The sequence below is a fragment of the Rhinoderma darwinii genome, chromosome 4 (assembly GCF_050947455.1).
Source record: "Rhinoderma darwinii isolate aRhiDar2 chromosome 4, aRhiDar2.hap1, whole genome shotgun sequence".
Lineage (NCBI taxonomy): Eukaryota > Metazoa > Chordata > Amphibia > Anura > Rhinodermatidae > Rhinoderma > Rhinoderma darwinii.
In genome coordinates, this window is record NC_134690.1 from 33078871 (window position 1) to 33363063 (window position 284193).

The 284193-nt window shown below is 44.9% G+C and overlaps 2 protein-coding genes across 5 annotated transcripts; one reads left to right on the forward strand and one right to left on the reverse strand.

Annotated features, from left to right (window-relative positions):
- Positions 1 to 120394: 120394 nt before the first annotated feature.
- Positions 120395 to 159539, forward strand: LOC142759117 (WD repeat and coiled-coil-containing protein-like). 3 transcript variants are annotated; one of them, XM_075860992.1, is made up of 5 exons: positions 120409 to 120482; positions 143782 to 143852; positions 145013 to 146912; positions 156707 to 156821; positions 157429 to 159539. In XM_075860992.1, the coding sequence occupies exons 3-5, from the start codon at positions 145032 to 145034 to the stop codon at positions 157590 to 157592; spliced, it is 2160 nt and encodes a 719-aa protein (XP_075717107.1). In that variant the 5' UTR covers positions 120409 to 120482; positions 143782 to 143852; positions 145013 to 145031; the 3' UTR covers positions 157593 to 159539. The 3 variants fall into 3 exon arrangements, with proteins under 3 accessions (XP_075717106.1, XP_075717107.1, XP_075717108.1); XM_075860991.1 differs by lacking the exon at positions 143782 to 143852 and having other exon boundaries at positions 120395 to 120482; XM_075860993.1 differs by lacking the exon at positions 143782 to 143852 and having other exon boundaries at positions 120462 to 120537.
- Positions 159540 to 163978: 4439 nt separating this feature from the next.
- On the reverse strand, positions 163979 to 241591 carry MFSD2B (MFSD2 lysolipid transporter B, sphingolipid). Of its 2 annotated transcripts, XM_075860996.1 has the most exons (14): positions 241494 to 241591; positions 206165 to 206287; positions 195883 to 196007; positions 190696 to 190819; positions 186234 to 186312; positions 184930 to 185114; positions 182723 to 182813; positions 182245 to 182366; positions 177066 to 177152; positions 174901 to 174981; positions 174577 to 174686; positions 172930 to 173073; positions 167024 to 167200; positions 163979 to 165067 (listed from the first exon to the last, which is right to left on the reverse strand). In XM_075860996.1, exons 1-14 carry the CDS (start codon positions 241569 to 241571, stop codon positions 165031 to 165033), a joined length of 1563 nt encoding a protein of 520 aa, XP_075717111.1. In that variant the 5' UTR covers positions 241572 to 241591; the 3' UTR covers positions 163979 to 165030. The 2 variants fall into 2 exon arrangements, with proteins under 2 accessions (XP_075717111.1, XP_075717110.1); XM_075860995.1 differs by lacking the exon at positions 167024 to 167200 and having other exon boundaries at positions 241494 to 241572.
- Positions 241592 to 284193: the final 42602 nt, after the last annotated feature.

Consider the following 284193-nt stretch of genomic DNA (forward strand, 5'->3'; position numbering starts at 1 on the left):
TGGGTTGTTTAAAGGCGTTGGTGGGGCGGCTAGGCGGTTTCCCTTCCCAAGAACCGGCAGGCGTGGCGCTGGCCGCGGTGTGGGTGGGTAGTGTTGGTAGCGCTCCAGTTCTTCAAACCGGAGTGGGGTTAACCGCGAGGGCAGCAGTTGCAGTGGCGGCGGCGGTTCAAACAGACTCGCCAAAGGAAGTGGATCGGGTGCGTCTGGATGATCGCGCGCGCGGGGAGGTTTATGTTTGTTACGAGGGCCCGTTAGGGGCACATTTGAAGCAGGAGGTTAAAGAAAGGATTTGGAAAGATCTTTTCCCTGCTTCCGCAGGAGAAGTTTAACTTGGATAAGGTGAAGCGGGATGAAACTAAAAAGGATGAGGAAGAAAAGAGACGGTACAGGTTGATTCCAAAAACATTCGTCAATTGGATGCAGGCTTTTGCAATTTTGGCGAGTGTTATTGGAGAAAAGGCGCCGGATAATTGTTCCGGCTTGTTTTGTTATTTGGACGCGGTGGGGGAGGCACATCAGGTTTATGGGGGCCAGGCTTGGCTTCATTACGATGAACAGTTTCGGAAGCGGAAAGCGGTGCGGCCGAATATACGGTGGGATCATAAGGACATAGCCTTATGGTTGAAAGTGACGGCACTTTATAAGCAGGGGCAGTCCTTTCCTGGGAGCGGGAACGCAGCAGGAACTTCCGGCGGAACTAGTCAGGCCTCAGGTTCCAAATTTGGGACGTGTTGGCAGTTCAACGACGGGCAGTGTAAATTTGGAGCAGCGTGTAAATTCAAGCATGTGTGTTCACACTGCAGCGGGCAGTCACATGGAGCGTCCAAATGTTTTAAAAAAGGTAAACGACAGGGGGGAGCCAGCGGTGCATCTGGTTATGGGGGAGACTCCGGTGAAGCTCATAAAGATGGCCCCCTTTCTAAGTAAATACCCCAACAAGGAGGGGGCGCGGTGGATTAGTTTAGGTTTTGGTTCTGGTTTCGTTATTCCCCCCCCCCCCTTTGCATGAGGTCCCTTTCACGCAGCGCAACCTTAAGTCGGCATGCCAGCATGCGGGGGTAGTCTCGGAGAAACTTCGGAAGGAGATTGATCTGGGCAGAATGGCGGGCCCTTTTAGCACGATCCCAGTTCCGGGTTTGGTGGTGTCGCCGTTAGGGGTGGTTCCGAAACGGGAATGTAACAAATTCCGGCTCATTCAGCATTTGTCCTTCCCAAAAGGGGCGTCGGTTAATTATGGCATTGACCCGGATCTCTGTTCAGTGGTCTATACGTCGTTTGATGCGGTGGTAGCATTGGTACGAGGTTACGGAAGAGGAACTCTGATGGCAAAAACTGATATTCAAGCGGCATTCCGTTTATTGCCGGTCCATCCGTACAGCCAGCGGTTGTTGGGATGTTATTGGGAAGGGGGTTACTACATCGATCGGTGCCTTCCCATGGGTTGCTCGTTGTCGTGCGCGTACTTTGAGGTTTTTAGTTCTTTTTCGGAATGGGTAGTTAGGGAGGTCGCCGGGGTGGAGTCAGTTATTCACTATGTCGACGATTTCTTGTGTGTTGGCCCGGCGCGTTCGGGGATTTGCGCAAATTTACTGGAGACGGTCAACTGGGTGTCACGGGAGTTAGGGGTACCCTTGGCTGTGGAAAAAACTAAGGGTCCAGTGACGACCATTTGTTTTTTGGGAATTACAATCGATTCTATAGCAATGGAGTGCAGATTGCCGGAGGATAAGTTGGGGGATTTGCGGTTAGTAGTGGAATGAGCGTGTCGGATTAAAAAAATCACACTACGTGACTTGCAGTCCTTATTGGGGAAGTTGAATTTTGCTTGCCGCATCATGCCGATGGGCAGGGTTTTTTGTCGGCGGTTGGCAGCGGCGACGGCGGGGGTTGGGGAACCCCACCATTTCATTCGTCTAGCGGCGGAAGACCGGGAGGATTTGCGGGTCTGGCTCCATTTTCTGGCACAGTATAATGGGCGCTCTCTGTGGATGTCCCGGGCGTTGGATAGCTTCGATTTGGAATTGTTCACTGATGCGTCCGGGGCGGTGGTGTTCGGGGCGTTCTTCAAAGGTCAATGGTGCGCGGGAAAATGGCCGGTTGCGTGGGTGGAGGCGGGCCTGACGCGTAACTTGGCCCTACTCTAACTGTTTCCCATCGTGGTGGCAGTCACCATTTGGGGAGACAGGTTCCGGGATAAAAAAGTGCGCTTTCATTGCGATAATCTGGGGGTGGTGATGGCTATAAATAATACTTCGGCGTCGTCCCCTCCAGTGGTTCGCTTGTTGCGTCAGTTGGTGCTTGCCTGTTTGAGTTTAAACGCGTGGGTGGTGGCGGTACATGTTACCGGGGTGGAGAATTGTATTGCTGATGCGCTTTCTCGCTCGCAGTGGAATCGTTTCCGTCAGCTGGTCCCGGACGTGGAGTTAACGGGGGTGGAATGTCCCAGTCACCGGTGGGAGCTGGTATCCGGGCGGCAGGTGCCTTGATAAAACGTTCGCTGGCCAGTGCTACGTGGTCGTCTTATGCTGCTGGATGGAGGCAATGGGAAGAGTGGGTGAGATCTTTGGGTGATGTGTGCTCTGATGATGATAGGATGGTGGCCTTGTTGTTTTGGCTGGGGGACGCATTTGCCCGGGGTTGCACGGTCGCTAAGGTTAATCGCTTCGTGGCGGCCATTGCTTTTGGTTGTAAATTACGGGGGTTAGTGGACATCACGAAGCGTTTCTTGGTGGGCCAGGCATTGAAGGGGCTGAGACGGGGTGTAGTGGTGAGAGATAAGAGGCGTCCCGTGTCATTTCAATTGTTGTGTTCGCTGGAGGTGGTGGTGTGGCAGGTGTGTCGTTCAGAGTATGAGAGCAAGCTTTTTCGGTTAGCTTTTGCGTTAGCCTTTTTTGGAGCTTTTCGGGTGGGGGAATTGGTTTTGCCTAGGTTCGGTAAAAACGGGGAGCTTGCTGCAGGATAATATCGACTTGTATGAGGACAGGGTGGAGATAGTGTTGCGACGGTCGAAAACGGATCAGGGGGGGGCGTCGAGTGGTTTTGTTTGCTGTCCCAGGAAATCCGGTTTGTCCAGTGTCGTGTCTCAAGGAGTACTTAGAGGGTTTAGATATCTCGGACGCGCCGTTGCTGCGGCACGCAGATGGCAAGTTTCTGTCTCGGTATCAGTTTATCTCGGTTTTCAGAAAATGTCTGGTGGCTAGCGGGGTGCAGGCGGAGCAGTACTCGTCTCATTCTTTCCGTATTGGGGCAGCAACGGAGGCGGTGAGATGGGGTTTGCATGAGGCAGGCGTGCGGCGGATAGGGCGTTGGGAGTCTACGCGTTTCCGTTCTTATGTTCGCTTGCACATGTTGTGATATGGTAATGTGTAACATGTTCCGGGTGTGTGCGTTCCGCCTGAGTAATAATTGTGCGCGGCAGCGAGCGGTGGTGCGTGTATGTTCTCCATTTGTTTTGCAGGCCGTGAATCATGCATGGTGTGGATTATGGGACACTCCTTTGTATACTGTGGTGCCCTTCGCGCAGATATACGGCCGGACGGTCGACAGCTCAGGATTCCGCGGGACGCGGCGGTCTTGAGGTGGATGGGTATACGGGGAATGACATGGAACAGGGTGTTGCCTGAGTTTTACAATTTTGTACTGCTTGACAGGGCACCGGAGGTGCTGGTGTTGCATGTGGGAGGCAACGATTTGGGCCTACGCCCTTTCCGGGAGTTGGTACGGGACGTCAAGCATGATTTGCTTTGCTTGTGGGCAACTTATCCTAAGTTGGTGACCGTGTGGTCGGAGATAGTCCCTAGGAAGAGCTGGCGGATGGCTCGTTCGGTGGAAAAAATCAACAAGGCTCGCATTAAGGCTAACAGGGCTATATCGAGCTTTGTGGCGCGTAATGGTGGGGTTGCGGTGCGCCATTGGGATTTGGAGGCTGGGACAGGCAGGTATTGGAGAGAGGATGGTGTGCACCTCAATGATGTGGGGATGGATATGTGGAGTCTGGCTTTGACTGATGGAATTGAGCGAGAGGTGGGAGTGTGGAGGAGCTCGCAGGCGTGAGGTGGTCAAGGCCTGTTTCGCTTTGGCGGGGGGGAGTCCTTGAAGTAGGTCGTAAAAAGTGATGGGGGGAATGCATCACGGGATGCACCCCCAATTAGTCAGCTTCTTAGGGTGTTACCACTTTTGAAAGCTGGGTTATATATATGGTGGTTATCTGCAAAAGGTAATTGGTGCCCCCGGGCCGGGTTACGGCTGGGGGTAAGGTATTGGTGGGCAGATGGCCAAAATTAAGTATCGGTGGCTTCAAGAACTTGCCCCTGTCATTCTGGTTGGTTAATAATGTTGTGACCCTGATAGGGTCGCAGTGGGTTATTTAATGTTATGATGAATCCCTTTTTGGGGATTCAAAAGTTATTGTATTTAAAAATTCATTGTTATTTAAATAATAAACGGCTGCTGTGGCCATAAAAATACAACTCTGTTTCAGTGTCTGCTTTGGGAAGGGTGGTTTTACATAAGGGGAGAAGTGACTCGACTTATTTGAGTCATGAAAAGACGACATGTGAACAGACAGAGGCGTAACTTGAAGCTCCTGAACCCCAATGAAAAATCAGTAACAGGGCCCCCGACTATGACTTGTCTCATATGGGACAGACGGACCTTTGGTCCCCCTTAGGCTGGGTTCACACGACCATGTTACGTCCGTAATGGACGGAACGTATTTCGGCCGCAAGTCCTGGACCGAACACAGTGCAGGGAGCCGGGCTCCTAGCATCATAGTTATGTACAACGCTAGGAGTCCCTGCCTCTCCGTGGAACTACTGTCCCGTACTGAAAACAGGATTACAGTACGGGACAGTTGTCCGGCAGTGAGGCAGGGACTCCTAGCGTCGTACATAACTATGATGCTAGGAGCCCGGCTCCCTGCACGTGCTTTTCTGTTTATAAACATGCAAACAGAGTGTCATAATGATGGCGGCTGCGTGAAAATCACGCAGCGACGCATCATACGCGGCTGACACACGGAGCTGTTATGTACCTTTTGCGTGCGCAAAACGCTGCGGTTTTTGCGTGCGCAAAACGCACACGCTCGTGGAAATTTGACCTAAGGCTAAGTTCACACAGAGTTTTTTTGCAGGTGGAAATTCTGCCTCAAAATTCCATTTGGAACTTTGAGGCAGATTTTCCTCTCCATGCACGCCAATTTTCGCTGCGTTTTTCACGGCGTATTTCACCTGCGGCCATTGAGCACCGCAGGCATAAAACGAGGCAAAATACGCTTTCTCTGCCTCCCTTTGATGTTAATGGGAGGTCAGAGGCATAAACGCCCGAAGATAGGGCATGTCCCTTCTTTCTCCAGCGAGGCGGTTTTACCGCTCGCGGCAAAAGACACCTCCGCCTCCCATTGAAATCAATGGGAGGCATTTTCGGGCCGTTTTTGACGAGTTTTGCGGCGCGGTTTTAGCGTCAAAAAACTTGTCAAAAAACTAATTGTGAACATAGCCTAATATGTATGGCCAAGGATTCTAAACTCCTAAATGACGCTGTTTAATAATAATTTTCTGTCCTCTTGGCTTTCCAGCCCTTCTCGAGTGCTCAGAAACCCTTTGGGTCTGTGTCGGGATGAGATGACTATTAAACACCCAGTAAATACAGCACCCGGCACTAACAGGTGCTCAGGACATTACGTCAGCGACAATTAGAGGCCTCCATATGACACAACAGTGGAGCAAACCGCTAGTAACCCACAAAGATGCCATGAGGTCTGTGCCAGGATCTGAGACTGGTACAGTATGTGGGAGTAGAGGAAATACATGTCACTTGTCTTTGTGTCAATGAATCTGACAATTATAAAGAACTCGATCATGGACGCGGGAACAGCAGACATGGATTGTGACTCTCATATATTTAATTTTAAATGCTTGACTCTATAAGGGTATGTTCACACGGCCAAATTTCAGACGTATACGAGGCGTATTATGCCTCGTTTTACGTCTGAAAATACGGCTCCAATACGTCGGCAAACATCTGCCCATTCATTTGAATGGGTTTGCCGACGTACTGTGCAGACGACCTGTTATTTACGCGTCGTCGTTTGACAGCTGTCAAACGACGACGCGTAAAAATACAGCCTCGTCAAAAGAAGTGCAGGACACTTCTTTGGACGTTTTTGGAGCTGTTTTCTCATAGACTCCAATGAAAACAGCTCCAAAAACGGACGTAAAAAACGCCGCGAAAACGGCGTGAAAACGGCGCGAAAAATGCGAGTTGGTAAAAAAAACGTCTGAAAAGCAGGGTCTGTTTTCCCTTGAAAACAGCTCTGGATTTTCAGACGTTTTTGTTGACTACGTGTGAACATACCCTTACAGTTTAACAGGAAAATCATAGGAGAAGCTGATCGAAAGAATAAAAAAATATTGTAAAAACTTGTGAATTTACCCATTCAATTCTGCTTTTTATCTGGTTTACACTGCAGTAGGGGAGGAAATAAATCACTATAAGGGCATGACCAGACGTGGCAGAATTGCTCTGGAATTCCGCTGCGGACACGTTTCTCCATTGCTTTCCACAGCTTTTTAGTTGGGTTAGTTTACACGTTGCGGACAATTCCGCTGCGGAGCATAGGCTGCGGTGCGGAATTTGGTGTCCGCAGCATACACTGACTGTTTCGGACGTGTAGCGGACTTGTTGCAGACTCATTGCGGAATTTCTCCATTGACTTCAATGGAGAGTCAAAATTCCGCCATGAAGTTCGCAGATGTTATGTGTGCTGCGGAGCATATTGATTTTACGAACATGATATTTCTTCATTCTGGCTGGACCTATGTATTTCTAGGTCTACAGCCAGACTGAGGAAGTCAATGGGGCTCCCGTAATTACGGGTGACTACGTGTGTGCATTCGTAATTACGGGAGCGTTGCTAGACGACGTCAGTAAATAGTCACTGTCCAGGGTGCTGAAAGAGTTAAGCGATCGGCAGTAACTGGTTCAGCACCCTGGACAGTGACTTCCGATCACAATATACATCAACCTGTAAAAAAAACAGAAGTTCCTACTAAGGCCTCGTGCACACTTACGTCACCGTTTTCACGGCCGCTTTTGACGGGTCCGTGAACCCGTTTTAACGGCCGTGTGGTGTCCGTGTGCACTCCCGTGTGCACTCCGTGTTTCCGTTTCCGTGCGCCGAGCATGGTACTGTCCAGGGTGACAGTACCATGCTCGGCGCGCGGAAAATACAATTTTAATGTAATAAAAAAAACAAAAAAGTTCATACTTACATTCCACCTGTCCGGCCTCCAGCAATGACGTTCAATCCATGTCGTCGCTGCAGCCAATCACAGGCTGCCGCGGACTCGGCAGCCAATCATAGGCTGCCGCGGACTTGGCAGCCAATCACAGGCTGCCGCGGACTCGACAGCCAATCACAGGCTGCCGCGGCCTCGGCAGCCAATCACAGGCTGCCGCGGACTCGGCAGCCAATCACAGGCTGCCGCGTCACAAAAGAAGGTCGGACTGGAGGAAGAAGAGGGACTCGTCACCAAGACAACGACCGGGTACGTATGAAATGCTTTTTATTTTATTTTTAATCAGCAGCCTCTTTTCTCTATCAGTTATTGATAGAGACAAGTGGCTGCCGATTAGTGTAATATTTTTCTAATGTTTTTCTGCCCGCCCGGCGGTTGCTAGGCAACGGCTCCGTCACACACGGACGGCACACGGATGCCTTCCGTGTGCCTTCAGTTTTTTTGACGGCCCCATTGACTTGCATGGGCCTCACGGTCACGGATTCTCGGACCAAAGTAGGACATGCTCTACTTTGGAACGGAACGGAGCAACTGACCGTCAAAAAAACTGAAGTGTGCATGGCCCCATTGAAATTAATGGGTTCAGGGTGCTATCCGTGACAAAAACGGATAGCACCCTGAAGGAAAAAACTGAAGTGTGCATGAGGCCTTACCGAGAACTCCCTGCTTCTTCCTCCAGTCCGGCCTCCCAGGATGACGTTTCAGTCCAAGTGACGGCAGCAGCCAATCACAGGCCAATCACAGGCTGCAGCGGTCACATGGACTGCCGCGTCATCCAGGGAGGTCAGCCTGGATGTTGAAAGAAGGACGCGTCACCAAGACAACGGCCGGGTAAGTATGAATTTCTTTTACTTTTACTAGGGAAAGGGCTGTCCCTTCTCTCTATCCTGCACTGATAGAGAGAAGGGAAGTATTTTCAGCTCAATACGCAACGGCCAGTCCGCATCAATTTAATGCCCACTTTAGGCAGAGCCGCAACAGAATCTGCAACGCAGATTCTGTGCGCCATTGATGCGGACAGTGTCGGCAGAAACACGCCACGTCTGGCCATGCCCTTAGGGTATGTTCATACGCTTAACAAAAAAAGTCTGAAAATAAAAATAAAAAACGTTTTCCCCCATCATTCTGCACTCAATACCCCATAATGAGAACGGATGTTAGTAATCATTGCTAATTTTTTGAAAAGGAAAAATTTCAATGTTGCATTGACATAAGTATTCAGACCTTTCCTCAGCACTTAGTTGAAGCCCCTTTGGCAGTGATAACGGCCTCCAGTCTTCTTGGATATGATGCCACAAGGTTTACACACCAGGATTTCGGGATTTTCTGCCATTCTTCTCTACAGATCCTCTCATGCTCTGTCAGGTTGGACAGGGAGCGTCGGTGGACGGTCATTTTCTGGTCTCTCCAGAGATGTTCGATTGGGTTCAAGTCAGGGCTCTGGGCCACTCAAGGACATTCACAGAGTTGAAATTGTATTTTTATTTTAGGCCTCAACATAACAAAATGTGAAAAAAGTGAAAGGGTCTGAAGACTTTCCGAATGCACTGTATACTATTATGTCTCATACCCCCGGTCATTTCACATAACTCCATATTTACTCCGGATCTGCCGTCTTCAGTCATTCAGGAGCTGGCCGTGCATCACTGTTCTTCCTCGTCTGCCGCGTCCAGATGGTTCTCATTCACTGTCAGCGCCATGCAGCCTGTTATCACAGGAGGGGATGGATTTAGCATGTTGAAGAATGAGAGGACAGGCAGGAAACCTGCGGCACTGAGTCTGTTGTGAAGCTACAAATCCCAGCATGTTTCAGACCTTGGGTTATGTCTGGTATTGCAGCTCATACCTAAGAGAATGGGGCTCAACTGCAGTACAAGACACAGCCCACGGACAAAAGTGGCGATGTTTATAGAAAAGAAGCAGACTAATTTTTCTAATCCTGGACAACCCCTTCAAAGGAATTTCAGGAAACTGTATAAGGTCGGGATCACACATACAGTTTTGATGCAGTTTTTGGCTCCGATTTTTTTAGACAAAGCCAAATACGTCAGATCAGCGACAAACAACGTCTCAAATTGCCCATTTGATTTTAATGGGAGGAAAAGAAATCTGCCTGCAAAAAAACTCTGTGTGAACTAGGCCTAAGACTGGAATCACACATGCAGTTTTTGACACAGTTTTTTGAGCAAAAGCCAGAAGTGGATCCAGCAGGAAGGAGAAGTATAAATCCTTCCTTTATACATCTCTTTTCTTTTGAGTCCAATCCTGGCAACGGCTGAAAAGTCTGCATTAAAAACTGCACCTTAAAATGCGTCAAAAACGCCAAGTACTATTCCAGCCCAAATCTGCGCTGTATAGAATTGTTCTTTAGATAACTGCAATGGCCGATCGGATGCAGAGAAACATCACTAAGACTCCAAACAAACAATGTGATATCACCATGATTGGCGCTAAATGACAAGTTCAGAACTGCTACATTGCAAAACCAGCTCTGCTGCACCTGCCAACATTGCATTGCTTGGGTTTCTGTGCCTGCCCATATAATAACTGATATGATATCTGCTCCGCTTACTCTTCCATACATAATAAGAACTCGCTCGCTTGAGAAATTGGAAAAGCCGTTTGAGCAGCGCGGTTAATCAGCCATAATGAGTCTTGACCCTGTGGAAACAAATGATCTTTCCTTATTTCTACATATCAAATCAGCAGAATAAATGGCTGAGATGATATTTCCCCATTTATCGAGTTGTTTCGTACATGCCTGCGGTGAATATGTTTAACTGAACAATAAAACATGACAGCATGAGATACAATTACTGTGGGACGTGCGGCTGAATGTGTACATTCCATTACTGCAGATCAGCACGGGGGGGAGCGGGCACAGGAATAAATAAATAACGCCATAAATCGAGACATATTGCCGGGCTCGCCATGCTCGGATGAATTTTATATTGATTATGTAGGGTGTTATAAGCCAAGTTAAGTACATAAATGTAGGTGTATAAACATGGCCAACCTTGGAGGTGTTCAACCTGTGTGGTCACACAGTACTAATTAGCCTCCCCTGCTGAAGGGGGCGCCACAGACAGCCCGGCACCTGAGTCATGTATGGAGCTGTTACTTGGTCACTGTAAGTTGGTATTATTTGAGTACTGTTGGGTGGTATTCTACAGTAGATAGACATTGTTTGGCACTGCCACGTAGGCTTGCTTCACACGGCCGTGTTTGGTCCGTGAAATACGACACAGTACAGGGAACCGAATTCCTAGCATCATAGTTATCTATCATACTAGGAGTCCCTGCCTCCCCGCAGGAATACTGTCCCATGCTGTAATCATGTTTTTAGTACATAACAGTACAGAGGCAGCGACTCACAGGATCATGGATGACTATGACGCTTTGAGTCCAGCTCTCTGAACTGTGTTCGGTGAGGGAAATATGGCCAACATACGGTCCGTGTCTCACGCATCGGGCACGGCCGTGTGAAGTAAGTCTTAGGCCTCATGCACACGACCGTGCTCGTAATTACGACTCGTAATTACGAGCACAGCCGGGCACGGCCGGCCACGGGCAGCCGGCTGCTTTTCCGAGCCGTGCTCCCATTATAAAGTATAGCAGCACGGCCCGTAAAATAAAAACATAGAACATGTTCTATTTTTTTAACGGCACGGGCACCTTCCCGTGAGAAAACAGGAAGATACCCGTGGCTAACAGAAGTCTATGGGCCCGTTATTTCGGGTCGTAATTACGACCCGCAATAACGGGTGTTTTTACGGTCGTGTGCATGAGGCCTTAGACAATGTTCAGTATATTATTTTTGCAGTTTATGGTAATGGCGCTGTATAGAATTGTTCTTTAGATAACTGTATGGCACTGTTATTTGGGCACCATACTGTATGATGCTTATAGTTAGGCAGTGTAAGTTATGGTTAATTCTATACTGTTTAACAGAACACCATACGGGGGGTCAGGGGCGTAACTAGGAAAGACTGGGCCCCACAGCAAACTTTTGACTGGGCCCCCTATCCTCTGGGTGCCACACACAGCCCCCCTTGTAGATAGTGCCCCCCTGTAGATAGTGAAATGCAGCCCCCCCTGTAGATTCTGCCATACAGCCCCCCCTATAGACAGTGCTAAACAACTCCCCTGTAGACAGTGTCACAACCCACTTGTAAATAGTGCCACCCTTCACCCGTAGATAGTGCCCCCTTGTAGACAGTGCCATACAGCTGCCCCTGTAAATAGTGTCCCCACCTCCCCTTTGTAGATAAAGCCATACAGACCCCCCCCCCATAGATAGTGCCAAACAGTTCCCCTGTAGATAGTGCCATACAACCCCCCTTGTAGATTGCGCCTCCTCCCCATTGTAGATAGCGCCATACAGCCCCCTGTAGATAGTGCCATGCAGCCCCCCCTGTAGATAGCAGCCCCCAAACAAATAAATAAAAAAAAAATGTATATTCACCTCGGCCTATTCCCGCGACGCACCGAGCTGCTTCAAAGCATCATCTTTGACGGGATCCTTGCGTAGGCCGGCGTGATCCACTGAGGTCATCCCGGCGTCTTGCGCATGGCTCTTGTTCCTGCGCCTGTTAGGCTGCAGGCCGAACGTGGCCTGTAGCCTAGAAAATGGCAGGACAGGGAGATACCTCCCTGCTCTGCTCAAGTTTTCAATAGTATCTGCGTCCTTAAGATGCAGATACTATGGAATGTGGTGTCGCTACCGCTGTAGCAGCCATGGCAGCTGCTAGCAGCGCCACCGGGCATGGGGGGGCCGTGCCGGCGGGCGGCACGGGCCCCCTCATGCCGCAACCCCCGTAGCAGCCGATATGGCTGTTACAGCGGTAGTTACACTGCTGCGGGGGGTGCAAACAATAGGTACCACACAGGGCACTATCCAATGTAAGCCTGTACACTGCTCTCTCAGTTTTCTGAGGAAAGCCGATCAGAAACAAAGTAGCACAGTGCTCACCCAAGTGCTTCTGCGGCTTATTTTTAGCGATCGATTGGGGTCTCAATGTTTGAACCCCCACTGATCAAAACTTCTGACATGTCACTATATCATGTCAAAAGTTTCTCAAAAGTTTAGTTACCCTTTAAGGTCTTCACGTGATGTAGTGATATGTCACATAGACTGACTAAAAGTGAAAGAAGCAGAACTGCCAGGAAGACACCAAGTCCTCTTCTGGATCCCCCATTGTCCTCACCAAATGCACATTAAAAAAAAATATAACATTTACTTAGCTAAATATCCTCACTCCATTACTGGAGGCCACTGAAAACCTTGCCTTGTATTCAGCGGCAATTACTTTGCAATTAATTGGGTTCACACATTAAGATCTCAACAAGATTATGGAGATCCGCACGTCACTCACTGGCAATGCTAAGCAACGGATAGTCTGTATAGAGTATTTATAACAGGATATTTTACAATGCACATACCTAGGCAACCAACGTCCCTTTCCATGTCTTCTCTCCGATAGTTGCGTGCACACGAGCTTTGCTACATCTTAAAGGGACAGGTCTATGTCAGTTGGTTAGTGCACACCTCTAATCATATCTAATTGTTTAAACCTGCTCAGAACTGCCACATTGTGCTGGAGAAATAAGATTTTGTCAGTTCCTGTCCATTTGTGAGAGTGTTTGTTGTTTGATATTTTGAATTTGCCCGGAAATGTTTCCTGCTTTAGGAACTCTGCCTGCCCTTGTCTCTGTCTATTGTGTCTCATGATCTCTGCCATCCCTGACCACGCTACTGTTTATTGATTCCCTGCCGAAAATCCATTCCCACATAAGTGGCGTTTTAAAGTGAAGATTGCAAAATCCCTTAGGCTCCATCTAATAGTGGCACAGAGGGTCCACGCTCCTGTCCCAAGGCCTGATCTGGACAGTATTATTCATCGAGAAGTCTAAAGATGTCTTTCATTAAAAATTCCAATGTCAATCTCCATTGTTTCTCCACTTGTGTTTTTCTTTAAGGGTCCAGAAATATAACCATGTACTACTTCCTACTGAATACAAAAGTAATATACATACTTATAAAAACCAAGTATCTTACAGGCGTACTTTAACCCCTAGGCGCACCAGTCAGTAACTGTCCATCCTGCCGGGAGGTAACTTCGTGCACCAGGACGTACAGTTACTGAGTGCTTCACGGTGCACACTGTGCACACTGTGCACACGGTGACAGTGTGTACCGTCAACTGGGAGGTCACCGGCCGGCTTTCCATTGCAGCTGATTTGGGCATTTAAGAGGTTTGTGGCAGATCGGCAGCCCCTACGGTGCAATCACGGGGTTGCCGATTATTGATAAGGCCAGACAATGGTCTCCAAGTCTGCCTATGAGGCTTCCTCTCAGAGTGACAGGAAGTTACTGAGTGGTTCCCGGTGTATGCTGACACTCCACTCTTGCCGGCCAGCGGTCCATCACCCCTGATTTCAGAAATTAACCCCTTAAATGCGGTGATGTTTAATAGAAGTGTAAAAATAAAAGTTATACATTTAAAAAAAAATGTTTTTTTTTTCCTGTAAGTCTTTAAAAAAATGAAAACGTTAAAAAAAAGTACACATATTTGGTATCACCGTGTTCATAACTGCCCAAACTATAAAACTATAATGTTATTATTCCTACATGGTGAACATCGCAAAAAAAATTAAATACAATGACAGAATCAATATTATTTGGTCAGAAACCCCTCATAAAATATAGAATAAAAAGTGATCAAAAAGTCGCATGTACCCCAAAATAGTACAAATAAAAACTACAACCCGTTCCATAAAAAACAAGTCTTACACCACTTTTCTGACTGAAAAATGAAAACGTTATGGCTCTCAGAATATGGTGGCACAAAATTTTTTATTATTTCTTTTAACCACTTCCCATCGTAAACAACTTGAAGATTTAAATTTTCGTTTTCTCCTCCCCACCTTCCAAAAGCCATAACTTTTTTATATTTCCGTTGATATAGTCCTATGAGGGCTTGGTTTTTGCGGGACGAGTTGTAGTTTTTTGTAGCGCCACTTATTGTGTGTAATGTTCTAGGAAATGGGAAAAAAAATATTTGTGGGGTAGAAAATGAAAAAAACAGCGATTCCTCCATTGTTTTATGCGCTTCGTTTTTACGGAATTCACTGTGCAATTAAAACAACATGAGGCCAGTGGCAGGGCTTACTAGGAGCACAAAGATCGCAAACCAGGGGGCCTTCATTAGGCCCCCAGGCAGCCATAGCAACAATCGTCAGCCCGCGATTGCATTGCGAGGGGCGCGATGATCTGCTAGAGGGCATCACCCCGTAAATTTACGCGCCGTCTTTTGAAAGTGACGCGTAAAATGACAGCTCGTCTGCACAGAACATCGTAAGACCCATTGCAGGCAATGGGCATATGTTTGCCGACGTATTGGAGCCGTCTTTTCATGCGTAATTCGAGGCGTAAAACGCCTGCATTACGTCTGAAAAGAGGTCGTGTGCACATACCCTTATTATGCCCTGATGTACTCCGCACAGCTTACATACGCCCCCACATTATAAACTGAAATACCAGTAGAACCCCAGGCAGAAAAACTACCAAGCAAAATCTGCGCTCCAAAAGCAAAATGGCGCTCCCTCCCTTCTGAGCCCTACAGCGTGCCCAAACAGCAGTTTACGTCCACATATATGGCATCGCCATACCTGGGAGAACCCGCTTAACATTTGATGAGGTATTTGTCTTCAGTGGCACAAACTGGGCATAACATATTGATAAAATGGCATTTCAGTGTAAAATTGTAATTCAATCCGTGAGCCCGTTCCATACTTCCCGGGAACATACTTGTCGAGAACGGCTTCAAAAAGTGATTTTATTGTGCAAACAATGCAAAACATAAAATAAACTATATACATATGGTATCGCCGTAATCGCATTGACCCGCAGAATGAAGTAAAATTGTCATTTATAGCCCACGGTGAACACTGTAAAAAAATAAATAATAGAAAACTTTGTCAGAATTGATGTTTTTTTGTCACCCTGCGTGCCAAGAAATGCAATAAAAAGTGACCAAAAAATCGCATGTACCCCAAAATGGTACCAATGAAAACTACAGATTGTCCCGCAACAAATAAGCCTACACACAGCTCCGGCGGAGAAAAAATAAAAAAGTTCTGACTTCTTATGGCGACACAAAACGTGCAGAGCGTTCCAAAATCGCATAAGATTGGGCACCATTTATCACTGCGACACTGGCCACATATCTGCAGATTATTATTCATTTACCCCATTATAATACCCTCTTAGGGTATGTGCTGCACACGACAACGCCAAATACGTCTGAAATTACGGAGCTGTTTTCAGGAGAAAACAGCTCCTGAATTTCAGACGTTTTTACAAGTGCACGCGTTTTTCGCTGCGTCTTTTACGGACGTAATTGGAGCCGGTTTTCATTGGAGTCAATGAAAAATGGCTCCAATTACATCCCAAGAAGTGTCCTGCACTTCTTTGCCGCGGGCATAATTTTACGCGCCGTCTTTTGACAGCGACGCGTAAAATGACAGCTCGTCTGCACAGAACATCATGAGACCCATTGCAGGCAATGGGCAGATGTTTGCCGATGTATTGGAGCCGTCTTTTCAGGCATAATTCGAATCCATTACGTCTGAAGAGGTCGTGTGCACATACCCGTATTATGCCCTGATGTACTCTGCACATCTTACATATGCCCCCACATTATAAACTAAAATACCAGTAGAACCCCAGACAGAAAAACTACCAAGCAAAATCTGCGCTCCAAAAGCAAAATGGCGCTCCCTCCCTTCTGAGCCCTACAGCGTGCCCAAACAGCAGTTTACGTCCACATATATGGCATCGCCATACCCGGGAGAACCCGCTTAACATCTGATGAGGTATTTGTCTTCAGTGGCACAAACTGGGCATAACATATTGTGCACTAAAATGGCATTTCAGTGTAAAATTGTAATTTTCACTTTGCACCATCCGCTGCGCAGTAACCCCTTCGCACACCACGACACCTGGGACTAACAGACAGGAACAGCAATCACGCTGTTACAGAAGCCTGCAAAAATGACAATATACCGAAATACATTAGTATTGCAGTGTATTGTACCAACGATCCAATGATCGCTGGTTCAAGTCCCCTAGGGGGACTAATAAAATGTGTAAAAAAAGTTATTTGTAGTGAAATATATATATATATATATATATATATATATATATATACATACACCAGCATATATTTTTGGTATATATATATATATATATATATATATATATATATTAAATGTATATATATCAAAAGTTCAAAAAACAACCTTTTTCCCATTTTTCTTCTAAAATAATGTAAAAATTTTTTAAAAATAATAAAATTGGTATCGCTGCATCGGTAAAAGTCAGAACTATTACAATATAGCATTATTTAACTCACACGGTGAACGCTGTAAAAATAAAAAATAAAAAATGCCAAAATCGCTGTTTTCTTGACGTCCACAGCAGCAGCACTCATGGGGATATTCTACCCTCCTAAAAGATAGAACAGGTGGTATCAATTATTTGATTAATCATTGTGTTCTTTTCTGTCCTTCCTTCCGGAAGGACAGGTGGTTCCCGGAGTGTAGGGTAGTATATTTTCTTCTTCTATTATCTACTCTAGGTTTGGATTAAATATCTTATGCATTAAGGTACATTTCTTATGGGTAAAAGGGTTCTAGCTGGATCGTACAACAGGAGTCTGCAGGGCTTGTAAGCTTACGGTTTGTGCTGGTTGTCCTGTTAGAGGAAAGAGCGTTGTTTCTCCTCCTCTCCACTCGTAGAACGGATCTGGGCATGCATGGTGCCAGCGCCATTTTCTTGAAGCCCGTGGTTTACCAAATGAACAGGGCCATGTTTCGCTTCCGCTCATGCGCATTCCGGTATCCTCGGCCGCTGACTGCGCAATCCCAGAAGTAGAGGGAGGATTTAAAGCAGCCATGGATGTTTTTTCTTCTGCCGCTCTTCCTGGCTGCTCAGGGTTTCTCCTAGATTATTACGGTAACCTGTATTTTTTTCTTTTTTACATGTGGTATTCTCAGAATCAGGGGTTTCTGACCAGCATGTTCTCTAGTCACAGTTGTCTACACCGTGTTCCAAATTATTATGCACATTTGATTTAAGTGTCATAAACATTTAATTATTCGTTTTTCAATTAAACTCATGGATGGTATTGTGTCTTAGGGCTCTTTGGATCATTGTAATCAATCTCAGACACTTATGATAATTAGTTTGCAAGGTGTGCCCAATCAAAGGAAAACTACTTAAGGATGTTCCACATTATTAAGCAGGCCACAGGTTTCAAGCAATATGGGAAAGAAAAGGCATCTCTCTGCTGCCGAAAAGCGTGAAATAGTGCAATACCTTGGACAAGGTATGAAAACATTAGATATTTCAAGAAAACTTAAGCGTGACCATCGTACTGTGAAAAGATTTGTGGCTGATTCAGAGCACAGACGGGTTCGTTCAGATAAAGGCATAATGAGGAAGGTTTCTGCCAGACAAATTAATAGGCTTAGGAGAGCAGCTGCTAAAATGCCATTGCAAAGCAGCAAACAGGTATTTGAAGCCGCTGGTGCCTCTGGAGTCCCGCGAACCTCAAAGGGTAGGATGCTCCAGAGGTTTGCAAGTGTGCATAAAGCTATTATTCGGCCACCGCTAAACAATGCTCACAAGCAGAAACAGTTGCAGTGGGCTCAGAAATACATGAAGACTCATTTTCAAACCGTGTTGTTTACTGATGAGTGCCGTGCAACCCTGGATGGTCCAGATGGATGGAGTAGTGGATGGTTGGTGAATGGCCACCATGTCCCAAGAAGGCTGCAACGTCAGCAAGGAGGTGGCGGAGTAATGGTTTGGGCTGGAATCATGGGGAGAGAGCTGGTAGGCCCCTTTAGGGTCCCTGACGGTGTGAAAATGACTTCTGCAAAGTACATAGAGTTTATGACTGACCACTTTCTTCCGTGGTACAAAAAGAAGAACCGTGCCTTCCGTAGCAAAATTATCTTCATGCATGACAATGCACCATCTCATGCTGCAAAGAATACCTCTGTGTCATTGGCTGCTATGGGAATAAAAGGAGAGAAACTCATGGAGTGGCCCCCATGTTCCCCTGACCTCAACCCTATTGAGAACCTTTGGAGCATCCTCAAGCAAAATATCTATGAGAGTGGGAGGCAGTGTTACGTCCATGGCCGGGGATCGCCGTTCTAACTCACACCCTGACGATCCCGGCCATGGACACCTCTCTGCTCGGCGTCCTCCTCCCTCTGGCAGGTGCCGGCACTGTCTTCCGGGTCCTCGCGCCGTTCCCCGCAGGGCGCGCGCGCCCGCGCGTGCACGGCCTTAAAGGGCCAGTACGCGTCCAGCTGCCAGTAATCAGTTATTAGCCCAAATGGCTGCTGGACTATAAAAATGAGCTCTGCCCACTGGTTCCTTGCCTGAGCGTTGTTGTATACCCTAGTCTGTCTTGCTAAAGGTCTCCCAGTGTTTTCCAGTTCCCAGTGTTGCCCGTTCCTGCTGCCTGTACCCTGTATCCCGTACTATCGTTACCTGCTGTAAAAGCCAAGTCGTGTCTTCCGCCGCATCCGCGGCATCACCTGCTGTGAAAGCCAAGTCGTGTCTTCCGCCGCATCCGCAGCATCACCTGCTGTGAAAGCCAAGTCGTGCCTTCCCGCTGCATCCGCGGCGTCACCTGCTGTGAAAGCCAAGTCGTGCCTTCCTGCTGAATCCGCGGCGTCACCTGCTGTGAAAGCCAAGTCGTGATCCTGCCACTGTCTACTATTGCGTCAGGTACCCGTTTTGAACTATAGACATTGTTGCTACCCCGCTACGCGGTACGGCCCAGTGGGTCCACACCCCGCGCCGCGACAGTACGCTCAGGCCATGGACCCCGCTGGCCAAGTCAAGAGTCTGTCATCCTCCCAAGCCATGCAGGCAGACCTGCAGGATCTGCAAGCGCGACAGGATCATCTCATTGTGGCAGTAGACTCCATGGCGCAGCATCTTGGTGCACTAGTTTCTTCCGTCATCGCTCCTAGTGAAACTCCTCCGATCAACCCTCCAGCTACACCTCCTGGCAGCTCCAGTTCGGACTCTCGGTTCTCGCTGCCATTGCCACCACGGTTTCATGGAGATGCAAGTTCATGCAGGGGGTTCCTGAACCAATGCCAAATCCATTTCACTCTGCACGCCCAAGCATTTCCTTCGGACGGAGCCAGGATCGCCTTTATTGTATCCCTACTCGCCAGCAAGGCCCTGGCGTGGGCGAACCCAATCTGGGAACGACAGGGACCCGTGACCAGAGACTTCCTGGGGTTTGTGCGGTTGTTCCGTTCCGTATTTGAGGAGCCTGGACGAGCCTCATCGGCTGCTACTGCTATTTTTAACCTGCGTCAGGAGGACGTCTCCGTGGGCGAATACACCATCCAGTTCCGGACTCTGGCAGGAGAATTGTCTTGGAATAATGAGGCCTTGGTAGCATCCTTCTGGCATGGCCTATCGCCTGATATCAAAGACGAACTGGCTGCTCGAGATCTCCCAGCTGCCCTGGATGATCTGATTCAGCTGGCTAGCCGCGTGGACATAAGGCTCAGAGAGAGATCCCAAGAGATTCTTCAGGAGAGACGGCTTCCTAGACTGGCGCCCAACTTCCAGCAACCCCTCTTGCCCTGTTCTTCTGCTGCGTCCGAGGTCCCGATGCAGGTGGATCGGCTTAAACTGTCTGATCAGGAGAAACAGCGCAGGCGCACCTCTGGACTCTGTCTGTATTGCGGCCTCGCTGGCCATGTCGTGCGTCTGTGTCCCCAGAGGCCTAAGAAACCCCAATGTCTGGGATTGGTTGGAGAGACAACCCGGGGCGCTACTGCACTTGATAGAGAATTCTCGTCCAAGCTGTTCATTCCTGTAACCATTGTCGCTGGCGGGAGACCTCATCCAGTCTCTGCCTACCTCGACTCTGGCTCCGCAGCCAATTTCATCTGTCAAGACCTTGTGGATCTCCTTCAGTTGCCCACTGTTTTGCTGGAGAGACCATTGATCGTTGCCTCGGTAGATGGACTGCCTTTGCCTGACCCAGTATTGTCTGTGACCAAGCCGTTGAGACTCCAGGTGGGAGCTCTTCATTCCGAGCTGATCTCTCTGTATGTCCTGTCCAAGGCCGTCAACCCCGTGCTGCTGGGCTTGCCTTGGCTCCGTCTTCACGCCCCAGTCCTGAATTGGAACTCTGGAGAGGTTCTTCAGTGGGGTCCCAAGTGTCTAGACCGCTGTCTGGGTCATGTCCTTCCATCCCAGCCTTCTTCGCCTCAGTCATTGTCTGGGCTACCTCCTTGTTACTCTCAGTTCGCTGATGTCTTCGACAAAAAGGAGGCAGAGATATTGCCACCACATCGAGAATACGACTGTCCTATCGACTTGATTCCTGACTCTTCTCCTCCTCGCGGTAGAGTATACCCTCTTTCCTTGCCAGAGACCCAGTCTATGTCGGCCTACATTAAAGAGAATCTAGAGAGGGGCTTCATACGAAAGTCTTCATCCCCGGCCGGAGCAGGGTTTTTCTTTGTCAAAAAGAAGGATGGATCCCTTCGACCCTGTATTGACTACCGGGGTCTCAATCAGATCACGGTGAAGAACAGGTACCCCTTGCCGTTGATTTCTGAGCTCTTTGATCGTATACGGGGGGCGACATTTTTTTCCAAGCTTGACCTGCGGGGGGCCTACAATCTAATCTGGATCTGTCAGGGAGACGAGTGGAAGACTGCCTTTAACACACGTGATGGACACTACAAATATTTGGTCATGCCCTTCGGCCTGTGTAACGCTCCCGCAGTATTTCTTTTTTTTTTTTTTTTTCTTTATCCAGATTTTTATTTTGAAAAAAAGCATTTTAACATCATATAAAACATTGTACAATTTTGTCAAGAAATTTTCACGCAGTACAAAATATAAATTTTTCACAGTATGAACAGTATATGAGATGCATGAACATCAATGGGAGGTAGCCTCCCAGCCATCTAAAGTAATTATGAATCGAAATGCAGTGGTACTAACTGTACCATGTTCATATAAAGATAGTGCAATAAACATGGGGACCAGGCCCCAATGAAGTAAGAGTTGGTACGTATAAGTGCCACAAATATAATATAACACCAACACAAGACACCAGACAACAAAGGGAAATACAAACAGACATAACGCATGGAATAAGATCATAGATGCTGCTCAGAACCTTTCATCCAGCCAAAGAGGTAGATCAGTACCACCCCGGAATCCAGACCACACTGCCCAAGTTTGGACGAAGAGCACAGACTTGCCCCTGTCAGCGGACAGCAATTCCTCCATCCTCATAATCCCGTTCACCTCAGTTACCCATTTCGTCAAAGAAGGGACAGTGTGAGACTTCCAATGCCTAGGTATCACCGTTCTCGCCGCAGTCAGGAAATGCCTAAAGACACCCCTTTTGAGGTGTGGGAGTGATCCAGGAACCATGGAGAGTAATCCAATAGAAGCCGAGGTCGGAACCTCAGTGTGAAAGAGCTTGTTACCCAAATCAAAAATCTTTCCCCAAAAGGGACGTATCCTGGGACAATCCCACCAAATATGCAACATGGTTCCAGGAGCCTCCCCACACCTCCAACAATCAACAGACACCTCAGGAAATATCCTATGCAACAAAGCAGGACAACGATACCATCGGGTGAGTATTTTGTAGTTTTTTTCTTGAGCAAAACAAGACATTGGCAGTTTGTGAGCTAAAAGGAAAGAAGTACCCCATTCCTCTTCCTTCCGAATGTTGAACCCCCATTTCCTCGTCCCATGCAATCGTGAATGACAGTTGAGAGAAAGAGAATTTAGGTAAAAGCATCCCATGTAAATAGGACAAGACATGAGAGGGAGTAGTAGATAAAGATAAATAATGTTCCAGAGGAGTCTTATCCTGTAAACACACCAGACAGTCTCCCAGGGAAGAAAGATAGGAACGTAACTGTAGGTATGACCACCAGGTTGATCGTCTCCCCGGGCAGGCCTCAGAGACAGTATTCATTGATAAGATGGCACCGTCAGGAGTAAGGGTCTTAGCCAGATATCCACCCTCTCCTCTCTCCCAACAGAGGAATGTATCAACACCCACCGCCGGAGGGAAGGAGGGGTTGTCAAAGAGAGGAGTCAGAGGACCCGGGCGATGAACAAGGCCCGCAGCACCAAAGACTCGCTCCCAGACTGCAAGAAACTGACGTGTGAGAAAGGGCAAAGATAGCATGTGGCGCTGCTGGACAGTCAACCACGGCAGAGAAGTTAATGCAAGAGGAGACATATCTCTTTCAATGCGCACCCATTGCTTACCTGTTTCCGAGCGGAACCAATCCACTACCCTCATGATCAATGCAGCTTGATGGTAACGTTTAAAGTCTGGGAGACCCGTGCCCCCCTCTACTTTTGGACGACTAAGGATAGCAAAACGAATACGAGGCTTAGAAGAGCCCCATACAAATTTAGTTATGGCCCTGTGCAGGGTCTTAAAAAAACCAGATGGTACTACAATAGGGACGGTCTGGAATAGGTATAAAAATTTGGGCAAAATATCCATTTTGACCGCGTTGATACGCCCAAACCATGACATACGATTCCCACCATATTCTGCCAATTCCTTCAGAGTACGCTGCAGAATAGGCGTGTAATTCAAGGCGAACAGATCTGCTTGCTGCGTGGGAACATGTACCCCCAGATATTTTATGGACGTAGTTTGCCATTTGAATGGGAAACCCCGAGCGAGATGGGCAGCCAGAGGAGCATCAAGAGATATATTCAAGGCCTCAGATTTAGAGTAATTAACTTTAAAATTACTTAGATGACCAAACCGCTCAAATTCCTCAGTCAAAGATGGCAAAGAAATCATGGGGGTTGTAATGTACACAAGGAGATAGTCTGCATAAAGCGCCAATTTATGATGTTGTGCTCCAACACGCACACCTTGAACATTAGGATTGCTCCGCAGTGCCACGGCCAGGTGTTCCATGACAAGAACATAAAGCAGAGGCGAGAGTGGACACCCCTGTCTCGTGCCATTAGCAATAGGTAGGGAATCAGATAGAAGTCCATTAACACGGACCCGAGCCGTAGGTCTATGGTATAACGCCATTATCCTATCTACCATAGTAGTGCCAAGGCCAACCTGCGCCAGGACACTGCGGAGGAACACCCAGTGCACCCTGTCAAAAGCCTTTTCGGCATCCACCGAGAGTAAGCACATCGGTATCTTACGGGATTTGCAGTATGAAGTTAAAAGGAGAGTTTTGTTAGTGTTATCCCGCGCTTCCCGACCGCGTATGAACCCCACCTGATCATCCAATATCAAGCCCGGCAACAACGGCGACAAACGAGAGGCAAGCAGCTTCGCAAAGAGTTTTACATCTACATTAATTAATGAAATGGGTCTGAAGTTAGCGCAAGATGTTGGATCCTTGCCTGGCTTTGGTAAGAGGGTAATGTGAGCCTCGAGGGACTGGGGCGCAAAGGGACACAAGGAAGACACAGAGTTAAAGACTTTCGTCAAGAAGGGAGCCAGTTGAGTCTTAAAAGTTTTATAGAATTTATTGTTAAATCCATCGGGCCCTGGACTCTTCCCCAAGGGTGAGTCTCCAATGGCATGCTCCACTTCTGATTCTACAAAATCTTCCTCGAGCCCCGAGGCCTCCCCAACTTCCAAAGACGGCAACGCAGTATTATGCACATAATGATCAATTTTATCCCGCAACGCCTCAGCCTGCATATCATGAAATTGACCTTTGATATTATATAAGGCAGAGTAATAATGTCTAAAGCAATCAGTAATACCCGCCGGGTCATGAACCTCGCTGCCCGAGGGAGATAGAATTTTAGGGATGTAGGACGCTTGTGTACGGGGATGTAATATACGCGCCAAAGACCTACCACACTTGTCCGCAAATTCGTAGGAGTGCTTCCTCATCCGATCCCTGAACCGAGCGTGGGACTGATCTATGAGGGAGCGTAAGGATTCTCTCGCTGTAGTAAGATCTGCAAAAACCTGTGAAGATGGAATCCGTTTATGACATAATTCCAAGTCCCGAATCTGATTCAGGAGACGAGTAATAGTTACCCCTTTCTCTCGCTTCAAACGTGCCCCATGTTGTATTAGGACTCCTCTAATGACACATTTCAGTGCCTCCCACTGGAGTGGTAAGGGGGTAGGGTCATGCTCATGGACCTCGAAAAAAACGGAAAGCTTAAGGGCCGACACACACACTGTATCCCGTAATAAATTATCATTAAGTTTCCATGACTGAAAATTCGGGACCGAATCAGGAAACGTAAGAGTCAGAAACACCGGGGCATGATCTGACCAGATCATGGGACACACAATAGTAGTAGGATGCCAGGTAAGCAAATGGTGACTAATCAAAAAAGCGTCTATCCGACTGTACATGTTATGCAATGAGGAGAAGTAAGTATACTCTCTTACCTGAGGGTGCAGAATCCTCCACACGTCAATCAATTGCGTGGAATGCATCACAGTCTTTAGTGCCCCTAAGTGTGATTTAGGAACCGTAGACCTGCCCGAGGAGGTATCAAGCCTGGAATCAAATGTCAGATTAAGGTCTCCTCCCACAATTAAAACGCCCTCGGTGAACTCTTTTAATTTCCTCAAAAACAAACACCCCACTCTGGCCTGGTCCTGATTGGGGAGGTATAAGTTTGCCAGAGTAAAAATCTTATTGCGTATGGACAATTTGAGAAAAACATACCGACCCCCTGGGTCAACCAAAACATCAATGTGTTTATGAGAAAGTGACTTGTGGAGACATATACTAGCCCCTTTGGACTTGGATTCCGGGTTGGCACTGTGAAACCAAGTCGGAAAATATCGGTTTGTAAATTGTGGCGTATGGCCCACCTGGAAGTGAGTCTCCTGTAGGAGCAAAATATGTACTCGCTCTTTGTGCATGTTATATAGAATTTGCGAGCGTTTTTCCGGGACATTAAGCCCCCTAGCATTAAAGGTACAGACTTTCAATTGCGCCATCACTATCTCCCACCAGAGGAGCACACAAATAAAATGGGCTAAAGTAGCAGTGAATAGAACAAGACAGACAAGAAGGGGAGACACGACAACACAGACAAACGACCTGGTGAAATAATCACCAACTCCTTGAGCTACTCAAGGAGAAACAATTAAATAGACACCGGAGTCAACCAGTGAGTCCCTAAGAGGAGAAGTGTCAGGACAAGGACTAGCCAGTGCCCCGCACCCCCCCCCCCCCCACCCGGCAATATTACAATACAGCAAATAATAATATAACATAAAAGAAAAGAAAGGAAAACCAAGGCACTTAGTATGCTATCTCACATTAGTGAGACAAAGGTATGCAGCAGTATTAATGACCTAAAGAACCTCAATAGAGAACACTCCTGGATACATTTACCGTCACCATAAGTGCATATACAGGTTAGTAACACATGAAATATATAGAAATTATTAAACATTCACATTTGTAGAGTACTAACAGCAATCAACCTACACCAATGAACTATCAGATCTCCAGCAGTAATTACTTATAATGAGAAGCAGACCCAGACAGCAATGACTATAAGAGACACAGAATGCAATTGCTTCTAATGAGGAACACAAGAGACGTTGCATTAAACTCTGGCAACAGCCCGCAAGGAGACATAAGAAGGATATCATATCGGTACAGCGGGGCGACCCTCGTTACGCCGCCTAGGGGAAGCAGGAGAACGACCTCGCCTGCGCGAACCCGGCGTTGGAACGGGAACATATGGCCAATCAGGTATGGAGACTCGAGGCAAACGAAGAGCAGCGCAGAAGTCCGGAACATCCCCTGGGTCCCGAACAATCAGAAGTGTCCCGTCCCTCCGAACTTGCAGCTGGAAGGGGTGACCCCAGGAATAAGAAATCTCGTGTTCTCTCAAGACGTCCAGCAAAGGACGAAGCACTCTGCGCTTATCCAGAGTCATCCTGGATAAATCAGACAGCAGCTGGATCTTGACCCCCTGTAATAAAACCTCGCCTTTATCTCGGGCCTTCCTCATTATCTGCTCCTTGAGAGAAAAGAAATGGACCCGGCATAGCACATCTCTGGGCCTATCAGGATCGGGGTTCCTAGTGCAGCAACCACGAGGAAGAGCTTCCCAGGAGGATGGGAGCAGTAGTGAAGTGCACGGTGTATGGCCTGAGGTATCTGTAGGAATCTCTACCTCTCCTCCCTCGCTCCTTCTCGGGCTGGCACAGTGACAGGGGGGCTGCACTATGGATGATGGTGGTGATAGTCTTTTCCCCCGTAGCAACTCCCGTGATGGTGGTAGTAGTATGTGTGCGCCTGGCAAGGTGGTATGTGGGGTGCCCTTGATGTTATGCAGTGCAGGGACCAGACGACACAGGAGATTTGAATAACTCACGTTTACTGAAGAACTTTATACAGTCTTCCAAAATGGAGGCACGTTATCTTCTGTCCACTTCAACAGTTGAGGGGAAGAAGGGACCAGTGGGTGACCAATGAGGGTTTCAATTGTCCAGCTATATCTAGAAATCATTCACTTTTCCAGCAGCGTGTGTAATAAATGAACTCACTTTTCTCAGTGATGAGGGTTGTAGTTGAGTGACTTGATAGACACTTCTTATATTAATTGTGGCGTGCGGCAGAACCGGTAACAGCGCCAGCAGGAGTTCTGAGGCCCAATATTATATAGACTTCTCCTCAGAAACAGACAGACAGCTTTTCAGCTAAATAATACTTGCTGTGGTGATGATAGAGATGATATGCTGGTTACAATCTCCTTACTGTTCCTCCTCTTGCATTGGGCTGCAGGTGCTGAGACCTGTTGCCAGTTGAAAGGATTGTATTAATCTGCTGTGTCAGAGCAGCTAGCAGACATGTCTGTCTCCTCACAGACACGACCCGACTCCTCTGTGTAGACTGTGAGACAGAGTCAGAGTGAGGCTCTAGGGCAGTAGCCAGGCTCCACCCCCTTTTCAAACAATGCTAGATGTACAATGCACCCTCTAGTGGCTCCCCACTGATACCTTCATCCTTCTCTTCAGCTGGTGAACAGCACACTGTGTGAAAAATAATAAAGACATGTAAAACACATACAATGCATGACATACAAATAACAGGGAACCAGAAGGGTATCTTCTGGGATGCTGCATACTCCCGGACTTAAGACAAGATGTCCTCGTCGTTTTCTTGGATATGAACAGCCTAAAAGATGTAAAAAGGGTTAACATGAAATGCAAACATCTTAATAACATTGTATTCCTGTATTCTTGACTCTCGAAGGGGGACTAGGGGCGAAGATTTCTTCTGTAACAGTTGGAAGATGAGGGGCAGAAGTCTCAAGTCAAGATGAGCGGCAGTGTCCAACAGTTTATGGCACTTAGGATATGAGAGGCTCTGGTACGTCAGAGTCTATGGGGATATTCCCTCTTGAACGTAACAAGGGTTGGTAGGCTTCGGCCTAACTTGGATAGGAATAAATGAAGAAATGAAGAAGGGGCTCTAGAACATAAGAGTCTTTCTTGTTCCCTACTTGCAATTATATTCAATCCCTATAGCGAACTGGTTTCACTCCTTTAGTGGTTCTCTCTGATCTCCTGACAGGTTCAGGTACAACAACAGCAGGTACATGATGTGATCTGTCCTCTGTGTGAGTTGTAGACACTGTAGGTGTAGGATCAGGTGCAAGGAATGACAAAATTGGGGTAAACCACCAACTCAGTGGGTTCTTTATGTCCAAGTGTTGCTCTTGAGTTGAGGACTCAGTAGTTGTTGCTTCAATAGCTTCAGTTACTTCTGGTAGATCAATTGCAACTGGTTCTTCAATTGATATTTCCTGTTCAATGGTAGGCAACTGTTGATCTTGTAGGCACAGTTTAAGCCTGTTACGGTGGACAATTTGCGGTTGTTTACCATCTCTTTGGATCTCATAGATATCTGTTCCTTGGTATGGGACAGCCTTGATGGTATAAGGGATTCTTTCCCACTTAGTGTCCAATTTGCTGGTTCTTTGAAAGTTTTTCAACCAGACAAGGTCTCCAACTTGAAAGGGTTTAGCATTAGCATGTTGGTCATAATCATGTTGTTGCTTCTTTCTCGCTTCTTCCATCCTAGCTTCAACAATTTCATTTGCATCAGCCATGCGTCTTTGGTGTTCACTCACCCACTCTGTGGTTGGTAGAGGGTTCAAGTCATCTGGAACAGACACATTCAATGAAATGTCTGAAGGCAGCTTTCCTTGTCTTCCGAACAATAGGAAGTATGGGGTGTAACCTGTGGAGGCTTGCATAGTGTTGTTATAGATGTACACCAACTCAGGCAAATAATTTGGCCAGACAGCTCTCTGATGAGGCGGTAAAGTTCTGAGCATCTCAATCAGAATCTGGTTCATCTTCTCACACAACCCATTTCCTTGGGGATGGTAAGCGGTTGTTCTTAGTTTCTTACAGTTGTACAGCTGACAAAGTTCCTGAAATAGTTGGGATTCAAATGCAGAACCTCTATCTGTCAAGATCTTCTCAGGACAGCCATAGGGTAGAAGGAAAGTTTTTAGGAAGACTGCAGCGGTGGTCTTTGCTGTCAAGTCCTTTACTGGTACTGCGACTGTGAATTTGGTGTAATGGTCGATGATGGTCATGGCATAGGTGTATCCTGTTCTACTTGGCTCCATTTTCACATGGTCGATGGCCACGATCTCCAGCGGTCGATGACTCACGATAGGATGCAGAGGGGCCTTTTGGTTTGGCTTCTCTCCTCTTGCTAAGGCACAAGCAGTACATTCTTGACACCATTTCTCGACATCACCTCTAATTCCGATCCAATAGAATCTTCTGCGAATTGTAGCTTCTGTCTTTTGAACTCCAAAGTGTCCAGACTTGTTGTGGTATGCCTCAAGGACAACTTTGGCATCTCTCCTTGGGATGACAATTTGGTGCAGCCGATTACTGGTGATGGGATCCAGCACTCTCCTCAGCAGCAGACCATTCTCTTCAAAGAGACGTTTCCTTTGTCTCCAAAGGCGAAGTAGTTCTGGGTCTGTGTTGCCTCGGCGGATTCTAATGGGTATTTTTTTGGTATCCAGGTAGTCTAGGATATCTCCAATCACTCTGCTCTCAGCTTGCAACAGGGCCCATTGTTCTTGTTCTGGTGACTGCTTCTTGGCCTGTTGGGAAGAACAATGTACCTGGGTTTTGTTGTTGATAGCATCAGGATCTGCAAAGCGGTTGTAGAATGCAGGCATCTCTACTTCCTCTTTGTGGTTGTCATCATCAGGATTCTCCGGGTCTTCTCCTGTAGGCAGGCGGGACAAGGCATCCGCATTGATGTTGGACTTGCCTGTTCTGTATTTGACCACGAAGTTGTAATTTGCTAATCGTGAAGCCCATCTCTGTTCTAAGGCTCCCAGCCTTGCGGTGTTCAGGTGTGCTAGCGGGTTGTTATCTGTGAAGACAGTGAAGGAAGAAGCGGCAAGGTAGTCCTTAAACTTCTCTGTGACGGCCCAGACCAATGCAAGGAACTCCAGCTTGAAGGAACTATAGTTCTGATCGTTTCTTTCAGCTCCTTTGAGTGCTCTACTTGCATAGGCGATCACTCTTTCTTTGTCTCCTTGTTGTTGGGCCAGCACTGCACCAAGTCCTTGGTTGCTTGCATCTGTGTAAAGATGGAAGGGCAGGCTGTAATCTGGGTAGCCCAGAATGGGTGGTTCAGTCAATAATCTTTTTAGTAACTGGAAGGCAATTTCTTGTTCTTCTTTCCAGTTAATGGGAATTCTCCTCTTCAAGTGTTCTTTAGGGTGCCCCCTCAAGAGTTCTTGTAGCGGTTCAGCGATGCGGGCAAAATGAGGAATGAATCTCCGGTAGTACCCGGCAAATCCGAGAAAGCTTCTTACTTCCTTCACAGTGGTAGGTGTATGCCAACTGTGGACAGCAGCTATCTTCTCAGGATCTGGCTTTATGCCTTCTGCGCTCACTATATGTCCCAAGTACTGGACTTGAGGTTGGAGGAGGTGACACTTGGAGGGTTTGATTTTTAAGCCATTTTTGGTTAGAACCTGGAACACTTCAGCTAGATGCTTGAGATGATCTTCATAGGACTTGGAGTAGACTATGACGTCATCCAGGTATAGGAGCACAGTCTCAAAGTTCCTGTGACCTAGGCATCTTTCCATCAGCCTTTGGAATGTTCCAGGAGCATTGCACAGTCCGAAGGGCATGCAATTGAACTCGAATAAGCCCATTGAGGTGGTGAAGGCTGTCTTCTCCCTATCAGCTGGAGACATTGGTACTTGCCAGTAACCACTTGTGAGATCCAGTGTAGAGAAGTAGGCAGCTGATCCCAGGGCTGTCAGAGATTCTTCAATCCTTGGAAGAGGATAGGCATCCTTGTGGGTAATGTTATTAATTTTTCTGTAATCCAACAGAAGCGAAGGTTGCCATCTTTCTTCCTGACAAGAACTAGTGGTGCAGCCCAGGGGCTGTGACTTTCTTGGATGACTTTGGCCTCTTTCATGTCGTGGACCATCTGCTTCACGTCTTGGTATAGGGCAGGTGGTATAGGCCTGTGTCTTTCCTTAATGGGAGGATGAGTACCAGTGGGAATAGTGTGCTCAATGTCTTTTGCTCTCCCATGGTCCAGAGGATGCTTACTGAAGGCTTCATGGCTATCCTGAGCCACTTCAAGTACTCCTTGGATCTGGTAGGCAGGTGTTGTTGCGGTTCCCACATGGATTTCTCCCCACCAGGGTGTTACTGGTGCTTCTTCTGATGTCTTTAGTTGCTGTGCAGCCTGTTTAGCGGTGACAGTTGGAATGTCCACCAGGTCTTGCACACTGAGTTGGGACAGCTGTGCTACAGGGTAGTACTTCCTCAGGGTTACTGAATGGTCTCCTAAGTTGAGAAGACGGATGGGTACTTTCCCTTCGACCACAGTCACTAAACTTCGGGCAGCCATAACCATTGGATGTTCATCTAGTGGTATTGGTTCCACTAGGGCTTGGTAGTCAAGTCCTTGTAGGCCTGAACGGGCCCGACACCATAGCAGTGTTTCTGTGCCAGGTTTTAGGGTTACTGGATGGTGGTCCTTGATGCGAGCTCTGCAGATCTCTCCTCTGGCATTGGTGAATCGCTGTTGGGCAGCCAGTACACGGATGGTCTTGTGTATTACCTTCTGGGCAGCCTGGGAAGCCGTGGGGACGGATTGTCGTAGGGCCTCTAGCATTTCTCCATAGCAGTGCTTTAGGATGTTCATTCCCAGAATTACTGTGGGTTGTCCTTGATCTTTAACTTTGATCACGAGGACTCCTTGCTGAGGTAAGTGCACTCCTCCCACTTGGACAGTAGGCTCCCAGTACCCGTGCAGAGGTAGGGACTGGCCGTTGGTAGCGATGACGTCTAACCAGGCTTCTGGAGGTTGCATCAGGATCTCGCTACTCCAGTGTTGTTCAAAGGCGGCCTGCTGGATGGTTGTCACTTGGGATCCCGTATCCAGGAGGGCAGCAAATGGTACTCCATTGATGCGGATGGTAACTTCTGGACGAGGTCCGACAAACCGTGGCAGCCATTTTGGATCTTTGGGACCTATTATTTCTCCTCCCGAGGAATGGTCCTCTGCCTCGGGAGACGTCCGTTTAACGCCCAGCATTGATGTTCTTGGTGACCTATCTTATGGCAGTGTCTGCAGGCAGGTCTCCCATGTTCATCAAAGCGATCTGTCGACGTTTTGTTGGGACTATTGCGGTAGCCCTTGCTAGGACTATTTGGATAACTGTCTCTAGATGTTGGCAGCTCACATTTTACTGGAGAGCTGGCTTCTAGATTCTCTACTCGTTGGCAGACTTGCTCCAGGCTTTTGGCAATGAGTTTCAGTTGATCTTGGTACTGATCTCCTCCAGCTGTGATTTGAGCCTGTGTAGCCTGGTAGGTGATGGGCTTGCAAGGTGTTGGATGTGGTGCTACTGGGGCAGGTTCCTCTTCTGCCTCTTTAAGAGGGGTGGTAGCCCTGACTGTTCTTCTTCTGGGCCTTCTTTCTAGTACCTCTATGGCCAGTTCTTTAAACTCATGGAAGGTGCTGTCAGGGTTCTGGACGGACATCATTTGTAGTTGATGACTCATGGAATCTGAGGCGACTCCTTCAATGAACTGCTCCCTCAGGATTCTGTCTGCTTTTTCAGCCTCATGGGGGTCGGCTTGTATCATGGCCCTCATGGTCTCCTGTTGCTGAACTCTGTCCATGAACCTCATCCTGAGCTCAGAGATGGATTTGGGCTCAAAGGTGGTACGTAGCTGGACCAGGATCTGATCCACAGCCTTCTTTTGGATACGTGGCCAGGACTCCACTTCTTTTAGGGCCACATCTTGTAGTTGTCCCATTAAGATCTCTACCTTCTGTTCTTCTGGAATGGGGTAGAGGCGGAACATGGCAAGCATCTTTTTTCTAAAGTCTTTTAAGGTGTGTGGTTCACCTTTGTAGTGGGGCAGCCATGGGGCCCCTGCATAGTAGGGCATGGACAGCGGCATGATGCAGGGTGCTGCAGCAGGTGTTGTTCTTTCTGTCATGGCCGGTGTAGTGACCGTGCTGAGACCGGGCTCTTCCGTGTCACTTGAGTCCGACATTGTTACTGTCCCTTTAAATTTTTCCAATGTCTATTATTGGCGCTCCCGGACTTTTAACTGAGTCGGGGGTCTTGTTAAAGGTGCTCCCGGACTTTTTATTGGGTCCGGAGTGATGTCCAGGATGCTCCCGGGCTTTTTATTGGGCACCGGTGGTGGTACAGCAGGGGTTAACTTGATGGCCAATTGAATCGGGACTCACCGATGGTATGCTGTTGCTTCCCTCTGGGCTGTACTTTGTTACCGGGCTGTTCCGTTGCTCTCGTGTGATGTTTTTGGGAGAGTTGCTGGTTGCAGGGGATCCGCGGTGGAGGTGCCGTGCAGAGGCTTCACTCATCCAAGATGGCGGCGCCTAGCAGTTTTCGGCCGTTCCCTCTTGCCTGTGCTGGATATTGTGAGTTCCTATAATCATCCAGATGGTGGCGCTAGACTGGCGCCGCAGGTTAACCTGTCTGGAGCGGGTAAATGGAACTGTGACGCAGCAGTTTGTGAGGTAAAATGGCGGATTAACCCCTTTTGGGCTGGAACTGCCGGGAAACAGTGATTTTAACCCCTTTTGGGGCTGAAATAGTCTCTTGCAGCTGCGGTTGCAGCTTTGTACGGTGGGGACCAGGGCTTTGGGACAAAGTCTCTCTGGTTTGGGGCCCACATGAGATTTAAACGTATCCTGTTCGTGACGCCAAAGTTTATATGCAGCAACCACGAGGAAGAGCTTCCCAGGAGGATGGGAGCAGTAGTGAAGTGCACGGTGTATGGCCTGAGGTATCTGTAGGAATCTCTACCTCTCCTCCCTCGCTCCTTCTCGGGCTGGCACAGTGACAGGGGGGCTGCACTATGGATGATGGTGGTGATAGTCTTTTCCCCCGTAGCAACTCCCGTGATGGTGGTAGTAGTATGTGTGCGCCTGGCAAGGTGGTATGTGGGGTGCCCTTGATGTTATGCAGTGCAGGGACCAGACGACACAGGGGATTTGAATAACTCACGTTTACTGAAGAACTTTATACAGTCTTCCAAAATGGAGGCACGTTATCTTCTGTCCACTTCAACAGTTGAGGGGAAGAAGGGACCAGTGGGTGACCAATGAGGGTTTCAATTGTCCAGCTATATCTAGAAATCATTCACTTTTCCAGCAGCGTGTGTAATAAATGAACTCACTTTTCTCAGTGATGAGGGTTGTAGTTGAGTGACTTGATAGACACTTCTTATATTAATTGTGGCGTGCGGCAGAACCGGTAACAGCGCCAGCAGGAGTTCTGAGGCCCAATATTATATAGACTTCTCCTCAGAAACAGACAGACAGCTTTTCAGCTAAATAATACTTGCTGTGGTGATGATAGAGATGATATGCTGGTTACAATCTCCTTACTGTTCCTCCTCTTGCATTGGGCTGCAGGTGCTGAGACCTGTTGCCAGTTGAAAGGATTGTATTAATCTGCTGTGTCAGAGCAGCTAGCAGACATGTCTGTCTCCTCACAGACACGACCCGACTCCTCTGTGTAGACTGTGAGACAGAGTCAGAGTGAGGCTCTAGGGCAGTAGCCAGGCTCCACCCCCTTTTCAAACAATGCTAGATGTACAATGCACCCTCTAGTGGCTCCCCACTGATACCTTCATCCTTCTCTTCAGCTGGTGAACAGCACACTGTGTGAAAAATAATAAAGACATGTAAAACACATACAATGCATGACATACAAATAACAGGGAACCAGAAGGGTATCTTCTGGGATGCTGCACTAGGGCCCAGAGTAATGTGGGCTCTATCAAGCTCCAGAGGGTCATCAGCAGGGCGCCCCAATAAGGTGTTGAATAGAGACTGTAATGCAGGGATGAGCTGATCCGGAGAGATATCCTCAGGAATGCCCCGAAGCCGAATATTATTGCGGCGATTCCGATTCTCGTGATCCTCTGCGAGGTTAAATAACGCATGAATCTGATGAGAGTGTTGATCCAATCTGTCGGCATGAGAAACTTGCTGTTGTGAGATAACGGAGACATCACTTTCCATACGCTGTACTTGATCGGACAATTGGGATACGTTGGTGGTTAGAGACTGTATTTCCGACTTGTACGTCGTCTCAAGACGGTTAACATAATGCTCCATGTCCTGCTTAGTAGGTCATGCTGATAGCTGTAGTCTCAGACTCATTAAATCATCCCCTAGGACAGTAGGAGAGGTAGAAGGCAGCAATGCCGGTTCCAGCACATGAGGGGAGGAAGATGGAGAGATCCGGCCGCCATGACAGGCGCCACGTGGCGAGCCGTCCCGCGCAGGCAGAGCCATCACAGCCCCAGAAGAGCTCGGTGTTTCCCCATCCATCCGGGAGGGAATCTGCCCATTTGAACCAGATCGCGAGGAGAAGGTACTAACGGTACCTGATGCAGCAGCAGCAACGCCAGATGCAGATGATATCCCCTCTGGAAGCAAGGTCCCGGTGCCATCTCGTCTCTCCTCCATCGGCGCCATCTTAGAAGATGTTCCAGCAGCAACGTCGGTCAAAAAACGCTGAATGGAGCCGGCTGCAGACATCTGCCGGGTGCAATAAGGAGTCCCCGTGGAGGCCTTGGATTTCCTGACCATTAGGCAAGTAGATAGGTGCTTTTTAATGAGCTTATGATCGGGTTAGAGGAGTGCAGGAGCGGAGCTCTCAAGCAGCACGTCTGGTCAGCGCCATGTCCAAGCCACGCCTCTCTCCCGCAGTATTTCAAGAATTTGTGAATGACATATTTCGTGACCTCCTCTATGTCTGTGTTGTGGTGTACCTCGATGATATCTTGATTTTTCCCCAGATCTTGTGACTCATCAGGGCCCTGTCCGCCAGGTGTTGCTTAGATTAAGAGAGAATCATCTCTACGCCAAGTTGGAGAAGTGTGTGTTCCAAGAAAAGTCTCTTCCCTTCCTGGGCTACATTATCTCTGATCAGGGTCTCAAGATGGATCCTGAGAAGGTCACGGCTGTCCTGGAGTGGCCACGTCCCCAAGGCTTAAGGGCCATACAACGCTTCCTGGGATTCGCCAACTTCTACAGACTATTCATCCCCAACTTCTCTTCTCTGACAGCTCCCATCTCCACCCTTACTAAAAAGGGTATGAATGCCAAAGTATGGACTCCAGAGGCGGAGATCGCATTTGAAACCTTAAAGAAAGCCTTCACGTCTGCCTCCATTCTGCACCATCCTGATATATCTGTGCAGTTTTCGTTAGAGGTGGACGCCTCCTCTATTGGTGCCGGGGCTCTATTGTACCAGAGGGGTTCGAAAGGCAAGACGGTGGTATGTGGTTACTACTCCAAGCTGTTTTCTTCTGCAGAGCGCAACTACTCGATTGGGGACCGGGAGTTACTGGCCATCAAGATGGCTCTGCAGGAATGGAGACACCTACTGGAAGGCGCAGCTCATCCTATCCTGGTCTTCACGGACCACAAGAACTTGACCTATCTACAGACGGCTCAACGACTGAATCCTCGTCAAGCCAGATGGTCATTGTTTGCACGGTTCCAGCTCGAACTCCACTACCGACCTGCCGACAAGAATGTGAGGGCCGATGCCTTGTCTAGGTCTTTTGAAACAGAGGACACTGTGGAGCCCCCACAGAATATTATCGATCCCTCCTGCATCTACCCTGTCAACCCTCTGCAGGTTAGAGGCATTCCCCCAGGAAAAACTTTCGTACGGCTGGCAGACAGAGGAAGAATCCTTCGCTGGGGTCACTGTTCCAAGCTGGCAGGACATGCGGGTGCCCGTAAGACCCGAGACCTGATTGCCCGTCAGTTCTGGTGGCCCACGCTGCCCAAAGACGTCATAGACTTTGTCTCCTCCTGTACGGTGTGTGCAGCCAACAGGGGTTCCCACTCTAGACCAGCCGGTCTGCTCCAACCACTGCCGGTGCCCGAGGCCCCATGGCGGCATATTGCTATGGATTTTGTTACGGATCTGCCTACCTCTGCAGGATGCAGTGTGATCTGGGTGGTGGTGGATCGTTTTTCAAAGATGGCTCATTTTGTTCCCCTGACTGGCCTGCATTCTGCCGCTCGACTGGCTGACCTCTTCATGCAACACATCTTCCGTCTGCATGGATTACCTCTGCATATTGTCTCGGATCGAGGGGCCCAGTTCACCTCTAAGTTCTGGAGAGCACTCTGTGGCCTACTCGGGGTAAAGTTGGACTTCTCCTCAGCTTATCACCCTCAGTCCAATGGGCAAGTTGAGAGGATTAATCAAATTATGGAGAACTACCTACGGCACTTTGTTTCCAGAAGACATGATGACTGGGTGCAGCTGCTTCCGTGGGCGGAGTTCTCTTATAATAACCATACCAGTGAGTTCACCACTTCCAGTCCGTTCTTTATAGTCTATGGCCAACATCCTCGAATACCTCTGCCCGGCTCTACTATGTCTCAGGTGCTTGCAGCCGATTCTACCTTCAGGAACTTTCTGCAAATATGGCAGCAGACACGGTCTTCTGTTCTGCTGGCGGTGGACCGCATGAAGAGAAAGGCAGACACTAGAAGACGAGAACCTCCCCAGTTTCTTCCAGGTACAAAGGTCTGGCTGTCTTCCAGGAATATCCGGCTGAGGGTGCCATCTTGCAAGTTTGCCCCCAGGTTCCTTGGACCCTTCGAGATTCTGCTGCAGATCAATCCTGTGTCGTACAAGCTTCGACTGCCTCCTACCCTCAAGATCCCTAATTCCTTCCACGTCTCCTTGCTAAAACCCGTGGTTCTAAACCGCTACTCCAGGACTCCTAGTTCCGCAGTGGCTTCTGGCAGTTCATCCGGAACTTTTGAAGTGAGGGAGATCCTGGCCACCAAGAAAGTAGGAGGCAGGACATTTTACTTGGTGGATTGGAGGGGATTTGGTCCAGAAGAGAGGTCTTGGGAGCCAGAAGAGAATATCGATGCCCCGGTCCTCGTGAAGAAATTTCTTTCCCGCTCTGGTCCCAAGAGGAGGGGGCATAAGAGGAGGGATACTGTTACGTCCATGGCCGGGGATCGCCGTTCTAACTCACCCCCTGACGATCCCGGCCATGGACACCTCTCTGCTCGGCATCCTCCTCCCTCTGGCAGGCGCCGGCACTGTCTTCCGGGTCCTCGCGCCGTTCCCCGCAGGGCGCGCGCGCCCGCGCGTGCACGGCCTTAAAGGGCCAGTACGCGTCCAGCTGCCAGTAATCAGTTATTAGCCCAAATGGCTGCTGGACGATAAAAATGAGCTCTGCCCACTGGTTCCTTGCCTGAGCGTTGTTGTATACCCTAGTCTGTCTTGCTAAAGGTCTCCCAGTGTTTTCCAGTTCCCAGTGTTGCCCGTTCCTGCTGCCTGCACCCTGTATCTCGTACTAACGTTACCTGCTGTAAAAGCCAAGTCGTGTCTTACGCCGCATCCGCGGCGTCACCTGCTGTGAAAGCCAAGTCGTGTCTTCCGCCTCATCCGCGGCGTCACCTGCTGTGAAAGCCAAGTCGTGCCTTCCCGCTGCATCCGCGGCGTCACCTGCTGTGAAAGCCAAGTCGTGCCTTCCCGCTGAATCCGCGGCGTCACCTGCTGTGAAAGCCAAGTCGTGCCTTCCCGCTGCATCCGCGGCGTCACCTGCTGTGAAAGCCAAGTCGTGCCTTCCCGCTGAATCCGCGGCGTCACCTGCTGTGAAAGCCAAGTCGTGATCCTGCCACTGTCTACTATTGCGTCAGGTACCCGTTTTGAACTATAGACATTGTTTGGTACCTAGTTGGCCAGCTGCTACCCCGCTACGCGGTACGGCCCAGTGGGTCCACACCCCGCGCCGCGACAGGCAGTTCACATCAAAACAGAAGCTCTGGGAGGTTATTCTGACATCCTGCAAAGATATTCAAGCAGAAACTGTCCAAATACTCACAAATTCAATGGATGCAAGAATTGTGAAGGTGATATCAAAGAAGGGGTCCTATGTAAACATGTAACTTGGCCTGTTAAGTTTTTTTTTATTGAAAGAGCTTTTGATTTCTGTAAATATGACCTCCTGATGCTGCAAATTCAACAAAAGACCATTTTAGTTCTCTTTACAACCTTTAAAATGTTTTGATCTCTGTTGTGCATAATAATTTGAAACAGTGCATTTTGAGTTTTTTACTTCTAAAAAAAAATGTGTTATCATTAGAAGATTTGTTCAATAAAATGTGCATTATACTCCAACGGTTGATGGCTTGAAGATTATACTGAATGTCATTTGCATCAACTATTTAGGAAAATCAGCGAAAAATAACATTTGCATAATAATTTGGGACGCCGTGTAGCCAAGGCTCTGGGGATAGAGGATCCGGGAGGAAGTCTGCAGGGAAACGCAGACACCTATCATGTAGGGCTTGCGATGCCCCGCCACCAGATGGTAATGATTATTTCTTCTGCTCTGAATGTAGAGATAATGAATTTCCTGTGGAGGATCAACCTATGTCCAACAGGGAAATGCTACTCTGGATGAAGGATTTTGTCCATGACTCCTTCACGGAATTCAAAGAAAGCCTCTCGAGAAGGAAAAATTTGGAGAAACATCCCAGACCCAGGTCTACAGATCCAGACCAATAAGGGAACATGTCTTATCTCTTAGGAAGCCAGATGTTGCGAAGCTATTTAGAGACATCGACGAAATACATACCTCTCCATCTGAGAGTGATGATGATCAGGACATTAATCTCTTTCCGCTAGAGAAAATGTCCAGATTACTCAAAACCATATGTTCAGATGAACGGGTTCAGTATGATGGCACAGTAGAGAATGGCTTGCCCAAAAAAATTAGGGCATTCAAAGTTGATGCCATCACGAAAAAGCTTATGATAAATGATTGGAAGTCTCCAGATAAAGGAGACATTCTAAACAAGAGATTCAAGACAATGTTAGTCATTGATGAGGATCAAGAGAAAGAATGGGGGGAGCCCCATAAGGTAGACGTAGCTACTGCCAAGCTCTTTAGGCGTACAGTAGTCCCCAGTGAAGATGGGTCAAATTATCAGGACCCTATGGACCGAAGGATTGATAGCGCGCTGCGCAGGGGCTACCTGACGGCTGCAGCTCAGGCAAAGATGTCACTAGCCTCCTCCACGGTAGCAAAGAATCTGACTCCTGCAGAAGGAGGATGATATAGACAATGGAGTCTCCCAAGATGACATCCTTAAGTCTTTCAGACAGGTCTCGCTGGCGTCAGATTTTCCTTGTGATGCCATGATACAGCAGGCCAGATTTGCGGCCCGGGCTATGGCCCTATCATCAGCTGGGAGGAGGTCCCTCTGGATAAAGCCATGTGGAGCCGATGTGCACTCAAAAAATGCCCTTTGTTCTATGGAGTTCCAGCCCAATAGGCTTTTTGGGACCAAACTAGATTCTCTAATGGAGAATCTGTCGCACGAGAAGGGTAAATCACTCCCCCAGTCAGGGAAATGTAAATGGAGATCTTCCTTTCCTGGCCAATCCAGAGGTCCGTACAAGGCAGGAAGACAACATAGAGGAGAGAATTCCTCCTCCACTGGTATGCAGAGTTCCCAGCGTATAACGTATAGACGTCAGAGGGGTAGAGGAAGAAACCCTCAGGGTCCGGCAGAAGGCTTGCCAGTGGGAGGAAGCCTGCCTTTTTTCTATCCCCAATGGGAAGCATTCATAAAAGAACGTTGGGTACTAGATATAATAAAAAATGCTTACAAAATAGAATTATTGTCATACCCAATAGACAGATTCCTTCCAACTGCTAAATTTACCAAAGAAAAGCAGTCTCTCCTAGAAAAAGCTATTCTGGAGTTTCTAGATATGAGAGTTCAAGAAAAAGTGCCCAAAGAGGGAGTTCAGAAAGGAGTCTACTCCAAAGTCTTCCCAGTTCCCAAACCAGGAGGAAAATGGAGATCTCCGATATCGAAACAAATTTATTTGCAAGAAAAAATTCCGTATGCACTTTATCTGTTAGACTAAGGACATTTTCTTGCAACAATAGAATTGAAGGACGCATATCTTCACATTCCGATCCATCCGGGATACAGAAAATTCCTAAAAATTGCCATCTGGATACAGGGGGGATTACTCCACCTGCAGTTTACAGCACTGCCATCCGGGATATCATCAGCCCCGTACACATTCACCAAGGTGATTGTAGCAGTAGTAGCCGGCCTAAGAAAAAAAGGTTTCACTATAATATCTTATTTAGACGATTGGCTAGTGAAAGTGAGCTCAGTAAAGGTTCTCAGTGCCCATCTGCAGATTATTCTCTCAGAGATTCAGGCATTGGGTTGGATCATCAATTGGGAGAAATCCCATATTCAGCCCACACAGGAAAAGCAGTTCCTGGGCTTCAGCCTGAACACCCGGTAGATAATGATTTATCTTCCATCAGAGAGAATACAGCATGAGACCTCAGCCAGGTAAAGCCTGTGTCGATTTGTCCAATGATGAGGGTACTAGGCCTGATGACATCGGCCAGCGAGGCGATCAACTGGGCAAGATGGCATAATCGATCCCTGCAGCAAGAGATACTGAGGGTTTGGAATTCGAGACTTGGGTACTCTGGACAACAAAGTAATAATATCCAGAGATACAAGAACCTCCCTAACCTCTTGGTTTCAGTTAAAGAATGGCAGGTCCTTTACCCCACAGTCTTGGATAGACATAACAACAGATGCATCCAGCTCAGGTTGGGGTGCTCACATGGCAGGACAAATGGTGAAGGGGACTTGGTCTCCGGAAGAGGGGTTAATATCCTCGAATCGCAAGGAGATGCGATCAGTTATGAGGGACATGGCATATTTTCACCAACCCATTCAGGGGAAGGCTATACGAGTTTGCTCCGACAATACGACAGTATCTTACCTGAACCGTCAGGGAGGCACCCGATCCATAGCCCTTCTCATAGAGGTGGCACCGATCCTATCATGGGCGGAGAAAAATGCTCAACAGCTGTACACATAAAAGGGACCCACAACACTATAGCTGACAAGCTAAGACGCGACCTTCCACTACCAGGGGAATGGTCTCTAGACCAACAGATTTTCAGACAGATAGTGAAATATTGGGGTCAACCACAAGTGGACCTAATAGGCACCCGAAAGAACACAAAGGTGGATCAGTTTTGTTCCCTGTTCAGGGCAGACAAACCGTGGTCCCTGGATGCCCTTTCCATGCCATGGGAGTTCCACCCACCTGGCATACATATTCCCACCCATTCCAATGATCCCAAAGGTCTTGCAGAAGATCAAATGGGAACAAGTCTCGGTCCTTGCCATCTGCCCCTACTGGCCAAAGAGAGCATGGTTCTCTCTACTCATGTCAATGAGCAAGGGAAATGTCTGGGTACTTCCTTAGATCTCATCCCTTGTGTCACAAGGTAAGAGCTATTGCCCTCATCTGGACCATCTCCAATTAACAGCATGGAGGTTGATCGTGCTTTTTTAGCTGACTCAGGACTATCGGAGACAGTCATCAACACCCTCTTACAGTCTAGAGGAGCTGCTACTAACAAGACCTATAGCAGGATCAAGGCTCCATTTTCAAAATTATGCGGATACAACCAGAAAATGAAAAAGCAAAAAAGGGATCAGTCCTGAAAGGGTTAATTAATTTCTAATGAAAGAAACATTTATGACCACATGTGGGGTATTGCCGTACTGAGGAGAAATTGCTTTACAATATTGGGGTGTTTTTTCTCCTTTATGCCTTGTGAAAATGAAAAAATTCAGTGGAAAAAATGTTGATTTTCATTTTCACGGCCTAATTTTAATAAATTCAGCAAAAGAACTGTGGGGTCTAAATGTTCACTATACCCCTAGAAAAATTCCTTGAGAGGTGTAGTTTCCAAAATGGGGTCACTTTTGGGCAGTTTCCACTGTTTTGCTCCCTCCAGGGCGTTGCAAACACGACAAGGCACTGAAAACCATTCCAGCAAAATCTGCGCTTCAAAATCCTAATGGCGCTCCTTCCCTTCTGAGCCGTGGGCCCAAACAACAGTTTATTACCACATATCGGGTATTGTCGTAAGCTGGAGAAATTGCTTTACAATTGTTGGGGTGTTTTTTCTTATTTATTCCTTGTAAAAATTTAATTCTAAGTGTTTTTCTTCAGGAAAAAAAAGTAATTTTCATTTTTACAGACTAAGGCCTTATTCACACGAAGCTATAGTGTCCATTCGGCTTTCTGTTCATCGGTTCCTCTGACAGAAAGGTTGAATGGAACGGAACCAGAACGGTGATGTGAACAGGCCCTTAATTTGGAAGACTCCGCAAGATGTCCTAGGCGAGCAGGCAAATATGACTGATATCACAGGATAGAAAGTGGAAAAATACATTAGTAATTTCTCCTCATTTTCAATATAATAAAGCACCAACTTATTGCTCGTATTCTGAAAAAATTTTTAAGTGAGAAAAAAACCAAATATATAAATAAGCCCTTGGGATTTACATTTTCTGGATGCCGGTTAATCGTCTCAAGACTGCCACATTTAGGTCTTCATTTAGATAATGGGATTATGTGCATCTATTAGAAATGGGCATCTGCCTGACCCACGATTACATTACTCAGGCCTGAGCTTATACATTATAAATGATATGAAATTACTTCCCTCCATGTACATTTTGCAGTGAATGCAGTAAACTGGAATCCAGGTCGCAATAAAAAAAAAATAACATAGTAAATGCATAACAAATGGACATTAATTCGAAACTACAACTAATACTTTTGGAAAAGACTTTCAGAGCACTTTTAACCCCTTAAATATGTGTCCAATTTTGGTCTCAATGCATTAAAAGAGTCAACTTTTTTAGTTTTATTGCTGACATTGCTATGTGAGATCTTGTTCTTTATCTAGTTAAAGGGTAGCTAAACTTTCGAAAAGCTTCTGACATGTCATAGTGAGATGTCAGAAGTTCTAATCGGTGGGGGTCCGAGCACTGAGACCCCCACCAATCGCTAAAACGAAGCAGCCGGGTGAGCGCTGAGCCGGTTTCTCGGAAAGCTGAGCAATTGGTGTACGGGCGCAATAGAAAGTCTATGAGCTGTACACCAACTGCTCGGCTTTCCGTGGAAAGAATATCAGAAACGAAGCTGCTCGACGCTCACCTGAGTGCTTCTGCCGTGTCGTTTTAGCGATCGGGGTTCTCAGTGCTCGGACCCCCACCGATCAAAACTTCTGACATGTCACTGACATGTCAGAAGTTTTTCGAAAATTTAATTACCCTTTAAACATAGAGGGTTCAAACCTCCAGCTACCTTTGGTCAGAGTGACAACAAATATCAGTGATGGAAGATGAAAACTGCCCAGTGGATCCCATTGCCCTTGGATTGGGAATGAACAAGCCCTGGGCCATCTTGTGCCCAGAAGCATAGATGTGGTGGTGTGACCCAGACCAAATAGTGGGGACCTCCTCTTCTCTATCGACATGGCCAGTGTTAGCGTTCAGAAGTCCAGACCGGAGAAAGGCAAAACCATATGCTCATGTCATATGGCAGGATTTCTACGGTTTACAGCATTTCCAGAAACATTTTAACCCTTCAGGACCAGCCCTATTTTTTCAAATCTGACATGTGTCACTTTATGTGGTAATAACTCTGGAAAGCTTATACCTATCCAAGCGATTCCGAGACTGTTTTCTCGTGACATATTGTACTTTATGTTAGTGAAAAAAATTGGTCGATAAATTTAATATTTATTTGTGAAAAACGCCAAAATTTTGAGAAAATTTGCAAAAAATATGATTTTTCTAAATGTAAATGTATCTGCTTGTAAAACAGATAGTTGTACCACACAAGATAGTGACTATTTAACATTTCCCATATGTCTACTTTATGTTTGCATTGTTTTTTGAGCGTCCTTTTTTTTTCTAGGACGTTACAAGGCTTAGAACTTTAGCAGCAATTTCTCACATTTTCAAGAACATTTCAAAAGGCTTTTTTTTCAGGGAGCAGTTCAATTCTGAAGTGGTTTTGAAAGGCCCATATATTTGAAAACCTTAAAAAACACTTTATTTTAAAAACTGCACCCCTCAAAGTATTTAAAACAGCATTCAGAAAGTGTTTTAACCTTTCAGGCGTTTCACAGGAATTAAAGCAATGTAAAGGTGAAATTGACAAATTTTTTTTTTTTTGGGCTGAAATTCATTTGTAATAAAAAAAAATCTGTAACACAGAAAGGTTTTACCAGGGAAATGCAACTCAATATTTATTGCCCAGGGTCTGCAGTTTTTAGAAATATCCCACATGTGGCCCTAGTGCGGTAATGGACTGAAACACAGACCTCAGAAGCAAAGGAGCAGCTAGAGGATTTTGGGGCCTCCTTTTTATTAGAATATATTTTAGGTACTATGTCAGGTTTAAAAAAGTGCCAAAACAGTAGAAATCCCCCAAAACTAGACCCCTCAAGGAATGTATTTAGGGCTATAGTTAGCATTTTGACCCCACAGTTTTTTTGCTAAATTTATTTGAATTAGTCTGTAAAAATGAAAATTATTTTTTTTCCTGAAAAAACATAGAATTTTCTATTTTTTACAAGGAATAAAGGAGAAAAAGCACCCCAACATTTATAAAGCAATTTCCCCTGATTACGGCAATACCCCATATGTGATAATAAACTGCTGTATAGACCCACGGCAGGGCTCAGAAGGGAAGGAGCACCATTTGGATTTTGGAGCACAGATTTTGCTGGAATGGTTTTCAGTGCTATGTCGTGTTTGCAATGGACTGGAGGGACCAAAACAGTGGAAACCCCCCAAAAGTGACCCCATTTTGGAAACTACACCCCTCAAGGAATATATTGAGGGGTATAGTGAGCATTTTGACCCCACAGATTTTTGCTGAATTTCGTGTAATTAGGTAATGGAAATGAAAATCTACGGGTTTTTTTCAAGTAAAATTAAGTTTTACCTCAGATTATTCCATATTCACAATAGATAAAGGAGAAAAAGCACCCAAACATTTGTAAAGCAAACTCTCCTGAGCACAGAAATTCCCCATATGTGGTCAGAAACTGCTCTTTGAACCCACAGCAGGGCTTAGAAGGGAAGGAGCACCATTTGGCTTTTGGAGCTCAAATTTAGCTGGAATTGTTTGCTGAGGCCATGTCGCATTTGCAAAACCATTGAAGGGCCAAAACAGTGGAAACCCCTAAAAAATGACCCTATTTAGGAAACTACACTGCTCAAGAAATTTATCTAGGGTTATAGCGAGCATTTAGACCCTAGAATTTTTTTGCATAAATTATTGGAATTAGGCCGTGAAAATGAAAATCTAAATTTTTTTCGATAAAATATAGTTTTTGAATATTTTTTTACATTTTCCATAGGGACTAAAGGAGAAAAAGCACTCCAATATGTGTAAAGAAATATCTTCTGAGTATAGTTAAACCCCATCGCAGTCATTTACTGCTGTTTGGACACACGGCAGGGCCCAAAAGGGAAGGAGCGTCATTTGGCTTTTGAAGCTCCAATTTATCTGGAATGGTGTGCATAGGCCATGTCGCATTTGCAAAGCCCCTTAGCCCCAGTGGAAACTCCCCGAAAGCAACCATATTTTGGAAAGTTTACCCTCAAGGAATGTGTAGTTACCTTATATGTGTACATTACTGACTGCTTGGACATTTTTCAGGGCCTCGAGTGGACTGTGTGCATTTTGGCTTTCAGCTTGCATTTTAACAATATATTACTTTGCTTTTTTGAAATAAAGAAACTTTCTAATATACTTAATTTTTAAAACCTGCATGGATTGCAGGTTTTCATTCCCCATTGCATAGACCCGGCCGTTCTTGCTGCCACGCTTCGAAACAGACTTTAGGAGTTCCTCTCCTCTCTGTTTGTCGATGACACGTATAAAAGGGCTGGCTGCCTGGCTCAATTCATCAGCTAAGCCTCAAGGGGGAAGGGGCTGGATAGCTGATGAATTGAGCCAGGCAGCCAGCCCCTTCATCCGCATTATAAACACACGGAGAGGAGGGGGATGCTCCTTCTCCCAGAGATTGTGTTGACGCGTCACAGCAAGAATCGCAGCTCCACACTTCTGGGTCCACACAATGGGGACTAAAACCTGCAATCCGTGCAGGTTTTAAAAATAGAGCATATTAGAAAGTTTCTTTATTTCACAAAAGCAAAATGCTAAATAGTTTTTCTTTTCATCGGACAACCCCTTTAGGTACATTTTTATTTTTGGGTATACTTTGGCTGGTGGTTCATTTATGAAGATGGGTTTTTGACAAGAATGGCAAGAACAAAAATATCCAAGAAAATTTTGGCACACTAAGGATAAACTAAATTATATTCTTGAATGTCTAAAATGGGACAAATTAATAAAGAGTTTAAAAACGTGCCTCTGTGTGGAAAATTTTAAAGCAGTCAATGAGACTCAAGGCTGGGAGTGATGGGCAATCTGGGCAATAATAACGGGTATCACACCTCATTCCTTTCTTGGTTCATACACGACATCTTCTTTGGGGGTACTTTCTTGATTCAGTTGAGGGAATTACAGCAATAAAATGTCGCTCAGTGAGTCTTTTGACAGATTCAGATTCTAATGGATGAGAGGGAACAACATTTGCTAAAACAAGATCTTCAATGACCATTTCCTGGTAATCTAGAAAAGTATTTGAATTTCCTGCCTTTTTGTATAACACAAACGAGTTGTATGTGGCAACCTGAAATAGGTAAATAACAAATTTTTTGTACCAGGTATATGATTTTCTTGATACCTGGTATGGCTGTAGAACCTGATCAGCAAGGTCTACTCCCCCCCCCCCCATGTATTTGTTGTAATCAATGATTGACACAGGTTTTTGCTTTTGGGTAGTAGGACCTCGTTCTACAACATCCATTGTTGCATCAGTGTGGATCGAGCTGAGGATAAAAATATCCTTTTTGTCTTTGTATTTTAGGGCAAGCAGCTCTCCGCTGCGAACACTGCCTGACTGCCCTTTTTTGTACTTTTCATTCACCAGTGATTGTGGAAACCCCTGGCGGTTTTTACGAATGGTTCCACAAGCCCCTGTGTTCTGTTCGACCAAACTTTTAAAAAGGGGTATGCTTGTGTAGTAGTTGTCCACATACAGGTTATGGACCTTTTCTAGAAATGGGGTAATAAGCTCCCAAACAATTTTTCCACTTGTCCACTTGGGGGGGGGGGGGGCATCCTGGTGGGTTTAGTTGGCTATCTTTTCCCTAATAAATGCGAAAAGCTGATGTGTACCCTGTTGCACTCTTGCACATTTTATAGAGCTTTATTCCAAACCTTGCTCTTTTAGATGGAATGAATTTTTGAAGTGCAGTCTCCCTTTGAATTTTACTAGGGACTCATCAATGGAAATGTTTTGCGTGGGGGTGTAAAGTAATAAAAATGGGCCTGATTTTGTAGAGTCGGTCATAATCTGGGGCACTTCTAGGGAGGCACTGACTGTTCTCGTTGAAATGCTAAAATCTCATGAGCATTTCATAACGGGCCCTAGGAAGAATGGCAGATAAGGCAGGGGTGGTTAGAACGGGACGGGTGGACCAGTATGATCGAATGCTCGGTTTTTTAACAAGCCCCATTGCAAATGTGAGGCCTATAAATTTCTTCATTTCATCAATATCTGTTGGCCTCCATGAATTTTGCCTGGCATAATAGGAACGGAGATTCTGAGAGATGAATTGGGAAGCATATAAATTAGTTTGGAAAACAATATGTTCCAGCAAATCATTTGTTAGAAATAAGTAAAAAAAATTAATTGGACCAAAACCTTCCACCTCCACATTTGTACCTGGGGTGGCATTAAAGTCAGGGATGAATGGCGTGCCAGAATTTGAAGCCTCCCATCTAATAAATGCTACATCTAGTGGCAAACTCTCTTATAGGTTGGCATGTGCCTCTTCGCTAAAATGAGGCATGTCAGATGTACTGGGCATCTTGCCATGATTTGGAGATGTTTCTCCAACAGCCCTCTCTACCTGTCCTGTACTGGTCCTTGTATTTTTTGAGGATGAACCAGAATGACCGCTAGACTCAGAGCTGTCACTTTCGCTAACAGCAAATCTTCACTGTCAGAGCATAAAAGGGCATACGCTTCCTCTGCAGAATAAAATTGACAGGCCATTTTATTACGTTTATATTTTTATACGTAAAGGTATATAAACATAAATGGTATGAAGTTCGTTAATTTAATTAGAACAAATTTATTTGCCACAACAAATTAATTGACTGGCACAGCACTTCCTATCAAATTGATTACTAATATAACCCTAAGGCTGGGTTCACACAACCTATTTTCAGGCGTAAACGAGGCGTATTATGCCTCGATTTACGCCTGAAAATACGGCTACAATACGTCAGTAAACATCTGCCCATTCATTTGAATGAGTGTGCCGACGTATTGTGCAGACGACCTGTAATTTACGCGTCGTCGTTTGACAGCTGTCAAACGACGACGCGTAAAATGACTGCCTCGTCAAAGAAGTGCAGGGCACTTCTTTGGACATAATTTGAGCCGTTTTTCATTGAATTCAATGAAGAACAGCTCAAATTTACAGCCGTCAAAGACGCCTCGCAAAATGCGAGGAGGAGCAATTACGTCTGAAACGACGGAGCTGTTTTCTCCTGAAAACAGTCTGTAATTTCAGACGTAAAAGGCAGCTACCGTGTGCACATACCCTAACCGTCACCCTAAATTATTACTAACTATACCCTAATAATTATTATTACTAACTACCCTAATACTAAAACCTAGCACTACACCCTAACCCTATATCCTACCTAACAAGGCAGATTAATGGGATTGGGGGAATTTGTTATATGGTGTTTTTTTTACTGTGTCTTATACTGTAAGGCTGGGTTCACACGACCTATTTTCAGGCGTAAACGAGGCGTATTATGCCTCGATTTACGCCTGAAAATAGGGCTAAAATACGTCGGCAAACATCTGCCCATTCATTTGAATGGATTTGCCAACGTATTGTGCAGACGACCTGTAATTTACGCATCGTCGTTTGACAGCTGTCAAACGACGACGCGTAAATTGACTGCCTCGGCAAAGAAGTGCAGGGCACTTATATACATTATATGCGGGACACTTATATACATTATATGCAGGACACTTATATACATTATATGCGGGACACTTATATACATTATATGCGGGACACTTCTATACATTATATGCAGGACACTTATATACATTATATGCAGGACACTTATATACATTATATGCAGGACACTTATATACATTATATGCAGGACACTTATATACATTATATGCAGGACACTTATATACATTATATGCAGGACACTTATATACATTATATGCAGGACACTTATATATATTATATGCAGGACACTTCTTTGCTACGTAATTTGAGCCGTTCATCATTGAACTCAATGAAGAGCAGCTCAAGATTTACGAGCATCACAGACGCCTCGCATAATACGAGGAGGAGCTTTTACGGCTGAAACGAGGCAGCTGTTTTCTCCTGAAAACAGTCTGTCTTTTCAGACGTAAAAGCCTCTCATCGTGTGCACATACCCTTATATTCACAGATCTGACACTGTCTCTCATCTGTTTGCACTCTGACAGAGCAGCAGGTGAGAGACAGTGTTTATATATACTTGGTCCCAGGGAAAGTTTGTTGCTGCAACAAACTTTCCCTGCGATAGCTATGATTTGTTATCATGACCAGGACCTGAACCAATCAGGTCCCGATCATGTCTCCGGGACTAGAGGCATTGTCTCTCCTCTGTTTGCTCTCTGATAGAACAGCAGAGGAGAGACAGAGTAGGTTACGGCAGAAAGTTTGTTGCTACAACAAACTTTCCCTGCGATGGCCATGATTGATTATCATGACCATCACATGTTCGGGACCTGAATAAATCAGGTCCCGATCATGTCTCTGGGACCAGAGGCAGGTGACAGCAGCGCGATCCGGGTGTCAGCGCTATTCTGAGACACCCGGATCGCGCTTTTAACACCCACCGTGAATTCACGTTGGCGCTGCACAGAGCCCAGCAAGCGCCGACGTGAATTTACTGTGGGCGGTCGGGAAGCGGTTAATGGATATAAAAAATACGACATAAAGGAATGAATGTGTATGACTTCTGAAATTCATGTCACTCACATAGTTAGAAAAATAATCTGTTCACTGCTTGCAACACTTAACAATAGATTTAAACGCAAATCAAATATGAAATAATTACAGACGGAAAGTAAGTACCCCCTGCTACACATAGAAGTATTCAGTGAGCAAGTACATACAAAGACAAGAACGAATACTGCTTTTATAATACATCTCCATACAATGCCTATGAGAGCTCTCATGACAAGTTTTAGAGGTGAAGTAGCACTCTGCATCTCTAGAGAGGAGACTTACACATTCAACGTTCACTTTTTTGTTTTTGTTGCATAAAGTCTTGTATAAATGAATGCGCTTATATATATAGTACAGTACTGGAAAAAGTACCCGGCGCTGCACGGGTATAAAGTGTCGGTCTGTCTGTTTGTGTGTTCATTGGATTTGTTCCAAGAGTGCCCAGGTGGCTAATCCATGCCCTATATACCCCGGCAGTTGCACACGGTTTATTTCAATTTGAACTTCCTAAATACCTAACAGCTAAACTGGTAGGAAATGGAGTCATAGGACTGTGACAGCTTTATTACTAGTTGGCCATAGATTATGGTTGGATCATAATTGAAAACAGCATCATGCATGAAAGCTCACTTATTAGCACGCTGAACATGATGTGCCCTATCAGCTTGCTTTCTGTCCTGGGTTCAGGCAGGAGTCTCTGCGCTTCTGAGAGCCACCTGGCTGATCTGTTGCTGAAAAAGCCAGAGTTTGCTGAGGAGTTTCAGCAGCTCGAGCAGCAGTATGACACATTTGATCATCTTTCAGTTGGGCAAGAGCAGTCTCTGCAGCTAGTAATGCAGCTTTCCTCGTGGCCATCAGTAATCTGACTGGTTGCTATGGGTAACTGTTCCCCTATACCTTCCCATCTAAGATTATCTTGTAAAGTGCACTACCTGCTACTGCCAGATAAAAACATCTTTACTATAAAAGCGAATGTCTGTATTTGCTTTTATAGTATTGGATCGTGATCATGTGATAATGGCTGATAACAGAGAACAGCAGTTCGGTACCTTTATGAAACCTTCCTAAACACCCGCTGTACCTATGTGCCAAATTTGGGGTCAAATAGTTCAGGTGTTTGGATGCCTATAGAGGACGACAAACAGACATTCGCTATAATGGCTGATAACAGAGAACAACGGCAAGATTGGGAAATTTTTATGAAAACCTTGTGCCAAATTTGGAGTCAAAACTGGTTCACGCATTTGGAGGCCTATAGATGAACAGACATTGACTTTTAGAATATAGAATAGCAGTTACCCTGCTTCGCACTGGTCTATTTGTTTGTTGTTTGTGTGTGTAGTAAAAACTTCATGTCCTACTGATATGAAGCCGACATATCCAATAAAGTCCAAGTGCAGGGTTACTTTTTGGAGGCAGGACTGGTCTGAAAGGGTTTCAGTTTATAGAATGCTCAAATCCAGTATAGGTGCAGTTTGTTTACAGCGATTAACACGTAGAGTACAGAAAAATTGCTTGGTTCTCATGGAAACCTGGTCTAAAACTGTGTGTATGTGAGTGAGGCTAAAAATGAAAGATCTGCGAGTTTCTATTGGCTAATACAGGTCATATGATATGGAGGAATGTCCTTGATGTGGAAGCCAGTGGTGTCATATTTGCTTTTGTGAATATGTCGAGAACGGTAGGTCCTAGAGAGCTGAAACCAGTCGTTTTGCCGTACATAAAGAAAAGACAACAGACTTCAGACAAGAGAAATTCATTTATATATATATATATATATATATATATATATATACTGTATATATATATATCTATATATATCTATATATATATAGTGCTATATACATTTCATTAAAATGTCATTAATGCAGCACTTGTTGGTCGAAAATCTGATCATTTAGTATGGGACAAAAAGAGTCCCGTGTCGGATTTCAGAGGGCCGGGTTGATAGGTGACGGGCATTTGTTGTTTACCCCAGCAGAGAGAAATGGCGCAAGTACACATGGACACACAGGCTCATGGTGACAACAAAGCTTTACTTCACGAGTCTAACATTTAAGGCACGGTTTCACTACTGTGAGGCACTAGCATTGGCGGTTTCAGGAATGGCACAGCTCAAATGCAGTCAATGACATTGGCGAGACACCATGATGGTGCTTGTCAGTGGTCTTAATTTGCGGCGCGGGGGTAAGTTCGTCCACCCGTGCTCGGTCAGTCTCTAACCAGTAGATCGACTCGTTACTCAGACTCTGTCGGTAAGTCCCTCTCGTTCCCTGTAGGCCTGTCGCAGACATATAATACCCAGTGGGCGCATCCTGTGTTACCTCTCCAGCAGTCACTCATCCAGCTGCTTGGTTTTGGTAGCTTGGGCCCTTCCCGGTGGAGTTTCCGCCCTGCTTGGCTATACACCACCGCCCTGACCCAACTCCTTTCAGTAGGATCAACAGCTCCTCACTTTCTGCTCGCCTTTCTCCAGCAGCTACTTCATTCTTAAACAACTGTGCCACACCAATCTCTTCCAAACTGGATCCAAAATGGGGTCCACACTGACAACTGTAGATCTCCTATGCGAGAGCAGGAACATCTGTGTCATGGCGTTGTCCAGTTGGCACCAGTATGTGGATGCAGAGATTTCCAAAGGACGTCTATAGTAGTTAATGTTGGCCCGTGCATACTACCCATCCAACAGTCCAGCATATTCAATAATCCGTCAATTTGGTGGTCTCGAGGATGCTTGATTATTGGAATTTTACTCTCTTTATCTTTATATAATCATCCCAAATGTCCTGGGTATCCTTCTTCCAATGAGAGACAAGCATTGATGTTACTCTTGGATAGCAATGGTTTCCACTTGCTAATCTCCTATGAGTCATGCACACAACGGAGACTGCAGTTCTTTGAATGTTCTTCTGTGTTTAGTAATTTTCTGGATAAGTTTTTGCTGTGCCATAGTTGTTGTAAATTTTGTTGTTGGCCACTCGTGCGAAGATTCACGACTATTCTGAATTATCTCAATAAGGGGTCTTACTAAGGAATTGTCATATGATGCCAGCTTTCCAGCAAGTCAGTTTGTCAAATTTCTGCTCAGCTGGAAGTAATTGTGGAGTGGAAAGGTCTAGGAGCAACAACAGCTCAGCCATGAAATGAGAAGCCCTATAAACGCATAGAACAAGACCACTAAGTGACAAAGTGCATAGCAGAGAAACATGGAGTATGAATGTAATGCAAGTACAATAACTATTCCATGGCCGAGCTGCTACATACAAGGCTAAGTACACTATTTGCAATGCTAAGTATTTATTATCGCCATTCGACTCTGGAGTAGTTAAAACACATTCTCTAATATTGTCACGGACACAGGGTATGTGGACCCACTAGGCCGCTCCACCGTAGCGGGGAGGCAGCTGACCAGGTAACAGTCTATACGAAAGTCAATGGCAGACAGTAACGCTTGGGTACCTGAAATAGTCCGGACGGTGGCTGTGGCTTCAGCACGGATGGAGGCTGGTGCGGCAGGTCGCGCCAGACGTGGCGGGCAGTATCCGATGAAGCAGAAGACACTGGACGTGGCAGAAGACACTGGACGTGGCAGAAGACACTGGACGTGGCAAACGACACTGGACGTGGCAGACGACACTGGACGTGGCAGACGACACTGGACGTGGCAGAAGACACTACTCCAACACAGGTAGGCACAGGAACTAGAACAATACGGAATACAGGAACGGGTAACAGGGCATGGGTAACAGCTGGAACGGGAAACACTAAGGGACCATTTGCGAGACAGACTGGGATAGACTAACAAATCTCAGGCAAGGATCAGAAGGCCTGGGGCCTTCTTATAGACCAGGAAATCAGGGCAGTTGATGATGATGACGAATAATTTGTGCGTGCGCTGCCCCGGGACACAGCAGGACGGAGCGGAAGTGAGCGCTGCCGTCTCCTAGGAAGGAGACAGGGACCAGCGCTCACGGATCCATGGCTGCGGGCGTCGGGGGGTGAGTAAACCCGACGGCCCGCAGCCATGGACGTTACAAATATGAAGAATCATGCTTCACCATCAGGCAAGCGAGGATCATCTGGGTTTTGTAGATGTCAGGGGGACACTTCCTACCCAATTGTATGATGTCATATGAAAGTTGGTGGCAAAAGGAATAATGATATATAGTTGTGTTTCAGGTTTTTTTTTTGTTCCAGTAAAGGAGATCTTAATACTAGATACATAATTGTGTGCTTCTAAATTTATGGCAACAGATAGAGAAAATCCCTTCCTGTTTCAGCATGACCTCTGTGCCAAGAGTGAGGTCTATATAAAATGGTTTGGTGTAGGAGAATTAGATCATCTACATTGAATGCCTTCAAGATCAAGTGAAACATTGACTACTAGAAGAGCCTTATTACCCAATGTGAGTGCCCAACTTGGTCCTGAAAGTCTTCACAGTCATGTTCTAATATCTAATGGAAGATCTTCCAAGAGTGGAAGCTGTTATAGCAGCAACGAGGATCAACTCCACATTAATGGCCAAAATCTCGGAGATGTTCAGCAAGCTTATATAGGTGTAATGTTTAGGTGTCCACTAGATATAAGACAGCCTATCAGTCCACTAAAAATAGTGACATCACTGATATAATCCTGGTGAGAAGCCCTGTAGCAATAGGCAAAAGATACACACTAGCAAATGAAGATATTACTCCAATGAGTATTTAAAAAAGATCTGTCACCTCTCCTGACATGTCTGTTTTAGTAAATAATATTATTCCCCATGAAATTAAACTTGTGAAGCAGCTTTTTTAAGGCTCTATTCACACTACAGGGTACGAGTGTCGGCCGATAAAAACGGCCGTTTTTGGTCATTTTTTCTCGGCTGCTTTGCATCCGTTTTGCATCCGTTCCGTTTCGGGCCGTGTTTCCATTTTTAACGGCTGATTTTGACCCGTTTTGCATCCATTTTTTTCCCTGTCCGTTTTAAAAACGGATTAATTAAATTTGGACATTTTCTGCCACACACTTTCCTCAGTAAATAATGCCACACACTGCCCTCTGTAGAAAATGCCACACACTGCCCTCCATAGATAATGCCACACATGGCCGGCCTTAGCTATGTTCGACCAAAGCGGTTGCACGGGGCGCCAGCCGGCACACGGCAAGAGGGGCGCCAGCGGGTGTGTGTATCCCGCGCCGTTGCAACTACCAGCGGGGATACACACACTAACTGCAGTCGCACCCGGGCGCTTCTTCACTTAGTGGCTACCGCTGTATCAGCCATAGCGACTGCTAGCAGTGACACCGAGCATGAGGGCGGTTGCACCGCTAGCAGCTGCTGTGGCTGCTATAGCGGTAGCGACGGCACTATAGCAGAGCAGGGAGGTATCTCTCTGCTCTGCTGTCTACTAGCGCCACTGTAGCTCCCTTCAGCTACAGCAGCGCTAGTAGACAGCAGAGCAGGGAGATACCTCCCTGCTCTGAAATAGTGCCCACCTGTAGATATCAAAACCCCCCCTTCCAGGATAGCGCCACCGTAGCTCCCTGAAGGAGCGGAATCCCCGTGTGGCCGGGGATTCCGGTCCTGGAGCGCTGCTTGATGCCTCTGTCCATATATGGACAGTGACATCAGGGAAAACTCCTGAAGCGGAATCCCCGGTCACAGCATTGCAGACTCTATGATCGGGGATTCCACTCCAGGAGAAGCCAATGACGTCATGGACACAGACGTCAGGAGCTTCTCCTGGAGTGGAATCGACGGTCATAGCGTCTGCAACGCTGTGACCAGGGATTCCGCTTCAGGAGTTTTCCCTGATGTCACTGTCCATATATGGACAAAAACATCAAGAAGCGCTCCAGGACCGGAATCCCCAGCCACACAGGGATTCCGCTCCTTCAGGGAGCTACAGTGGTGCTATCTATACTGGAAGGGGGGGGGGGGGGGTTGCTATCTACAGGGGGGCTGTGGGCTGTGTGGCACTACCTACAAAGGACAACTGTGCAGGAGCACACAAAATACCCAGCTTTCCTGGGTATCAAAAAAACTGTGTGGAAATAAACTAAGATATAACTTTTATTTAATATAGCTAAAAGGATTAATCCTTTACTCAGACTAAATAAAAGTTATAACTTAGTTTATTTCCACACATTTATTTGATAGCTGGGAAAGCTGGGTATTTTGTGTGCTCCTGCACAGTTGTCCTTTTTTGAATGTCTATTGCCCGCCAGCTATCTGTCATTTCATAGTCCTTGCACTACCTACCAGGGGGCTGTGTGGCACTACCTACCAGGGGGCTGTGGGCTGTGTGGCACTACCAACCAGGGGGCTGTGGGCTGTGTGGCACTACCAATCAGTGGGCTGTGTGGCACTACCTACTAGGGGGCTGTGTGGCACTACCTACCAGGGGGCTGTGTGGCACTACCTACCAGGGGGCTATGGGATGTGTGGCTCTACCAACCAGGGGGCTGTGGGCTGTGTGGCACTACCAACCAGTGGGCTGTGTGGCACTACCAACCAGGGAGCTGTGGGCTGTGTGGCACTACCAACCAGGGGGCTGTGGGGCACTACCAACCAGGGGGTTGTGGGCACTACCAACCAGGGGGCTGTGTGGCACTCCCTACCAGGGGGCTGTGGGGCACTACCAACCAGGGGGCTGTGGGCACTACCAACCAGGGGGCTGTGTGGCACTCCCTACCAGGGGGCTGTGGGCTGTGCGGCACTCTCTACCAGGGGTCTTTGCGACACTCCCTACCAGGGGTCTTTGCGACACTTCCTACCAGGGGTCTTTGCGACACTCCCTACCAGGGGTCTTTGCGACACTTCCTACCAGGGGGCTGTGCGGCACTCCCTACAGGGAGCTGTGCGGCACTCCCTACAGGGGGCTGTGCGGCCCTCCCTACAGGGGGCTGTACGGCGCTATCTACAAGGGGGCTGTGCGGCGCTATCTACAAGGGGGCTGTGCGGCGCTATCTACAAGGGGGCTGTGCGGCGCTATCTACAAGGGGGCTGTGTGGCGCTATCGACAAGGGGGCTGTGTGGCGCTACCTAAGAAGGGGCTGTGTGGCACTACCTACGAGGGGGCTGAGTGGCGCTAACCACGAGTGGGCTGTGTGGCGCTACCCACTAGGGGGCTGTGTGGTGCTACCCACAAGGGGATGTGTGGCGCTACCTACAAGGGGGCTGTCTGGCGCTACCCACAAGGGGCTGTGTGGTGCTACCCACAAGGGGCTGTGCGGCGCTATCTACAAGGGGGCTGTGCGGCGCTATCTACAAGGGGGCTGTGCGGCGCTATCTACAAGGGGGCTGTGTGGCGCTATCGACAAGGGGGCTGTGTGGCGCTACCTAAGAGGGGGCTGTGTGGCGCTACCTACGAGGGGGCTGAGTGGCGCTACCCACGAGTGGGCTGTGTGGCGCTACCCACTAGGGGGCTGTGTGGTGCTACCCACAAGGGGATGTGTGGCGCTACCTACAAGGGGGCTGTCTGGCGCTACCCACAAGGGGCTGTGTGGCGCTACCCACAAGGGGCTGTGTGGCGCTACCTACAAGGGGCTGTGTGGCGCTACCTACAAGGGGCTGTGTGGCGCTACCTACAAGGGGCTGTGTGGCGCTACCTACAAGGGGCTGTGTGGCGCTACCTACAGGAGGAATCTGTGAGTGGGGGGCTAATGGTCATTTTACTGTGAGTGGGGGGTTGATTATCATTTTTCTGTGAGTGGGGGGGCTGATGGTCTTCAAGTGGTTTCCACCTCTGACCTCCAATTGAAATTAATAGGAGGCAGAAGATAAGTGCGGCGCTCGTTTGGAGCTTTTTTTCCTGCGTCTTTTGCATTCGCTTCAACAGCTTAAGAAAAAACACAAAAAAAAGGTTGCACAACGCTGTCAGTTGCTGAAGGAATTTTGAGGCAAATTTTTTTTGCCTTAAAAAAACGTGTGTGAACATGCCCTACTAGTGGAGTGCTTGTTCTTAGCCGTTTTCTGTCTTTCTCCAAAAAAAATTTGGTAGGGGGGCCCTGAGGAAATTTTGTTTTTCCAGTGCTGCCTCTAGTCCGAAAAGGTTGGGAAACTCTGTACTAGGCTACAGGGTCCCGTCATGGAGCAGCTCAGTTCGTCATGGGAACGGGGCCTAGGTGAGTACAATTTTTGTTTTTGTTTGGGGGCACTGTCTACAAGGGGGAGGTGCGGGGACTGTTTGGCACGATCTACAAGGGGGAGGTGGGGTACTGTATGGCACTGTCTACAAGGGGGAGGTGTGGGGGGCTGTATGGCACGATCTACAAAAAGGAGGTGGGGGATTATGGCACTGTCTACAGGGAGGCTATATGGCAAAATCTACAGGGGGGCATTATACTGTGTGGGGGCCACTAAGCGGACATTATACTGTGTAGGGGTACTACAGGGGGCATAATACTGTGGGCACAATTAGAGGACAAAATACTGTGTCCTTGAGGGGTTGTAATATATTATATTATTAAATATTATTAATATACTGTATGGGGGCATTAAATGTGCATTATAATTTTTTTATGGGGCATTTTTTTTAATGATGGATTGAAGCGCCGAAAGATCATTTCGCGCAGGGCGCCATCTATCCTAGGGCCGGCCCTGATGCCACACACTGCCCTCCGTAGATAATGCCACACACTGACCTCTGTAGATACTGCCACAGCCCCCCTGTAGGTAGTGCCACACAGACCCCTTTGTAGGTAGTGCCACACAGAGCCCGTTGTAGGTAGTGCCACAGAGACCCCCTGTAGGTAATGTCACTCAGCCCCCCTGTAGGTAGTGCTACACAGCACCCTTGTACATAGCTACCACACATAGATGGCACCCCCCATAGATGGCGCCCCCCTACCTTCCTGTAGGGGACCGCTCCAGGAGAAGTCCCCGACATCACTGTCCATATATGGACAGTAAGTCAGGGACTTCTCTTGGATCAGAATCACCGGCCACAGCGTCAGGGATTCCGCTTTAGAAGTACCTGATGTCACTGTCCATATATGGACATTGAAGTCATGGACTTCTCCTGGAGTGGAATCCCCAGCCACAGCTTCAACCGAAGCTGTGGCCGGGGATTAGGGATTCAGCTCCTACAGGGAGCAACAAACTACCCTCCTCCTCACATGCACTTCGCACTGTGAGGAGGAGAAGAGAGCGAGCGGCAGAATGCATGGCCGTCAATCAGATCACATCTGCGTGACAGCCCTGCTTTACACGGCCCCATAGACTTCTATGGGAGCCTTGCGGCCAGGAGAATGACCCAAAATAGGGCATGCTTCATTTTTTTTTTTAATCGGTTGTGTGAAAAGCCCCATTTGGGGTCTATTGTTCCTACTGCGGCCGTGTTATGGCCGTTCAAAGAAGAAGATAATCCCTGTTGTGTGAATAGGGCCTTAGAACTCTATATTGTGCTGTTCGTCTTTTATTCCTTCTAGAAATGTATTAATAAATTTATGGTGTTACCAGCTGGGGGTGTGTCCCTAAACAGACTGACAAATGTCCAATCAGTCCTGATAGAGTGAGACTGTGCAGGGACACGCCCCTTTGACAAGGGGAATGGTAACACACAGTTGTCAATTTATTCATAAACTTCTAGGAGGAATAACAGAGTAACGGCACAATGCTCCAAAATTGTTAAATTATAGGGAATACAAGTATTAACCAAAATAGACATGTCCGGAGAGGCGAAAGGTCCTTTTTAAGAAAAATGAAAGATACACAAAGCATAACGATTCTGTCTTGAAGTAGCTCTCCAAGGTCCTGAACAATATAAATTCAGCTTTCCAATTTGTCCTACTTTAAAAATCGAACAACCATCAGTTCCTTTACCACGTGTACGAGATAAATTAATCTCTTACTATTCAAATCGTTTCTTCATCTTCACAATTTTGTTCTGCATATAATATTTGCTTAGAACCAAATTAAAAGTTATGTATTATTACTATTTATTCATAAAACTATTTATACAGAACATTCAAACTGCAATATGTTTTTGTGTGGTCTTGTTTTTACCTTGTGTTGTCGTATGCAGATAGTAGTGTCCAATCTAGAGTACTGTCAATGACCTCCATTATTTACATCTGTACTTGAGGTACAGAGTCAAATGAGAACCCTGGTATTCAGTACAGTAACCTTAAAGGGGGTTCTCTGGTTCAGAAAATACCTTATTAGTAAATTCTGAGTTAAACTAATCCATAGTTTAGATTGCTAGGGGTCCCAGCAGTGGTGTACACTTTGATGGATCAGGGGACCCTTCTAACAAAAAAGGGATTGTACAAAGTAGACAACCCATTTAGAACAATAGTTGAACCCATTACCTCCCAAGTGTTGAATTAACATTTGCGGGACATATTAAGCCATGATCCACCCAGGAACACCTACAAACTCTTCCTGAAATGCCCACCTTGGGGCATATTTGCACAAGTCCTGCCCCCTTGGGGGTCCAATTCATTTCACAGTCTTGACTGTGTAGGATTTTGAACCTTTGTGGGGTTTATTAAGGAAGAGCTCATTGAAGAGTGATCACATAGAGGACACAGGTGAAACCTAATCATTAATATTCTTCTAGAATATGAGTTGGAAGACCCAACAAAGGACTACATGTACGTTTAGAGGGGGCTATATAGAGAAGACCAACTACAGTCCTTCCGAATATATAAGATGCCTCAGACAACCTTATTCATTCAACTAAATCATATTATATTTTCATATGGCCAACTCTTCCTTGGGTGAAAAGGCTGGATCTTGTAGGGGGTGCAATCATCTTGGAGATGAATCCCCCTTTTTTATGGTTACTCTGTTTTTTGGGGGTCTTTGGATGGATAAACCAAGCTGCGCTACTACTATAGAGAAGTCCAAAGTTTGGTTTCATCCAACAAAACATCATATAAAGAGAAACGAGACCCATTTTTCAATATGCATACAGAGATGGATGGATTGCCTACAGTAATACACTATTATGATGTATTGTAACAACAAAAATTGAGAAACAATGTAATATCTATAGGTTTCTCATTCTTTATTTCCATTGATTTTCTGCTGTATCTTGATGTAAATATCAATAAAATTATGAAGATCCTTCTCATATTTCTTGAAACTTTGTTGGGTCGACACTTGACGTAACACAACATTAGTATTTATGAGGGCACATAGGACCTGCCTGACATAATTCTCCTAGGGGACAGTGACAAATGCCCAAGTGTTCCCTGTTTGACACTTTGGAATGATTTACAAGCATGACATCTATCATGTGCGAAAGGATAGAAAAACAGGTCAGAACCAGTGAACTAATACTCCCACCATGTATATGGGAAGATACATAGCCATGGAGCTTATTACGGAGTCACTTAAAGGGAACCCGTCACCAGCATTTCACCTATTAAACCAGCAATACCTGGTGGAAGTGGGAGATATATAATTTTTATGTAACCTATAATCCTCTTCTAAGTAGTCTCCGTACCTTTAGTATTCCGTTTTTTAGGGTTTCCAACAGCATATGCTAATGAGCCTAAAAGAGTCATATCTTCAGTCGAAAAGAGTCATATCTTCATTCCTCAAGCCTTTCTGAGTCAACCCAGCCTCCTTACTTTTGATTGACAGCTCCTCACCTCCCCACAGCACACACGAAATCCCGCGCTTGCGCATTAATGTCCTGTTCTGGTGCATGTGCACACACAAGAGACCATAGCGGCGCGGGCACAGTAACTAGACGAGATTTCAGCATTCAGGACGGGCCAGTTTTCGGTGGGGGTTGGACATAAGAGGAGGAACAAACGGGACCGCTGGATTATTACTATAAAAGATGCAAAATGTGTACAGATTGTTGTTTACGGTCGGAGGAGGAGTTTAGGAGGATAATGGCAATGAACTTTTGACAGCAGCGGCCAGCGAGGGGTGAGTAAAGTTCAATAGGTGAAATGCTGGTAACAGGTTCCCTTTAACAGATTTAAATTAAAACTTACATTAATGTCACAATGGAAGTCATGCAGAAATACAAAATCAATGTTAAGCTGTCCTGTGATAAATGTATCAGGGTTATGGGATTTGTAGCCCCTGATACATTCCAAAATTATCAGATAACATAACTGTAAAGGATTTGCCAGACACAGCTTCTGTGTCTACGCCCATGGGCAATCAGTCTGCACCTGCTCCTATGTCTGTGAGACTGACTACATCTTCCACCACTCAGGATGGCAGGCTTAGGAGTGGGAGAGCCTATCACAGCCTGGCCTGATGGAGCTAGCTCCCGCCCACTGTCTATTTATACCTGCCTTTCCTGTTCCTCCTTTGCTTGTGACTCTGCTCTGCTTGTTTCCTGGCCTTGCTGCTACTGCTTGTACTACTCATCCTCTGCTTGTTATAGACCTTGGCTTTCTGACTACTCTCCTGCTCAGCGTTTTTGTACCTCGTTCACTCCAGGTTTGACTCGGCTCGTTCACTACTCTGGTTGCTCACGGTGTCTCCGTGGGCAGCTGCCCCGTTTCCCTAGCTTCTGTGTACCCTTGTCTGTTTGTCTGTCTTGCACTTACTGAGCGTAGGGACCGTCGCCCAGATGTACCCCGTCGCCTAGGACGGGTCGTTGCAAGTAGGCAGGGACTCAGTTGCGGGTAGATTAGGGCTCACCTGTATGTCTCCCTACCCCGTCATTACAATAACATTTGCTGTCACCCATTCGACCATTGACTTGACCAACTAAGCTAAGACTGAGAACAAGAATGAGGACCTGGATGGTCAGGAGAATTTCACTACCCATGATATTGGGAATATAGTGTTCTGCCACCAGGGGGCGACATTCAGGTAATGGCAGGTTAGTCACTTTAGTTTTGATTACCACCAAGATGCAAGAAGAATATTAATCTGCTGTATGGAGAAGAAAATGATTTGAGATAAGTGGGTGAAGATGGTATGTTTGAGGAGTATCTTGGATCGCAGTGGTACAAACCCACACATGCTCTATAAATAAGCTTATATCTTACATCATCTCTAGAGGGACAATGCGTGGTCAGCAAACGCTGCCACTGACTTCAACGCTTGTGCGATCGAACATTGTTTGACAGTCAGGTTCCATAATAATCAATGGAAGTTGACACTCTTGCATCTCATGGTACAAATAGCCCTAGCATTATACCAATGAATCCCTAATGAATATGATTTTTTTTATATCTGGGTTCAAAATACTGTAAGTAAAGTTTAGGTCCACCTCTGAGCACCATTTTGCAGTGTATATTTACTGTAGAATTAAAGGAAATATACTGAGTTACACTAAGTGCAGGACCTGACAGGGCGCAGGGATTCAAATAAGAGAGGACGTCTGTGTCATGCTCCGCCCCCTCAGGGACTGCACTAGGCATTACAAAGTGTATCAGTTTTGAAGAGTGCTCTTTAATTCCACATAAAAAGTTGAATAACATTGTAAATACATTACTTTACTTATCTTGTACTGATAAGCCTGTATTATACTTCAGAGCAGCATTCATAGTTCTGCAGGTTTCAAAGCTGAAATCTCCCAGCATTCCTCGCTGGATTAAAGTCTGCACATAGCTTGCTCTATGCTTTACACAAGGGAATGTAGAGAAATCTTATTAAAGAGGCTCTGTCACCACATTATAAGTGCCCTATCTCCTACATAAGGAGATCGGCGCTGTAATGTAGGTGACAGTAATGCTTTTTATTTAAAAAAACGATCTATTTTCACAACGTTAGGAGCGATTTTGGTTTATGCTAATGAGCTTTCATAAATGCCCAAGTGGGCGTATTTTTACTTTCGACCAAATGGGCGTTGTACAGAGGAGTGCATGACGCTGACCAATCGGCATCATGCACTCCTCTCCATTCATTTACACTGCACTAGCGATATAGTTATATCACTATGTGCAGCCTCATACACAAACCCTAACATTACTACAGTGTCCTGATAATGAATACACATGACCATCCAGCCTGGACGTCATGTGTACTCAGAATCCTGACACTTCTGAATCTTTTTTGTGAGATTCCGGCAAGTGAAACGAAATCCCGTTTAGCTCCGTAATCTCGCGAGATTTCGTTTCACTTGCCGGAATCTCACAAAAAAGATTCAGAAGTGTCAGCCCTCATACCACTACGTCTATGAAAAAATAAAATTAGTTAAGGCTCCAATAAGTCAGGAAATAAAAAAATATGCAGTTGTGCAGGCCTGAGGGGAACATTTCTTCTGTTTCAAGAGGCGAATTAGCAAGGCCATAATATTAGGGAAACAGGAAGGAGAGGGCCCAAACATATCTGTTGAAAGCGAGGGCGCCCGTATTATACCAGGACAACACTTTCCCAGCAAAATTCCCCAAGCTCCAAAGGTGCAGAGTGTGGACCAAAAGGGGATAAGAAAAGACATTTATCAGTGCGACACTGGCCTGTTCAGAAAGGATTGCTTCACAGCGTAACACACATCTATGGATTATTTTATTGTTTACCCCATTATTATACCACCTGACTATGCCCCTGATGTACTCTGCCCAGCTCACATGTACCCCCACATTATAAACTGAAACACCAGTAATACTCAAACAAAACTACTATCAAGCAAAATCCACGCTCCAAAAGCCAAATGGCGCTCCCTCCCTTCAGAACCCTACAGTGTGCCAAAATGGCAGTTTACTTCCAAATATATGGCACCGCCATACCCGGGAGAACCCTGTTAACAATTTTTGGGGTGTGTGTCTCTAGTGGCATAAGCTCGACACTATATTCTTGCTACTGAAATGGCATATCTGGGGAAAAATTGAAATTTTGACTTTGCACCATCCGCAGCGCATTCATTTATGGAAAATGTGGGGTGAATATGCTCACTACACCCCTTAATAAATGCCTTGAGGGGTGCAGTTTCCAAATGGGGTCACTTCTCAGGGGTTTCTTTTATGATTTCACATCGTAACCTCTGCAATTGTGAACCAATACTGTGTAAGTTGCCAAATTAGGCCTCAACTGCACATGGTACAGTTCCTGGTACAACATGGCACAACTCCTGAGCCTGGTCGAATGTCCAGGCAAAAGATTAGGGCCACATGTAGGGTGTTTCTAAAACCGGGAAACACTGCATAATAATTAGAGAGCAATCTTGTTAGGGTGGCACAAGATGGGCACCACATATTGGCATATCTATGGAAAAAATCCAATTTTCACTATGCAACATCGAGTGCATACTAATTTCTGAAAAACACCTGCTCAGTTAACATGCTCACTACAACCCTAGGTGAATACCTTGAGGGGTGTAGTTTCCAAAATGGGGTCACTTCTAGGTGTTTCCACTGTTTTGGTCCCACAGGGACTTTGCAAATGCAACATAGCGCCCAGAAACCAATCCAGCAAAATCTGCACTCCAAAGTCAAATGGCGCTCCTTCCCTGCTGAGCCCTACTGTGTGTCCAAACAGCCGTTTATGACCACATATGGGGTATTGCCGTACTCGGGAGAAATTGCTTTACAAATGTTGGGCTTCTTTTTTTCATTTATTTGTTGAGTAAATTAACAATTTTGAGCTAAAGCTACGTATTGAAGAAAAAGGATTGTTTTTATGTTCACTGCCTAATTCTAAGAAAATCTATGAAACACCCGTCGGGTCAAAATATGCTCACCCCTCAAGGAATCAATTTTTGGGCGTTTTCTCTGTTTTGTCCCCACAGGGGCTTTGCAAATGCGACATGGACTCCGCAAACCAGTCCTGCTAAATTTGAGCTCCAAAAGCCAAATGGCGCTCTTTCCCTTCTAAGCCCTGCCGTGTGTCCAGACAGCTATTTAGGACCACAAATGGGGTATTGTTTTACTCGGGAGAAATTGCTTTACAAATGTAGCAGTGCTTTTTCTCCGTTAGTCCTTGTGGAAATGAGAAAAGATTACCTAAACCTACATTTTCTTTAAAAGAATGTAGATTTTAATTTTCACGGTCTAATTCCAATAATTTCTGCAATAAACCTGTGGGGTCAAAATGCTCACTATACCTCTAGATAATTTTGCCAGTAACATAAAGTCCAATGTGTCACGAGAAAACAATCTCATAATCGCTTGGATAGGAAAAAGCATTCCAAAGTTATTCCCACATGAAGTGAAACATGGCAGATTTGAAAAATGAGGCTCTGTCAGGAAGGTCAAAAGTGGCCACAGCGGGAAGGGGTTTTTGCTTCTCTGCGTTTCTGCAGCCATAACTTTTTTATTTTTTTCATTGACTTGGCTTAATGAGGCTTTGTTTTATGTGGGAGAGTTGAATTTTTTTTCTGTGCGGTTTGGGGGTAGAAAAATTCAGTGTGTAAGTTATATAATATATTTTTGCATCATAAATATGGGAAAAAGTAATTATCTGCATTTTTTTGGTTTATTTTTTATCCCATTCACGTTTCACGCTAAATAACCTGTTAAATTAATTCTTCAGGTTATTACGGTCGTTTAGATACATAATACAGGGCAGCACGGTGGCTCAGTGTTTAGCACTATTGCCTTGCAGCACTGGGGTCCTGGGTTCAAATCCAACCAAGGTTCTCCCAAGTACTCTGGTTTCCTCCCACACCCCAAAAACATACCAATAGGGAATTTAGATTGTGAGCCCCAATGGGGACAGAAAAGAGGACCTCTGTGCAGCGCTGCGTAATATGTTGGCACTATATAAGTAACTGAAATAAATAATATGTGTAGGTTTTATGTAATGTAGGGGCAAACATAAATATTTTTTGCAAAGTAATGACTATTTTTATTGTTCAATAATTTTTTTTAATGCCATGAAGTGATAACTTTTTTTACAACTTTATTTTTTACTTATAATGTATTAGAATACTCCTGTATACTAAGACATTACACTGTGTCACTATGACACAGGTTGCTGTTAGGGCAACAAGTATGGTGTCCTAACAGCAGGCAAACTGAACAGACAGCCCTGGGGTGCTATGTAGGTCCCCAGGGCTGACTGCAGAGGGATTCCCCGGTCTTTGATCGCGTTATCATGTTTCCGGTGACATGATCATGCCGCGGTCAAGGATGGCGGCGGCTCTAAGTTTAGGAGCTGTAAGTTACAGCTCCTGCTCAGAGGATGAGCGCTCACAGGATATAATAAAATGTAATCAATAAGTTCCATGTACCCCAAAATAGTACCAATGAAAACTACACCTCGTCCCGAAAAAGACAAGCCCACATATATATGGCTACATCGATGACAAAATAAAAAAGTTACGGCTCTTGGAAAGCGACGATGCAAAAACAAATTATTTTTATTTAAAAGCGTTTTTATTGTGCAAAAGTAGAAAAACATAAAAAACTTTTACATATTCGGTATCATCGTAATTGTACCGACCAATAGAATAAAGGTGACATATTATTTACACCACATAGTGAATGGTGTCAATTTAAAACAAGGCTTGAATGGCAGTTTTTTTCAATTCCTTCCCCCCAAAAAATCAATATATTATAAGCACCCAAAAATTGTTCCATTGAAAAATTCAACTCATTCTGCAAAAAAAAAAAAAGCCCTTATATGGCTAAGTTGACGGAAAAAGAAAACGTTTTAACTCTTGGAATGCGACAATGAAAAAATTAAAAAGAATGCCTGGTCATTAGGAAGATAAATACAGGAGAACGCACACATTTCTGGAGATCCCCTAAGATTAAAGAGGACCTGTTACTAGGTTAATATAAGTAGAACTGGTTTACTGACCTGAATAGCGCTGTCTCCATGATTCCAGCACTATTTTTGTTTATTCTCCTGGATCCCCCTGTTCCAGAGATATGGTCCACTGTTGTGTTGGCTCCCTATATGATAATTTGATGTAGTCAGCCAATAGGATGTGAACTACCCTGAAGCTTCTTCACGCTGATTGGTCAGCATCAGAGGCAGGGGAGCTAGCTCCACCCTGTTGGCTAACTACAGCAAGTCTAGCAATGAGTGGGGACACACACACACATAGCTCCTGCTTGGAAAGACACATGTCACTCCTGATGCCTAGGAAAAAGAGTAGAGATGAAAAATACATTAGCGTATGATCTGTTTCTCATTTCTCAAGATTGTCATTTATTTTTCAATTTCACTCACCCATGATGGGCGTAGAGCCTTGACTCATTTTAATCTGTCATCTCCCACTCCTCCAGCCGGAGCTCCGCAATTCAATCTAATATTTGTGTCATTAACAAATTAGATCAAATTTGCAGCCATTGCTTTATCACAAGTGTTATTAACACACTAATGGGTCTGCCTTGAGGAGCCGAATTGTTTAACCTCCGCTGATTCAAGGGCATTTCTTTATTAACCGTTGCCGGAAGGAAAGTCATTGAAATCTGGGAGAATCTGGTTGCAGTGCGTAGACTACATACATATTCTTGTTCTTTAATGTTTTTACCACTGCCTCTTCTTCCAAACTTAATCTTTCATGGTAGGACTTGTCCACCTGGGGATCTTACAGAAGACCCAAGAACCAAGAAGAGACAACACATGGTCTTAACAGTCAGTAGAAGACAGCCCCATCTAAAGGCGACTTTACAACAAGTCAATAGCTGCTGGGGTCTGTCCATTTTTGGTTAATTCACTAATAATCTATCAGTTCTTAGTAATGATATGACCTGTGCGCAAACCAGCCAATGCTCTGTTTTTTACGGGACTGTCCCGCCAACCGAACCCCCAAAAGGGCAGGGCTTATGCAGGGGCTGGATGACTGGGCAGCAAACTGGATCTTTGCCAGGGTTGAAGGGCAATGCTCCCTGTGAAAAGTAAGCAAAATAGTTATCTTATGTCACCTATAGGTGGCACTAGAGAGACAGTTTTCTTTCTTCTGGGGAAGAGCTATTTTGCAGTCATAGAATAACATGTGCATGTGTAAAGGATCTGCCAGGCACAGCTTCGGGGTTAACTCCCAGAACTAATCAGTCAGCACCTGAGAATACATCCCTGAGACTGACTCCTGCTTCCACCATTCAGGCTGGCAGGCTTAGGAGTGGGAGAGCCTATCGTAACCTGGCCAGACTCAGCTAGCTCCCGCCCTCGGTCTATTTAAGCCTGCACTTCCTGTCCCTCGGTGCTTGTGATTCTTTCCTTGTGGTTTCCTGGCCCAGCTACAGCTCCTGCTATTTTTGATCCTGCTCCATACAGACCCTGGCTTACCGACTACTCTTCTGCTTTTCGTTTTGTACCTCGCACACTCCTGGCTTGACTCGGCTCGTTCACCACTCTGGTTGCTCACGGTGTTGCCGTGGACAACGGCCCCTTTTCCTTGCTTGTGTTCCTTTGTATGTTTGTCGTGTTTGTCGTGCACTTACTGAGCGCAGGGACCGCCGCCCAGTTGTACCCCGTCGCCTAGGGCGGGTCATTGCAAGTAGGCAGGGACAGAGTGGCGGGTAGATTAGGGCTCACTTGTCCGTCTCCCTACCCCCTGCCATTACAGCATGAAGCATTTTACAACATTTCCACATACACAAAGTATTGAAAATGTTATGATAACTAATAGCTGTGGTTGGCGTCCTGTATGATCTCATAAGGCAATTTTAAGAAAATGACTGACAAATTTGCGCCACTTTTCCCATTTATTTTTTGTATGTGTAAACAGAGCATAGTGTGCAGTGATCCATGTTTTATTATTGCATTGCTTCTAGGGGAGAATGTGGCAGCACATTGAGTACCTACGGGGAAGTAATAATTTTATTTTGTTGCACAGCTATATAGGTCGTTTTCAATATGGCATTTCACAAAGGTGCCATTACCGATTTCCAAATATAATTCTTTGGTAGGCACTTGTATAATGTGTCTCATGATGTGGACCATTAACCAGATGTAGGGGGCATGCAGGAGACATCAAAGGGGTACAGATCCCAATAAATGCAAAAATATTTTTGAATACGGATTTGAAATCCACACCCATAGGATAATCACTAGTAATGGAAGGCTAATTTTGTTAAAAGTGCATATATGTATTGTGAATTATTTTTTTTGTTAAATATATTATTAGAAAACGTTTTGGTGATTTCTCTTTTAGTTTCTATATTACTATTTAGATGGAAAAAAAAATCTTGCAATATTTCCGTTTTCACTCTGGCCTCGGAGACTCACAATTGACTGACCCTTCCTGTTCTGTAGAGATCACTTCTCAATAGTCATCTCATTATTATCACTGGCAGGATAATATCTCTATATATAGATAACAGAGGATCCACCATTCATCATACACTAACCCTTCCTGTTTTTCAGAAGCTGAGTCAGCGCCATCACCGCCGACACCCCACTGTAATGGCCAGGACCGGAGCTAGGCTCCGATCCGGCCGATTAACTCCTTAGATGCAGCGATCAAAGCGATTGCCAGGGGCGTAACTAGGAAAGACTGGGCCCCATAGCAAACTTTTGACTGAGGCCCCCCCTCCCCCGGGTGTCACACAACCCCCCCCCCTTGTAGATAGTACCTTTTTTACAAACCCCCTTTTGATAACGCCATACAGCCCCCCTGTAGATAACGCCATACAGCCCCCTTTGTAGATATCTACAGAGGGGGCTATATGGCGCTATCTACAGAGGGGGCTGTATGGCGTTATCTACGGGGGGCTGTATGGCGTTATCTACGGGGGGACTGTATGGCGTTATCTACGGGGGGACTGTATGGCGTTCCCTACAGGGGGGGTGTATGGCGTTCCCTACAGGGGGGGACTGTATGACGTTCCCTACAGGGGGGACTGTATGGCGTTCCCTACAGGGGGGGACTGTATGGCGTTCCCTACAGGGGGGGCTGTATGGCGCTATCTACAGGGGGGCTGTATGGCGCTATCTACAGGGGGGCTGTATGGCGCTATCTACAGAGGGGGCTGTATGGCGTTATCTACGGGGGGCTGTATGGGTTCCCTACAGAGGGGGCTGTCTGGCGTTATCTACAGGGGGACTGTATGGCGTTACCTACAGGGAGTCTGTATGGCGTTCCCTACAAGGGGGGTCTGTAGGGAACGCCATACAGCCCCCCCCTGTAGGGAATGCCATACAGCCCCCCCTGTAGGGAACGCCATACAGCCCCCCCCTGTAGGGAACGCCATACAGCCCCCTGTAGGAACGCCACACAGCCCCCCCTGTAGGGAACGCCATACAGCGCCCCCCCTGTAGGGAACGCCATACAGCGTCCCCCCCCTGTAGGGAACGCCATACAGCGTCCCCCCCTGTAGGGAACGCCATACAGCCCCCCTGTAGGGAACGCCATACAGCCCCCCTGCAGGGAACGCCATACAGCCCCCCCTGTAGGGAACGTAATACAGCGTCCCCCCCCTGTAGGGAACGCCATACAGTGCTCCCCCTGTAGGGAACGCCATACAGCGTCGTCCCCCCTGTAGGGAACGCCATACAGCGTCCCCCCCTGTAGGGAACGCCATACAGCGTCAGTCCCCCAGTAGGGAACGCCATACAGCGTCCCCCCCTGTAGGGAACGCCATACAGCGTCCCCCCCCTGCAGAGAACGCCATACAGCGTTGTCGTCCCTGTAGGGAACGCCATACAGCGTCGTCGTCCCTGTAGGGATCGCCATACAGCCCCCCCCTGTAGGGAACGCCATACAGCATCCCCCCTCCCAAAAAAATGTGACCTACAGTTTATCCTAACAAAAGACATGTATCCCCTATCCACAGGATAGGGGATACATGTGTGATCGCTGGCATTGATAGGGAGAACGGGAGACTGAAAGTCCCCTGAAGTTCTCCATGACTAACCTCTGACTTCCGGCGTCTGCGCAGCTCACTAAAAATAAAAGGAGCGCTGGTCACGCATGCGCACAAGCGGGACCGGCGCTCCATTCATTTCTACGGAGCTGCCGACACAGACCCCGGAAGTCCGAGGTTTGTGATGGAGAACTTCAGGGGACTTTCAGTCCCCCGTTCTCCTTATCGCTGCCAGCGATCACACATGTATCCCCTATCCTGTGGATAGGGGATACATGTCTTATGCTTAATGGCAGAGCGGGGAGATACCGCCCTGCTCTGCCATAGTGTTCAGTGGCGTCGCGCTGTAGCAGCCATAGCGGCTGCTAGCGGAGCCTCCGGCCATGGTGGGGGCCCGTGCCAGTGGGCGACACGGGCCCCCTCATGCTGCGGGCCCCGTAGCAGCCGCTACTGCTGCTACGGCGGTAGTTACGCATCTGGCGATCGCTGTATCTTAGTGGCTTCTAGCCTGGCGGCAACCATAATGGTTGCCACGAGCGCAGGTGTCAGCTGTTTGTCACAGCTGACATCCTGCTCTAACGGCCAGGACCGGAGCTAGGCTCCGATCCGACCGATTAACCACTTAGATGCAGCTATCGCTGCATCTAGGTTTTTAGATCGCACCCTATGGTTGCTAATGGCAACCATCGGCACCCGCGGGGGTGCCGATCGTTGCTATGGCAACCGTAGCCTAACAATGGCTTCCTAGTACGGAAGCCTATTAGGCCCCGCCAGGAGGCCAAGCCTAATAGGCTTGCTGTCAGTGAATAGTTGACAGCTCTAATACACTGCACTATGTAGGTAGTGCAGCGTATTAGAATAGCGATCAGGGCTTCATGCCTGTACTCTAGTGGGACAAAAAAAAAGTTAAAACAAGTTAATAAAAATAATGTAAAAAAGTAAAAAAAATAAGCGTTTTACGTTAAAAAAACAGCCTTTTTCCCATAATAAGTCTTTTATAGAAAAAAACGGAAAACATAAAAAAAAAGTACACATATGTGGTATCACCGCATCCGTAACGACCCAAACTATAAAAATATCACGCTATTTTACCCGCACGGTGACCACTGTAAAAAAATAAAATAAAAAACAATTCTAGAATCGCTGTTTTTTAGTCACTACCCCTCACAAAACAGAATAAAAAAAGGGATCTAAAAGTTGCATGTACCCCAAAAATATACCATTAAACATTGCAGCCCGTCCCGCAAAAAACAAGCCCTCCCACAGCTTTTGTGACAGAAAAATAAAAAAGTTATGGCTCTCAGAATATGGGGACACAAAAAATAAATTATATGAAACAAAAGTGATTTTATTGTGCAGATACTGCAAAACATAAAAATAACTATATACATATGGTATCGCCGTAATCGTATCGACCCGCAGAATAAAGTAAAAATGTCATTCATAGTGCATGGAGAACGCCGTAAAAAAAGAATAAAAAACATCAGCATTGCAGGTTTTTGGTCAACTTGCTTGCCAAATAATAAAATAAAAAGTAATCAAAAAATCGCATGTACTCCAAAATGGTAGCAATTAAATCTACAGATTGTCCCGCAACAAATAAGCCCTCACACAGCTCCAGTCAAGAAAAAATCAAAAAGTTCTGGCTCTCAGAATACTGCGATGCAAAATGTGCAGTGTTCCAAAAGCGGTTTCGCTTTTGCCACCATTTATCAGTGCGACACCGGCCACATATCTATGAATTATTTATTTACCCCATTATTATACCCTCTTATTATGCCCTGATGTTCTCCGCACAGATTACATTTGCCCCCACATCATAAACTGAAATACCAGCAAGACGCCAAACAGAGCTACTACCAAGGTAAATCTGCGCTCCAAAAGCCAAATGGCGCTCCCTCCCTTCTGAGCCCTATAGTGTGCCCAAACAGCAGTTTACGGCCATATATATGGCATTGCCATACCCGGGAGAACCAGCTTAACAGTTTGAGGTATTTGTCTCCAGTGGCACGAACTGGGCACAACATATTGTGCACTAAAATGGCATATACCTGTGGAAATTTGCAATTTTCACTTTGCATCATCCACTGAGCATTCATTTCTAATAAAAAACAAAACCCTGTGTGGTCAAAATGCTCACTTAACCCCTTAAAAAATGCCTTGAGGGGTGCAGTTTCCAAAATGGGGTTCGTTTTACTATTTGACCCCAGAGCCCTGCCATTGTGGGCTAATGCTGCGTAAATCACCAAAATAGTCCTCACATGCGCCTTTCACTCCTAAGCCCTGTCATATGTCCAGGCAAATGATAAATGCCTTGAGGGGTGTAGTTTACAAAATGGGGTCACTTCTCTGGGTTTTACACTCTACTCTGGTACCTAAGGGAGCTCTGAAAATGTGACATGTCGCCCGTACGCCAGTCCAGCAAAATCTGCGCTCTAAAAGACAAATGGCACTCCATCCATATTGAGCTCTGCCATGTGCCCAAACAGCAGTTTAGGGCCAACATGGGGTATTGATGTACTCGGGAGAAATTGGGTAACTTCTCAGGGGTTTCTACTGTACTGGTACCTCAGAGGCTCTGCAAATGGGACATGGCGCCAAAAAACGAATCAACCAAAATCTACATGCCAAGTAGCACTCCTGACATTCTGAGCTCTGCCGTGTGTCCAAACAGCAGCTTATGACAACTTACCGTATTGCCGTACTCAGGAGAAATTGCTTGAAAATTTTTGGGGTGCTTTTTTTCCTTTATTCCTTGTGAAAATGAAAAAAATGCAACATTTTAGTGGAAAGAATGTACATTTTCATTTTCACTCTCTAATTCCAATAAATTCAGCAAAAAAACAGTGGGGTCAAAATGCTCACTATAGCGCTAGATAAATTCCACGAGGGGTGTAGTTTCCTAAATGGGGTCACTTTTGCGGGGTTTGCACTATTTTGGCCCCTCAGTGGCTTTGCAAATGTGACATGGTGCCGCAAACCATTCCAGCAAAACTTGAGCTCCAAAAGTCAAATGGCTCTGTAAAGGATCTGCCAGGCACAGCTTCGGGGTTAACGCCCATAGATAATCAGTCTGCACCTGCTTCTATGTCTGTGAGACTGACTCCATCTTCCACCACTCAGGGTGGCAGGCTTAGGAGTGGGAGAACCTATCACAGCCTGGCCAGACAGAGCTAGCTCCCTCCCTCTGTCTATTTATACCTGCCTTTCCTGTTCCTCCTTTGATTGTGATTCTTCTCGTTTGGTTTCCTGGCCCTGCTGCAGCTTCTTGTACCATTGTCCTTGCTTCATATTGACCCTGGCTTGCTGACTACTCTCCTGCTCTGCGTTTGGTACCTCGTACACTCCTGGTTTGACTTGGCTTGTTCACTACTCTCCTGCTCTGCGCTTGGCACCTCGTACTCTCCTGGTTTGTCTCGGCTTGTTCACTTCTCTTGTTGCTCACGGTGTTGCCGTGGGCAACTGCCCCTTTCTCCCCCTAGCTCTGTGTACCCTTGTCTGTTTGTCTGTCGTGCACTTATTGAGCGTAGGGACCGTCGCCCAGTTGTACCCCGTCGCCTAGGGGGGGTCGTTGCAAGTAGGCAGGGACTGAGTGGCGGGTAGATTAGGGCTCACTTGTCTGTCTCCCCACCCCCGTCATTACATAATCACAAGCCCATACTTAGTCTACCCTGGTCCCTGACACCACTATGGACCCCCTTGAGACCCTGGCTCAGTAAATGCAGGGTCTCTCCCTACAGGTCCAGGCCCTGGCTCAGAGGGTCAACCAGCCTGATGCTACCATGGTAGTCCCCCTCACCTCACCTCTTGAACCCCACCTCAAGTTGCCAGACCGGTTCTCAGAGGACCGGAAGACTTTTCTCTCCTTTCGGGAGAGTTGTAGGCTCTATTTTCGTTTAAAGCCCCACTCCTCAGGTTCTGAGAGCCAGCGGGTGGGTATAATTATGTCCCGGCTCCAGGAAGGGCCCCAAGAATGGGCCTTCTCCTTGGCTCCTGACGCCCTTGAACTTTCCTCCGTTGATCTTTTCTGCTCTCGAACTCATCTATGACGAGACTGACAAGACTGCTTTTGCCGAGAGTTAGCTGGTGACCTTACGTCAGGGTAAGAGACCTGTTGAGGAGTATTGCTCTGACTTTAGGAAGTGGTGCGTAGCTTCTCGGTGGAATGACCCTGCCTTAAGGTGCCAGTTTAGGTTGGGTCTGTCGAACGCCCTGAAAGATCTGCTAGTTAGTTATCCCTCTTCTGACTCCCTAGACCAGGTTATGGCTTTAGCGGTACGACTTGACCGACGTCTCAGGGAACGACGACTTGAACGTCTTGATGTTTTCTCCTCTGACTCCCCCATGATGCCTTCCGAGGTTCCGTTGCTTCGTTCCTCCCCAGAAGACTCGGAGGTACCTATGCAACTCGGGGCCTCCGTGTCCCCCCAACAACGTAGAGAGTTCCGCAGGAAGAATGGTCTCTGCTTCTACTGTGGGGATAACAAGCATCAAGTGAACAACTGTCCTAAGCGTAAGAATGCAGCCGGAGAACTTCCGCGCCTAAGTGGTCATCGGGGAGGTCACTTGGGCGCACAGGTATTTCCCGTAAATATGAAACTTAATAAAATCTTGCTTCCCTTTCAGGTCTCTTTTGGTGGTAGGTCTGCTACCGGCAGTGCCTTCGTGGATTCAGGGTCTTCTGCTAATATCATGTCTGTGGAATTTGCTATGTCTCTAGCTATGCCTTTGATTGATTTGCCTAAACCTGTCCCGGTAGTGGGTATCGACTCCACTCCTCTTGCTAATGGTTATTTTACACAGCATACACCTGTTTTTGAACTCCTTGTTGGCTCCATGCATTTGGAGCAGTGCTCTGTACTGTTAATGCAGGGATTATCGTCCGATTTGATTTTAGGCCTTCCCTGGTTGCAGTTGCATAATCCCACGTTTGACTGGAATTCTGGGGACCTTACCAAGTGGGGTAATGAATGCTTGATGTCATGTTTTTCTGTTAATTCTATTTCTCCCCCTGAGGAGGTGAACACGCTACCTGAGTTTGTTCAGGACTTCGCCGATGTTTTCTCTAAGGATGCCTCCGAAGTGTTACCTCCTCATAGAGAATATGATTGCGCAATCAATTTGGTACCAGGAGCTAAGCTCCCTAAGGGTAGGATATTTAATCTCTCTTGTCCCGAACGTGAAGCCATGAGAGAGTATATCCAGGAATGCCTGGCCAAGGGTTACATTCGCCCCTCTACTTCTCCGGTAGGTGCTGGCTTCTTCTTCTTCGTAGGGAAAAAGGATGGTGGTCTTAGGCCATGCATTGACTACCGAAGCTTGAATAAGGTCACTGTAAGGAACCAGTATCCCCTTCCTCTGATTCCTGATCTCTTTAATCAGGTTCTGGGGGCCCAATGGTTCTCTAAGTTTGATCTACGGGGGGCATATAACCTTATCCGCATCAAAGAGGGGGATGAGTGGAAGACTGCGTTTAACACGCCCGAAGGTCATTTCGAAATACCTCGTCATGCCCTTTGGGTTGTGTAATGCTCCCGCGGTCTTCCAGAATTTCATAAATGAGATTTTAAGAAACTACCTGGGGGTATTTCTTGTAGTGTACCTTGATGACATACTTGTGTTTTCCAAGGACTGGTCCTCCCACGTTGAGCATGTCAGGAAGGTGCTCCAGGTCCTTCGAGAAAACAAACTGTTTGCGAAGACCGAAAAATGTGTGTTTGGGGTGCAGGAGATACCATTTTTGGGCCAAATCCTCACTCCTCATGAATTCCGCATGGACCCTGCCAAGGTCCAGGCTGTGGCGGAATGGGTCCAACCTGCCTCCCTGAAGGCGTTACAGTGCTTCCTGGGGTTCGCTAATTATTACAGGAGGTTTATTGCTAACTTCTCGGTCATCGCTAAGCCTCTTACGGATCTCACTCGCAAAGGTGCTGATCTCCTCCACTGGCCTCCTGAGGCTGTCCAGGCTTTTGAGGTCTTTAAGAAGTGCTTTATCTCGGCCCCGGTGCTGTTTCAGCCCAACCAAATGGAGCCATTTATCGTGGAGGTTGACGCGTCCGAGGTGGGAGTGGGGGCTGTCTTGTCCCAGGGTACCAGGTCCCTCACCCATCTCCGTCCCTGTGCCTACTTCTCCAGGAAGTTTTCACCCACTGAGAGTAACTATGATATTGGCAACCGCGAACTCTTAGCCATTAAATGGGCATTTGAAGAGTGGCGCCACTTCCTGGAGGGGGCTAGACACCAGGTAACGGTCCTTACCGACCACAAGAATCTGGTTTTCCTAGAATCTGCCCGGAGGCTAAACCCGAGACAAGCTCGTTGGGCGTTATTTTTTACCAGATTCAACTTTGTGGTTACCTATAGGGCTGGGTCTAAAAATTTTAAGGTTGATGCACTGTCACGTAGCTTCATGGCCAGCCCTCCTTCGGAGGAAGATCCTGCTTGTATTTTGCCTCCAGGTATAATCATTTCTGCTATTGATTCTGATTTAGTCTCTGAAATTGCGGCTGATCAAGGTTCAGCTCCCGGGAGCCTTCCTGAGAACAAGCTGTTTGTTCCCCTGCAATTCCGGCTAAGGGTACTTAGGGAAAATCATGACTCTGCACTATCTGGCCATCCAGGCATCCTGGGTACCAAGCACCTCATTGCCAGAAACTATTGGTGGCCTGGGTTGCCTAAAGACGTTAAGGCCTACGTCGCCGCTTGTGAAGTTTGTGCTAGGTCCAAGACTCCCAGGTCCCGACCAGCGGGCTTACTACGTTCTTTGCCGATTCCCCAGAGACCTTGGACCCATATCTCCATGGATTTTATCACCGATTTGCCTCCATCTCAAGGCAAGTCGGTGGAGTGGGTTGTAGTAGACCGCTTCAGTAAGATGTGCCATTTTGTGCCCCTCAAGAAACAACCCAATGCTAAGACGTTAGCTACCTTGTTTGTCAAACACATCCTGTGTCTCCATGGGGTCCCTGTCAATATTGTTTCTGATAGAGGGGTACAATTTGTTTCATTGTTTTGGAGAGCCTTCTGTAAAAAGTTGGAGATTGATCTGTCCTTCTCCTCTGCCTTCTATCCTGAAACTAATGGCCAAACTGAGAGGACTAATCAGTCTCTAGAACAATATTTAAGGTGTTTTATCTCTGACTGTCAATATGATTGGGTCTCATTCATTCCCCTCGCCGAATTTTCCCTTAATAACCGGGTCAGTAACTCGTCAGGGGTCTCCCCCTTTTTCTGTAATTTTGGGTTTAATCCACGGTTCTTTTCCGTTTCACCTGGTAGTTCCAACAATCCCGAGGTAGAGGTTGTTCATTGAGAACTGTGCACAGTCTGGGCTCAGGTTCAGAAGAACCTAGAGGCGTCCCAGAGCATACAAAAAACTCAGGCAGATAGAAAACGTTCTGCTAACCCCTTGTTTATGGTCGGGGATCTGGTGTGGCTATAGTCTAAAAATTTGCGCCTTAAGGTCCCGTCCAAGAAGTTTGCTCCCCGGTTTATAGGGCAGTACAAGGTCATTGAAGTCCTCAATCTTGTCTCCTTCCGACTGGAGTTGCCCCCATCTTTTCGAGTACACGACGTGTTCCATGCCTCCCTCCTTAAACGCTGCTCCCCGTCCTTGGCTCCCTCGAGGAAACCTCCGGTCCCTGTTCTCACCCCTGAGGGGGCAGAATTCGAGGTGGCCAAGATTCTGGACAGCAGGATGGTCCAAGGCTCCCTCCAGTACCTGGTCCATTGGAGAGGATACAAGCCTGAGGAGAGGACTTGGGTACCCGTTCGGGATGTTCACGCTGGGATATTGGTCAGGAGGTTTCACCTTTGTTTCCCCAGTAAACCAGGTCCACTTAGAAAGGGTCCGGTGGCCCCTCATAAAAGGGGGTGTACTGTAAAGGATCTGCCAGGCACAGCTTCGGGGTTAACGCCCATAGATAATCAGTCTGCACCTGCTTCTATGTCTGTGAGACTGACTCCATCTTCCACCACTCAGGGTGGCAGGCTTACGAGTGGGAGAACCTATCACAGCCTGGCCAGACGGAGCTAGCTCCCTCCCTCTGTCTATTTATACCTGCCTTTCCTGTTCCTCCTTTGTTTGTGATTCTTCTCGTTTGGTTTCCGAGCCCTGCTGCAGCTTCTTGTACCATTGTACTTGCTTCATATTGACCCCGGCTTGCTGACTACTCTCCTACTCTGCGTTTGGTACCGCGTACACTCCTGGTTTGACTCGGCTTGTTCACTACTCTCCTGCTCTGCGTTTGGCACCTCGTACTCTCCTGGTTTGTCTCGGCTTGTTCACTTCTCTTGTTGCTCGCGGTGTTGCCGTGGGCAACTGCCCCTTTCTCCCCCTAGCTCTGTGTACCCTTGTCTGTTTGTCTGTCGTGCATTTATTGAGCGTAGGGACCGTCGCCCAGTTGTACCCCGTCGCCTAGGGCGGGTCGTTGCAAGTAGGCAGGGACTGAGTGGCGGGTAGATTAGGGCTCACTTGTCTGTCTCCCCACCCCCATCATTACAGGCTCTCTGTCCTTTCTCCGCCCTGCCGTGTGTCCACACAGCAGTTTATTACCACATATGGGGTAATTCTGTGCTCAGAAGAGTTTGCTTTACAAATGTTGGGGTGTTTTTTCTCCTTTATCTATTGTAAAAATGAAAAAATATGAGCTAAAACTACATTTTAAAATGTAGATTTTCAATTTCACGGCATAATTCCCATAAATTCTGTAAAAAACATGTGGGGTCAAAATACTAACTATACCCCTATAAATATTCCTTGAGGGTTGTAGTTTCCAAAATGGGTCACTTTTGGGGGGTTTCCGCTGTTTTGGTCCCTCCAGGGCGGTGCAAACACGACATAGCACTGAAAACTATTCCAGCAAAATCTGCTCTGCAAAATCGAAATGGTGCTCCTTCCCTTGTAAGCCCTGCCGTGGGTCCAAACAGCAGTTTATTACCACATATGGAGTATTGCCGTAATTGGGAGAAGATGCTTTACAAATGTTGGGGTGCTTTTTCTCAATAAGTCCTTGTAAAAATTTAAAATGTTCATTTTTACAGACTAATGCCAATAAGTTTAGTAAAGAAACTGTGGGGTCAAAATGCTAACTATACCCCTAGATAAATTTCTTGAGGGTGTAGTTTTCAAAATGGGGTCACTTTTAGGGGGATTTCCACTGTTTTGGCACCACAAGAGCTCTTCAAACCTGACATGGTGCCTAAAATATATTCCAAAAAAAGGCGGCCCTAAAATCCTCTAGGTGCTCCTTGGCTTCTGAGGCCTGTGTTTCAGTCCAGTAGCACACTAGGGCCACATGTGGGATATTTCTAAAAACTGCAGAATCTGGCCAATAAATATTGAGTTGCATTTCTCTGGTAAAACTTTCTGTGTTACAGAAAAAAATGTATTACCAATGAATTTTGGCCAAAAAAATTAAAATTGTAAATTTCCCCTCTACTTTGCTTTAATTCCTGTGAAACGCCTAAAGGGTTAATAAACTTTCTAAATGCTGTTTTGAATGCTTTGAGGGGTCTAATTTTTAAAACGGGGTGATTTATGGGGACTTTCTAATATATAAGACTCTCAAAGCCACTTCAGAACTGAACTGGTCCCTGAAAAAATAGCCTTTTGAAATTTTCTTGAAAATGTGAGAAATTGCTGATAAAGTCCTAAACCTTGTAACGTCCTAGAAAAATAAAAGGATTTTTTAAAAATGATGCAAACATAAAGTAGAAATACAGGAAATGTTAACTAGTAACTATTTTGTGTGGTATTTTACTATCTGTCTTACAAGTAAATACATTAAAATTTAGAAAAATGCTAATTTTTGCACATTTTCTCAGAATTTTGTTTTTTTTTACAAATAAACACTGAATGTATCGACCAAATTTTACCACTAACATAAAGTACATTGTGTAATGAGAAAACAATCTCAGAATCGCTTGGATACATAAAAGCATTTCAGAGTTATTACCACGTAAAGTGACACATGTTAGATTTGAAAAAATTGGCCAAAACAGGCTCAGTCCTTAACCCCTAGGCGCACCACGACGCAACTGTACGTCCATGTGGCCAGTGTCTTAGCGCAGGGGGATGTACAGTTACTGCGCAGTTCCCGGTGCACACTGTCGGCGACAGTGTGCACCGGGAACCGGGAGGCCAGCTGTTCTTGACAGCTGATACTCCACTGTATGCCGATCAGCGGCTTATTTCCGATGATTTCGGCAATTAACCCCTTAATTGCGGTGGTCGATTGCAATCACCGCATTTTAGGGGTTTCTAGCACATCGGCAAAACTCACAATGAAATCGTGAGGTTTGCAGATGGCTAGCTTGGCGACCGGAGGCCAAGTAATCGCCTCCGTGTCTGCCATGTACAGAAACCTGTCAGGACCAGCCTCCTGATAGACTTCCTGTCAGAGTGACAGGACGTCACTGGACGTCCCTGACAGCTGACACTCCACTGTTGCCGATCAGCGGCTCGTTGCCGCTGATTTTGGCAATTAACCCGTTAAATGCGGAGGTCGATTGTGATCTCCGCATGTAGGGGGTTTGTAGCACATCAGCAGCCCCCATGCAATTGTGGGGACTGCTGATGCTTGTGATTGCACCTGGGGGCCAGACAACGGCCTCCGGGTCTACCATGTACGGAAGCCTTTGAGGATCAGCCTCTGCTGGTCCTCGTAGACTAACTGTCAGAGTGACTGTGACGTCACACTGACAGTTGGAATACATTATACTACCTAGGTAGTGTAATGTATTCTAGCAGCGATCAGAGCTGCAGGTAAAAAAAGAAAGTGTAAAAAGTAAAAAAAAAGTAAAAGAAAGTTAATAAAAATGTTTTACAAAAGTGTAAAAATAAAAGATTTTTTTTTCCTATAATAAGTCTCTTATTATAGGGAAAAAATTAAACCGTTAAAAAACAGTACACATATTTGGTAACGACCCAATCTATAAAACTATAATGTTATTTTTACCGCACGGTGAATGTCGCAAAAAAAACAAACTAAAAACAATGCCAAAATCAGAAAAAATCGCATGTACCCGAAAATAGTACCAATAAAAACTACAACTCGTCCCGCAAAAAACAAGACCTCCCACAGCTTTTTTGACTGAAAAATAAAAAAGTTATGGCTCTCAGAATATGGTGACACAGAAAATAAATTATTTTATAAAGAAGTGATTTTATTGTGCAAACGCTGCAAAATATAAAAAAGCTATATACATATGGTATCGCCGTAATTGTATCGACCCGCAGAATAAAGTAAAATTGTCATTTATAGCGCATTATGAACACCGTAAATAATAAAGAATTTAAACCGCCAAAATCACTTTTTTTTTGGTCACCAAAGCTCTAAATAAAATTTAATAAAAAGTGATCAAAAAGTTGCATGTACCAAAAAATGGTACCAATAAAAACTACAGCTCATCCTGCCAAAAATAAGCCCTCACACCGCTCAATTCATGGAAAAATAAAAAAGTTATGGCGTTTGGAAGGTGTGGAGTGAGAAACTAAAATGGAAAAGCAAAAAAGGATCAGTCCTGCAAAGGTTAATAAATTTTTATAAAAAAAATAAATTATTACCACATGTGGGGTATTGTCATACTTGGGAGAGATTGCGTTACAAATTTAGGGTGACCTTTTCTCCTTTATCCCTTGTGAAAATGAAAAAATTCAACATTTTAGTAGACAAAAATGTTTATATTCATTTTCACGGCCTAATTCTACTAAATTCTGCAAAAAATCTGTGTGGTATAAATGCTTACTATACACCTACAAAAATTCCTTGAGGGGTGTAGTTTCCCAAATGGGGTCACTTTTGGGGGGTTTCCACTGTTTTGTTCCCTCCAGGGCGTTGCAATCGCGACATGGCACTAAAAACCAATCCAGCAAAACCTGCGCTCCAAAATCCAAATGGCGCTCCCTCCCTTCTGAGCCCTGCTGTGTGTCCAAACATCAGTTTATTACCACATATGGGGTAATTCCTTAATCGGGAGAAGATGCTTTACAAATGTTGGGGTGCACTTTCTTCTTTATTCCTTGTAAATATTACAAATTTCTATGTTTCTTCCGAAACAAAAGTAGATTTTCATTTTCACAGACTAACTCCAATAAATATAGCAAAATACCTGTGGGGTCAAAGTGCTAACTATACCCCTAGATCAATTCCTTGAGGGGTCTAGTTTCCAAAATGGGGTCACTTTTGGGGAGTTTCCACTGTTATGGTACCACAAGACCTCTTCAAACTCGACATGGTACCTAAAATATAATCTAAAAATAAGCAGGCCCCAAAATCCTGTAGGTGCTCCTTTGCTTCTGAGGCCGGTGTTTCGGTCCATTAGGACACTAGGGCCACATGTGGGATATTCCTAAAAACTGCAGGACCTGGGCAATAAATATTGAGTTGCGTTTCTCTGGTAAAACCTTCTGTGTTACACAATTTTTTTTATTACAAATGAATTTTGGCAAAAAAAAATGAAATTTGTAAATTTCCCCTCTACTTTGCTTTATTTCCTGTGTAACGCCTAAAGGGTTAAGAAACTTTCTGAATGCTGTTTTGAATAATTTGAGGGGTGCAGTTTTTAAAATGGGGTGATTTATTGGGGGTTCTAATATATAAGGCCCTCAAAACCACTTCAGAACTAAACTGGCCCCTGCAAAAATAGCCTTTTGAAATTTTCTTGAAAATGTGAGAAATTGCTGCTAAAGTTCTAAGCCTTGAAAAATAAAAGCTGTATACCCACAGAGAAAAAAAGACCAAATGGTGCTGCTCGTAGAAATGTTTCGACGCCGGACTGGTGTCTTCATCAGGCCACTACAATAAATATGTTTAACTATTTATATCCTACTTGACATTTCTACGAGCAGCTTGGTCCTTTTTTCTCTGTGGGTATACAGCTATTCCTCTGACAGCAAACTTGTTTGCGTGTGTACGGATCTGGCAGCAGCTCCTTTGCTCTTGTGACATCTAAACGTTGTCCACAACTCTAGGTGAGTAATTTTCCTTGTTTAATTGCCCCTCTGGTTTATCATTTTACCTGCACTATGTGGCGCCGTGTCTATTTTATTTGTTTCTTGAAAAATAAAAGGACGTTCAAAAAATGATGCAAACATAAAGTAGACATATGGGAAATGGTAACTAGTGACTATTTTGTGTGGTATTACTATCTGTTTTACAAGCAGATACATTTAAATTTCGAAAAATGCACATTTTTGCAAATTTTCTCTACATTTTGGTGTTTTTCACAAATAAATATTGAATTTATTGACCAAATTTTTCCACTATCATAAAGTACAATATGTCACGAGAAAACAATCGCTTGGATAGGTTAAAGCATTCCCAAGTTATTACCACATAAAGTGACACATGTCAGATTTGAAAAAATCATCTGTGTCCACAAGGCCAAAACAGGCTGTGTCCTAAAGGTGTTAAGGGGTTAAGAATAGATGACAGGGACAGCTCAGCTTCTCTTCCATCCTCTCTCTCTACACAGTAAGCTTTCTGACAGAGCATGCTCACAGCACTCACATGAAAGTCAACGTGTCGTTCTGTCAAAACTCAGCTCAAGAAAGATGACTGCCGCATAATCATAAGAATATAGAATAAAAAATATACATTGAGGAAAGAGTTTATTTTAGTAGAGACTTTAAGATTTGAAAAAAATTTATAAGATGATACATTCCCTTAAATCTGTAACATTTTCGAACACTTTTTCTCATAGGGAAATGTAAAACAGCATCTAAAGTTTAGATATAATGTTCGATTGCAAGAAATAGCATATGTTTGGAGATGTCACTCAACTGGGATGAAGCACATAGTTATAATTACCTTCATGCGTCACGCATTACCCTGATCCAGGGATTTCATCCACAGGCATTTACAGACAGCGTGGTTGTCAATCCCTCACTCCGGTGTCCTGGGATGTGTTTATGTATGATGTGAGGAGCATCCACAAGTACAACATACAGTAATTGTTAATTTTATCGTATTCCCCATAAAAAGGCATAGAAATGTAGTCATGATGGGTCTCCGAGTTCTTCATGAATCCACATAATACAGGACATTGCATGAGTAGCTACAGATTCTTACCAGATCACGTTGATGCCAGATTAAAGGAATTTTACAGTATCGTCAATGTTTAGATTATTATTATTCTGTCATAAAATGTAACAAAACTATTCACCATACACTTATTTGGTACGGTTTATGACAAGTGCATAACGGTTTCATAAATAGCCCATTAGGATGCTATGTAGCCTACCGAGAAGGGCAAATATAAATAAATTTTGGGTTTTGGAGAAAGTTGTTTTGATTTGCTAAATATTAATAAGTTTACACAGTAAATAATTAAAAAACAGCACAATAATTTCATATTTGATTGTTACTTATCGTGTGACTACAGAATAACATGTATTTCCATTAATTTATTCAAATGCCTCAGGGTGCTCCATGAAAACACATTTAATATATAAATATTATGCCGTATAAAATAAGGGGAGGATTACATTCCTAGTTCTAATGGTGGGATGTGGACTGTCATGTGGGCGCTTCTACCCTTTGTGTGTTAAAGAGACTCTGTCACCAGATTTTGCAACCCCTATATCCTATTGCAGCAGATCGGCGCTGCAATGTAGATAAGAGTAACGTTTTTTTGTTTTTTTTAAAACGAGCATTTTTGGCCAAGTTATGACCATTTTTATATTTATGCAAATGAGGCTTTCTAAAGTACAGTTGGGCGTGTTTAAAGTAAAAGTACAACTGGGCGTGTATTATGTGCGTACATCGGGGCGTTTTTACTTCTCTTACTAGCTGGGCGTTGTCAATGGGAGTGTATGATGCTGACGAATCAGCATCATCCACTTCTCTTCGTTAACACCCAGCTTCTGGCAGTGCACAGACACAGCGTATTCTCGAGAGATCACGCTGTGACGTCACTTCCCCAGGTCCTGCATCGTGTCGGACGAGCGAGGACACATCGGCACCAGAGGCTACAGTTGATTCTGCAGCAGCATCAGCGTTTGCAGGTAAGTAGCTACATCGACTTACCTGCAAACGCCGATGCTGCTGCAGAATCAAATGTAGCCTCTGGTGCCGATGTGTCCTCGCTCATCCGACACGATGCAGGACCTGGGGCAGGAAGTGAGTGATGTCACAGCGTGATCTCTCGAGAACACGCCGTGTCTGTGCACTGCCAGAAGCTGGGTGTTAACGAAGAGAAGTGGATGATGCTGATTCGTCAGCATCATACACTCCCATTCACAACGCCCAGCTAGTAAAAGAAGTAAAAACGCCCCGATGTACGCACATAATACACGCCCAGTTGTACTTTTACTTTAAACACGCCCAGTTGTACTTTAGAAAGCCTCATTTGCATAAATATAAAAATGGTCATAACTTGGCCAAAAATGCTCGTTTTTAAAAAAACAAAACGTTACTCTTATCTACATTGCAGCGCCGATCTGCTGCAATAGAAGATAGGGGTTGCAAAATCTGGTGACAGAGCCTCTTTAACATATACAAGATTGAAAGACATGCAGAGAAGGAATGAGAAGGTGACTTGGTGAGAATAGAGAGTTCTGCATTGGCTCCAAAAATGGCTCTATAGTCGCAGATTATAGGAACAACAGCTCTGGAGCACAAACTTCATCTCTAACAGGTAAAAAAAATGCAGATTAAAAGGATTGTCTTATGAAGACAAGACCTTCTCTAAAGAAAGCCACCCTGGGGATCTGCTGATCGCCACAAGTGTGACTCCTAAAACCCCTGGCGATAACCCGCAGTAAGAACAGTTTCGTTCAGCCATAAATTTTCCCTGCAGACTATGTGAAACAAGGACACTTCAGATACTTGTGAGGGCGAAAAAACCAATATGTACAGGCTGCCAGTGAGCGAGAAGATCTCAGATTGAAACTCGTTGTAGCGTCCATGGCCGCGGGCCGTCGGGTTTACTCACCTCCCGACGCCCGCAGCCATGGATCTGTGAGCGCTGGCCTCCGTCTCCCTCCTAGGAGATGCCAGCGCTCACTTCCGCTCCGTTCGGCTGGGTCCCGTAGGGTGCGCGCGCACGCTCGCGCCCGGCCTTAAAGGGCCTGCGCGCGCAATTAGGAAATCGTCATCACCATCAACTGCCACGATTTCCTGGTCTATAAGAAGGCCGCTGGCCTTCTAATCCTTGCCTGAGCATTGTTAGTCTTTCCCAGTCTGTCTCGCAAATGGTCCCTTAGTGTCTCCCGTTCCAGCTGTTACCCGTGCCCTGTTACCGTTCCTGTATTCCCTATTGTTCCTGTGCCTACCTGCGTTCAAGTGTCTTCTGCCACATCAAGTGCCATCTGCCACGTCAAGTGCCATCTGCCACGTCAAGTGTCTTCTGCCACGTCAAGTGCCATCTGCCACGTCAAGTGTCTTCTGCCACGTCAAGTGCCATCTGCCACGTCAAGTGCCATCTGCCACGTCAAGTGTCTACCGCTTCATCGGATACTGCCCGCCATGTCTGGCGCCACTTGCCGCACCTGCCTCCATCCGTGCTGAAGCCACAGCCACCGTCTGGACTATTTCAGGTACCCAAGCATTACTGTCTGCCATTTACTTCCGCTTAGACTGTGACCTGGTCAGCTGCTTCCCCGCTACGGCGGAGCGGCCTAGTGGGTCCACAAACCCTGTGTCCGTGACAGTACGCTCAGGCCATGGAACCCGCTGGCCAGCCCAAGACCCCAGTACAGAAGATTCAGACAGAGATGCAGGACCTACGCACATGTCAGGATCAACTCATTGAGGCAGTGAATTCTATCCTGGTCCGCCTGGATCTACTTGCTGTTCCACCTCCGGTTCTTCCTCCTGAAGCTGTTGTCGTGCCACTGCCTGTTGCTCCCCCTGTTTGTTCCGGATCCTCAGTTCCTCTGCCTCTTCCTCCTCGCTATGACGGTGACCCCAGAGCATGTAGAGGATTTCTTAATCAATGCACGGTGCATTTTAGGCTACGGCCTCATCTCTTCCCCTCCGAGGAGGCCAAAGTGGCGTTTATTATCTCCCTCCTCGCTGGCAAGGCCCTCGCATGGGCGAACCCAATCTTGGAGCAACAAGGACCTGTATCCTCGAACCTAGCCTTGTTCCTGCAGTCCTTTCGTGCCGTGTTCGAGGAGCCGGGTCGAACATCCTCTGCCGCAGCCACTCTCTTGACCCTCAAGCAAGAAGGCTCCACAGTAGGGGAGTATGCAATCTCCTTCCGTACCCTAGCAGCCGAGCTGGCATGGAACAATGAGGCACTGGTGGCGACCTTCTGGCAGGGACTGTCCTCTCACATCAAGGACGAACTGGCAGCCCGCGACCTTCCTTCTACCTTGGATGCCCTCATCCTGTTAGCCACCCGGGTTGATATGAGAATCCGGGAGCGCTCTCTAGAGGTTCGTCAGGAGAGTCGGGTCCACAGACCAGCACCATCAGTCCAGAGACCACTATTGTCCATTCCTAGTGCGCTACCTGAGGAACCCATGCAGGTAGACAGAGTCCGGTTATCTGAACAGGAGAAGCAGCACAGACGCTCCTCTGGACTTTGTATGTATTGTGGCCTCAAGGGTCATTTTGTGCGCCAATGCCCACAGAAACCGGGAAACTCCAGTACCTAGGGTTGGTTGGAGAGGCAACTCTAGGTGGAACGTCTCCAAACGTTAAAACCTCTTCCAAATTATCGATACCTGTGGCCATCGTCACCGGAGAGACATCACATCCTTCCTCCGCCTATCTTGACTCTGGAGCGGCTGCTAATTTTATCCACCAGGATCTAGTGGATCGGTTTCAACTACCCACAGTCCGTCTGGAGAGACCCCTGGCAGTTGCTTCTGTGAATGGTCTACCGTTGCCTGATCCGATCATGCTCATCACTGAGCCGATCATGCTCATCACTGAGCCGTTGACACTACGGGTCGGAGCTCTTCACTCAGAACAGATCTCCTTCCTGGTACTACCTAAGGCTATCAACCCTATCCTGCTGGGTCTGCCATGGCTCCGTCTACACGCCCCGACACTCGACTGGAGTTCTGGAGAAGTTCTTCAATGGGGTTCCAGATGCCATAGCCATTGCCTGTCACAGGTCCGTCCTGTTGTGCCCCCTCTGCCTCAGTCACTCTCCGATCTACCTTCTCAGTATGCCAGTTTTGCGGATGTCTTTTGCAAACGAGAGGCTGAGACGTTGCCTCCACATCGGAATTATGACTGTCCCATTGAACTGGTTCCCAATGCTTCTCTTCCCCGTGGACGAGTATATCCTCTCTCCTTGCCAGAGACTTTATCGATGTCAGCCTATATCAAGGAGAACTTGGAGAGGGGTTTTATTCGAAAATCTTCCTCCCTGGCCGGTGCAGGCTTCTTCTTCGTTAAAAAGAGAGATGGATCTCTCCGACCCTGCATTGATTACCGTGGTCTCAATCAGATCACGGTCAAGAACAAATACCCGTTGCCACTTATTTCCGAGCTGTTTGATCGCATACGAGGAGCCAAATTTTTTTTCCAAGCTAGATCTGCAGGGGGCCTATAATTTAATCCGGGTTCGCCGGGGTGACGAATGGAAGACGGCATTTAACACCCGCGATGGGCACTACGAATACCTAGTGATGCCCTTTGGACTGTGTAACACTCCCGCAGTATTTCAGGAGTTCGTTAATGATATCTTCCGAGATCTCCTCTATATGTGTGTTGTAGTTTATCTCGATGATATTCTAATTTTCTCCCCAGATCTGATGACCCATCGGAGGCATGTTCGTCAAGTTCTCCTGCGACTAAGAGAGAATCGCTTGTATGCCAAGTTAGAAAAATGCACCTTTGAAAAGAGGTCTTTGCCCTTCCTGGGCTATGTCATCTCGGATCAAGGCCTTAAGATGGACCCTGAGAAGTTAAAGTCTGTCCTGGAATGGCCACGTCCTCAAGGCCTAAGGGCCATACAGCGGTTCCTGGGTTTCGCCAATTTCTACCGGCAGTTTATTCCGAACTTTTCTTCTCTGACGGCCCCCATCTCTACCCTTACCAAGAAGGGTGTGAACGCCAAGGTATGGACTCCAGAGGCAGAGTCCGCATTCATTTGCCTCAAGAAAGCCTTCACTTCAGCTTCGATCCTCCATCACCCTGACGTATCTCGGCAGTTCTCACTAGAAGTGGACGCTTCCTCTGTTGGTGCAGGCGCACTTCTGTTCCAGAGGAGCTCCAAGGAAAGGCAGTTGTATGTGGCTACTACTCAAGACTGTTTTCCTCTGCTGAGCGCAATTACTCCATTGGAGATCGGGAGCTACTGGCTATCAAATTGGCTCTGGAGGAGTGGAGACATCTTCGAGAAGGCGCAGATCACCCCATCCTGATCTTCACCGACCACAAGAACCTCACTTACCTTCAGTCCGCTCAAAGACTGAATCCTCGTCAAGCCAGGTGGTCACTGTTCTTCACCCGTTTCCAATTTCTGCTCCCCTACCGTCCCGCTGACAAGAATGTGAGGGCCGATGTCCTGTCCTGATCATTTGAGACGGAAGACACGGTGGAGTCCCTTCAGACGATCATAGACCCATCCTGCGTTGTCACCGCCAATCCTATGCAGATTAGAGACATCCCTGCAGGGAGAACTTTTGTTCGGTTGGCAGACAGAAAAAGAATTCTCAGCTGGGGACACAGTTCTAAACTAGCTGGGCACGCCGGTGTCCGTAAAACCCAGGACCTGATCGCTCGTCACTTCTGGTGGCCCACGCTGCCTAAGGATGTTCTGGACTTTGTCGCTGCTTGCACGGTCTGTGCCTCTAATAAAGTCACTCACTCCAAGCCTGCCGGCCTGCTTCAACCTCTGCCTGTACCCAGTGCCCCCTGGCTGCACATCGCAATGGACTTCGTCACAGACCTTCCTCCCTCAGCAGGATGCAATACCATCTGGGTGGTGGTGGACCGGTTCTCTAAGATGGCACATTTTATTCCGCTGACCGGCCTACCCCCTGCTCCCCGACTGGCGAGTCTCTTCATTCAGCACATCTTCCGCTTGCATGGCTTGCCTCTTCACATTGTGTCCGACCGGGGGGTTCAGTTTACCTCTAAGTTCTGGAGAGCCCTCTGTAAACTCCTGGATGTGAGATTGGACTTTTCCTCTGCCTATCACCCCCAGTCCAATGGGCAAGTTGAGAGGATCAACCAGATCATGGAAAATTATCTCCGCCACTTCATCTCTTCTCAACACGATAACTGGGTACAGCTTCTTCCATGGGCTGAGTTTTCATATAATAACCACACAAGTGAGTCCACCACTTCCACTCCGTTTCACATCGTGTACAGTCAACATCCCAAAGTCCCCCTTCCTGTATCAATTTCATCTCAGGTACCCGCTGCTGACTCTGCATATGAGGACTTCCTGCAAATCTGGCAACAGACCCGGTCCTCTATTTTGCTGGTGGTGGATCGCATGAAGCGTAAGGCGGATACTAGGAGAAGAGTGCCGCCTCAGTATCTTCCGGGGACTAAAGTCTGGCTGTCCTCTCGGAACATTCGCTTGAGGGTGCCTTCATACAAGTTCGCTCCCAGGTTCCTTGGTCCTTTCGAGATCCTGCAACAAATTAACCCTGTCTTCTATAAGCTGCGGCTGCCTCCTACCCTCAGAATCCCTAACTCCTTCCATGTGTCCCTCCTGAAACCAGTGGTCCTGAACAGCTACAGCAAGACTTCTAGTTCCACAGTTGCTCCCAGCGGTCCTTCTGATGTATTCGAGGTAAAGGAGATCCTGGACCGCAAGAGGGTAGGAGGAAGGACTTTCTATTTTGTAGACTGGAGAGGGTTTGGTCCTGAGGAGAGGTCGTGGGAGCCAGAAGAGAACCTCAGCGCCCCTACTCTTATTAAAAAGTTCCTCTCTCACTCTGGCCCCAAGAAGAGGGGGCATAAGAGGGGGGATACTGTAGCGTCCATGGCCGCGGGCCGTCGGGTTTACTCACCTCCCGACGCCCGCAGCCATGGATCTGTGAGCGCTGGCCTCCGTCTCCCTCCTAGGAGATGCCAGCGCTCACTTCCGCTCCGTTCGGCTGGGTCCCGTAGGGTGCGCGCGCACGCTCGCGCCCGGCCTTAAAGGACCAGCGCGCGCAATTAGGAAATCGTCATCACCATCAACTGCCACGATTTCCTGGTCTATAAGAAGGCCCCTGGCCTTCTAATCCTTGCCTGAGCGTTGTTAGTCTTTCCCAGTCTGTCTCGCAAATGGTCCCTTAGTGTCTCCTGTTCCAGCTGTTACCCGTGCCCTGTTACCGTTCCTGTATTCCGTATTGTTCCTGTGCCTACCTGCATTCAAGTGTCTTCTGCCACGTCAAGTGCCATCTGCCACATCAAGTGCCATCTGCCACGTCAAGTGTCTTCTGCCACGTCAAATGCCATCTGCCACGTCAAGTGCCATCTGCCACGTCAAGTGCCATATGCCACGTCAAGTGCCATCTGCCACGTCAAGTGTCTACCGCTTCATCGGATACTGCCCGCCACGTCTGGCGCCACTTGCCGCACCTGCCTCCATCCGTGCTGAAGCCACAGCCACCGCCTGTACTAATTCAGGTACCCAAGCATTACAGTCTGCCATTTACTTCCGCTTAGACTGTGACCTGGTCAGCTGCCTCCCCGCTACGGCGGAGCGGCCTAGTGGGTCCACAAACCCTGTGTCCGTGACACTCGTGATGAAGTCACCAAAAGGAGTCCCTCGATGTCGGGAACTGTAAATCTATACAGATTATGCTACAGCCCGAATATGGATACTTGTGAGGGCAATAAACCAATATGTACAGGCTGCCAGTGAGCGAGAGGATCTCAAATTAAAATAAGGGCGATAAACCAATATGTACAGGCTGCCAGTGAGCTTGATTGGTTCTTTTTGGGATGTGATATGTATATATATATATACACGTGATGTTTGTTTTATACTATATATTTATGGCCTGATGAAGACGCATGTCCTGCGTCGAAACGCGTAGCCTGTAATTCATGTCATTCATTAAATAAGTCATTTATAGCAGTGCCTAGCAATTTTCGGTCCTTTTCTCCTTTCTTTTTTACTTTAAGGTCACTTCAAGTCTGCCAGAGCGGGAGACATTTTTACTTAACCTTCCTCTATGACGTCCATGTGCCCCCGTGTTGTCTAGAAACCCATTTTCATACACCCTATTAGGGAATTCCGAGTTAAAAGAGGGGGTTCTCATCTCTTGGCCAGAAAAGAAAACGACTACAAAGTATATCTCTCAGCAACCCATTTTAAATGGGAACCGTGTAATGCTTAAATTCCCATGTGGTGGCGCCGCAGGGAAATTAAACACTTACTACCAGGGTTCCCCACAAATTACAGCTGATCTCTGGGGGTCCCAGCAGGGAGACACTTTGTGATCAGCTGATTCCAAAGGGACCCTTGTAAAAAGAAGGGACTGTCGGAAGTGGAGATCCCATTTAAAGGGGTTGTCCCATCAGGACAACCTATGTCCACATGCCTTATTAGTGCATATGGACGTCATAGAGGGGGATCCCACACTTGGGACCCCTAAATATGTGCCAGAACGGAGATCCGCTAACTAAGAGTGGTGCTTGCGGACCTGGGGTATCCATGCATTAAAAGGACGGCCATTCATTATTGCTACATTTCTCTTAAACCGGCTGCTGCAGGGGAAATATGTGACTAGCCGCTCCTTACCCCAAACATAACAGCTGATTGCCGGGAGAGAGAGAAGCCAGACCCATGGTGATCAGCTGATTGCCACGCCAGATTTTTTTTTAAAAAGGGCTTGTATTTATGAGACAACCCCTTTAGGGACATTCATGAGTACATGTTAGTTTTATTATTTGGTAGAATAGAACCACACATGCATTCCAATATGCGCGCTGTCATAAGAGAGCAAATAGGAAAAAAGTCGACAGAGATTTTAATTATTGATGCTGCTGTTCTTAGCAATGGTTGTAATACAAGATGGTAAATAACATACTGTCCCAAAAATTTTTTTATCAGGATTAACTGTAGCCTCCAAAATAAAAAAACAAAACATGTTTAATACCTTCTACTACTATGCCAAACCCACACTGAGTCACCACTTAAAATAATCAGCGGAACAGCTGTGAAGCCCACGTATATTTAAATGTAATTTATTTATTTTCTTTTTTTTAATTATTTATCGATTATAAATATTTTTAACTGCAAAAAAACTGCGATCCTTCACTGGAGGAAGAATTTCAACATTACTGTATTTTATCATCATTATTGTAAAAAAAGTATAACCAGGATGTGGCAACATGAAACTATGCCAATTATCCATTCTACTACACAAATGTCCAAACGTGTTCATGTCATTGAGACTATTGTAGATATTGTATAATAGACAAAGGTAAGACCAGGGCTATCGACTTCGGCCACCTATTGGTACAAAGGAGGAAGAATCTTGCTATGCATTTCCTTGCATCATCTTAATACTACTATTTATATATCACCATCAGCTTCTGTAGCATTTTATTTAGTACAATATCGGGGTAACACATTGGAACAGACAAGTCAAAATAGTGTCCACTAGGCACATTGGGTAGGACTTCTGTTTATATGAGCTTGTAATCTATAAGAAATAAGGAATAAATACAAGAGGTCACGGAACGAAGGTAGAGGAATGTCAGGTAGAGGCGGTGGTTAAAATATTAGAATAAGTACATAATGAGAAATTGAAGGTTTCTAGGATTGGAGAGTGGTGGAGGATGGATGAGGGAGGAAGTTCTAGAACAGAGGGGCAGCTTGAGAGAAGTCTTGTTTAGGAAGTGATTAGAGTGGTAGAAAAGAGGTTGCGTGTAGGTTGGTACATAAGACGTCCATTGTAGGATAAAGTTAGGATTTTGAATTGGAATCTTTGTTGGACGAGCAGCCAGTGGAGAGTAACCAAAAGAGTTTAGAATAGATTGGCACAAAGGACACAGTAGGCAGAAATATTTTTGAGTTGAAGATGGCAGGAAGTAGTGAGGGTGGATGTGAAACTTAAAGAGGACCTGTAACCTCTCCTGACATGTCTATTTTAGTATTTACTTGTATTCCCCGTGAAATAACAATTCTGGAACATATTTTCTTAGAACTCTGTGTTGTGCCGTTCCTCTGTTATCCCTTCCAGAAATGTATAAATAAATGGACTACTGGGCGTTACCATTCTTCTTGTCAAAGCGGCGTGTCCCTACACAGTCTCGCTCTGTCAGCACTGATTGGACATTGACAGTCTGTGTAGGGACACACCCCCAACTGGTAACACCTAGTTGTCAATTTATTCATACATTTCTAGGAGGAGTGACGGAGACCCTGCACATCGCGGAGATCTAAGAAAAGATGTGCCAAATGTTTTGTTTTTTAACCCCTTAAGGACGCAGCCACTTTTGGACCAAATGACAGCCTCATTTTTTAAATCTGACATGTGTCTCTTTATGTGGTAATAACTCCGGAATGCTTTTACCTATCCAAGCGATTCTGAGATTGTTTTCTCGTGACATATTGTACTTTATGTTAGTGAAAAAATGTGGTCGATAAATTCAATATTTTTTGTGAAAAACACCAAAATTTAGAGAAAATTTGCAAAATTAAGCATTTTTCTAAATTCAAATGTATCTGCTTTTAAGACAGATAGTAATACCACACAAAATAGTGACTAGTTAACATTTCCAATATGTCTACTTTATGTTTGCATCATTTTTTGAACATCCTTTTATTTTTCTAGGACGTTACAAGGCTTATAAGTTTAGCAGCAACTTGTTACATTTTCAAGAAAATTTCAAAAGGCTATTTTTTTAGGGAACAGTTCAGATCTGAAGTAGCTTTGAGGGCCTTATATATTAGGAATCCCCACAAATCACCCCATTTTAAAAACTGCACCCCTTAAAGTATTCAAAACAGTATTTAGAAAGTTTTTTAACCCTTTATGCCTTTCACAGGAATTAAGGCAAAGTGGAAGGGAAATTTGCAAATTAAATTTTTTTGGCAGAAATTCCGTTTTAATACATTTTTCCTGTAATACTGAAGGTTTTTACCAGAGAAATACACCCGAATATTTATTGCACTGATTCTGCAGTTTTTAGAAATGTCCCACATGTGGCCCTAGTGTGCTACGGGCCTGAAACAAAGGCCCCAGAAGCAAAGGAGCACCTAGTGGATTTTTCGGCCTTCCTTTTCTTAAATTATATTTCAGGCACTATGTCAGGTTAGAAGAGGTCTTGTGGTGCAAAAACAAAGGAAACCCCACAAAAGTGACTCCATTTGGGAAACTACACCCCTAGGGGAATTCATCTAGGGGTGTAGTGAGCATTTTGACCACACAGGTATTTCATAGATTTCATTAGAATTGGGCAGTGAAAATCAAAAATTACATTATTTTCCAATAAGATGTAGCTTTACCTCAGAATTTTTAATTTTTTCAACAAATAAATGAGGAAAAGCACCCCAACATTTGTAAAACAACTTCTCCAGAGTACGGAAATACCCCATATGTGGTAATAAACCACTGTATGAATACACATCAGGGCTCAGAAGGGAAGGCACGCCATTTAGCTTTTGGAGTACAGATTTTGCTGGATTGATTTCTCTGCACCATGTCACATTTGTAAAGCTCCTAAGGTACCAGTACAGTGGAAACCCCCCAAAAGAAACTCCATTTGGGAAACTACATCCCTAGAGGAATTCAACTAGGGGTGTAGTGAGCATTTTGACCCCCCCCCAGGTGTTTTATAGATTTCATTAGAATTGGGCAGTAAAAATGAAAAATTCAATTTTTTTCCACTGAGATGTAGCTTTAGGTCAAAATGTTTCATTTTCTCATCAAATAAAGGAGAAAAAGCGTAACATTTGTAAAGCAACTTCTCCAGAGTACGGAAATACCCCATATGTGGTAATAAACCACTGTATGAATACACATCAGGGCTCAGAACGGAAGGAGCGCCATTTGGCTTTTGGAGAGCAGATTTTGCTGGATTGGTTTTTCTGCACCATGTCGCTTTTGCAAAGCCCCTTGGGTACCAGTACAGTGGAAACTACCCAAAAGTGACTCCATTTGGCAAACTACACCCATTGAGGAATTCATCTAGGGGGTAGTGAGCATTTTGATCCTACAGGTGTCTCATAGATTTTATTACAAATGGGCAGTGAAAATTCAAAATTGCATTATTTTCCAATAAAACGTAGCATTAGTTCAAAATGTTTCATTTTCTCAACAAATAAAAGAGAAAAAGTACCGTAACATTTGTAAAGCATTCTCTCCAGAGTAGGGAAATACCCCACACGTGGTCATAAACTGCTATTTGGACACAAAGCAAGGCTCTAAAGTGAAGGAGCGCCATTTAGTATTTGGAGTGGAGATTTTACAAGATTAGTTTTTTGACACCATGTTGCATTGAGCTATAGTATCAGTACAGTGGTACCCCCCGAAAACTTACCCCATTTTGGAAACTAGATCCCTCAAAGAATTTATCTAGGTGTGTAGTGAGCATTTTGACCGCACAAGTGTTTTGCAAAAATGAGTAAACAATAGATGTTGCAGATTGAAAATCGCCGTTTTCCACAGATATGCCATTTCAGCGCCCAATGTGTTGTGCCCAGCTTGTACCACCGTAGACATACACCCCATAAATTGTTAAGCGGGTTCTCCAGAATACAGTAATACCCCATATGTGGTCATAAATTGCCATTTGGGCAGACTGTCAGGCTCAGTTGGACCACCATTTGGCTTTTGAAGCATAGATTTTGCTTGGTGTTTTACTGGTATTTCAGATTATAATGTGGGGGCATATGTAAGCTGGGCGGAGTACATCAGGGTATATGTAAGCTGTGCTGAGTACATCAGGATATATGTAATCTGTGCATAGTACATCAGGGTATATGTCAGCTGTGCGGAGTACATCAGGGTATATGTAAGCTGGGCGGAGTACATCAGGTTATATGGAAGCTGGGCTGAGTACATCAGGATATATGTAAACTGGGCGCAGTACATCAGGGTATATGTAAGCTGTGCGGAGTACATCAGGGTATATGTAAGCTGTGCGGAGTACATCAGGGTATATGTAAGCTGTGCGGAGTACATCAGGGTATATGTAATCTGTGCGGAGTCCATCAGGGTATATGTAAGCTGTGCGGAGTCCATCAGGGTATATGTAATCTTGGCGGAGTGCATCAGGGTATATGTAAGCTGTGCGGAGTACATCAGGGTATATGTAAGCTGTGCGGAGTACATCAGGGTATATGTAAGGTGGACGGAGTACATCAGGGTATATGTAAGCTGTGAGGAGTACATCAGGGTATATGTAATCTGTGCGGAGTCCATCAGGGTATATGTAAGCTGTGCGGAGTACATCAGGGTATATGTAATCTGTGCGGAGTCCATCAGGGTATATGTAAGCTGTGCGGAGTCCATCAGGGTATATGTAAGCTGTGCGGAGTCCATCAGGGTATATGTAAGATGTGCGGAGTCCATCAGGGTATATGTAAGCTGGACGGAGTACATCAGGGCATATGTAAGCTGTGTGGAGTACATCAGGGTATATGTAAGCTGTGCGGAGTACATCAGGGTATATGTAAGCTGGGCGGAGTACATCAGGTCATAATATGATGATGTAATAATGGGGAGAATGAATAATCCATGGATTGGTGTGGTGCGCTTTGAACCAATGCTTTAGGGGCTATTCACACGAGCGTGTATTCGGTCCGTGCGGGCCGCGTGGTTTTCACGCGGCACGCATGGACCAATACAAGTCTATGGGGCAGTACAGACAGTCCGTGCTTTTTGCGCAGCGTTTGTCTGCTGCGCAAAAAGCGCGACAGGTTCAATAACTCTGCGTATTTCGCGCATCACGCACCCATTAAAGTCAATGGGTGCGTGAAAACCACGCAGGTTGCACGGAAACACTTCCGTGCGAACCGACTGAAACAGCGCACCAGCTGTCAAAATGATGAATGTAAACAGAAAAGCACCACGTGCTTTTCTGTTTCCGAACATCCAAACAGAGTGTCTTTGCGATGAGCGAAGCCGGACAAGCGAACCGAAATTCACCGGGTTCGGCCAAACTCGTTTTGGCCGAACCCGGCAAAAAAATTATCGGTACGCAACATCAGGAGATAGTCACTGTCCATGGTGCAGAAAGAGTTAAACTGTTTCAGCACCATGGACAGTGACTTCCGATCCCAATATACATGAACCTGTAGAAAAAAAAACGAAGTTCTGACTTACCGATAACTCCCGGCGTCTTCCTCCAGTCTGACCTCCCGGGATGACAATTCAGTCCAAGTGACAGCTCCAGCCAATCACAGGCCAAGCACAGGCTGCAGCGGTCACATGGACTGGCGCGTCATCCAGGGAGGTGGGGCCCGATGTCGAGAGGCGCGTCACCAAGGACGCGTCACCAAGGACGCGTCACCAAGGCAACGGCCGGGAAGTTCTCGGTAAGTACGAACTCTTTCTTTTTTTTCAACAGGTTTTTCGATATTGTGTTCGGCATTCACTGTCGAGGGTGCTGAAAGAGTTTGCTCTTTCAGCACCTTGGACACTGACGGGCGTCGATTAGCCTCATCTCTATGATGGCGGCTGCGCGAAAATCACGCAGCCGCGCATCATACACAGATGACACACGCAGCTGTCAAATGTTTTTTGCGCGCGCAAAACGCTGCGTTGTTTGCGCGCGCAAAAACGCAACGTTCGTCTGTATCTGCCCTTATGCACAGGCCGGGTTTATTGGGTATTATACAAAAAATCTGTGCTCCAGTTTTGCCTAATCTTTGACTTCTTCACTAGCCCTATAAGTCGACAAGGCCCTAAAGTTTCCTCATCTCCGCTGCATCTACAGGGTCCACCTGTGGGGTCCAGCAAATGATGATGTGGGGTATTTAGTGAAATTCTACTGGACCTAAAAAATGAGTCTGGGCCGTCATTTTGCATCATTGCGTTTTGAGAGTCATAACGTGTTATTTTTCCGTTGACGGAGCTGTGAGGGGGCTTGTTTTTTGTGGAACGAGCTGTAATTTTTATTGGTTCCATTTTGGGGTACATGCGATTTTTTTTTTATCACTATTTATTCAATTTTGTGGGAGACCAAAAAACAGCAATTCTAGCACGGTTTTGTTTTTTTTATTTTTTACAGTGTTCACCGTGCAGTATAAACAACATGTTAACGTTATTCTGAGGGGCGAGACGATTACAGCGACACCAAATTTATATTGTTTTTTTACGTTTCACTGCGTTCCCACAGTAAAAATACTCTTTTCTAAAAAAATCATGTTTTAATGTCGTCATTTTCTGACAGCCATAACTTTTTTATTTTTTCGGTGATATCGTTGCGGGAGGGCTTGGTTTATGCGTGACGAACTGTAGTTTCCATTGGTCCCATTTTGTGTTACTTGCAACTTTTTGATCACTTTTTTTTGAGACAAGATGACCAAAAAATAAAATGCTGTCTATATTTTTTATTACAATTTTCTACGGTGTTCACCGTGTGGTAAAAATAATGTGAGATTTTTATAGATCAGGCCGTTCCGAACGCGGCGATACCTATTATGTATAGTTTTTTTTTTCTTTTTTTTCTAATAATAAAGGAGTTCATCAGGGAAACAGGGCGATTGTTGTTTTTATTAGTTAAAACTTTTATTTATTTATTTTTCTTTAACATTTTTTTTAACTTTTTTAACTTTTTCTTTTACACTGACCTGGGGACTTGAAGATCTGGTCTTCTGATCCCTGGTACAATACACTGCACTACTTATGTATGTACTTATGTAGTGCAGTGTATTGTAACTGTCATTCTTCATTTGACAGTTAGCCTATTACGTCATGCATCGGGCAGGACCTAATAGGCTTCCGTAGCTGGGCAACCAGGAAGCCTAGCAACGGCTTCCTGGTTGCCATGGCAACCATTGCCACCATCGCCATCCATCGCGGGGGGGCCTGGGGTGCACAGAGGGAGCTCCCTCCCTCTGTCAACCACTTCAATGCGGCGGACGCCTATTGACAGCCGCATTGAAGGGGTTAAATGGCTGCGATCGGCGGTAACTGTCATCGCAGCGGGATGTCAGCTGTGTATGACAGCTGACAGCCGCTGAAGGTAAAGCGCGCACAGCTCCTGTGCTCGCTCTATCTACAGGGCGTGACTGTACGCGCGTGTGCGGGAACGCACTTTGAATTTGGACGTACAGTCACGCCCAAAAGCGAGAAGGGGTTAAACAATGTTATTATTGTTATTTTCCATAAAAGTAAACAAAGAAATATTGGGGAATGGGTGAGGCGATAAAGAAACCAAGTCAACATGACCAGTCCAGTCAGAGAGACATCATGGAGACATCATGGAGTAATATGATCAGTACATAAAAAAAATATTAAGTAATATATATGTCAAAAGAGGTACAAATTCTAGTTGTAGTATCAAACTAGACTTGGCACCAACATCTGGAAATGTAAAGGAAAGGGGGGAAGGAAAGTAAAAAAAATAAGGGGGGGGGGTAGGCGATTCCGGATATCTAGACAACACCAGGGAATTTGCATCAGTACCTCAGCAAGGAGATTGTACGTTCCCCAAATCATGTTTGCAGCCAGTCTGTGTTGATAAGTTGTTATTTAAAGGGGTTGTCCACGACCGGACAACTGATGATGTATCCACTGGATAGGTCATCAGTATATGATCGTGGGAGTCCAACACCCGGACCCTGCACCAATTTACCTGTATTTAGGGGTCTGTATTAGTTTGAGGTCTGGGGTCTGTATTTAGGGGGTCTGGTCTGGGGTCTGTATTTAGTGGTCTGATCTGGGGTCTGTATTAGTTTATGGGGTCTGTATTTAGGGGGCCCGGTCTACGGTATGTATTAGTTTAGGGGTCTTTATTTAGGAGTCTGTATTAGTTTAGGGGTTCTGGTCTGGGGTCTGTATTTAGGGGTCTGGTCTGGGGTCTGTATTAGTTTATGGGGTCTGGTCTATGGTCTGTATCAGTTTAGGGGTCTTTATTTAGGGGTCTGTTTTAGTTTAGGGGGTCTGGTCTGGGGTCTGTATTTAGGGGTCTGGTCTAGGGTCTGTATTAGTTTAGGGGTCTTTATTTAGGGGTCTGTATTAGTTTAGGGGGTCTGGTCTAGGGTCTGTATTAAGGGGGTCGGGTGTGGGGTCTGTATTTAGGGGTCTGGTCTGAGGTCTGTATTTATTTAGGGTAGTTGTTCTGGGGTCTATTTGTTTAGGGGGGTCTGGTCTGGAGACTGCAACAGTTTAGAAGGTCAGGGGTCGGTATATATTCTATGATCTAGTCTGGGGTCCAAATTTATTAGTCTGAGTAAAAGGGGTTGTCCAGGCACATTGATAGCATCAGTAGAAAAAACGGTCTGTGCCCGGACAACCCCTTTCATGTATGGTTCTGGGCCTTTGTGTCTAAATTTGTGTGTTTCTATAGAGGCTGGAAATGGCTGCAGAAGTGATGGGCAAACATGTCTCATCAGGAGGAGTCGCCATAACGGTCTGCGTCAGATGGAGAAGAAAAGAAAACGACTCCCATCAGAGAAGACATCACCTGTGAGTCACTGGATCTATAGAGGATCTGTCCCCTCTCCTGACATGTCTGTTGCAGGCAATCCTTGTATTCTACATATCTTTGTGTACGCAGGACTAATAGACAAATGTGTGTTACCTTACCCATTGTCAAGAGGAAGTGTCCCTGAACAGTGTGATACAGTAAGCGATGGTTGGAGACTGTCAGTATGTAGGGACACAGCCCTTTGACAAGGGGAATCGTAACAACCATTTGTCAATGCTCGCACAGAAAGGTGGTGTTCACTATAGACACGGCAGAGCGGCCGTGGGGAAGGGGAAGTTTGTGGAATAGCCCAGGTCCTATGGTCTACTTAATCCGCCACTGCCCATATTGAATATATTATGGGGTTTCCCATGTTGGAAAGAGGGATTGCCAATAAGGGGCAGCAGTAGTGAATGTCATAGGTTGAGGTTTAACAGTTGTCTATTAATGGTCCATGTTTTCCACCTAGTTAAAAGAAGAGGGTTGCGAGTGACATCTGGAGGTAAATCGTTATACGCGATATAAAGCAGGCTGATTAAGAATATGCCAGGAGGGAATTGCTGATCTAGAAGTATATCAGTGAAAGCAGTAGTGCTCTTTTAGGTCGCCGTTCCTTCTAAATGAAACGTCTAAATAATCTGTTTATGTGTTTAATGTCTTTCCTACGTAAATGTATTGGTAAGGATTGAAGGAGATACAAGAGCTTTTAGAATACTATCAGCTTCAGTAGATTTGCCCTGCCTAGAAAGTATAGGATTAGGCCGACCATGCCAAATGGGATTCCAGAAACGCAATGAATGGTCATAGATTACATTGATACAGTTGGGAGGCTCGATTAGTGATGTGGACTCCAGTATACGGGAATAAAAGTGTATTACAATGGAAGTCATATCTTGAAGACCAGGATATCTTCGAAGGACCCTTGAGCAGCAACGCCATAGGTTTTAATATCCGATGAAAGCGTGTCTATAGAACTAGAAGGGTTAGTGATATATGAGTTGACCATCAGTGAATGCTGAAAGCTTAAGATGAGGAGAACCAACAATAATGCCTTGGCAAGGCATAATTGTTTGGCGGTATCTAATAAGGAAGTCTATTGACAAATTAAAATAGTGGGGAAAGAGGGGGATCCCTGACATGTGCCTCTGTGTACAGAGATCAATGGGGAATCAAGTTTGTTTATGGAAGTGCGTGCCTCTTGTTTTTAGAACTGCAGGAATACTAAAAAGGTGTCTCCGAAACCATGATGTCTAAGGACAGTATTAAGGTAATTCCATGAAACTGAACCAAATGCCTTTTCAGCATCCAATCCTAGAAGCATCAAAGCCGGGTGTTTTTCGGAGTGTTCTTGAACTGTGGCAGCTTTTGCCTGTCTAATACCTCTGAATGAGTGTCTGTTTTAGACTAAACCCATATGGGACAGAGCACTCAGTGATCCCAACATAAGTTGAAGTCATTCGGCCAACTACATTTTTTGTCAATATTTTGTAATCTTGGTTTAGAAGTGAAATCAGTCGATATAAAGTGACAGAGGTGGGGTCTTGGTCTTTGCCTGGTTTCGCGATCAGTACAGTTCTGGACAGAGGAGTGGATTTCACCGGAGTAAAGACCATTTAAAAATCTGGTGAGAGCACGGATAATTTCAGGGCTGAGAAGTTTGTAATACTCCAAGGTGAGACTCTCAGGTCCTGGAGTTTTGTTATTTGGAAGAGTTTTGATAACTCTAGTAATCTCATCCTCCGATATCTCCCGGTCCAGTAACTGTTGATCTGATGTGGGTAAAATAGGTAAAGTGAGTTTGGAAAGAAAGGCTCAAGTGGAATTAGAGTTGTATGATGTCGGCCTATAGAAGTCTGTAAAGAAGTCAGTAAAGGTGTTTTGTATATGTATGGGAAATAGGATCTCTTCCTGCATTATTGTGTGTAGGAGACAAGGAATCTCATATAAGGAGCATCTGAATTTATGCATTTTCGCAAGTAAGGACCCTATACGGTTGCAAAAATGTATCAGAAATTTATTACGTATGTCATCAACTGAACATTAGGCCTGTCTATGTAAATATGTGTCCAAAAGTGTTTTCGCCTCTAGATATCTAGTCTTGGTCTCTGGTAAGCATGAGATGACATGACCCTTCGAGACCGCTTTGATTTTGCCTAAAGCAGCACCAAATCGGCAAAGTTAGAAATATTGTCATCCATATAATGAAACCTATGCATAGATAGATATTGGCAAAAATCTGCTGAAATAAGAAGATAGGAGAGGAATCTCCAATTGCGTATTTTAGGCATATGCTCATATGTTGGGGCATGATCGGAGAAGGATATTGTGTTTATTTTCCGCAGGATTGGAGGAGGTCTAATGATACCAAAAAATTGTCTATTATGGAATGAACTTCATGTGTAATGACAGGGATAGGGAAACAGACAAGTGCGCCCTAAACTACCCGCCACTCAGTCCCTGCCTACTTGCAACGACCCGCCCTAGGCGACGGGGTACAACTGGGCGACGGTCCCTACACTAGATAAGTGCACGACAGACAACCAGACAAGGAAACACAGAACAAAGGGAAACGGGGCAGTTGCCCACGGCAACACCGTGAGCAACAAGAGTAGTAAACGAGCCGAGTCAAACCAGGAGAGTACGAGGTGCCAAACGCAGAGCAGAAGAGTAGTGAACAAGCCGAGTCAAACCAGGAGTGTACGAGGTACCAAACGCAGAGCAGAAGAGTAGTCAGTAAGCCAGGGTCAATACGAAGCAGGGACAAGTAGTTCAAGAAGCTGCAGCAGGGCCAGGAAACCAACAGAGAAGAAACACAAGCAAGGAGGAACAGGAAAGGCAGGTATAAATAGACAGAGCGCGGGAGCTAGCTCCGTCTGGCCAGGCTGTGATAGGCTCTCCCACTCCTAAGCCTGCCATCCTGAGTGGTGGAAGATGGAGTCAGTCTCACAGACATAGAAGCAGGTGCAGACTGATTACCTATGGGCGTGGATACAGAAGCTGTGCCTGGCAGATCCTTAACATCATGTACATGTGAATAGAAGGTATAAACCCTAGTGCCCGAGTGTGTTAAGGCCCTATTACAGACCAATGAACACTCATTCCCGATCATTGCCCTGTGTAATCATGGCAACGATCAGCTGATGAACGAATAAACGCTCCTCATCGGCTGATCTGCTAGTTTATCTTGCAAGAAATATTATAGTTGTCGGCAGCACATCTCTGCGTGTAATCAGCGAAATGCGCTTCCAACATGCTGAAAATGAATGGGGATGAGCGATCGGAGTAACGAGCGCTCGTCCCTATACATATCTAATAATTGCTCAGTGTGATAGGAGCAAACAAGCACCGATCAACGAGCTGTCTCGTTGATCGGCGCTCGTTTACCCCGCCGTATAATAGGACCCTTAGGCACCAGAGAGCACATAAAGAAAATTGTTGTAGCAGTGATAAGAGGACTGAGGCTGCAGGAATGTCATGTGCAGATGTGCCAGATCTGTCATTTTCAGGATATAGCGTAGCGTTAAAATCTCCGCCAATAATGAGTGAATGAAAAACTCTTGAGTTTGGGTGATTTGGAACATATATGTGTAAGAGGTATATCGGGTGGAGTGAACGGTGAGTGTGAATGGTATATGGCAATGGTTTATGGAGTAAGACCGCCACTTCTCTTGATTTAGACGTATAGAAGGGAGCAAAACTGTCTCCTACTCAATTAGCTTTTAAGGTGTCTGCTGCACTTTGAGTTTCCTGTGGGAATACTATGTGTGGGTGTAATTTACAGAGACGGGTTAGAATTTTCTTCCTTTTGATTATAGATTAAGACCTGCTACTTTCCATGAGATAAGTCTAAGTATGGAGTGTATATTCTAGAGTGCATTAGGATTTGGAAAAACCTGTTTAAGATAACTTTACAGCCCTATAGAAAAACGCAGATAACTCGGCATAATATCACAATGAGTTGTATAAAACCACCAATTATGTTATACTAGACTATAATGGAGGCAGCTCATTGGTAACCAAGGCAACAAGCGTACGCTCTCTCATGCTGAAATCAAATATAAGCAAAAAAACACGTATAATAATGAAAACAATATTTGACATGTTTTTCTAATAATAAGCTACAAATAAATCATATAACAATGGTTTGATACAAATTGAGTTTGGTGCATTAAACATTGTCATGGCAGCCAAAAGAAAAACAATGCAAAGAAGAGACACCGGCGCTACAAAAACAATGTAAGCTCTACATTATAGATTCAGTTCAACGTGGAAATGCCCTTAAAGGGATTGTCCAGTTTAAAAAATTCATTTATATGCATCCTACTAGGGAATTCAGAGTTAATAGAGGAGGGTCCTCTGCTCAGGATCCTCATCTCTTGGCCAGTGTGGAGAGCGGTTACAAAGAGCTTCTCTCTCTGCGGGACCTGTCCTGCATTACACAGACAAGCCATTAATATGAATTAGCACTGTGTAATGCTTTATTTCCCCTGTGGTAGCGCTGCAGGGAAATTGGACACTTAGGGTATGTTCACACGCTTAGCAAAAAACGTCTGAAAATATAGAGCTGCTTTCAAAGGAAAACAGCTCCTGATTTTCAGCCATTTTCTAATCAAAGTAACGTTTTCTGTGGCATTTTTTACGGACGTTTTTGGAGCTGTTTTTCTATTGAGTCAATTAAAAATGGCTCCAAAAACTGCTCAAGAAGTGACATGCACTTCTTTTTTTTTTTTTTTTAAAACGCCCCGTTGGAACAGAACGCCTTATTTCCCATTGATATCAAATGGGCAGATGTTTGTAGGCGTTCTGCTTCCGATTTTTCAGCCGTTTTTCGGGACGTTTATGGCCCGAAAAACGGCTGAAAATAGCCCGTGTAAACATACCCTTACTGCCAGGTTTCCCCACATATTATAGTTGATCACTCGGAGTCTTGGCAGGGGGACATTTAGCAATCTTCTTATTGTCAAGGGACTCTTCTAAGATGTAGGGATTGTCTAAACTAAAGGCCCTTTTACACCAGCAGATAAGCAGCCGGTGCAGCGAGTGCCGTTCAACGGGACATTGTTGATCAGCGCTCGTTTGCTCCTGTCACACGGAGCTATGGATGGGGACGAGTGGTCGTTACTCGGATCACTCATCCCCATGAATTATTATCATGTCAGTAGCGCATCTCCCTGATTACAGAGGGAGATGTGCTGCCGACAACGATAATACTTGACTTTTTTAAAACAGTACGACTAGCAGACGATCGAGCGTTTGCTCGTTCATCTGCTGATCGCTGCCATGTTTACAGAAGGCAATTATCGGCAATGAGCGTTCTATGAACGCTCATCTGCCCGATAATCTCCCAGTGCAAAACCCCATTAAGTGCCCACCTTTGAATAGTATTAATCTGCATAAAAAGTTGAGTCACTGGGTAAATACATTGCATTACTTATCTTGTACTGATCCTGAGTTACAGCCTATATTCAATTCCAGAGCTGCATTCTGCCGGCTTCAGAACTGAAATTTACCAGCATTCCTTGCAGGCTACACAGAGCTTGCCCTGCTGATTTGCAGTCTAGGAATTGTAGTCTTTACACCAGGCACTGTACATAAATTCAAAGTAGTAAGAATGAACCCTCTATATTATAGGAGCTCAGCTACAATGTGAGGGCTGATCATTGATGACTGTTTCTAATGACAACCAGCAGAAGTGTAAATGCAGCTCTGGAGTATAATACAAACTGTAACTCAGAATCATTGCAAGATATGTGTTTCTAAAGTTATTCTTTGATACAGAGCTTCTTATCCTCGGCATATACATAAAGTTAAAGGGGTTGTGTCACCGCAGACATTCATGGCATATCCACAGGGATATGCCACAAATGTCTAATAGATATGGGTCCCATCCAGGTGGAGAATAGGTGCACAATAGGACAGGAATCCGTCACCCCCAAATAAGAAAACGGAAGTTACGGGAACAGCGTAGCACAGCAAGCTAAGCTGTATCTGTAGCTCTCTAGTTACGAAAACAGCATTTCCATTACTCCCATTCACCTCGAGTTCGGTTGTTTCTGGATTCCCTTCTTGTTGAGCACCTATTCTTCGCCTGGTGGCGGTGGCCAGAAGACAAGTCACTAGGTAGGATGAGGGTGGAGGAACAGCCGTTCGGGAAATAGGTGCGGGTCCAAGCGGTGGAACCAGCATCCATCAGACATTTATGGTATATCCTGTGGATTTGGAGCTCTTTATCAGAAATCTAATAAAGACATATCATGAAATGCATCAACATAGAATTTTAGACCTATTTGGACTAAGAAAACAACAGTCGCTATAGATGGACATTGTGGAAATCTCTAGGGATTATCAATTGAATGGGATAAAAGAGCTGAGGGGGGAAATACTTTTTTATAGTTTTTCCTCCAGAGACGCAACTCAAAAATCAGATATCCAATCTGATTCAGGTCTCGAAATGTAGGCTGAACTTACTACCTTCCTGGTTTTCCATCTATTTGTGCCATCAAACTCTATTTAAATATCTATTTTTACTGTGACAATGAAGAGAGTTGAAAATGGGAACAAATTTGTCACTGCAGAATGTGACATTTGGCGAGGTACCATCTGCAAGTCAGTTTCAGCCAAGCACACCCACAACATGAGATGTACCAGGACACGTAACACATGCCAATCCAGATCTTTTCATACAGAGTCAAAGGTATTCAGCTGTGACAAGGCTGAATTGTGAGCCGTATTCTGTATTCTCACCAAAGAGAAAGCTAGACTATATATTGTATACAAAAATAACAAGAATATCTATGTCTGTATTGTATTGCAGACCAGCTCAGCAAACAGCGTAATGACTAAGAATCAGCCCTGCGCTATAGTGCTTTATATTGCACCAATGCATCTAAAACAAAAAAGAAGCAACTTTGCAAAAATAGTCTTGATCAAAAATCTCCTACCATTGTGTGTGTGACGCTCCTATACAGACCTATGTGTCTCCATGGTTACTGACTACAAACAAACCCTGTGTAGTCTGACCTGCAGTTATCTCTCTCCATCTGCCCCCTACTGCTTGCTTACCTACCAAATGTCCATAGGGGATTATTTTGTATTAAAGACTGGAAGTTCCATTTTCCTGGCCACTAGAAAAGTCAAATTGGCTCTTAGATTGGTCTAGGTGGCTACTAGAGTCTACAATAAATTTTTGGAAATTGGGATACAGTAAAATGGGGTTTAGGAGGAGAGATGGGTGCTTGAATCCAAAAGTTTAGTGGTGGGCGGTGGATGGTGAACCTCATCTACTGGGGTGGTATATAGTAACCAACAAAACACAAGATATATACACGAGATATTCTAGCACAAGCTTTCAGGGGTATAACATAGGACTAATGTCTAATGCACTACATGTCGGGTATCGTGTGTAGGATATAAGATATGGTTCTGGGAAGATAGGAGCTTCTCTTTGTCATAACCTTATCCGCTCCACGTAAGGTGGGGGCAAGTGAAGTGTTTGCCACCATCATACTGATTTTTAACACTAATTGCCACTACTGCCCCCATTCTCTTTATCCTTGGGGAACAGACAGCTGGCAGAGACCACCCTCTGGGCTAGCAATCCCATGTAGTTATACTTCATACAAATCTCATCTACACTACCTGTCCATCACTTCCCTTACCCTCATGCTTCTTATTGCCTGAGAGGAAAGAACCTAAAACAAGGCTGTGTATCATAGAGTGGTCACCCAGAGAGGAAGTCAGATATGGAAAGGAGAATCACACTAGACCCATACACTAAGAGGACGTCAAGAAAAAAATAAAAACATGTTCTAGCGGGGTACCCATCCTTCCTTCCTTCCTGCCATAATCACTGATATGAATTTCAACATGCCGATCCCTTGTTGCCACGAGAAATAAGCCGCAGCCTGGCAGCGGCTAATTCCCCTTTCTCCATTGAAAATGGCACAGAACAATGTATAGCAGGCGTGCTGGGTTACTGCTGCTCTGCTCCTATTAACTTGAATAGGAGCAGAGCTGCAGCACAGCCGCTATACTGCTTTCTGCATCCGGCACTGGCCCCTGCATAGCTTCAGCTGCCCAGAGGCAGCCGGAACAGATGATCGGTGTGGGATCTGGATGTCGGACCCCCACCGATCATATACTGATGACCTCTCCTTTGGATAGGTCATCAGTATAAAAAACAGCCCCCAACTTGGACAACCACTTTTAGCTCCGTCCTCACTAAGTTTGCCGTGCACGTTCGGTACATTCGCCAAGGAATACTCCCGTCATAAAGGCCAAACGTATCCATAGATTTCTATGGACGCAGACGCCTGGCTGGCATGTGTCAGATACCTTCTTTTCAACTGTATTAAAAAGGCATCCAAAAAAAAACCGCTAAATATAAATTGAAGACATATGCAACTGTGTGGCATACAGCTGCATACGTCCGGGCTATAAATTCAGTGCATTAGTCGGAAAATCTCTTGGTGTAGCCAAAGGGGCTAGATCTGTTCTTACCCCTCAACCGGACCTCAGAGTCGAGCGGAGCTTATGCGAGTGTATCCAGAAGTGGGCGTCTGTAGAATGTTTGTGGGAGTTGCTTGTTAAATCGGGGGCAGATTTTAATATTTCCCTGCAAATGGGGATTTAAAATTTCAGGAGGTATGCCCATTGTTGTAATGATCTGTAAGGGTCTTCCCGACCCCCACCAATAACATCTTGTCATATCCGTGGCTGCGGGCCGTCAGCTCCAATCTCCCCCTGACAGCCGCAGCCACGAGTCGGCAAGCGCTGGCCCCAGCCTCCTCCTCAGGAGACGCCAGCACTCACTTCCACTCACCTGGATCCCGTAGAGTGCGCGCACGCTCTTAAAGGGGCAGCGCGCACCGGACTTTGATGAACTTTGAACCCGTGAGTCCCTGAACTATAAGTAAGGTTCAGGCTCTTGTTTCTATGCCTGAGCGTTGTTGTTGTTTCCTAAGTTTGTCTATGTGATGGCCTCCTAGTGTGTTCCTGTTCCCTGCATTCCGTACTATCCTGGTCGAGTACTGTGCTGAGCCTAAGTCGTGCCGTGCTATATACCACACCTGACCTGCTTCACCACGCCTGACGTCTGCCTGCTGCCTAGTTGCAGCCGAGTCTGCCTTACTACTGTCCGAGCTGCCACAGTTACCCTATACGAACTATAGACTTAGACCTGCTCCCTGTTGGCCAGCTGCCATACCGCCAAGGCGGTAAACCCCAGTTGGTCCACAAACCCAACGTGACACATCTTCTGATAGGTCTCCATGTTAGGGGTGTAGAGGTGGCAGTAGAGGGGGGCCCAGAAAGGATAGCAGCTACAGTACAAACTGCTACTGTCACCCTGGAGTACCCGGCACGTCCATGTTATACACGCACATCCCCCTGATTTTAACAGGCAGATATTATGGTGCTACAGAGGAATTGAACACTTGCTGCTGGGTTCCCCCGCAGATTACAGCTGATCGCTGGGGCCCGCACTGTTCTCAGGCCCCACTCTTTGAAGACACAGAACGGTGGAGAAGCCGTCAATAAGCACATTAAGTTGCACAATGGCTAATCTTTTGCAATGTTTAAGACTCGAGCAGCGTCTGAATAGGAAAGTCCAGAAAATGTGACATTTGAGGGTTGTACTTCTGAAAGGCTCCGGTTTAATGCTTCAACTTACACTTCAACCAGCATACTAAACTCAGCAGGGGGGGTCACACAGCAGGCAGGAACGAATTATATCATAGAAATGGAAAATTTAGCGAGAACATTGTGAAGCCGGTCCTACTTCTTAGCGATGAATTATAACCTCACCAGAAATGATGTTTAATAATTGCAGCACTTTACATAGAAAGTTACAGTGACATGTGGCAGGAGTCGTTTTTTGTACTAAATCACTTAAAAAAATCAACTTTTATTGCTGTGACCTGAGAAGTTGTGTTTCTCTCCTCGGCTTAAAGGGGTATTCATATGTTGCAATGTTCTGGCATATCGCGGGGATAGTTTATAACATTATGCTCGGAGGGGTCCAGCCACTTGCCAGGGAAGGCACAGGGAGTGAGATGGGAGGGTGGCAAATATGCGTGTGGGAGAGCCTCCCCATCTTACAGGAACATTCTGCCCAAGAGAGATAAGGCCACCTGCAAACCTGATGTGTGAAGAATTATAATGATGTATCTGGAATGTATCGTATGTCTGTAATTGGCTGAATAACAAATATAGTCACATTGTCTCTGATTGGTTAACCTCAAGCCTACACCCCTTCTGAATGATAGTATTATAGTTTGAGTTTGGAAATAAACCTCCAGAGGAGTATTTTGAGCATATCAGCTGCGTCTGTGTGTTTTCTTCTCCTCTCTCGATATATATATCGGTATGAAATATCCTGATTAGGATGCTGGATAAAGCGCCTGGCCTGAGAGTCTATTTGGACTCTTCTAAATTTCAGTCTAATATATTTTGAGCCATTGACTTCCACGACACTGTTATGGGGAGCTGTGGCTGTCACTGTTATAGGGTGCTATCAGTGTTATAGGGATGCTGTGGGCAGCATTGCGGTTGTCACTTTTATGGGGTTACAGTGGCTCTCATTATTAAGGGGACATTGTAGTTCTCAATATTATGAGGAGACTGGCTGTCACTGTTATTAAGGCCCTGAGGCTGTCAATGTTATGGGGGACTGTGGCGGGCAGTAATAGGCCACTGTGGTCACATGACATCACTGTGGAACAAACGTCCTGCTCAAGAGTGATTCTAATATAAAGAGAGTAGATTGGAGAACTGCATATAATGTACCGGCACTCAGACCGCCAGTCCAGGGGTACACTGTAATGCTATGTGATGATGTGGGAGGGACTTAGTTGTAACGTGACTCTATGTGCCGGTCACTGTCAGGGCCGCCATCAGGGGGGTATTAGGGGTACTGATGTGAGGGGCCCGGCCAAACCTAATTGAAAGGGGGGCCCGGCAACTGCCGCGACTTGCCTTTGGTAGAAAAAAACAGGCCCCTGCAATGGGGCCCGTTTTTTTCACCAAAAAAATGTCGTGAGCTGCGGGCCCCCCACTCGTCATGGGGGCCGTCAAATACCGACCTCCCGCGCGCGCGACCAATCGCGCGCACCCGCAAACTCCCGTGCGTGCGCACTCGCGAGCGTCCGCGAGCGCGCACCCGCGAACGCCCGCACTCGCGATTGCACTGCGCGCACCCGCGAAAGCCTGGAAGCGCGCACCCGCGATAGCCCGGGCACTCGCAGCAGCGACAGCACGCGCGCACCAGGGATAGCCCGCGCGCGCACCCGCGAACGAAGCGCGCGCAGCCGCGGACAAATATGGACACAACTTACCTGGACCCTGGCTGGAGGTGAAGGACTGGACATCTGGACCGAAGACATCGCCTGAGGAGGACTGGAGTGGGAGCAGCAGCTCTTCTGACAGTGAGTAAAGTGTCTTAAAGTGCTGTTTAAGTATGGCCCTGTTCACACAGAGTATTTTGCAGGCAGAAAAAAATCTGCCTCAAAATTCCTTAAAGAATTTTGAGGCAGATTTTGACCTGCCCACACTATCTTGCCGCGTTTTTTTGCTGCGTTTTTTGCCCGCGGCGATTGAGGACAGCAGACAAAAAACGCAGCGAAAAATGCATTTTCTGCCTCCCATTGATTTCGATGGGAGGTCAGAGGCGGAACCGCGGCAAGAAAGGACGTGCTGCTTTTTCTTTTTTCCGCGACTGGCTCCCATTGATTTCAGATTAAATCAATGGGAGGCGGTTTTGGAAGTTGTTTGGTGCTGATTCTGACGCAGTGTCCGAGTCAATATCAAGGCCCAAAAACTCTGTGAACTGGGCCTTATTGTTAGGGCTTATTCAGACGAACGTGTAATACGTCTGTTCAACGCGCGTGATTTTCACGCGCCTCGCACGGACCTATGTTACTCTATGGGGTCGTGCAGACTGTCAGTGATTTTCACGCAGCGTGTGTCCGTGTGTCCGCTGCGTAAAACTCACGACATGTCCTATATTTGTGCGTTGTTCGCGCATCACGCACCCATTGAAGTCAATGGCTGCGTGAAAATCACGCCCAGCACTTCCGCAGCCGTATAAACTATGAATGAAAACAGAAAAGCACCACGTGCTACAAACATACAAACAGAGTGTCATCATGATGGCGGCTGCGCCAAAATCACGCAGCCACGCATCATACGCTGATGACACACGGAGCAAAACGCCACGTTTTTGGCGCGCGCAAAAAGCACACGCTGGTGTAAATCCGGTCTTAGGGTAGGAACACACTAGGCATGAACACTGCGGATTTTATGCAACACATTTTATTGTGGATAATCCGCAGCGTATCACAGTCGCAGCAGAGTGGATGAGATTAGAACAAATCTCATCCACACGCTGCAAAAATAATGGACCTGCAGTGTGGCTTTTGGCTTTTTAAGCCGCAGCATGTCAATGTATTCTGTGGAATCGCTGCTCCTCTGTTGCGGAAATGCTGCGGTTCTGCCGCAAAAATCACACATGAGAAAAAAAAAAGGTACTTTTTTACATTTATAAAAAAGTTTAGACTTGCCCCGGCCGTAGTCCTGGTGACGCGATCCTCTATTCTTAGCGCAGCCCGGCCTCCTGTCATGACGTTTCATCCCATGTGACTGCTGCATTGGGGCATTGTCTGTCACCATCTATGGGGGTTGAGAGGTACCTGAAAATTATGCCCGTTAGGAGGTATTATAAAAATAATTGAGGTTCATGTTAAAAAAAAATATTTTAGAAATATTTTCTTCCTTTTTAGTCCTAATATCCTAAAAAAAAAGACTCAATAAAATATTGTAGTGATATACGCTGATCAGCCGTAACAGTAAAACCACCTGCATAATATTGTGTAGATCACCCTTGTGCCACCAAAACAGTTCTGACCCGTCAAAGGCATGGATCCCACAAGACCTCTGAAAGTGCCAAGGTGTTAGCAGTAGATCCTTTACGTCGTGTAAGGTGTGAGGTGCGGCCCCCATGGATGGGACTTGTGTTTCCAGCACATCCCACAGATGATCGTTAGGATTGAGATCTGGAGAATTTGGAGACAAGTCAACACCTTGAACTCTTCGTCATGTTACTCAGACCACTCCTGAACAATGTCTGTAGTGTGGCAGGGGCATTATCCTGGTGAAAGAGGGTACTGCCATTAGGGAATACCGTTACCATGAAGGGTGTACTTGTCTGCAGAAATGTTTAGATAGGAGGTACGTATCCCATCCACATGAAAGCCAGGGAAAGGTTTCCGAGCAGAACATTGCCCAGATCATCACACTGCCCCCGCCGGCTTGTCTTCTTCTTAGTCCATCCTGGTGCCATCTCTTCCCCAGGTAAGAGACACACCTGCACCCGGCCGTCCACATGATGTAAAAGAAAACGTGATTCATCACACCAGGCACCTTCTTCCATTGCTCCAGTTCTGATGCTCACGTGCCTATTGTAGGACATGGGTCAGCATGGGCACTCTGACCGGTCTGGAGCAATGCTGCCCCATACACTGCAAGCTGCGATGCTCTGCTCGTCCTGATACCTTTTATCATAGCCAGCAGTAAACATTTAATTATTAGTTTTTCAATGAAACTCATGGATGGTATTGTGTCTTAGGGCACTTTGGATCATTGTAATCAATCTAAGACACCTGTGATAATTAGTTTGCCAGGTGTGCCCAATCAAAGGAAAACTACTTAAGAAGGACGTTCCACATTATTAAGCAGGCCACAGGTTTCAAGCAATATGGGAAAGAAAAAGGATCTCTCTGCTGCCGAAAAGCGTGAAATAGTGCAAGACTTTGGACAAGGTATGAAAACATTGGATATTTCAAGAAAACTTAGGCGTGATCATCGTACTGTGAAAAGATTTGTGGCTGATTTAGAGCACAGACGGGTTCGTTCAGATAAAGGCATAATGAGGAAGGTTTCTGCCAGACAAATTAATAGGATTAGGAGAGCAGCTGCTAAAATGCCATTGCAAAGCAGCAAACAGGTATTTGAAGCCGCTGGTGCCTGTGGAGTCCCGCGACCCTCAAGGTGTAGGATCCTCCAGAGGTTTGCAAGTGTGCATAAAGCTATTATTCGGCCACCCCTAAACAATGCTCACAAGCAGAAACGGTTTCAGTGGGCTCAGAAATACATGAAGACTAATTTTCAAACCGTGTTGTTTACTGATGAGTGCCGTGCAACCCTGGATGGTCCAGATGGATGGAGTAGTAATTGGTTGGTGAAGGGCCACCATGTCCCAACAAGGCTGCGACGTCAGCGAGGTGGCGGAGTCATGTTTTGGGCTGGAACCATGGGGAGAGAGCTGGTAGGCCCCTTTAGGGTCCCTGACGGTGTGAAAATGACCTCTGCAAAGTACGTAGAGTTTATGACTGACCACTTTCTTCCATGGTACAAAAAGAAGAACCGTGCCTTCCGTAGCAAAATTATCTTCATGCATGACAATGCACCATCTCATGCTGCAAATAATACCTCTGTGTCATTGGCTGCTATGGGCATAAAAGGAGAGAAACTCATGGTGTGGCCCCCATGTTCCCCTGACCTCAACCCTATTGAGAACCTTTGGAGCATCATCAAGCAAAATATCTATGAGGGTGGGAGGCAGTTCACATCAAAACAGAAGCTCTGGGAGGCTATTCTGACATCCTGCAAAGATATTTAAGCAGAAACTGTTCAAATACTCACAAATTTAATGGATGCAAGAATTGTGAAGGTGATATCAAAGAAGGAGTCCTATGTTAACATGTAACTTGGCCTGTTAGCTTTTTTTTGATTGAAAGAGCTTTTGATTTCTGTAAATATGACCTCCTGATGCTGCAAATTCAACAAATGACCATTTTAGTTCTCTTTACAACCTTTAAAATGTTTTGGTCTCTGTTGTGCATAATAATGTGAAACAGTGCATTTTGAGTTTTTTACTTCTAAAAAAAAATCTGTTATCATTAGGAGATTTGTTCAACAAAATTTGCATTATACTCCAACGGTTGATGGCTTGAAGATTAGACTGAGGGTATGTTCACACGGCCTATTTACGGACGTAAATCGGGCGTTTTTGCCCCGAATTACGCCCGAAAATAGCGCCTCAATAGCGCTGACAAACATCTGCCCATTGAAAGCAATGGGCAGACGTTTGTCTGTTCACACGAGGCGTATATTTACGCGCCGCTGTCAAATGACGGCGCGTAAATAGACGTCCGCGTCAAAGAAGTGACCTGTCACTTCTTTGGCCGTAATTGGAGCCGCTATTCATTGACTCCAATGAATAGCAGCGCAAATTACGGCCGTAATTGACGCGGCGTTCAAGCGCCTGCACATGCCGGTACGGCTGAAATTACGGGGATGTTTTCAGGCTGAAACATCCCCGTAATTTCAGCCGTTACGGACCCCCGCCGTGTGAACATACCCTGACTGTCATTAGCATCGACTATTTAGGAAAATCAGCGAAAAATAACATTTGCATAATAATTTGGAACGCGGTGTAGACATCACAATTTGATCCGTGCTGGAGTCGCTCAGATTCTTACACTTGTCCATTTTTCCTGCTTCCAACATCAACCTCAAGAACTGACCGTTCAGCTGCTGCCTGATATATCTCACCCTGTCAGTAGGGTTACCCCGGACCATCCGGTATTTTTTCTAATATATCCGGAGGGGTACCCATCTCAGACTGCGAGTGTCTGGGAATGTAAAAGCCTGTGACATTTTGCATTCCTGGACACCAACGGATTGCGTCATTGCAGCGTGGGCATCGCGGCGGCGTGACGTGGGTACGTGATGGACTTTCCTGCTGGCCCGTCATCCTAACTCACTGGAAATGGGCGAATTCGAGACTACCTAGATGGACGCCTATATCTCAGAGATGTATTGATATAAATACCACTTATATTTCTTATCACACGACCATTTCCCACCGTATGTGGATGCGGTTTCTGCCGAGACTCCGTGTGTTCTCACTCTCAGTGGTTTTAATGTTACGGCTGACCGGTGTATATCTGTCAGATACAGAAGTCACGAATATACTATATTGGTAGCTGTCCATACTATAAGGCCCCAAATGACTCCAGTTCGGGTGTAAATACACCCGGTTGATTCGTTCCTATGTGATTGTGTACAAGGAGAATGTATAATGGAACACTTGCCCTGAATAACAATCGCCATTATGCGCGATATTTCCCTTTCTAGCTAGCGAAGCTTATATTTGTTCACATCACAACGGGTCGCAATAAAGTTGAGTGAAAACGTCGCCCGTTGCTAGGACGCAGGTTAGAAGACGCCTCTGTACGGAAGATGAGTGGACGACGGTCCAACGAGCCAATCAGGAGGCTTCGAGGGCCTGGTGACGTCACTGCCCGGGAAGCAGTTGTACGGACGGTGGAGGTGGCCGGGGAGCAGGTGAGGTGGACGTGCTGGCGGCCTGTATTTGTCCATTGGGATTGTTTCGTGCGAGGTGTGTGGTGGAGTCGTAGCCGCTGCGTGTGAATCAGCTCTGAATCTTCTGTCTGTGTGCGGTTTACATTGCAGTGTAGGGCGCTATGACCTATATATGTATTTGATCAAATCTGGTGCAATGAGACATTTGAGCAGTTGCCTGTAGCAACCAATGAAAGTTCATGCCCCTTTGAAAATGAAAGGTGCAATCTGATTGGTTGCTATGAGCAACCGCTCCACTTTCCCTTTGCACCAGTTTGGATAAATCTCCCGCAATATGTGTTGTCCATGGCAACCAATCACATTACAGCTCTTATAGTGATGTCATGTGTACAGTGCTAGAGCCATGATCCGTCGCTATGGACGGCGAGTGACCCGTAGCCACGGTGACCACATATGACACGGTCTGCGTGCTTGGATTTCGTTCATATAATTCTGCTCCGTTTTTGTACCGCCGGTGCCTGGTCCTCGATGTGCTGATGTGACATCTGTAGTGAAGCCGTTACTATGGACGAAATGTCACTTGGATGGCAATCGTGCGGCCATTCTCCACCATATGTGGTCTTGGCTTTGGCCGCCGGTCCATGTGTTCTCACACCTAGGGTGCTATTGCTCATGCGCCCGAGCCTCGGTACCGCCATGTGAATTACCACTTATTGCCGTGCCGCGTTTGTACTCGCCGCGGTTTTGACATAGTGGTAATCCGCGTGGTTACCGCGGCTCAGCCACATGTAGAATAGCACCTAAGTGTTAATTTTTATCTTTAGCGCCACCACAGAACAAATGAAAGCGAATTAAAAAAAATGATTGACTATACATTGGAAATGCGTAGCCAACTTACCTGCTGCCCGCTCCTTCATGATCCAGCCTCTGTTCCTACGTTTCGGACCCCCTTTTTTTGCTCTCCAAGATGGCTGCTGCAGTGTCAGACTTTGCTACGGAGAGCTTCTTTGCAAGTCTAAGTCATGACAGCAACCCCTCCTCTGCCATCACTGACTCTGGCACTACCAGGAAGAGGAAAGCGAGGAGCGCCAGGCCCGGGGCCTCTATCCCACCACTGACTACCAGGCCCAAACAGATTGGAGTTCCATATGCGTCCAGTGCCAACGTTTCCAGACTGCGGACACCCGCTCCGTGTCTGATGAGCAGATAACATTGAGTGATGTGAATAAAATCGATGAGCGGCAAAATTGCTAATTTATCGGTCAGGCTTCTTTCACACTACCGTTAGGCTGGGTTCACATCGGGCGGATATGCTGCGTAAAAGCACGCAGCGTATCCGCCCTGTGTGGCGCAGGGAATTTTGGCCGAAAAAGCGCACCAAACTGGTGCAGTTATTCCGTCGGAAAACCGGAAACCTGCCGGAATGGTGACGAACAGAAACCATTAGCGATTTTTCCGTCACCATTGAGATCAATGGTGACTGAAACGGAAGCTGTGCTTTCACTTTCCATTGTGGGGTTCACCCGACGGAAACCTCAGATGGAATCCCGGAACGGAAAGCGAACGGTGATGTGAACAGGCCCTCACTTTCACTTTCCGTTGCGGTGTTCACCCGACGGAACCCCGGAACGGAAATGAATGGTGATGTGAACAAAACCTTAACCCTACGCCCCTACCTCTACACAAACAGTACTGTAACCTACTCAATAGCATGGCAGAAGTTGTTCAAACAATAAATGTAGCTCCAAAGTCTCTAGTATCAACCTGTCATTACAGGGGTGGACATACCATATATGTAAAGTAGGCAGCTGCACAGGGGCCCTGCAGGCAAGGGGGCCCACCGCTACCTTTAAAAACAACAATATCGGTTCCTACTGTCTATTAGATGACGTAAGGTGCTACGCTCCTTCCTATCCGTGTCTCACAATTACTGGTGGATTGGTAAAGCGGTGAGTGATTTTCTGGAGAGCCATGAATGAGGTGGTTTATGGCTAGCACCCACTGTCATTAAACTAGCAGTTGGAAATCAAGGAGCCCATATACTGTTCATGTACAGGGGCCCTTTGTTGTTGGTGTTTGCCCCTGGCTAAGCTACTATGATATCACTAGAGAGTTTTTTGACATCACAAGTGTTTCTGTCAGGTGAACTATTATGACATCAGAATTGGTTTCAGACACGTAAAATTCTATGACATCAAAGCTAATTTTAGTCAGGTAAGCAACTGTGATATCATAAGTGTTTAAGGAAAGTAGATGTGACATCATTGGTTGTTTTTCAGGAAAAGTAGATGTGACATCATTGGTTGGGATCAGTCAGGAAAGTAGATGTGACATTATTGGTTGTTTTCAGTCAGGAAAAGTAGATGTGACATCATTGGTTGTTTTCAGTCAGGAAAGTAGATGTGACATCATTGGTTGGGATCAGTCAGGAAAGTAGATGTGACATCATTGGTTGTTTTCAGTCAGGAAAGTAGATGTGACATCATTGGTTGTTTTCAGTCAGGAAAAGTAGATGTGACATCATTGGTTGTTTTCAGTCAGGAAAGTAGATGTGACATCATTGGTTGGGATCAGTCAGGAAAGTAGATGTGACATCATTGGTTGGAATCAGTCAGGAAAGTAGATGTGACATCATTGGTGGTTTTCAGTCAGGAAAGTAGATGTGACATCATTGGTTGTTTTCAGTCAGGAAAAGTAGATGTGACATCATTGGTTGTTTTCAGTCAGGAAAGTAGATGTGACATCATTGGTTGGGGTCAGTCAGGAAAGTAGATGTGACATCATTGGTTGTTTTCAGTCAGGAAAAGTAGATGTGACATCATTGGTTGTTTTCAGTCAGGAAAGTAGATGTGACATCATTGGTTGGGATCAGTCAGGAAAGTAGATGTGACATCATTGGTTGGAATCAGTCAGGAAAGTAGATGTGACATCACAAATGTGTTTCAGTTGGAAATTGAGGAGCCCATATACTGTTTTTGAAAAGGGACGCTCTGCTGTTGGTGTCCACCCCGTGTCATTAGCCATGTGTGACAGGACCTCTAAATAGGGCCATGTTCACACGGCGTGTATTTGACGCGGTTTTTACGCGTTTTAAGACGCAAAAAAGTGTCAAAAACGAATTCTTTAAGCTTCCCATTGACATCAATGGGAAAGCGCATTGTAGTGCATGCGTCACGTTTATTTTTACGCGCGTGTTTAAAAAAACGTGTCGTGTAAAAAAAGAAGAAGCATCAGGTCAATTCTTGGTGCGGATAAAACGCCTAATTCCCATAGTCAATGGGAGTCCTAATGACGTGCCAAAAACGCGCACAATACGTGTCAAAAAATGCTTGTATTTTAAAAAGCACTTTACAAAAACGCTTGCGTTTTTACACATTTACACTTCGTTTTTTTTAAGCGCTGTGTGAGCAAGACCATAACTAGATTTACGGTTTACACTGTTTGCTTTGGGGCTCTCTTCCCATCTGCACTTGTTTTTCTGTTCAGAGACACCATTGGTGCGTGACGGAACCCATTGGCTTTGTGTTCCGGGGAGTTTCTGCCATGTTGTTCGTCATTTTACCGTAATAAATAGCAGCATGCTCTGAGTGTATTCGTTAAGTGGATTCCTCCTACAGATCCCATGCAGTGGCATCCGCCACCCATAGGATTCAAAGTATACCGCGCAGGATATCTCTGCATAGACTAGCGTAATTGACTACTTATTCTACCCATCCATAAAACGATATACCGGCCCGACAGAGGCCTAATGGACAATCTTTTGGCCTCCATCGGGTGAATGAGGCCTTATGGATATATTTAACCTATGTGTGCAGATTGCAGGATGTTACACTGGTTTATGATTCCACCACATGTAATAATTTATAGGGGGCTATTATCCTCTGTATTTACTTCTGCCTGATAGCCGGATCACAAATATACGTTTCTTATTTGTTTTCTGTTATTATTTTTGTAGCTTCATTTTGATAGTAGACTTATAAGCCCTACTTGTCCCACTTTCCCTTTTTCTAGCGCACGCACGACTGTATGAGCCGGTCTTCATATTTTAATGCCAAGAATAAATTTTAGATCCCGTTGTATATTCTTTCTCCAAATATGTAAAGTGTACGGTATTTATTCACATGCATATACTGGTTATGCAGAGTGTGAATGAAGCCATGGGAAGATAACAGAAAGGGGCGGAGTCTGACACATTTGCTGTGGGAAAATCTGTGTCATGGAGAAAACAGCCACTAGTTGATACAATGTAGGAACCATACTGCAACAGGGAATACAGGAAGCGGTCAAATTGGCTGCCGGAATTTTTGCGCAACCTGTAATTCATCCTTCGATACCTATCAGAAAGTTCTATATGGTTCCACCTTCTCCTCTGGGTACGTGTGTCACCTCCCCTCCCCTGAAAGGAAAATCCGCAGATGGCTTAAAGAGCTTAGTGCATCCTCCTTGTTCGGTGATCAAGCAAACAGATTTATCGCCTGCCATGATAACTGACCTGCATCTCTCTGCAGTAGCCGGGCAGACGACAGGGGCCACAGTCTTCATGTACATGTGATAGGTAAGAGGAATATCCTTTCCATAGTGGCGACTCGTGAGCTGGTTACTTCAGTTGCGTGGACTATGTTACTGCTATGCTCTTGGCTAATTTGTTACGATGGATGGGGTATGCAACCTGCGGCTCCGCAGCTGTTGTGTAACTACAACACCCAGCATGCCCTGACAGTCGCAGGTTACAGACTCCTGATCTGCATGAACATTTCTTCATCTTGGCCTTGTAGGATTTTTGGGATTGTCACCTTTCATAGCGGCCTGCAAAAGTTATCTCTGACCTTCCAGGGTCCTTCCCCGTGCTTCTGTACATGGACCCTGAACGTAATTGTTTACCAGAATAATTTAAAAAAAAAAATAATTTAAGGTCCATATGTAGATGTCATATAGAGCTTGGGAATTACTTGGTGCTGCAGTTGAAAAAATGTGAGAAGTCCTTTTTAGGCTGGTTTCACACGAGCATGTTCGGTACGTAATGGACGGAACGTATTTTGGCCGCAAGTCCCGGACCGAACACAGTGCAGGGAGCCGGGCTCCTAGCATCATAGTTATGTACGACGCTAGGAGTCCCTGCCTCTCCGTGGAACTACTGTCCTGTATTGAAAACATGATTACAGTACGGGACAGTTGTCCGGCAGCGAGGCAGGGACTCCTAGCGTCGTACATAACTATGATGCTAGGAGCCCGGCTCCCTGCACTGTGTTCGGTCCGGGACTTGCGGCCGAAATACGTTCCGTCCATTACGGACCGAACATGCTCGTGTGAAACCAGCCTTAAACTCTCATACTGCACCAGCAGCTTCAGTGCATTTCACACAGGTGCTTTCTCAATGTGCCACCGCCGGGTCACACGGCGGTCCCGCATTGTTGGCGCAGTAAGAGCACTTAAAAGAAGTACCTAAGAAGAGGATCCATGCTCATACTGCCCAACAACGCGGGACTGCCCCCAAAGTAAAATCCGTCTCATCCATATGAATAAGTTTCGAGATTTATTTCAATGCGTTCAGGAGCCTTTACAGGCTATAGAGGTGTTATTGCGACCTCGAAGGTGGACCATATATACAAATGATATTATTGACAGCAGCGCAATGTCCTTCCTCACCGAAACATAAAGAAGTTGTATGTCGGTGCATGTACGTCTACAATTGTGGGATCAGACCAGTGTGTGTACCTGTGAGGCAATGGTTCCTTCAGACCAGGGAATCCTAAAACGGCTTGAGACTCACTGAGTAATCCTAAACTTCTGCCATTAAACTTCACCAGATTGTGGTGATCGTGTTGCCCGTAGTGACATCACCACTTCAGGCAGCTATTGAGGACAGTGACCAGGTATATGAAGAGGGCTTGGGAGCTAAGCATGCTATATACAGAGCTGGTGTTAGCTGTATATTACAGCTGACACGTCACTCTAATGGCCGGCATCGATGACCACGCGGATTCCGACTGCTTAGTTGCCGCGGTGGTTAATAGGGACCACGGCACCTAAACCGTTAGACAGAGGGGGCAGCACTCTCTCAGTCCATCAATCCCCCGAGACACGATTGTGGGGTGCCTATGGGTTGTCATGGCGGCCGGAGGCCTAATGAACGCCCCCAGGTGTCCTATTAAGAAGCAGCGCTTAATAGAAGAATGCAAAATGCACAATTCACTGCAATACATACAGAGGCAAGAAAAAGTAAGTGAACCCATTGAAATGACCTGGAATGATTACTAATAAAATGTGGTGGGATTTGTTATTAAAGTGACAATTCTACACAAACCCAATCTAACTAAACAAATCACACACAAACCGTTATAATTTTCATGTCTTTTATTGAGCACATTGAATAAACATCCCTAGGGAGAAAAAGTATGTGAACCCCTGAATTTAATGACCTGTAGTTCCCTCTTTAGCAGCGATCACCTCCACGAAACATTTCTTGTAGTGTAAATAAGATTTGCGCAATGTGAAGGAGGAAGTTTTTTTTTTTTAATGTGTTTTAGTTCATCAATATTTCTAGGATGCCTTGTGTACGCAGTCTCTGAGGCTAAGCACAAAATATCTGACAGAGCAAACCTTAACCCCTTAAAGACCAGGCCAATTTGAGTTTTTTTCATTTTCGTTTTTCCACCCCGCTTTCCAAAACCATAACTTTTTTTATTTCTCCGACGACGTAGCCATATGAGGGCTTGTTTTTTGCAGGACAAGTTGTAGTTTTTTATGGCACCATTTATTTTACCGCATAATGTACTGGGAAGCTGAAAAAAATTATTTCTCGGGTGAAATGGGCAAAAAACAGAGATTATGGCATTTTCTTGGGGGGTTTTGTTTTTACGGCGACCATCAGGCGATAAGAACTACATATTCACCTTATTCTGCAGGTTGATACGAGTACTGCGATACCAAATTTACCGTATTTTTCGGACTATAAGACGCAGTTTTTAGCAAGAATAAATCATGCTAAAAAGTCCCTGCGTCTTATAGTCGGCAGTCAAGGGACCGGCAGCGTCGGGCCCCTGACCGCTCCTTACTTAACCCCTTCCCGATTCGTGATGTGCCAGCACATCATGGAAAGGGGATGATGTATGGAGAGGGCTCACGCGCTGAGCCCGCTCCATACACTGCATATGTCAGCTGTGTTTTACAGCTGACACGCTGCTCTAACGGCCAGGAACAGCGATATGTCATAAATGTCAGATAGATGTGGGTCCCAACTCTGTGATCCGCATCTATCTCTAGAACAGGGCCCCCTAAACCCCGTTCTATCTTACCCGGTTCCGCTGTTTTCTGGCCACTTCCTGGTTACATGGTCAAGTTACGGAAACTCGCTGAGCTACGCAGCTTCCGTAATTCCCATAGAACTGAATAGTATTTACGGAAACAGCGTAGCATGCTACGCTGCTTCTGTAACTGCCATTCACTACTATGGGAGTTACGGAAACAGTGTAGCTCAGCTAGTTACGCTGTTTCCGTAACTCATCCACGTATTGCAGTGTATTGCACCAGCGATCTAATGATCGCTGGTTCAAGTCCCCTAGGGGAACTAATGAAATGTGTAAAAAAAATAAAAAAAAGTTTGACAAATTTTTAAGTTAAAAAAAAACAACTTTTCACAATTTTCCCCAAACACAAAGATAAATATAATAAAAAAATTGGTATCGCTGCGTCCGTAAAAGTCTGCAACTATTACAATATAGCATTATTTGACTCCCACTGAACGCCGTAAAAAAAAGAAATTTAAAACCCCAGAATCATTGTCTTTTGGTCACCATAGCGCTAAAAAGACTGAAATAAAAAGTGATAAAAAAAACCCCTTAGTGACCAGCCCATTTTAGGCCCTAATGACCAAGCTATTTTATTAGTTTTTCTATAGTCGCATTCAAAGAGCTATAACGTTTTTATCTTTTCGTCTACATAGCTGTATGAGGACTTGTTTTTTGCGGGATTAGTTGTGCTTTTTAATGGCACCATTTTTGGGTACATATAATTTTTATATTAACTTTTATTAACCTTTTTGGGGGGATTATAAAAAAAAAACTGAAATTCCGCCATTGTTCTATGCGTTTTTAAATTGACGGCGTTCACTGTGCGATGTAAATAACATGTTACCTTTATTCTATGGGTCGGTACGATTACGGCGATACCACATATGTAGAGGTTTTTTTATGTTTTACGACTTTTGCACAATAAAAACACTTTTGAACTAAAATTATTTGCTTTTGCATCGTCGCTTTCCAAGAGCCGTAATTTTTTTATTTTTCCATCAATGTAGTGATTTTTTGGGCTTGTTTTCTGCGGGACGAGACGTAGTTTTGATTGGTACTGTTTTGGGGTGCATGGGACTTATTGCTTCATTTTTATTATGACTTTTTTGGGGGGCAATGGAAAAAAATTGCAATTTCGCCATGTTTTTTTGCGTATTTTTTTACGGTGTTCACTTTGCGGTTTAAATTACCTATTAACTTTATTAATGGAGTCATTACGGTCGCGGCGATACCATATATGTGTACTTTTTTTTTTTTTTTACACACTTTTACTAAATAAAACCACTTTTTATGGAAAAAAATGGTTTTATTTATTTTTTTACTGTACTTTTTATTATTAATATTTATTTCACTTTGATGACTGATTTTATTAGTCCCACTAGGGGACTTTACTGTGCGATATTCCGATCGCTGCTATAATGCTCTGGTATACTTCGTATACCAGAGCATTATTGCCTGTCAATGTAAATCTGACAGGCAATCTGTTAGGACGTGCCTCCGGCGCGTCCTAACAGGAATATGTCCAGGGCAGACCTGGGGGCTTTTATCAAGCCCCCGGCTGCCATGACACCCCATCGGAGACCCACGATTTCATTCGCGGGCCGCCGATGGGTGACAGAGGGAGCTCACTCCCTCTGTAAACAAAGTTAAATGCCGCGGTCGCTATTGACGGCGGCATTTAACGGGTTAAACGGCCGCGGTCAAAGTAAACTTCGATCGCGGGCGTTGGAGCAGGAGCTCAGCTGTCATCAGACAGCAGAGCCCCGGCTCCAGCCTGCACGGGAGACCCGTGCAGGACTTAAACTAGGCTGACGTGAAAAGGCGTCAGCCTAGCCTAAAGCCCATTAGTGAATCACGTGAAAAGGCGTATTGGTGGTCACTAAGGGGTTAAACAACGCTATATTGTGATAGTTCGGACTTTTACGGACGCAGCGATACCAGTTATGTTAATTTTGTTTTACATTGCTTAAGGGAAAAAATGGAAAAGGTGTTTTTTTTTATTTTTTACTTTTAATATTTTTTTTTTTGGAACATTTAAAGAAACTTTTATTTAACTGTTTTTTACTTTTTTTTTTATTAGTCCCTCTTGGGGACTTGAACCAGCGATTGTTGGATCGCTTGCTTGATATACTGCAATGCAGTATATTGTGATACTGATTGTGTCCTTTTAAAGCCCTGCCAGAGGCAGTACAAAGGAGTACAATGATTGCAGACCTGGGGGCCTTCATTAGGCCCCCAGGCTGCCGTGCCAACCATAGTTACTGGCCGATCCCATCGTAGGGGGGGGGGGGGCGCGCAAAGTCGTGTTTGAGGGGGTGCCTGACTGATTCTAACAATTATAATGCTGCGGTCGCGATTGACCGTGGCATTTAAGATGTTAAACAGGGAGAATCACAGTAGTCTTTGATTCTGCCCGTTGCAGTGAGGTGTCGGCTGTATAACACAGCCGTCATCCGCTTAGCTCAACAAAAAAATGAATGTACCCTCGATTACGATTAATAAATGATTATTTAGGCCACACCAATTTTGCATGCCACGTCCCTATTTGTATGCTACGCCATTGAATTAATATTTATCCCCTGAGCCTGCTGTATACTACTGTATATAATATAACCCCTCACACTGCCCCCAAACAGTATATTGCCCCCATAACTGTCCACCACACAGTATAATGCCCCATAGCTGCCCCCACATTTGAATGCCCCTATAACTGCCCTCCACACAGTATAACGCCCCTATAGCTGCCTCTATATAGTATAATGCCCCCATAACTGCCTCCTATATAGTATAATGCCCCCATAGCTGCCTCCTATATAGTATAATGCCCTTAACTGACTTCCAAGCAGTATTATGCCCCTATAGCTGCCCTCACACAGTATAATGCCCCTATAACTTCACCCCACACAGTAAAGTCCATACAGAGAGAAGAGACCACAGCACTGAAAGTGAAAAAAAGTTGCTTTCTTTAATTCATCAAACCATGGACATGCAACGTTTCAACCCTATCAGGGTCTTTCTCAAGCATGCATAAGTTTGGATACTGTTGTTCCGTCTCAATTGCTGGTCATGCTGCTGGATATTCAAGTTTTACAGTATAAAGTCCCCCATAGCTGCCCCCATGCTGTATAATGCCCCCAATAGTGCCTGCTAAAAATAATATACATACTCACCTAACCCCGTTCCAATGACGAGTGGCAGCAGGGTGCAGACAGGCGCGATGACGCCACTGCCTCGTGTCCAGCGATACATAGTGAATGGTAGAGCAGGGACCTTACAGTCCTCTTTTCTACCATTGGTTTCAACTGTATCTGCCTCCTGAAGACGCAGATACAGTTTAAACCGGGAGAAAATAATTGATAAAACCGAAATTCGCAAGATGACGTCTTGCGCTGAATTTCGATTTCAATTATTTTTCGATTAATTGCCCAGCCCTAACTTCTGCCCTTGATATTGTCCTATAAAATGTTTTGCTACACCTTTGAATTAATTGTTTCCTCAATGATCGCGAGGCGTCCAGCTCTAATCCATGATGTCCTCTCCACCAGGCTTCACAGTTGGGATGAGGTATTTGGTGCTGGTGTGCAATGTTATTTTCCTTCCAAACATAGCGTTGTGCATTTGTACTAAAAATTTCCACTTTTGTCTCATCTGTCCATAGACCATTCTTCCAGAAGCATTGTGAACATCCAGGTGGTCAAAACTTGAGACGGGCCGCAATGTTTTTTTTTTTGTTGTTGTTGGATGGCCGCAGTGTGTTTTTTGGGCATCAGCAGCAGCTTTCTTTGTGTTGTCCTTCCATGATGAGGCTGGGCAATTATGACCTAAATCAAACTCACAATTTAATTGAACGTGTAACCTCGATTATGATTATTTAACGGTTATATAGGCCCCACCCCTTTTGCATACCACGCCCCTATTTGTATGCTACGCCATTTAATTAATATTTATGCCCTCAGCCTGCTGTATACTACTGTATATAATATACACCCTGACACTGCACCTACAAAGTATATTAGTCCCATAGTGCTGCCCCACAGAGTATAATGCCCCTATAGTTGCCCTCCACACAGTATAATGCCCCCCATAGCTTCTCTCCACACAGTATAATGCCCCTATAGTTGCCCTCCACATAGTATAATGCCCCCCATAGCTTCTCTCCACACAGTATAATGCCCCCCATAGCTGCCCTCACACAGTATAAAGCCCCCATATCTGCCCCCACAGCTGCCCCCCAATAGTGCCTTATATACACTGAGCCCGCTCCATACACCGCAGGTGTCAGCTTCTGACACGCTGCTCTAATGGCCAGGAACAGCAATTTCGCTGTTCCTGGCAGTTTAAAGGACTTGTGCCATAAAACACATGTATCCCCTATCCACAGGATGGGGGATACATGTGTGATCGATAAGGAGAACGGGGACCAAAAGTCACCAAGAGCGCTGCATGAGAAGCTGTGACTACCATGTTCTGTGTCCGGCAGCTTCATAGAGATCGATGGGATTCTTCTGTGCATGCGCGAGCGGCTCCCCATTGATCTCTATGGAGCTGCGGAACAGATAAGCCGGACACAGAACCCGGATGTTCAGGCTTCTCAGGTAGCGCCTTGGGTGATTTTCGGTCCCCTGTTCTCCTTATCGCTGGTGGTCCCAGTGGTCGGACCCCCAGCGATCTCACATGTGGATAAGGGATAAATGTGTTTTATGGCAAGCCCCTTTAGTTAAATGCCATGGTCAATAGTGACTGCGGCATTTATAGGGGTTTTTCTATGAAGGACATTTATGACATATCCACAGGATATGTCATAAATGTCAGATAGATGCAGGACCCGCATGTATCTCTAGAACGGGGCCCTCTAAACCCTGTTCTAGCTTTCCGTGCTCTCCCGGCCACTTGATTGCATGTGGAGTTACTGAAACAGCGTAACTCGCAGAGCTACGCTGTTTCCGTAACTCCCATAGAACTGAACAGTAGTTACGGAAGCAGCATAGCTCGCATGCTACGCTGCTTCCGTAACTGACATTCACTACTATGGGAGTTAGGGAAACAGCGTAGTTACGTTGTTTCAGTAACTCCACATGTAACCTAGGGAACTAATAAAATGTGTAAAAAAATAAAATAAATGTTAGATACATTTTCAGGAGTGTAAAAAAAAAATAAAAAAATGTAAATGTAATGGTGGGGGGGGGTAGGGAAACGGACAAGTGAGCCCTAATCTACCCGCCACTCTGTCCCTGCCTACTTGCAACGACCCGCCCTAGACGACGGGGTACAACTGGGCGGCGGTCCCTGCGCTCAGTAAGTGCATGACAAACACGACAAACAAACAAGGGAACACAAGCAAGGGAAATGGGCAGTTGCTCGCGGAAACACCGTGAGCAACAGAGTAGTGAACGAGCCGAGTCAAGCCAGGAGAGTGCGAGGTACAAAGCGAAAAGCAGAAGAGTAGTCGGTAAGCCAGGGTCTGTATGGAGCAGGATCAAAAAGTAGCAGGAGCTGTAGCTGGGCCAGGAAACCTCAAGGAAAGAATTCACAAGCACAGATGGACAGGAAGAGCAGGCTTAAATAGACCGAGGGCGGGAGCTAGCTGAGTCTGGCCAGGTTGCGATAGGCTCTCCCACTCCTAAGCCTGCCAGCCTGAGTGGAGGAAGCTGGTGTCTGTCTCAGGGATGTACACTCAGGTGTTGACTGATTAATTCTGGGAGTTAACCCTGAAGCAGTGCCTGGCAGATCCTTTACAGTACCCCCCCTTTTATGAGGGGCCACCGGACCCTTTCTAAGTGGACCTGGCTTACTGGGGAAACGCAGGTGGAACCTCCTGACCAATACCCCAGCGTGAACATCCCGGGCGGGTACCCAAGTCCTCTCCTCGGGCCCGTATCCTCTCCAATGGACCAGGTACTGGAGGGAGCCTTGGACCATCTTGCTGTCCACGATCCTGGCCACCTCAAATTCCACCCCCTCAGGGGTGAGGACGGGAACAGGAGGTTTCCTCGAGGGGGCCAAGGACGGGGAGCAGCGTTTCAGGAGGGAGGCATGAAACACGTTGTGTATACGAAAAGACGGGGGTAACTCCAGCCGGAAAGAGACAGGACTGAGGACCTCAATGACCTTATACGGCCCAATAAACCGGGGAGCAAACTTTTTGGACGGAACCTTGAGACGCAAGTTCCTGGATGACAACCACACCAGATCCCCGACCACAAACAGGGGGTTAGCAGAACGTCTTCTATCGGCCTGAGCCTTCTGTATGCTCTGGGACGCCTCTAGGTTCTTCTGAACCTGGGCCCAGACTGTGCACAGATCCCGATGAACGACCTCCACCTCGGGATTGTTGGAACAACCAGGTGAAACGGAGGAGAACCGTGGATTAAACCCAAAATTACAGAAAAAGGGAGAGACCCCTGACGAGTTACTGACCCGGTTATTAAGGGAAAATTCGGCGAGGGGAATGAAAGAAACCCAATCAAATTGACAGTCAGAGACAAAACATCTTAAGTATTGTTCTAGAGACTGATTAGTCCTCTCCGTTTGGCCATTGGTTTCAGGATGGAAGGCAGAGGAGAAGGACAGATCAATCCCCAACTTATTACAGAAGGCTCTCCAAAACAATGAAACAAATTGTACCCCTCTGTCAGAAACAATATTGACGGGGACCCCATGGAGACGCAGGATGTGTTTGATAAACAAGGTAGCCAACGTCTTGGCGTTGGGTAGTTTCTTGAGGGGCACAAAGTGGCACATTTTACTGAAGCGGTCTACCACCACCCACACCACCGACTTGCCTTGGGATGGAGGCAAATCGGTGATAAAATCCATGGAGATATGTGTCCAAGGTCTCTGGGGAATGGGCAACGAACGCAGTAAGCCCGCTGGTCGGGACCTGGGAGTCTTGGACCTGGCACAAACCTCACAGGCGGCGACGTAGGCCTTAACGTCTTTAGGCAAACCAGGCCACCAATAATTTCTGGTAATGAGGTGTTTGGTACCCAGGATGCCTGGATGGCCAGATAGTGCGGAGTCGTGATTTTCCCTAAGTACCCTTAGCCGGAATTGCAGGGGAACAAACAGCTTGTTCTCAGGAAGGTTCCCAGGAGCTGAACCTTGATCAGCAGCAATTTCAGAGACTAAATCGGACTCGATAGAGGAAATGACTATACCTGGAGGCAAAATACAAACAGGATCTTCCTCCGAAGGAGGGCTGGCCATGAAGCTACGCGACAGTGCATCCGCCTTAATATTTTTAGACCCGGCCCTATAGGTAACCAAAAAATTGAATCTGGTAAAAAACAACGCCCATCGAGCTTGTCTCGGGTTTAGCCTCCGGGCAGATTCTAGGAAAACCAGATTCTTGTGGTCGGTAAGGACCGTTACCTGGTGCCTAGCCCCCTCCAGGAAGTGGCGCCACTCTTCAAATGCCCATTTAATGGCTAAAAGTTCGCGGTTGCCAATATCATAGTTACACTCCGTGGGCGAAAACTTCCTAGAAAAGTAAGCACAGGGGCGGAGATGGGTGAGGGAGCTGGTACCCTGGGACAAGACGGCCCCCACTCCCACCTCGGACGCGTCAACCTCCACAATAAATGGCTCCCTTTGGTTGGGCTGAACCAGCACGGGGGCCGAGATAAAGCACTTCTTGAGGGTCTCAAAAGCCTGGACGGCCTCAGGGGGCCAATGGAGGACATCAGCACCCTTGCGAGTGAGGTCCGTAAGAGGCTTAGCGACGACCGAGAAGTTAGCAATAAATCTCCTGTAATAGTTAGCGAACCCCAAAAAACACTGTAGCGCTTTCAGGGAGGCAGGTTGGACCCATTCAGCCACAGCCTGAACCTTGGCAGGGTCCATGCGGAATTCATGAGGAGTGAGGATTTGACCTAAAAATGGTATCTCCTGTACCCCAAATACACATTTTTCGATTTTGGCAAACAGTTTGTTTTCTCGAAGGACCTGGAGCACTTTCCTGACATGCTCTATGTGGGAGGACCAGTCCCTGGAAAACACCAATATGTCATCAAGGTACACTACAAGAAATATCCCCAGGTAATTTCTCAAAATCTCATTTATGAAGTTCTGGAAGACCGCAGGGGCATTGCACAACCCAAAGGGCATGACGAGGTATTCGAAATGGCCTTCGGGCGTGTTAAACGCAGTCTTCCACTCATCCCCCTCTTTGATGCGAATAAGGTTATACGCCCCCCGTAGATCCAATTTAGAGAACCATTGGGCCCCCTGAACCTGATTAAAGAGATCAGGAATCAAAGGAAGGGGATACTGGTTCCTTACCGTGACCTTATTCAGGCCACGGTAGTCAATGCATGGCCTAAGACCCCCATCCTTCTTCCCTACGAAGAAGAAGCCAGCACCTACCGGAGAAGAAGAGGGACGAATGTAACCCTTGGCCAGGGATTCCTGGATATACTCCCTCATGGCTTCACGTTCGGGACAGGAAAGGTTAAATATTCTACCCTTAGGAAGCTTAGCTCCTGGTACCAATTCGATAGCGCAATCGTATTCTCTATGAGGCGGTAATACTTCGGAGGCCTCTTTAGAGAAAACATCAGCGAAGTCCTGAACAAACTCGGGTAGCGTATTCACCTCCTTAGGGGGAGAAATAGAATTAACAGAAAAACATGACGTACAACATTCATTACCCCATTTGGTTAGCTCCCCAGTATTCCAGTCAAACGTGGGATTATGCAACTGCAACCAGGGAAGACCTAGAACCAAATCGTACGATAATCCCTGCATCAATAGTACAGAGCACTGCTCCAAATGCATGGAGCCAACAAGGAGTTCAAAAACAGGGGTATGCTGTGTAAAATAACCATTAGCAAGAGGAGTGGAGTCGATACCCACTACCGGAACAGGTTTAGGCAAATCAATCAGAGGCATAGCAAGAGACATAGCAAATTCCACAGACATGATATTAGTAGAGGACCCTGAATCCACGAAGGCACTGCCGGTAGCAGACCTACCACCAAACGAGACCTGAAAGGGAAGCAATATCTTAGTACGTTTCATATTTACGGGAAATACCTGTGCGCCCAAGTGACCTCCCCGATGATCACTTAGACGCGGGAGCTCTCTGGCAGCATTCTTACGCTTGGGACAGTTGTTTACTTGATGCTTGACATCCCCACAGTAGAAGCAGAGACCATTCTTCCTGCGGAATTCTCTACGTTGTTGAGGGGACACGGAGGCCCCGAGTTGCATAGGTATTTCTGAGTCTTTAGGGGACAAACGAAGCAACGGGACTTCGGGAGGCATCATGGGGGAGTCGGAGGAAAAAACACATAAACGTTCACGTTGTCGTTCCCTGAGACGTCGGTCAAGTCGTACCACTAAAGCCATAACCTGGTCTAGGGAGTCAGAAGAGGGATAGCTAACTAGCAGGTCTTTCAGGGCGTTCGACAGACCCAACCTAAACTGGCACCTTAAGGCAGGGTCATTCCACCGAGAAGCTACGCACCACTTCCGAAAGTCAGAGCAATACTCCTCAACAGGTCTCTTACCCTGACGTAAGGTCACCAGCTGACTCTCGGCAAAGGCAGTTCTGTCAGTCTCGTCATAAATAAGTCCGAGGGCAGAAAAGAAACAATCAACGGAGGAAAGTTCAGGGGCGCCAGGAGCCAAGGAGAAGGCCCACTCTTGGGGCCCTTCCTGGAGCCGGGACATAATTATACCCACCCGCTGGCTCTCAGAACCTGAGGAGTGAGGCTTTAAGCGAAAGTAAAGCTTACAACTCTCCCGAAAGGAGAGAAAAGCCCTCCGGTCACCTGAGAACCGGTCGGGCAACTTGAGGTGGGGTTCAAGGGGTGCGGTGAGGGGAACTACCAAGGTAGCATCAGGCTGGTTGACCCTCTGAGCCAGGGCCTGGACCTGTAGGGAGAGACCCTGCATTTGCTGAGCCAGGGTTTCACGGGGTTCCATAATGGTGTCAGGGACCAGGGTAGACTAGGTATAGGGCTTGTGAATTTGTAATGGTGGGGGGGGTAGGGAAACGGACAAGTGAGCCCTAATCTACCCGCCACTCTGTCCCTGCCTACTTGCAACGACCCGCCCTAGACGACGGGGTACAACTGGGCGGCGGTCCCTGCGCTCAGTAAGTGCATGACAAACACGACAAACAAACAAGGGAACACAAGCAAGGGAAATGGGCAGTTGCTCGCGGAAACACCGTGAGCAACAGAGTAGTGAACGAGCCGAGTCAAGCCAGGAGAGTGCGAGGTACAAAGCGAAAAGCAGAAGAGTAGTCGGTAAGCCAGGGTCTGTATGGAGCAGGATCAAAAAGTAGCAGGAGCTGTAGCTGGGCCAGGAAACCTCAAGGAAAGAATTCACAAGCACAGATGGACAGGAAGAGCAGGCTTAAATAGACCGAGGGCGGGAGCTAGCTGAGTCTGGCCAGGTTGCGATAGGCTCTCCCACTCCTAAGCCTGCCAGCCTGAGTGGAGGAAGCTGGTGTCTGTCTCAGGGATGTACACTCAGGTGTTGACTGATTAATTCTGGGAGTTAACCCTGAAGCAGTGCCTGGCAGATCCTTTACAGTAAAAGTGAAAAAAAAATGTTTTTCCCATTTTTCCCCAAACACAATGTAAAAAATAAAATAATTTGCTATCGCTGCGTCTGTAAAAGTCGGATCTATTACACGATACCATTATTTAACTCACAATGTGTTTAAAAATGTAAAACATCAAAATAGTATTTTGGTCACCTTAGTGCTTAAAATATGAAATAACAAAAAAAGTGATCAACAAAATCATATGTACCAATAAAACTACAGCTCGTCCTGCAAAAATTAAGCCCCCACACCGCTCAATCGATGAAAAAAATATAAAAACATTTTGGTTCCCAGAATGTGGTAAAACAGAATAAATTATTTTTTAACAAATCATTTTTTTCCTATTCTCTGTTGTCTAAAATCTGGGTGCGTCTTCTAGTCCGAAAGATACGGTACTACCCTAACCCCGTTCCAATGACGAGTGGAGGAGATCCCTCTGCACCTCTGGTCTGTGCATCTCCGCGCAGACAGGCACGATGACGTCACTGCCTCACGTCCGACGATACATAGTGAATAGTAGAGCAGCGACCTCACAGTCCCCTGCTCTACCATTTGATTCAACTGTATCTGCATCTTGAAGATGCAGATTCAGTTTAAATCAGGTAAAAATAATTTATAAAACCTAAATTTGCAAGATGACGTCGATTAATTGTGCTGAATTTTGATTATTTTTCGATTAATCGCCCAGCTCTATTCCATGAACATCATTCTTGTTCAGTGTTTTTCTAATAGTGAATACACGACATGGGGTTTTGCAGCTTGTAGGGTCTCCAGTAAGTCTTTTGCCATTACCCTTAGGCTGGGTTCACACGGCCTATTTTCAGACGTAAACGAGGCGTATTATGCCTCGTTTTACGTCTGAAAATAGGGCTACAATACGTCGGCAAACATCTGCCCATTCATTTGAATGGGTTTGCCTACGTACTGTGCCGACGACCTGTAAAAATACAGCCTCGTCAAAAGAAGTGCAGGACACTTATATACATTATATGCGGGACACTTATATACATTATATGCGGGACACTTATATACATTATATGCGGGACACTTCTATACATTATATGCGGGACACTTATATACATTATATGCAGGACACTTATATACATTATATGCGGGACACTTATATACATTATATGCGGGACACTTATATACATTATATGCGGGACACTTATATACATTATATGCGGGACACTTATATACATGATATGCGGGACACTTATATACATTATATGCGGGACACTTATATACATTATATGCGGGACACTTATATACATTATATGCGGGACACTTATATACATTATATGCAGGACACTTATATACATTATATGCAGGACACTTATATACATTATATGCGGGACACTTATATACATTATATGCGGGACACTTGTATACATTATATGCGGGACACTTATATACATTATATGCGGGACACTTATATCCATTATATGCGGGACACTTATATACATTATATGCGGGACACTTCTATACATTATATGCGGGACACTTCTATACATTATATGCGGGACACTTCTATACATTATATGCGGGACACTTATATACATTATATGCGGGACACTTCTATACATTATATGCAGGACACTTATATACATTATATGCAGGACACTTATATACATTATATGCGGGACACTTATATACATTATATGCAGGACACTTATATACATTAATGTCAAATCACATTTCTGATAATAAAAGTGAAAAACTGACAGGCAAGTTAAAGTGTATGTTCACAAATGCCAGAAGTCTAGCAAGCAAAATGGGGGAGCTGGAGGCCTTGATACTGGAAGAAAATATAGATATAGTTGGTGTTGCTGAAACATGGCTGGACTCTTCACATGACTGGGCTGTAAATCTACAGGGTTTTACACTTTTTCGTAAAGACAGGACAAATAGGAAAGGTGGTGGTGTATGTCTGTATGTGAGAAGTGATATGAAGGCGAGTGTGAAAGAGACAATAGTGGGTCAAGACTGTGAGGAGGTTGAAACCTTGTGGGTGGAACTAGAAAGGGAGGTAAACACTGAAAAAATTACTTTTGGTGTAATCTATAGACCCCCCAATATAACTGAGGAGATGGAAGGTCAGATATATAAACAGATGGAGCGGGCTGCACAGGCGGGTACTGTAGTGATAATGGGAGATTTTAATTTCCGGGATATTAATTGGTGTCATGGTTCGGCTTCAACTGCAAAGGGGAGACATTTCCTCAACTTATTGCAGGAAAATTTTATGGGCCAGTTTGTGGAAGACCCGACTAGAGGTGAAGCTCTGTTGGATCTGGTCATTTCTAATAATGCAGATCTTGTTGGGAATGTCAATGTTCGTGAAAACCTCGGTAACAGTGATCATAATATAGTTACATTTTACCTATACTGTAAAAAACAAACGCAGGCTGGGAGGGCAAAAACATTTAATTTTAAGAAAGCCAATTTCCCCAGGATGAGGGCTGCAATTCAGGATATAGACTGGGAAGAACTAATGTCAAATAATGGAACAAATGATAAATGGGAGATTTTCAAATCTACTTTGAGTTATTATAGTGCAAAATTTATTCCTACAGGTAATAAGTATAAACGACTCAAATTAAACCCCACATGGCTTACACCTTCTGTGAAAGGGGCAATACATGACAAAAAAAGGGCATTTAAAAAATACAAATCTGAGGGTACAGCTGTAGCCTTTGTAAAATATAAAGAGCTTAATAAAATCTGTAAAAATGTAATAAAATTAGCAAAAATACAAAATGAAAGGCAGGTGGCCAAGGATAGTAAAACAAATCCTAAAAAATTCTTCAAGCATATAAATGCAAAAAAGCCCAGGTCTGAACATGTAGGACCCCTAGATAATGGTAATGGGGAGTTGATCACAGGGGATCAAGAGAAGGCAGAGTTACTAAATGGGTTCTTTAGCTCTGTATATACAACAGAAGAAAGAGCAGCTGATGTAGCCGGTGCCAGTGCTGTTAATATATCAGTTGATATACTGAATTGGATGAATGTAGAGATGGTCCAAGCTAAATTAAATAAAATAAATGTGCACAAGGCTCCGGGACCAGATGGGCTACACCCTAGAATTCTTAAAGAGCTTAGTTCAGTTATTTCTGTCCCCCTTTTCATAATATTCAGAGAATCTCTAGTGACTGGTATAGTGCCAAGGGACTGGCGCAGGGCAAATGTGGTGCCTATTTTCAAAAAGGGCTCTAGGTCTTCCCCGGGTAATTATAGACCAGTAAGCTTAACATCCATCGTGGGGAAAATGTTTGAGGGGCTATTGAGGGACTATATACAGGATTATGTGACAATAAATAGCATTATAAGTGACAGCCAGCACGGTTTTACTAAGGACAGAAGTTGTCAAACTAACCTAATCTGTTTTTATGAAGAGGTGAGCAGAAGTCTAGACAGAGGGGCCGCTGTGGATTTAGTGTTTTTGGACTTTGCAAAGGCATTTGACACTGTCCCCCATAGACGCCTAATGGGTAAATTAAGGACTATAGGTTTAGAAAATATAGTTTGTAATTGGATTGAGAATTGGCTCAAGGACCGTATCCAGAGGGTTGTGGTCAATGATTCCTTCTCTGAATGGTCCCCGGTTATAAGTGGTGTACCCCAGGGTTCAGTGCTGGGACCACTATTATTCAACTTATTTATTAATGATATAGAGGAAGGGATTAATAGCACTATTTCTATTTTTGCAGATGACACCAAGCTATGTAATATAGTTCAGACTATGGAAGATGTTCATGAATTACAGGCAGATTTAAACAAACTAAGTGTTTGGGCGTCCACTTGGCAAATGAAGTTTAATGTAGATAAATGTAAAGTTATGCATCTTGGTACCAACAACCTGCATGCATCATATGTCCTAGGGGGCGCTACACTGGCGGATTCACTTGTTGAGAAGGATCTGGGTGTACTTGTAAATCATAAACTCAATAACAGCATGCAGTGTCAATCAGCTGCTTCAAAGGCCAGCAGGATATTGTCGTGTATTAAAAGAGGCATGGACTCGCGGGACAGGGATGTAATAATGCCACTTTACAAAGCATTAGTGAGGCCTCATCTAGAATATGCAGTTCAGTTCTGGGCTCCAGTTCATAGAAAGGATGCCCTGGAGTTGGAAAAAATACAAAGAAGAGCAACGAAGCTAATAAGGGGCATGGAGAATTTAAGTTATGAGGAAAGATTGAAAGAATTAAACCTATTTAGCCTTGAAAAAAGACGACTAAGGGGGGACATGATTAACTTGTATAAATATATTAATGGCACATACAAAAAATATGGTGAAATCCTGTTCCTTGTAAAACCCCCTCAAAAAACAAGGGGGCACTCCCTCCGTCTGGAGAAAAAAAGGTTCAAGCTGCAGAGGCGACAAGGCTTCTTTACAGTGAGAACTGTGAATTTATGGAATAGCCTACCGCAGGAGCTGGTCACAGCAGGGACAGTAGATGGCTTTAAAAAAGGGTTAGATAATTTCCTAGAACAAAAAAATATTAGCTCCTATGTGTAGAAATTTTTCCTTCCCTTTTCCCTTCCCTTGGTTGAACTTGATGGACATGTGTCTTTTTTCAGCCGTACTAACTATGTAACTATGTAACTATGTAATATGCGGGACACTTATATACATTATATGCGGGACACTTATATACATTATATGCAGGACACTTCTATACATTATATGCGGGACACTTATATACATTATATGCGGGACACTTCTATACATTATATGCGGGACACTTCTATACATTATATGCGGGACACTTATATACATTATATGCAGGACACTTATATACATTATATGCGGGACACTTATATACATTATATGCAGGACACTTATATACATTATATGCGGGACACTTATATACATTATATGCAGGACACTTCTATACATTATATGCGGGACACTTATATACATTATATGCGGGACACTTATATACATTATATGCGGGACACTTCTATACATTATATGCAGGACACTTATATACATTATATGCGGGACACTTATATACATTATATGCGGGACACTTATATACATTATATGCAGGACACTTCTATACATTATATGCGGGACACTTCTATACATTATATGCGGGACACTTCTATACATTATATGCGGGACACTTCTTTCAGACGTAATTTGAGCTGTTCTTCATTGAACTCAATGAAGCACAGCTCAAAATTTACGGCTGTCAGAGAAGCCTCGCAAAATGCGAGGAGGAGCATTTACGACTGAAACGAGGCAGCTGTTTTCTCCTGAAAACTGTCTGTCATTTCAGACGTAAAAGCCTGCTAGCGTGTGTACATACCCTTAGGTTCTTTCTCACCTCTTTCAGAATTGCCTGTTGTGATTTTAACAGGACACCCACTCCTAGGGAGAGTAGCAGCAGTCCTGAATTTTCTCGATCTCTAGACAGTGTGTCTAACCATGTATTGATGTACACCCTTTTTTTTTTTTTTTTAGCAATACTTTTACAGCTTCATGCGTCTCTATAAGACGTCTTCGGAGATCTTCTGAAAGTTGTTTGCCTCGAGGTATAGTTGACACTTACCAATCTTTTTTGAAAAGAGCAGATTTGTCAGTAACCAGGCTTTGTGTTCCTTTATTTAATGGACAAAGTACCTGTGAAACCCACACTTCCAATCTCATCTCCTTAATTGAAACACCTTTTCTCAGTTAGCTCCCGGTGAGAAGTCACTAACACAGAGGTTCACTTATTATCTTCTTCCTGCACTGTGGATGTTTACTCCGTGTGCTCAATAGGAGACTTGAACGTACAACTTGTGTATTATTAGTTTAGTCATCGAAGTCACAATTATAGACAAACACAATCAGACCACACTTTATAAGTAATCCGTGCAGAAGTCCAGAAATTCCAAAAGGTTCACTTACTTTTCCTTGCAACTGCAGTGCATTGTTCACGCGATCTTACGATCTCATGTTCAAGTCCCCTAGTGGGACCGCAAGAAAATTGAAAAAGTAGTTAAGAGTTTTTAAGGAAAAAATAAATATATTTACATATACATTGCTGCATCTGTAACCATCTGAACTATTACAATAAAACTTGTTTTTATTCTGTAAAAGTATTAAAACCTAAAAAAATTATACATTTAGTATCACCGCAATTATACTGACTCGCAGAATAATATTAACATGTCATTTTTAACGCATAGTGAACGCCATAAAAACAAAATAAAAAAAACAATGGAGAAATTATTTTTTTAAATTTTTTTATTTTTTTTCACCCCACAAATAAGTTTTTTTTAAAGTTTTTACAGTACATAAAATGGTTCTATTAAAAACTTCAACTCCTCCTGCAAAAAAACAAGATCGCATACGGCTATTTTGAAGGAGAAATAAAAAGGTTATGGCTCTAGGAAGGCGAGGGGGAAAAAAATTAAGAAACAAAAGCTGTCTGCAGCGGGCAGGAGTTAAGGAAACGGTCAAGTTAAGGAAACGGTGTCTGGCGCTGCTGGGCTCTTGACTCCAGACTATAAGAAAACATTTTTTTGCTAATTAGTACAATTTATTGTAAAAATATTACTAGAGGTTTAATCGGTGTAGAACTTAGTATTCGACTGAAGAAGCATCATTTATCCACCAGGGTGGCTCATTCATTATATCTGCAGCGGATGTCACATACCTCTGTGTACTTCACATGTTCCCTAATATCTCTTCTTATTTCCATCCACAGATGTTCTACATGAAAAAAGATGGAGTTAGGAAAGGGTAAACTTCTGAGAAGTGGCCTCAATGCCTTGTACCAAGCAATACATCCAGTGCATGGCTTAGCCTGGACAGACGGCAAACAGGTTATTCTAACCGCCTTGCACCTTCACAATGAAGACCCCAAGTTTGGCAATTCGGTAGTAATTGGGCAATTTGAACATGTTCACGGCCTCTACTGGGGACCAGCTCATGCCAATGACATACCCGCTCTGCTGGCTGTCCAACACAAGAAGCACGTCACCGTCTGGCAGCTGTATTACAATACTTCAGAGAAGAACAAGTTGGTTGTTTCTCAGACCTGTGAAGTCGGTGATCCCCTACCTGTTCTCCCGCAGGGCTGCGTGTGGCATCCAAGCAAAGACGTCTTGGTTATTTTAACAAAACGGGATGTGTCGGTCTTGTATTCTGTACGTTCAGACAGTTCTAGCGTTAAGGCGGACATTAAAAGCACAGGGGTTGTCCATTGTGCGTGCTGGACTAAAGATGGGAGCCGCTTAGTCGTCGCCATAAGTAGCTCGCTTTACTCCTATATTTGGGATGGGAAGCACAAAATGCTAAATCCCTGTACTTTTTGCCCTATATTCGATGTCGGCGGCTACATTTGTGCAATTGAATCCACAGTTGACTCTCAGGTGGCTGTTGCTACAGAGCTACCCCTAGACAGGTTATGTGCATTAAATGCTGGCATTGCATTCGATGTGCCCGTAACCTCTGAAATAACTCTCTCTGCCCAACCAGCCTTGCTGCTCATGGATGAAGAATTCTCTTTAGACGTTGGGCGGAAATCAACTGATTCTGGGACTTCTCTGTCCACAGATTCCCCGCTTACTTCACCTGGGACTCTCGACCTCACCCATATCTTGATCAACCACTCCAAATCTGACTTGAGTCCACTTCTTAACTTCAAACGCAAGGACTTCATAACTGGGAGTGGACAAGACTCCTCACATCTTATCCTAGTCAACTTTGAGAAGAAAGTGACTTCCACCCGTAAAGTCAGCATCCCTGGGATTCTAGTCCCGGACATCTTGGCATTTGATCCTGCCGCACATATTGTAGCTGTTGCTTCAAACACATGTAGCCATGTTCTAGTATATTCATTGACTTCAACAAACATGCCGAACATCCAACAAATCCAACTGGAGAAGAATGAGCGGCCCAAAGGCTTGTACTTCCTGACAGATAAGATGTTGTTGGTGTTGGTTGGTAGGCAGAAAACGTGTGACCCAGCATTCCTTCCTTCTTCCAGCTCCGATAAATATATCATCCGTTTGATGGTGAAAGAGGTAATGTTCGATGAAGATTCGGAAATTCCAAGCGCACACTCCAGCTTTGACTCCTCCGCTTTATTACATGGAAGGAAGAAGTATGTGGACTGTTTATACAAAGATGAGCAGCCTACTGCTTTTCGGGACCTTTTGATCCCGGGAAGTTCGTCAGGACGTCCGTCTATAAGTAAAAAGCAACTTATAGAGGAGATTCGAAGCTACAACTGTGATCAAAGCCCAACGTCCAGTGCCAGCGATTTTGAGGACAAAAAAACTACAATTACTTTACATCACTTAGACAGTGAGCCGAAAAATAGGTCTGTAATACTTGGTTTAGAGACTCATCGGAAGCCTTCCAGCAGGCCAACATCTCCACAATTGCAATCCCGGGCATGCAACAATGTAACAAAGAACACCACCACAGTCCCTGACCATGATATTCTACATGTGTCTCGCAATCTGGAGCGACTTTGCTGCAACATGTCCAATCTGCAACAACGCCTATCAGATCTAACAGACCTGGCGCAAAACGGAAGGAAGTCTTATTTGTCCTATCCATCCTCTCTAGACGCTCCATACGTTACCATCATATGGCAGGTATATCACTTGTTTTATTACAGAGAATTAAGCACTGTCCAGAACATATAGTGAATCTCAACCTTTTAACGCATTATTGCTTTTAGGTACAAAATTCTGTGCTGACTTATCTCCTAATTTATCTTTACAACATTTTTCTGACACAGAGCTCCAAATCCTCTGCACAGTTATGCCTGCTGTCTCCACTAGGGGCGCCCAGGAGTTACTGCATATGTTCTTTACTATGGAGTACAATGTATAAGTTGTATGCAGGTGAAGCTCCCTCATGTGGTAGCTGCAGGCAGCCAGAATGTTATCTGGTAGATCTATGCTGTGGATTTGGAGCTCTGCATCAGAAAAAAAAGCTCTGACCACTACAAATATATAGATTGTCTGCTTTCATACGACCTATTAGGGAATTCTGAGTTTTTAGAGGTGGTCCAATGTTAAAGAGGCTCTGTCACCAGATTTTGCAACCCCTATCTGCTATTGCAGCAGATCGGCGCTGCAATGTAGATTACAGTAACGTTTTTATTTTTAAAAAACGAGCATTTTTGGCCAAGTTATGGCCATTTTTGTAGTTATGCAAATGAGGCTTGCAAAAGTCCAAGTGGGCGTGTTGAAAAGTAAAAGTCCAACTGGGCGTGTATTATGTGCGTACATCGGGGCGTTTTTACTACTTTTACTAGCTGGGCGCTGTGAAGAGAAGTATCATCCACTTCTCTTCAGAACGCCCAGCTTCTGGCAGTGCAGACACAGCCGTGTTCTCGAGAGATCACGCTGTGACGTCACTCACAGGTCCTGCATCGTGTCAGACGAGCGAGGACACATCGGCACCAGAGGCTACAGATGATTCTGCAGCAGCATCGGCGTTTGCACGTAAATCGATGTAGCTACTTACCTGCAAATGCTGATGCTGCTGCAGAATCAACTGTAGCCTCTGGTGCCGATGTGTCCGACACGATGCAGGACCGGTGATATCGGCAGTTAACCCCTTAATTGCGGCGCTCGATTTTGAACGCCACAATTAAGGTGTTTAGCACCGATCGGCAGCCCCCATGTGAAATCACGGGGGCTGGCGATGGCAACCGGACGCCAGACAATGGCTTCCGGGCTGCTATGTACATAAACCTATGAGGACCAGCCTCTGCTGGTCCTTCTAGGCTTCCTGTCAGTGTGACTGTTACGTCACAATGACAGTTAGAGTACATTACACTACGTGTGTAGTGTAATGTATTCCAGCAGCGATCAGAGCTGCAAGTCTAAGTGTCCCCTAGTGGGACAAGTGAAAAAAGTAATAAAAAGAATAAAAATGTTTTCAAAAAAGTGTAAAAATAAAAGTTATAAGTGATATAAACAAGAACTGCTTTTTTTCCTATAATAAGTCTTTTATTATAGGAAAAAAAGTACACATATTTGGTATCACCGCGTTCGTAACGACCCCAACTATAAAACTATAATATTATATTTCCCGCACGGTGAACACTGCAAAAAAAATAAACGAAAAACAATGCCAGAATCGCTATTTTTTTGGTCACCACCCCTCACAAAATATGTAATAAAAAGTGATCAAAAAGTCGCATGTACGCCAAAATAGTACCGATACAAACTACAACCCGTCCCGCAAAAAACAAGCCCTTACACAGCTTTTTTGACTGAAAAATAAAAAAGTTACGGCTCTCAGAATATGGTGACACAGAAAATAACTTATTTTCTAAATAAGTGATTTTATTGCGCAGACGCTGCAAAACATAAACAAATTATATACATCTGGTATCGCTGTAATCGTGCCGACCCGCAGAATAAAGTATAATGGTCATTTATAGCCCAGGGTAAACGCCGTCAAAAATAAATAAAAATCATTATCAGAATTGCTTGTTTTTGGTCACCTGGCTTGCCGAAAAATTGAATAAACAGTGATCAACAAAATCGCATGTACCCCAAAATGGTACCAATGAAAAGTACAGATTGTCCCGTAACAAATAAGCCCTCACGCAGCTCCGGTGGTGAAAAAATAAAAAACGTTCCGGCTCCCAGATTATGGCGATGCAAAAATATACAGAGCGTTCCAAAAGTGGATAAGATCGTGCGCCATTTATCAGTGCGACACCGGCCACATATCTGTGGATTATTATTTATTTACCCAATTATTATACCCTCTTAATATGCCCTGATATACCCCGCACAGATTACATATACCCCCACATTATAAACTGAAATACCAGCAAAACGCCAAACAGAACAACTACCAAGCAAAATATGCGCTCCAAAAGACAAATGGCGTCCCTCCCTTCTGAGCCCTGCAGCGTGCCCAAACAGCCGTTTATGTCCACCGATATGGCATCGCCATACCCGGGAGAACAATGTTAATATTTTATGTGGTATTTGTGGCACAAACTGGGCACAACAAAACAACATATAGTGCACTAAAATGGCACATCATTGGAAAATTTTAATTTTCACTTTCCACCATCGGCTGCGCATTAAACCCATCGCGCACCATGACTTAATAGCATGTCGTGGTGTGGGGGGTGAAATATGGAGCGTCTCACGCGCTGAGCCCGCGCCATACCCTGCGGGTGTCAGCTGTGTATTACAGCTGATACCCGGGACTAACGGACAGAAACGGCGAACACGCTACAGGAGCCTGTAAAAATCACAATATACTGCAATACATTAGTATTGCAGTGAATTCTACCAGTGATCTAACGATCGCTGGTTCAAGTCTCCCAGGGGGACTAATAAAATATGTAAAAACAAAAGTAAATAGTTATTATTAGTGGAAAAAATTAAATAAATATTTAAAGTCCAAAAAGAAACCCTTTTCACATTTTTTCTCTAAAGTAATGTAAAAAAATACACAAAATTGGTATCGCCGCGTCCGTAAAAGTCCAAGCTATTACAATATACCATTATTGAACTCGCACGGTGAACGCCGTGAAAAATAAAGAATTTTAAACGGCAAAATCGCAGTTTTTTTGGTCACCCTGGCTCTACCAAAAAATGTAATAAAAAGTGCTCAAAGTCTTATGTACCAAAAATGGTACCAATAAAAACTACAGCTCGTCCCGCAAAAAATAAGCCCCCACACCGCTCTATTGACGAAAAAATAAAAAAGTTGTGGCTCTCGGAAAGCGGAAAGAAAAAACGAAAAAGAAAAAAGCAAAACATGGATCAGTTCTGAAAGGGTTAATTTCTAATAAAAAAACATTTATGACCACATGTGAGGTATTTCCGTACTCGGGAGAAATTGCTTTACAAACGTTGGGGTGCATTTTCTCCTTTGTGAAATTGAAAAAATGCAACATTTTAGTGGAAATAATGTTGATATTAATTTTCACGCCCTAATTCTAATAAATCCTGCAAAAGATGTGTGGGGCCTAAATTCTCACTATACCCCTAGATAGATTCCTTAAGTGGTGTAGTTTCCCAAATGGGGTTACTTTTGGGGGGCTTGCACTGTTTCGGTCTCTCAGGGGCTTTGCAAATTCGACATGACACCCAAAAACTATTCCAGCTAAATTTGAGCTCCAAGAGCTCCTTCCCTTCTAAGCCCCGGCGTGGGTCCAAACAGCAGTTTATTACCACATATGGGGTATTTACGTAATCAGGAGAAATTGTTTTACAAATGTTGGGGTGCATTTTCTCCTTTATTCCTTGTAAAAATTAAAAATGTCTAAGTTCTTACAGAAAAAAAGTAGATTTTTACCTTTACAGACTAATTCCAATGAATTCAGCAAAACAACTGTGGGGTCAAAATGCTAACTTTATCCCTAGAAAAATTCCTTGAGGGGTGTAGCTTCCAAAATGGGGTCACTATTGGGGGGTTTCCACGGTTTTCATCCCTCCAGTGCATTGCAAACGTGACACGGCACTGAGAACTATTCCAGCAAAATCAGAAATCCAAATGGTGCTCCTTCTCTTCTGATCCCTGCTGTGGGTCCAAACAGCAGTTTATTACCACATATGGGGTATTGCTATAATCGGAAGAAATTGCTTTACATATGTTGGGGTGTTTTTTCTACTTTATTCCTTGTAAAAATTTTACATTTCTACGTTTTTTCACCAAAAAAGTAGATTTTCATCTTCACATGCTAATTCAAATAAATTTAGCAAAAAAACTGTGGGTTCAAAATGCTAACTATACACATAGATAAATTCCTTGAGGGGTATAGTTTCCAAAATGGGGTCACTTTTGGGCGGTTTCCACTGTTTTGGCACCACAAGACCTATTCAAACCGGACATGGTGCCTAAAATATATTCTAAAAAAAAGGAGGCCCCAAAATCCACTAGGTGCTCCTTTGCTTGTGAGGCCGGTGTTTCAGTCCATTATCACACTAGGGCCACATGTGGGATATTTCTAAAAACTGCAGAATCTGGGCAATAAATATTGATGTATTACAAATGAATTTTTGAAGAAAAAAAATGAAATTTGTAAATTTCAGCTCTACTTTGCCTTAATTCCTGTGAAACGCCTAAAGGGTTAAAACACTTTCTGAATGCTATTTTGAATACTTTGATGGGTGCAGTTTTCAAAATGGGGTGATTTATGGGGACTTTCTAATATATAAGGCCCTCAAAGCCATTTCAGAACTGAACTGGTCCCTGAAAAAATAGGCTTTTGAAATTTTCTTGAAAATTTGAGAAATTGCTGCTAAAGTTCTAAGCCTTGTAACGTCCTAGAAAAATAAAAGAATGTTCAAAAAAACGACGCAAACATAAAGTAGACATATGGGAAATGTTAACTAGTAACTATTTTGTGTGGTATTACTATCTGTTTTACAAGTAAATACATAAAAATTTTGAAAAATGCAAATTTTTGCTCATTTTCTCTAAATCTTGGCGTTTCTTACAAATAAATATTGAATTTAACGACGACATTTTTTCAGTATCATAAAGTACAACATGTCACGAGAAAACAATCTCAGAATCGCTTGGATAGGCAAAAGCATTCTGGAGTTATTACCACATAAAGTGATACAGATTTGCAAAAATCGGCTGTGTCCACAAGGCCAAAACAGGCTTAGACACTAAGGGGTTAAACACTCCCGACACTTCGGTAACGTTAATGTGTGTCACTTACTCGAGACCCCGCTTGCTGTCTTTTATAGCGAGATCACAGAATCATAGAATATAGGGCACTTATAATGTGGTGACAAAGCCTCTTTAATGCCATGGTTCCCCGCAGATAACAGCTGATCACTGGGGATCAAAGCAGGGGGACTTTGTGATCAGTTTATTGTCAAGAGACCCTTCTAACAAGTAGGCCCTTTAAAGCGGTTTCCTTTTTCATACAAAATTCATGTTAGCAGAGGATTAAAATAGTGACTGAAGATTGGTGGGAGTGCCCTTTTCCTTGAGCCCTACTGTTCCCATAATAAACACTAGTCCTGGGTCTCTCTTCAAGACATTTATTTAAAGGGGTTCGAAAACCTTTGTTGATGTTCTTGGTCCCCCCCCAATAATGTGCTGATGCCAGCAGTGGGACCCGCCAGCAGTTGTTTTTATTGCTGGCAGAACGATTGGCCAGTGTCCATGGTTGCTAATGAGTAAAAATACTTTACATGGCGCGCATTGAAATCCATGCGCTGTCTGAATAACGCGGGGATGTGTTTGGTCCTTCAGAGGAAGAATCGCTCTATGTTGCACGTTCTAGCCACATTTGCTGCCGCACTCCTAGGATGTCTCCAGCTCTACTATACCTAAGTGAGAAGAAAGGACTCTCAATGGGTCCCAATTTGAGAAATCCCAATTTACAGCTCCCAGATGTTATCCTAAAAGTAAAAGTTTCCATTCCAGTCTAGGTAAACGTTTCTTTAGGACAACACGGAACAGTTCAAAAGAGGTTAAGACTGAATCAGAGGAGGATGTGGCGCCTTTAAAGGATTAATGTCTAACAAGATTAACATGGGCTGCTCCATTTGCTCTATTGGATTGTTACGTCGATGCTCGCATTTAAAGAGGAATGTTTCTATGGAGCACAACTAATGGCCCTTTTACACGCGCCAATTATCAGATAAATAATCATTGCACTGGTAACAGATCAGCCGATGAACGAACAAACGCTCCTTCATCGGCTGATTGTATCGTTTATGCAGCCTAAAATATTATCATCGTTGGCAGCACATCTCCCTGTGTAAACAAGGAGACGTGCTGCCGACATGATAGACATATATGGGGATGTGCGATCAGAGTAAGGAGCGATCGTCCCCATACACAGCTTCTTGTGAAAGGAGCACACGAGCGCCCATCAACGAGCTGTCTCGTTGATTGGCACTCGTTTACACTGACCATGGCGGGCCGTCTAAGAGTAAGTTGTAGCTTTAAAGCATAACTAAACGTTCAACAAAATTCTGACATGTCAGTGTCATGTCAGAAGTTTGGATTGGTGGGGGTCCGAGCACTGAGACCCCCGTCAATCGCTAAAACGATGCGACCGAAGTGCTCGTGTGAGAGCTCAGCTGCTTCATGTCTGTTCGGCTTTTTCCGGAAAGCCGATGTATCGGAGTACACGCTCATAGACTTTCTATTGATCCCGTACTCCGATACATTGATTTCCGGAAAAAGCCAAACAGAAACTAAGCAGCTGAGCGCTCACACAAGCGCTTCTGCTGCTTCGTTTTAGAGATTGGTGGGGGTCTCAGTGCTCGGACCCCCACCAATCAAAACTTCTGACAGGTCATTATGAGATGTCAGAATTTTGTCGAACGTTTAGTTACCCTTTAAAAAGTGCATTTTATAAGTCGACCTGCTGATATCAATGTTTCTGGAGGTTCTTGGAACTGGAGTTGAGTGTTCAAGGAGGCAGGGATTTTTTTGGACTTCCTGTCAGAAATGTAAAGAACTCTACGGTCAACCTGTCCTTGGTCAGATATGCCTGACAACAGAAAACAAAAGCTGCACTCAACTACACAGCAAAAGGACATGAGATAGAATTGAGGTCTAGTGTCCCATTACGCAGATGTAGGGGCTTTATTGTAGGACAGCAGAAGTTGGTGCAGATTATAAGGTGTGAAAGCTGCAACATGGGTCCTCCCCACATAATGAAATGGGGGGGATAATATATGGGTTTGGACCTGTTTCAGTTGCATGATCAGGAGACGATACAGTTTAGGACCCTACAAGTTTCCAGTGGCTAAAAAGTGACAACTGCTCCGGGTGCCATTTTCTGATGCCCAACGAGTTGTCAGACCAGGAGATATTGAAGCTAATTCTCTGGGTCCTGGAAAATTCTATTGAGAAACTTTTCAGTCCGCATTAATGCTGTCTGTAATAATTGGGTGGTATTGTTGTAACCAATGATATGGTCTTCAGAATGACGACCTCCTTCTCTATCCACTGGTACAGCGATTGTTCTCTGTGCTGTACGTTCCCCTTTAAAAGGAATATGTCGCTAGAAATGTTTTGTTTTTTTTTAGTTAAACTATTTTTATTTGAGTGATTACACATTTGTTTTAATTTTTTTAATTTTTTCACACGTCAGGAAATATTATAAATTAGATTCTAATTTATAACATTTCCATGTGCTGGTCACTAGAGGGAGCACTTCCCAATATTGCAGCATGGTCAATGTGGTAAAGCAACCTCATTGCTTTATAGTGCAAATTTGGGGTAGACACACTCTCTAGTGTCCTCACACAATCCCCCCTCCCTTATTCTGGCTAGTGCCAGGAGGAGGGGGTTTGAATCGTCAAACCTCCTACACTGTGTGCCGCCATCTTCTGAGCGACTGCACAGTGTAGGAGGATTAGATACAGTGGTAATCAGACAGTATAACACAAACATACACGAACGTAAAACACACATCACATACACGAACATAAATTACCTGCTCCTGCCGCCTCCGCTCCTATTCCTTGCGCCTTCGTTCCATTGAACGTATGGCCGGAAGACGCGACCGGAAGTCGTCATCTCGCATGAAAATTGCGCCGGATTTCGCTCAGCCAAAGACCTTCCTTATGGTATGTGTGGGAGCGGCGCATGTGCCGTTCCCACACAGACGGAGTACGCTGCAGAGAATGGAACGGCTCCCGTTCGCATTCTCTATGGGGATGTTTGTGCCGTATTCCATCTCTGTATGTGTCTCATCTGACCCCCATCCTACCTGGTGAGGCAGCCATTGCATCCAGACGGATTATCCATTCAAAAGTCGGTGCGCACATGTGTGTACGGCTCTTTCCAGTCTGTTCTATGGGAGTTACGGAAACGGACGAGCAAGCGTGCACATTACCGGCCACCTCTCCATTCTCCGTCTGGATGACATTGCTGGATGGGGTCAGGTGACAATCGTTCTGGACATAGGATATGCCATAAAAAAAAATGGCAGCCCCCGTAGTGAAGTAAAAATAAAAAAAAAAGCAAAAAGTAGAACACACGAACACAAATAAATACACTTTTATTTTTTTATCATACTAAAAGCAATATGATAAAAAAAAAAAAAAAGTTCACGACACCTTTCCTTTAAGGAACATTTGCAAGCTTTTTCCGTCCTTCCCTGCGGAGAACATGCATTAAGTAGATATCATCCAATTATTGCTGTCGTTCTGAAATTACCAGAGACTTTCGAGGACCTCGCCGTGATAGGCCATCCCCACCAGCGTGGGGAGGGGGACGCGTGGCGGAGTATTGATTTATTCCTGCAGTAATTGGATTTGTCAGCTCAAGCTTTTATGTCAGACTGATAAAGATTCAGTTGCAGCTCTGGGAAAAAGTCTGAGAAAAAGAGAGGAGCCGCCCTGTGGATTAGAGTGCTTGGGCCACAAACAGATGGCTGATATTGGATATATTCCACACGCCATTTTTATTTTATTTCTAAAAGAATCCAGCAAAAATACACTAAAAAAAACATATTTTGTATTCATAATGAATGTTTCTTGTATGTATGGAGGCCAGTGAATAAGCATCTCCCTTGGGATAACGGGTTATTCTCACCGTAGACCTGGCATATCCACAGGATCCGCACCTATATCCAGAACGGGGGTCATCTGACCCCCATCCTACCTGGTGAGGCAGCCATGGCATCCAGACGGATTATCAATTCAAAAGTAGGTGCGCACATGTGTGTTCTATGGGAGTTACGGAAACGGACGAGCACGCGTGCACATTAACGGCCACCTCTCCATTCTCCGTCTGGATGACATTGCTGGATGGGGTCAGGTGACAATCGTTCTGGACATAGGATATGCCATAAATATCTAAAGTGGGAATAACCCTTTAAGAGAAGGAACATGGCGGGACTGGGTCATGTGACCCCTGTTCTGGAGATAGGTGCGTGTCACAAAGTGGGGACTGGCATCTATCAGACAATTATGGTATATCCTGTGGATATGTCTAAGGTCGGAATAACTGTAAGAAAAGATGGTGCTGCTTTAAGACTTGATAAATTGGCTTGTCTTAGATTATGGGTTTATGCTGCACAACGAATAAGCTGATGCTATGGAGTAGATAATAGATTTTATTCTGGAGATCCAGCTTGTTGGATTTCTACTCGTCCAATATTGTGGTATGAAGAAGCAAAAATAATCGGCGTATAAAGAAGATGTGCAGTTGTTACTGCCTTTGCACAATGGGAGTTTGAGGTAGTTTGGCTTATTGCTGTTTTTACTTTGCTTTACACTGCAGCTCTGCTTTCTCACATTGGTTGCAGTTTATAAGCACAGGTTCAACAGAAAATCAGCACATAAAGAGCTAATTTCCATTACACAAGGGTTAAGCAATTATAAACTGTATTGCAAAAACGGTTCCAAATACCCATTTTGCTCAATAGAAAATAATTGACAGCCTTCATATTATAAATTTCCCTTTATACCTACAGAGGAATCACTCGGACAGTTCGCTGGTCAAAAAGTCAGTTTTGCTGTGCGACAACAAGCTGCGTCTCGTCACCATCCAGGAGCTCTTCTGTCTGTCACTGGTGGAAATGCAGCTGGGTGAGTTAAGAGTTGCCCCGGTCTATTGCCTGTAGAGGTATATTTTGCATTTGTGATGTCATTCTCACACTTTTTCTAAGACCCTGACAACATTTTTGGTATAAATATGCTGTGGTATTAAAGGGGATATCCTAGTAAATTAGTCATCTCCATACATTACTGAGCAGCTCCCGTGCTTCTAAATTTCTATGTGCTCAAATTGACCCCCCATGTGCCTCCAATTTGAGTTCCATGGCATACTATATCTGAGTCGCCATATGGCAGCGCATGGTGTATCATGGACTCGTAGGGACTCCGGTTGGCGCTGTTCAGACAGGCTTAGACGTGTATGATCCCGCAGGAAGAAGGTAAGTGGCTGCCTGACACCTTTGGTGCCGTTTATCCCCATGAAAAGCTCTAGAGTTGGGGACATAAAATCCATCAATCTGTCATCCTACGTAGCTGCAGGATCTGATAACTAAAATCTAATATACACATGGCCGGCTTTATTCAAATGACTGGAGAAGGTTTTTGTTTATGGCACGAGATTCTCCAGCATGTTTGCCATACTCTCCCGTTTCTAATTTACAGATCACTAAAATGGCTAACCCTGATTTCATTCTTTCAGGCTCCTCTTCTTGGATTACCCTGACAGCTGACAACGAAGGCTTCGTCCCTTTGACGTTTTCGGCCAATCAGGAACTGTACATCAGAGATGCCAGGGGCTCGCCCGTATCTCCACTGAGCTCCGACAGTGTCAATCAGGCAGAGCCCCCCAACAGCATCGCATAATGTGTACTGTCCAACCGGAGCCGTGCTGCTGTGCAGCTTAACCGTATGCACTGGGGTTGAGCCTCCACCACCCACATACTACAATATCCTGTAAATATCCATTTCCAATCTGTAAACTTCTTCAGCGACTGCAGACTGTTGTATTGATTCTTTACTTTCCTCTGGTGCTGTCGGGATAGTATCCCGGTGTTTTGTGCAATACACATCCTAGATCTCCTGGACTCCACCCTGAACCTACATGTAAGGGGTTCACTTATTATTTAATAATACATATGAGGTCTATGATGTCACAGGAGCGAATTTGTGATGGAATGAAATCCACATCCATCAATATTTATTAGAATGAGCAGACGATGACGTCGGAGAGAGATTTGCTCATTATCATAGTGAATTGTAAGTGTTTCTGATGTGATTGTACTGGCGTGTGTCAGTATTTGCAGTATTTATTGCTAGATATTGAAGTACTGGTGGACATGCATGAGGAATGTATTCTTGTTAATGCATGTACCTGCACTGATCGTATCTATAGTGTATGTGCGGCATATTCCATACATGTGGGAGATGATCTGTTACGGTTCAGAATATAAATTAATGACCACTATTATGTGGGTAGGGCCAGTGTTATATAGAACAATGTGCAAGCGCTGAGAAAGGTGCATTTTATCGGCATTGATGTTCATATTTACTGCGGTTAAGACATTTCGACACCAAAATTTCTGCTTCGAAAAATCTGGTTAATAACTCTGCTATGGACATGCTGCCTGACAGCCCCAATATCCGTCTGTCTGAGATTACGCTAAATAAGAACGCGAGATGAGGAATAGCAAGACATGTCTACTGCCATGCTGCGTTTTTTTAGGACCGTGCCAATCCAGCTTTCAGCTGAGTTATGTTCTGTCTGGTTGCTTGGGATAAACTGCCTAACAACCGGCCTTTTCTGTGGGGTTGTCGAGCAGCATGTCCCTAGCAACCAGCTTGTCTCAAATTACGTCTACAGCTCAAGACAGAATTGCCAAGAAGTCTTGGCAGGACCCCTGTACTGTCATATTAGCCATTTTTTTTTATAAATACATTTAGGTGGAAAACCTCTATAAATCATCCATACACTAGATCCCTGTTGGTGGATCCAGCAGTATTCGGCAGAATTCAGACAAACGTAGAGTACATCCGTTTGACGGCCGTTAAAACAGCGGCCGTCACACGGACGCATCTATTTCAATGGGGCCGTTGTTTCAACGGACCGTGTGAAGGGTCTGTTGAAAATTAGAACATGTCCTATTTTGTTCAGTTTTCGCGGATCCCTCGATAGGCTCAAGTCTATGTGGATCTCTGAAAACGGAACCCGTAAGGGGGCAACTTGGATGTGAAAAATGTCACATTTTTTTATGTCAGTTTCCTCACGTTCGTGTGAATCTGGCCTTAGTGATCTTATTTATATAGGACATCCATTAACATCTACTCTCAAGGTAGAATTAATGCATATTTATTTGTATTTTTTAATTTTTTCCATTGGTTTCCCCTCTAAGAGAAGCAGCAAAGAAGTTTCTCAAACCACCCCATCCCCTGCAAAGCATGTTTTTGTAAAGGAGGACGTCTGCAATAATTGTAATATCCCAATGGGATATATTAGTAGGGTGCATTGTGATGTATGTTTCGCTAGTCCACAAAAAATTTGCTCTGGAGGGCCCGGCACATCCATGAATGGCTTTTTGATGTAGATAGAGGCCTTGTCATGCTTCATCTTACATGTGGTGGCTCCCCGAGAGATTACAGCTGATCCCTGGGGCTCCCAGCAGCAAGACACCCAGTGATCAACTTATCATTCGGGGGACTTTCTAACAAAAAGGTGTTTCCAAAGTGGCCCGTCCATTTCTACTGTTCTTTAATGGTTTGTGGAAACATCAGTAGAATTGATTATTTTAAATTAAAGGGACCCTAGTACCATCATCACTCGTATTGGTTGCTGCATTCCTGAAGTTCAGATCCACCAGCAATGGTCTATGGGGGCCTGGCTGGTTCTCGTCTGAGGTTTATTGTCTGGAGGAACCTACGGGACGGATTATTTCTGCCTAATGCTATGGACACAACACACCCCGGCATTTACTGTGTCTGGCAGCCTCCCATCTTCCTCTCCTCCATATAATAAACATGCATTGGATATTTTATTTCAGCCAAAATGTCTGTTGACAGACAGTTACAGAATGCAAATGACCAATTTTACGTCCTATTCATGTCTCCGCAAGGGTCCCTCAGATCATGAGACTGTAACATTGATCCCCCAGCCAGGACGTGTATTACGACATTGATTGTAATGCTGGATACAGAAGCTCAAGTGGTTGTTTATTTTTTTCGCCATCATGAGAGAGAGAGAGTGCTTATTCTTGCTGAATGGACACGCCAGGAGCCATATAGTCCATGTGGATAAATACCCTACTGGCACTTCGCTGACTCCTAGGGTCTTCTGTAATTTGTCTACCCCTAGTTGGATGGATTTAATATGCAATTATTTATACAGTCCGTTATAGATGGAGCATGAGCACTCGCCTATCTGACCATTGTGAAGTCAGTATCTGTATGTAAATCTGTGTCTGTATCCAGCATAAGAACTAGAATGTCAACTTTTTATTATTGGGTCAAAAACCATGACCTCTATAAGAATGTAAATGAATGTACCAGTTGTGGGATGCTCTTACAATTATGTGTATTTCTCGTCTTCCATTCTACCATATCTCCTAATCCTTGAACTTGTCCAGAATTAAAGGGATTGTCCCACCATTCAATATCATATTAATTAAATAGATCATAAAAAAAATAAACTGTTTTGCTATTTACGTGCTGTTTAAAAAAACAATCCAGTGACATTTGACAATTACGTGCATACTATTGTGCCACTGGGTCTTCAAAGTGTATAACCGTGTACAAGTCCACCTACTGTGCTGAAGCTGGTGGACATGCATGCTCCATCACTCTCCCCACAGCCAGGTCTTTGCATAGTGATCATCTGTTTACTGCAGAACAGCCAATAGAAATAGCTTTCTGCCCTGCTTGTCAGGGAAGGAGCAGAGCCTCTGCAGTAAAATGGCAGTATGGTGGAGGAGACTCCTCAGCTTAGAAGGAGCAGAGCCTCTATCGTAGCATGGCAGTATAGCTGAGGAGACTCCTCAGCTTGTAGGGTTATGACCAGAGCCTCTAGTAGCATGGCAGTATAGCGGAGGAGACTCCTTGTCAGGGAAGGAGCAGAACCTCTACAGTAACATGACAGTATAGCTAAGGAGGCTCCTCAGCTTGTTAGGATAGTAAAGCTCTGCATCCAGACAGCAGATAGTGGGGCCATGGTGCTCTTCTCACCGGAGGTCCTCATTTCCACCGTATTATAACCATAGACTTGCCTGGACATAATATAAGCTTATAGGACAGCAATGAAGATGAAATCTGCCATTAGAATGACACTTGAGGAGTTGGGCACATCAGATGGTGGTATCGAGGCTCGCCAGAGAAGTATTGTGTATGCCACTGTGCTTTTGTCTGGAAAAGTACCTCACAACCTGGACAAAGCAGAGTAGCGGACTCCCTGAAAACTGATGAACGGGCATTGGTGGGTTACAGTTTTTGAGATGTCCAATGCATTATACCACGTTGCAACTCCATTTATTTATATTTATTTCGATGTCACAATCCAATTATTTCGTACAAAATTGGCATGTAGCCCTATGCAATGTTCTTGCTAGGCAACTTCCAAAAGATTGTTGTTGCCCAGCAACAGGCTGAGGCAGGTGACCACACGATCACCAGTCTGCAGGGGGGGGGGGGTGTATTTATGATGCAGTGCCCCCAGGGAAGATGGCTGCTTTTCTACATTGCTGAAAACAGGAATCCAATATATATTTTTTCAGCTCAGAAATACATTAATTACTATTTATCCGCTGTGTAGGAGGATGTATATGTGTGAAATCAAATAAATTTCTCTTTGGGAATGATCTCTTCATTCTCTCGTTTTGTATTATGGGATTTACGCCAGGAGGCCAGCGAGATCCTGTTACTGGGCTATGTTTATCTTGCTCAGAGACTGACCGGATCTATATGTACAGGGTAAGGATCTGTTCACATCACATTTCGATCATAAAGTTAGCGAATATAGTCCGTCTTCAAACACAATCTTTTGGCCCCACAAAAACGGAACGTTAACAGTATATGTTTATATACACACAGTCTAGTCCCATTATGACCACCAGCTGATATCCAGAGTAGCCGCCATGTGCAGCACGGACAGCAGCTAGACGGGCGGGGAGTGACTCAATAAGGGGCTGGTCGGTGGTCTCCGGTATCTGGCGCCATGCTGACTGCAGTGCATCCCACATTTACTGGAGGGTGCGTGGGGGGAGGATCCATGGAGCGAACAAGGCGATCGAGGTCCCACAGGTGCTTAATTGGGATCAAGTCTGGTGAATTAGGGGGCCAGGGAAGTACTTGGAGGTCTTGGTCGTGCTCCTTCAACCACTATTGGACATTTCTAGCCGTGTGACGTGTCACATTGTTTTGCTGGAAGAACCATCTGCCCCAGGGAAGACCATCAGCATGTATGGGGGGGGGGACGTGATCTGCAATGATGGATTCATACCCAAATCGGTTCAGAGTGCCGTCCACAGGGATGAGTGGGCCCAGAGATTGCCATGAAAAAATTCCCCAGACCATAACGCTGCCGCCATCGGCTTGTGTTCTTCCAGCATTGTTTGCAGCGTGTTTGTTCTCTGATGTTTCTCGCCTGACACATGTTGGTTCATTTGTTCGATGAAGCAGAAAACCCGACTCATTGGAGAAGACAACCCTTTGCCAGGAATCGGTGATCTAAATCTGATACTACTGCACAAAGTGAAGCCTTTTTTTCAGATGCACCTGTGCTAGCATAGGAGCAGTGACCACCCGTCTGCTTCGGAACCCCATACGCAGTAGGGTTCACTGAATGGTTGTTTTAGATGCACGTCTTGAAGCCCCCTGGTTCAGTTTCACGGTGAGCTGCTCCACTGCAGCGTGTCGTTTGGCCCTCGTGCACCTTCGTAGCCGACATTTACTTCTCACGTGGTGTCCACAGTTTCCACGTCGGTTATTCCCATTTGTCCACTCATGATACACTTTCACCACGGCAGCACGCGGACAGTTCATAAACTGCGCTGTGTGAGAAATACCGCCACCCTGGGCCCAAAATAATCATCCCTTTTTGCAAAATCGCCCCTTTTCCCCATGGCAACAACGAGTGATATGTGCTCAGACAGCCTATCGCACACCTTATATACCCACCAAGACAGCCCACGAGACACCACTTCCTACATGGGCTACGCGCTGCCGTGAAAGTAGGTGGTGATCATAATAATGCGACTCGCCTGTGTGTGTATGTATGTGTATATATATATATATATAATATATATATTATATGTAAACGCATACAGTGGAACATGCATATTGAGTTTTCCTACCCCGCAATATCACTAGTGGTCGGATCCTCACCAATGGCTAAACGAAGGGGCTGCCGTCAGCTTTTCTTGGAGACATATGGTCTGCCACTTTTTTTCTTTATTCTGAATGACCCTCCCATCGTGCCTCAGGAGGAGGGACAAACTTCATATTCTCTTTAACGTACCTGAAGCTTTTTGTATGAGTTACCAAGAGGAGTTGAGAGAGGGAGCTGACGAGTACTTTGAGTTGATTTATGACCTTATGGCTGTATTATGGCTCCGTACAACCTCCCAAAAATGATGACATGCTGCATCAAATATTTTCCATCGGCACACACATTCCCTGCAGATATGTAGCCACAGGGTCCCAATAACAAGCTGTACAGCATCGTGCTCGCCTTTCTGCCATGTGTATGACGGCGTAGGGCATAGGGTATGTTCACGCTGAGTTTTTTTGCAATCAGAATTTTGCCTGTAAAAAATAAATTCTGCCTGTAAAAATCAGCTCAGTTTTTTTTGGAAGTGGTTTTGCACCACAGGCATTATTTGACGCGCTTTTTGCCGTGTTTTTTTTTTTTCCTCTTCAGGCAAATTGTGAGCGTTTTTTTGCCATAAAACGCATCAAAAATCGCGTATAAAAACTCGTTGGTGGTTCGAGATGTTTTTTCCATCTCCCATTGAGGTCAATGGGGTTTTTGAGGCAGAAAAGGCCTCAAGATAGGGCATGTCGCTTTTTCCCGCGAGCGTTTTTTTCCCACTCGTGGGAAAAAAACGCCTCCACCTTGAAATGGGAGGCAATTTCGGCCGTTTTTTTTTACCACGGCAAAACACTCCCTTCAAGTCCTAGACTACTGTATGACGAGAGGGAAACATAATTTTAAGACATCGATTGATGGGTTTGCGAGTGGTTGCTATGGAAATTATAACAAGAGAAAATCAACAAAGCAAACAGGCGGTTGTTTTATTTGGAGTTAGAAAAAAACAAATAATTTGTTAATTTTTTTTTTTCTAATATATTTTTTTGTTGTTGGTACAAACAGTCCTAGCCCTGCAGTTTTATTTCGGGGCATACATTACAGTCAGCCATTTTTGGCCCATACCTCAGTGATGTCACAGCACACAGGGAGATTTTGCTCCTAAAATGGCCGTCTCCACTGAGTGCGTCTAACCGATTACGACGACGGGTGAATCTTCACACACTTGATGTGGGGACGTGGCCTGGTAATCACCGCTATGCGCCGTATTTAACAATGTCCGAAGATAAACTTAGGTAGAGCTCATGTATGACTGGCTCAGAACTTGTACTCCCATTACTCCAGTCTGAAGTATTCGAGGTGTTCATCATGGACCATAAGACATTTTAATAAATATGTTGCAGACATCACTCAAATTACATTTCACCACAACTTGTACCTATTTGTAAAAAAAAAATATGCCCATTGGGTCTCCTGTGTCAAGAACCCCCCCAACAACCAATCAGAATTCATGTTTCATTTTACCATTGGAGTTTAGGAACTGAAAGTCAAACTCTGGTTGCTATGGTACCTAAGGTTGCTATGGACCCTTTTTACATACTTACTGCATCAACAATCATCTATGTACCCGCACACATGCGCCTGAATAATCTATTATTAATATATCTTATAATAAAATGACTTCACACGTGATAAAAAATATATATCTTAGACATGTAACAGTTTTCTGTCTTTCATAAATAATATTTGCACCCATATTCTGGAAAGGACATAGCGCTACTTGGGCCATACAGTAGGTAAATATAATAGATTGCTACTCAGATGGTTCTGGTCATGGATCTTATGCCGGTCTCTGATTGGACGAGGAGGGTAATGATCGCGTCCGGCTGCTGCTGATAGCCTGTGATTTACCATACTCCGGTTAGTCTATGGGTCAGTAGATGGAGTTGTAGGTTTTACGTGGGCAGATATTCCTGTGATGTAGACGTGTTCCTCCAGAATCGGACGTTCAGTTTAGATGACAATAAGGGTCGAGCGTCGAGTCTGCAACCTGGGAAAATGTATTGTGTGAAATTATGGATTTTACGTGGTTACGACTTATTTTATATAACAGATTTATAGGCCTAAAGCTGTCCATACACTTTAGGATATGTTCACACGGGCTATTTTCAGACGTTTTTCGGGCCGTAAATGCCCTGAAAAACGGCAAAAAATGTGGCGGCTGAACGCCTCCAAACTTCTGCCCATTGATTTCGATGGGAAAAATGAAAATCCGTTCCCACGGGTTGTTTTTTACGCGGCCGTAAAAAACGCCACGTAAAAAAAATGCATGTCACTTCTTGAGCCGTCAACAGCTCCGTATTTTCAGCCGTTTTTTGTTAAGCGTGTGAACATAGCCTTAGACGGATGTCAGCTGAACGCTGGTTGGGCTGACGGCTATTGCTCCTGACTCCTACATATACATACAGCTCGCTTCTGCATTACCAAATACCCTCATCCAGAGCCACATATACAATACTTGCATTAGATTCACTTCTGCGTTACAATGTTTTATTTCTTGTGTTATTTGGATAATGAGAAGAAATAGGATTAAAATACTAACCGGCGGATAAATAAGCAAATTACCCCCCCTATTGGCCACATTGAAGTACTGCATGCTTTTATTTTGTTCCCATCCCTAGGCCTCTTATTTATAACAGGATTACCAAGGAGCAATCTCATTGTTTCATTATGAAAAACTATTTCCAAGCGACCACCACAGAAAATCCTTCATGTGCACAGTTTTCGCTTGCGACATCTTTCGATAGAGAAGCATTCAAATTGTGGCGCGGTCATTGTAATCCTGTGATTTTACCACGATTTATGTAATTTAGATTATTAACTGGCAAAAAATGCTATTCCACCGGGCCCTTTGCCACCTCATCGCCACCATGTGTTACCAGTTCTAAACTTTCTTATGAGATCTATTGCAAAGTTACATCATGTAGCCAGCCGTGCTATTATGTAATCACCGTATGGCACTATTATAAAGGGACTGTATGGCAGTTTTGTGTACGTGCTGCTGGTATTTGGCATTTGATAATGGTATTATTTATGTGCTATATGGCACTCTTAGGGTCAGTTCACACAGTTTTTTGATGCCGTAAACTGTGTCGGAAAACGCGCCAAAAAACGTCCTTGAGCGGAAAAAACGGCTCGCGGGAAAAAGGGACATGCCCTATCTTCGGCCTGACATCAATGGGAGGCAGAGGTGTTTTTTGCCCGCGGCGCTCAATGGCCGCGTGCGAAAAACGCCGCAAAAATTGGCGTGCAGGCAGAGCAAAATCTGCAATTTTGAGGCAGATTTTCTGCTTAAAAAAACTCAGTGTGAACCCAGCCTTATGTTCACTGTATGGCACTATTATGAAAGCACTGTATTGCCGTTTTGTGTGCATGCTGCTGTTATCTGGCATTGTATGATGGTATTATTTATAGGCTCTATGGCCCTGTTATGTAATCACTGTATGGCACTATTGTGAAGGCAATGTATGGCAGTTTTGTGTGAATGCTGCTGGTATTTTGCAGTGTATGATGGTATTATTTATGCGCTCTATGGCACTATTTCACTGTATGGCAGGTTTATTTTGAGTGCTGCTGTTATTTGGCATTGTATGATGGTATTATTTATGCGCTCTATGGCACCGTCATGTGTTCACTGTATGGCAGGTTTTTTTTTGAGTGCTGCTGTTATTTGGCATTGTATGATGGTATTGCTTACACACTATATGGCACTATTATTTGGGAAGTACTATTCTCCATTTCCCTCCTTCCAAAGAAATGTGATAGTTCTCCCCTCACAACTGGTAGGATAATCTGCCTGTTGCTTATGCGTTGTTCTACCTTGGTATTACAGGATGGTGCAACTAAGCCCTAATGCCCAGTGACTCACATATTGATTGCATAAAACCTATTGCAAGACCTACAGCAAAGGTGTTAAAAAAAAGTTCTTAGCATTTTAGCCCATTACCTTATGTTATTGAGTGCAAGCTCTGTTTCCCTCCTTGTGTCTTCGGTGATTGGATAGAAGATGAGGATGATAAGTCCTAGGATAATGAGGACTGCCGGCATCGCACCAACGAGTATCTGGAGAGTCAGCACCACATGATAGGGCTGCCTGCATGCTCCACTACTGTAACCTGCAAATCTGTCAGCAGCACTAGTCAGTATCTCAAGTATCTAAAAAGTATCCTGTTTAAGAGGTGTGGTTTATATAAAAGGACGTGACTATATATATTTAAACCTCCTATATTACTATAAGACCTCAGACCAGACCTATCAATACAAAGCATTCGGAAAGTTTTCAGATCGTTTTACTTTTTTAAATTCTGCGCTCAATATCCCATAATGTCAAAGTGAGAACAGAATGTTAGCAATCTTTGCTAATTTATTAAAAAGGAAAAACTAAAATACAGTATTGCATTAACATACGTATTTAGACCCTTTCCTCAGTACTCAGTTGAAGCACCTGTGTCAGTGATATCGGCCTCCAGTCTTCTTGGATATGATGCCACAAGGTTTACACACCTGGATTTGGGGATTTTCTTCCATTCTTCTCCGCAGATGCTCTCTATGTCTGTCAGGTTGTATGGGGAGCGTCGGTGGACGGTCATTTTCAGGTCTCTCCAGAGATGTTCAATTGGGTTCAAGTCAGGGCTCTGGCGGGGCCACTTCAGGACATTCACAGAGTTGTCCCTAAGCCTCCTGTGTTGTCTTGGCTGTGTGCTTAGGGTCATTGTCTTGTTGGAAGGTGAACCTTCGGCCCAGTCTGAGGTCCGGAGCACTCTGGATCAGGTTTTCATTAAGAATATCTCTGTACTTTGCTCCATACATCTTTCCCTCAACCCTGATCAGTCTCCCTGTCCCAGCCGCTGAAAAACACCCCAACAGCATGATGCTGTCACCACCATGCTTCACTGTAGGGATGGTATCGGGCAGGTGACGAGCAGTGACTGGTTTCCTCTTATGCTGCAACAACCATGCTTCACTGTAGGGATGGTATTGGGCAGATGATGAGCAGTGCCTGGTTTCCTCCGTACATGATGCTGCCACCGGTGGCGGATTAAGTAGACCATAGGCCCTGGGCTGTTACCCAAAGTTGGGCCCCCTTCTCCACCGCCGCCCTGTAACTATTGTTAACACTTCCTTTATGTCCAGGCATTAACAAATGGGTGTTACTACTCTCCTTGTCAAAAGGCTGTGTCCCCACATACTGACAGTCTCCAACCATCGCTGACAGTATTGCACCGTGTAGGGACACATTCTCCTGACAAGGGGAATAGTAACACTTATTTGTCTATCGGTCCTGGACTGCACAAATACTTTTTGTGAAATACAAACGTATAATAAACATGTCAGGAGAGCTGACAGATTGTCTATAAATCTAGTGACTCACAGGTGACTTAGTTTTTTTCCTCTTTTCTTCTCTTCTTCATCCGGTCCAGACTTCATGGCTACTTTTCCCGGCCATGACCCATTTCTGCAGAATTTGCCATTCAGATGTCTTTGGCTCCTCACTTTTCCAACATTTCCACACCTATAAACAAAGATAAAATTATCATGGTGCCACACATTGTGCCCCTAAATATAATAGCACCAAACACTGCGCGCCAGAATAAAATAGTACCAAACGCTGGGCCCCTAAATATTATAGCACCATAGACTGCACCCCTGAATAAAATTGTGTCAAACACTGTAGAGTAAAGCACCACATACACACAGCCCCTGTAGATAGCACCACACACAACCCCCTTTAGATAGCGCCACACACAGCCCCCTGTAGATAGCACCACACACAGACTCCTGTAGATAGCACCACACACAGACCCCTGTAGATAGCGCCACACGCAGCCCCCTGTAGATATTACCACACAGCCCCCCTGTAGATAGCTCCACACACAGCCCCCCTGTAGATAGCTCCACACACAGCCCCCCTGTAGATAGCGCCACACACAGCCCCCTGTAGATAGCGCCACACACAGCCCCCTGTAGATAGCACCGCACACAGCCCCCTGTAGATAGCACCGCACACAGCCCCCTGTAGATAGCTCTGCACACAGCCCCCTGTAGATAGCACCACACACAGCTCCCTGTAGATAGAGCCACACACAGCTCCCTGCAGATAGCGCTACACACAGACCCCTATAGTAGCGCTACACAGCCCTCCCCCTCTGTAAATAACGTCACATAGCCCTCCCCCTCTTGTATATAGTGCTACACAGCGCTCCCCCTTAGATATAGTGATACACAGCGCTCCCTCTTCTATATAGTGCTATACAGAAATCCCCCCTTGTATATAGTGCCACATAGCACCACCCTGCAGCTCTTATAATTGCTCAGTATAATGTCCCCCATAGCTGCCCCCACAGTATATTGCCACCCATAGCTGCCCCATACAGTATAATGCTCTCCATAGCTGCCTCTACACAGTATAATGTTCCCCTTAGCTGTCCTATACAGTATAATGCCCCCATAACTGATACACAGTATAATGCCCTCCATAGCTGCCTCTACACAGTATAATGCCCTCCATAGCTGCCTCTACACCAGTATAATGTTCCCCTTAGCTGTCCTATACAGTATAATGCCCTCCATAGCTGCCTCTACACAGTATAATGCCCTCCATAGCTGCCTCTACACAGTATAATGCCACCATAGCTGCCTCTACACAGTATAATGCCCTCAATAGCTGCCTCTACACAGTATAATGCCCTCCATAGCTGCCTCTACACAGTATAATGCCCTCCATAGCTGCCTCTATACAGTATAATGTTCCCCTTAGTTGTCCTATACAGTATAATGTCACCATATGTACGTACCTAATTAAAAAAAATAACATAATTACTTACCTATCCCCGTTCCCACGAGGGTGGGGAATCTTCTCCTCCTCTGCACTGTCCTGTGAGTGACTCGGTGCAGACAGGCGCGATGACGTCACTACATCGCGCCTGCCTGGGCTGAGCCGCTCACGGCAGAGTGCATTCTGGAGCGAGGCTCCAGCATTCAACCCAATTTAATCTGTGTCCTGCGGATGCAGTTTCAGTTGGAAGTGGGACCAGTGCGGTCCACAGCGGCAGTTAGTAGCACTAGAGCGCTGTATAGTTTTTTTAAATTATGTGCGGTTCGGGAGGCCATGGGCCCCCTGGGAGCCTCGGGTCCCGGGCGGCCGCCCGAACCGCCCATATGATAATCCGCCATTGGCTGCCACCACCATGCCTCACTGTAGGGATGGTATTGGGCAGGTGATGAGCAGTGCCTGGTTTCCTCCGTACATAATGCTGCCACCACCATGCTTCACTGTAGGGATGGTATTAGGCAGATGATGAGCAGCGCCTGGATTCCTCTGATGCTGCCACCACCATGCTTCACTGTAGGGATGGTATTAGGCAGGTGATGAGCAGTGCCTGGTTTCCTCCGTACATGATGCTGCCACCACCATGTTTCACTGTAGGGATGGTATTAAGCAGGTGATGAGCAGTGCCTGGTTTCCTCTGATGCTGCCACCACCATGCTTCACTGTAGGGATGGTATTGGGCAGGTGACGAGCAGTGCCTGGTTTCCTCCGTACATGATGCTGTCACCACCTTGCTTCACTGTAGGGGTAGTATTTTACAGGTGACAAGCAGTGCCTGGTTTCCTCCGTACATGATGCTGCCACCACTATGCTTCACTGTAGGGATGGTATTAGGCAGGTGACGAGCAGTGCCTGGGTTCCTCCGTAAATGATACTGCCACCACCACTATGCTTCACTGTAGGGGTAGTATTGGACAGGTGACGAGCAGTGCCTTGTTTCCTCCGTACATAATGCTGCCACCACCATGCTTCACTGTAGGGATGATATTGGGCAGGTGATGAGCATTGCCTGGTTTCCTCTAGACACGATGCTTAGAGTTGAGGCCAAAAAGTTCAATCTTGGTTTCATCAGACCACAGAATCTTGTTTCTCACAGTCTGAGGTCCTTTAGGTGCTTTTTTTGCAAACTCCAGGCGGCTTTCATGTGTCTTTTAATAAGGAGAGGCTACTTGATTGCCACTGTGCAGTAAAGCTCAGATTGTTGGAGTTCTGCAGTGATGGGTGACCTTCTGGAAGTTTCTCCCATCTGCACACCCGGATTTTTTTAGCTCAGCCAGAGTGACCATTGGGTTCTTGGTCACGTCTCTTACTAAGGCTCTTCTCCCCCGATTACTTAGTTTGGTGGGGCTGCCAGTTCTAGGAAGATTCCTGGTTGTTTCAAACTTCTTCTATTTAAGAATTATGGAGGCCACTGTGCTCTTGGGAACTTTCAGTGCAGCAGAAATTGTTTTGTACCCTTCCCCAGATCTGAGCCACCACAATCCTGTCTCTGAGCTTTACAGGCAGTTCTTTCCTCTGCATGGCTTGGTTTTTGCTCTGATATGCATTGTCAGCTGTGAGTCCTTCTATAGACAGGGGTGTGACTTTCCAAATCCTGTCAAATCAAATGAATTTACCACAGGTGAAATCCAATCAAGGTGTAGAAACAGTTCAAAGATGATCTAGAGAAACGGGAGGTCCCAGAGCTAAATTTCAAGTGTCATAGCAAAGGGTCTGAATACTTATGTCAAGCGACATTTGAGTTTTTCAATTTTAGTAAATTTGCAGAAAGTTCTAAAATTCTGTTTTCACTTTATTTATTATTCATTCATTATGGGGTTTTGGGTGCAGGACAATGGGAAAAACTTTTCTTTTTTCTTTCATTTTAGCACAAGGCCTCAACATACGTAACAAAATGTGAAAGGCTTTATAAATGCATAGTATATTCAGACCCCTAAATATCTTCAAACCCCTATATTAAAATCAGGCCCCAGGCGACAACCATAACTATATTTAGACCCCAGATCAGACTATATACTTAACCTTCTCGTTCCCACGTCTCGTTCAGTTCGTTGTGTGCACCGCCGAACAATATGTCCTGCTGCTGGACAGTGTCAGGACCCAAAGCAGCGACGCCCGGCTAAACAAGAGCAAGGAGCGTGAGATTCCGACGAGGGCCGTGTAAACGAGCGCCGATCAACGAGACAGATCCTTGGTTCGCCGCTCGTTTGCTCCTTTCACAAGGTGCTAGTATGGGAACGAGTGCTTGTTACCACGATCGCTCGGCAGCACATTTCCCTGTTTACAGGGAGATGTGCTACCGACAGAGATAATATTCTCGGCGTTTAAAATGATACAATCAGCCAATGAATGAGCATTTGCTTGTTCATCGGCTGTTCGTTGCCCTGTTTACACAGGGCAATTATCGGGAACGAACGTTCTGTGAACGTTCATATGCCCGATAATTGGCCAGTGCAAAAGGACTATAAGTTTATACACCGCCATCTATTAGATCAATTCAATAGATAATGTCTGATTTAAAAAAAAATTTGGGGGATGCTAAACCACCTCTACGGCAACCGGATGAAAACTATATATCATCGTTGACATGTCTGGGTCTGACTAAATTTATCTTGGGGTTCGAGATTGTCTTATTTAATTTAGGAAGGCTGATGAAGGGGTTATTTTAGAGATTCAAGGACATTAGGTTGTGGATGTTTGTAAGACGTGGCCTATATAAAGAGGTGGGGCAAATTTTTGGGCTGTCGTGATTTTTGGCTCAGTTGAAGTGGAGGTTGGCAACACTACCAGAAGTGGCAGTGGGTGTAAGATTTCACCTATACCAGGTTGCCAATCTAGAGGGGAGGCTATTTTGATTTCTCTATGTAGCCACTATCGAAGAAACTCCAGTGAAGCAATGCATCATGGGATACACATGCCAGTGACGGGCATCATAGAATTCGGAAGTTGCTTCAGTCCCACATCACCCATTCAAGTATCACAGATAAATGACAGCAGTCCCATGTAAAACAGTTATCACTTACTGCAGGCTCATGGTAGAAATTCCTAGTGCGATCCCCGAAGACAGCTTGGTGAAGAAGACAAATGAGGAGTAGAAAATCGCCTCCACTCCGTTTATACGAGGATTCATTTGACGGAAATTATCCACTACATCGGGAAGCATGGACCTGGAAAGAACAGACAAGAAGACAAATTGTTCCGCACACAAGTATTTTTTTAAACTGATGCCACTTTATGTGTCTTGTAGCAGAGCTGAGTTTGTCATTTGATGCATCACATCTTGATATCAGATGAACCTAATGCACTATCTGTACTCAGTGGGTTATCACAATTTTATATATATATATATATATATATATATATATATATATATGGAGTATTGTCAAGAGGAAGATGAGACACCAGACCCAACAATGCAGACGAGCTGAAGGCCACTATCAAAGCAACCTGGGCTTCCATAACACCTCAGCAGTGCCACAGGCTGATCGCCCCCATGCCACGCCGCATTGACAACACCTCAGCAGTGCCACAGTCTGATCGCCTCCATGCCACGCCGCATTGATAACACCTCAGCAGTGCCACAGTCTGATCGCCTCCATGCCACGCCGCATTGATAACACCTCAGCAGTGCCACAGGCTGATCGCAACCATGCCACGCCGCATTGATAACACCTCAGCAGTGCCACAGGCTGATCGCCCCATACCGCATTGATAACACCTCAGCAGTGCCACAGGCTGATCACCTCCATGCCACCCTGCATTGATAACACCTCAGCAGTGCCCCACAGGCTGATCACCTCCATGCCACACCGCATTGATAACACCTCAGCAGTGCCCCACAGGCTGATCGCCTCCATGCCACGCCGCATTGATAACACCTCAGCAGTGCCACAGGCTGATCGCCCCCATGCCATGCTGCATTGATGCAGAACTTCATGCAGAGTCTGAGCCCCGACCAAGTATTGAGGGCATATACTGTACGTACTTTTCAGTTGGCCAACATTTCAGTATTAAAAATCACTTTTGAAATTGGGCTTATATAATATTCTAATTTTCTGAGACACAAAATTTTGGATTTTCATTAACTGTTACCATAATCATCAACATTAAAAGAAAAAAATGCTGGAAATAGATCCCTCTGTGTGTAATTAATCTATAGAATATAGGAGTTTCACTTTTTGAATTGAATTACTGAAATAAATTAACTTTTTGATGATATTCTAATTCATTGAGAAGGACTAGTGTGTGTATATGTAATATATATATATATATATATATATATATATATATATATATATATATATATATATATATATATATTTATATAATATCCAGGCATTGACACGTAGCCTCCAAAATAGCTGTTTGCAGATATGAGTTTTCTATATAGCAAAATTCCTTTAATCCGGCACTTGAATTACATAGATTCTGTTTTCAAGACAGAGCTTCAATATAATCCTGAACATCTCAAGACAGAAAGGAGAAAATTGGGATGATATGAAGACCAATAAAAATACTCCTCTAGTCATACAATAAACCAATAATAGCAATAGTTTTTTTTATTTTTAGAATATTTTTCATTCTCTATGTCCTTCTGATAATCTGGAATGTTTGATAATCCAGCATCTGTCTAGTCTCACTGAAACTGTAGCAGGTTAAACTGTACGAACCATGGCAGGAGCAGAGAGGCCGCAATGCTGAATCCTGATGACACAGCTACGATATACCCTACAATCACATTTGGTATGGTCACCAGCATGATAGCGAACGGGATCATCCACTGCAAAACAAAAACATCCAAGTCCTGAGAATTAACAAGTCTTCACACCCCTCCGACAGCAACATACACTGAAAAGTGGGAGAATCTTTCTGCCCTAATAGAACGTATGGAAAGGTTTCCTCTTTGACAACCCTTAAGACTGCAGCTGGCGGATCTTTGTGTGGTCGGTTTGGTGTTTTTTTGTATCCAGCACATGGTTTATTCCAGGTCTTACCGAAATTCCAAATGCTGCCATTTTCTTGCCAAATCTTTTTAGAAACAACTGCCAGAATGGGATGCTCAAGACAGCGGAAATCTAGGAATAATAAAGAGATATTATAACATATCTATGTATTTGTCTATGTACGAGGGTGAGTTAAAAATGATCCGCACTCCGGCTGTAGAATTTATTTTAATGAACTTTCAGAAAAAACAAATACATCATTTTTCGATAATCTCGCTGCTTTTCAATACACTTTGTCCATCTGTCAACAAGCTTTCGTATTCCCATATTCAAAAGTTTTAGGCTGAGCTGCGAGCCAGGAATGCTCCGCTGTCTTCACTTCTTCATCAGACGTGAATCTTCTTCCTTGTAGGGCTTCTCTCAGGGGACTAAACAGGTGATAGTCCATTCAATAGAATCAGTTCACGTGCGCGCTTAATGTTGTCATCAGTCGTGGATGGGCGTCCGGCTCCTTCTTCATGGCTGACACTTGTGCGACCTTCCTGGAACTTCTCTATCCATTCATACACACTTCTTTGTGACAGAACACTCCCTCCATACTGTGCACAAAGTCTTCGATAAATATTGGCACCAGACACCCCCTCAGACCCCAAAAAACGAAACACTGCACACTGCTCTTCTTTCGTGCAAATCACAAGTGGGGCAGTCATTGTTTCTCACACCCCAGTCACAAATAAACAAACGTAACACATTCAAACCTGCACAGCAAAGACTGGGGAGACAGCAACCTCGTACAGAAAGCAAAGATAAGAGTGCGGCCAACAGAAAGTTTTAATATAACCAGAGTGCGGATAATTTTTGACACACCCTTAGCTTTCCTTTTTTTGTCATCTACCTATTTTCTATCTGTCCACCTTCTATCTATCCATCCATCCATCCATCCATCCCTCCATCCATCCATCCATCCATCCATCCATCCATCCATCTATCTATCCTATCGCACACTGCATAATTCCGTACACCCCCCTAAACATAAAGATATGGTATATTCTATTTCTAAATGATCACCGTTACCATTTATGCAGGGATGAAAAAAACTGTAAGAGTTGCAAAACATGAGTGGCAAAAATGAGTACACCCTTAATTAAATGCAACAAATAAGTAACATGCTGGTACTTAGTTTGTCCTCCGCTACTTTTAATTACTGCGCTGACCCTTCTTGGCATGAAGTGTACGTGTTTACCACATATTATCCGGTCTAACCTGTTCCCCTCCTGAAGGATGACCACCTTGAGTGATGGGTAGTCCTGCTGATCATGTCTCTTCAACCTTCCCCACAGATGCTCAATGAGTTGAGGATGGGTGGCATGCTTGGCCACTGCACCACTTTCACCTTGCTATTCCTGCAATGACCTTGGAAGAATGTTTGGGGTCATTGTCATGTTGAAAAATTGGTGGACCACCCAGGTGTGTAGAGACGGTATCATCTTTTCTTTCAAGATTTTGCAGTACATCTGGTTATTCATGATGCTATTGATGAAGTGCATTTCTCCGACACCTTTAGCCCTCATACATCCCCATATAAGAACTTTACCACCGCCGCACTCCACTGTTGGAGCCGTGCACTTCTCACCATCCTCATCCTCCTTGCGCCACCGTACTCTATGTACTTGCTGCAGCAGTAGTACAGTGATTACATAGAGTACAGCGGGGCCGGTCACGTGATGAAGAGTCATGTCGTCATGAAGGAAGACTGTGCCACCAGACTTCCGGTCCCACGGCAGTGCTAAAAAATGTATGAAAATCTCATAACTAGCGCGACGGGGAACCGGGATGTACGTTAGCGAGTGTACTCACATACTACAGTGACTACGCCGCTAATACTTTTCAGTCCCCACATAACCCCTTTAACCTTATCGAGAACCAGAAATTATTTTATGAAGTTGGATTTTGTAACTTTCAGGAAGGTGTACTCATTTTTGCAATATGGCCTTTTATCCTTTTGATAAGAAAATCATATTTCTTTGTTTAGCATTGACGTATTTCTTTGGTAACTGATAAACCAGAGTTGGTGGAACATTATACCACATAGGAAACTCATATATGTGTTATGTGTAAGGAGAAAATGCTGAATTTATTAGATTTTAGAGGGGGTGTACTCATTTATGCAGTGTACTGTATTTATAGGGTCACAGAAAGGTTGTAAAACAACTCACCAAAAGAGTCAACACCAAGTTCTGGAAGTGATCTCGTAAGTCTCCTGCAGCATGTGTGCAAAAAAGGACAAAATTGCTCTGCTGAAGCTGATAGATTAGAGAGAAAAATGTCAATGTCAATGAAGCCAATGTACCCGAGGACCATACACCGTGTGTCTAGGACTATTGTATCAGTGCTAAAAAGTCTATTTAATTAATTGTCCAAATGAGGCGGTAGCTTTCTTCTACACTTTTATCGAAACTTGTGTAATTTGTATAGCGCTTACCACCATTTATTTATTTTGCCGGCCACTATGTAAATGTGTTCCGTTTGGGCACAGCTTTGATCACTGACTGTAGGTCAGTTGGTCTGAGGTACCTATAGGCTCTTTAGAGGCTCAGACTACTGCTCTTTACTTTTCTTCAGGCTTTATACTGAACCTCTGCTTGTTCAGATTGGCTGCTGAGCATAGGCACAAGCCCTGCACAAGCTCTTCAGAAAGTCAATGCAAGGAGACCTAATTGCCATTACACCAATAGCAAAATGATTATAAACTATAAGCAATCAAGTCACCAATGAGAAAAAGCAGTATAACAGGTGGTCTCGGCACATATACTAAGAGAAATACGGCTTAATGAGGGGCATCTTGCAGTGATGCTTTAAATGTCTCATCCTTTACAGAGGTTATCCAGTCCTTATACAACTTTACATTTTTCCTGCAAATGGCATTGTTTACTGAAAACAAATGAAAACTCACCTTCTAATCCCCTGCCGCTCCAGCACCGATGATCCATCGGCCTCCGACGAGCTCTGTTTACATTGGCTGGAGTTGAAATGTCACTGGCCACAGCGGTCATGTGCCGTACTATAACTGCTGAGGCTAGTATTTGACTGGAGTGGTCACGTGCCGGTGCAGAAAGTCACAGCTCCAGTCAATGTAAACAGAGAGCAGCAGGGAAATTGAAGGTGAGTATAAGCCTTTTTTTCCACATTCTGTTATGCTGAGGCCTTAAGCTAAAATAAAAAAAAATATTTCGTTTTCGCCATTTAGTTTACCCCATCATTCTGTACTCAAAACCCCATAATAACAAAGTGAAAACAGATTTTTAGAAATGTTGAAAATTTATTTAAAATGAAAAACTCAAATTTCGCATGGACATAAGTATTCAGACCCTTTGCTATGACACTTTAAATTTAGCTCTGGGTCTTTCCATTTCTCTAGATCATCTTTGAACTGTTTCTACACCTTGATTGGAGTCCCCTGTGGTAAATTCATTTGATTGGAAAGACACACCCCTGTCTACATAAGCCTCACAGCTTACAATGCATATCAGAGCAAAAACCAAGCTATGAGGAAAGAACTGCCCGTAGAGCTCAGAGACAGGATTGTGTGGCGGCTCAGATCTGGGGAAGGGTACAAAAATATTTTTGCTGCACTGAAAGTTCCCAAGAGCACAGAGGCCTCCATAATTCTTAAGTGGAGGTTGGGCATAAAACTAAGTAATCGGGGGAGAAGGGCCTTGGTAAGAGAGGTGACCAAGAACCCAATGGTCACTCTGGCTGATCTCCAAAAATCCGGGTGTGCAGATGGGAGAAACTTCCAGAGGTCAACCATCACTGCAGCACTCCACCAATCTGAGCTTTACGGCAAAGTGGCCATAAATAAGCCTCTCCTCAGTAAAAGACACATGAAATCCGCCTGTAGTTTGCAAAAAAGCACCAAAAGGACCTCAGACTGTGAGAAACAAGATTCTGTGGTCTAATGAAACCAAGATGGAACTTTTTGGCCTCAGTTCTAAGCATCATGTCTGGAGGAAACCAGGCACTGCTCGCCACCTGTCCAATACTATCCCTACAGTGAAGCATGGTGGTGGCAGCATCATGTACGGAGGAAACTGGGCACTGCTCGCCACCTGTCCAATACTATCCCTACAGTAAAGCATGGTGGGGGCAGCATCATGTACGGAGGAAACCAGGCACTGCTCATCATCTGCCTAATACCATCCCTACAGTGAAGCATGGTGGTTGCCGCATCTTGTACGGAGGAAACCAGGAACTGCTCATTATCTGCCTAATACCCTCCCTACAGTGAAGCATGGTGGTGGCAGCATCATGTACGGAGGAAACCAGGCACTGCTCGTCACCTGCCCAATACCATCCCTACAGTGAAGCATGGTGGTGGCAGGGGGATTTTTTCAGCGACTAGGACAGAGAGACTGGTCAGGGTTGAGAGAAAGATAAATGGAAAGAAGTACAGAGATATTCTTAATGAAAACCTGATCCAGAGTGCTCTGGACCTCAGACTGGGCCGAAGGTTCACCTTCCAACAAGACAATGACCATAAACACACAGCCGAGACAGCACAGGAGTGACTTAGGGACAACTCTGTGAATGTACTTGAGTGGCCCAGCCAGAGCCCTGACCCAATCGAACATCTCTGAAAAGACCTGAAAATGGTTGTCCACCGACGCTCCCCATCCAAACTGACAGAGATAGAGAGGGTGGCAGAAAATCCACAAAATCCAGGTGTGCAAACCTGGTGGCATCATACCCAAGAAGACTGGAGGCCGTTATCACTGCCTAAAGTGCTTCACCTAAGTACTGAGTAAAGGGTCTGAATATTTATGTCAATGGAAAATTTTAGTTTTTCCTTTTCAATAAATTTGCAAATATTACTAACATTCTGTTTTCACTTTGTCATTATGAGGTATTGAGTGAGAATGATGGGGAAAAACTTGCATTTTTTATTTTATTTTAGCACAAGGCCTCAACATAACAAAATGTAAAAAAATTCAAGGGGTCTTAAGACTTTCCAGATGCATTGTATATAAAGAATATTTTTTTTATGTGTCCCAGGAGATCAGTCATGTCCCCTTCCTCCTTCTGACAATCCTGTGTCTGGCTATAAGACAAATGTCTGGAGCAGGAGCCTTCCCCCTGTCTGCAGTAGGACACAATTATTGTTAAGCCCCACCCCTTTGCTAAACAATAACCCTCAGTTTCACATTTAAATATAGACTACAATGTTTAAAGTCCAGTACTGACCTAGCATGATAACAGCTGGGAATTTGCTACAATATATCAGACTAAGCAGCTGTGACATAAAACTGGACATTTTCTTTAAAAGATGCTAAGTAAGTTGAAAATATAATTAATCTCAAACCCATCAATTTCTGTCACTGTAAGTTAAATTGTCTGGACGAAAAATATATGGAGAGAATTAAGATGTAGAGCAATAATAACCCATAATTCTTACTACGCAGCCATCTATCAGCAGCATTATTCGTTACTAAGACAGGAGACAGAGTTTATATAGTGAGGAGAGAATTGCTATTTCAACTGAAAGAAATTACAACAGCACGGAAAGAAAAGAGAAATGAACAGAACTTGTCTTCTCATTATCCCCTGCGTCATATTGGCTTCATGGCATTCAGATAAGTATACAGACGTGTTTCTATGAGTGGAGTATACAGGGTATCAGATAAGTATACAGACGTGTTTCTATGAGTGGAGTATACAGGGTATCAGATAAGTATACAGATGTGTTTCTATGAGTGGAGTGTATAGGGTTCTCACATAATAGACATACAGTGAAGGAAATAAGTATTTGATCCCTTGCTGATTTTGTAAGTTTGCCCACTGTCAAAGACATGAACAGTCTAGAATTTTTAGGCTAGGTTAATTTTAGCAGTGAGAGATAGATTATATAAAAAAAAAAAAAGAAAATGACATTGTCAAAATTATATATATTTATTTGCATTGTGCACAGAGAAATAAGTATTTGATCCCTTTGGCAAACAAGACTTAATACTTGGTGGCAAAACCCTTGTTGGCAAGCACAGCAGTCAGACGTTTTTGTAGTTGATGATGAGGTTTGCACACATGTTAGATGGAATTTTGGCCCACTCCTCTTTGCAGATCATCTGTAAATCATTACGATTTCGAGGCTGTCGCTTGGCAACTCGGATCTTCAGCTCCCTCCATAAGTTTTCGATGGGATTAAGGTCTGGAGACTGGCTAGGCCACTCCATGACCTTAATGTGCTTCTTTTTGAGCCACTCCTTTGTTGCCTTGGCTGTATGTTTCGGGTCATTGTCGTGCTGGAAGACCCAGCCACGAGCCATTTTTAATGTCCTGGTGGAGGGAAGGAGGTTGTCACTCAGGATTTGACGGTACATGGCTCCATCCATTCTCCCATTGATGCGGTGAAGTAGTCCTGTGCCCTTAGCAGAGGAACACCCCCAAAACATAATGTTTCCACCTCCATGCTTGACAGTGGGGACGGTGTTCTTTGGGTCATAGGCAGCATTTCTCTTCCTCCAAGCACGGCGAGTTGAGTTAATGCCAAAGAGCTCAATTTTAGTCTCATCTGACCACAGCACCTTCTCCCAATCACTCTCAGAATCATCCAGATGTTCATTTGCAAACTTCAGACGGGCCTGTACATGTGCCTTCTTGAGCAGGGGGACTTTGCGGGCACTGCAGGATTTTAATCCATTACGGCGTAATGTGTTACCAATGGTTTTCTTGGTGACTGTGGTCCCAGCTGCCTTGAGATCATTAACAAGTTCCCCCTGTGTAGTTTTCGGCTGAGCTCTCACCTTCCTCAGGATCAAGGATACCCCACGAGGTGAGATTTTGCATGGAGCCCCAGATCAATGTCGATTGACAGTCATTTTGTATGTCTTCCATTTTCTTACTATTGCACCAACAGTTGTCTCCTTCTCACCCAGCATCTTATGGTTTTGTAGCCCATTCCAGCCTTGTGCAGGTCTATGATCTTGTCCCTGACATCCTTAGAAAGCTCTTTGGTCTTGCCCATGTTGTAGAGGTTAGAGTCAGACTGATTAATTGAGTCTGTGGACAGGAGTCTTTTATACAGGTGACCATGTAAGACAGCTGTCTATAATGCAGGCACCAAGTTGATTTTTAGCGTGTAACTGGTCTGGAGGAGGCTGAACTCTTAATGGTTGGTAGGGGATCAAATACTTATTTCTCTGTGCACAATGCAAATAAATATATATAATTTTGACAATGTGATTTTCTGTGTTTGTTTTTATATAATCTATCTCTCACTGGTAAAATTAACCTAGCCTAAAAATTCTAGACTGTTCATGTCTTTGACAGTGGGCAAACGTACAAAATCAGCAAGGGATCAAATACTTATTTCCTTCACTGTATCTCTCCATTTAGGTTTACCTGAACAGCAGCTGAAATCAATAGGAATGCGGATATGAGATAGCAGTATGGACTGTGCTTCATAGATTTTTTGAAACCGCTACAAAATGGCAAAATATTCCCTGTCGACATGGCGTATGGATCTGGAAAATATATGAAATTCGTATTAGTTAAAGTCATTTGGTAGAGCAGTGATCAATAGCCATTCCTGTACATGAGAGTGTTTAGGCCCCATACCAGCCTATAGGGCTGCTACAACTATAGTTACGGCCATGGTCCTACAAATACATATAGGTGCCAGTACTGATAAAATTTAGGCCACATGCTCAGACCCTATTCAGATACACCTCAACTGCCCCAGGAACTCCAGTGGTACCGATCAATAAGTAGGGTCGCCACTAGAAGGTATAGACATATAAATACATGTATGACATAAGTTATCAGTAACTTAGTTCTAATTCAACCAATGGCTACATAAAATGTTTGGATTATGTCTCACCATTTCTCTCTTTGACTCCCAGAAAGAAGACAGCTGTGCAGAGCACATATATACAACCGATCACGCCAGCAGAGATCATGTAGACGTTCCTCTAGACATAAATGTTATACAAATAAAGCCATTGTTAATAACCCAAAATTTATATTCCAGGTCAATAAATCCAAGCACTGGTCACCTGATCTAATGAGATGGTTCGCGAATTGGAAGGTTCTTGGTCATAGACTGTAGATATCAGTACTTTCATGTCTAGGTTTATGATGTTTATAGACATCACAGTATAGTTGGGGTCTTGATGACAACCGTTCGTAGCTGCCAAACCTAAAGACATAACAGTCTGTTGTGCCGATGAGAGCGCAGATATTGAAAGATGGCTTCCAAAAATTTGGTTAAAAATCAGAAGTGACATTAAAACGTTTGTCCACCCAGAACTACCCTAAACGATAAGCTGATCACTGGTGGTCCAGTTGTGAAGAACTTGTTTTTCACCCTACAATGCAGGGGAAGTGTAGTACAACATGGTGCCCAATGAATTCAATGGGCAACTATGGAGAACATTATAATACCGAGAGCATATTTGCTGTTGTGGCTAATAGAGAAGGGTCTCAAGCAGATGATGGTCTACCTCTATGACATCCATGTGCCGAGACAGAACGTTCCTACTCACCCCTCGGCGGCCACGGCCATGGATCTGTGAGAGCTGGTCGACATCTCCTTCCTAGGAGACGCCAGAACTTACTTCCGCATGGCTGTGTCCCATAGGGTGCGCACGCACGCTCGTGCCCGGCCTTAAAGGGCCAGCGCGCACATGAATTATGTTACAAATTAGCCCTAATCACTCTGGACTATAAAAGGGGCCCTGCCCTTTCCCTCCCTGCCTGAGTGTTGTTTGTATTTCCCATGTTAGTCTTAGCAAATGGTCCCTCAGTGTTATCCTGTTCCCTAGTGTTCCCGTACCCTACTACCTGTTCCCGTATCCTGTGCTGTGTTGGTTCCTGAGCCCTATCGTTTGAGCCATAGGTCATGGCTGCTGTCGTATACCACATCTGGTGTCATCTGCCACGCCTGATATCCTCCGCCACGTGTGGCATCCTCTGCTGTCAAAGTTCCATCTGTGCCTAGCCACTGCGAATGTCTGTACTATTCAGGTACGCTTGTGCTGGACTTTGTATTGATTGGGTACTCTGTTGTTTGGCCAGCTGCCTCCCTGCTACGGTGCTGCGGCCTACTGGTTCCACATACCCACAGATCGTGACAATATGGACAGGGATTGTCCTGATGAGACAAACAGTGTGCTGGTCATTGTGTCATACTTTGCTAAGGCTATAGGACTTGAACTTGAAACAACCATTCCTTACCCATAAAAAGTATACATGCACATTCCCATCACTAGTCTGTACTAGTCCGTGCATAGCCAGTCTCAGTCAGTAGGGTAATGAGCAGGAGAAAAGGAGCAAGAAATGGCAAAAAAAATTAGTCGCCTATTGGACTTTGGAGTCTTCTCTGAAGCCAAAATCTCATTGGATAGCGGGCACCAATACTTAGTCATATGGGCTATACTGTTTATTGGTGCACAGAATGGCTCCCTCTCTGGAAGACTGTATTACATGATCACACATTCACTGTAGGGGAAATGAAAGGCCACAAACTTAGCCAGCCTCAGCCAGCAGGACTATGCTAAGGAGGAAATGAAGGAAAGCCCAAAAAATTAGTTGTTAATTGGACTTTGGAATCCTTTTTAATGCCAAAATGTCATCCACCGAAACCTGACAGATATTCTAATGTCTATGGGCACCTATACATTGGGTGCTAGCACCCTGCAGTAGGATTTGTCTATATTCATACAGTAGTTGTCCAGTTTGGATAAATCTAGGCATTGGGCCACACTGAACTCAATATAAACCAAAGTGGAAAGCCAATGCCCGCCCTCTAGTAGACTGTATTACCCATTTATTGTAAAGACATTGAGTGGTCACACAGAGCGTCCCACAATGATGGCACCTAAGAGGATGGCCAGATAGGAAGACACCATTAACACTACTCTGCATGGAACACAGAAAATAAGGGGCCAACCTGCGACTGTAGAAGCACAGAAGACCCCAATGCAGTTCTCCTCGCTGCTTCTGCTGACAATATCCAATGTCCCCTGTGTCTATTAGTGATACTAATGAGCATTCATTTTCCTAATCGTACATTCTACTCCTACTTACAGCAAGCAGCTTGTAATCTGCTGATCCTGGCACTAAGAAGGAGGCGTTCAGGGAGTCGATGGTGTTCATAGAAATGTTCAGCATCCCAGAATTCACATGGCAGTGACGAGAAGTGTGAGCGCTCGCGACTATCTGCCCTTGTAGAGCGGCTCCAATGAGAGTCCCAAGAACCTCCATGGCCATTCCTGAAGAAGAACATCAGGTAATGTCAAGAATTAAAACCATTTATTCTATTCTGTACCAAAAACATATAAAGTACAACAAAGGGGACATGACATTTTTTCTTCAACATATGTACATTATACTCCTTGGGGCACTTTCTGGCATTTATAAAGGCTCTGTCTGGCGGGCACTATATATGGGGGCACTGTCTGACTAGCACTATGTATGGGGGCACTGTCTGACTAGCACTATGTATGGGGGCACTGTCTGGCGGGCACTATGTATGGGGGCATTGTCTTGCAGGAACTATGTATGGGGGAACTGTCTGACAGGAACTATGTATGGGGACACTGTCCGGCAGGAATTATGTATTGGGACACTGTCTGGCAAGCACTATGTATGGGGGCACTGTCTGACTAGCACTATGTATGGGGGCACAATCTGGAGGGCACTATGTATGGGGGGCACTGTCTTGCAGGAACTATGTATGGGGGAACGGTCTGACAGGAACTATGTATGGGGGCACTGTCTGGCGTGCACTATGTATGGGGGCACTGTCTGGCAGGAATTATGTATGGGGCACTGTCTGGCAGGCAATATGTATGGAGCACTGTCTGACAGGAACTATGTATGTGGGAACGGTCTGACAGGAACTATGTATGGGGGCACTGTCTGGCATGCACTATGTATGGGGACACTGACTGGCAGGAATTATGTATGGGAGCACTGTCTGGCAGGCACTATGTATGTGGGCACTGTCTGGCAAGCACTATGTATGGGAGCACTGTCTGGCAAACACTATGCATGGGGGCACTGTCTAGCAGGCACCATGTATGGAGCATTGTCTGGCAGGAACTGTGTATGGGGGCACTGGCTCGCAGTAACTAAGTATGGGGGCACTATCTGATGAGAGCCGCTGTGAAAATGTCCCTTGAAGAATCTCCTATTACGGACCGTATTCTGCTTATATAAGACAATGGAGGCTAAAATACGGATCTGTAATACCAGCCTATTATGGTATATTGGGGATATGGCTTTATAACAAGAGATTATTGGAGATTCGCAGGTTGGTGATTCGCGGTGAGTGTCTCTTCCCTGATTCACTATTACAGGCTGATATATGGCACATATGTCACTCTTACGGTACGCTGTGGCTGAATCCCTTTCCGTCTGGTCTGTGCTAAGAAACATGGTCAGAGTTGTGTACGGGACATGATAAATCTATAAAAAAAATGAAAAAAAATCAACTGTTGTGCCACATATGTGATTCCAATAGCAGCATACGGGTGTAGTATATTCCGTAATCTATTGCATCACATGAAGGCGAGGACTCTGCGACGTCATTTGGTCAACAACAAGTCGCTGTGAAATCACAACATTATAGTCAGTCGCACGTGACCTCAATGTTTCTCTATCGGAAGAAAAAGATTACCACTAGAATTCCAACATGGTTACTCGTCCTTGGAGACCTCGTGGTTACACAACTTGTGGTAATGCTGTGATTTTTAGGATCTCAGCTTAGAGCCTATTCCACTAAATTCATGTACCCCACTTATGATGACAAATGCTGGATCTTCTCTACATTCCTTCTGTCTGCCTGAAGCCACCACTAGAGGGAGCTTAGGAGCTTACTGCATACTGTGTTATTACTGAGTTCAAGGTATAAACAGTGTGCAGAAAGCTCCCTCTAGTGGCATACAATAATAACTGCATAGTGAATGTCTACAATCATTTTCTTAATAGAATCGGCATTTGACTACATATGGATCAATCCGTCCAGTGTTGTACCCCAGAATTCTTGCATTCAACTCTGTGGGAAACAGGGGATGCAGTGTTACATATAAACAAACACAGCTCCAAGGCGAAATATAGTATATTAACCCCTTCCCTCTGCAGCCATTTTTCGGGTTTTCAGTTTCACTTTTTCTTCCCCCACCTTTAAAAATCCAGAAATTTTTTTTTTGCCGTCTATATAGCGGTGTGAGGGCTTGTTTTTTGCGGAACGAGTTGTAGTTTTTCACAGCACCATTTATTCTACCATATAATGTACTGAGAAACTGAAAAAATATATATTTGTGGGGTGGAATGGGAAAAAAACCAGCGATTCATCCATTCATTTTTGGGTTTCATCTTACAGCATTTGCCATGCGGTAAAAACAACATGTTATCTTTATTCTGCGGGTCAAGACGATTACGGCGATACCAAATTTATAATTTATTTTATGATTAAGAGTATGTTCACACGCACTGTTTTCAGACGTAATTCGGGCGTTTTACGCCTCGAATTACACCTGAAAAAACGGCTCCATTACGCCTACAAACATCTGCTCATTGCTTTCAATGGGTTTTACGATGTTCTGTTCCCACAAGGTGTTGTTTTACGCGTTGCTGTCAAAAGACGGTGCGTAAAAAGACGCCCGCGAAAAAGAAGTGCATGTCACTTCTTGGGACGTTTTTGGAGCTGTTTTTCATTGACTCCATTGAAAAATAGCTCCAATAACGTCCGAAAAACGTGGTTACAAAGTACAAGTAGTTACAAAAACGCCTAAAAATCAGGAGCTGTTTTCAGGCGAAAACAGCTCTGTCATTTCAGACGTATTTTGCTGCTGCGTGTGAACATACACTTACTACTTTTAAAAGGAAAAAACTGATTGTAAAAACTTAAATTTGTTTTGTGTCGCCACATTCTGAGAGCCATAACTTTTTTATTTTCCCGTTGATTGAGCGTTATTAGGGCCTATTTTTTGTGGGGCGAGCTGTCGTTTTTATTTGGTACTATTTTATAGGCACCTGCGGCCTTTCCATAACTTCTTATAAAAAATTTTGTGGGAGACGAGGTGACCAAAAAACAGCAATTCTGGCGTTTTCATTTTTTTGTTTTACAGCGTTCACCGTGCGGATTAAATAATGTTATATAGTAATAGTTTGGATGCAGCAATACCAATATTCAATATTTTTATTACTTTAGGAGAAAAATTGGGAGGTGGGTTTTTTAGATTTTATAATTTTTTTTAATTGAAAAAAACCTTTATTTAACAGGTTTTTTTCTTCATTAGTCCCCCCAGGAACAATTGCTCATTGGATCGCTTGCACAATATACTGCAATACTAATTTATTGCTGTATGTTGTGCTTTTTACCAACTCCTATCGCAGGGCTTAATAGGAGTAGAAAGATGGCAGATCCCGGGACCTTCTGAAGGCCCCCAGGCTACCATGACAACCATAGTCATCCTGCAAGTGCATCGCGGGGGTCTGACGGTATGTCGGAGGGGGGCGTACCTCCTCTTTCTAACGACTTAGATGCCACGGCTGCTATTGACATCTAAGTGGCAAAACGACCAGGATCCGAGATATTTCTGATCCGTCGTTGCAGTGAGGTGTTGGCTGTAACATACAGCTAGGTATGGAGCGGGCCTAGCACGTGAGCTCTCTCCATACCTTCACTTCCCGTTTATGACGAAACTGTACATCAAATGTCGGGAAGGGGTTAATGGAGTTGTCTGCTATGGAAATCTGTTATTGACTGAAGGGACCCTCAATACTAAGCTGGTCATGGGGTGTCTCACTGCTCTGATCCCAATCAATTAGCTGTAATCTGTGTGGGAACTTGACAACAAGTGTTCAATTCCCCTGCAGTGCCACCACAGGGGGAATGAAGCATTACAAAGTTCCCATTAAAATGAATGGGATGTCCATGTAATGCATGTATACGCTGGTTATCCCAAGAGAGAAGAACGCTCTTTTCAGCTGCTCCAAAAGAAAAGCATCCTAAGTGGCGGTCGCCCCCTATCAACTGAGAATTCTCTAACACGTATTTGAAAATGGATTTTCTAAGCCAATAAACCCTTTTAAGAAGGCATCTCTGCTATGCATTTATTTATGTCCGCTAGTTTCTGAGTGGACAGAAGTGTTGATGAATTAGATCACCAAAATGAGATCACTAAGGAAAACTTCTGCAATATGTGAACTCAGGGCTTCAAATTTACCCGTGTGATTTAAGCAATTCACCACTAGATGGCGCCAAAGCACTGTACTGCGTCAGCGTGAACTCACTTTAGCGGAATTGTATTCCTTTGTATAGTTATTCTAGGCTGGATTCACACGAGCATGTTCGGTCCGTAAAGGACGGAACATATTTAGGCCGCACTCACCGAACACAGTGCAGGGAGCCGGGCTCCTAGCATCATAGTTATCTATGACGCTAGGAGTCCCTGCCTCGCTGCAGGACAACTGTCCCGTACTGTAATCATGTTTTCAGTACGGGACAGTAGTTCCACGGAGAGGCAGGGACTCCTAGCGTCGTACATAACTATGATGCTAAGAGCCCGGCTCCCTGCACTGTGTTCGGTTCGGGACTTGCGGCCGAAATACGTTCCATCCATTACGGACGTAACATGCTCGTGTGAATTCAGCCTTAGGTATTTCGTGGTCTTACAAAGAACATTTCGGTAAGGCTATATCCACGCACTTGTTTTCAGAACAATGTAGTTCTATGGCTGTATTCATACGGCCGTTTTTTTTAATAAACCATGAATACCGGCTGTCAAAAAATAGAACATGTTCTATTTTTGGCCAGTTTCACGGCCCGTCGGCACCCATAGAACACAATGGATCAGTTTAAAGCGGCCGTTTTTGAGAAGTCAATCCAAGTCACGGTCGTTAAAAACTGATTGTCAAAAGGGGACTCAATTGTATCTGCGTCCTTAGGACACGGATACAATTGACAGCGCTGGCAAGTCAAGAGAACCATTAGTTCCCTTCCCCCCCCATTTGGTGCTTTTTTGTGATGCAGGTGGGATGATGACATCATTGCACTCCCTGCGACCTTACCGCTGAGGAGGCCTGGTCAGAAAAGATCCACATGGGCACTGAGTGGCACTATCTACATGGGAACTGTATGGCACTCTTTACATGGGAACTGTATGGCACTCTTTACATGGGCACAGTGTGGCACTATCTACATCGTCACTGTATGGCACTCTTTACATGGGCACAGTGTGGCACTATCTACATCGTCACTGTATGGCACTATCTATATGGTCACTGTGTGGCACTCTCTACAGGGGAATTGTGCCACTATCTACATTGATACTGTGGCATTATCTACATGGACATGATCATATGATCTTCCTGTGTTTTTTTGTTTTTAGGGTGCTGATGCAAAACGGTCATGAAAAATGGACAGTTGATCCCCCTTTTTTTTTTCACTGTCACGTGACTATAGCCTATATTATTTTTGCAATACCCCCAAAAACATTTTACTAAAAAATGTAACCTCCCTGCAGTTTTAGCAATCTTTATATTTTACTTGGGGTAATGCAAAACCAAAAAGTTGCAGAAAGAAATAAGAAATTTGCATTAATTTTTTTATCCTACTATTGAAAAATATCTCCTTGAATATTGCAGGTTGACGTAAACAGCGCCATTGTTATTTTGGCTTAGATTTCATGAATGACCCTAATTTGAACTTAAATCTGAAACTTCGAAAGGTTTGATCTTCAGGGCCTGGCTTTTCAAAAATGTATCTGTAGGTGGAGTCTGAGGCAGCGGGCAGAGTCATGTGACAAGACATGTATAAAATTGTAATGGATCTTTTATATTTACCGTGCTTAGTGCTTGGAAGGAGCAATAGAACAGTAAATACCACAGGACTCTTCCGGTCACAAAGGGGGGAACAAACCACAAGAAGAAATAGGAGAGCACGAGAAACGGGGTGCACCCCAGGATCCTGAAACATAGACAGAAAACGGATGTGACATAGCATATAAAAAACTTCTTACAAAATAAATAATTATCTGCTTCCTACAGATGTGTCCACCCTGGTTAATGACTCCAATTTATCATGAAACTTATTCAAAGCGATATCGCGACATGCTAGCAAAACGCTTGACAGGCTGCAATTTACATCACAACCACTGGTTGGCCACACATAGAAACATACAGCCGAAACATCTCATGACAGAGTATTGCGAGATCATGTTTTTTTTTTTCTAATGCTGGTCATCTCGTGCCACACATCTCAGGATATGTTGAGATAAGAGGAAAAGTAAGAAAGGACACATCTGTATGGCCTTATGTGCACAGAGCACTCATCAAACAAATGGCTTAACCCCAGTGTCATACTTACCAGTAACTGAGGTCGATCTAGAGATACAATCGCTGGTAAAGTCAAATTACTTTTTTAATTATTTAGTATTTCTGAAGTTATTACACAGGTTCAAGAAGGGAGTGACTATCAGGTGACAGCCAATCCATCTCTGGAGGAGAACAGAGCGGATATCATGTGACAGCTGCTCTGTTTCCTTCCTGTACTGATCTCATTCAGAAAATGAAAGACCAACATAGACACCAGAGAATGCAGCATCAAGTCCCTGGACACCAGGGACAGGGGCAACGAAGATGGACACAAGTGACAGGTGTAACTAAGAAAGCAAAAATAGAGACCGGGGCAACTAAGGCAGAAACCAGGGACAGGGTCAACAAAGATGGACACCAGGGACAGGGTCAACAAAAATGGACACGAGGAACAGGGGCAATGGATACTAAGGACAGGAGCAACAAAGATGTACACCAGGTACAGGCGCAACGGAGATGGACACCAGGGACAGGGGCAACAGATACCAAGAACAGGAACAACAAAGATGTACAGCAGGGTCAGGGGCAACTAAGACAGAAACCAGGGACAGGGGCAACAAAGACCAAAACCAGGGACAGGGGTAACAAAGACAGAAACCAGATACAGGGGCAACAAAGACAGAAACCAGGGACAGGGAAAACAAAGACAGAAATCAGGGACATGCGCAACTAAGACAGAAACCAGATACAGGGGCAACAAAGACAGAAACCAGGGACAGGGAAAACAAAGACAGAAACCAGGGACAGGGGCAACTAAGACAAAAAACAGATACAGGGGCAACAAAGACAGAAATCGGGGACAGGAGCAACAAAGACAGAAATCGGGGACAGGAGCAACAAAGACAGAGACCAGGGACAGGGGCAACAAAGACAGAGACCAGGGACAGGGGCAACAAAGACAGAGACCAGGGACAGGGGCAACAAAGACAGAGACCAGGGACAGGGGCAACAAAGACAGAGACCAGGGACAGGGCCACAAAGACGGACAGCTGGGACAATGTTAATAAAGACTGATATCATGGACAGGGGAAAGAAAGACTAGAAAGAAAACCACAAAGACATTAAGAAAGAATAATAAAGTCTGAAATTCTTATGTAGACAAAAACCTAAAGAGGACCTGTCACGTATACTGTCATGTCTGTCTGTGTAAATACTTGTATTCCCCATGAAATAACAATTCTGGAATATATTTTATTAGAACTCTCCGTTATGATATTCCAGTTATTCCTAGAAATTAATGAGTAAATTGACAACTGGGTGTTATTATTCGCCTTGTCAAGAGGGCGTGTCACTGCACAGTCTCACTCTGTCAGCACTGATTGGACAGTGTCAGTCTGTGTAAGGACACACCCCCAACTAGTAACACCTGGTTGTCAATTTATTCATAAATTTGTAAGAGGAATAACAGAGGAACGGTATAACGCAGAGTTATAAGAAAATATGGTCCAGAAATGGTTTTATTTAGGGAATACAATTATTTGCTAAAACAGACATGTCAGCAGAGGTGACAGCAGAGATCTTACGACATGCATCTTATCCTGTAACATCTTGTAAGACACATTGTAATGCCATAGATAATGGATATCAATCTATACTCTATATCTCTGTGGAGATCATTGTTTTCCAAATGAGGGTCTGTTAAAAAAATCCTCTCCAAATACAAAGAGACAATGCAGGTCACCAGTTCTGTGTGACAATGGAGGTGCTCTGAGTGAGGTTCTATGGCAGTCTGCGGGATAATGGGCTGCGGGGGGTATTATGTGCAGTGATAATGGAAACAGGATGTTCTAGCAGTGTCTGCATAAACCCTCTGCCAGGACAGACACATTAGAGCTGGAGAATACACAACTACCTATATCAAGTCTCATACAACTGACCTAAGGACCCTCCTCATCACTCACACTCCAACTTCTCATAGTCCCTTTCCTTCTCAAGTACCAGTCAAGTCCCCTTAAAGTTGACCATAGACATGCAAGGCCTTTGTTACAAAATTTCTTTCCCTAAACAAGATCACATTGCCTCCCATGAGGGACGGAAGACTCTGATGCCTGCTTATCCCAGAGGAAACAAGATATCCAAATCAAGAAAGATCAGTCAACAGCAGTGTAAAGGATCTGCCAGGCACTACGTCTGGGTATACTCCCAGGATTAATCAGTCGACACCTGAGGCCAGACCTCTGAGACTGACACCTGCTCCCACCAATCAGGGTGGCAGGCTCAGGAGTGGGAGAGCCTATCGCGGCCTGGTCAGTCAGAGTTAGCTCCGCCCCCTGTCCATTTATACCTGCCGTTTTCTCTTCCTCCTTGCTTGTTATTCTTCTTGGATTCCTGGCCCCACTGCTGCCTTGCTCCAGCCTGCTTCTGCCGTGCTTCTGCCTTGCTTCAGTTCCGTTTATCCTGCGTTGCTCTGCCCCTGGCTTGCTTCTGCTCCGTGCTCCCGTTTGTATACTCCACTACTTCCTGATCCTGACTGGCTCATTCACCGCTCCGTTTCCTCGCGGCGTTCCGTGGGCTACTGTATTCCCTTGCGTGTTCCCTGTTTGTACTCCCTTGCACTTAGACAGCGTAGGGACCGCCGCCAAGTTGTACCCCGTCGCCTAGGGCGGGTCGTTGCAAGTAGGCAGGGACAGGGCGGTGGGTAGATTAGGGCTCACTTGTTCCCTTCACCTCCTTCCTGCCATTACAAGCAGAGTCTGATGGCCCCCAACGAGATAAACTGTTCCCATTCCTGATGAAACTGCGTAGAAGAATGTAACATGTGCAGATTTTGCCATGGATCTAACGCAGACATGCACTACCATTACAAGACGTTACCCCGCTAATGAGTCCCTGCTTTCTCTCTTTCATTTCTTTCTTTAATATTTTTATTTTCTCTCTTTCCTTTCTTTCTTTCCTTTTTGTCTCTTTTGTTCTCTTTCTGTTTTACTTTCTTTATGTCCTTTTTCTCTTTTTTTCTTTCTTTTATTTTTCTTTCCTATTTTTTTTTTCTTTCTTTTCTATTTTCTTTCTTTCTCTATAACAATGAAGTCATATCCTGCCCCCAAAGACACCTGCCAATAAGCAAAATTGAGGAATGGCAGAGCTGCAGAGAGCACCACAGCCCTTTCATTGGTTTCCTAGGCACAGGGTCTTGCCCTTACCTGCGGCTGTGCTTAGTACTGCAGTATTTGAATGGGTCTTAGCTGCTCTACCAGAAATAGAAATATATAGACGAGCCACGTTCCTTATATAAACAGTGATGGGCTGCGATGCTCCTTTGTTTTGGTGAGTGGCAAGGGTCCTGAAGGCCGGACCCCACTGATCAAATATTGTTGGCTTTTAGGATAGGCCATCAATATTCTAGTCCTGGAAAAACCCTTTAATGTAGGGCACTCTGATGCTTTGTATATTGATTCAAGGCTGTCAATGTCCAAGCAGAAAAAATATAATTGCCCCTTAATGAATTTTTCATGGTCCCAAAATGCAATTTACGTGGCGCTCTGCATCACGGGATCACATTGAAACAAATGCCGGCCTGAGTGTCTTCCTTACAGGGTTAATATACATTAACAGCGCCATCTATAGGCTAACATGAGATTTCAAACAGCATAAAAGAACGAGTCATAAGAAATATCTTTATAATCTATACATAAAATTTACCCCTCCCCCTTCCCTTCAACCACATCCTCTCCCTTTCCATAATTGAACTTGTTTCTTTTTTTAACATTACTATCTAACACCCTATAGACACTATTAGTATATCATTATGTATATGACTATTTATGTGGCAGCTGTGGGGTGTAGCAATATATATACAGATACTCAATGTATATACTATAATGTCTTTCCAATGGAAACAAATTGTAGAATATTCTGAACATGAAGGGCTCTTCACTATTGTCACTAACGGCAATTTCGGGGCTTGAATAAACCCTGGGGGTCCCTATTAGATACGTCCTTTGCAGGCAATTCCACATAATCTCTGCATTGTGGGGGAAGTTATTGCTGGGAGATGCAGGGAACACACAGTTCATGTGTTTTCTGCTTTCTTGATTCCAATAGTATAAAATAAAATAAAATAAACTAATACATTTAGTAAAATTTTCAAAAAGAAAAAAAAATCAGAAAAAGTAGCAGTCTTACCCCATAGAGCACACCTCTCCAAACCCACAGAATTAGAAACCACTCGTTAGACATCCTACATGACACAAATGCATTTTGCTTGGGCGCCAGGTATGCAGAATGTGCACTAAACCAAACATATCAGCCACCAATTTGCACTACATCAAAAGATGACACTTTGCTCCGAGAATCATGGCCCAAAACACCACTGGTCATGAAAGGGTTAATATTCTGTTATATACTTTAAATAGAAAGGGGGAAGGACCCTTTGACATTCACACTATATTTCAATAGGGGTAAATACCAAATGGGGCCAAAAATTTTTCCAGTTAAGTGTGTCATTGACCTCTGTAGGGGCAGTTATATGGTGCCCATGTAAATTGGGCATCCACTGTGTCCAATTTTACCGCATCGGTAAAATATATACGACGGATGTCTGACCCTCATGTGATCATTGTCTATCCATCATCTACAAAGGGCAAATATCTTCCCGATAACAGTGTATATGCCCATGCCTGGAAAATATCATGAAGAATAATAAAAGATCTCACCCACCATGGCATCAGTCGCCCAATTACAGTCCATTTGCTCTTGTTTAAGAAAAATCCAACAATAGGATCCGTGATTCCACCCCAGGTTTTCCCGATAGACAGCACCAGAGAGGCCTCAAAAGGAGTGATCTATAAATTGCGGGAAACAAGAGAATTAGTGGATTACAAAAGTCCTCATTATGTAGGGGCGTAACATGAAGCTCCTGGCCCCAAATGTGACACCCCAACTAATTATAACAGGACCCCCCACCCACCTGTAACAGGACCCACATCTACCATCTGACATTTATAATACTGGTGTCTTCTTATGTGGAAGATGCGTCTTTGGGGCCCCTCGGGCACGACTGCTATTGTATATCCTATATATATATATATATATATATATATATCCTATAGCATTGCCCTTGTCGTTATTGTGATTCCTGCTCTTTTGGACCTGCTGCCCTTATCTGGTGGGTAATGAGATGAGCCCCTCCGCAAGGTCATCAGGACCCCTGTGCTCAGTCAGGAGGAGCTCATAATCCACACCAACAACACGTCAGCGGTGACCACGTCCCTTCCTGTTTCTATGAGAAGAATTGAATCCCACATGTGGAACATTTCCCCTATGTTGAAAATCTCGAAATCTGACGGTCGGAAATACTCAGCACCCCTGCCCAATATGGCCGAGTTCTCCTTCAGGACATGTGATCTGTGTAAGTCTATGTATGCAGTGATTCCTATGCTTATTACTGAACCCCCTGAAAATTCCACTCCCGGGGAAACCCTGGTGCCATTTCTACAGTAAAAAAAGCTTGGTATAGCGGCGGGTAAAACATTTTATAATCTATGACCTGTGCCAAAATTTGTCAACTGCTTTGCCTGCCCCCTCCCTCATGCTAAGCATTTCTAAGCAGATTAAATAGGGTTTCCTTATTTACTGTAAAAGTGACAGCTCTGCTGCTCTCCAGGAAACCCAGGTTGTCAGATACTGATACAGACAGAATAATCTTATATCAAATCCTAAAAGAACAATAAACCTGCAGATAAACATCCGGGTAGAGGCTCAAATAAAAGTGTTGGAAGGGTTCACTGTCCTTTTGTATCTATCTATCTATCTATCTATCTATCTATCTATCTGTCTGTCTGTCTGTCTGTCTGTCTGTCTGTCTGTCTGTCTGTCTGTCTGTCTGTCTGTCTGTCTGCCTGCCTGCCTGCCTGCCTGCCTGCCTGCCTGCCTGCCTGTCTATCTATCTATCTATCTATCTATCTATCTATCTATCTATCTATCTATCTATCTATCTATCTATCTATCTATCTATCTATCTGTCTGTCTGTCTGTCTGTCTGTCTGTCTGTCTATCTATCTATCATCTACGGTATCTTATATATATATCTTATAACCTTGTGTCCTTGCAGGGTTATTTATTAAAATCCTCTGTACCTCACAAAATTTGATAGTGTTTACAGAATGAACTACAACGTAGAGAACGTTTCTGTCCTTTTTGTAATTTGTGGATATATATTGGTTTAGAGGAATGAGTGTGTCCGGATGACTGGCAGAAGGGCACAGTACATCGTCTATATACCAGCCTGCCACCTGCAGCCTCTCATACAGGGCTTGTTTGCACGTTATAAAATCTGTTATATTACACAGGTGAGCTAACAGAATATGGAAGGTGCCATAAAGTGAGAATACACGGGGCATCAGGTGAACAAACAACCAATTACGTGTGTGTAACTCTATTTTTGGCTGCAGTAATAACAGCACCTGGACTGTGTGCGGAGACCTTCATATCTGGTTCTTATTTCTTTATTTAAAATCCCACATACATAGTCCTGTCCCATATATTTCACACGTTCACTGATGAAAATCCGACAGTCCAGAGAGCCAATTTGAAATGCTCATATTTGCGAGTTTCATGACTTTAATCTTGTGATTTGATCAATAGTGCGTCATATCTACTCTGGTCCATAGGCTGTATCAATTGAAAGGAGCTGAGCTGCAATACCAGACACAGCCCCTTTGACAAGAGTGGCGCTGTTGCTGGGGAAAAAAGCAGATCCTTGTAACTGCGGGATGGGCTCATGGTTCAATCTTTCAATACTTCATCTAATATGGCATCTGAAATATGCTCCATATTTATTAACTCTTTGCACCATTTTTTACATATAGTACCAACAGATAGAAAGAACATGGCGTGTCTAGACCATTACAATACTACAGCGAATATTCTGCCCAATTGCTCCAGTTATGTGCCCTGGAAAAATGGGCTACATGCAGAGGCGTAACTTGAAGGTCTTGGGAACCAATGCAAAATCTATAACAGCGTCCCCCCACCTACCATGTGCCATTTATAATATTGGTGTCTTATTATAGGGCAGAGGGGCCTTTGTGCCCTCACAGGCAGCAGGACCCGGGTGTGACTGCTACCCCCACACCCACTACAGCTACGACCCAGGGGCACATGGAAGATCAGTGCCAAATGGGGCATATGGACGTGATAGATGGGGTTCCACTGCTCGGGACCCCGACAATTAGTTAGACAAGAGAGCCGCTAATTAAACTATGGCAGACGTGGCCTGGCCATGTATAAGATGGTTACCTATGTATAGTATATAATAATACATTTCCCTGGCAGCAGCCCCTGCATGGGGAATATGTGTCCAGATGAAACTCTCCCCATAAGGGCGACTTTTTTAGAGAAGTACAGATGTAGCCGTCTTTATCTTGACTTTTAACGGAAAAAAAAATACACAGTGGCAAGATCCTTTATCTTGAGTTTTTCAATGACTTTTCAATGGCTTTTGTTGTGTGATATCACGCTGCAGCAAGTTATCAGAGTCAAGATAAAGATGGCTACATCCATATTTGAGTTGACTTCATGAAACAAACGCCTTTAACCCCTTCCCGCTCCTGGACGTACTATTAGGTCATGGCAGCTGTATCGTTCGCGCTCCATGACCTAATAGTATGTCACGGGAGTAACGTCGGCCGTCCTCCCGACACATACAGGAGATGTGACAGCTGCTGTCTCGTACAGCAGCTGTCACAGCTCCTACAGCGGGGACCGATCGCTGTGTCCCCGCTGATTAACCCCTTAAAAGCCGCGTTCTATAGAGATCGCGGCTTTTTAGGGGTTAAGCTACAATCCCCGGCCTGCTACACCATAGCGGCCGGCGATTGTAACTATGGCAACCGGACACCAAACAATGGCGTCCGGCTACGCCATCGACGGAAGCCTAGTGGGTCCTGACAAAGTCAGGACCCACTATGCTTGCTGTCAGTGAGTAGCTGACAGCTCTTATACACTGCACTACGCATGTAGCGCAGTGTATTAGAATAGCGATCAGGGCCTCCTGCCCTCAAGTCCCCTAGTGGGACAAAGTAATAAAGTAAGAAAAAATGTGTAAAAATAAGAAAATCAAAGTTTTAAAAGTAATAAAAGTAAAAATCCCCCCTTTTCCCTTATCAGTCCTTTATTATTAATAAAAATAGATAAATAAACAAATAAACTATACATAATTGGTATCGCCGCGTCCGTAACGGCCTGAACTACAAAATTATTTCGTTATTTATCCCACACGGTGAACGCCGTAAAAGAAAATAATAATAAACCGAACCACAATCACAATTGTTTGGTCACTTCATCTCCCAAAAAATGGAATAAAAAGAGATCAAAAAGTCGCATGTACCTAAAAATGGTCCTGATCGAAACTACAGTTCGTTACGTAAAAAATAAGTCCTCGCACGGCTTTATTGATTGAAAAATAAAAAAGTTCTGGCTCTTAGAATAAGGTAACACAAAAAGTGAATGATTGTTTACAAAACGTATTTTATTGTGCAAACGCCATAAGACATAAAAAAAAACTATAAACATTTGGTATCGCCGTAATCGTATCGCCCCGCAGAATAAAGTGAATATGTCATTTATAGCGCACGGTGCACGCTGTAAAAAAAATAGAATAAAAAAACAGTAGTAGAATTGCTGTTTTTTAGTCACCACGCCATCTAAAAATAGAATAAAAATGGATCAAAAAGTCGCATGCACCCCAAGAAAACTACAATGGATTCCTCAAGGGGTCTAGTTTCCAAAATGGGGTCACTTTTGGGGGGTTTCCGCTGTTTCGGTACCACAACACCTCTCCATACCGGACATGGTGCCTAATAAAAAAGAGGCCTCAAAATCCACTAGGTGCTCCTTTGCTTCTGAGGCCGGTGCTTCAGTCCATTACCGCACTAGGGCCAAATGTGGGATATTTCTCTAAACTGCAGAATCTGGGCAATACGTATTGAGTTGCGTTTCTCTGGTAAAACCTTTTTTTTTTTATAGAAAAAAATGGTATAAAAAGGATTTTCTGACAAAAATAAATATGTAAATTTCACCTCTACTTTGCTCTAAATTCCTGTGAAACACCTAAAGGCTGGGTTCACACGACCATGTTAGTCCGTAATGTACGGAACGTATTTCGGCCGGAAGACCCGGACCGAACACAGTGCAGGGAGCCGGGCTCCTAGCATCATAGCTAAGTGACCCAACAATGCAGCACTAGCAGCCGGGGCGTCACTAAGGCTGGGTTCACACACCCTATTTACGGACGTAATTCGGGCGTTTTAGCATTGAATTACGTCCGAAAATGCGGCTCAAAAGCGTTGGCAAACATCTGCCCATTCATTTGAATGGGTCTTACAATGTTCTGTGCCGACGGTCATTACGCGGCGCGTAAAAAAGACGCCCGCGTCAAAGAAGTGCCTGTCACTTCTTCAGACGTAAATGGAGCCGTTTTCCATGGACTCCATAGAAAAACAGCTCCAATTACGTCCGTAATGGACGCAGCGAAAGACGCCTGCACTTGCCATTACGGCTGAAATTACGGTGCTGTTTTCTCCTGAAAACAGCACCGTAATTTCAGCCGTAACAGACGTTGCCGTGTGAACATACCATCAGGGCTTAAAATGTCTGGGGAAATAGCCCCAATACATATGTGTCCGCCCAAAAAAAAGTGTGTATATGAGACAGCATATCTATAGCACTACGACCCTATAAACTATGGATAGGATTAGATACATTGGCTCAGCAGACAGTATCACACATGATAGGATTAGATACAGTGGCTCAGAAGGCAGTATCGCACATGATAGGATTAGATACAGTGGCCCAGCAGACAGTATCACACATGATAGGATTAGATACAGTGGCTCAGAAGGCAGTATCACACATGATAGGATTAGATACAGTGGCTCAGCAGACAGTATCACACATGACCGGATTAGATATAGGGCCCAGCAGACAGTATCACACAAGATACAATTAGATACAGGGCCCAGCAGACAGTATCACACATGATTGGATTAGATACACAGCTCAGCAGACAGTATCACACATGATTGGATTAGATACAGGGCTCAGCAGACAGTATCACACATGATTGGATTAGATACAGGGCCCAGCTCGCTGACATTGCGGCTCCAGCGCTGGACCCAGGATAGGTAAGAATAATAATTTTGCTTCTTTGTGTTACTGATTTTTTTTGGGTGTTTGTGTTTTTTTTACAGGTTCGGTTGTTGGACTTCGGATTCAAGGACTTCAATGACGGCGTTTTTTTTATTCTCAATAAAATGGTTAATGAGGGTTGTTTTTTTATTTCAATAAAATATTTTTTCTATGTGCTTGTATCTTTTTAAACTTTATTATCACCGCCTTAGTAATGGCCGCTGGCTGATTGACAACCTCCATTACTAAGGCGGGGCTTAATATTAGCAGGTGCAGAGGCCAACACTAACCCCCATTATTACCCCGGTACTCACCGCCACCAGGGATACTGGGAAGAGCCGAACCAGTACCCGAACATCTGTAGTGACGGGCAGGCACCGGGGTGGCCGCAGGCTGGTAGTATCAGGCTGGGGAAGGCCAAAAACAGTGGCCCTTCCCACCCTGGTAATGCTGCCTGCTGCTGCTGTGTTGTATCTGGCTGGTTATGAAAATTGGGGGGGACCCCACATCGTTCTTTCCAATTTTAATTTTTTTTATTTTTTTTAAATGACGTGGGGTCCCCCCCATTTTTCATAACCAGCCAGATACAATAAAGCAGCAGCAGCCTAGCATCACCAGGGTAGGAAGGGCCACTGTTTTTGGCCTTTCCCCTCCTGATAATACCAGCCTGCGGCCACCCCAGTGGCCGACCATCACTACAGATGGTCAGGTACTGGATCGTACCCGGCTCTTCCCAGCACCCCTGGTGGCGGTGGGTACCGGGGTAATAATGGGGGTTAGTGTTAGCCTCTGCTCCGGCTAACACTAAGCCCCGCCTTAGCAATGGATGCTGTCAATCAGCCGGCGGCCATTACTAAGGCGGTAGTAATATAGTTTAAAAAAAAATACAAAGACATAGAAAAAATATTTTATTGAAATAAAAAAAAAACCCACACAACCCTCATTAACCATTTTATTGATAATAAAAAAAAAGCCGTCATCGAAGTAGTCCTGGAATCCGCCGTAGTCCAACGACAGAACCTGTAAGAAAACACACAAAAAATGATTAGTAACACGTGTGTTAGGCTTAGATACAGGGCCCATGTGTGATACTGTCTGTGGGACCCTGTATCTAAGCCTACCACAACGTAGGCTTAGATACAGGGTCCAGCAGACTGTAATCTTATACAGTATAAGATTACTGTGTGTTGGGGCCCTGTATCTAAACCTACAGTGTGGTAGGCTTATATACAGGGCTCATCAGACAGGATCACACATGGGCCATGTATCTAAGCCTACCATGTGATTGGCTTAGATACAGGGCCCAGCAGACAGGATCACGCATGGGCCATGTATCTAAGCCTACCATGTTATTGGCTTAGATACAGGGCCCAGCAGACAGGATCACGCATGGGCCATGTATCTAAGCCTACCATGTGATTGGCTTAGATACAGGGCCCAGCAGAGAGGATCACACAATCTGTGATCCTGTCTCATGGGCCCCCTAAGCCTGCTACATCGTAGGCTTAGGGGTTGTGCAGTCCCTATACATTGATGGCCTATCCTCAGGATAGGCCATCAATAGCTGATGTGTCTCTCGGGACCCGCAAATCAGCTGTTTTGAAGGGGCCGCAGTACTCGTACGAGAGCTGCTTCCCCTTCATTTCACTACTCGCTCACACTGTGAATCGCCGACACGGATTCACAGTGTGACCGGAATGAAGGGGAGCAGCTCTTGTACGAGTGCTGCGGCCCCTTCAAAACAGCTGATTGGCGGGTCCCGGGAGTCGGACCCCGCCAGTCAGGGCTAACCTTACCTTCCTCTTCGGCGGGAGTTCTGTCGTCTCGATGCTGTGCGCGGCGCATAGCGCTGTGACGTCATGCGCTGCGCACAGCGCTTGACGTCAGGACCTCGGCTGCCATCCGGAACCAGGAAGGTAAGTAAAGTATGTTACTATAGTAACAGGGGCCCGCGGCCCGAGTTACTATAGTAACTTTTTATTGATGTGGTGCGGGGGGCCATGGGCCCCCCTGGCTTCGGGGCCCGGTCGCAATTGCGACCGCTGCGACCCCTATAGCTACGCCAGTGTCAACACCTCTTCAAACCTGGCATGCTGCCTAAAATATATTCTAATAAAAAAGAGGCCTCAGAATGCACTAGGTGCTTCTTTGCTTCCGGGGCTTGTGTTTTAGTCCACGAGCGCACTAGAGCCACATGTGGGACATTTCTAAAAACTGCAGAATCTGGACAATACATATTTAGTAGTGTTTCTCTGGTAAAATCTTCTGTGTTACAGAATTTTTTTTAATACAATTGAAATTCAGCAAGAAAAATTAAATTTGCAAATTTCACCTCTACTTTGCTTTAATTTCTGTGAAATGCCTGAAGGGTTAAAAAAAACTTTCTAAATGCTGTTTTGAATACTTTGAATACTTTTAGGGGTCTAGTTTTCAAAATGGGGTGTTTCTAATACATAGGCCCCTTAAAGCCACTTCGGAATTGAACAGGTACCTTACAAAAAAGGCCTTTGAAATTTTCTTAAAAATATGAGAAATTGCTGCTTATGTTCTAAGCCTTGTAACGTCCAAGAAAAATAAAAGAATGTTCAAAAAACGATGCCAATCTAAAGTAGACATATGGGAAATGTGAACTAGTAACTATTTTGGGTGGTATAACCATCTGTTTTACAAGCAGATGCATTTAAATTCTGAAAAATGCTATTTTTTCTAAATTTTCTCTAAATTTTGCAATTTTTCACCAATAAACACTGAATATATCGTCCAAATTTTACCACTAACATAAAGCCTAATGTGTCACAAGAAAACAATCACAGAATCGCTTGGATAGGTTTAAACATTCCGACGTTATTACCACATAAAGTGAAATATGTCCGATTTGAAAAATGGGCTCTGAGCCTTAAGGCCAAAACAAGGCTGAGTCCTTAAAGAGACTCTGTCACCACATTATAAGTGCCCTGTCTCCTACATAAGGAGATGGGCGCTGTAATGTAGGTGACAGTAATGCTTTTTATTTAAAAAAACGATCTTTTTTCACAACGTTAGGAGCGATTTTGGTTTATGCTAATGAGCTTACTTAATGCCCAAGTGGGCGTACTTTTACTTTCGACCAAGTGGGCGTTGTACAGAGGAGTGCATGACGCTGACCAATCAGCATCATGCACTCCTCTCCATTCATTTACACTGCACTAGCGATATAGATATATCACGATGTGCAGCCTCATACACAAGCCCTAACATTACTACGGTGTCCTGATAATGAATACACATGACCATCCAGCCTGGACGTCATGTGTACTCAGAATCCTGACACTTCTGAATCTTTTCTGTGAGATTCCAGCAACGGATATGAAAATCTCGCGAGATTACGAGGTAAACGAGATTTCGTATCCGTTGCTGTAAATCTCACAGAAAAGAGTCAGAAGTGTCAGGATTCTGAGTACACATGACGTCCAGGCTGGATGGTCATGTGTATTCATTATCAGGACACTGTAGTAATGTTAGGGCTTGTGTATGAGGCTGCACATAGCGATATATCTATATCGCTAGTGCAGTGTAAATGAATGGAGAGGAGTGCATGATGCCGATTGGTCAGCGTCATGCACTCCTCTGTACAACGCCCACTTGGTTGAAAGTAAAAGTACGCCCACTTGGTCGAAAGTAAAAGTACGTTTTTTTAAATAAAAAGCATTACTGTCACCTACATTACAGCGCCGATCTCCTTATGTAGGAGATAGGGCACTTATAATGTGGTGACAGAGCCTCTTTAAGGGGTTAAAAAACGTTACATTTTCAAATACACAATTCCAAAAATTCCCTTCAATTCTTGCAACATCTGGCCCATGGGGTACAGTATCCCAGCAGCAAAAAAATATTCCACTGACCTAACTCTGCTGCATTTTAACTTTCTTTTACGGACCCTGCAAATACTGATCTGCATTACAATGGCCTTTGGGAATGTTCACTATAAGTTCAGGACCGGCAGGATCTCCAGCATATGAAAAAATGCAAGAATATCACAATAATGTTTTCTGCTGAGAGTAAAAGAAGCCAATTTTATAAATGTAGGAAGCGTAGTTTTGGACTTGGATGTGACTTGTGTTTGGAGCATTCGCTGAGTTATCTCCATGGAAAGTTTGTACAGATATAAGCAGCAGCCGCGTCATACAGACAAAATATTTTTGAATGTTGTCATAATCGTAATAATATTTATCTACATACTTACTTTTTATGTTTTACACCAAAGACAAATCGTTTTTTGCCTTTGTGCTTAGCCTTTACAGCAGATCTATCATCAGGCTACGCTGCTCTATGTAATTGTGTATTCACGCAGGCAGGTAGTGTGCCATACTATCAAAAAACACAACTTTCACCACAATTTCCTGTTGCTTTGCGATGCAGTTGGCACACTACCAGCTGTGTGAGTCCACCCTAAGGGCAACATATAATAGGAACAGGTCTGCTCCACTATTAACCCAAACGGCACATAGCATATAGGGGGTAATATCAGTAGCACTATTATTCGGGGCACAACACGTAGCACTATTTTTACACCCTGCAATGTGACACTTTATTCAATTATTAGATATTTTTATGTTACTCATACTATTTAGATGCCCATGTGTTGATAAGCTGCATGCCCTGGATTTTCAAACAAGCAATAGTAAGATCCGTGAACAGCAGCTTAACTGTTTATTGACAATTTCCAAGTAAAACTACAATGAAAATCAAAGGAACAATAAATATTGTATTATATTAGATATTATATTTTTTATTTGCCTATGAACTCTAGAATATCTGTTGTTTAATATCTTACCTGAGCTACATCCAAGAGATATATCTGCAGGAAAAAGGCTGCCGCACTCCCTGCCACTTGGTTGGGGGCACCACCTATGGCATAGCACACCTTCCTGCAGACAGGGAGTTTGTTGTGCTTGACCTGGAAGTGCAAACAATGTATAAAGGTAAATGTAACATGGAGAGTATGTATGTATATATCTGTATATTCCATCAATAATATAGGAAAGGATTCTTTACAGTAAGAGAATTCAAACTTTGGAATGCCACATAAGGTAGTAATGGCAAATAAAAACAGAATAACAGGTTAAAAAGGCAACACACTATAGGGATGGGTCTGCTCCACTGATGGGAAGACTATGGGAAGCAGCCTTACAATGTTGGAGGTATAGAGAACTCAATGCAGACTTGATCCACATTGATCCACCCAGAAATCCAGGTCTTGTGTACAGAAATGTATGGAATAATCCAAAGAGCATTATATGTTAACCCACCTCCAGCTGAGAATTATTGTATCATATATATTAAAAAACAGAAAGTGGAAACAAAGCAATAAGCAGAAACCCGGCAGAAAGTGTTTTATTCCTCTGCAGTGCTCCCACAGGAGAAATCAAGCATTACATGGTGCTGTTTGAAATCACTGGACTGTCCATGTAATGCATGGGAAAGAGAGAACCCCTCCCCATTATGTCAGAAAACCTTTCTTTCCTTTTCTTTCTGGCCTCTCCGCCTAACCCTGCTTACTTTTCTCTTCTATTTTCTAAAGATATGCATTAAGTAAAAAGTCACAATTTTTTGTGCAAATATGACGTGCACCAAAATGTTCAACTTTTTTGGCATTAATAGCTTAATTAATCCCCCCACTATCTTTTTCTGTGTTTGTATGGTTCAGAAACAAATGAACAAAAAAAAAAGTTAAGCCATTAAATCTTAATAGGTCATATGGATGCACTCAGCGATTCAGATTTTTCGCCCTGGAATAAGAACTGATCGACAATAACATCATGTCAATTGGCGCTCGTTTGCTCCATTTACATGGAGCAATGACCTGGAGTATGACCTGAAGTATGGGGACGAAAGATAATTACTACGACTCTTTGTCCCCATCTTGTCAGCAGCACATTCCCTGTTTGCATGGTCAAATATGCTGCCAAGATATTACCATTTTTAAGGCGGCATAAAAGATACGATCAGCCGACAAACGAGCATTTGCGTGCTCGTCAGCTGATCACTGCCCTGTTTACACAGACCACTGATCCTGAACGAGCGTTCCTACGAGTGCTTGTTTGCCTGCTCATAGGCCCGTGTAAAGATGCTTTATGATCGACCCCCGCTCTGGTACACCCAGTCAGCCCATGTATTTCATGGTAGACCAACAGGAGTCGAACACAATTCACAGGGGAACAGCCCAGCTGGTGTATACAGTGGCGGATCATCATATGGGCGGTTCGGTCGGCCGCCCGGGGCCTACAGCTCCCAGGGGACCCATGGGCGCCCGAACCGCACATCACATATCAGCTATCGCCGCTAATGGGGAGGGCAGGGCCGCACCGTCCGCCCTGCTGCCTCTCTGAGGGGGCGGCGGCGCAACTGAAACCAGCCGCTGCCACCCCCTCCTGCACTAACTGTACCTGCGTCTATAGAACGCAGGTACAATTACATGCATTAACGCTGAATGGCCGGGTACGTTCCGTGCCCGACCATTCAGCGCCTTACAACGACAATGATAGGCAGGGCAGAATGAGTTGTCCCGCGAATAATCGCCTTTACACTTGTTGAAAGGCGAGGATTGGCAGGGGAAGTCATTCTGCCTTGCCAATCAACGATGGTAGCGGCGCGATGACGTCATCACACCGCTTCCGTTGTTGAAGGACGCTGATTGATGGGGCATGTCATTCTGCCATGCCAATCAGCGCCTTTCAACGACGCAAGTGGCGCGAATGTGATATCGCGCCGCTTGCGTCGTTTAGCCCCAGCAGACCTGCTCAGAAGAGAGCAGGCTTGCATTGACACAGAACGGAGTGGGAACGGGATAAAGGTGAGTATGTACAGTTTGTTGTTTTCAGCTAAAAATTGTGGGCGGAAGGGGAGGCTTTATGTGGGACACAATCTACAGGGGGACTATATGTAGAGCATTATATACAGGGTGCGCTATATGTAGAGTGCAATCTACAGGGGGCTATATGTGGGGAAAAACTCTACAGGGGAGGCTTTATGTGGGACACAATCTACAGGGGGACTATATGTAGAGCGCTATCTTCAGGGGGCTACATGTAGAGCGCTATCAACAGGGGGGCTATATGTGGGGCACTTATCTACAGGGGGCTCTATGGGGGCACTATCTATGGGAGCACTATCTACAGGGGGCTCTATGAGGCACTATCTACAGGGGGCTCTATGAGGGCACTATCTACAGGGGGCTCTATGGGGCACTATCTATGGGAGCACTATCTACAGGGGGCTCTATGGGGGCACTATCTACAGGGGGCTCTATGGGAGCTCTATGGGGGCACTATCTATGGGGGCACTATCTACAGGGGGCACTATGGGGCACTATCTATGGGAGCACTATCTACAGGGGGCTATATGGGGGCACTATCTACAGGGGGCTCTATGGGGGCACTATCTATGGGGGCACTATCTACAGGGGGCTCTATGGGGCACTATCTATGGGAGCACTATCTACAGGGGGCTCTATGAGGGCACTATCTACAGGGAGCACTGTGTGTGTGTGTGTGTGTGTGTGTGTGTGTGTGTGTGTGGGGGGGGGACACAGTGTATGGTGCTATTATAATCAGGGACACAGTGTATGGCATTATTATAATTAGAGGTGCAGTGTATGGGGCTATTATATATAGGGACGTATTGTGCGGTACTATGATAACTTTACCTTTGTTTATAGATGCAGAAATGTTTGAAAAGTGGGAAGCTGAAGACATCTGAGCGGAAAACTGCAGAAATGTGTCGTGGCCAGGAGATGTTATCATAGAGATCTGGACCGGATGGAGAAGAAAAGAGAAAAAGAACTAGAATCTGAAATGAAGTCACTGGTGAGTCACTTAATGTAAATGTTCAGTCTGAATCTAATCAGTACTGTAGTCACTGTATGATCTGCAGCGAGATGATGGGTGGTGTGATATATTTTTGGGGGAAACAGCAACTCCCAGCATATCCTTACCATTGTTCGGGCCATGCTGGGAGCTGTAGTTTTATCTGTACAAACCTATATGTCAGGAGTTGCACTAAATTGAGCTATATTTGTGCTGGTGCTGTATTTATGTGCTGAGCTTAGTTCTGGTGTTGTATTTATGTACTGAGCTTTGTTCTGGTGCAGTATATATGTACTGAGCTTGGGTCTCGTGTTGTATTTATGTACTGAGCTTGGTTCTGGTGTTGCATTTATGTACTGAGCTTTATTCTGGTGAGGTATATATGTACTGAGCTTGGGTCTGGTGTTGTATTTATGTACTGAGCTTGGGTCTGGTGTTGTATTTATGTACTGAGGTTGGTTCAGGTGTTGCATTTATGTACTGGGATTGGTTCTGGTGTTGTATATATGTACTGAGCTTGGGTCTGGTGTTGTATTTATGTACTGAGTTTGGTTCTGATGTTGTATTTATGAACTGAGCTAGGTTCTGGTTCTGTATATATGTACTGAGATTGGGTCTGATGTTGTATTTATGTACTGAGCTTGGTTCTGGTGTTGTATTATTGTACTGAGCTTGGTTTTGGTGTTGTATTATTGTACTGAGCTTGGTTCTGGTGTATTTATGTGCTGAACTTGGTTCTGGTGTTGTATATATATATATATATTGAGCTTTGTGCTGGAGCTATATATATGTACTGAGGTTGGTTCTGGATCCGTATATATGTCAGAGCTTGGTTCTGGAGCTGTAGTTATGTAGAATATATGTAATGGTGGGGGGGGTAGGGAAACGGACAAGTGAGCCCTAATCTACCCGCCACTCTGTCCCTGCCTACTTGCAACGACCCGCCCTAGACGACGGGGTACAACTGGGCGGCGGTCCCTGCGCTCAGTAAGTGCATGACAAACACGACAAACAAACAAGGGAACACAAGCAAGGGAAATGGGCAGTTGCTCGCGGAAACACCGTGAGCAACAGAGTAGTGAACGAGCCGAGTCAAGCCAGGAGAGTGCGAGGTACAAAGCGAAAAGCAGAAGAGTAGTCGGTAAGCCAGGGTCTGTATGGAGCAGGATCAAAAAGTAGCAGGAGCTGTAGCTGGGCCAGGAAACCTCAAGGAAAGAATTCACAAGCACAGATGGACAGGAAGAGCAGGCTTAAATAGACCGAGGGCGGGAGCTAGCTGAGTCTGGCCAGGTTGCGATAGGCTCTCCCACTCCTAAGCCTGCCAGCCTGAGTGGAGGAAGCTGGTGTCTGTCTCAGGGATGTACACTCAGGTGTTGACTGATTAATTCTGGGAGTTAACCCTGAAGCAGTGCCTGGCAGATCCTTTACAGTACCCCCCCTTTTATGAGGGGCCACCGGACCCTTTCTAAGTGGACCTGGCTTACTGGGGAAACGCAGGTGGAACCTCCTGACCAATACCCCAGCGTGAACATCCCGGGCGGGTACCCAAGTCCTCTCCTCGGGCCCGTATCCTCTCCAATGGACCAGGTACTGGAGGGAGCCTTGGACCATCTTGCTGTCCACGATCCTGGCCACCTCAAATTCCACCCCCTCAGGGGTGAGGACGGGAACAGGAGGTTTCCTCGAGGGGGCCAAGGACGGGGAGCAGCGTTTCAGGAGGGAGGCATGAAACACGTTGTGTATACGAAAAGACGGGGGTAACTCCAGCCGGAAAGAGACAGGACTGAGGACCTCAATGACCTTATACGGCCCAATAAAACGGGGAGCAAACTTTTTGGACGGAACCTTGAGACGCAAGTTCCTGGATGACAACCACACCAGATCCCCGACCACAAACAGGGGGTTAGCAGAACGTCTTCTATCGGCCTGAGCCTTCTGTATGCTCTGGGACGCCTCTAGGTTCTTCTGAACCTGGGCCCAGACTGTGCACAGATCCCGATGAACGACCTCCACCTCGGGATTGTTGGAACAACCAGGTGAAACGGAGGAGAACCGTGGATTAAACCCAAAATTACAGAAAAAGGGAGAGACCCCTGACGAGTTACTGACCCGGTTATTAAGGGAAAATTCGGCGAGGGGAATGAAAGAAACCCAATCAAATTGACAGTCAGAGACAAAACATCTTAAGTATTGTTCTAGAGACTGATTAGTCCTCTCCGTTTGGCCATTGGTTTCAGGATGGAAGGCAGAGGAGAAGGACAGATCAATCCCCAACTTATTACAGAAGGCTCTCCAAAACAATGAAACAAATTGTACCCCTCTGTCAGAAACAATATTGACGGGGACCCCATGGAGACGCAGGATGTGTTTGATAAACAAGGTAGCCAACGTCTTGGCGTTGGGTAGTTTCTTGAGGGGCACAAAGTGGCACATTTTACTGAAGCGGTCTACCACCACCCACACCACCGACTTGCCTTGGGATGGAGGCAAATCGGTGATAAAATCCATGGAGATATGTGTCCAAGGTCTCTGGGGAATGGGCAACGAACGCAGTAAGCCCGCTGGTCGGGACCTGGGAGTCTTGGACCTGGCACAAACCTCACAGGCGGCGACGTAGGCCTTAACGTCTTTAGGCAAACCAGGCCACCAATAATTTCTGGTAATGAGGTGTTTGGTACCCAGGATGCCTGGATGGCCAGATAGTGCGGAGTCGTGATTTTCCCTAAGTACCCTTAGCCGGAATTGCAGGGGAACAAACAGCTTGTTCTCAGGAAGGTTCCCAGGAGCTGAACCTTGATCAGCAGCAATTTCAGAGACTAAATCGGACTCGATAGAGGAAATGACTATACCTGGAGGCAAAATACAAACAGGATCTTCCTCCGAAGGAGGGCTGGCCATGAAGCTACGCGACAGTGCATCCGCCTTAATATTTTTAGACCCGGCCCTATAGGTAACCAAAAAATTGAATCTGGTAAAAAACAACGCCCATCGAGCTTGTCTCGGGTTTAGCCTCCGGGCAGATTCTAGGAAAACCAGATTCTTGTGGTCGGTAAGGACCGTTACCTGGTGCCTAGCCCCCTCCAGGAAGTGGCGCCACTCTTCAAATGCCCATTTAATGGCTAAAAGTTCGCGGTTGCCAATATCATAGTTACACTCCGTGGGCGAAAACTTCCTAGAAAAGTAAGCACAGGGGCGGAGATGGGTGAGGGAGCTGGTACCCTGGGACAAGACGGCCCCCACTCCCACCTCGGACGCGTCAACCTCCACAATAAATGGCTCCCTTTGGTTGGGCTGAACCAGCACGGGGGCCGAGATAAAGCACTTCTTGAGGGTCTCAAAAGCCTGGACGGCCTCAGGGGGCCAATGGAGGACATCAGCACCCTTGCGAGTGAGGTCCGTAAGAGGCTTAGCGACGACCGAGAAGTTAGCAATAAATCTCCTGTAATAGTTAGCGAACCCCAAAAAACACTGTAGCGCTTTCAGGGAGGCAGGTTGGACCCATTCAGCCACAGCCTGAACCTTGGCAGGGTCCATGCGGAATTCATGAGGAGTGAGGATTTGACCTAAAAATGGTATCTCCTGTACCCCAAATACACATTTTTCGATTTTGGCAAACAGTTTGTTTTCTCGAAGGACCTGGAGCACTTTCCTGACATGCTCTATGTGGGAGGACCAGTCCCTGGAAAACACCAATATGTCATCAAGGTACACTACAAGAAATATCCCCAGGTAATTTCTCAAAATCTCATTTATGAAGTTCTGGAAGACCGCAGGGGCATTGCACAACCCAAAGGGCATGACGAGGTATTCGAAATGGCCTTCGGGCGTGTTAAACGCAGTCTTCCACTCATCCCCCTCTTTGATGCGAATAAGGTTATACGCCCCCCGTAGATCCAATTTAGAGAACCATTGGGCCCCCTGAACCTGATTAAAGAGATCAGGAATCAAAGGAAGGGGATACTGGTTCCTTACCGTGACCTTATTCAGGCCACGGTAGTCAATGCATGGCCTAAGACCCCCATCCTTCTTCCCTACGAAGAAGAAGCCAGCACCTACCGGAGAAGAAGAGGGACGAATGTAACCCTTGGCCAGGGATTCCTGGATATACTCCCTCATGGCTTCACGTTCGGGACAGGAAAGGTTAAATATTCTACCCTTAGGAAGCTTAGCTCCTGGTACCAATTCGATAGCGCAATCGTATTCTCTATGAGGCGGTAATACTTCGGAGGCCTCTTTAGAGAAAACATCAGCGAAGTCCTGAACAAACTCGGGTAGCGTATTCACCTCCTTAGGGGGAGAAATAGAATTAACAGAAAAACATGACGTACAACATTCATTACCCCATTTGGTTAGCTCCCCAGTATTCCAGTCAAACGTGGGATTATGCAACTGCAACCAGGGAAGACCTAGAACCAAATCGTACGATAATCCCTGCATCAATAGTACAGAGCACTGCTCCAAATGCATGGAGCCAACAAGGAGTTCAAAAACAGGGGTATGCTGTGTAAAATAACCATTAGCAAGAGGAGTGGAGTCGATACCCACTACCGGAACAGGTTTAGGCAAATCAATCAGAGGCATAGCAAGAGACATAGCAAATTCCACAGACATGATATTAGTAGAGGACCCTGAATCCACGAAGGCACTGCCGGTAGCAGACCTACCACCAAACGAGACCTGAAAGGGAAGCAATATCTTAGTACGTTTCATATTTACGGGAAATACCTGTGCGCCCAAGTGACCTCCCCGATGATCACTTAGACGCGGGAGCTCTCTGGCAGCATTCTTACGCTTGGGACAGTTGTTTACTTGATGCTTGACATCCCCACAGTAGAAGCAGAGACCATTCTTCCTGCGGAATTCTCTACGTTGTTGAGGGGACACGGAGGCCCCGAGTTGCATAGGTATTTCTGAGTCTTTAGGGGACAAACGAAGCAACGGGACTTCGGGAGGCATCATGGGGGAGTCGGAGGAAAAAACACATAAACGTTCACGTTGTCGTTCCCTGAGACGTCGGTCAAGTCGTACCACTAAAGCCATAACCTGGTCTAGGGAGTCAGAAGAGGGATAGCTAACTAGCAGGTCTTTCAGGGCGTTCGACAGACCCAACCTAAACTGGCACCTTAAGGCAGGGTCATTCCACCGAGAAGCTACGCACCACTTCCGAAAGTCAGAGCAATACTCCTCAACAGGTCTCTTACCCTGACGTAAGGTCACCAGCTGACTCTCGGCAAAGGCAGTTCTGTCAGTCTCGTCATAAATAAGTCCGAGGGCAGAAAAGAAACAATCAACGGAGGAAAGTTCAGGGGCGCCAGGAGCCAAGGAGAAGGCCCACTCTTGGGGCCCTTCCTGGAGCCGGGACATAATTATACCCACCCGCTGGCTCTCAGAACCTGAGGAGTGAGGCTTTAAGCGAAAGTAAAGCTTACAACTCTCCCGAAAGGAGAGAAAAGCCCTCCGGTCACCTGAGAACCGGTCGGGCAACTTGAGGTGGGGTTCAAGGGGTGCGGTGAGGGGAACTACCAAGGTAGCATCAGGCTGGTTGACCCTCTGAGCCAGGGCCTGGACCTGTAGGGAGAGACCCTGCATTTGCTGAGCCAGGGTTTCACGGGGTTCCATAATGGTGTCAGGGACCAGGGTAGACTAGGTATAGGGCTTGTGAATTTGTAATGGTGGGGGGGGGTAGGGAAACGGACAAGTGAGCCCTAATCTACCCGCCACTCTGTCCCTGCCTACTTGCAACGACCCGCCCTAGACGACGGGGTACAACTGGGCGGCGGTCCCTGCGCTCAGTAAGTGCATGACAAACACGACAAACAAACAAGGGAACACAAGCAAGGGAAATGGGCAGTTGCTCGCGGAAACACCGTGAGCAACAGAGTAGTGAACGAGCCGAGTCAAGCCAGGAGAGTGCGAGGTACAAAGCGAAAAGCAGAAGAGTAGTCGGTAAGCCAGGGTCTGTATGGAGCAGGATCAAAAAGTAGCAGGAGCTGTAGCTGGGCCAGGAAACCTCAAGGAAAGAATTCACAAGCACAGATGGACAGGAAGAGCAGGCTTAAATAGACCGAGGGCGGGAGCTAGCTGAGTCTGGCCAGGTTGCGATAGGCTCTCCCACTCCTAAGCCTGCCAGCCTGAGTGGAGGAAGCTGGTGTCTGTCTCAGGGATGTACACTCAGGTGTTGACTGATTAATTCTGGGAGTTAACCCTGAAGCAGTGCCTGGCAGATCCTTTACAATATATTTATAATAAGAAAATTGCAGGGCAGATGGAATGGTTTTCAGGGGTAGTTTTAACCCCTTGAACCGCCACCATGCGGTGATACTTAACCTGACAATACACCGTGTTCCAAATTATTATGCACATTGGATTTAAGTGTCATAAACATTTAATGATTAGTTTTTCAATGAAACTCATGGATGGTATTGTGTCTTATGGCTCTTTGGATCATTGTAATCAATCTCAGACACCTGTGATAATTAGTTTGCCAGGTGTGCCCAATCAAAGGAAAACTACTTAAGAAGGACGTTCCACATTATTATGCAGGCCACAGGTTTCAAGCAATATGGGAAAGAAAAAGGATCTCTCTGCTGGCGAAAAGCGTGAAATAGTGCAATACCTTGGACAAGGTATGAAAACATTGGATATTTCAAGAAAACCTAAGCGTGATCATCGTACTGTGAAAAGATTTGTGGCTGATTCAGAGCACAGACGGGTTAGTTCAGATAAAGGCATAATGAGGAAGGTTTCTGCCAGACAAATTAATAGGATTAGGAGAGCAGCTGCTTAAATGCTATTGCAAATCAGCAAACAGGTATTTGAAGCCGCTGGTGCCTCTGGAGTCCCGCGAACCTCAAGGTGTAGGATCCTCCAGAGGTTTGCAAGTGTGCATAAAGCTATTATTCGGCCACCCCTAAACAATGCTCACAAGCAGAAACGGTTGCAGTGGGCTCAGAAATACATGAAGACTAATTTTCAAACCGTGTTATTTACTGAGTGCCGTGCAACCCTGGATGGTCCAGATGGATGGAGTAGTGGATGGCCACCATGTCCCAACAAGGCTGCGACGTCAGCAAGGAGGTGGCGGAGTCATGTTTTGGGCTGGAATCATGGGGAGAGAGCTGGTAGGCCCCTTTAGGGTCCCTGACGGTGTGAAAATGACCTCTGCAAAGTACGTAGAGTTTATGACTGACCACTTTCTTCCGTGGTACAAAAAGAAGAACCGTGCCTTCCGTAGCAAAATTATCTTCATGCATGACAATGCACCATCTCATGCTGCAAAGAATACCTCTGTGTCATTGGCTGCTATGGGCATAAAAGGAGAGAAACTCATGGTGTGGCCCCCATGTTCCTCACCTCAACCCTATTGAGAACCTTTGGAGCATCCTCAAGCAAAATATCTATGAGGGTGGGAGGCAATTCACATCAAAACAGAAGCTCTGGGAGGCTATTCTGACATCCTGCAAGATATTCAAGCAGAAACTGTCCAAATACTCACAAATTCAATGGATGCAAGAATTGTGAAGGTGATATCAGAGAAGGGGTCCTATGTTAACATGTAACTTGGCCTGTTAAGTTTTTTTTTATTGAAAGAGCTTTTGATTTTTGTAAATATGACCTCCTGATGCTGCAAATTCAACAAATTACAATTTTAATTCTCTTTACAACCTTTAAAATGTTTTGATCTCTGTTGTGCATAATAATGCGAAGCAGTGCATTTTGAGTTTTTTACTTCTAAAAAAATATCTGTTATCATTAGGAGATTTGTTCAATAAAATTTGTTTTATACTCCAACGGTTGATGGCTTGAAGATTATACTGACTGTCATTTGCATCGACTATTTAGGAAAACCTGCGAAAAATAACATTTGCATAATAATTTGGAATGCGGTTTATTTCCAAACATTCTCCTGTATGTTTTATTCAGATGCAGCAAAATCTATAAAATCAACTTTTAAAATGGCGCACACAATATGCTAATTACTCATTAAAGGGTCATGGGGCGGTGCATCATCCTGAAGAGTCACATAGTGACACACCTTTCCATGCTTGATTGACATCTCCCTAGCTGTTATACATCACTACCAGTCTCCTCCAACTTTCTCTGATGCGCCATTGCCTTGTGCTACTTGGGCACGCACCGTGCCGCGAGGTGTATTCTGCCCAGCTGCACCGCGCATGCCAGTACAAGGCAACGGCACCTCTGCAAGAGTTGGAGGAGGCTGCTAGTGATGTAGAACAGCCAGGGGGATGTCAATCAAAATCTGGGGGGCGCCATTTCAATTTTCGCCTCAGGCAGCAGAAAAGCTAGAATCGGCCCTGGGGGAGGGACAGCATTTGCAGGGGCGGGATAGGGCTAGCAGACATGCGTCACAATAGGCACGTCTGCTAGTGGTAGAAGTTAGAACATGCCTTTCTGACGATGCACGCACCACCAGAGACTAACAGGAAATCAGGGCGGTGGTCGTGCGGTGAGGTTAGTGTGGTTCTCACCTCCTTCCACAGCCAACTTTAAACTGATGGGCCAACGTTAGGGAGGGATTTGATTAATTATATAGCCAGTGGGGGTTCACCTAACTCACTTCAGAGGACTCTATGGGGGGATAATAATATCCCCCCATAGAGCACTCAGCAGTCAGACTCTCAACCCCCCCCTCTGTATAATAAATACTGAGGGCTCTATGGGGGATGGGGGGATTACTCCCCACTTCATAGAGTTCTCTGCAGTCACTTATATGGTTAGACCCCCCCTTTCAGTATAATCCACCTTTCCCTTAGAGCCAGCCCTCAGTAGTTACTAATATATTGCAAGGGGAGGTTGTCTGACTGACTGCTGGGGGCTCTATAGGGGGGGTCTGAACGACTAACAGCTGAGGTCTCTATGGGAAGGATATCTCCCCCCACGGAAACGTCAGTCACACACTTAGAGCCCTCAGCACTCAATCAGATAATCTGACCTCCTCTTGCAATATAATCTCCCCATACAGCCCCCAGTAGGGTGTCTGACTACTTAAAGAGGTTTTCCCATTAGGGACATTTATGACATATCCACAGGATATGTCAAAAATGTCAGATAGATGCGGGTCCCACACCTATCTCTAGAACGGGCCCCCCCAAAGCCCGTTCTACCTCTTTCTGCTCTTGCTGCCTCCCGGCCACTTTCTGACTCCATGGTCGGGAGTTACGAAAATAGCGTAGCACGCTGAGCTACACTGTTTCCGTAAGTCCCATAAACTGAATGGTAGTTACGGAAACAGCGTGGCTCGCATCCTACGCTGCTTCTGTAACTGCCATTCACTACTATGAGAGTCGATGGTCAGGAAGTGGCCGAGAGGCAGCGATAGCAGAAAGAGGTAGAACAGGGTTTAGGGGGCCCGGTTCTAGAGATAGATGCTAGTCCCACTTCTGGGAACTGCACCTATCTGACAGGATCCACAGGATATGTCATAAATTTGCCTCACGGGAAAACCCCTTTTAGCCCCTTAAGGACACGGCCAATTTTGGCCTTGAGGACAGAGCAATTTTTTTACATTTCCCCTCTTTGCATCCCGACGCTCATAACTCTTTTATTTTTTTTGTACGACGTAGTTGTATGAGACTTTGTTTTTTGCGGGACGAGTTGTACTTTATGTAGGTACCATTTTTTGGTATAAATACATTATCATTTAATTTCCATACATTTTTATTTTGCCGAAAATGCTGAAAAAAAAGCAGTTCCGCTGCAGTTTTATTTTTTTTTTACACCATACACCGATCATCATAAATAATGTTATACATTTGTTGTACAGGTTGTTACAGTCGTGGCGATACCAAATATGCATATATTATTTCATGTTTTGGGACTTATATTTTAAAAAGTTTATTTATTATAAAAAATGTGTGTTTCTGTGTATTATTTTTACTTTTTATTTATTTATTTATCATAATTTTTTTTTTACATTCATTTAACTTTTTTTTTAATCCCATAAAGGGATTTATCATTTTGATTTTGATTTTGTAACTGCAATGTACTGGCATAGATCCATATGCCAGTACATTAGCCTGTTACTGATTGTACACAGGCAGTTGTTAGGGCATACCTGAGTATGCCCTAACAACAGGAAATATGATCAGACAGCCCTGGGGTCCTTCATTGGACCCTGGGCTGTCTGGCCATATGAGTTGTGGGCTTTGATCGCGTCACAGTTATTTTCTGTGACGCGATCAATGTGCAGTCCCCCCTCTTTGAACGCCGCGATCAGCTTTCATCGCGGCGTTCAAAGGGTTAACGGCGGAGTGAAACTGTTTCTCTCCTCTCCGCTGTCAGAGCGGGGCCGTGGCTGTATATTACAGCCGTTGCCCCGCTCCCGATCGCGTGCAGAGACGCGCACAGACGGCTGTCACACAGGACGAGTATGCTCGTCCTAATGCGCGAAGTGCTCGCCGCTCAGGACGAGCATACTCGTCCTGTGTCGGCAACCAGTTAAAGTGTAACTAAACTTCTAAAAAACTTTTGACATGTCAGAAGTTTTGATCGGTGGGGGTCCGAGCCCTGAGACCCCCATGGATCGCTATAACAAAGTGGCAGAAGCTCTCAGGTGACCGCTGTGCCGCTACGTTTCTTATCTGCTTTTCTCGGGAAGCCGAGCTAGCGGTGTACGGACGTACACCACTTCGAGGTATGCCGATCAGAAACGAATCGGCGCAGAATTCAATCGTGCGCTTCTGCCGCTTCACTTTAGCGATCAGTGGGGGTCTTAGTGCTCGAACACCCCACCGATTAAAAGTTCTGACATATCACTATAACATGCTAAAAGTTGTTACACTTTAACCCCTTATTGACCGCCGATAAGCTTTTTCACTGCGGTCATTAGTGGGCTTTATTCTACAGCGCCGCCATTCCTCGGCGCTGCATTAGAATAAATTAAACAGAGCAGGGAGCTGTCAAATCTCCATGCTCTCAGCTGCCAGAGGTAGCTGAGGGTTGGGGGCGTCCCTGCTCGACCGGGTGAGATCGATATAAGTATCGATCTCACCCGTTTAACCCTTCAGATGCGGTGCTCAATAGCGTGCACCGCATCTGAGTGGTTTTGGAGAGAGGGAGGGAGCTCCCTCTCATCCCACTGACACCCGGCAATAAGATCGCCGATTGTCTGTGTCTCCGATGGCAGCCGGGGGCCTAATAAAGGCCCACAAGTCTGCCTGTAGTAAATGCCTGCTAGGCCATGCCAGAGGCATGGCCTAGCAGATGCCTGTCCGTTTTAAACGGACAGGAAGTAATACACTGCAATACAAAAGCATTGCAGTGTATTATAAAAGCGATCGGATGATCGCATATTAAAGTCCCCTAGTAGAACAAGTAAAAAAATAAAGTTTAATAAAGTTAATAAAAAAAAAATGAAAAAAAATGAAAAATCCACTTTTTTCCCTTACAAAATCCTTTACTATTAAAAAAACACAATAAAGCAAAAAAGTTAGACACATATTTGGTATTGCCGCGTCCGTAACGACCCCGACTATAAAGCTGTTACATTATTTAACCTGCACGGTGAACTCCGTAAAAAATAAAATAAAAAACAATGGAAACATTTTTGTTTTCTGTGAATCCTGACTTAAAAAAAAATGTGATACAAAGTGATCAAAAAGTCGAATCTACTTTCAAATGGTACCAATAAAAACTACAAGTTGTCCAGCAAAAAAAAAAAGCCCTCATACAACCGCATCGGCGAAAAAATAAAATCGTTATGACTCTTCAAATATGGAGACACAAGAACAAATAATTTGGAAAAAAAAGTGTTTTTACTGTGTAAGTAGTAAAACATACAAAATCTATACAAATTTGGTATCTTTGCAATCGTAACAACCCGCTGAATAAAGTTATTGTGTTATTTATACCACACGGTAAACGACGTAGATTTAGGGCGCAAAAAAAGAGTGGCGAAATTTCAGGTTTTCTTCTACCCCCCCCAAAAAAAAGTTAATAAAAGTTAATGAATAAATTATATGTACCCCGAAATGGTGCTATTAAAAAATACAACTTGTCCCGCAAAAAACAAGACCTTCTACAGCTATGTCATCGCAAAAATAAAAAAGTTATAGCTCTCCGAATGTGACAATGTAAAAATGTAAAAAATGGCTTGGTCATTAACGTCTAAAATAGGCTGGTCATTAGGGGGAAGCAGGGGGAAGGGGTTAAAGGGGTTAAAGAGAGGTGTTATCATTTTTTTAATATTATTATTATTATCATTATTATTATTATTTTCTCTTTAATAAAACTGTCTATCAGTGTGTTTGGTGCAACTTTCTAAATACTTTTTTTGATTAAAAATTATTTTTACTTTTTGAGATACAGCTGCTTTATATCTTGAATACAGAGCAGCTATATCTAGTGCTAAAACCTCTATCCGTGAGGTCAGTGGCACTGACGGGTACAGTGTCAGCGGGTTGGGGGGGGGGGTTATTTGCGTGTGAGGGGGAAGGAGGGGGCCCAAGTTGTCAACAGCCCAGGGCCCATGGTCCACTTAATACAATACTCGGTGTATACACCTAATAACCACCACTGAGGCCAGTGTAACTGAGGTTAAATCCCCCAATGTACTTCTCTATTGACATAGAGTGGCATGTGCCACCCAGAACCCCTGCCAGTCCCACAACGGCAGCTGGAAGAGAAAAAAAACGGTACTGGAGTGGGACAAGGAAAGTATATGACAATAAAATTCCACAGAAGCCTCCAACACTAATTATAATGATAGTAATATCTAATAGTATCAGAAATAATCTATCAGCATTTAATTTCTCCACTCATATATTTTGTGCACCCTACTGCAACTTTAAAGCTTTCATCCTTCCAATCTAAAAACCAGTTACAGCTGTGTCCCCCAGGAGATGACTCTAACATTTATACAAGTAACCTCGCAAATGTTAAAACAACAAAAAAACGACACTAATATTAATGACAGTAATAAGCATTCCAGGTGCACACGTCTGCGCCTTCAGATCATCCTCAACATCTTCACATTATAAAGTGTCTTGGCTTTGAAGTGACCACATTGACTCTTAATATGAACCAGGAGGAGCTGTGCGGGGGGGGGGGGGGGGAGGAGGGGTATACATGGCGTTATCTGTCTGCCCCATGAGGCTGTGAACAGTTAATTCACAGAAAGAGACAAGTAGGTTTCCTCTATAAGTCAGTTTATGGGAAGGTGCAGCTGACAGATAAGAGGAGGGTTCAACATATCTGCTGCCGCGCGTTTTTTCAGAATCCCTAATAATAGTGTTTAGTAAGCAAAGTCACTACATAACCACATGGGAGGTCAGCAGCACGCCCAGACAAAAATACTCACTTGTCACAGTGCAGATTACTACATGTGGACAAAACATTATATATACTAAGGGCGGTATTTACCATCTGACATAAGCAGGCAGAGCAAGATGGCGACCTGAAGAACCGCTAGGAATATAGACAAGTGGGACATCCAGGGCATGACAAATGCGAAATAAACAGAAGAGAATGATGGCGATATTGCTGGACAATAAATGTAACTTTAGGAACCGGTGCCAGGCAGCTGCTGCCAAGGGATGTAAAAATCATAGGATTTATTTTAAAAAAAACGCAGATGTACATGACAACATAGTTTTGGCTCTATGCCAATGTTTCCCAGTGCTATAACTTGAGGCACCTCTGTCTTCAATGTAAAATCTGTTCTTGGCCTCCATTTATGGTACTGTTGTCTTCTTATGCGGAAGTGCAGTATTGTAGTAGTTATATTCTTGTACATAGGGGGCAGTATTATAGTAGTTATATTCTTGTACATACGGGACAATATTATAGTAGTTATATTCTTGTATATAGGAGGCAGTATTATAGTGGTTATATTCTTGTACTTATGGGGCAGTATTATAGTAGTTATATTCTAGTACATAGGAGCAGTATTATAGTAGTTATATTCTTGTACATAGGGGCAGTATTATAGTAGTTATATTCTAGTACATAGGAGCAGTATTATAGTAGTTATATTCTTGTACATAGGGGCAGTATTATAGTAGTTATATTCTTGTATATAGGGGGCAGTATTATAGTAGTTATATTCTTGTACATAGGGGGCAGTATTATAGTAGTTATATTCTTGTACATAAGAGCAGTATTATAGTAATTATATTCTTGTACATAGCGGGCAGTATTATAGTAGTTATATTCTTGTACATAGGGGGCAGTATTAAAGTAGTTATATTCTTGTATATAGGGGGCAGTATTATAGTAGTTATATTCTAGTATATAGAGGGCAGTATTATAGTAGTAATATTCTTGTACATAGGAGCAGTATTATAATAGTTATATTCTTGTGCATAGGGGCAGTATTATAGAAGTTAGATTCTAGTATATAGGGGCAGTATTATAGTAGTTATATTCTTATATATAGGGAGCAGTATTATAGTAGTTATATTCTTGTATATAGGAGGCAGTATTATAGTAGTTATATTCTTGTATATAGGGGCAGTATTATAGAAGTTAGATTCTAGTATATAGGGGCAGTATTATAGTAGTTATATTCTTATATATAGGGAGCAGTATTATAGTAGTTATATTCTTGTATATAGGGGCAGTATTATAGTAGTTATATTCTTGTATATAGAGGCAGTATTATAGTAGTTATATTCTTGTATATAGGGGCAGTATTATAGTAGTTATATTCTTGCACATAGGAGCAGTATTATAGTAGTTATATTCTTGTATATAGGGGCAGTATTATAGTAGTTATATTCTTGTATATAGGAGGCAGTATTATAGTAGTTATATTCTTGTATAGAGGGGGCAGTATTATAGTAGTTATATTCTTGTATATAGGAGCAGTATTATAGTAGTTATATTCTTGTATATAGGGGGCAGTATTATAGTAGTTATATTCTTGCACATACGGGGCAGTATTATAGTAGTTATATTCTTGTATATAGGGTCTGTATTATAGTAGTAATATTCTTGCACATAGGAGCAGTATTATAGTAGTAATATTCTTGTACATAGGAGCAGTATTATAGTAGTTATATTCTTGTACATAGCGGGCAGTATTATAGTAGTTATATTCTTGTAAATAGGAGCAGTATTATAGTAGTTATATTCTTGTATATAGGGGCAGTATTATAGTAGTTATATTCTTGTATATAGGAGGCAGTATTATAGTAGTTATATTCTTGTACATAGGAAGCAGTATTATAGTAGTTATATTCTTGTATATAGGGGCAGTATTATAGTAGTTATATTCTTGTATATAGGAGCAGTATTATAGTAGTTATATTCTTGTATATAGGGGAAGTATTATAGTAGTTATATTCTTGTACATAGCGGGCAGTATTATAGTAGTTATATTCTTGTACATAGGGGGCAGTATTAAGGTAATTATATTCTTGTACATAGCGGACAGTATTATAGTAGTTATATTCTTGTATATAGGGGGCAGTATTATAGTAGTTATATTCTTGTACATAGGAGCAGTATTATAGTAGTTATATTCTTGTACATAGCGGGCAGTATTATAGTAGTTATATTCTTGTAAATAGGATCAGTATTATAGTAGTTATATTCTTGTATATAGGGGCAGTATTATAGTAGTTATATTCTTGTATATAGGAGGCAGTATTATAGTAGTTATATTCTTGTACATAGGAAGCAGTATTATAGTAGTTATATTCTTGTATATAGGGGCAGTATTATAGTAGTTATATTCTTGTATATAGGAGCAGTATTATAGTAGTTATATTCTTGTATTATAGTATTATAGTAGTTATATTCTTGTACATAGGGGGCAGTATTAAGGTAATTATATTCTTGTACATAGCGGGCAGTATTATAGTAGTTATATTCTTGTACATAGGGGGCAATATTATAGTAGTTATATTCTTGTATATAGGGGGCAGTATTATAGTAGTTATATTCTTGTATATAGGGGGCAGTATTATAGTAGTTATATTCTTGTATATAGAGGCAGTATTATAGTAGTTATATTCTTGTACATATGGGGCAGTATTATAGCAGTTATATTTTTGTATATAGGGGTCAGTATTATAGTAGTTATATTCTTGTATATAGAGAGTAGTATAGTAGTTATATTCTTGTATATAGGGGGCAGTATTATAGTAGTTATATTCTTGTATATAGGGGCTGTATTATAGTAGTTATATTCCTGTATATAGGGGGCAGTATTATAGTAGTTATATTCTTGTTTACATAGGAGCAGTATTATAGTAGTTCGTTATCTAATTCACTGTATTTCAAAGATATATTCAATTGTGCTCCCACAACATAACAATTTTAAAGGATTCACTGGTGCGATATATGAGTAAAATATAACATTTATTTATAACTCTCTAAAAACAGGGGTACAATCACCACTGTGAAAAAGCCCCACCGTGTGTATAAAAACGTATTAAATAATAAACACTGAGTTCTAATTTAATTGTGAACCTACTATAGCTCAGTGTTAAACAAGAATATCAATACGGAATCAGCATTTGAAAAATGGGCATAACAATAGTCTTGAACCTAATTCACACTAGAGTCCGTGATAACCGCACCGGAAGCTCCTAGTGTTAAGGTATACAAACAATGCTAGTGTTCCCTATGCTAAAAAATTCCTATTCACAACCGACCCTACGCGTTTCAATACTCATCATCAGGGGTCTGTAGCTTGGTCACTCTGGCCGGGATGCCAGCGATATTTAGTTCAGCAGCAGGTATTCTGCTGTACTCCACGGAAGCATGAATTAGAACTCAGTGTTTATTATTTAATACGTTTTTATACACACGGTGGGGCTTTTTCACAGTGGTGATTGTACCCCTCTTTTTAGAGAGTTATAAATAAATGTTATATTTTACTCATATATCGCACTAGTTCGTTATCTACAAAAGTCTATGTTTATGTGCTGCACTTTGGCTTCTGTGGCATTTTTCCTGATAAATCCACTGTATCTGTAAAGGATCTGCCAGGCACTGCTTCAGGGTTAACTCCCAGAATTAATCAGTCAACACCTGAGTGTACATCCCTGAGACAGACACCAGCTTCCTCCACTCAGGCTGGCAGGCTTAGGAGTGGGAGAGCCTATCGCAACCTGGCCAGACTCAGCTAGCTCCCGCCCTCGGTCTATTTAAGCCTGCTCTTCCTGTCCATCTGTGCTTGTGAATTCTTTCCTTGAGGTTTCCTGGCCCAGCTACAGCTCCTGCTACTTTTTGATCCTGCTCCATACAGACCCCGGCTTACCGACTACTCTTCTGCTTTTCGCTTTGTACCTCGCACTCTCCTGGCTTGACTCGGCTCGTTCACTACTCTGTTGCTCACGGTGTTTCCGCGAGCAACTGCCCATTTCCCTTGCTTGTATTCCCTTGTTTGTTTGTCGTGTTTGTCATGCACTTACTGAGCGCAGGGACCGCCGCCCAGTTGTACCCCGTCGCCTAGGGCGGGTCGTTGCAAGTAGGCAGGGACAGAGTGGCGGGTAGATTAGGGCTCACTTGTCCGTTTCCCTACCCCCCCCACCATTACAAATTCACAAGCCCTATACCTAGTCTACCCTGGTCCCTGACACCATTATGGAACCCCGTGAAACCCTGGCTCAGCAAATGCAGGGTCTCTCCCTACAGGTCCAGGCCCTGGCTCAGAGGGTCAACCAGCCTGATGCTACCTTGGTAGTTCCCCTCACCGCACCCCTTGAACCCCACCTCAAGTTGCCCGACCGGTTCTCAGGTGACCGGAGGGCTTTTCTCTCCTTTCGGGAGAGTTGTAAGCTTTACTTTCGCTTAAAGCCTCACTCCTCAGGTTCTGAGAGCCAGCGGGTGGGTATAATTATGTCCCGGCTCCAGGAAGGGCCCCAAGAGTGGGCCTTCTCCTTGGCTCCTGGCGCCCCTGAACTTTCCTCCGTTGATTGTTTCTTTTCTGCCCTCGGACTTATTTATGACGAGACTGACAGAACTGCCTTTGCCGAGAGTCAGCTGGTGACCTTACGTCAGGGTAAGAGACCTGTTGAGGAGTATTGCTCTGACTTTCGGAAGTGGTGCGTAGCTTCTCGGTGGAATGACCCTGCCTTAAGGTGCCAGTTTAGGTTGGGTCTGTCGAACGCCCTGAAAGACCTGCTAGTTAGTTATCCCTCTTCTGACTCCTTAGACCAGGTTATGGCTTTAGTGGTACGACTTGACCGACGTCTCAGGGAACGACAACGTGAACGTTTATGTGTTTTTTCCTCCGACTCCCCCATGATGCCTCCCGAAGTCCCGTTGCTTCGTTTCTCCCCTAAAGACTCAGAAATACCTATGCAACTCGGGGCCTCCGTGTCCCCTCAACAACGTAGAGAATTCCGCAGGAAGAATGGTCTCTGCTTCTACTGTGGGGATGTCAAGCATCAAGTAAACAACTGTCCCAAGCGTAAGAATGCTGCCAGAGAGCTCCCGCGTCTAAGTGATCATCGGGGAGGTCACTTGGGCGCACAGGTATTTCCCGTAAATATGAAACGTACTAAGATATTGCTTCCCTTTCAGGTCTCTTTTGGTGGTAGGTCTGCTACCGGCAGTGCCTTCGTGGATTCAGGGTCCTCTACTAATATCATGTCTGTGGAATTTGCTATGTCTCTCGCTATGCCTCTGATTGATTTGCCTAAACCTGTTCCGGTAGTGGGTATCGACTCCACTCCTCTTGCTAATGGTTATTTTACACAGCATACCCCTGTTTTTGAACTCCTTGTTGGCTCCATGCATTTGGAGCAATGCTCTGTACTATTGATGCAGGGATTATCGTACGATTTGGTTCTAGGTCTTCCCTGGTTGCAGCTGCATAATCCCACGTTTGACTGGAATACTGGGGAGCTAACCAAATGGGGTAATGAATGTTGTACGTCATGTTTTTCTGTTAATTCTATTTCTCCCCCTAAGGAGGTGAATACGCTACCCGAGTTTGTTCAGGACTTCGCTGATGTTTTCTCTAAAGAGGCCTCCGAAGTATTACCGCCTCATAGAGAATACGATTGCGCTATCGAATTGGTACCAGGAGCTAAGCTTCCTAAGGGTAGGATATTTAACCTTTCTTGTCCCGAACGTGAAGCCATGAGGGAGTATATCCAGGAATCCCTGGCCAAGGGTTACATTCGTCCCTCTTCTTCTCCGGTAGGTGCTGGCTTCTTCTTCGTAGGGAAGAAGGATGGGGGTCTTAGGCCATGCATTGACTACCGTGGCCTGAATAAGGTCACGGTAAGGAACCAGTATCCCCTTCCTTTGATTCCTGATCTCTTTAATCAGGTTCAGGGGGCCCAATGGTTCTCTAAATTGGATCTACGGGGGGCGTATAACCTTATTCGCATCAAAGAGGGGGATGAGTGGAAGACTGCGTTTAACACGCCCGAAGGCCATTTCGAATACCTCGTCATGCCCTTTGGGTTGTGCAATGCCCCTGCGGTCTTCCAGAACTTCATAAATGAGATTTTGAGAAATTACCTGGGAATATTTCTTGTAGTGTACCTTGATGACATATTGGTGTTTTCCAGGGACTGGTCCTCCCACATAGAGCATGTCAGGAAAGTGCTCCAGGTCCTTCGAGAAAACAAACTGTTTGCCAAAATCGAAAAATGTGTATTTGGGGTACAGGAGATACCATTTTTAGGTCAAATCCTCACTCCTCATGAATTCCGCATGGACCCTGCCAAGGTTCAGGCTGTGGCTGAATGGGTCCAACCTGCCTCCCTGAAAGCGCTACAGTGTTTTTTGGGGTTCGCTAACTATTACAGGAGATTTATTGCTAACTTCTCGGTCGTCGCTAAGCCTCTTACGGACCTCACTCGCAAGGGTGCTGATGTCCTCCATTGGCCCCCTGAGGCCGTCCAGGCTTTTGAGACCCTCAAGAAGTGCTTTATCTCGGCCCCCGTGCTGGTTCAGCCCAACCAAAGGGAGCCATTTATTGTGGAGGTTGACGCGTCCGAGGTGGGAGTGGGGGCCGTCTTGTCCCAGGGTACCAGCTCCCTCACCCATCTCCGCCCCTGTGCTTACTTTTCTAGGAAGTTTTCGCCCACGGAGTGTAACTATGATATTGGCAACCGCGAACTTTTAGCCATTAAATGGGCATTTGAAGAGTGGCGCCACTTCCTGGAGGGGGCTAGGCACCAGGTAACGGTCCTTACCGACCACAAGAATCTGGTTTTCCTAGAATCTGCCCGGAGGCTAAACCCGAGACAAGCTCGATGGGCGTTGTTTTTTACCAGATTCAATTTTTTGGTTACCTATAGGGCCGGGTCTAAAAATATTAAGGCGGATGCACTGTCGCGTAGCTTCATGGCCAGCCCTCCTTCGGAGGAAGATCCTGTTTGTATTTTGCCTCCAGGTATAGTCATTTCCTCTATCGAGTCCGATTTAGTCTCTGAGATTGCTGCTGATCAAGGTTCAGCTCCTGGGAACCTTCCTGAGAACAAGCTGTTTGTTCCCCTGCAATTCCGGCTAAGGGTACTTAGGGAAAATCACGACTCCGCACTATCTGGCCATCCAGGCATCCTGGGTACCAAACACCTCATTACCAGAAATTATTGGTGGCCTGGTTTGCCTAAAGACGTTAAGGCCTACGTCGCCGCCTGTGAGGTTTGTGCCAGGTCCAAGACTCCCAGGTCCCGACCAGCGGGCTTACTGCGTTCGTTGCCCATTCCCCAGAGACCTTGGACACATATCTCCATGGATTTTATCACCGATTTGCCTCCATCCCAAGGCAAGTCGGTGGTGTGGGTGGTGGTAGACCGCTTCAGTAAAATGTGCCACTTTGTGCCCCTCAAGAAACTACCCAACGCCAAGACGTTGGCTACCTTGTTTATCAAACACATCCTGCGTCTCCATGGGGTCCCCGTCAATATTGTTTCTGACAGAGGGGTACAATTTGTTTCATTGTTTTGGAGAGCCTTCTGTAATAAGTTGGGGATTGATCTGTCCTTCTCCTCTGCCTTCCATCCTGAAACCAATGGCCAAACGGAGAGGACTAATCAGTCTCTAGAACAATACTTAAGATGTTTTGTCTCTGACTGTCAATTTGATTGGGTTTCTTTCATTCCCCTCGCCGAATTTTCCCTTAATAACCGGGTCAGTAACTCGTCAGGGGTCTCTCCCTTTTTCTGTAATTTTGGGTTTAATCCACGGTTCTCCTCCGTTTCACCTGGTTGTTCCAACAATCCCGAGGTGGAGGTCGTTCATCGGGATCTGTGCACAGTCTGGGCCCAGGTTCAGAAGAACCTAGAGGCGTCCCAGAGCATACAGAAGGCTCAGGCCGATAGAAGACGTTCTGCTAACCCCCTGTTTGTGGTCGGGGATCTGGTGTGGTTGTCATCCAGGAACTTGCGTCTCAAGGTTCCGTCCAAAAAGTTTGCTCCCCGGTTTATTGGCCCGTATAAGGTCATTGAGGTCCTCAGTCCTGTCTCTTTCCGGCTGGAGTTACCCCCGTCTTTTCGTATACACAACGTGTTTCATGCCTCCCTCCTGAAACGCTGCTCCCCGTCCTTGGCCCCCTCGAGGAAACCTCCTGTTCCCGTCCTCACCCCTGAGGGGGTGGAATTTGAGGTGGCCAGGATCGTGGACAGCAAGATGGTCCAAGGCTCCCTCCAGTACCTGGTCCATTGGAGAGGATACGGGCCCGAGGAGAGGACTTGGGTACCCGCCCGGGATGTTCACGCTGGGGTATTGGTCAGGAGGTTCCACCTGCGTTTCCCCAGTAAGCCAGGTCCACTTAGAAAGGGTCCGGTGGCCCCTCATAAAAGGGGGGGTACTGTAAAGGATCTGCCAGGCACTGCTTCAGGGTTAACTCCCAGAATTAATCAGTCAACACCTGAGTGTACATCCCTGAGACAGACACCAGCTTCCTCCACTCAGGCTGGCAGGCTTAGGAGTGGGAGAGCCTATCGCAACCTGGCCAGACTCAGCTAGCTCCCGCCCTCGGTCTATTTAAGCCTGCTCTTCCTGTCCATCTGTGCTTGTGAATTCTTTCCTTGAGGTTTCCTGGCCCAGCTACAGCTCCTGCTACTTTTTGATCCTGCTCCATACAGACCCCGGCTTACCGACTACTCTTCTGCTTTTCGCTTTGTACCTCGCACTCTCCTGGCTTGACTCGGCTCGTTCACTACTCTGTTGCTCACGGTGTTTCCGCGAGCAACTGCCCATTTCCCTTGCTTGTATTCCCTTGTTTGTTTGTCGTGTTTGTCATGCACTTACTGAGCGCAGGGACCGCCGCCCAGTTGTACCCCGTCGCCTAGGGCGGGTCGTTGCAAGTAGGCAGGGACAGAGTGGCGGGTAGATTAGGGCTCACTTGTCCGTTTCCCTACCCCCCCCACCATTACAGTATCCTTCCCTTATAGTCAGTGTAAAGGATCTGCCAGACACAGCTTCTGTGTCGACGCCCGTGGTTAATCAGTCTCAGTCTGCATCTGCTCCTAGGTCTGATAGAGTGACTCGATCTGCTACCACTCAGGCTGGTAGGCTGAGGAGTGGGAGAACCTATCACAGCCTGGCCAGACGGAGCTAGCTCCCGCCCTCGGTCTATTTATACCTTCATTTCCTGCGATTCCTTTGCCTGTGATTCTGTCTGGTTTCCTGGCTCTGCTGTTCCTGCTAGTACTATTGACCTCTGCTTCAAATTGACCCTGGCTTTACTGACTACTCTCCTGCTCGGCGTTTGGTACCTCGTACACTCCTGGTTTGACTCGGCTTGTTCACTACTCTTGTTGCTCACGGTGTTGCCGTGGGCAACTGCCCCATTTCCCTTAGCTTTTGTGTACCCTTGTCAGTTTGTCTTCCGTGCACTTATTGAGCGTAGGGACCGTCGCCCAGTTGTACGCCGTCGCCTACGATGGGCTGTGCAAGTAGGCAGGGACTGAGTGGCGGGTAGATTAGGGCTCACCTGTCTGTCTCCCTACCCCGACATTACAGTCAGTCACCTCTTTGTGTCTTGCTTTTTGTTCACACGCAAACTCAAACACTCCTCAAACAGCTCCGTATTTTCAGATGTTTTTGTAACAACTCGCGTATTTCGCGGCGTATTTTACGGCCGTTATTGGAGCTGTTTTTCAATGGAGTCAATGAAAAACGGCTCCAAAAATGTCCCAAGAAGTGTCCTGCACTTCCTTTGACGAGCCATCATTTTACGCGCCGTATTTTGACAGCGACGCGTAAAATTAAGACACGCGGGAACAGAACACCGGAAAACCCATTGCAAGCAATGGGCAGACATTTGTAGGCGTAATGGAGACGTTTTTTCAGGCGTAATTCGAGGCGTAAAACGCCCGAATTACGTCTGAAAACACTGCGTGTGAACATACCCTTACTATACAGGGCACTGATGCATTACAGCATCTAAAGAGCTTTCTGCCATTTGTCAGGACAGGAGTATTACAAATAACATTAGATAGTTAAATAAAACCCGGGCACCTCTACCCCTTGGCTTTTATAATATAATACTTGGTCTTATTGTGTCTGCCAGAGCGAGAGTCCCTCTAATCAGCATCTCTCCATTCTGACTAATAGGGGGCAGTCTCGAGTGGTGGACACCCTTTATTAAATCTACATGCCCCAATAGGGTATATTGATAGGGTTTGCCAGTTGGGAGAACCCCTTTTACAGATTATAAACTAATGCACACAAGTGTATATGGGATCAGTAAGAGTTCTGTATGGAAAAGGTTCCCCAACTAATTTCTATGACATATTTCTGTAGATATAATGTAACAAGCTTTAAAACTTTTTTCTGATGGAAGTCACAGTATGCACGAGCGCTTTACTGTATCTGTCTTGTTATTTTCTATTAAAAGGAGGTCATGATTTTATGTAATCTTAACGTTTGGGGGTCCAGCTGCTGGCCCCTAGGGTCAGTTCACATGTTGCGTAAATACTGCGGATTTTCCACAATGGAATTTATTGCAGAAAATCCGAAGTAAATACGATAGAAGCAAAGTGGATGATATAAAACAAATCTCATCCACACGTTGCGTAAATACTGAGCGGAAAAAACGGCTCAGAAATTGACCTGCGGTGCAGAATTTTATTCTGCAGCATGTCAATTGTATTTGCGTAAACGCTGCTTAGGTTTTCCCCATTGAATTCAATGGGGAGGAAAATCCCGCAACAAATAGAAGTTGTTGCGTATTTTTGCAGTGGGTTCACCGTGATTCTGCCGTAACAAATAAAAATCTATGTTTCTTCCTCCATGCCGGCCTCCTGGGATGACGTTTCATCCCATGTAACTGCCAGGGCCAGCGTTATGGGAGGGAGACAAACCGGGCAATTGCCCAGGGCCCCCATCCTCTTAGGGTATCCTGCCCGCGGCTGCATTTATCTAACATTTATGGGCCAGGCGGCACGGGCCCCATCATGACCGGTGGCGTTGCTAGCACCGGAGGGACGCAAATAAAATGAATACTATAGGCTGCAGGCGCTATCTACAGGGGGGCATTACTGCTGTGGGGGCACAAAGGGGGCACCGATACTGATGGGGCACTTGTGCTGGGCACTAGGGGATCATTATTATCATGTGGGGCGCTGAATTACGAGTTTGTTTAGAGAATGGGGTATAGGTGTGGTGGGTGTTTGAAAAGCGAGAAACCAACATGTCTGTGTGTCAAATTCTGCAGAGACGAGTCGTGGCTGCAATAAGTCGTCACAGTGATCTCAACCGCATGGAGAAAAAATGGGAAAGTGAACGACTCTAATCAGAGAAAACATCACCTGTGAGTCACTGGATATAAATGTGCTGTAATGACTTATATAGTCTGCAAAGCTGTTGTGTATTACTGGTATCTACTACTATATGTTCATTACATGGTGGTAATATTAATCTTTATTCAGTCACTATGTGGTTTTGGTGTGGAGGTATTATTCAGTATCAATATGGGGGTATTATACAGTCACTATGTGGTTATGGTGCGGTAGTATTATTCAGTAAAAGTACGTGGGCATAATTCAGTCACTATGTGGTTAGGGTGTGGAGGTATTATTTAGTAACAGTATGGGGGTATTATTCAGTCACGATGTGGTTATGTTTTGGTGGTATTATTCAGTTCCAGTATGGGGGTATTATTCAGTTACTATGTGGTTATGGTGTGGTGGTATTATTCAGTAACAGTATGGGGGTATTATTCAGTCACTATGTGGTTATGGTGTGGAGGTATTATTCAGTAACAGTATGGGGGTATTATTCAGTCACTATGTGGTTATGGTGTGGAGGTATTATTCAGTATCAGTATGGGGGTATTATACTATGTGGTTATGGTGCGGCAGTATTATTCAGTATCAGTATGGGGGTATTATACTATGTGGTTATGGTGTGGCAGTATTATTCAGTAACAGTATGGGGGTATTATTCAGTCACTATGTGGTTATGGTGAGGAGGTATTATTCAGTAATAGTATGGGGGTATTATTCAGTCACTATGTGGTTATGGTGTGGCGGTATTATTCAGTATCAGTATGGGGGTATTATTCAGTAACTATGTGGTTATGGTGTGGAGGTATCATTAAGTAACAGTATGGGGGTATTATTCAGTCACTATGTGGTTATGGTGTGGAGGTATTATTCAGTAGCAGTATGGGGGTATTATTTAGTCACTATGTGGTCATAGTGTGGCTGTATTATTCAGTAACAGTATGGGGGTATTATTCAGTCACTATGTGGTTATGGTGTGGCGGTATTATTCAGTAACAGTATGGGGGTATTATTCAGTCACTATGTGATTATGGTGTGGCTGTATTATTCAGTAACAGTATGGGGGCATTATTCAGTCACTATGTGGTTAATCTGTGGAGGTATTATTCAGTAATAGTATGGGGGTATTATTCAGTCACTATGTGATTTTGATGTGGGGGTATTATTCAGTAATAGTATGGGGGTATTATTCAGTCACTATGTGGTTATGGTGTGGCAGTATTATTCAGTAACAGTGTGGGGGTATTATTCAGTCACTATGTGGTTATGGTGTGGCGGTATTATTCAGTAACAGTATAGGGGTATTATTCAGTCACTCTGGAGTTAAGGTGTGGAGGTATTATTCAGTAACAGTATGGGGGTATTATTCAGTCACTATGTGGTTATGGTGTGGCGGTATTATTCAGTATCAGTATGGGGGTATTATTCAGTAACTATGTGGTTATGGTGTGGAGGTATCATTAAGTAACAGTATGGGGGTATTATTCAGTCACTATGTGGTTATGGTGTGGAGGTATCATTAAGTAACAGTATGGGGGTATTATTCAGTCACTATGTGGTTATGGTGTGGAGGTATTATTCAGTAGCAGTATGGGGGTATTATTTAGTCACTATGTGGTCATAGTGTGGCTGTATTATTCAGTAACAGTATGGGGGTATTATTCAGTCACTATGTGGTTATGGTGTGGCGGTATTATTCAGTAACAGTATGGGGGTATTATTCAGTCACTATGTGATTATGGTGTGGCTGTATTATTCAGTAACAGTATGGGGGCATTATTCAGTCACTATGTGGTTAATCTGTGGAGGTATTATTCAGTAATAGTATGGGGGTATTATTCAGTCACTATGTGATTTTGATGTGGGGGTATTATTCAGTAATAGTATGGGGGTATTATTCAGTCACTATGTGGTTATGGTGTGGCAGTATTATTCAGTAACAGTGTGGGGGTATTATTCAGTCACTATGTGGTTATGGTGTGGCGGTATTATTCAGTAACAGTATAGGGGTATTATTCAGTCACTCTGGAGTTAAGGTGTGGAGGTATTATTCAGTAACAGTATGGGGGTATTATTCAGTCACTATGTGGTTATGGTGTGGCGGTATTATTCAGTATCAGTATGGGGGTATTATTCAGTAACTATGTGGTTATGGTGTGGAGGTATCATTAAGTAACAGTATGGGGGTATTATTCAGTCACTATGTGGTTATGGTGTGGAGGTATTATTCAGTAGCAGTATGGGGGTATTATTTAGTCACTATGTGGTCATAGTGTGGCTGTATTATTCAGTAACAGTATGGGGGTATTATTCAGTCACTATGTGGTTATGGTGTGGCGGTATTATTCAGTAACAGTATGGGGGTATTATTCAGTCACTATGTGATTATGGTGTGGCTGTATTATTCTGTAACAGTATGGGGGTAATATTCAGTCACTATGTGGTTATGGTGTGGCGGTATTATTCAGTAATAGTATGGGGGTATTATTCAGTCACTATGTGATTTTGATGTGGGGGTATTATTCAGTAATAGTATGGGGGTATTATTCAGTCACTATGTGGTTATGGTGTGGCAGTATTATTCAGTAACAGTGTGGGGGTATTATTCAGTCACTATGTGGTTATGGTGTGGCGGTATTATTCAGTAACAGTATAGGGGTATTATTCAGTCACTCTGGAGTTAAGGTGTGGAGGTATTATTCAGTAACAGTATGGGGGTATTATTCAGTCACTATGTGGTTATGGTGTGGCGGTATTATTCAGTAATAGTATGGGGGTATTTTTCAGACACTATGTGGTTATGGTGTGGCGGTATTATTCAGTAAGAGTGTGGGGTATTTTTCAGTCACTATGTGGTTATGGTGTGGCAGTATTATTCAGTAATAGTATGGGGGTATTATTCAGTCACTATGTGGTAATGGTGTGGCGATATTATTCAGTAACAGTATGGGGGTATTGTTCAGTCACTCTGGAGTTATGGTGTGGAGGTATCATTCAGTAACAGTATGGGGGTATTATTCAGTCACTATGTGGTTATGGTGTGGAGGTATCATTCAGTAACAGTATGGGGATATTATTCAGTCACTATGTGGTCATGGTGTGGCTGTATTATTCAGTAACAGTATGGAGGTATTAATCAGTCACTATGTGGTTATGGTGTGGCGGTATTATTCAGTAACAGTATGGGGGTATTATTCAGTCACTATGTGATTATGGTGTGGCTGTATTATTCAGCAACAGTATGGGGGTATTATTCAGTCACTATGTGGTTAATCTGTGGAGGTAATATTCAGTAACAGTATGGGGGTAATATTCAGTCACTATGTGGTTATGGTGTGAAGGTATTATTCAGTAATAGTATGGGGGTATTATTCAGTCACTATGTGGTTATGGTGTGGCGGTATCATTCAGTAACAGTATGGGGGTATTATTCAGTCACTATGTGGTTATGGTGTGGAGGTATTATTCAGTAGCAGTATGGGGGTATTATTTAGTCACTATGTGATTATGGTGTGGCTGTATTATTCAGTAACAGTATGGGGGTATTATTCAGTCACTATGTGGTTAATCTGTGGAGGTAATATTCAGTAACAGTATGGGGGTAATATTCAGTCACTATGTGATTTTGATGTGGGGGTATTATTCAGTAATAGTATGGGGGTATTATTCAGTCACTATGTGGTTATGGTGTGGCAGTATTATTCAGTAACAGTATGGGGGTATTATTCAGTCACTATGTGGTTATGGTGTGGCGGTCTTATTCAGTAACAGTATGGGGGTATTATTCAGTCACTCTGGAGATAAGGTGTGGAGGTATTATTCAGTAACAGTATGGGGGTATTATTCAGTCACTAAGTGGTTATGGTGTGGCGATATTATTCAGTAATAGTATGGGGGTATTTTTCAGACACTATGGGGTTATGGTGTGGTAGTATTATTCAGTAATAGTATGGGAGTATTGTTCAGCCAGTATGTGGTTATGGTGTGGCGGTATTATTCAGTAAGAGTGTGGGGTATTTTTCAGTCACTATGTGGTTATGGTGTGGCGGTATTATTCAGTAACAGTATGGGGGTATTGTTCAGTCACTCTGGAGTTATGGTGTGGAGGTTTATTCAGTAACAGTATGGGGTATTATTCAGTCACTATGTGGTAATGGTGTGGCGGTATTATTCAGTAACAGTATGGGGGTATTGTTCAGTCACTCTGGAGTTATGGTGTGGATGTATTATTCAGTAACAGTATGGGGGTATTATTTGTCACCATGTGGTTATGATGTGGCGGTATTATTCAGTAACAGAATGGGGGTATTACTCAGTCACTATGTGGTTATGGTGTGGCGGTATTATACAGTAACAGAATGGGTGTATTATTCGGTCATTATGTGGTTATGGTGTGGCGGTATTATTCAGTAATATTATGGAGGTATTCAGTTACTATGGAGTTATGGTGTGGAGGTATTATTCAGTAACAGTATGGGGGTATTATACAGTCACTATGTGGTTATGGTGTGGCGGTATTATTCAGTAACTATATGGAGGTATTATTCAGTCACTATGCGGTTATGATATGGAGGTATTATTCAGTAACAGTATGGGGGTGTTGTTCAGTCACTGGAGTTTTGGTGTGGAGGTATTATTCAGTAACAGTATGGGGGTATTATTTAGTCACCATGTGGTTATGGTGTGGCGGTATTATTCAGTAACAGAATGGGGGTATTATTCAGTCACTGTGTGGTTATGGTGTGGCGGTACTATTCAGTAATATTATGGAGGTATTATTCAGTTACTATGGAGTTATGGTGTGGAGGTATTATTCAGTAACAGTATGGGGGTATTATACAGTCACTATGTGGTTATGGTGTGGCGGTATTATTCAGTAACTGTATGGAGGTATTATTCAGTCACTATGTGGTTATGGTGTGGAGGTTTATTCAGTAACAGTATGGGGTATTCAGTCACTATGTGGTTATGGTATGGAGGTATTATTCAGTAACAGTATGGGATATTATTCAGTCACTATGTGGTTATGGTGTGGCGGTATTATTCAGTAACAGTATGGGGGTATTATTCAGTCACTATGTGGTAATGGTGTGGCGGTATTATTCAGTAATATTATGGAGGTATTATTCAGTTACTATGGAGTTATGGTGTGGAGGTATTGTTCAGTAACAGTATGGCAGTATTATACAGTCACTATGTGGTTATGGTGTGGCGGTATTATTCAGTAACTATATGGAGGTATTATTCAGTCACTATGCGGTTATGATATGGAGGTATTATTCAGTAATAGTATGTGGGTATTGTTCAGACACTATGTGGTTATGGTGTGGCGGTATTATTCAGTAATAATATGGGGTATTGTTCAGACACGATGTGGTTATGATGTGGTGGTATTATTCAGTAAGAGTATAGGGTATTATTCAGTCACTATGTGGTTATGGTGTGGCGGTATTATTCAGTAAAAGTATGGGCGTATTATTCAGTCAACTGCGCGATTGTTTCTGCCAAAAAACAGAAACCTTACGGAACGGAGACAAATGGACACCATTTGCAATGGAAGCATTACCATTGAAATCAATGGTAATGCAAATGGAAGCTATGGTTTGGGTTTGGTTCGCGTTCATGGGTTCCCCTGATGGAAAGGTCTGACAGAAGCCATCAATGGAATCCCGACGCAGATGTGAACATGCCCTAATTCAGCATTTGAGGCCCCACTTTTAACCTTGCCCGATGCCACACTTTGTCTAAAACCGGCCATGATGACCGCTGCAGCTAATCACAGGCTGTAGCGGTCTCCTGGGATGAAACAGTGCTACAGTTTTAAGTACAGTTTGGTGCAGTTTTTCACCCGGAATTCCCTGTGGCGCACAGGTCAGATACGCTGCGTGATTTTACACAGCGTATCCGCCCGTGTGAACTCGGCCAGAAAATTCTGCCTCAAAATTCTGTCTGGAGTTGAGTGCCGCGAGCAAAAACGTAGTGGAAAAAACTTTCTCTGCCTCCCATTGATGTCAATGGGAGGTCAGAGATGCAAACGCCCGAAGATAGGGCATGTCGCTTCATTGAAATCAACGAGAGGCGTTTTCGGCCGTTTTTCGTTTCCGCGTCAAAAAAACTCTGTGTGAACAGGGCCTAACAATACTTCAGATCCCAGACCTCTACATTAATTCAGAACCATGACAAGACTCCTAAATTAATTCAGACCCCTACATTATTTCAGCAGACCCCAAAATAACTTAAGACCCCTGACCAGACCTCCAGATTAATTCAGAACACTACATTACTTTAGACCCCCGACCAGACCGCAAAATTACTTCAAACCTCAACCAGACCCCAAAATTACTTTAGACCCCTAAATAAATTTAGACCTAAGAGACACCTGAATTTTTTTTAGAACCCCAGACGAGACCCCTACATTACTACAGACCCCAGACAAGACCACTAAATTAATTCAGACCCCGGACCCCTAAATTTATTTCAACCCCTTATCAGACCCATTCATTAATTCAGTACTCAGACCCCTAATTAAATTCAGACCCCAGGCCAGACCCCTACATTACCTCAGACCAGACCCCTAGATACATTTTAGACCCCAGAACCCTTCATTGCTTTAGACCCCTAGAAACTTTCATTACTACAGACTCCATAACCTAAAATATTCAGACCCCAGACAAGACCCCTCCATATACTTCCTATCATCGCTCCTCTTCAGGCCCGAGCTCCGCCGCACACAGGATTGTAACGCTGATCACGTCAGGCCGTTGTGTGCGCCGCCAAAGACTACGTCCTGCCGCTGTCCAGATACAGCGGTGTCCGGAGCGATAGAGGAGCCCGGGGCGAGGAGAGGTGAGTAGAACCGGCTGTGTTTTATTGCATCAATCCTATAGATATCAGCTGATTAAAGAAAAAATGGCGCTGTTGTTTGTGGAAGGGATTCTTAGTGTAGGCATTCCTCTGATACGTGGTACAAATCTCTGCTGTCCTGACTATTTGCTACATTGTGTTAGCGCAGATTAGTGTCAGTCTGGAGTCCAGCCTGTTTGGAATGTCTGTGCTGAATACAACAGTAGCAAACTCTCAACTGTGAGAAATATCAGGTCTGTACAGGTTTCCAGCCTCTAGATACAATATTTCCATTCACTGACAACAAGCAGACATCTTTTAAAAAAAAAAATGCGTTTGGGAGGAATCCTGAAGAGGTGATATTTTATCAGTCAGACCAGTGTCCCCTCCAAGTCACCGGAACCACTACAGTGCATAGCCCCTTCTATATATCGTATTACGTCACTAGACATTACAATACAACGTTATAATACACACTGCAAAGGAGAGGAGCTGTCAGGAAAAGCAATGAGGTCGAGAAATAGGAATGATGGGAAAGTATGAAAGTGTGTACAGTGCTGAGAGGGTCCATACACTAATGGCACATGAAGATGAGGGCAGGACCTCTGTATACAGCCGATAGTGTGCACAGAGAGGACATATATATATACATACAGCAGAGATATAGCGCTATTAAAGAACTGCAAGTCTCAGCATGCACTGCTGGAATACAATACCCCACTCTATGATCCGGGGGCTTGTATGGCATAGACATGACTGGGATAGATGCCACCTGACAGGCGTGACTCACCTGGCGCGCTGAGAATTGTCGGGGCCGCCTCTTGGTGTTGGCGGTCGGTGTACACGGCTCCGGGGCGCTCTCCTCCATGTCAGGAGCGAAGTGTGCGGGATAAGTGCAGAGCGCCCTGCAGCCACTAGAGGGCGAGGAGGAGGTGCTGACAACGCTGCGGCTGATGGACGCTTCATAAAGTACCGGTATATATGCTGCTCCACAAGGTATATATGCAGCTTCCCATTCCCATAGTATATATATATATTGCTCCCTAAAGTATATATGCTGCTCCACAAGGTATATATGCGGCTTCCCATTCCCATAGTATATATATATATTGCTCCCTAAAGTATATATGCTGCTCCACAAGGTATATATGCGGCTTCCCATTCCCATAGTATATATATATATATATTGCTCCCTAAAGTATATATGCTGCTCTCCATAGAATATATGTGGCTTCCCATAGTATATATACTGCTCCCTAAAGTATATATGTTGCTCCCCAAAGTGTATATGCGGCTTCCCATAGTAAATATATTGCTCCTAAAGTATATATGCTGCTCTCCATAGTATATATGCGGCTTCCCATAGTATATATACTATTTCCCATAGTATATATACATATCTCCCAACCGTTTCGGATTCAGCGGGACAGTCCCGGATTCTACGGGGCAGTCCCGGATTCCGGGCGGTGTCCCGCTGTCCCGGGCGGCCGGGGGTATGTCCCGCTGTCAAGCTAATTCTGAAGCAGGGAACCATCAGAATTAGTTCAGAGCGGAGAAGCAGAAAGGGCTCCTCCGCTCGCCGAGGACTCCGCAGGCACAGCGCTACTGTAAGCGCTGTGCTCGGGGAAGCCCTTGATGTTACTGTCCATATGTGGACAGTGACGTCAGTGGCTACTCTTGGAGCGTAGTCCCTGGCCAGAGTCGGCAACGGGGATTTCACTCAAGGAGTAGCCACTGACGTCACTGTTGATATATAAACAATACCATCAAGGGCTTCCAGTAGCGCTGTGCCTGCGGAGGCCTCGGCGAGCTGAGGAGCTCCCTCTGCTCCTCCGCTCTGAACTAATTCTGAAGCAGGGAGCTGATGGTTCCCTGCTTCAGAATTAGTGGCTACTCCTTGAGCGGAATCCCGATTTCCGATGATCTGGCCAGGGATTCCGCTCTTAGAGGAAACCCCTGAGGTTACTGTCCATATATGGACATTGACGTCAGTGGCTCCTCCTGGAGCGGAATCCCCGGCCAGAGCCGGCAACGGGGATTCCACTCAAGGAGTAGCCATTGACTTCACTGTCCATATATGGACAGTACCGTTGTGTACAGCGCTTACAGTAGCGCTGTGCCCGGGGAGTACTCGGTTAGCGGATGAGCTCCCTCTGCTCCTCCACTCTGAACTAATTCTGAAACAGGAAGCTGATAATTCACTGCTTCAGAATTAGTGTCTACTCCTTGAGCGGAATTCCCTTTGCCGATGATCTGGCTTGGGATTCCGCTGCTAGAGGAAACCCCTGAGGTCACTGTCTATATATGCACGAACAAAATAGAGACGAGGCAGCACTTCCAAAATACAAAGGGATTTATTCACCAACCAGTGTGACGTTTCAGTCCAGTTTGACCTTTCTCAAGCATTCAACTGGACTGAAATGTCACACTGGTGGGTGAATAAATCCCTTTGCATTTTGGAAGTGCTGCCTCGTCTCTATTTTGTTCGTTTATATCTATTGTGGGACTTTGGATTGCGTCCCTCTGAGGCTTGCACCCAGTATTTTATATCCATCTCTGGTGCAGTTACAACTACATTGTTTGTCTATATATGGACATTGACGTCAGTTGCTCCTCCTGGAGCGAAATCCCCGGCCAGAGTCGGCAACGGAGATTCAGCTAGAGGAGTAGCCACTGACGTCACTGTCCATATATGGACAGTGACATCAGGGCTTCCCTCTAGGAGCGGAATCCCAGGCCTATGCTCTGGCTGGGGATTCCGCTCCTAGAGGGAGTCCCAATGGCACTATCTACAGTGAGGGCTGGCGCTATCCTCGTGGGGGTGTGGCACTATCTACCTGGACATTGTTGCACTCTATAGGGGCACTATCTACAGGGGACACTGTGGCGCTAGGTACGTGGGCACTATATACATGAGCACTGTGTCACTATCTGCAAGGGCACTGGCCCTAAGGGCAGCTAACGGGGCATTATACTGTATTGGACAGCTAGGGGGGCATTATGCTGTATGGGGGAATTTGGGCATTATACTGCATGGGGGCATCTGTATGGGCATTATAATGCATGGAAGAATATGTGTGGGCATTATACTGTATGGTGGCATCTGTGTTGGCTTTATACTGTATGGTGGTAGCTATGGGGCCATTATACTGTATGGTGGCAGCTATGGGGGCATTATACTGTGTGGGGGCAGCTATTTGGTATTATACTGTGTGGGAGGCATTGGGGGGGATTAGAGGCGTGGCTTAAAAGAAATAAATTGGCATTTCTTATCCCTCTTTGTAATTCTTGAAAGTTGGGAGGTATGTATATATTGTTCCCCATAGTATATATACTATTCCATATAATATATATACTTCTCCCCATAGTATATATGCTACTTCTCATCGCATATATATTGCTCCCCATAGTATATATGCTGCTCCCCATAGTATATATACTACTTCCCATAGTATATATGCTGCTCCCATAGTATATATTCTACTTTCCATAGTATATATGCTGCTCCCCATAGTATATATGCTGCTTCCTATGATCTATTTATTTCTCCCCATAGTATATATGCTGCTCCCATAGTATATATATTGCTACCCTTAGTATATATGCTGATTCCCATAGTTTATATGCTGCCTCCCATAGTATATATTCTGCTCCCATAGTATATGTTGCTACCCATAGTATATATGCTGCTTCCCATAGTATATATGCTGCTCCCCATAGTATATATGCTGATTCACATAGTATATATGCTGCTCTTCAGAGTATTATATACTTCTCCCCATAGTATATATGCTGCTCTTCAGAGTATTATATACTTCTCCCCATAGTATATATTCTGCTTCCCATAGTATATATGTTGCTCCCATAGTATATAGTGTGCTTCCCATAGTATATAGTGTGCTTTCCATAGTGTATATGCTGCTTCCCATAGTATATATGCTGCTTCGTATAGTATTTATGCTGCTTCCCATAGTATATCTGCTGCTCACCATAGTTTATATGCTGCGTCCTATAGTATATATACTGCTCCCCATAGTGTTATATGCTGCTTTCCTTAGTATATATACTGCTTCCCATATTATATATGCTGCTCCCATAGTATATATGCTGCTTCCCATATTATATATGCTGCTCCCATAGTATATATGCTGCTTACCATAGTTTATATGCCGCTTCCTATAGTAGATATGCTGCTTCCCTTAGTATATATACTGCTTCCCATAGTATATACAGTGAAGGATATAAGTATTTGATCCCTTGCTGATTTTGTAAGTTTGCCCACTGTCAAAGACATGAATAGTCTAGAATTTTTAGGCTGGGTTAATTTTACCAGTGAGAGATAGATTATATAAAAAAAACAAAAAACTGAAAATCACATAGTCAAAATTATATATATTTATTTGCATTGTGCACAGAGAAATAAGTATTTGATCCATTTGGCAAACCAGACTTAATACTTGGTGGCAAAACCCTTGTTGGCAAGCACAGCAGTCAGACGTTTTTTGTAGTTGATGATGAGGTCTGCACACATGTTAGATGGAATTTTGGCCCACTCCTCTTTGCAGATCATCTGTAAATCATTAAGATTTCGAGGTTGTCGCTTGGCAACTCGGATCTTCAGCTCCCTCCATAAGTTTTCAATGGGATTAAAGAGGCTCTGTCACCAGATTTTGCAACCCCTATCTTCTATTGCAGCAGATCGGCGCTGCAATGTAGATAAGAGTAACGTTTTTTTTTTTTTAAAAACGGGCATTTTTGGCCAAGTTATGACCATTTTTGTATTTATGCAAATGAGGCTTTCTAAAGTACAACTTGGCGTGTTTAAAGTAAAAGTCCAACTGGGCGTGTATTATGTGCGTACATCGGGGCGTGTTTACTACTTTTACTAGCTGGGCGTTGTGAATAGAAGTATCATCCACTTCTCTTGAGAACGCCCAGCTTCTGGCAGTGCAGACACAGCGTGTTCTCGAGAGATCACGCTGTGACGTCACTTCCTGCCCCAGGTCCTGCATCGTGTCGGACGAGCGAGGACACATCGGCACCAGAGGCTACAGTTGATTCTGCAGCAGCATCGGCGTTTGCAGGTAAGTCGATGTAGCTACTTACCTGCAAACGCTGATGCTGCTGCAGAATCAACTGTAGCCTCTGGTGCCGATGTGGCCGACACGATGCAGGACCTGGGGCAGGAAGTGAGTGACGTCACAGCGTGATCTCTCGAGAACACGCTGTGTGTCTGCACTGCCAGAAGCTGGGTGTTAACGAACAGAAGTGGATGATGCTGATTCGTCAGAACGCCCAGCTAGTAAAAGTAGTAAAAACGCCCCGATGTACGCACATAATACACGCCCACTTGTACTTTTACTGTAAACACGCCCAGTTGTACTTTTGCAAGCCTCATTTGCATAAATACAAAAATGGTCATAACTTGGCCAAAAATGCTTGTTTTTTAAAAATAAAAACGTTACTGTAATCTACATTGCAGCGCCTATCTGCTGCAATAGCAGATAGGGGTTGCAAAATCTGGTGACAGAGCCTCTTTAAGGTCTGGAGACTGGCTAGGCCACTCCATGACCTTAATGTGCTTCTTTTTGAGCCACTCCTTTGTTGCCTTGGCTGTATGTTTTGGGTCATTGTCGTGCTGGAAGACCCAGCCACGAGCCATTTTTAATGTCCTGGTGGAGGGAAGGAGGTTGTCACTCAGGATTTGACGGTACATGGCTCCATCCATTCTCCCATTGATGTAGTGAAGTAGTCCTGTGTCCTTAGCAGAGAAACACCCCCAAAACATAATGTTTCCACCTCCATGCTTGACAGTGGGGACGGTGTTCTTTGGGTCATAGGCAGCATTTCTCTTCCTACAACCACGGCGAGTTGAGTTAATGCCAAAAAGCTCAATTTTAGTCTCATCTGACCACAGCACCTTCTTCCAATCACTCTCAGAATCATCCAGATGTTCATTTGCAAACTTCAGACGGGCCTGTACATGTGCCTTCTTGAGCAGGGGGACCTTGCGGGCACTGCAGGATTTTAATCCATTACGGCGTAATGTGTTACCAATGGTTTTCTTGGTGACTGTGGTCCCAGCTGCCTTGAGATCATTAACAAGTTTCCCCCGTGTAGTTTTCGGCTGAGCTCTGACCTTCCTCAGGATCAAGGATACCCCATGAGGTGAGATTTTGCATGGAGCCCCAGATTGATGTCGATTGACAGTCATTTTGTATGTCTTCCATTTTCTTAGTATTGCACCAACAGTTGTCTCCTTCTCACCCAGCGTCTTACTTATGGTTTTGTAGCCCATTCCAGCCTTGTGCAGGTCTATGATCTTGTCCCTGACATCCTTAGAAAGCTCTTTGGTCTTGCCCATGTTGTAGAGGTTAGAGTCAGACTGATTCATTGAGTCTGTGGACAGGAGTCTTTTATACAGGTGACCATGTAAGAGCTGTCTTTAACCCCTTCCCGCTCCTTGACGTACTATTACGTCATGGCAGCTGTATCGTTAGCGCTCCATGCCGTAATAGTACGTCTCGGGAGTAACGGCCGTTTCGGCCGTCCTCCCGACACATACAGGAGCTGTGACGCTGCTGTCTTGTTCAGCAGCTGTCACAGCTCCTACAGCGGGGACCGATCGCTGTGTCCCCGCTGATTAACCCCTTAAAAGCCGCGTTCTATAGAGATCGCGGCTTTTTAGGGGTTAAGCTGCCATCGCCGGCCTGCTACGCGATAGCGGCCGGCGATGGTGACTATGGCAACCGGACACCAAACAATGGCGTCCGGCTATGCCATAGACGGAAGCCTAGTGGGTCCTGACAACGTCAGGACCCACTATGCTTGCTGTCAGTGAGTAGCTGACAGTTCTAATACACTGCACTACGCATGTAGTGCAGTGTATTAGAATAGCGATCAGAGCCTCCTGCCCTCATGTTCCCTAATGGGACAAAGTAATAAAGTAAAAAAAAAGTTAAAAAAAGATGTGTAAAAATAAGAAAATAAAAGATTTAAAAGTAATAAAAGTAAAAATCCCCCCTTTTCCCTTATCAGTCCTTTATTATTAATAAAAATATATAAACAAACAAATAAACTATACATAATTGGTATCGCCGCGTCCGTAACGGCCTGAACTACAAAATTATTTCATTATTTATCCCGCACGGTGAACGCCGTAAAATAAAATAATAATAAACCGAACCACAATCACAATTCTTTGGTCACTTCACCTCCCAAAAAATGGAATAAAAAGAGATCAAAAAGTCGCATGTACCTAAAAATGGTACTGATCGAAACTACAGTTCGTTACGCAAAAAATAAGTCCTCGCACGGCTTTATTGATTCAAAAATAAAAAAGTTCTGGCTCTTAGAATAAGGTAACACAAAAAGTGAATGATTGTTTACAAAACGTATTTTATTGTGCAAACGCCATAAGACATAAAAAAAAACTATAAACATCTGGTATCGCCGTAATCGTATCGCCCCGCAGAATAAAGTGAATATGTCATTTATAGCGCACGGTGAACGCTGTAAAAAAAAACGAAAAAAAAACAATAGTAGAATTGCTGTTTTTTAGTCACCACGCCACCTAAAAATAGAATAAAAACTGATCAAAAAGCCGCATGCACCCCAAGAAAACTACAATGGATTCCTCAAGGGGTCTAGTTTCCAAATTGGGGTCACTTTTGGGGGGTTCCCAATGTTTTGGCACCACAAGACCTCTTCAAACCGGACATGGTGCCTAATAAAAAAGAGGCCTCAAAATCCACTGGGTGCTCCTTTGCTTCGGAGGCCGGTGCTTCAGTCCATTACCGCACTAGGGCCACATGTGGAATATTTCTCAAAACTGCAGAATCTGGACAATACGTATTAAGTTGCGTTTCTGTGATAAATCCTTTTGTGTTATAAAAAAAAATGGTATAAAGAGGATTTTCTGACAAAAAAAAAATGTAAATTTCACCTCTACTTTGCTCTAAATTTTTGTGAAACACCTAAAGGGTTCATAAACTTTCTACATGCTGTTATGAATACTTTGAGGGGTCTAGTTTCTAAAATGGGGTATTTGATAGGGGTTTCTAATATATGGGCCCCTCAAAGCAACTTCAGAACTGAACTGGAACCTAAAAAAATAAATAAATGAGGCAATACTTTGCTTCTTACATAATACTGATAATGAGCCGTGCCCACCCCGAGATTACCCCAGTTTTGACCGTTTGTCTAAACGGAGACCCTTATTAGACCGTTCCAGTGCCCGGTTTTCCCAAGCATACACCCCCGAGAAGTGTATTTCTATTGATGAGTCCCTGGTACATTTTAAAGGGAGGGTTCAATTCCGCGAGTACCTGCCGGGTAAGAGGGCAAGGTATGGCGTGAAGATGTATAAGCTGTGAGAGTTCATCAGGGTATACCTACAGGTTTAGGATATATGAAGGAAAGGCCACCCCCAAACCAGACTGCATCCTGGACTACAATAGGTACATGGGAGTGATGGACTTGTAAGATCAAGCCCTGAAGCCCTACAGCGCCATGCGGTGTGGTATAAGAAGCTGGCCGGGAACATCATATAGATGGCTTTGTACAATGCGTACGTGCTACGTCGATGTGCAGGCCAGACGGGAACTTTCCTGGAATTTCAAGAGGTGATTATCAAGAACCTAATCTTTAGGGACCAAGAAGGGGGGGCACCCAGTACTTCTGGAAGCGAGCCCACACGCATCGTACCAGGGCAACACTTTCCAGGGGAAGTTCCCCAAACTGGCAAGAAGGGAAAAAGTCAAAAGAGGTGCAAAGTCTGCTATAAGAGGGGGATAAGGGAGGACACAATATATCAATGTGACACGTGTCCCGAATAACCAGAGCTCTGTATGAAAGTGTTTTAAAATTTATCATACATCCCTTGGTTTATAATTTACCCCAATTTTACTTACCCTGATGCACTCCGCACAGCTTATCCCCCCTAGTCTTTCCCCTCTGGGCCCTGCTGTGTGTCCAGGCAGCTGATAACAGCCACATGTAGGGTATTGCCATACCCGGGAGAACCCACATTACAGTTTATGGGGTGTAGGTCTCCGGTCAAAATGGCCACTACACCTCTAGATGAATGCCTTAAGGGTGTAGTTTTTAAAATGGGGTCACTTCTTGCGGGTTTCAACTGTACTGGTACCTCAGGGGCTTCTGCATACATGACTTCGCACTAGAAAATCCCGAGTAGGCCAAATGGTGGTCCTTTCCTTCTGATCCCTCCCATGGGCCCAAACGGCAGTTTATCACAACAAATGGGGTATTGCGGCACTCAGAACAAATTGCGCAACAGAATGGGGTATTTTGTTTCTTGTAAAAATAAGAAATTTTCAGCCAAAACTACATATTATTTGACAAAAATAATTTTGTTTTCATTCCCAGACCAATTCAAATAAGTTCTGTGAAGAAACTATGGGGTCTAAATGGTCACATTACCCATAAATGAATTCCTTGAGGGGTGTAGTTTCCAAAATGGGGTCACTTTTGGTGGGTTTCCATTGCTTTGATACCTCTGAGGCTCTGCAAATGCGACATGGCACCCGAAAACCAATCCAACAAAATCTGGACTCCAACAAACATATAGCGCTCCTTTCCTTCTGAGCCCTCCCATGGGCCCAAACGGCAGTTTATCACCACAAATGGGGTACTGCCACACTAAGGACAAATTGGGCAACAAAATGGGGTATTTTGTTCCCTGTGAAAATAAGAAATTTTGATCACAAATGACATTTTATTGGAAAAAATGACATTTTTTTCATTTCAGAGCCCAATTCAAATACGTGCTGTGAAAAAAATGTGCGGTCAAAATGGTAACAACAACCCTAAATGAATTCCTTGAGGGGTGTAGTTTACAAAATGGGGTCACTATTGGGGGATTCCTACTGTTTTGACACCTGAACACCTCTTCAAACCTGGCATGCTGCCTAAAATATATTCTAATAAAAAAGAGGACTCAAAATGCACTAGGTGCTTCTTTGCTTCTAGGGCTTGTCTTTTAGTCCACGAGCGCAGTAGGGCCACATGTGGGACATTTCTAAAAACGGCAGAATCTGGACAATACATATTTAGTAGTGTTTCTCTGGTAAAACCTTCTTTGTTACAGAAAAAAAAATGAATAAAATTGAAATTCAGCAAGAAAAATGAAATTTGCAAATTTCACCTCCACTTTGCTTTAATTCCTGTGAAATGCCTGAAGGGTTAAAAAACTTTCTAACTGCTGTTTTGAATACTTTGAGGGGTCTAGTTTTTAAAATGGGGTGTTTTATCAGGGTTTCTAATACATAGGCCCCACAAAGCCACTTCAGAACTCAAGAGGTACCTTAAAAAAAAGGCTTTTGAAATTTTCTTAAAAATATGAGAAATTGCTGTTTATGTTCTAAGCCTTGTAACGTCCAAGAAAAATAAAAGAATGTTCAAAAAACAAGGCCAATCTAAAGTAGCCATATGGGAAATGTGAACTAGTAACTATTTGGGGTGGTATAACCGTCTGTTTTACAAGCAGATGCATTTAAATTCTGAAAAATGCAATTTTTTCAAAATTTTCTCTAAATTTTGCAATTTTTCACCAATAAACACTGAATATATCGACCAAATTTTACCACGAACATGAAGCCCAATGTGTCACGAGAAAACAATCTCAGAATCGCTTGGGTAGGTTTAAGCATTCCGACGTTATTACCACATAAAGTGAAATATGTCAGATTTGAAAAATGGGCTCTGAGCCTTAAGGCCAAAACTAGGCTGCGTCCTTAAGGGGTTAATGCAGGCACCAAGTTGATTTGGAGCGTGTAACTGGTCTGGAGGAGGCTGAACTCTTAATGGTTGGTAGGGGATCAAATACTTATTTCTCTGTGCACAATGCAAATAAATATATATCATTTTGACAATGTGATTTTCTGTTTTGTTTTTTTTCTATAATCTATCTCTCACTGGTAAAATTAACCTAGCCTAAAAATTCTAGACTGTTCATGACTTTGACAGTGGGCAAACTTACAAAATCAGCAAGGGATCAAATACTTATTTCCTTCACTGTATGCTGCTCCCATAGTATATATGCTGCTCCCATAATATATATGCTCCTTTCCATAGTAAATATGTTTTTTCCCAAAGTAATATATGCAGCTTCTTATAGTATATATGTTGCTGCCAGGGGCGTAGCTAAAGGGTCATGGAACCCGGTGCAAAAGTTCTTCTTGGGCCTTCCCCCCAACCTTTTCTCATGGCCGTTGGCCTGCAGCTTCAGCTGTATCGCTGGGTATCCCAAATGACCCGGTGTGTGTGTGTGTGTGTGTGTGTGTGTGTGTGTGTGTGTGGGACACAGTGTATGGTGCTATTATAATTAGAGGTGCAGTGTATGGTGCTAATTATATTTAGGGGCGTAGTGTGGGGTATAATGAGAACTTAAAATGTTTGAAAAGTGAGAAGCTGAAGACATCTGAGCGGCAAACTGCAGAATTGGGCTGTGACCGGGAGAAGTCATCATAGATGTCTGGACCGGAGATAGAAAAAGAACTAGAATCTGAGAGTCACTTAATGTAAATGTTTATTCTGCCTCTAATCAGTCCTGTAGTCATTGTATGATCTGCAGCGAGATGATAGGTGGTATGATTATGATATGATTTTTTTGTGATACAGCATCTCCCAACATATCCTTACCATTGTTCAAGCCATGCTGGGAGCTGGAAACAATTTAGTGCAAACCTATATGGCAGGGGTTGCACTAAATTGGGCTGTATTTGTGCTGGTGTTGTATATATGTACTGAGCTTGGTTCTGGGGCTGTATTTATGTACTGAGCTTTGTTCTGGTGCTGTGTTTATGTACTGAGCTTTGTTCTGGTATTGTATATATGTACAGAGCTTGGTACTGGAGTTGTATTTATGTACTGAGCTTGGTTCTGATGCTGTATTTATGTACTGAGCTTTGTTCTGGTGCTGTGTATATGTAATGAGCTTTGTTCTGGTGCTGTATATATGTAATGAGTTGTGTTCTGGTGCTGTATACATGTAATGAGCTTCGTTCTGGTGCTGTATATATGTACTGAGCTTGGTTCTGGTGCTGTGTTTATGTACTGAGCTTTTTTCTGGTATTGTATATATGTACAGAGCTTGCTACTGGAGTTGTATTTATGTACTGATACTTGTTCTGATGCTGTATTTATGTACTGAGCTTTGTTCTGGTGCTGTATATATATAATGAGCTTTGTTCTGGTTCTGTATATATGTAATGAGCTTGGTTCTGGTGTTGTTTATAGAACTATATTGCTTGTAAAATGTACAAATTATTTTATGCTCGAGTTACATAAATGTGTAAAAGATTGGCAGAGAAAACAAACATGGCGAGGGGGAAAGAGATGTCGGGAAAGAGGATGGGGGGGGGGGGGGGTGCCAAACTGAATCTTTGCCCCGGGTGCTGGACAACCTAGCTTCTGTCACACATGATAGGATTAGATACAGTGGCTCAGCAGACAGTATCACACATGATAGGATTAGATACGGCGGCTCAGCAGACAATATCACAATCACAATATCACACATGATAGGATTAGATACAGTGGCTCAGCAGAAAGTAACATACATGATAGGATTAGATACAGCAGCTCAGCAAACCGTATCACACACACATGATAGGATTAAATATAGGGCTCAGCTTGCTGACGTTGCGGCCAGCAGTGCTGGACCCAGGAAATGTAAGTATAATAATTGTTTTTCTTTTTTATGTGTTACTAATGTATTTTTTGGTGTTGGTTTGTGGTTTTTTTACAGGTTCAGTTGAAGGACTACTTTGTATTCGAGGACTACTTCGATGACGACAGTTTTTTTATTCTCAATAAAATGGTTAATGGGGGGACCCCGCATAGTTTTTTCCAATTATTTTTTTTTTTTTTTAGAAACTACGTGGGGTTCCACACATTTTTTTAACCAGACAGATACAACACAGCAGCAGGATAGCATTATCACGGTGGAAAGGGCCAGAGTTTGTGTCCTCTCCTTGCCTAATAATACCAGCCTGCGGCCGCCCCAGTGCCCGTCCATCACTACAGATGGTCGGGTACTGGATCGTACACGGCTCTTCCCGATACCCTTGGTGGCAGTGGATCCCGGGGTAATAATAGGGGCTTAGTGTTAGCCTCTGCATCGGCTAACACTAAGCCCCGGCTTAGTAATGGACGTTGTCAATCAGCCAGTGGCCATTACTAAGGCGGTATTAACCCCTTAACGCACCAAGACACACCGGTACGTCCTGCATTGAAGTGCTTTAAGGCACAGGGAAGTACCGGTGCGTCCTGGCTAAAAACTGTCACCCTGTCAAAGGACAAGGTGACAGAACTGTGCCGTCAACTGTTTATGACAGTTGACCGGCACAGTAAGACGGCAGGGGACCATTCACAGCAGTCTCCTGCCGGCGATCGCTGTGATTGGTCAGTCAAAGCAGACTGACCAATCACAGCTCCATGACGGCTGATTAACTCCTTCGATGCATCGATCATCGATCTATCGCTGCATCTAAGTGATTAGATCGCACGCTATGGTTGCTAATGACAACCATCGGCACCCGCGGGTGTTCCGATGGTTGTTATGGCAACCGTAGCCTAACAATCGCTTCCTAGTACGGAAGCCTATTAGGCCCCGCCGGGAGACGAAGCCTAATAGGCTTGCTGTCAGTGAATAGCTGACAGCTCTAATACACTGCACTATGTAGGTAGTGCAGTGTATTAGAATAACGATCAGGGCTTCATGCCTTCAAGTTCCCTAGTGGGACAAAAAAAAAAGGTAAAACAAGTTAATAAAAATGTTGTAAAATGTTAAGAAAAATAAGTTTCATGGAAAAACTAAGTTTCAAAAAACACTATAACAGTCTTTTTTCCTATAATAAGTCTTTTATTTTAGGAAAAACAAAAAACATAAAAAAAAGTACACATATGTGGTATCCCCGCATCCGTAACGACCCAAACTATAAAGATATCACGCTATTTTACCTATACGGTGAAACCCGCCAAAATTTTTTTTATAAAAAACTATTCCAGAATCGCTGTTTGTTAGTCACTACCCCTCGCAAAACAGAATAAAAAAAGGGATCTAAAAGTTGCATGTACCCCTAAATTATACCATTAAAAACTGAAGCCCGTCCCGCAAAAAACAAGCCCTCCCGCAGCTTTTTTGACGGTAAAATAAAAGTTATCGCTCTCAGAATATGGTGACACAAAAAATAAATTTTAAACAAAAGTGATTTTATTGTGCAGACGCTGCAAAGCATAAGAGAAACTATATACATCTGGTATCGCCGTAATCGTACCGACCCGCAGAATAAAGTAAAATTGTCATTCATAGCGCATGGCGAACACTGTAAAAAAAAAATTATAAAAAATATCAGAATTGCAGGTTTTTTGGTCACATTGCTTGCCAAAAAAAATGAAATACAAAGTGATCAAAAAAATTGCATGTACCCCAAAATGGTACCAATGGAAACTACAGATTGTCCCGCAACATATAAGCCCACACCCAGCTCCGGTGGAGGAAAAAAAAAAGTTCTGGCTCTCAGAATATGGCCATGCAAAATGTGCAGAGTGTTCCAAAAGCGGATAAGATCTGGCACCATTTATCAGTTCGACACCGGCCACATATCTATGAATTATTATTTATTTACCCCATTATTATACCCTCTTATTATGCCCCTGATGTACTCCGCACAGATTACATATGCCCCCACATCATAAACTGAAATACCAGCAAAACCCCAAACAAAACTACCACTAAGCAAAATCTGCGCTCCAAACGCCAAATGGCGCTCCCTCTCTTCTGAGCCCTGCAGCGTGCCCAACGGGCAGTTTATGTCCACATATATGGCATCGCCATACCCCGGAGAACCCGCTTAACAGTTTGAGGTATTTGTCTTCAGTGGCATGAACTGAGCACAAAATATTGTGCACTAAAATTGCATATACCTGTGGAAATTTGCAATTTTGCACCATCCACTGAGCATTCATTTATTATAGAAAAAAAAAACCTATGTGGTCAAAATGCTCACTACACCCGTTAATAAAGTGCCTTCAGGGGTGCAGTTTCAAAAATGGGGGTCACTACTTGGTGGTTTGTTTTACTATTTGACCCCAGAGCCCTGCCATTGTGGGCTAATGCTGCGAAAATCACCAAAATAGGCCTCACATGTGCCTTTCACTCCTAAGCCCTGTCATATATCCAGGCAAATGATAAATGCCTTGAGGGGTGTAGTTTACAAAATGGGGTCACTTCTCAGGGTTTTACACTCTACTCTGGTACCTAAGGGAGCTCTGCAAATGCGACATGGCGCCCGTACACCAGTCCAGCAAAATCTGTGCTCTAAAAGCCACATGGCACTCCTTCCATTTTGAGCTCTGCCATGTGCTCAAACAGCAGTTTAGGGCCACACCCAGTGGCGGATCCCCATATGGGCGTTTCGGGCGGTCGCCCGGGGCCCAAGGCTTGCAGGGGGCCCATAGCTTCCCACACCGCACACAAGTGAAACAAAACTCTCCAGGGCTGCTGCTGCCGACCGCATTCTAGTGATCATCGGTCCCACGTGCTGATGAAGAGGCGGGGGGAATGTGCAGGGGGAGTCATTTGCGGCCAGGGAACAGAGGCACAGCACATCAGCTGTAGAGAGCAGACTGTCAGAGATTGTGATTGGCAGGTGCTGGAGTCTCCCTGACAGTCTGCTCCTCTGTGTAGCTGTACACTGTCCCTCCTGTCTAAACCTCCAGCAGCTGCCTGATAACGGCAAAACTGAAACTAGAGGGTGAAGGACCTGTGGTGACGTCACAGTCACATGATTAAGGTCCTGGAGGCTGCCAGGGACAAGCACCGCAGAGGAAGAGACTGGTAAGTAAGTGTGTGTGTGTGTGTGTGTGTTAGTTAATGTAAGTCTATATAGTGTCTATAATGTAAGTCTATATAGTGTGTGCTGTGTATATAGTGTCTATAATGTAAGTCTATATAGTGTGTGCTGTGTATATAGTGTCTATAATGTAAGTCTATGTAGTGTGTGTGTTTATATGTGTGTGTGTGTGTGTGTGTGTGTGTGTGTGTCATAATGTAAGTCTATATAGTGTGTGCTGTGTATATAGTGTCTATAATGTAAGTCTATATAGTGTGTGCTGTGTATATAGTGTCTATAATGTAAGTCTATGTAGTGTGTGTGTTTATATGTGTGTGTGTGTGTGTGTGTGTGTGTGTGTGTCATAATGTAAGTCTATATAGTGTGTGCTGTGTATATAGTGTGTGCTGTGTATATAGTGTGTGCTGTGTTTATAGTGTCTATAATGTAAGTCTATATAGTGTGTGTGGTTTGAATATATAGTGTGTGGTGTTAGTGTGAATTGTATATAGGGTGTTTAATCTCACATTTTTTGTGTGCAAAATAATTTCCCACCCATAGAGCCCTCTGCAGTGAGTCAGATGCTCAGAACCCCCATGGAGCCCTCAGTAGTTATTATACTGCAGGGGGGGGGGGGGGTCAGAGCGTTTGATTGACTGTTCAGGGTTCTATAGGGGAATAACTCCTTCCCCCCCAAGAGCCATAAGGGCAGATTTACACGAACGTGTAATAAGTCCGTGCAACGCGCGTGCTTTTCACGCGCGTCGCACGGACCTATGCAAGTATATGGGGCAGTGCAGACTGTCAGTGATTTTTGCGCAGCGTGAGTCCGCTGCGTAAAACTGACGACATGTATATTTCTGCGTTTTTTGCGTATCACGCACCCATTGAAGTCAATGGGTGCGTGAAAATCACGCATGCCACACGGAGGCACCTCCGTGGGACGTGCGTGATTTGCTCAACAGCAGTATAACTATGATTGCAAACAGAAAAGCACCAGGTGCTACAAACATACAGAGTGTCATAATGATGGCGGCTGCGCGAAAGGCACGTAGCCGCGCATCATATGGTGATGACACACGGAGCTGTTAAGTGCCTTTTGCGCGTGCAAAACGCCGCATTTTTTGCGTGCGCAAAATGCACACGCTCGTGTAAATCCGCCCTAAGCGTCAGACGCTTAGACCCTCCCATAGGGCACTCAGCAGTCAGTCAGATGCACTGGGGAGGGGTGTCTGACTGCTTAAAGGGTAACTAACGAAACTTTTTGAAAAAATTACATGTCATAGTGACATGTCAAATGTTCTAATCAGTGGGGGTCCGGGCACTGAGACCCCACCAATCGCTGAAACAAAGTGGCAGAAGCGCTCAGGTGAGTGCTTTGCCACTTTGTTTCTGATCGTCTTTCCTCTGATAGCCGAGCATGCGGTGTATGGGCACAACAGAAAGTCTATGAGTCCGTACACCGCGCCGAGAAAAGACAGTCAGAAATGAAGTGGAACAGCGCTCACCCGAGCACTCCTGCTGCTTTGTTTTAGTGATCGGTGGTGGTCTCAATGCTGGGACCCCCATCAATCAAAACTTCTGACATATCACTCTCACTATGACACGCCAAATGTTTTTTAAAAGTTTAGTTACCTCTTGGCGACTGAATTTATTGGTTTGAGTTAATGTATGGGCCTGGGTCTTAATTTGCTTAGGGGTCTGGGGTATAAGACAATTTATGGTGTTTATGTCTGAATTTTTATGTTGCTATAGACGCTGAAAATGGCTACAGAATCAAGGGGAAAAGATTTCTCATCAGGAAACTGCAGTCATCAGGAGAAGTCGCCATAACGGTCTGTGTCAGATGGAGAAGAAAAGAGAACGACCCATCAGTGAAGACATCTCCTGTGAGTCATTGCATTTATCTGTCACCTCTCCTGACATGTCTGTTATCGGAAATCCTTGTATTCCACATAAAGTCTTTGCGTACCCAGGACTAATAGACAAATTACCATTCCCCTTGTCAGGAGGATGTGTCCCTACACAGTGTGATACTGTCAGCGATGGTTGGAGACTGTCAGTGTGTAGGGACACAGCCCTTTGACAAGGGGAATCGTAGCACTCATTTGTCAATGCTCACACAAAAAGGTGGTGTTTAATATAGACATGACGTGGCAGGGCGGTGGTGGACAAGGGGGCCCAAGCTTGTGGAACTGCCCAGGGCCCATGGTTTACTTAATCCGCCACTGGCCACACCTGGGGTATTGCCGTACTCGGGAGAAATTGGGTAACAAATTATGTGTTGTTTTTTCTCCTATTACCCCTTGTGGAAAAAAAATTGGGTGCAAAACGACATATTTTTGGTAAAAAAAATTTTTTTCATTTTCATACTGCCTCATTCTAATACAATCTATGAAACACCTGTGGGATCAAAATGCTCAGTACACCCCTAGATGATTACCCTGAGGGGTATATTTTCCAAAATGGAGTCACTTCTCAGGGGTTTCTACTATACGGGTACCTCAGGGGATCTGCACATGCGACATGGCGCCCAAAAAACAATCAACCAAAATCTACATGCCAAGTAGCACTCCTGCCATTCTGAGCCCTGTGGTGTATCCAAGCAGCAGTTTATGACCACATGTGGGGTATTACCGTACTCAGGAGAAATTGGTTTACAATTGTTGGGGCGCTTTTTCTCCTTTATTCCTTGTGAAAATGAAAAAAATTCAACATTTTAGTGGAAAGAATGTAGATTTTCATTTTCACTGCATAATTCCAATAATTCATAAAAAAAACTGTGGGGTCAAAATGCTCACTATACCGCTAGATAAATTCCACGAGGGGTATAGTTTCCCAAATGGGGTCACTTTTGCCGCGTTTGCACTATTTTGGCCCCTCAGTGGCTTTGCAAATGTGACATGGGGCCGCAAACCATTCCAGCAAAACTTGAGCTCAAAGTCAAATGGTGCTCCGTCCTTTCTAACTTCCGCCATGTGTCCAAACAGCAGTTTATTACCACATATGGGGTATTGCTGTGCTCAGAAGAGTTTGCTTTACAAATATTGGGGTGATTTTTCTCCTTTATTGTAAAAATGAAAAAATCTGAGCTAAAACTACATTTTATTAGAAAAAAATTTAGATTTTCAATTTCACGGCATAATTCCCATAAATTCAGCAAAAACAGTGTAGGGTCAAAATGCTAACTATACCCATAGAAAAATTCCTTGAGGGGTGTAGTTTCCAAAATGGGGTCATTTTTGTGGAGTTTCCACTGTTATGGTCCCTCCAGGGCTTTGCAAACGCGACATGGCACCGAAAACCATTCCAGCAAAATCTGCGCTCCTAAATCCAAATGGCCCTCGTTCCCTTCTGAGGCGTGCCGTGGGTCCAAACAGCAGTTTATTACCACATATGGGGTATTGCCGTAATCAGGAGACATTGCTTTACAAATGTTGGGGTGCTTTTTCTCCTTTATTCCTTGTAAAACTAAAACATTGTATGTTTTTTCAGAAAAAAAGTCGATTTTCGTTTTCACAGACCAGTTCCAATAAATTTAGCAAAAAACCTGTGGCCTAAAAATGCTCACTATACCTCTTGAAAAATTCCTTGAGGGGTGTAGTTTCCAAAATGGGGTCACTTTTGTAGGGTTTCCACGGTTTTGGCACCACAACACCTCTTCAAACCTGACATGGTGCCTAAAATATATTCTAATAAAATAGAGGCCCCAAAATCCACCAGGTGCTCCTTTGCTTCTGGGGCTTGTGTTTCAGTCCGTTACCGCACTAGAGCCACATGTGGGATATTTCTAAAAACTGCAGAATCTGGGCAATAAGTATTGATTTGCGTTTCTCTCGTAAAACCTTCTGTGGTACAGAAAAAATGTATTACAAATGAATTTTATAAAAAAAAAATTAAATTTGTAAATTTCACCTCTACGTTGCTTTATTTCCTGTGAAATGCCTAAAGGGTTAAAATACTTTCTGAATGCTATTTTGAATACTTTGATGGGTACAGATTTTAAAATGGGGTGATTTATGGGGACTTTCTAATATATAAGGCCCTCAAAGCCACTTCAGAACTGAACTGGTCCCTGAAAAAATAGCCTTTTGAAATTTTCTTGAAAATGCGAGAAATTCTAGCTAAAGTTCTAAGCCTTGTAACGTCCTAGAAAAATAAAAGGACGTTCAAATAACTATGCAAATATAAAGTACACATATAGGAAAGGTTAACTAGTAACTATTTTGTGCGGTATTACTATCTGTTTTACAAGCAGATACATTATAATTTAGAAAAATGCTGATTTTTGCAAATTTTCTCAAAATTTTTGTGTTTTTTACAAATAAATATTGAATTTAACGCCAAAATTTTTTTCAGTATCATAAAGTACAACATGTCACGAGAAAACAGTCTCAGAATCTCTTGGATAGGTAAAAGCATTCTGGAGTTATTACCACATAAAGTAACACATGTCAGATTTGCAAAAATCGGCTGTGTCCACAAGGCCAAAACAGGCTTAGACACTAAGGGGTTAATACAATTTAAACAACTACAAAGACATTGAAAAAATCTTTTATTGAAATACAGAAAAACTACATAATCCTCGTTAACCATTTTATTGAAAATAAAGAAGCCAACATCAAAGTAGTCCTGGAATCCGACGTAGTCCAACTACCGAACCTGTAAAAAAATACAAACACAAAAAACCCCATTAGTGACACACAAAAAAGCAAAACAATTATTATTCTTACCTTTCCTGGGTTCGTTACAGTTAACGAAGCAGTGACAGCTCTAAGCTGTCATTGGTTAGTTTACATCATGTGTCCCAGTTTATCCTCAAGTCATTGGCCTACTTTTAAATGTAGGCCAATGAACTGAGGTAACTGTACACCACGTGATATAAACTAACCAATGACAGCTTAGAGCTGTCAATGCTTAGGCCTTATTCACATGAGCGTATTTCACATCCGTGTTACGCGCGTTAAAACAATGGACGTCACACAGACTTATGCAATTCAATGGGGGCATTCAGACATTCAGTGTTTCATGCAGCTATGTCCGCTGCGTGAAACTCACTGCATGTCCTATTCTTGTGCGTTTTTTCTGTGTTTTTCACGCACCAGTTGCTAAAGAAATGATGAGGAAAAAAGAAAACACCTTCAGTTTTTTTTGCTGACGTAAAAAACGCGTGACGTACGAATGACATATGCACGTAAAAAACGATGACACACACCGTACACGGATGTCACACAGAACTGCAATGCGCGCAAAACATTGCTTTTTTTTACGTGCGCAAAATGGACACGCTCGTGTAAATTAGGCCTTAGATTACTGATGCTTGTAAGGGGCGCAGGATCAACCCGAGATGTGCCAGAACATCACCGCATCTCGGGCGTGTGCACCACTAAAAAAAAGCCTAGTGCGGGGACTCCGTCAAATACAGAGGAGTCCCTACGCTAGGAGTTATTAGCCGTCATTCACCTACTTTCAAAAGTAGGTAAGTGTGGAACTAACTACAGGGGGGCTGTGTGTCGATTTCTACAAGGGGGCTGTGTGGTGATTTCTACAGGGTGGCTCTGTGGCGATTTCTAAAGGGGTCTGTGTGGCGATTTCTACAGGGGGCTGTGTGGTGCTATCTACAAAGGGGGTAGTGCTATTTACAGGTGTGTGGCACTATCTAGAGGGGCACTGTATGGCGCTATCTACAGTGGGGGCTGTTTGGCACTATCTACAAGGGGTTGTGTGAGGCACTACCTACGGGGGGCTGTGTGGCGCTTTCTACAGCGGGCTGTGTTGCCCTATCTACAAGTGGGCTGGTGCTATCTCCAGGGTGGCGGCAATATCTACAGGGGGTGCCTGGCACTATCTACAGGGGGTGTGCGGCACTATCTAAAGGGGGGCTGTGTAGCGCTATCTACAAATAGCCATGTTTGGTGCTATCTACAAGGGGGTGTTTGTGGCACTATCTACAGGGGCTATGTGGCACTATCTTATATATTCTGCTTCCCAGGGGCGTAACTAGGAAAGACTGGACCCCATAGCAAACTTTTGACTGGGGGCCCCCCTCCCCTGGGTGTCACACAACCCCCCCTTGTAGATAGTGCCGTTTTTACAGCCCCTCCTGTAGATAACGCCATACAGCCCCCCTCTGTAGATAGCGCCATACAGCCCCCCTGTAGAGTACGCCATACAGTTCCCCTGTAGATAACGCCATACAGCCCCACTGTAGATAACGCCATACAGCCCCCCTGCAGAGAACGCCATACAGCCCCCCCTGTAGAGAACGCCATACAGCCCCCCCTGTAGGGAACGCCATACAGCCCCCCCCTGTAGAGAACGCCATGCAGCTCCCCCCCTGTAGGGAACGCCATACAGCGTTCCCCCCCTGTACGGAACGCCATACAGCGTCCCCCCTCCCAAAAAAATGCGACCTACAGTGTGTCCTACAAAATACATGTCATATGATCACCTGGAGGAATAGAGACAGCGCCGCTGCTGCTGTCTCTATTCCTGTACACAGCGCGCATTGAGCGCTGTGTACAAGTGATCAGAGAAGACAGAAGCAGCTAAAGCTGCTTCTATCCTCTCCTCAGGGTCCGCGGCAGTCACTGACAGCCGGAGACCCGACATTCAGCTGCCCGATCGCGCGGGCAGCAAGTTAAAACCCGAGCCGTAGAAAGTCTATGGCTCGGGTTTTAAGGACCCTGACCGCTGGCCGTAAAAATACAGCCAGCGGTCGGGAACCAGTTAATGGCAGAGCGGGGAGATACCTCCCTGCTCTGCCGTAGTGTTCAGTGGTGTCCCGCTGTAGCAGCCATAGCGGCTGCTAGCGGAGCCTCCGGCCATGGTGGGGGCCCGTGCCGGCGGGCGACACGGGCCCCCTCATGCCGCGGGCCCCGTAGCAGCCGCTACTGCTGCTACGGCGGTAGTTACGCCACTGCTGCTTCCCATAGTATATATGCTGCTTCCCATAGCATAGATTCTACTGCCCACAGTCTATATGCTGCTTCACATGGTTTATATGCTGCTTCCTACAGTTTATATTTTGCTTCCCATAGTATGCTGATTCTTATAGTATATATGCTGCTTCCCATGGTATATATGCTGCTTCCCATAGTATATATGCTACTCCCCACAGTATATATGCTGCTTCCCGTACTATATATGCTGCTTCCCAAAGTATATATGCTGCTTAATAAAGTTTATATGCTTCTCCACATACTATATATGCTGCTTCCCATAGTATATATGCTGCTTCCCATAGTATATATTCTCCTTCCCATGGTATATATGCTACTCCCCACAATATATATGCTGCTTCCCATAGTTTATATTTTGCTTCCCATAGTATCATATGCTACTTTCTTAAAATGTATGCTACCCCCATAGTATATTTGCTTCTTCCTATAGTATATATGCTGCTTCTAATGGTATATTTTCTGCTTCCCATAGTATATAAACTGTTAGGAAACATCTTTTCCTTTATGGTCGCCATGACTACTAGTCTAGCTTCTGGGCGGTTCTGTTTTAACTTCCTGAGCCTATCCCACTTCTCTGTCTTTCTTCCTGTCAGGTATAAGTGTGGAGTATTTATACCTGGCTTCCTCCGCTTTTTCTTTGCTTGTGAATTTCCTGTTTTTCCTGTGTTTGATCGGGCTACTGACTATCCCCTGTACCTTTTGGCTTTTAACTTCCTGGAACTGGACCTCGGCTTGTCTCTGAATTAACCTTTGCTTTCTTTCTGATCTAGGCTGGTTCTGACCTCTTCTATTCCTGACATCCCCTAGCTTTGTGATTTGGACTTTCTGTTTACCCTCGGGCTGTCTTGTTACCTGTTCTAGAATTGCCTGCATTACACCTCTTATCCAACACAGACATCTGTTAAAGCAACCTGGGTTCTATGCAGAAAAAAACATCCTGCCTTGCGGTGGGCACTGGCGAAAACCATAGAGTAGCCTTAGACTCTGCTGATGAGAGTTGTGACGGATTTGCGGTTGCGGATTTACTTGCACGCTTGTTCCAGACAGTTTCCAGAAGCCTTTGGGGAATCGCTCACCTAGCAATTCCATAAACTATCAATCTGGCAATCGCTCAATTAGTGATTCTACAACATATACTGCAACCCATAGTATATCTGCTACTTCCCATAGTATACATTCGGCTTCCCATAGTGTATATGTTGCTTCCCATAGTATATATGCTGCTTCTCATAGTGTATATGCTACTCCCCATAGTCAGGGGCGTAGCTAGGGGGGCAACTAGTGCCCCTGGTGCAACTAGGATGCAGGCAAGGGGGGGCGCCGCAGAGCAGCAATCAAAACATCTGATCACCGCTGATAGGCCCTGATAGAGTCCCAGCGCAGGCTGGCGTGATGACGTCACTGGATCACGCCGGCCTACGCAAGGGTCCGGAATTCGCTTCGAGCAGGGAACAAGGCTAGGTAAGCTGTGTGGCACCATCTACAAGGGAAGGCTGTGTGCAATCATCTACAAGGTGGCCTGTGTGGCACCATCTGCAGATAGGCTACGTGGCACCATCTACAAGGGAGGGCTGTGTGGCATCATCTGCAAGGGTTCTGTGTGGCACCATCTACAAGGGAAGTCTGTGTGGCATCATCTACAAGGGGGGCTGTGTGGCACCATCTGCAGGGAGGCTATGTGGCGTCATCTACAAGGGAGGGCTGTGTGCAATATCTACAAGGGGGGCTGTGTGTGGTGCTATCTGCAAGGGTAGGCTTTGTGTGACACTATCTACAAGGGAGGCTGTGTGTGGCGCTATCTATAAGTGGGGTTGTGTGTGTTTCTATCTACAAGAGGGGGGCTGTGTGGCGCTATCTACAAGAGGGGGGCTGTGGCGTTATTTACAAGAGAGATGCAATGTGGCGCTATATACAAGAGGGGGGCTGTGTAGCGCTAACTACAAGTGAGGGGCTTTGTGTGGCACTACACTGCGTTCCAAATTATTATGCAAATGTTATTTTTCGATGATTTTCCTAAATAGTCGATGCAAATGACAGTCAGTATAATCTTCAAACCATCAACCGTTGGAGTATAATGCGAATTTTATTGAACAAATCTCCTAATGATAACAGATTTTTTTTTAGAAGTAAAAAACTCAAAATGCACTGTTTCAAATTATTATGCACAACAGAGATCAAATTATTTTAAAGGTTGTAAAGAGAACTAAAATGGTAATTTGTTGAATTTGCAGCATCAGGAGGTCATATTTACAGAAATCAAAAGCTCTTTCAATCAAAAAAAACTTAACAAGCCAAGTTACATGTTAACATAGGACCCCTTCTTTGATATCACCTTCACAATTCTTGCATCCATTGCATTTGTGAGTATTTGGACAGTTTCTGCTTGAATATCTTTGCAGGATGTCAGAATACCCTCCCAGAGCTTCTGTTTTGATGTGAACTGCCTCCCACCCTCATAGATTGTAAAGGATCTGCCGGGCACAGCTTCTGTGTCAACGCCCATAGGTAATCAGTCTGCACCTGCTTCTATGTCTGTGAGACTGACTCCATCTTCCACCACTCAGGATGGCAGGCTTAGGAGTGGGAGAGCCTATCACAGCCTGGCCAGACGGAGCTAGCTCCCGCCCTCTCTGTCTATTTATACCTGCCTTTCCTGTTCCTCCTTGCTTGTGATTCTTCTCGTTTGGTTTCCTGGCCCTGCTGCAGCTTCTGAACTATTTGACCCTGCTTCATATTGACCCTGGCTTACTGACTACTCTCCTGCTCTGCGTTTGGTACCTCATACACTCCTGGTTTGACTCGGCTTGTTCACTACTCTCCTGCTCTGCGTTTGGTACCTCGTACACTCCTGGTTTGACTTGGCTCGTTCACCACTCTTGTTGCTCACGGCGTTGCCGTGGGCAACTGCCCCATTTCCCTTAGCTTCTGTGTACCCTTGTCTGTTTGTCTGTCGTGCACTTATTGAGCGTAGGGACCGTCGCCCAGTTGTACCCCGTCGCCTAGGGCAGGTCTTTGCAAGTAGGCAGGGCCTGAGTGGCGGGTAGATTAGGGCTCACTTGTCTGTTTCCCTACCCCCGTCATTACATAATCACAAGCCAATATACCTAGTCTACCCTGGTCCCTCACACTACTATGGACCCCCTTGAGACCCTGGCTCAGCAAATGCAGGGTCTCTCCCTACAGGTCCAGGCCCCGGCTCAGAGGATCAACCACAGGTATTTCCCGTAAATATGAAACGTAATAAAATCTTGCTTCCCTTTCAGGTCTCTTTTGGTGGTAGGTCTGCTACCGGCAGTGCCTTCGTGGATTCAGGGTCTTCTGCTAATATCATGTCTGTGGAATTTGCTATGTCTCTAGCTATGCCTTTGATTGATTTGCCTAAACCTGTCCCGGTAGTGGTTATCGACTCCACTCCTCTTGCTAATGGTTATTTTACACAGCATACCCCTGTTTTTCAACTCCTTGTTGGCTCCATGCATTTGGAGCAGTGCTCTGTACTCTTGATGCAGGGATTATCGTCCTATTTGGTTTTAGGCCTTCCCTGGTTGCAGTTGCATAATCCCACGTTTGACTGGAATACTGGGGATTTTACCAAATGGGGTAATGAATGCTTGACGTCATGTTTTTCTGTTAATTCTATTTCTCCCCCTGAGGAGGTGAACACGCTACCTGAGTTTGTTCAGGACTTCGCTGATGTTTTCTCTAAGGAGGCCTCCGAAGTGTTACCTCCTCATAGAGAATATGATTGCGCTATCGATTTGGTACCAGGAGCTAAGCTCCCTAAGGGTAGGATATTTAATCTCTCTTGTCCCAAACGTGAAGCCATGAGAGAGCATATCCAGGAATGCCTGGCCAAGGGTTACATTCGCCCCTCTACTTCTCCGGTAGGTGCTGGCTTCTTCTTCGTAGGGAAGAAGGATGGTGGTCTTAGGCCAGGCATTGACTACCGTAACTTGAATAAGGTCACTGTAAGGAACCAGTATCCCCTTCCTTTGATTCCTGATCTCTTTAATCAGGTTCAGGGGGCCCAATGGTTCTCTAAGTTTGATCTACGGGGGGCGTATAACCTTATCCGCATCAAAGAGGGGGATGAGTGGAAGACTGCGTTTAACACGCCCGAAGGTCATTTTGAATACCTCGTCATGCCCTTTGGGTTGTGTAATTCTCCCGCGGTCTTCCAGAATTTCATAAATGAGATTTTAAGAGATTACCTGGGGGTATTTCTTGTAGTGTACCTTGATGACATACTTGTGTTTTCCAAAGACTGGTCCTACCACATTGAGCATGTCAGGAAGGAGCTCCAGGTCCTTCGGGAAAACAAACTGTTTGCGAAGACCGAAAAATGTGTGTTTGGGGTGCAGGAGATACCATTTTTGGGTCAAATCCTCACTCCTCATGAATTCCGCATGGACCCCGCCAAGGTCCAGGCTGTGGCGGAATGGGTCCAACCTGCCTCCCTGAAGGCGTTACAGTGCTTCTTGGGGTTCGCCAATTATTACAGGAGATTTATTGCTAACTTCTCGGTCATCGCTAAGCCTCTTACGGACCTCACTCGCAAAGGTGCTGATCTCCTCCACTGGCCTCCTGAGGCTGTCCAGGCTTTTGAGGTCCTTAAGAAGTGCTTTATCTCGGCCCCGGTGCTGGTTCAGCCCAACCAAATGGAGCCATTTATCGTGAAGGTTGACGCGTCCGAGGTGGGAGTGGGAGCTGTCTTGCCCCAGGGTACCAAGTCCCTCACCCATCTCCATCCCTGTCCAGGTCCCTCACCCATCTCCATCCCTGTGCCTACTTCTCCATGAAGTTTTCGCCCACTGAGAGTAACTATGATATTGGCAACCGCGAACTCTTAGCCATTAAATGGGCATTTGAAGAGTGGCGCCACTTCCTGGAGGGGGCTAGGCACCAGGTAACGGTCCTTACCGACCACAAGAATCTGGTTTTCCTAGAATCTGCCCGGAGGCTAAACCCGAGACAAGCTCGATCGGCGTTATTTTTTACCAGATTCAACTTTTTGGTTACCTATAGGACTGGGTCTAAAAATATTAAGGCTGATGCACTGTCGTGTAGCTTCATGGCCAGCCCTCCTTCGGAGGAAGATCCTGCTTGTATTTTGCCTCCAGGTATAATCATTTCCTCTATTGATTCTGATTTAGTCTCTGAAATTGCGGCTAATCAAGGTTCAGCTCCCGGGAACCTTCCTGAGAACAAGCTGTTTGTTCCCCTGCAATTCCGGCTAAGGGTACTTAGGGAAAATCATGACTCCGCACTATCTGGTCATCCAGGCATCCTGGGTACCAAGCACCTCATTGCCAGAAACTATTGGTGGCCTGGGTTGCCTAAAGACGTTAAGGCCTACGTCGCCGCTTGTGAGGTTTTTGCTAGGTCCAAGACTCCCAGGTCCCGACCAGCGGGCTTACTACGTTCTTTGCCCATTCCCCAGAGACCTTGGACCCATATCTCCATTGATTTTATCACCGATTTGCATCCATCTCAAGGCAAGTCGGTGGTGTGGGTTGTAGTAGACCGCTTCAGTAAGATGTGCCACTTTGTGCCCCTCAAGAAACTACCCAATGCTAAGACGTTAGCTACCTTGTTTGTCAAACACATCCTGCGTCTCCATGGGGTCCCTGTCAATATTGTTTCTGACAGAGGGGTACAATTTGTTTCATTGTTTTGGAGAGCCTTCTGTAAAAAGTTGGAGATTGATCTGTCCTTCTCCTCTGCCTTCCATCCTGAAACTAATGGCCAAATTGAGAGGACTAATCAGTCTCTAGAACAATATTTAAGGTGTTTTATCTCTGACTGTCAATATGATTGGGTCTCATTCATTCCCCTCGCCGAATTTTCCCTTAATAACCGGGTCAGTAACTCGTCAGGGGTCTCCCCCTTTTTCTGTAATTTTGGGTTTAATCCACGGTTCTCCTCCGTTTCACCTGGTAGTTCCAACAATCCCGAGGTAGAGGTCGTCCATCGGGAACTGTGCACAGTCTGGGCCCAGGTTCAGAAGAACCTAGAGGCGTCCCAGAGCATACAAAAAACTCAGGCAGATAGAAGACGTTCTGCTAACCCCTTGTTTTTGGTCGGGGATCTGGTGTGGCTATCGTCAAAGAACTTGCGCCTTAAAGTCCCGTCCAAGAAGTTTGCTCCCCGGTTTATAGGGCCGTGCAAGGTCATTGAAGTCCTCAATCCTGTCTCCTTCCGACTGGAGTTGCCTCCATCTTTTCGAGTACACAACGTGTTTCATGCCTCCCTCCTTAAACGCTGCTCCCCGTCCTTGGCTCCCTCGAGGAAACCTCCTGTCCCCGTTCTCACCCCTGAGGGGGTGGAATTCAAGGTGACCAAGATTGTGGGCTGCAAGATGGTCCAAGGCTCCCTCCAGTACCTGGTCCATTGGAGAGGATACGGGCCTGAGGAGAGGACTTGGGTACCCGCCCGGGATGTTCACTCTGGGGTATTGGTTAGGAGGTTCCACCTTCATTTCCCCAATAAACCAGGTCCACCTAGAAAGGGTCCGGTGGCTCCTCATAAAAGGGGGGGGGGTACTGTAAAGGATCTGCCAGGCACAGCTTCTGTATCTACGCCCATAGGTAATCAGTCTGCACCTGCTTCTATGTCTGTGAGACTGACTCCATCTTCCACCACTCAGGATGGCAGGCTTAGGAGTGGGAGAGCCTATCACAGCCTGGCCAGACGAGCTAGCTCCCACCCTCTGTCTATTTATACCTGCCTTTCCTGTTCCTCCTTGCTTGTGATTCTTCTCGTTTGGTTTCCTGCTGCAGCTTCTGAACTATTTGACCCTGCTTCACATTGACCCTGGCTTACTGACTACTCTCCTGCTCTGCGTTTGGTACCTCGTACACTCCCGGTTTAACTCGGCTTGTTCACTACTCTTCTGCTCTGCGTTTGGTACCTCGTACACTCCTTTTTTGACTCGGCTCGTTCACCACTCTTGTTGCTCACGGTGTTGCCGTGGGCAACTGCCCCATTTCCCTTAGCTTCTGTGTACCCTTGTCTGTTTGTCTGTCGTGCACTTATTGAGCGTAGGGACCGTCGCCCAGTTGTACCCCGTCGCCTAGGGCGGGTCGTTGCAAGTAGGCAGGGACTGAGTGGCTGGTAGATTAGGGCTCACTTGTCTGTTTCCCTGCCCCGTCATTACATAGATATTTTGCTTGAGGATGCTCCAAAGGTTCTCAATAGGGTTGAGGTCAGGGGAACATGGGAGCCACACCATGAGTTTCTCGCCTTTTATGCCCATAGCAGCCAATGACACAGAGGTATTCTTTGCAGCATGAGATGGTGCATTGTCATGCATGAAGATAATTTTGCTACGGAAGGCACGGTTCTTCTTTTTGTACAACGGAAGAAAGTGGTCAGTCATAAACCCTACGTACTTTGCAGAGGTCATTTTCACACCGTCACTGACCCTAAAGGGGCCTACCAGCTCTCCCCCCATGATTCCAGCCCAAAACATGACTCCGCCACCTCCTTGCTGACGTCGCAGCCTTGTTGGGACATGGTGGCCATTCACCAACCGTCCACTACTCCATCCATCTGGACCATCCAGGGTTGCACGGCACTCATCAGTAAACAACACGGTTTAAAAATTAGTCTTCATGTATTTCTGAGCCCACTGCAACCGTTTCTGCTTGTGAGCATTGTTTAGGGGTGGCCGAATAATAGCTTTATGCACACTTGCAAACCTCTGGAGGATTCTACACCTTGAGGTTTGCGGGACTCCACAGGCACCAGCGGCTTCAAATACCTGTTTGCTGCTTTGCAAAGGCATTTTAGCAGCTCCTCTCCTAATCCAATTAATTTTTCTGGCAGAAACCTTCTTCATTATGCCTTTATCTGAACAAACACGTCTGTGCTCTGAATCAGCCACAAATCTTTTCACAGTACGATGATCACGCTTACGTTTTCTTGAAATATCCAATGTTATCATACCTTGTCCAAGGTATTGCACTATTTCACGCTTTTCGGCAGCAGAGAGATCCTTTTTCTTTCCCATATTGCTTGAAACCTGTGGCCTGCTTAATAATGTGGAACGTCCTTCTTAAGTAGTTTTCCTTTTATTGGGCACACCTGGCAAACTAATTATCACAGGTGTCTGAGATTGATTACAATGATCCAAAGAGCCCTAAGACACAATACCATCCATGAGTTTCATTGAAAAACTAATAATTCAATGTTTATGACACTTAAATCCAATGTGCATAATAATTTGGAACACGGTGTATATATGCTGCTCCCCATAGTATATATATGCCGCTTCCCATATTATCATATGCTGCTGCACATACTTTAATTGCTGCTCCCCATAGTGTATATGCTGCTTCACAAAGTATATATGTTTCACCCTATAGTATTACTGTAAATGCTGTTTTCCGTAGTTTATATTCTGTTTCCCTATGGTTTATTTGCTGCTTTCCTTAGTATTATATGCTGCTATTCATAGTATATATGCAGCTATACATAGTATTATATGCTGCCCTCTGTAACGTCTATGGCCGCGGCCCGTTGTTCTGACTTACCCTCTGACGGCGTGAGCCATGGACATGTGAGTTCTCGGAGGCATCACCCTCTTTAGAGACGCTGGCACTCACTTCCTGGTTCAGAGACTGTCTCCCGCAGGGCGCGCTTGACCGCGCGTGCACGGCCTTAAAGCGAAATCTGCAATCAAAATTAAATTAATACATCAAAAACCTGTATGACACAATAAAAGACACACAGTTAAAAATTGATTAAAAACATATGGTGGTAGTATAGTATATTTAGAGATATTATATATATATATATTTATTTCTCTAAATATACTATCCTACCACCATATATTTTTAATCCATTTTTAACTTTGTGTCTTTTATTGTGTCAAACAGGTTTTTGATGTATTACCTTTCCTGACAGCCTTTTCGATAGGAATTTGAAACCCTGACTTGGATACTTCTCCCAAAATTTTGGATGGAGAAGAAATGAATGTTATTTATCTATGTGTCTCCCAATTTGTGTCTTAATGGGCTGATAGCCTTTAATTGTGTATTTTCCCCTTCTTCTAAAAATGTAAATATTAATTAAATTAATCTTTTAAATCACTTTTCAGCACTGGTTTTGCTGTTGGACATGGGCTGTGATTGTTCCATGCCCCACAGCAATCGTAGAATTTAATTACTATTCACATGATTTTAACACATGTTTTTTTGCAATTTTTATGTCAGTAATATAATTGACTTCTCTAGGGGAGACAATCTCTTCCTCATATTTATTTGCAGGGGTAGCACTGTATAAACTAGGTTTTTAAGTAATATCATCACATACACTATTAGACATGTAGAGCCAAAATTTTTTAGATTCCACGGAAATATATTTTTCTATAAATTTCACGTCACCACATAACAACAATTTCTCTTATTGTTATCTGCTCACACATCCAATTTGTTTTCAGGTTGGTTTTAAATTATAGGGAAAAGTTCTAGATATCGGCTATTTTGATGTTGGGGACATAATCATTTACCTTGCCCGCCTCTCTCTTTCTCAGTAAAATGAAGTGCGCAGTCTTGCTGTGCATTGCCGTTGTCTGGCCGGCCCCGTTCCCGCCCCCTATAGCGCACTGCGCATGTCCGGGATCCCTGAACGCATCGGGGATCTCGGATGTGCGCTATGGCGCTGGGGGCTGGAAATGGGGCATGCCTCACTTCCGGTTTCGGCAGGAGACATGCGCCACGATCTCCTCGGACAAATAAACTGAGTGAGTACACCTGTATTTGACCCTATTTAAGGCTGACAGTAATTAGACACTATACACCCCTTGAGGAAGCATACCGCGAAACGCGCGTTGGGGTTCTTTGCATGCTTGCCAGACTCTCCTTTAACACCAATATGGGTAAGGTTTTTTGAAGAAAGGGGGAAGGGGGGATCATCTGTTTTTGACCGATTGTTACTTGTTAAAAGCATTTGTACCTAGTTCTTTTGACTATCACGTCCCTAATGCATGGAATATAAATGATATTGTATGATGAACTAGTGTTTATTATATATATTTCTACCGCCCATCCTCCATACTCTTTTCCTGGAATGTACTATACATTCCCCCATATGCTGTAGGGAATCTGTCCTTCATGTTTACACTGGAACATTATAGAGTCCCTTTTTGTAACCTTTTTAAACAATGTTGTGTCTGTATCTATGTGATTAATAAAGTTGTTCTATTTTATTATATGGCTTCTATGCTCCTTTTTTCTCCTTTGGTTAAAGCATTTAATAGAGAACTCTCCTCCAAACTGTTCATTCCTGTGACCATCGTCACTGGAGAGAAGCCCGACCCGGTCTCTGCCTACCTGATATCTGGCTCTGCAGCCAATTTCATCTGCCAAGACCTTGTGGATCTTCTTCAGTTGCCCACTGTTCTGCTGGAAAGGCTGTTGATCGTTGCCTCGGTAGATGGACTTCTGCTGCCTGACCCAATTTTGTCTGTGACCAAGCTGTTGAGGCTTCAAGTGGGAGCCCTTCACTCTGAACTCATCTCCCTGTTTATCCTGCCCAAGGCCGTCAACTCCGTTTTGCTGGGTTTGCCTTGGCTCTGTCTACACACCCCTGTCCTGGATTGGAACTCCGGAGAAGTTCTCCAGTGGGGTCCCAAGTGTCTCAACCGCTGTCTGGGGCATATCCATCCGCATCAGTCTCCTCCGCATCAGTCATTGGCAGGTCTGCCTCCTTGTTACTCCCTGTTCTCAGATGTCTTCAACAAGAAGGAAGCAGAGACGTTGCCACCACATCGGGCATATGATTGTCCTATCGACTTGGTTCCTGATTCGTCTCCTCCTCACGGTAGAGTATACCCTCTCTCCTTACCTGAAACCCAGTCTATGTCGGCCTACATAAAGGAGAATCTGGAGAGGGGCTTCATACGTAAATCCTCATCCCTGGCCGGAGCCGGGTTCTTCTTTGTCAAGAAAAAAGATGGATCCCTCCGACCCTGCATTGACTATCGTGGTCTCAACCAAATCACGGCGAAGAACAGATACCCATTGCCTTTGATTTCTGAACTGTTTGAATGCATATGGGGGGCATTTTTCTAAACCTGCGGGGGGCCTACAATCTAATCTGGATTCGTCAGGGTGACGAGTGGAAGACTGCATTTAATACACGTGATGGGCACTACAAATACCTGGTCATGCCCGTCGGCCTGATTAACGCCCCCGCAGTGTTTCAAGAATTTGTCAATTAAATTTTTCGTGATCCCCTCTATGTCTGTGTTGTGGTGTATCTCGATGACATTTTGATTTTTTTCCCCAGATCCTGTAACTCATCAGAGACATGTCCGCCAGTTATTGCTTCAATTAAGGGAGAATCATCTTTATGCCAAGCTGGAGAAGTGCGTGTTTGAAAAAAGTCTCTACCCTTCCTGGGCTATATCATCTCCGACAAGGGCCTCAAAATGGAGCCTGAGAAGGTAAAGTCTGTCCTGCAATGGCTACGCCCCCAAGGCTTAAGGGCCATACAACACTTCCTGGAATTCGCCAACTTCTACCGGCTGTTCATTCCTAACTTCTCTTCATTGACAGCTCCCATCTCTACCCTCACGAAAAAGGGCATGAATGCCAAGGTTTGGACTCCGGAAGCAGAAGCCACATTCAAAACCTTAAAACAGGCCTTCACGCCAGTCTCTATTCTTCATCACCCTGATGTATCCCTACAGTTTACGTTAGAGGTGGACGCTTCCTCTGTTGGTTCTGGTGCACTTTTGTTCCAGAGAGGTTCGAAAGGCAAGACTGTGGTATTTGGCTACTATTCCAAGCTGTTTTCTCCTGCAGAGCGCAACTACTCGATTGGGGATCGGGAGTTACTGGCCATCAAGCTGGCCCTGCAGGTGTGGAGACACCTACTAGAAGGCGCAGCTCATCCTATCCTGGTCTTCACGGACCACAAGAACCTGACCTATCTTCAGACAGCTCAACGGCTGAATCCTAGTCAAGCCAAGTGGTCGCTCTTCTTTGCTCGGTTCCGGATGGAACTCCACTACTGACCTGCCGACAAGAATGTGAGGGCCGATGCCTTGTCTAGGTCGTTTGAGACAGAGGACACTGTGGAGTCCCCACAGAATATTATTGATCCTTCCTGCATCTTCTCTATTAACCCTCTGCAATTTATAGACATTCCTCCGGGAAGGACTTTTGTACGTCTGGCAGACAGAGGAAGAATCCTTCGCTGGGGTCACAGTTCCAAGCTGGCAGGTCACGCGGGTGCCCGTAAGACCCGAGACCTAATTGCCCATCAGTTCTTGTGGCCCACGCTGCCCAAAGATGTCATGGACTTTGTCTCCTCCTGTATGATATGCGAAGCAAATAAAGTTGCCCACTCCAGACCAGCTGGTCTGCTCCAACCACTGCCTGTGCCCGATGCCCTCTGGCAACATATTGCAATTGACTTTGTCACAGATCTGCCTCTCTCTGCTGGATGCAGTGTGGTCTGGGTGGTGGTGGATCGATTTTCCAAAATGGCTAATTTTGTTCCCCTGACTGGCCTGCCTTCTGCTGCTCGACTGGCCGATCTCTCATTCAACACATCTTCCGTCTGCACTGCTTGCCTCTGCATATTGTCTTGGATCGAGGGGTCCAGTTCACCTCGAAGTTCTGGAGAGCACTCTGCGGTCTCCTCGGTGTAAAGTTGGACTTCTCCTCGGCCTACCATCCCCAGTCCAATGGTCAAGTCGAGAGGGTTAACCAGATTATGGAGAACTATCTGCGGCACTTTGTCTCCAGGCGGCATGATGACTGGGTGCAGCTGCTCCTATACTAACCATACTAGTGAGTCCACCACCTCCAGTCCGTTCTTTATCTTCTACGGCAAACATCTTCGAATACCTCTTCATGTCTCTACTATGTCCCAGGTGCCTGCAGCTGACTCTACCTTCAGAGACTTTCTGCAGATATGACAACAGACCCGATCTTCTGTTCTGCTGGCTGTGGACCACATGAAGAGAAAGGCAGACACTAGAAGACGAGAGCCTCCTTAGTTTCTTCCAGCTCTGAAGGTCTGGCTATCTTCCAGGAATATCCGGCTGAGGGTGCCATCTTGCAAATTTGCTCCCAGGTTCCTCGGACCCTTCGAGATTCTGCTACACATTAACCCTGTGTCTTAAAAGCTTCGGCTACCTCCTACCCTCAAGGTCCCTAACTCCTTCCATGTCTCCCTGCTGAAGCCCATGGTCCTGAACCGCTTCTCCAGGACTCCTAGTTCCGCATTGGCTCCTGGAGGCTCTTCAGGGACTTTCGAAGTAAGGGAGATCCTGGCCACCAAGAAAGTGGGAAGAAGGACGTTTTATATGGTGGATTGGAGGGGATTTGGTACAGAAGAGAGGTGTTGGGTGCCAGAGCAGAACATCGATGCCCCTTTCCTCGTGAAGAAGTTTCTCTCCCGCTCTGGTCCCAAGAAGAGGGGGTGTAAGAGGCGGGATACTGTAACATCTATGGCCGCAGCCCGTCGTTCTGACTTACCCTCTGACGACCGCGGCCATGGACGTGTGAGTTCTCAACGGCATCTCCCTCCTGAGAGACGCCGGCACTCACTTCCTGGTTCAGAGACTGTCTCCTTCAGGGCGCGTGCACCCATGCGTACACAGCCTTAAAGGGCCTTTGCGCACACAATTGCAGGAAATCTGCAATCAGCCCAGAATGCTGCTGGACTATAAAAAGGGCTCTGCCCTCTTGATCATTGCCTGAGCGTTATTGGATACCTAAAGTTTGTCTTGCAAATGGTCTCTTAGTGTCTTTCAGTTCCCAGTGTTACCCGTTCCTGCAGCCTGTACCCTGTATCCCATGCTACCGTGCCACTGTGCTGTCTAGAGTTGAAGTCGAGTTGTGTCTTCCGCTGCATCTACCATGTCACACCCTGCCGAGTGTTCGTCTACTGCCGGAGCCTTATCTTCAGCCTGAATTACCGCTACTGTCTACATTGCCTCAGGTACTCTTTCTGTACTATAGACTTTGTATTGTACCTGTTTGGCCAGCTGCTATCCCGCTACGCGGTACGGCCCAGTGGGTCCACACCCCGTGCCTTGATTCTCTCCATAGTATTATATGCTGCTCTTCATAGTATACATGCTGCTCTCCGTAGTATTATATGCTGCTCTCCATAGTATTATATGCTGCTCTCCATAGTATTATATGCTGCTCTTCATAGTATATATGCTGCTCTCCATAGTATATGTGCTGCTCTCCATAGTATATATGCTGCTCCCCATAGTATTATATGCTGCTTCCCATAGTGTATATATATATGCGGCTTCCCATAGTATATATGCGGCTTCCCATAGTCTATATGCGGCTTCCCATAGTCTATATGCGGCTTCCCATAGTCTATATGCTGCTTCCTATAGTATATATGCTGCGCACCATAGTCTATATACTGCTCCCCATAGTGTATATTCTGGTTCCCATAGTATATATGCTGCGCTTCATAGTATATATGATGTTTTCTATAGTATATATGTTGCTCCTCATAGTGTTTATACTGCTTCCTGTAGTTTATATGCTGCTCCCATGGTATATATGCTGCTTTCTATAATATTATATGCTGCTTTTCATAGTATACTTCGTGTTCCAAATTATTATGCACATTGGATTTAAGTGTCATAAACATTTAATTATTCGTTTTTCAATTAAACTCATGGATGGTATTGTGTTTTAGGGCTCTTTGGATCATTGTAATCAATCTCAGACACCTGTGATAATTAGTTTGCCAGGTGTGCCCAATCAACGGAAAAACTACTTAAGAAGGACGTTCTACATTATTAAGCAGGCCACAGGTTTCAAGCAATATGGGAAAGAAAAAGGATCTCTCTGCTGCCGAAAAGCGTGAAATAGTGCAATACATTGGACAAGGTATGAAAACATTGGATATTTCAAGAAAACTTAAGCGTGATCATCGTACTGTGAAAAGATTTGTGCCTGATTCAGAGCACAGACGGGTTCGTTCAGATAAAGGCATAATGTGGAAGGTTTCTGCCAGACAATTTATTAGGATTAGGAGAGCAACTGCTAAAATGCCATTGCAAAGCAGCAAACAGGTATTTGAAGCCGCTGGTGCTTCTGGAGTCCCGCGAACCTCAAGGTGTAGGATCCTCCAGAGGTTTGCAAGTGTGCATAAAGCTATTATTCGGCCACCCCTAAACAATGCTCACAAGCAGAAACGGTTGCAGTGGGCTCAGAAATACATGAAGACTAATTTTTAAACCGTGTTGTTTACTGATGAGTGCCGTGCAACCCTGGATGGTCCAGATGGATGGAGTAGTGGATGGTTGGTGAATGGCCACCATGTCCCAACAAGGCTGCGACGTCAGCAAGGAGGTGGCGGAGTCATGTTTTGGGCTGGAATAATGGGGAGAGAGCTGGTAGGCCCCTTTAGGGTCCCTGACGGTGTGAAAATGACCTCTGCAAAGTACGTAGAGTTTATGACTGACCACTTTCTTCCGTGGTACAAAAAGAAGAACCGTGCCTTCCGTAGCTAAATTATCTTCATGCATGACAATTCACCATCTCATGCTGCAAAGAATACCTCTGTGTCATTGACTGCTATGGGCATAAAAGGAGAGAAACTCATGGTGTGGCCCCATGTTCCCCTGACCTCAACCCTATTGAGAACCTTTGGAGCATCCTCAAGCAAAATATCTATGAGGATGGGAGGCAGTTCACATCAAAACAGAAGCTCTGGGAGGCTATTCTGACATCCTGCAAAGATATTCAAGCAGAAACTGTCCAAATACTCACAAATTCAATGGATGCAAGAATTGTGAATGTGATCTCAAAGAAGGGGTCTTATATTAACATGTAACATGTTGGCCTGTTAAGTTTTTTTTGATTGAAAGAGCTTTTGATTTCTGTAAATATGACCTCCTGATGCTGCAAATTCAACAAATTACCATTTTAGTTCTCTTTACAACCGTTAAAATGTTTTGATCTCTGTTGTGCATAATAATTTGAAGCAGTGTATTTTGAGTTTTTTAATTCTAAAAAATTCTAAAAAAAAATCGGTTATCATTAGGAGATATGTTCAATAAAATTCGCATTATACTCCAACGGTTGATGGCTTGAAGATTATACTGACTGTCATTTGCATCGACTATTTAGGAAAATCAGCGAAAAATAACATTTGCATAATAATTTGGAATGCGGTGTAGTGTATATGCTGCTTCACATAGTATATATGTTTCTAGCTATAGTATTACTGTAAATGCTGTTTTCCGTAGTTTATATGCTGCTTCCCTATGGTGTATTTGCTGCTTTCCTTAGTATTATATGCTGCTCTTCATAGTATATATGCTGCTCTCCATATTATTATATTGGGCTCTCCATAGTATTATTGTAACGGCTGCCGCGCCGTTCCCCAACTTCCCCACGGCCTCTGCTCCGGTTCCTGCGCCCTCCATTCCCTCGTGCTCATCCCGAGCTCCACTTACCAGATCCAGACGCTCTGCTGGCCCTGGGCGGCGTCAGGTAAGTGTATCCCTTACCTCCCTCCGCGGCCGTCATCCTCGATGTACGGCTGCAGCCACTAGGGGGCGCACACTGACTCGTCCTTTCTTAAAGGGCCAGCGTGTGCCTTAATTCAAAGACTTCCTATTTAAGAATCCTCCTTCCTCTAATCCATGCTTATTCAACCAAGTTTCCAGTGAGCTTCCCTGTACCCTGGTTGTCTGTTTCCGTCCCTTCTGCCTTTGTCTGGATTTCCCGTTGTGACCTCTGCCTGAACTTGACTATCCTTGCCTGCTTCCTGCCTTGACCTATTGCTATCCATACCCGTTATGACGTCTGCTGCCTGTCCTGACTTCTGGCCTCACTATCTGACCACCCCTAAACCCGCTGTGCCAAGCTTTGCCCTGGGTTCCAAGCACCATCTCCCAGACAACACAGAGGATCCACAAACAAACCGGTGAGAACCGTTATAGCTTGAACAAGCCATGGATCCCCTTGACACAGCCCTGCCTGACATGTCTGACATGGCTCAGGAGCTTTCTAGACAACGAGTCCGCCAAAATCAGCTTTTTCAGCTGCTGCAAAATGTTTCCACTCGTCTGAATGAACTAGCGCCTCCGGCGCCTCTGATACAGCCGCCACCACCGCAAGCTCCTGTCTACAATCCAGGACTACATTTACCTACATCTGCCCGCTATGAGGGAGACCCCAAGACCTGCAGGGGGTTTGTTAATCAATGCACCATCCATTTCGAAGTCATGGCGCATCATTTTTCCTCAGACCGGGCTAAGGTGGCCTACATCCTGTCCCTGCTGTCTGGCGAAACACTTTCTTGGACATCGCTCTTGTGGTAGAGAAACGACTCCATCATGTATAATATTCAGAACTTTCTCTCCACTTTTAAAAGGGTGTTTGAAGAACCGGGTCGAGCCTCTTCAGCAGCTTCCTCTCAAGCTCCGGCAAGGAACCTCAACTGTAGGCCAATATGCCATTCAATTCCGCACCCTGGCTACTGAACTCCAGTGGAATAATGAGGCTTTGGTATCTACCTTCTGGGAGGGTCTGGCAGGCCGAATCAAGTATGAACTTGCTGGCCGAGACCTTCCACCATCCTTGGTTGACTTGATTACTCTTGCTAATCGGATTGATATACGTTTCCGTGAGAGACAACAAGAATCTGCTCGAGGCAATCGGACATCACGTTTGGCACCAACTTTCCAAAGGCCTCTTCTTGCCTCATCTTCCTCTCGGTCGGATGAACCCATGCAAGTGAAGAGAACAAGACTCATGCCTGAGGAGCGCCAGAATAGACGCAAGGAGAACTTATGTTTATATTGTGGTGGAAAAACGCACTTCCTCAGAGACTGTCCAGTGAGGCCGGAAAACTCCAACGCCTAGGGCAAGTAGGAGAGGCTACCCTTGGTGGAATACCTTCCTCTCGAAAGATCACCATACCAGCAAAACTGTCCTTTGCAGGAACCTCTTTCTGCGTACAAGCCTTTCTTGATTCAGGATCCGCTGGGAATTTTCTGTGCCAGTCCTTGGTAAATCGCTACCAAATCCCAGTGCAAAAATTAACCAAACCTTTGTCCATTGCTTCTGTGGATGGGGGGCTTCTAAAGGAGACTATCTATCTTGTCACCAAGCCCATTCTCTTGTTAACAGGGGCGCTGCACCAGGAACGGATCTCCTTTTATCTTTTAAAGAACTCTCTGAACCCTCTGCTACTCGGTCTATGGTGGTTGCAGAAGCACTCTCCTGTTATTGACTGGACTGGAGGTCAAATTACCCGCTGGAGTGACTTCTGTCACCAACATTGTCTACAAGTAATTCACCCACCTATGCCTCAGCCTACAGAACCTAACTCAGCAGGACTTCCTACTCCATACAAAAGCTTCTCTGATGTTTTCTGTAAACAACAAGCTGAATCGCTGCCTCCTCACAGGCCATACGACTGTGCCATTGACCTGGTTCCCAACTCTATGCCTCCCAGAGGTAGAGTCTACCCTCTGTCTTTGCCCGAGACGGAGGCCATGTCTCGGTATATCTTAGAGAATCTGGAGTATTCATCTGTAAGTCCTCCTCTCCTGCTGGCACAGGGTTTTTCTTTGTGGGGAAAAAAGACGGCTCCCTGCGTCCTTGTATTGATTACTGTGGGTTGAATAATATCACGCTAAAGAACAAGTACCTGTTACCATTGATCTCTGAACTCTTTTACCGCCTACAGGGGGCGAGAATTTTCACCAAACTAGACCTTCGTGGAGCTTATAACCTCATCCGTATCTGCGATGGAGACGAATGGACAACCGCATTCAACACTCGTGATGGGCATTTTGAATACCTCGTCATGCCTTTTGGACTTTGTAATGCTCCTGCGGTTTTCCAGACTTTTGTTAATGACATTTTTCGGGATCTGTTGTACAGCTGTGTGGTGGTATACCTAGATGACATTTTAATCTTTTCTCCCAATATTCAAACTCATTGTGTGCATGTGCGCCAAGTGTTACAGCATCTGCAAGAAAACTCTCTGTTTGCCAAACTAGAGAAATGCCTCTTCGAGAAAACCAGCCTGCCTTTCCTGGGGTATGTCATTTTCGACCAGGGACTTCAAATGGATCCAGCCAAGCTATCCTCCATTCTCAACTGGCCTCGTCCGCAAGGACTCAAAGCTGTCCAACGCCTGCTGGGATTCGCTAATTATTACCGCCAGTTTATTCCTCATTCCTCCTCTATGACAGCTCCTATTTCTGCACTGACCAAAAAGGGGGTTAATGCCAAAGACTGGAGCACGAAGGCCGAAGCTGCATTCCAAGCTCTTAAAATTGCCTTCTCTTCTGCTTCAGTCCGTCATAGACCGGATTCCACCAAACCCTTTGTTCTGGAGGTCGATGCTTCATCTGTGGGAGTCAGAGCTATTCTTTCACAAAAGACTTGTAGAGGGAGACTGGTGGCTTGTGGTTTTTTCTCCAAATCATTCACATCTGCAGAGAAAAATTATGGTATTGGAGATAAAGAACTTTTGGCTTTTAAATTGGCTCTGGAGGAATGGAGACATTTGCTTGAGGGTGCTTGGCATCCTATCATCATCTGCATAGATCATAAGAACCTCCTATGCTTGCAGACTTCTCAACGCCTAAATTCTGGCCAAGCATGGTGAGCATTATTCTTCTCCAGATTTGATTTTCAGTTTCACTACAGACCCGCTGGAAAGAATACCAAGGCTGACGAATTATCTCGCTGTTTTGACCTCACAGACCAAGAGCCCAGTCCTCAGTTTATTATAGATCCAAAACGTATTATGATCGCTGCTCCAGCTGAAGTGGTACACATTCCCTGAGGAAAGACCTACGTACCCCTAAACAAAGGGATTATGTTCTTCGCTGGGGTCATGCCTCCAGGGTTTCTGGGCAACCTGGCATCAAAAAGACTCTCCATTTGATTGGACGTCAGTATTGGTGGCCTTCCATGTCCCAAGACACTAAAGACTTTGTTTCAGCCTGCTCCACCTGCTCTCAGAATAAAGTCTCCCATTTAAGACCTGCCGGCCTTTTGCATCCTTTACCCGTGCCTGACTCTCCCTGGTCGCACATTGCCATGGACTTCATCACCGATCTGCCTAGTTCTGCTGGGTGTACCGTGATCTGGGTAGTAGTGGATCGCTTTTCCAAGATGGCTCATTTTGTACCCCTCTCAGGCCTTCCGTCATCTTCCCTACTAGCAACACTGTTTATCAAGCACATCTTTCGCCTTCATGATCTTCCTAAGCATATTGTTTCTGACAGAGGAGTACAGTTCTTATCCAAGTTCTGGAGAGCCTTGAGGTCAAACTAGACTTCTCTTCCGCTTACCATCCTCAATCCAATGGTCAAGTAGAGCGGATAAACCAAATACTTCAAAGTTTCCTCAGGAATTTCGTGTCTCCAGGACAAGGCGACTGGGCAAGTCTACTTCCATGGGCCGAATTTGCCTACAACAACCATACGGGGGAATTCACCCGCTCTTCTCCTTTCTTCTTGGTGTATGGCCAGCACCCAGGAATTCCCCTACCAGTCTCTGTGCCTTCTGAGGTTCCAGCTGCTAACATGGTCCACCGTGACTTTGTACGGCTATGGCAGAAGGCCAAGGACTCCATCCACAAAGCCGTAGCCATTTTTAAGAGAGACGCAGATAAAAAACGCAGGATACCGCCGCAGCTCTTTCCT

Coding starts and splice junctions, on each gene's coding strand:
- LOC142759117 (XM_075860991.1), top strand. CDS start 145,032: ATGGAGTTAGGAAAGGGTAAACTTCTGAGAAGTGGCCTCAATGCCTTG. Junction 146,913..156,706: donor ACGTTACCATCATATGGCAG/GTATATCACTTG, acceptor TTATACCTACAG/AGGAATCACTCGGACAGTTC. Junction 156,822..157,428: donor ACTGGTGGAAATGCAGCTGG/GTGAGTTAAGAG, acceptor TCATTCTTTCAG/GCTCCTCTTCTTGGATTACC.
- MFSD2B (XM_075860996.1), bottom strand. CDS start 241,571: ATGGAGGAGAGCGCCCCGGAGCCGTGTACACCGACCGCCAACACCAAG. Junction 196,008..206,164: donor ATCTCTTGGATGTAGCTCAG/GTAAGATATTAA, acceptor CGCAATTTATAG/ATCACTCCTTTTGAGGCCTC. Junction 174,687..174,900: donor TGGCAGCATTTGGAATTTCG/GTAAGACCTGGA, acceptor TTTGTTTTGCAG/TGGATGATCCCGTTCGCTAT.